The 231,772-nt window shown below is 60.9% G+C and overlaps 4 protein-coding genes and 1 long non-coding RNA gene across 9 annotated transcripts; 3 read left to right on the top strand and 2 right to left on the bottom strand.

Annotated features, from left to right (window-relative positions):
- Positions 1–288: 288 nt before the first annotated feature.
- ADARB1 (adenosine deaminase RNA specific B1) lies at positions 289–132,358 on the top strand. Of its 4 annotated transcripts, none has more exons than XM_044250798.1 (11): positions 289–396; positions 53,534–53,663; positions 87,225–87,295; positions 90,462–91,396; positions 95,736–95,850; positions 97,788–97,956; positions 98,780–98,928; positions 100,072–100,240; positions 109,670–109,851; positions 127,788–127,922; positions 128,801–132,358. In XM_044250798.1, exons 3-11 carry the CDS (start codon positions 87,268–87,270, stop codon positions 129,208–129,210), a joined length of 2,292 nt encoding a protein of 763 aa, XP_044106733.1. In that variant the 5' UTR covers positions 289–396; positions 53,534–53,663; positions 87,225–87,267; the 3' UTR covers positions 129,211–132,358. The 4 variants fall into 4 exon arrangements, with proteins under 4 accessions (XP_044106733.1, XP_044106731.1, XP_044106734.1 ...); XM_044250796.1 differs by having other exon boundaries at positions 87,221–87,295; XM_044250799.1 differs by having other exon boundaries at positions 87,221–87,295; positions 127,788–127,966; positions 128,801–129,056.
- On the bottom strand, positions 15,443–24,348 carry LOC122908636 (proline-rich protein 2-like). The gene is made up of 5 exons (XM_044251666.1): positions 24,080–24,348; positions 19,615–19,849; positions 17,628–17,724; positions 16,214–16,295; positions 15,443–15,683 (listed from the first exon to the last, which is right to left on the bottom strand). Exons 1-5 carry the CDS (start codon positions 24,346–24,348, stop codon positions 15,443–15,445), a joined length of 924 nt encoding a protein of 307 aa, XP_044107601.1.
- A 20,680-nt stretch (positions 132,359–153,038) lies between the features above and the next one.
- Positions 153,039–161,198, bottom strand: POFUT2 (protein O-fucosyltransferase 2). The gene is made up of 9 exons (XM_044250809.1): positions 161,065–161,198; positions 160,016–160,266; positions 157,897–158,041; positions 157,344–157,454; positions 155,979–156,045; positions 155,079–155,204; positions 154,226–154,406; positions 153,902–154,025; positions 153,039–153,274 (listed from the first exon to the last, which is right to left on the bottom strand). Exons 1-9 carry the CDS (start codon positions 161,196–161,198, stop codon positions 153,121–153,123), a joined length of 1,293 nt encoding a protein of 430 aa, XP_044106744.1. The 3' UTR covers positions 153,039–153,120.
- Positions 161,199–161,591: 393 nt separating this feature from the next.
- LOC122908264 lies at positions 161,592–166,594 on the top strand. Its single transcript, XR_006384947.1, has 3 exons — positions 161,592–161,647; positions 164,289–164,427; positions 165,366–166,594. It is a non-coding gene; the product is annotated as an uncharacterized LOC122908264 (long non-coding RNA).
- A 30,522-nt stretch (positions 166,595–197,116) lies between these two features.
- Positions 197,117–200,240, top strand: LOC122908243. 2 transcript variants are annotated; one of them, XM_044250820.1, is made up of 4 exons: positions 197,117–197,609; positions 197,699–198,099; positions 198,314–198,474; positions 199,501–200,240. In XM_044250820.1, the coding sequence occupies exons 2-4, from the start codon at positions 197,701–197,703 to the stop codon at positions 199,853–199,855; spliced, it is 915 nt and encodes a 304-aa protein (XP_044106755.1). In that variant the 5' UTR covers positions 197,117–197,609; positions 197,699–197,700; the 3' UTR covers positions 199,856–200,240. The 2 variants fall into 2 exon arrangements, 1 of the variants encoding a protein (XP_044106755.1); XR_006384940.1 differs by lacking the exon at positions 199,501–200,240 and having other exon boundaries at positions 198,255–198,896.
- The last annotated feature ends 31,532 nt before the right edge of the window (positions 200,241–231,772 follow it).

Raw genomic sequence — 231,772 nt, 5'->3', positions numbered from 1 at the left:
CCCACCTGCTCTGGGCACGCGCACCGCGCAGCCGGGCCCCGCCGAGGTGCGCGCTCCCGCAGCCCCGGACCGCGCGGAGAGGGGCGCGCGCACGCCCTTGCGTCGCGGCGCCCCCTCCCCCCGGCGTGCGCGCGGCCGGCGGCGGGGGCGGCGGGGAGGCGGAGCCGGCGCGGAGGGCCGAGGGCGGAGGGCGGAGGCTGAGGCAGAGGCTGAGGCGGCGGCGGCGGCGGCGGCGGCGGAGGCGGCGGGGTCGGGCCGCGCTCGGGGCCGCGCTCGGGGCCGCGCCAGGCCACGGCCAGCGCGCCGCAGCCCCGGCGGCCGAGGGGAGCCCCGGCGGCCTCGCGGTCGGAGCCCGGGCGCGCCGTGCGGAGCGGAGCGGGGCGGCCCGCGGCTGAGGTGAGGCGAGGCGAGGGGAGGCGAGGGCGGGGGTCGGACCCCGGGGCCCGGCACCGCCGCGGGGGCGCGTTTATGTAAGCGCCGCGGGGCAGGTGGGGAGGCCGGGCGGGCGTGCGCCGCGAGCGGGACCCCCGCGCTGCTCGGCCCCGGAAGGGGGTCCGGAGGGGCTGCCCCGCGGCCGTGTCCCGGGGGCTGCCCGGCCGCGTGCGGGACGCCCGGGGAGGGGAGGCTGCGCCCGGGACGGCCCCGCGTCTCCTCCCCGGGGCGCCGCGTCTGCGCGGGATGCTCTGCGCCGTGGGTGAGGGAGGCTGCGCCCCGGGATGGAGCTGCGCCGGGGGGGGGGTGACTGCGCCCCGGGATGGAGCTGCGCCGGGGGGGGGGTGACTGCGCCCCGGGATGGAGCTGCGCCGGGGGGGGGGTGACTGCGCCCCGGGATGGAGCTGCGCCGGGGGGGTGGGGAGGTGACTGCGCCCCGGGATGGAGCTGCGCCGGGGGGGGGGGGTGACTGCGCCCCGGGATGGAGCTGCGCCGGGGGGGGGGTGACTGCGCCCCGGGATGGAGCTGCGCGGGGGGGTGACTGCGCCCCGGGATGGAGCTGCGCCGGGGGGGTGGGTGGTGACTGCGCCCCGGGATGGAGCTGCGCCGGGGGGGGGGGGGTGACTGCGCCCCGGGATGGAGCTGCGCGGGGGGGGGGGTGGTGACTGCGCCCCGGGATGGAGCTGCGCCGGGGAGGGGGGCGGGGGGTGGACTGCGCCCCGTGCTGAAGATATGCTCCTTGTGGAGGGTGCGGCGCCCTGGAATGAAGCTGCACTGGTGTGTGTTTGGGGGGTAGGTAGACGGCGCTTAGAATGAAGGGGAGTCTGCCCCCAGGGAGGAGAGGCTGCGCCGCCGGGAGAGTAGGGCTGCGTCCCGGGACGAAAGGGAGACTGCGCCCCTGGGACGGGAAGCTGCGCCCCGGGATGAGGCTGTGCCCCAGCGGAGGGGACACTATGCCCGGGATGAGGCTGAGCCCCGGGATAAAGGGGACGCTGCACCCCGGAATGGAGATGAGCCCTAGGGAATGGGAGACTGCGCCAGGACAGACCCTTCTCCTCCCCAGGCGGGCCGCGTCTGCTCCGCCGCCGCTCTCCGCCCCAGGGAGGGATGGCTGCGCCCGGACGGCCGGCGTCCCCTTCTGGAGGGCACCGTGTCCGCGCGGGAGGCGCTGCGCTGCCGGGAGGGGAGACTGCGCTCTTGGGATGCGGCTGTGCCGCGAGAAGGGGAGGCTACGCCCCCCAGGATCGGGCTGCACCCCTGACCGCCCCGCGTCCCCTCCCCCTCCCGAGGGCGCGGTGTCCGCGTGGGATGCTCTGCGCCGCACGCGGCCCGGGGCGGGGATGTTCCCCTGCCGGCGGGCGACTGGAGCCGTCCCGAACAATCTGGGGCGATTGGGGGCCCGAGGTGAATTCTGACGCGCTCACATCTGCAGTAGGAAAATTACCGGCTCGAGGATGGGTCGGAGGGAGGGTGTCACATTGAGCTGTGGACGCTGCAAGTGTTGGAGTCCGGATTTACAGACGGGGAAACGTGCTCCGGCCGGGGATTTGTCAGAGTCCCGGACCCCCGCCTGTGTTTCGCAGTTAATATTTTTAGGCACCAGGTTTTGCTAGTTACTTCTGATAAGGACATTTTGTTTCCTTACTAAGGAGCCCAAATGGTTAGGATTCCACTCTGCAAGTGCGAGGAAAACAGCCTGATAACCAAACTTGCTTCCTTAATCTTAGTGCCCTAATTAAGGTAATAGATGGATCAGTGAGCTTTGGGAATAGGAATATCAATTTAATCCTTTGTTTCCTCTTTATTTACCTATTTTTATTGCTTTGAAAGGTGCCTCCACAGCTGCGTTTTCTACAACAGTGGGTTGTCTTAAGAGCAGATCCTGGGAAACGTCTTTTAATGACTGTCCTTTCTTTGGGGCAGAGACTATCCTCTGCCTGCCCAGGGTTTCCTAGAGGAGAAAGGGAGAAGGCAGGCTGGTACCGCTTCGCTAGGAGAGGAGAATTAGCTGTCCGTGCCCTCATGGCCCTTCCAGTGGGCAGGTCGGCTCCCAAAGCACAGCCGCCACTCGGGCTGGGCAGGACCTGCTGAGCTGGGTGTGCAGACCCTGCCGGTCGGGGTGGCAGGGATTCGCAGGGGCTTTGAGAAGAGTGCCTCTGTCTGTGAGTCATGCCCTGTTCCATGGCCAAGGCTTCCGAGACCGAACAGACTCAGCTACGTCTCCAGCAAAATTGGAAGCTCTAGTTGGAAGGGAAAAAAGGAGGCCTTTCTGCAGGGGGCAGTGGTGAAAAGAACACTGGTCCAGCTCGGAGACGGATGACACATGGACGGCGAGGTGCGGTGTGCTCAGGAGTCGGTGCGGAGAGGCAAGGGGAGGAGGCTCGGCGGGTACCGTCCTCGTCCGCACATGATGCTCAGCTCCTAGGCACATGCTCCCCGTTGTGAACTGACGCGTTGTGAAAGCGTTTCAGCTGCTTCCAGGTTTTTGGAATGCAAAAATTCTTTAAACTTGCATTTCTCTGGTGAATGAATAAAGCAAACTGAATTCCGTTGACAGGTACTTCCACGGCGTGCTGTGGGCTGGGCCCTCCCTGTCCAGGGCTGGGGGTTAGTGCTGAACAGAGAGAGTTCAAGAAAGTTCAGACGCCGGCGGTTCCAGTAGTCGCTTCATAGCATTTCATTAGAGAAAGTAAGAGGCGTGACTTGGGTCATGGAGCTTGAAGATGGACAGCGTGAAAGTTCCCAGGTCTAGACGGAAACGTGTACCGGTGCGTTCAGAAGGTACAAAGAGTTCAGGCTCGTTCCGCTCCGTCCCCTCTACCCTGCTTAGATTGTGTAGCTCCAGGCCATGGTCGAAGTACAGGCAGCTGGTACTGTGCTTTAATGCAGTTGTTAGTGTTTGCTGCAGCCTGCGAAGAGTTTCATACGTGGGTGCAAGCCAAACCGACCGGCTTTTACCAGTCCCCACAATCCCTTCGTCCTAAAGTCCAGTTCAGAACGGGCTTTTATTCCCTGGAATGCTGTGACGCGCTGCGTAAAGACTTAGAACAAGGACTGCTGTTTAAATAGGGGGTGGCTGGAAAGTGTACTTTGGAGATTAATAGGTGAAATTACATATACCAGCCTTTAAAAAATTTAAGAAAAGTTGTCAATCTTAGTGGGAAACTGAAAAGCTTAGAGAGTTCCCAATTTTATTTAAGAACTTGATGTTTTTTTGTGTTAATTTTCTAAAATGTGAATTTCCAAATTTATAATTTGGTGTGATGGAAATGGTGGTGTTAAAAAACAACCCAGTAAAAATATATTCATAATGTGTGATAGAAAAGATAAATAGTGAGAATTTCATTTAAAAATTGTACATTAGGGGTGCCTTGCCGGCTCAGTCAGTGGAGCTGTGACTCTTGATTTTGGGGTCATGAGTTTGAGTTCACGTTGAGTGTAGAGCTTACTTAAAACAAAGTAAAAATACACAGACCTGTATCCCTAAAACAAATAATATGTTATATGTTAACCAAAAAGTTAATTAAAAAAATAAAAATAAACTAAAAATTGTATGTTGAAGCAATTAAATGTCTTTATTGCTTGAGTGACTTTCCATGTTTTATTTGGAACGTGGCCAGGGAAGATGCAGAGGCGGAAAGAGGTCTTCACGCGGCCTTCCTGCGGGGCTCGCGGGCCGCGGGGCCCAGACTGCTGTTGTGCAACTGGGCCCGGTTCCTGCTGCCCGTCGCTGTCCTCCACGCGTGTGTGCCAGGTGTCCTGGGACCGCACCGAGAGAACAGACTTTGGTTTTCCATCCGGCATCTTTGTGATGGATCGAAGCGAGCTGGGATGTGGAGGCTGCGACGGCCTGGAGGGACCTGGGATTTTCACGGGAAGTGTGGGCGGCTTGTTTGTCCCAGGGGTCGCCAGCATCGCTACTGTTCCAGGAGCTGGAGACGGGGTGTGAGCCAGTAAGGGTAGTTCCTGCCCTCATAGGATTCGCCTAATGGGGGGAGAGGACAGTAATTGCCAGCTGAAGTCTTACTGTGCCAGGAAGTGAAAATACAAGAACGCCGGCGGGGGGCGGGGTGGCCCGGAGTACGAGGGAGCTGGGTGCCCCCAGGCAGGCAGGGTGGACTCCGCAGGAGCTCCCTTGTCCGCGCTGCTCAGGGAGGCCCGCGACAGGGAGGGAGGCCGAGGGCTGCGGCTGCTGTGAGGAAATCAGATTGGAACTGCGGTGTGGTGGGAAGCCCTCCGAGGGCAGCCCCCCCCCCAGGTGCCCTGGGGAGTCTTGGATGAGGGAACGTCAGGATGCAGCCTTTGGACAGCCACTGCTCGTGTGTGTCAGGGACTCAGGACAAGCCAGGCTTCTGGATCCCCTTCCATCTACGGACTTAAATCTCAGGAGAGTCCAAAAGGTGGGCCGTGTCCTGTGTCTTCCCGTCCAGCGAGGGCACGTGGAAGGAGCGATGCCAGGACTGCCCGGAGGCCCCGACACGGGGGCTCTTCCCACCCCCACGGCTGCAGGCGGGGGGCTCCAAAGGGGCACGTGCCAAGATCCCTATGGGCCAGAGGGTGACATGAGACCCAGCCTGCTGTCCGAGGGCCCTGTACTGTTGGCAGGGGACATGCTGCCGGTCACACGGGGTGACCTCAGACCTCTTCTGCCTCACGTCCACTCACTCAGTGCTCCTGGACTTGAAGCACAGTCTTAAAATCATATCCTTGTGCCTTTAAAAAAAAAAAAAAGAAAAGAAAACACAAGTGGAATGTAATTACAAAATGTCTTTCTGTTAAAAATCCAATTCTTCCCAGGAAGCCTTTGAGCATCGATGTGCTCCGAGCTGCCCCTCTGTTGTTCCCTGTGCCCGCTCTCTGTACGACCTTGCCCTGCCATCTGGGGGTCTTCCAAGCCCCGGATGCTCGCTCGGACCGTGTGGGTGCTGTCTTGATCTTCCTGGCGGCTGTTAAGGGCAGGTTTCCGGTCTTTGTTGACCGGCCTGTTGACGGGCCGTGTCGTCCTGTCTCCTGTCACTGTGAGACACCACCCGTGCCCGGCATGTCCGATTTCAGAGTGTTCCTGTGTGGGGAGATGCGCGTGTGAGAGCCGGCCGGCTGGCACGTGTGGTGGGCTGGTGGGCAGGCCCGTTAGGATCAGAGCATCGCAGACCGGTCCCCGGGTTGCCGGCCCGAGCGGTTGGCTGGCGCTGGGGAGGAGATGGGGGGCTGGGGAACGTGAGTGTGTGCGGGGTGAGCAGGCGCTGGGGGCGGGCCGTGGGCGCCGCAGAGCCTGGCCGAGGCCGTTCCTCCGCAGGCGCGCCCACGGGCTGGGCCTTGAGCACGCTGCGGTGGAGACCTCTGCGTCGCCGCGGCTCGGACGTGTGATCTCGAGCAAGCTGTCGGGTCTTTCTCTGCTTGGGTTTTCTGATCTGTACGTTAGGCAGGGCGGTGGCAACCTTTATCCTCCGGTTGCTGGGTCAGTACACTGCGCCAACGTGGTGCCTAAAACAGTGCCTCCGACAGTGCTAACGAGGTTTGCTTGTTACTTCTGTGATTAGTCATCCGCGTGGAGATGTTTGGATACAAGTGGAAATTCAAGCCTGGGCTCAAGACGCAGTTGGGGCCAAGTATGTAAATTTGGGAGCCTTTTGGCCGTTGTGGGTATAGACAGGGTGGAGCCTCGGGAGGAGGAGGGTCTGGCCACACCTGCTGTAAAGGGGTCTGTTGAAGGCGGAAGCCGGCAGGGCCTGGGGGCCTGGGAGCCAGGGCTGAGGCAGTGGGCCTTGGAGTGGTCAAGGGCACCGTTCTCCGGGGGAGTCTGGTTAAAAGCCGGCAGCGTGTGGGCCTGTAGCTGGAAGGGTCCTGGGCTCCAGGGAGTCACGTGATTTCGTTCTTCAGATGGAGATGATGATGGTGTGTTTATGGGTTCACAGGAGTGACCCAGTTGGGGGGTAGCTTTGTATGACGTCGGGAAGAGGGTCGCTGCAGGGGCCATGTCCTTGAGAAGGTGGGCGGGAGGCTGGAGCAGCAGGACCCCTGCGCACGGGGACCTGCACTCGCTTCGCGATACTTCTGGAAGACCTGCTGCCCTTTTGAAAGGATAAAACAAACAGACTCTTGTCTCGGTCCCAGGAACTCGGGGCTCGTGCTCTCCAACGTAGGCCCCAGTTTCTTATTAGCTCCTGGCGTCAAGCATGCCTTGGGGCCTCCTTATGGAAAGACACACGTGGGAACGGCCTTTCACTTTACCAGAGTCATTCCCTGCCTTGGCTCAGGAAGTGTCATGAACTTCACCAGACGCCGGCGCCTTTCCTCACCGGGTCGGGTCCTGCTCCTGAGGACGAGTGCGCGGTGCCTCCTGCCTTGCGCTGCTTTGTCTCTGGCTATCTAGAAGGGGGGAGCTTTGCATCTGGACGGCCACCCCTCCCGGGGGAGGACAGGGTCGCTTCGGCCCAGTGAAGCTGGTTGTCCCCGGGGCAGCAGCCTTCTGCCGGCTCGGGCGAAGGGCCTCCTCCTTGCGCGCGGGCCTGTGCTGTCCGCGGTGGGCTGGCGCGTTCGCAGGAGTCCTGCCGTGGGCTCGGGGGTGAGGAAGCCTTCACCGGCTCCCTGCGTGTGCCCGCGCTCTGTGCCTCGGGAAGACTGTTCATGCCGCTCTGGGCACTCCTTCCCACAGGGACAGGTTCTGTGTGAGTCATCGTGGAAGGACGCACTCTCAAGGAGAAGCCCTCTGCCTCCTCAGGCCATCATTCCAGCGGGGAGGCTAAGCCAGGCACTAGGGCAGACGCTCTGCGTCAGAGGGCGGCAGCTGGGCAGGTCAGGCCTCTCTCCAGAGGGGTGCCACGCTGATGCCCAGCGGAGACCAGCTCTTCCTACACAGAGCGGGGACAAGGACATTCCCAGTGGAAGGCACAGCCTGCAGGAACCCTGCTTGTTGGAGCCGCTGGGGGGGTGGGGTGGACTGCAGCCTTTGTCCCGTCACTGATGGCAGTGCCTGGAGGTGAGCTGTGCATGCGGAGTTTGAGGCTGGGGTGCCGAGTGCCGGGCTGCGTGCGGAGGGATCCAGCTCCACCTCGGGCTCTGTGCTCAGCCGGGGTCTGCTGGAGAGGGTCTCTCCCTCTGCCCCTCCCCAAACCAGCTGCATGTGGCAGAACCCGCAGAACGAAGAGTGCTTGTAGTGGGCTCACTTGTCCCTCCCGAGCGCGTCGCGCCTGTTTCTCAGCTGGGGACCAGACGTAAGAGGACGGGCAGGGTCCGGCAGAGCGGGGTGACCTTCAGCTCGCATTCTGTAAGCTGTCACGGTGCGTCGGGCGCGGTGGAGCCAGGGAAGCCGGCCACAGCCCACGCGGCTCAGAGGGGTCTCCCTGACGTGGGTCATCGTCCCCCCTCCCCCCAGACTGAAGCCTCCGTAGCCTCCTGCCCTGGGTCTCCTGCTGCCTGTTCCTGACCAGCCTCCTGATCAGAACCTGAAGTGTGGGGCTGGATCCAGCACTGCCCACCCAAGCCCCGCCACTCCCCCACCTCAGAGTCCTCCCAGCCCCGTCTCCCTCTCCCCTTCCCCCTCCAGCCCTGGGGCCTCACCCCCAGCCACCTCCTGGGCTTGCTCCCCTACCCCCGCCCCCAGCCAGCCACCGTGTGTCCTGCTGTCCCTCCGTTTATCTTCCTCCCCGTACCCCTCCCTCCCATCAGGCTGCCGTCCGACCGAGCAAGCATTAGTCTCACGGGGTCAGGGCTCTTGCCCGTCTCTGCCCTCGGGGCTCAGAACGGCTCGGCAGAGAGTGGGCACGCACCTGTGTCTGGAACGAAGGACTGGGGTTTTCTTACTCTGCAGGTAGTAAGTGGGCAGAGCGCATGGAGGCTCCGTGGTCTCCCTCCCCGCCGCGCCCCTCCCCTGCTCCTGCCGCACTTGGTGAATCAGGCATCTATTTATGCCCCGTATGTCTGTGTTATCTCCAGATTTGTGTGCTTTTCTTTGTAGAGTGAAACATTTACAAAACATTCGAAGTTGTTCTGAAACCCTGAAGTACAATATCGTAGTTTAGTCTGTTGAACACAGGGAGTCCTGTCAGCCCTCGAGAGCGGCTGTGTCCCGCCGCCGCTGCCGTTGGAACCCCTTAGGGTGACGCACAGCTGGGACGCGTTCTCTTAAATCGAAACAGCTGGAAGGGCAGGGGTTCCCACTGCCTGGGACACAAGTGAGAAAGCGAGCTTTCGGAAAACACACCGGTTCAACGGTGGGGGCTTCGAGGGTCGCCAACCCGGAGGGAAGGTGGCCGCTGAGTGCCCGGAGGAGGACGCAGCGCAGAGGAGGAGGCAAGAGGGCGTGCAGGGACTTAGGAGGCTGCCTCCGAACTCGGGGCTTCCCTTCAGCATCCTGCTGCACGGTCCTCGGGTGTGGAACAGGGCCGGTCCGGGGGCGATTTCCAAGCTTTGTTCCATTTCCGGAAGACGGCCGCACGCGGAGTGAAGTAATAAACTCCCAGGGCCTCCAGGGCCTCCAGGGTCATTCAGTCAGCTGTCGTCCTGGCACCTGTGTGTGGTCCCTGTCAAAGCAGGCAGCGTCGCGTCCCTTCCTGGCAGCTGAGACCCACCAGAGCCTCGCACGTGGCACGGAGCGTCCTGCCGCCTCCCTCTGGGCCAGGCAGCCTGCGAAAGGGGGTGGGGCGCGGGAAGGGAGCTGGGGGTCCGCCTGGGTCCCGGCTCCAGGGGACTCCAGACGGCCCCTCTCGTTAGCTCCTCAGTCTCGGGGGCGGAGTCGGTGTTGGTGGCCGGGCATCGAGCGAGGACTGTGTCTCAGGTGGGAGGGTCTGCAGCTCGGCAGAGCTGGCTGCGGGGAAGGAGTGAGCCAGCCGCCTCCGGGAGCTTCGCACAGTCTGGCTGTGGGGCGCTGAGCTCGGCGGGTGCACCCGAGGCCGCGGCTCCGTGTGCGGGCCGCGCGCGTGGACCCCGCTTCCCTCCTGCTTTCGGCCGTTGGCAGGACGCCCCGGTTCCCTGCCTCTTCCAGCACTAAGCACGTGGGGTGAGTTGGTTTTCTCGAGAAGAGGAACTCGTTCGGGCACGTAAGGTGGCTTCCCGCCATCTGACGAGGCTGAGTCGGTCACGGCACCGGGTTTCCCGCGGCCCACACGCCGTCCTAACCCCACGCGGGGGCTTCTCCGTGTCCTTGTCTTCTCTTTCGGGGTTCTGCTGGGCACCTCCTTCATGGGTTCCTATCTGTGGAGGCCGGGCTCTGTGCCTGTCCCCGAGCTTGGCTGCGTGAGGCAGCAGGGGGTGTCCCCACGTACAGAAGGGGCGTGTGGGCGCGGACATGGGGCGGTGCTGCCCGGACTTTCGGCCTGGGGCCCGTCCCCATAGCTGCGGGGGCTCTGTGCTCGGGCCGCAGCCCACAGAGCGGTGGTGAGAGGAGGGACCGTGTCCCCGAAACGGCGACGGGGGAGATCATCCGTGCAAGTGCCGGCTTCGTGGTCCGGAGCGCCTTTCCGCAGCGATCGACCCAAGCGACAGAGGGATGGCTCCGGAGCCAGTCCCATGCTCCCGCTCCGACCGACCGTGCGCGCCGTCGTCCCCGCGGCGTTCTCGCTGGGTGGCTTCCCAGACTGCGTTGTTGTTGTTACTATGGTAGGACTTTACTCTCATTCGGAAGTTCCCGAAATGCTTCAAGGCCCTCCTGTCACGGAGTTCTCGGGGGGAGGCTCGGCCTGCGGGGCAAGCTGGTTTGGGAGTTGAGCCCGGAGTCCGAACCCAGGGCGGCCTTCCCAGGACCCAGTCACGGGACCCGAGAGCCGCAATCATGTGGGTCCCAGAGTTTAGCCTGGATTGGACCGTCCCCGAAGCCCCGTGGAGGATCAGTCCTGTCGGGTTCCGGCAGCTGTTGGATGTGCTGAGACGGGGACCTCAGTCGCGGCACTGTGTGCTGCGATCCGGCCGCGGGGAGGCGTCACGGGGGCGTTGGGGTTACATGACCTCTCCTCACTCCTGCTCTCGGGCTTTCTGTGTCACGGAGCAGAGGGCTTCCCCCACCAGCACGTGAGCGAGTGACGTAGTTGGTCATTTTACTCTGAAGCTCTCTCTCCTTGAGTTTCCTTCCTCCGACGAAAAGGGGATTGGTGTTTCCATGGAAACAGCAGGTATGGACCAAACCAGCGGGGTGCGACGCAGGGATGTGGGGGGGCGGAGAGCCGACAGCCCGTGTGCAGTGCCCCTGTCCTGCCCGGCCCCCCTAAAGCTCCCCACGTGGATCAGCCCTCTCTTTGCAGGGCAGGGTAGGAGAGGGGTGCTTGATGGACTCGGGGGTCTCTCCGGAAGGCCTTGCTGTAGGAGAGGGAGGTGTCTTCCGTCAGGGAACCCAGACTCTGAGGCGGACGTCCCCCGTGGATGGAGCCCGCCATGGGTGCAGGCGGCGGGAGAGGGCAGGGCTGTGCGCGACGGGTGAGCTCCCGCCCGAGTCTCCCGATGGCCGCGGGCAGGCGTGCGGCCGGGGGCTGGCGTGATCCGACTGCGGGCCGGCTCCGAGCGGGCAGAGCTGCCGTGAGGAGGGTGTGCTGTGCTCCGCGGCTGCCGTGATTCTCGCAGAGGCCTGAGCCGTGCAGCCGTTACACCTGCGTCGCCCCCAGAACGTTCCGGTGCTCGTGGTAACCACGTGTGAGTGCCACTGACCTTCCTGCGTCTACAGACCTGCGTGAGTCAGGCCGTGGGGCCTCTCCCGTGTCCGCTCCCGTCGTGCCACAGGGTTTGGGGTTCGCCGTGCTGGGGACCGGACCCGGTTGGTTCCGGTAGCTGCCGGCGAGTACCCCCGCAGGGTGCGGCAGGCCTGTTCCCGGCTGGGGCGGGCAGTGGGCGCGTTCGTGAGGGACGCCCTTCCCGACGCCGACCCGCGCCGCGCTGTGCTCCTGCGGCCGTGGCCTCGCGCGGCGTGTAGGCCGAAAGCGTCTCCTTACGGTCACGCCGCTAAAACCGCTGCTCAGACTTGAGGCGGCTCTTTGGGTCCCTGGGAGGGGCATCGAGCTTCTTGCGTAGTGTGAGCGTTTCTGCTCCCGGCCAGACGGAGGTGATGCGAGCATGGCGGCCGGCTTCCTTGTGGCGGCGGCCCGGTGTGCGGCGTGCGGCTGGGGCCGCAGCTGAGCTCTTTCCCGGCCTTTGATCCGCTCTTTCTCCGTCGTCGGGGAGGAGGTCAGCGACGCCCGGCTGGCGTGTCCGAGCCGCCATTCGGCCTACGGAGCCCCGTGTGCCGCGTGGCTTGACCCAGCAGTGCCACTCCTAGGAGTCTAGCTCGAGGTGCTCCCCCGGCTGTAGGGAGATGCGAGGGTGCTGACCGTCCCGAGAGGCCGTGTGGAGGACGTCTCTGCGAGCTGACTCGGGGTGATGTCCACAACACTCAGAAGGCGCGTGGGCCACAGCGCCAGTGGCTAGTACATGCCTTCCGCTAAGAAGACGCCCGCGTGGCCGCACCTTCCTGCCAGAGGGACGTGGGCAGGATAAGGCTGAGCTGAAGGTGGTGCCGTGGTGGGGGGTGGGGAGGGGCTAGACTCAGCTGCACGTGTGGGGCCCCAGGACACCTCAGGGCAGCCTGAGTCTCGGAACCGCAGGCCCTGAAATGAGGTAAGGAAACCCGCCAGGGTGTGGGGGGCCGAACGCGGACTCCACACACAAGCACGCCTTGCCGTAGGACGAACGATGGTGTGGCCACGGAAGACGGGCCGGGAGGACGCGGGTTAGCCGGGTCTCGGAAGGCCACATCCGGCTCGATTCTGTGCGGCTGGAGTCCAGCGGTGCCTTTGTTCCTTGCAAGGGTCAGGTCGGCAGTGTGAGTGCACGGGACAGACTGATAGCAAGTGTGCGGGGCCCGGAGGAAGGCTCAAGGGCCCGGTGCGTCTGGGCTGCCACCGGGTCACTGTGTAAACCCACGGTGTCTAACTCGTGCACACAGGGGTAGGTGGGTGCAGAGACGCAGAGATACACGTGACTGCGTGTGTGCTAGCTCTGTGCCCGGCAAGGCCAGCACGCGAGCACGCCCAAGCATCCTTCTCCTTCACCCTGTCCGGAGAGCCACGGGGTTCCCTGACGGGGCCGCGGCTGGTGTGCAGAGGAAGGACGCGCTCAGAAAGGGTGGGGCATGTCGGGGGGAGCAGGGGCCGCCCGGAAGGGGCACAGAGGACCCCACTGAGTCCAGCCGCGTGAGGAAATACGCGGTGGTAGCATCAGCTTGTAGCCCCCGGCTGGGATGACGGCCGCCGCTCCACGCCGGGCGGAACCGCGGTGGCATAAAGAAGGAAGCGCACGGGGCCGAGGGCCGCTCTCTGGCCGACGAGCCGACCGGTGCGGCGTCTGGCGAGGCAGGGGTCACACCAGCCACTCGGCGCGGGGGCTCCGCCTCGCGGGCCAGTTTGAGGAGAAACAGGATACCGGCCTCGACTCGAAGTATCTCTTCCCCGAGTTACTTATTCATTAAAAAGGGAAAAACGGTAACTCTAGAGTGGAGAAAGCAGCAGACGCCGCCTTCCCCGGGCGACGCAAGTTACCGCGCCCTGTGATCAGACCCAGGGCCTCCACCTCCCCAGATGGCGCGCGGCGCATCCTGTCTCTGGTGTTCCTGCCCCAGACGCACAGTCACAGTCACGGGGCTGTCGCCGGGAGGCAGCAGACCCGCCCGGTTCGACACCTGACCTGTGCTCCTTGAGCGCCCAGGAGGCCAGGGACGAGCTTCTGGAGGGGACCGAGGGCAGAACGTGGCGTGGCTTCTGGATGGGGTCCTGGCCCCGAGAGGGCTCTCAGGAGGAAAACTGGGGGCTGCGCGTACAGCTCGTGCTGGAGTCGATTTCCTAATTCTGTGATTTATCAGCGATGCCGTAGGATGCAGACGTAGGGGAGGGGGGCGGAGGATACGGGGGAGCTCCCGACTGTGACTTTCCTCTAAGTCGGTCCTTTCAAGTAGGAAGCCGAAGAGGAAAGCCCGCAACGGAGTGTGACAGGACCTGCGGAGCGCAGGGTGGGGCGGGGTCCCCGCTGCCGTCCCCATTCAGCGTCGGGTCGGCTGAGAAATCCCCTCCCGCCTCCTTCCTGGGCGTTCTGGGCCCTCGCTCCCCGCTGCAGCGTTCTGGAGCTGTGGGGCGGGGGCCTTGGGATTGCCGGGGAGGCAGCCGCAGCCCTGGCTGACGGGGAGGCCTGAGGCCCCTCCCGGGGACCTCTCACATGGCTGTGGGTGTTCTGCTAGGTTGTCCTTGGTCTTGTGGTTTTACTACTTTTCTTTTCCCAAAGCGAGATTTTAAAGGTTGACGTATTAAACTCTATGGGGTTTTCCTTTATGACTTGGGTTTTCAGTCCTGTCTGAGAACATTTTCCTACCTTAGGGGTCTTCTTTCCTCTTTCATTGTCTCTGCCAGTTTTATAGTCCGTGCCCCACACTTAGCTTATTACCTGTGTGGAACTCGCTCCTGTGCAGCTTGGAGAGAGAGCCGGTACTTCTCCCGTCGCGGGCCGGCGGCCCGTCCATCACCTAGCGGTCTGCCCTGTGCTGGGGCACGAGAACCGCCGGCCGGGGCCGTTCGGAGCACTTTCGACCACTGTTCCTGCTGCGCAGAAAGGCCCTCGGGCTCGCCCGCCCACGTGTCATTGCGTCCCGTGTCTTCTGGGGAGAGGGTCAAATCGTGCAGATAATGCTGTTTCCTGCGCGTCTTCGTCCTTGCCCTCGTCGGCTGGCTGGGCGTCTGGTCCCAGCCCGCACACGCTGCGCGCACGGTGGCCGTGGTCGGAGGCCCCCCCTTGCTCTGACTCCGCGCCCGGGCGCGGGACGGACCGGCTGTCCAGCGAGGCAGTGGCTCCCTGCCTGCGTGCTGAGAGGCTCTTGGGAGACCAGCGGTGGAATCTCGTGAGCTTCTCCTGCGTCTGTCGGGACGGTTGTAGGGTCTGTCCCTCTCCCATCTGTTAATACGGTAATTTTATTAATAGATTTCCTGATGTTCTACGTTTTTTCCTTCTTTACTTTCAACACACTGGAAGTTCACTTTGCTATGTATCTCAGCACCTTTTCCTTTTTCAAAACAAGCCCTGACCCCTCCCCTAACCACGCCCCCCGCCCCCAGCATTTGACTTCTGTGCAGCACAGTTCACAGCCCATACGGTGTGTAGCTCTGTGCGGGCAACTCCTTAACGGCTGCTGTGTTTGGAGGGACGGGGTTGCGAAGGGCCCTGATGTGTAGCATTTGCCGATTTCTGCGGCGTATTTTCAAGCTACCAATGAGCCGTCCGCTGGGCCATTCCAGAAAGTCCTCTCCCCTGAGCCGGCAGGAGCTGGCGGGCAGCCCGGGACCTTCCTCTGGTCCTTGCCCGTCCAGGTCAGCCCTGCTGCCTCCCTGGGGGAGCCGCTGCTCTGGTCTTGGTCCCCGCTGTCCTTGCTCCTCCTTGTTGGCCACTCTGTGCACGCGCAGCGCATCTCCCCTCAGAGCCAGCGCGGTCTCCTCACTGATAGCTAGCGAGGTGCAGGGCTCCTGGCGACGTCTGTCGGGAACCCGAGCGTCTGGCCGCCATCACTGCCTCTGTAGCAACTGCCCTTGTTGGAGAGACGAGGGAGGGTCCACAGTAGGAGCGTCCTGTGGCCCGAGGGGCATCTCGGCTTGAACTCGGGCAGCTCTTCACCCTCCCTTGTACAAACAAGCTCTTTTCCTGCGATCATGACTGGTCTTTCTTGAGCACCTACTTCGTGCGTCAAGCGCTTGGGAGGCCAGCGGTGTAGTAGGGAGCAGAGTCACCTAGCGCAGGTTCCGAACACTATGAAGCCGCCTGTTCTTCAGTTCACCCGGCCTTGCTGTGTCCCCGACTCAGACGGCCGCTTGTCTTTGCCCCTGGTGTTAGATCGACCTTCAGTTAATCTAGTTTCTCCCACTGCTTAATTCAAAATTCCCTGCTTCAGTATGCCTTGATGTCCACTTTTACGCCTTCTGTAATTATCTCTGCTTTTACTACGTTCTCGAGAGGAGAAGACGGTGGAGTCGGATCTGCTGGTTTTACGTTAGGAAAGGTTGGTTTTTTTCAGGGGTCATGACGGGAACTGACTCAGTGAAGTGACACTCGGGTTGGAGCCAAGGGCGAGCTCATCGCCAGCATCGTCTTCTGCGACCCTCTGGGCGCCCACGGCCGGCTCGCTCCCAGCAGGGTCTCCGCCTCCCGAGGCACCGGGGCCCGGGGGTGGGGGGGGGTGCCACGCTTTGGGAGGCGGTGGCTCTGAAGGACAGGCTCGGCCCCGGGCCCCGTACGGCATCATGCGTTTGCTCCCCACTCTGCGGCCGGGTGGGTGCAGGAGGTCAGGTGCAGGCCCCCGTTCTCCAGGCTTCCGCCCGGGGAGCCTTCTGGGTTTGCCTGGGGGGGCAGATCTAGAGGGTCCCAGTGAGTTGAGCTGCTGGGCCAGGTGGGGAGGCTCAATGCAGGCTGGGGCCTCAGGAATGCATTCGCCCATTTTAGTAAGAGAAAATAGTTCTGTTTTACTTATTCAGACAATTTAAAAGCCCAGAGATCAACTTCCCTCATTCCTTGGTTGGGGCTACTGGAAAACGGTGTGAAAAGCGCAGTCTGGGTAGGTCTTGGCTCCTGGCAGGTCCCCCCCCCGCCCGCAGCATCCTGTCTGTGGAGAAGAACCTTAGACCTGCGGGGCCTGTTGGTATAGAAGGTGTTGCCTGGCGCTGCTGACAGCCAGAGCCAAAGCCACACGCCCTTTCCTGACCCTGGTCTTGCACGACACCCCTCCGGGCCAGCCGGGGGGTCTGTCGGGGATGGGGAACCTCCAGAGCCCGTCCTTTGCTTATCAGCTGACCTTGGCCTCTTGGCAGTGATGGAGTCAGCCGGCCCTCCGCCCCGCAGTCTTCTGCTGTATTGTGACCGGCTGCCAAGGGGCACTGGAGAGACGGACAGCAAAGAGAAGCACTTCCGTGGCAGTAAACATTACCTTCTTTTCCAGCGTAGTTGCACCTTGGAATCCCATCTTTGAAAATAATAATTATGGGGACTAAGCCTTAGTAGGATGGTTGAACCCTTGTAGATGAATCAGAATTCAAGAATCCTCACCAAAAGTAATTTTCCCATTGTTGTATACATGTTGAATTTTACAAATGGGTACATCTTACTCATCTGTAAATTTACAAGCCAGAGTGACACACCGGTATAGTGTCACATTTCCTCCTGTAAGTATTACAGTAATCGTCGAAGTAGGAATTGTGCAAAAACATAGCGAGTGAGGTGGAGGAAGTCCGTGAAGCTTTGGGTAGCTTAAATCTAACTTTACCTGAATAATTACTGTAAAAATTGTTTGAATAGAGCCTCTCACAAGCCTATACAATGTGAGTCATAATTCATCGCTGTACATTTTTGTATTTTTTACTTCTCTTCCTTGAAGGTAGATCTTGGGTCCTGGAGGGTCAGAACCAGCACCATGTCTAGGTTTCATTTCTTTTCTTCCCTTTTCCCTTCCTTTCTTTTTTTAGTAAAGATTCTATTTGTTTATGTGGGAGAGTGAGAGAGAGCACAAGCAGGGGGAGAAGGAGGCAGAGGGAGAAGCAGAGCCCCGTGAGCACGGAGCCCGTCGTGGGACTCGATTCCAGGACCCCGAGACCATGACCCGAGCCGCCCAGGCGCCCCTTCGTGCCCTTCGCGCCCCTCTCTAAAGCCGAGGAAATCTTTATCTTGTTTTCAGAGCCAACGGAGTAATCCGTTACTAGGCTGTTGAGATCTTTCGAGGGGTCTCCTATCATCCTTGCTGCCCCCCATATTTACACAGAGAGCAGTGAGGACCGGGTATCTCTCGTCTGAGATAAGCAAGGGTTCCTGCCACGTCTGGGGGCCATACGGCCACCTTCACACGGCTCAGGCCACAGAGGAGCCTGGGGTGATCGTGGCTGGGGCGCTGGGGTGCTGTGCTGGGCTGCTCCAGGTCGCGGGAGGAGCCTGTCGCTGGGCACTCCAGGCCAGGTGCACCAGCCGTGGCTTCCTGCTCACGTTCCCCTTGGCGGGTGTCCCTGGCCATCAGCAGAGAGAAGCGGGCATTCTGTGGGTGCGCAGCCCTCCGAGCCTCCCTGCTGCTGTTCTGACCCGGGGCGGTCACCTTTTTTCCTCTGGTTCTGGAACTGGCCCTGTGTGGCGAGGGTCAGCGTGGTTGCAATCTCTCACCGTGCGTCCACGGTGGCGTCTGGGAAGACCTGCCCGTCTCCTGGCCTGGCCGCCGCCTCCCTCACTGGTTCTTCTCTTGGGAAGAGGCCTGGCGGCGGCCTCTGCGGAAGCTGGTAGCTGCGTCTGCTGCAGCCCAGGAATCTCCGGCAGCGTCACGAGGTCCTGGAGGTGGACACTGCCAGTCAAGGCCTTCTGCGTTTTTATGTTCTTATTTAATTTATTTTTTAAGTAGGCTACACGGCCAGCCGGAGCCCAACGCGGGGCTCAAACGCACGGCCTTGAGCTCGAGATCTGAGCTGACATCGAGTCACAGCCTCGGCCGAGGGAGCCGCCCAGGGCCCCGCTTTCCGGACTGTTGAGCGAGAGGCCAGAACCCAATCATTCTCGTCCTTCAGGCTGTAACTCCGGCCGCTTATCTCTCATCTGCCCCGAGAAGCACCTTAGGTTTCGGCTTCCCGTCCCCGCACGGCCTTCACACGCGGGGGCTGGACGATAAAATCATGCTCAGCAACGGGCTTAATTTCTGGGCTTCACTCCTGCTGGGGCCGGGCTGGTCCCCGCCGCTCCTGGCTCATGTCGTTAGCGCGTGGCCGGGTGTGACCGCGGCCCGCTGGAGTCGCAGACCCGCGAGCGGCGGTTTCTCGGTGTGAACGTCCAGTGTGTTTGTTCGTAAGATGGGTTTCTGGCGACGCCGTGTTTGCAGGTGGAGGCTCTTTTGAGAAAAAGAATATATCCAATTATTCGGACGCTTCTCTTACAGCTCCCCGAGGGGCCGTGGTCCGCGCGTGCTCCGAGCCTCGTGGACCCCGACAGGAGCTTCCATCAGGCCTCCGGCCCTGACCTCCCTTCCGGGCAGAGCTTCTCGAAATGAGCCCGTTTCGCACCCGGTGCTAGTTTGTTGTCTGACGTCTCCTTGACACAGGAAATCCCGAAGTAAAATTTTGGAAAGTTTTTGTTAATTCCGCAGGATGTTTTTGAGTTGTGGGTTTGCTGAAAGTGTGTTTCTCACGTTTGGCTGCCGGTGCGGCTCCAGGCGGGACACGTACTCCGGGCGCAGAGAGGCCGCACCGAGCCGTGTGTCCGGCGGGGTCCCGGCTCCACACCCGCGGGCTCTCTGCCGCCCTGTGTGCGCGTGAGCCCTGGGGCCGCCAGGACCTCGTCCTGCTGGGCTCTCCGGTCCCACGGCTCTTCTCACCTCCTCCAGTGTTTTCTGAGTGCCCCTCGCGTGGGGGCTCTGTGACAGGCCCCGAGCAAGCCAGGCCGGCACATGTCTGCTCGTGCGGACCTGTGTGTCTCAAGCTGTCCACGCACAGGGGTCGTCCGAGAACAGACTGAGGGGGGCCTCGGTGTGGGGGACGGGAGGCCCTTGGTGTTCATGCCGGCTTGATGCCTGTCCCCACTCTCGTGACCTTCCTGACTGTCTTGCTTGGCTTTTGGCCTCTCTGTCCCTCTGAAATGGCTCTTCGGAGTCACTGGCGACCTGTCTTTGGCAAGGTCAGCGGCCCCTGTCCCGTCTTGTTAGGCCCTCAGCAGTGTCTGACAGAGCTGCCTGAGCTGCCTGCTTCCCCCGCCCCCGCCTGTCCTGGGCGCCGCTGCCCCCTAGTCTGCTTGCCGTGCCCTCCACTCTGGACGTGGCACGGCGCACACCCCGCTGTCCCTGTCCCTCCCACGGGGGCCTGTGCTCACTCGTTCCTTTCTCCCCGCCTTGCTCACTGTCCAGCTCCTTCTGGTCTGTGTCTGTCTCCCCTCGCTGGCTCTCCTGGCCCAGACTCGCCCCCATTCAGTCCACTGTCCTGGGGTCACTGTGCCCATCCTTCCAAGGGCGCGTTCCAGCAGCTGACCCCTGCTGGACCCCTTCCGGTGACGTCCCCTCACCACGGGGAGAGTAGGTTTCCTCAGGAGAAGGTCCACAGGCCTTGCATCTTGCTGGTTTCCCTCCATTTTCCCTGTTGGTGGATCTGCACCCGTGGGACCCCCCACCCCGGGTCTGATGGGTCTGTTGTGCCTCCTGTGGGGGGTGTGGGTTAGACTGCCGCCCGGCTGCCGTCCAGCCTTCGGCTCCCAGGGTGTGTCCTTGGCGGGGCTGTTCCCTCTGCCCTCGCCCGTGCTGTTCTTGTCCACGTTGCGCTGCTTGAGGACCGCGTGCCGTGGGCCCGCTTGCTGGTGGCGTGCGTGTGGTCCCCCTGTGCCCTGCACCGGGGGCTGCCGGTCACCGCTGGTCACCGCTGTGGGTCCAGGTCTGTAGCGGGCCTGGTCGTAGTCCCTGTGCCCAGGCAGTGTCCTTGGCCTGCGTTTGGGTCGGGTTGACTTGGCAGCATGGAGCAGAACCTGGCTGGTCTGGCTCTCAGCGCCTGGGCCCCTCGAACCAAGAAGTATCAAGTCTGGGTCCGGGAAGGTGCTTTCTGGGCCCTTGCGTCTCTCCCATCTGCTCTTTCGTCCTCGTGCTTGTGGGTGACTTCTGACGGCAGCCTGATGTTCCAGCAGGAAGGAGGGGAAGCAGGAAGGGGCGGTGTCTGTCTCAGGAAGGCATTTCAGGAGGCCCCCGGGCTCCATCTCATAGTCTGGGAGAGTGCCGCGTGCCGCCTCTGGTCACTAGGGTCTGGGGCAGCGTCTGTGCGTGACAAGATCAGGCTCCGTGAGGAAGTGGTAAGAGCGACAGTGGGCCGCGCCCCCACGGCCCTGTCCGCGGGGGTCCTAGGACCCGTCAGAGGCTTTGGCGCTGCGAGGTTCTGTACTCAGCGCCGTTCGCAGCGTCTTGAGTTCTGGACCAGTTTGGACAGTCCCCACCCGCAGACAGGTGAGTGGGGAGTCGATGCGGGCTCCGATGCCCTAGGACTAACTGGAGAATGGGGCGGTCTGTGGCCAAGTGGGCCTGTTAGTCTTTTACTCTGAACTGCACCTACCTGGTGACGAGAATGGCTGGGGACAGGTGCGGGGTGCCCTGGGCTGCGACAGGCTCCTCCTGTGCAGTGACCTGCGTACATGGTTGCTGTGGGTGGGCCCAGCCCTGCCCCTGGCCCCGGCCCCGGAGTGGAGGGAGGAGCCCTCGCCCAGCTCTGCGGGCCCTGCCTTAGTGGCCACGCCTCCTTCCGCGGGGAGGGTCCAGCCGGGTTCTCCCCAAGCACCCAAATGTGGGCCTCTGTGGCCCCCAACATGGCTTTTGCTGTGTCGGTGGAAGAAGTCTGGGGGAAGTGCCCTCTGGGGCTGGGCTCCCGCCTAGCCGCGTGCCCCAGGGATGGCTGCCACCGCCCCACACTCGTACAGCCTCCCAGGAGGCAGGGAAGGGGCAGGCCCTCCTCCGGAAGAGCTGCTTCTTTGCAGCCTCCTGGGGTGGTGTCTGAGGTCCACGGAGGACTGCGTGGCAACCCCAGCCAAGGGCATATGCAGAACAGCTCCTGCGAGCGGAGGGGAGCCTGGGGGAGCCAGTCTGGGGTTTGGGAGGGGCCATCCCCCCAGCCGAAGCGCCCCCACCCCGCTTCCTCTCCGAGTGCAGCTGCCCCCAGTGGTTCCTGCAGGGATTAGATGAGGGCACGGACTGTCCCTCGAGGCAGTGCCTGCGGCTCAGGTAGGACCGGGGCCGGGCCCTTCGGGTCCTCACAGGGTCTTTCCCGCTGTGAGCCGGTCCCCGTGCTGCCTCTTTGTTAATTGAGGGCGGAAGAGCTAAGGTGAGCTCGGGAGCTTTGCTGGAGGCCCAGTGGGCAGATGTGGCCGGAGAGGGGCGGGCAGGCCAGCCGCAGCGAGTCTGACGCTGAGCCAGCGGTGGCCCTGGGCAAGGGTGCGGGGGTGCGAGGGTGAGGTCAGAGCTCTGGTTTGGAAGGTTCTGTGCGCTGCTGGCAGGAGAGCAGGTGGGGGCGGGGGCGGGGAGGAAGGATTAGGGCAGGCAGAGACTTGAGGCGCACGCCTGGGTGTTGGCGCATGCACTGGCTGGAAGGCGGGGCATTTTGGGACAGAGCTTGAGGGCAGCGGGATGGGCAGGGGGGTCCCGCGGCTCTGATGTGGACGTGCAGGCCTTGGGCTGGGGCCCCTTGCTTCTGCTTTTCCATCTGCCGTGCCCTGTGGGCTCTGGGCCCCAGGCCTGCCAGGCCGTGCACCGCAGCTCCCTCCCCGGCTGCGGGTCACAGGGGCTCCAGCATCTGGAACCCGCCCCTTACCTGCCTTCCTTTCCTACCCTTTCTCCTCACAGCGAGCGGCACCAGCTGCCCCCTGCTGTGGGAACCTGGCGGCTTTTCCCTGCCGTCCCCTCCAGTCCCCGGGCACATTCTGTGCTGCTGTCCCATTAGTCCTCCACCCAGGATGCCTGCTTCTCCGTGTCCCCCTTGGCCCAGTGGCCCACAGGCCCCCCACCCGCTCTCCTTTGCCCCCAGTAGAAGCCTCCTGACTGGACCCTGATCCTTCCCTCCTGCTCTCCGCGCCCTCGGTGCAGCTGCTGGAGATCCTGGTCTTCCTCTGCGCCTGCATTCCCCACGGGACTGGGCCTCGGGCTTCAGTAAAAACCGCTACCCACTCCGCCAGCGGCCGGCTGGACCCAGCTCCCGTCTGCCCCAGCCTCCCCCGCCGGCTCTCCCCCCGGGTGCTCAGGCCCAGGCCCCTCCCCGCCGGCTCTGTCTGCCTGTCCAGCTCTTGCCTCTTCGGCTTCTTGCAGAGCTTGCTTGTCCCCCCTCGTGTCTTTCTCTGTGTTGCTCTCCCTCCGTCAGATGGTGGCAGCCACCTGGGCCACGGTCCTGACCCATCTCTGGAGCTGTCCTCTCCTCTTCAGCTGGGAGGCAGTCGAGAGAAGTCCTTATTTGCCTGATCTCTGGAACCAGCCTGTTAGGGTTCAGCCATCCCAATGCTATCTTTCACTGTGTGACCTTGACATGTTATTTGACCTTGGGGGCCTTGGTGTCCCAGTCTGCAGACTGGGGATACTGATATCCCCCATGACTGTGAGGATGGGATGCTTGTGCGAACCACAGGTGGCCGTGCCTGTGAATCGTGGGGGCGGGGCGTGCCCTGGACCCGGCACCTGGCCGAGCTCCCCAAGGACAGCAGGTGTGCGGGAAGTCAGGAGCTGGGTCCCTGATCCTTGAGCCCTGCTGCCTCTGCCCTGGGACCAGAGACGCCAGGTGATTCTTGGTGTTTCAGGCCACACTGGGCACCTTCCCTGCGGAGCACAAACGATCCCCAATCTGGGGACATAGATTCCCCCAAGAAAACATGCATCTGAGTTTTTTACCGGCAGGCAGGTGGAGCTGGAAGGGGAGGTAAAATCGGACGGATGCCTGGGCTCAGAATGAATCCTCAGATCATCTGATAGGAATTTCCACGTCTTCCATTAGGGGTTGTTAATTCAGCACTGCTGCGAGAGAGAAGGGGTCGGAGTGGTGACCAAGAAAGTGTAGTTTCCTGTGGGAGAGCAGCCTTTCCATTATTATGTCAAAGAAAGCTCTAATTGGCTATCCTGTAATGCACAGAGTAAAACCTGCTAAATTGGGATTTTTCTTTATATTGCTCCTTCAGCCTTTAAGAAAATGATTTGCATTTGTGTTTGGTGCAAGTCAGTACTGGATCCCGTCATGGAAATCGAAGCGGAACCACTCCCAGAGCGCGCGCTCCAGGACGCGGCTGCGTGTCTCCGTGCTCCTGCTCTGCGGGCTGCCGAGCCTGCTGTTTCTGGGACGCTCGGAGGCTGGCGTGTCTTTGGTTCTGAAGGCCCCGTGTCTGCTTTCCTGAGGGACTTGGGGAGGGTGTGTGTGTGTGCTGATGGTTGGATTAGACTAACCTCCGGAAAGTACTGTAGGCTTTGTTGTAGGTACGGTCTAAACATATTGAAAGAGTTCAAATGTGGGTTTATAAAGATAAAAATATGTATTAAAAAATGTGGCTATGACTCAGGAGAACGCAGTGTAAAGCCAGACCTCGTGTTCAAGAAGTCACCTTTAAACGGCGAAACGCACTGAGCACACGCAGAAGTAAAGCAGCGTGCGGAGAGGCGAGGTGGTGTGCTCCTCTTAGGAATTAGGGGGGACAGTGGTCCTGCGTGGGCTCTGAAGGGCGCAGAGGGCACCGCCGGGCGTGGGGTGGTCCGCTCTCATCCTGCTGCCCTTGTCACCGTCCCCGTGTCCGGTGCAGCGCGGCTCCCCGACAGCTGCCAGCTTCACCGGAGGCCCCGGGCCTGACCCCTCCCTGTCACCCACAATCCACAGAAACACCTGCCACACCACCCATTTTGTGACTTTATAAGTTTAATGAACCAAAGTAAAGGTAAACTATCTTTTAATTCTCACGGTAGAGCTGCAGGTGCCCCAAGCTCCCAAGCCCCATCTTGAGCCCAGTAGGATGCCACCAGCTCCTCCTCGTCTGTTCCTGCAGTCACAGGAGGTGTGACCATTGTATCCACATGCTGCAAACCAGTCATGGTGGGATTCTCTGTTTTCTGGACCCATTTCTGTAGCAAAGTCAAGGAGTGGAGGCCGGTGAGCCCTGGAGCTCTGTGTCCACGCTGGGCAGTGCTGGCCACGCTGGACCGGTGCCCTACCCGAGCACCAGCCACAGGGCGAGCGGGATGAGCGGGCCCCGCAGGGCGAGTGGGCCTGGCACGGGGTGCGGGGCGGGCGCTGCGGCCTTGACCTCGAAGCCCGACAGGGGCTGGCCTGCTGACGAGTTACCGACCAGGGGCCAGGGCCGGGTCGGGGCTGAGGCCGGGGCCAGGGCCAGGGTGGGCACGGTTTCTGTGGGCTCCATGCGGCTGTGCGGAGACAGGAGCAGGGCCACCAGCAGCAGCGCGGGCACGGGCTGGATCGCCATACCCGAGCGCTCAGGGCGAGTCCTCTTTTCAGTGCTGGCGGGAGTGGCTGCCGCTTGGCAAGTCTCCTGGGCGCAGTCCTCTCAGGGTCCTGTCCCGTGAGGTCTGGTCCTCTGGCGGCTGTTAACGGTCAGCTCCCGGGATCCCGCCGCGCGCCTGCGCTCCTGCGCACCCTGAGCCTGCTGAGTGCGCACCACCGCGCAGTACCCCCAGCGCCCGATTCCCCTCCGCGCGGTGTCTGTAGCGCCCCGGCCCCTCCGCGCGCAGTGCCCCCAGCGCCCGGGCCTCTACGCGCGGTGGCCGCAGCGCTCCGGCCCCCTCCGCGCGGTGCTCCCACCTCCTCCAGCGCCTGGCCCCCTCCACGCGGTGCCCCCTGCGCCCGGCCCCCTCTGCGCAGTGCCCCCTGCGCCCGGCCCCCTCCGCGTGGTGCTCCCACCTCCTCCAGCGCCTGGCCCCCTCCGCGCGGTGCCCCCTGCGCCCGGCCCCCTCTGCGCAGTGCCCCCTGCGCCCGGCCCCCTCCGCGCGGTGCTCCCACCTCCTCCAGCGCCTGGCCCCCTCCGCGCGGTGCCCCCTGCGCCGGGCCCCCTCCGCGCAGTGCTCCCACCTCCTCCAGCGCCCGGCCCCCTCCGCGCGGTGCTCCCACCTCCCGCTCCAGCACGGTGCCTCCAGCGCCCCGGCCCCCTCCTCCTCCGCGCAGTTCCCCCAGCGCCCAAACTGCGCCCGGGGCGGCGGCCAGCCTTGGCTGCAAAGGTGCTGAGCAGGGGCTCCCAGCAGGCTGGTGGCACGGTACTACCCCTTTGCCAATCTGTGGTTTCAGCAGCTTCAGGGAACTTTGGGAACCTTTCCTTCTGCATTGTGCATACAGCGTTTGTGTTAAAAACCTTGAGATTGTGGCATCCTTTTCTTAAATGTGCCTGTGCTGTGGAGAAAACATTGTTAGTGCCTTTTTGGAGTTTTACTCGTGTCCGCTTCCTTCCTGGACTGCACGGTGAAAGGGTTAACTTACTTCTCTGTAGACCCGGACTCTCTGGCTTTTGGAAATTTGGAGGAGCCCAGCCGTCTGCAGAGCTGCAATATTTTGTCCCCAGGCAGAGATCTTGTGAGAATTTCCAAGTACTATACACTTAGTATAGAGACATTTGAATTTTTAAATTTTACTTACTTATTTATTTTATCTTTTTTAGTAACTCCCCACCCAGTGTGGGGCTCAAGCTCATGACCCTAGGGTCAGGAATCCCTTGCTGCACCAGCTGAGCCGGCCAGGTGCGCCCGGACACCCGGACGTTTCAAATGCCCGCAGGAACCTCCGTCTGTGCTGCCTGTTGGGCGGGAGAGAGCCTCTGGGACACTGGCGGAGAGCTCAGAGGCTTGCAGCCGTTCTGTGCTGTGCCAGACAGAGTTTATCGACTTCTGAGCAGAGGCAGCCTACTTTCTGCTTATTCCTCTTCTGAAGATTGTTGGTGCGTCTTCCTTACTGGGATTGGGTGTCTACATGCAGTCCACACAAGGGTTTGAAATAATTCTGCGTGTGTTTGAATTATAAAAGTATGCATGTTTCTGGAAATAAGTGTGCAGGGACTTCAAAATGGAAGGGTTCGCGCCCCCCCCACCCCAGTCGCTACAGGTAGCCTCTTCCGTAGGACCTCCAGGTCGGTAGCCCTGGGGAGTCCGTTTCCTTAGAACAAATGTGGTGCTGTATCCGAGGTCAGAAGATGGATTTGGGGTCAGGTAAACTAGCTTCTTCCATAAGTGTGCTTTGTAAAAGAGCGTATAAGAAATAAAGAGCAAGGGCTCCTTCTCAGGGCCCAGCAGGACCTGCCCCAGGGGCCCTAGAGCACCAGGCAGAGCCAGAAGGGAAGGAGCCCCCACCCTGAGGGGCGTGTCAGAGGGACAGAGGAGCCACCTGAAGGGGCTCCCGGTGGCCAGAGCCGGACCCGTGCCAGCCGCAGAGTGAAGTCGTGCTGGATCAAGGCCCGCACTGTGCGTAACTACCCACGAGTCCGCACCGACATCGTCTGCGGCTCACGCGCGCTGGTACCGAAACGGTATTTCCTCCCCCGAAGGAGAAACCCTCGTGTCCGCACAGCCGCTCTGTCCTCGGGAGTGGAGTGTGCCTCCCCCTCCTCACGTGTGGGCTGTGCCCCGGGGACAGTGCAGGGAACGGAAGGAGCCACGTGGGGTGGGGACACCCGGCAGACCCACCTCCGCCAGGTGACCACGGCCCACGTGAGCAGGGACAGTTTATGCTGACGACAGGCACCTTGCCTGGATGGGAGGAGACGGACACTTGCCCTCTGCGGTCTCCCCCGCCACAGCCCCTGGCCCCGGTGACCCACGAGGAACCGCCATGGGAATTCCAATGAGGGCGTCTCCCCGGATGCCTGACTGGGCCTCCCCCAACGGTCGGGGTCCTCGGAGGGACGGTCACAGCCAAGAGGAGACGGAAAGGGACGTGACCGATGTCGCGTGGTGTCCTGAAGGGATCCTGGGACAGAACGGGGCCTTGGGGGGACTGAGGAAATCTGATCGCTTAGTTAACAATAACGTGTTAATACTGGTTTGTTAACTGTAACAAATGTAACGCACCGATGGCAGATGTTTGTAAAGGGGCCACCGGGTGTGCGTGCGCGGGAGACCACGTACGTGGAACCTCTTTACCGTCGTCTCACTTGTTCTTTAAATCTAAAATGGTTTTAAGAAACAAAGTCTAGGGGCGCCTGGGTGGCTCAGTGGGTTAAGCCGCTGCCTTCGGCTCAGGTCCTGATCTCAGGGTCCTGGGATCGAGTCCCGCATCGGGCTCTCTGCTCAGCGGGGAGCCTGCTTCCTCCTCTCTCTCTCTCTGCTGCCTCTATGCCTACTTGTGATCTCTGTCTGTCAAATAAATACATAAAAAAATCTTTAAAAAACAAAGTCTATTTGAAAAAAATAATGTTTTTAAAAAATCTAATAATTTCTCAGACGTTCCTTTTGTGTTCTCATCCTCTGCCCTCAGTCCCGTTGACTTTTGAGGTAATTGCTCCCCGGTTTCCTTTGTGGATTTATCACTTTGGTTACTCTGAGCAGCGTATCCGTTGGTTTTGCCGGCCCAGATGCCCCTAAACAGGAAATGGTTCTATGGCCAGTGGGGCCCTGGGCACGGCGGGGGCTTCACTTGCGGAGGTCCCTCCTGGCCAGTGTCCGCACACGCTTTACATCTCTCAGGAGTGCGATCTTTTAGCTGGAGTCACCAGGCCTGCTGCCTCCTTGTCCCCAGGCTTCTCTCTTGCCCGTCCCGGGAGGCCGTGGACGTCCTTGGGCTTCTTCCTGAGCAGGCTGACAGGAAGTCACGTTGGGCTGCATTTAGCTTGGGTCTAGCGGGATCCACGCACATGGGTGTGGTCGCTTCTGGGAAGACTCGGGTGCTGCCTGGTGTTGTAACTTGGATCCTGTAGTCATCCCATGTGTGGGGGGGGCATAAAGGAGTAGGGCCAGATGCGAGAATGAGGGGGACCATTGCCCACTGCACCCATTTACCCTGGGGGAGAGTTAGACTCCAGAAAGAACACGGAAGATCTGCGCAGGGGCCGGCCCCAACTGCTGTTGGGAGTCGGACGGCGTTGAGGTGGGGGCTGGACCAGGAAAGGTGGTGTTCTCAAGGAGCTTTGAGAGGAAGCTCCTGTCCAGCTGGCTGGCGGTCAGCTCCAGCAAAGTCGAGATGGTCTGCTTGGCCCAGTGGACAGACACAGTGTTGCAGGGGGCACCACGAGGGGCTTGGGCAGAGGAAGTGTCCGGAGTGGCGAGTGGGGATTTTGAGAGCGGGGCCCCTGCCCTGCAGCCGTGGGCAGCCCGTGGGGCTGGAAGTGCCACCTCCTGGCCTGGTGAGCGCCCGTCAGCCGGTCTGGGGGTCCTGGCACAGCACGCTGCCCGTTCTTACCCCGCAAGTCTCCTTGGGGGGGACAGCTGGCTGCAAGGGGTCGTGGTTTTTATGACATTAATGCAAAGCTGGCATCTTTCTTGAGGGGAAATAGTCTCGGCGCCTTCTGAGTGTCGAGCCAGATCCAGGGCGGCATGGGGACAGAGCGACGTGGGTGCTGCACTCACTTCTGATTTTGTTGTGTTTCGGGGCATCTTTGATCCCTTGCTTTTTTGATATTTGACTTTGTCACTTGTGATTTTTTAGAGATCTGGTTTCATTTTGGCCTTTTAAGTATGATAAAGTCGGAGCTGGCTTCGTGGCGTAGTTTCTCCATTTTCTTCTGATGCCCCCTTGTAGCCTCGCTGGTTCTCAGGTCACCATGAACTGGAAGTTCTTTTTTTGTTTTTTTTTTAAGATTTTATTTATTTATTTGACAAAGAGACACAGTGAGAGGGAACACAGGTGGGGGGAGGGGCAGAGGGACAAGCAGACTCGCCGCGGAGCAGGGAGCCCGACGGGGGACGCGATCGCAGGACCCTGGGATCATGACCGGAGCCGAAGGCGGACACTTGACGACGGAGCCCCAGGCGCCCCGGCGGAAAGTATCTTGAATGAGACGGCCCCTAAGGGTTAGGCGTAGGGAGCCTGGAGGCGCCCGAGCCGCGCAGATGAAGGCTTGCTCACGGCCTTGCTCCTGTGCCGATGCAGACTTAACCTGGCGAGGCGAGCGCACGTGCGTCCTTGGTGTTTCCGGAGCTGGGCTCACCGTGCGAGCGGACGGTGCCGTGGAAGGTGCGGGACCCGAAGTCCTGGTCGCCCGTCCGCCGAGTACCGAGAAACCCCCGGCGTCCAGGCCTCGGAACTTGGGGGAGTCTTGCCTCTACAGCGCGCCCGTGTCGAGGCGCTCCGGCCGAGAGCAGCCGCTGCGGTGATTCGTCTGGGTTCCTCGTGGTCCCGGGTCTTTGTTCTGGGAAACAACTGCGGACGAGGAGAACAGTCCAGCCTGGAGGTTCTTTTGTGAGAAAAAAGCAGCCTTGGTGTCGTTTCATGTTTTAGGATTCTTTGAGTTGTCGACGAAGTTGTCCTGGTTCCAGGAGGGTCGCGGCTCTCCGTGCCGTTTGCTTCTCTCTCTCTTCCGCGGTGGCGTCGCCTCGTGCTTCCTGCAGTTGTGTCAGGACAGGGGCCTCACCGGATTCCTTGTCTGTTGGTTGGTGTTTTAACAGTTCCCTTTCTTCATTCAGCTGCGATGCCTGCTGGTCTCCGAGCCCAGTCACGGCGTTGAACCAGGCGCCCGTGTGCAGTGTGGCTGCAGGCCGCGTTCACCGCTGCGGCCTAGACGGGCGCCGTGGATGCACGTAGAGCCTGGCCGGAGCGCATCGTCTGAGCGTGTTCGTGATCGTTTCTCCAAAACCGTCCTAACCGTGTGGCCAGAGACAAGTGTGTGTAGACGTGCGCACCTTGATACCTGGATGGAGTTTCCCAGATGTGAGTCCCTGTGGTAAAGAACCAGGCACGCTACAGGCCTTCGGTGTGTTTGCTGTCACACTTTTCTCTTACTCTCCTAAAAGTGAGTGAGTTAGGAATTAGTCAAAATGACAAATTAATAAAAAATGAAATTTCCCAGCAATGTAAGAAAAGTTTAGCATGTTTTCCTTACACAAAGCCTGTTTAGTGCTGTCTGAAGTTTGTTCGCGTTCTTCTGACGGAAGGCACTCCCAGCCGGGGTGAGCGGGGGGTGGGGACTCCCAGCCGGGGTGAGCAGGGGGAGGCGTCCCTTTGAAAGATCCCCCCGGGGCTCCAAGCACCCCGGAATGGACCCCTTCTCAGGAGGAGACCCCCGGACCCAAAAACCGAGCCGAGTCCACTGATCAGATGCAAACAGCACGAGGTTTATTGAGTAGACACAGGTACCTGCGGGCGGTCAAGTCTTAGGAGGACTTGCGCGCCAGCCCTTTGTTTAGGGCCTTTTTATGGGGTTTGGGGAAGCGAAAGCATACGTACAGAAGCAGAAGCATGGTTACAAAGTTTTCATTGGCTGGTTTGAATGTAAAGGCATACTTGGCACGCGGGAATACCCCTGATTGGTTCGCTCAGCATTCTTCATTTACATAGTGGGAAGTTACTTTCATTGGTCGTTAACAAAAGGGAAACAGACAGTATTGGCTAGATTTCAATCCTTCATTAGCATGTAGACTGACCATCGGCATTGGCCAGACTACAATCCCTTATTAGCACGTAGACTGACCTTTCAACATTCCTTGTAGTATCTTATCACTTTTTACAACATGGGAGGATTGTTTAAGGGAGTGGGAGAAGGGGGTGTTGGCTAAGCAAAGAGAAGGGGGAAGGAAGGAGAAAGGGAGGGAGAAAACCCTTTTCACCTTGAGAGTGAGCGGTCGTGGCGGAGACGCAGGAGGTGCGCTGCGGGACTGCTGGACTCCTCAAGTAATGAGATAGGAGCCCGTCCGATGCGACTTTCCTGTTTACTTCAAGTTTTAATAAAAATGTAACATTTAGAAATGTAAAAATCTCTTTTAGGACCCATGAGTGTCGATCATTCAGTTTGTTTTTGATGGAAGTTCTCCTTTTCTCGAGGAAAAAGTCTTATCCAAGTTTAAACACGAGCCGGAAGGCTGAGGAAGATGTTGCTGAAGATGAAGGCAACAGAGTAAACTTCGGGGCGAATCTGTCGTCCTTGCGGCAGAGGGCTGGGCGCCAGGTCCCCGGGACAGCAGGAGCAGAAGTTGCATGAAGCACAGATGTGCTGTTTCATCAACGATTGCAGGGAGGATCCAAGTGTTACAACCAGTGTGGGACAGGGCGAGAGAAAACGCAGGCATGGGGTTTGGAGTAGAATAGGTAGAACGCGGGGCTCCGGGGGGGCTCCGTGGGTTAAAGCCCCTGCCTTCGGCTCAGGTCATGATCTCAGGGTCCTGGGATCGAGTCCCGCATGGGGCTCTCTGCTCAGCAGGGAGCCTGCTTCCTCCCCACGCACGCTCTCTGCCCATCTCTCTGCCTGCTTGTGATCTCTCTGTCAAATAAATAAATAAAACCTTTAAAAAAAAAAGAATAGGTAAAATGATGTGTTTGCAGGGTGCTCAGGAGACCCCTCTGTAACGGGTGCTGTATCATAAAAAAACCGAAATCATAAAAATTCGCCAATAAACAGGTAACGTGCAAACATCCTTAGAAACGGAGTCTTCCCAGCGGATCCCTAGAGGAGGCCCCCCATTCACAGCAGCTACAGAAAGATCCGGCCCCAGGCACGAATGTGGTAGGAAGGGTTCAAAACCTGAGTGAAGACCACTGTAAAACTCTTGAGACAGACGGCAGTAGCCTGGAGCCAGGGAGGGGCGCGCCCTGTTCATGGCTGGGGGTCGCAGCCACGATGCCCGTTCTCGCCCCGGGCTAATGGGCAAAGTTCATGGGATTCCAATAAAGGTATGAATGCAGAGCCATTAGTGCCCTCAGGCTGGACGTGTGGAATCTAACACGGACACAGAAAAACAAGCATTCGTGGAGACCTAGAAACTCAGAAGACAAGGGGCGAGGAAAGGCGCACGGCCCACCAGACACTGGAGTGCCCAGAAAGCCCGTCCGGGTAGAGTCCGCGCATGTGACGGGAGGGTGCCGACGGCTCGGGAAGAAGCCCAGACCCGGATGGGCGTGTCGTCTGTGGCTAGGGCGGCATCTCCGACTGCCGGGTCGTGAGGGACGCCCGGCGACATGATCTGGGGACAGTCAGGCACCGTCGTGTGAAAGACAGCGTTGGCCGTCCGCCTCGCGCCACATGCAGCGCTCCGGGAGCAGGAGGGAGCTCGGTGCGGAAGCGGACGGTGCGCGTGTGGACAGAAACGCAGCCGAATACAGCCCGTGTGTGAGGCCAGGCTTGTCACAGAGGAACTGAAAACTCGGGTCCCACGAGAGAAAAGATGGCCGAGTCGAGCTCCAATAGGGAGATGCTGCAGCAGTGGAAACCTGCCCGAGCCGAACAGAACAAGGGGAACGGAGAGTCAGAGGCGGAAGGACCAACCGTGAGAAAAAGCTTTGCAACGTACCATGAATGTTTAAAAATCACGGAGAAGGAGACCAGTCTCCTGTAGGAAAACAGATGAAGGCAGGGGTGTGTGTCCCCGTGCACGCTCCCACACGTGACGGCCCTTCAGCGTCGCTGGGGTGCTGCTTCGCCCGTCACACTGGCGGAAGTGAGCTGTCAGCCGTGGCTGCGCGTCCTTGGCCGTGGCGGGGTAGACGGCCCATTTCCTCCGAGTGGGGGAGTTTCTGGTTCGTTCCCGGCCTTGCTCGCAGGCAGGGTCCTTTGACCTGGACTTGGGGCAGCGCAGCTGTGCGGGGACTAAGCTCACCGAGTCCGTGGGTTTTTGGGAACCTGCCAGACACCCTCTTAGCTCCGTCTCTGGCTCCTGTGGCTGCTCTGGGCTGTTCCCCATGCCTCATCCCTACACGGGGGTTGTTGAGTTTGGGGTGTCTGCTCTGTTGCCGTTTTTCCTGCGGTGTCTCTGTGCTCACATGGGAGTTCCCGTAGGCCTGGAAGGGGTCTGAGGCAGAGGGGTGCCCGGGGAGGAGGCAGGGCTCCGTCTGCGGGCTGTGTGGCCATGGCCCTACTGCACCAGCACGCGCCTCTCGATGCAACCCATCCTCGGCGAGGCGAGCTCTGTGCACGCGGCGCTGAGTCTGTCTTGGGGATTCGCAGTGAAGACGTCTGACGGAGAAGAGGAAGGACACGGAGAGGAGGACTGGGAGACCCGCAGAGCTTCCTGAAGGGCAGAATGTTTGCTCTGGGGTGTGCTGGAACCTTCCGTTCCTGAACCACAGGCCTGGCCCTCCCACTGCCCCCTTACAACAAACACCCTCTGTTGACAGGAGACCGTGTTCTCTGCCCCTGGGTTTTTGTTAAAGGCTGAATTGTTTTGATTGAAGACCTAATTGTGTAGCCCCCAGTACGGACCTAAGACCACACAGTCTTTCCTCCGCGTGGTGCCTCCTGCGCGGAGAACATGGCGTGGCAGGGGGTGACGCACACCGAGTACCGGTTCTGCTTCTGGTCCTCGTGTGCCCAGCGGGGCAGGAGCGGAGACCCAGGCCAAGGCCCCCAGGCAGTGCTCACTCACTCCGTGCCGGGTGGACAGGAGGGCCTGTGTCCGTCCTGCCGGCGGCTGGGGGCTCGCGAGGCGCTGGTTCTCACGTGGCGTGGGGAGCAGCTTTGCCTCAGGCAGGTGTCACCCTGCATGAGGAGACGGCGCCAGGTGCAGGAGTGGTCAGGGAGAGGGTCTCCCCGGCCCTTTCCACATCTCTGGCGTTGGGTTTGCGCACTCTGCCTCCCGAGATCCCCTGCCGTCCCCTTCCCCGACTGCCACGGGCCCCCTCCTTTGCCGACCACGGCCTGTTTTGGAGGAGGTGTTTGTGGCTGGGAGAAAGGCTCTTGCTTTCTGTGTTACATCTGGACGAATTTAGGTGCCTCGGGGGCCCGGCTGGGGAGAACGCACCTCCCCCTCCTCCGCTGTGGCTTTTAGGGACAATGAAGCGTTTCCGACAAGAGTGCGCACCTGAGCTCCCACTGTGCCGCTATTTACTCCGCCTGTCGCCACAGGCTGCCCCACGATGGCTGGGGTGTCCCGAGCCGTGCCCTGGCTACACGGCCTCGGTCCGGTCCTCGAGGCCTGCGGGGCAATGGAGGGACCCGAAGGGGCTCGTTTTCCCAGTGTTCGCAGCAGCAATGCCTACGACAGCCAGACTGTGTCTGTGTGTGCGCACACACGCACACGCGCACACATAGTGGAATATTACTCAGCCACCAAAAAAGAAAAAAAATCTTGCCATTTGCAACGACGCAGATGGAGCTGGGGGGTTGTGCTGAGGGAAGTCAGTCAGTCAGAGAAAGACAATTACCAGGTTCTCACTCATATGTGGGATTAAAAGAAACAGAACCGAGGAGCATAGAGGAAGGGGGAAACATGAAGCAACGTGAGATCCGAGAGCGAGACACGCCATGAAACTCTTAACTGCTGCAGACACACTGAGGGTTACGGAGGGAAGGTTCGGGGGGCTGGGGTCACGGGGGGACGGGCACTCAGGAGGGCACGGGATGGGGCGAGCACTGGGTGTCGTATGCAGCTGGGGACTGCCTGACCTCCACCCCCGCAGCTAATGAGGTTCTGGATGTCGGTGGGTCAGAGCAGGGACAGCGCGGGGGCAGGGAGCAAGTGGGCACAGGCCTGGGCGGTGTGTGCGGCCCGCCTGCTGGCCCCTCGCGCCTCCCCGGGCTCTTCTCTTCCCAAGCCGTGGGCTTCGTCACAGGACGTGCAGACGGCGCAGACAAGGGAGGGCGTCGAGAGCCGTGGTCTCCCCACGGGATAAGCTCCGTCCCCGGCTGGGAGGTGTCTGCGTGTACACACGTGCGTGTGTGCATGCGGGTGTCACCGGGCACGGGGGGCGTGGTCGGCCTCCCGCAGCCGCAGGGCGCGAGCTCTGCTGACCTACCCGCGGAACCGCCGCGGAACCGCAGACGCTGCTGCTGCCCAGGACGCACGGCGGTGGCGGTGGCGCTGGTGGCCTGGCGGTCCCCGGGGCTCGGCGTGCGCGTGTGAGCCGCTAATCTGCCCTGCTGCCCCCCGAGAGCGCGGGCGTGCCCGCTGCAGCGCCCCACAAGGGAGACCTTCCCGCTCTGGGAGCTGTTTCAGGGGCTGTGCGGAGTCCCCCGCTGTCCCCTCGGGACGCCGAGTTCTCGCGGTGCCTGTCCTCCCCTCCGTGCCGTGGGTGTCCTCCCGGTGCGGCCCTGGCCGTCCAGTGGAGGGTGAGCGGGTGACCGCGGTGTTTCCAGCCTCGCCGTGTGCCTTCTGGTGTCCGGGTTTGCTCCCGTTTTCGCTGCACACGATACAGACGCCAACACAAAGTAGTTTTAAGTAAAAACAGGGTTTTTACTCCCGAAACTTTCCTTTGGATTTCCCCGGTCATTGCAGGAATGAGCTCGTCAGTCTTGGGTTTTCGGCTCCCCTGTGAGAAGCTGGTCTCTCTGTTTCCTTCTGGCTTTACTAGGGTATCCGGGGAGAGCGGGGCGGAGCTGGCCGCCCCGTCCTGTCTCGGCTGGAAGCCGGATGTGCGCGTACACTTTACCCCCCAGCCCTTGCTCCAGAAAGCTCACACTTCTTTTATTTTTAACTTGAGCTTTCTGCTCTGCGAACTGAAGAGGAGCGCAAATTAGTTTGCTTTGTATTTATTTTTACTTGACCTTTTCACTTCTAAATTTTGAGAAGAAAATGTGAGATTCTCTTCCCCGCACAATTTTCTTCTGAAGGTGGTGAAGTTAGCCCCAGGGTGGCACGTCTCGCAGTTTCCATTCATGAATCGAACTTTCAAATGCTCCTCAATTTAGTCTATGAAATAATTTTAAGTCCCAGCTCGTTTGAGCACGGTACGCGCGAATCCCAAGGAGCGGCCGTGCTCCCAGCCAGCTGGCAGGCTTTCGAGACGCAGGGGCGTGGGGCGGTCGTTTTGTCCGAGAACCAGGTGAGGCGACACAGCAGAGAATTTGTTCACACTTTGCTGTTTATTCATTTTGTTTTCTTTAGGAACTGAGCTGAGCACTTGTCACTGGCGGGAACCCACTGGAATTCCAGGAGATCAACACCCCCCCCCCCCGCAGGAGCCCCTTGCGAAGAGCCCTAGCGTAGTGGAGCCCGTGCCCTCCCTCTCGGAAGATCTCCTGCTGCAGGAGCGGCTGGGCTGCGGGGCCTTTCGCCCTGCTAGGTGGTGTCAGGGCTCCCGTTATTCTGAGCAACGGAAGCGTGCGACGTAGTGGCAGAGGACACACCAGGAAAGGCACGGGGGAGAGGCGGTGGGCGGGCGGCACACGCCAGTCCCCGGGACACGTGCTTGTTTATTGTTAATATTTTAATTACTTTAAAGGGTAATAAGTAAACATATTCAATCAAGTCTCACGTACAGCGTTTCACAGCAGGTTCTTCTCACACCGCATGAGCGCGGGCGTGTGTCGACCTGCATCCTTCCGGTGGCAGCTTGCGGGTGTGTGGCTGAGGCCGCTGTGCCCACATCTGGCACCAGACGCCCTCGGCTTCCCACGTGCGTCCCCGGGCCACAGCCCAGAGGGGACGCCCGGGGGTCCCGCGTGTCTCGGCCACAGCCCTTGCTTCCTGCCCTGCTGCGGCAGCTGTGCTGGCGCTTGGCGGCGTAACCGCCCGGAGAGCAGCGCACGGAGCACGGAGTGTCCTCCACGAGCTGTCCCAGAGCACGCTCCCGCGGAGCTTCCGCCCAGGAGCAGCCGTGGGGCGCAGCCGGCCCACAGACGTCTGGGTGACAGGTGTCACCGGAGCTCCGGCCTGCAGCTCTGGGCCGTGGGTCTGCCTGCCTGCCTGTTGGTTGGTTTTAACTTTTTCCTATAAATACAGAATGCATCTTTGTGTCTGTTTCCCTTGGTTCAGGGCTGTAGGTGGGAGGCTGGGCTGGTGGGGGGTTTTCGCCGTCTGAGCTGGTCCTCTGCGCGCCGCGGCGTCCGTTCCCTCTCCTTCCGATGGCGGCTCTTCGTCCGTTACGAGCACCGCGCCCCACCGTTCCGACGCACTGTTTGTGCAGGAGCGCCCGTCTTCCTGGGCCTGGGCCTCCACGGGCGTACTTGGACGTCTGCGGCCGTTCCGTTTTCTCCACGCCCCCCCGGGGCATCGGCCACCCTCCAAGTCCCTACTGCTCCCGCCGCCGCCGTGAGGGCCTCCCTGCGGCTGTAGATTTCCGTCCCGGACGCCGATGAGACCAAGCACTTCTGTCCTGTGTTTAGTGATCGTGGGGGCTTCCTTCCTTCCCTCCCTCCCTTCTCTTCTTAAAGATCTTATTTATTTGAGAGAGAGAGAGAAAGAGAGAATGAGCAGGAGGGGCAGAGGGAGAGGGAGTCTTAAGGGGACTCCCCACTGAGCGCCGAGCCCGACACGGGGCTGGACCCATGACCTGAGATCGTGACCTGAGCTGGAATCCAGCTGGACCAGGTGCCCCTGGGCTCTCTGTTGGCTGCCGGGGAAAGGGCACAGCTCACACCTCTGCCCCCAGGGAAGAAAGTGGGGCTGGGGTCGGGGTCCCTGCCACAGCTTCTGTCAGGCCTACGTCTCTTCTTAAAAACACGCAAACTTTGTTTCCCTCGTGAGTTAAAGAAATTGGCTCACCCTTCCTGAGTTCTGTCTCCGCTGTCTTTCCTGGATTTGCCAGTTGTATTTAGTTTTAAGAAAGGCATGAATACTTGATAGCCTTGCTGTTCGTGGGGCCAGTTCCCTGGAGATACACGGAAGCTTCTGGCAGGGCCTCGCCTTCTCTGTGCTTCTGGGACTCCGTCTAGGGCCTCCTCCCACTCTCTGGGCTGCCTGGGCACGGGCCAGGCCCAGCTTGCAAGCCCTGATCTCAAGCTTATCTCCATGCACAGCTGCTCTGGGGGATTCTCCTTCTGTTCTCAGAGCCACAGGGTGGAGATAAGAGGTGAGGGGACCTGGGTCCCCAAATATCTCTTGCTTGGTCCGGCTGGTGTGAGGGGGAGTTGGGTAGCCAGCGGTCCTCTGCAGAGCCTCACTGTCCCCTCTGGTTTGGGTAACAGGCTTGTGTTAAAGTAGGTGGGCAGGCAGTTTCCTGCTGGGATGGTGCCAGCTTTTAAGAGCCAAGGGCCTGCGGTTAGGAATGACCACAGAGGGCACGGTGATCTGGATGTCCTAGGCCCATGGGGTCGTGATCCCAGAATTGCCATCCAGAGGCCCACAGGGTCACCAGGAGGCGGAAAGGGGTCCACTGGGTATTGTAAGGGGTCCTGTGTGTCCCCTGTGTAGCCACGCCCAGAGGGGGACGCTCAGGGGTCCCGTGTATTTTCTGGACCACAGCCAGATGGAGCCTATCGGGGCCGTGGGAAGATCTGGTGTTGGAGGCAGAATTTCTAAGTGTGTCTAAGTATTTCTCACGTCATCTCTTAATGTTTAGTTTTATTCATTCATGGAAAAGGGAATCTGTTCATCTTGCTGGAATCCCTTTCCATAGGGCTAGTTGGGGGAATAAAATGTGATAATAAAACTTAAAAATATTTTGTAAAATGTGGTTACTGATTTTGTTTTCAACTCTTTTTTTAAAGGGTCTTGGGAGGGCCTCTAGAACTCCAGTCTCCTCCGGCTAGTGTCCTTGATTCTGCCGAGGAAGGTGCAGGGACCGTGGCACGGGGGCGGCGGGCGGCCCGCAGGTCTCGCCTCTGCAGCTCCTGCCGGCCCGGCACGCTGAGCCCCCGAGAGGCCGTGCCCACGCGTCACCGTGTGAATGAGCTCCTCACGCCCGACTTGGTTGCGGCCCCGCCGGGCCTTCCTAGCCAAGGGCAAAGGGCAGGTTAGCTTAGCCCTTTATGAATCTGTCACAGACTTGCAGTTGGCCGTCCGCGCTGGCTGTTCTTCTGTAAGCGGCCGCCGTTGTGATTAGTCACGCACACACGCCGCGGAGGAGAAGGGCACTGTTTAGTCAGCTACAAGTACTTCTGAACAGCTGCCGCCGGCCTGGAGCCCTTCCATAACTCGAGGAAACCCGCCTGATCCCACACGGGTGCGGCGTCACGTTTCTGTCCCGCGAGCGTCGGTAGCAGACGCAGCCCGCGCACGGGTCAGGTACCCGCCTGTGGCACGAGCGCTCGCTTGTGCGGGGCCCGGGCCTGAGGGTGCGGCCAGGCAGTGCTGGCTCCTCCGTCCACGGTCAGCCCTGGGCGGGGGCCCGCGGGCCCGCACGGGTCACAGCAGAAGGAAGCAGAGCTGGTCAGGGACGTCAGGAGGACGCGGGGCTCTGCCCCGCCGGTGCCACGCGTGGGAGGTCTGCCCTGCCGGCCTTTTCCATGGGGCCGTGGCAGCCCTGGGGCACGTGTCAGGGCGGCGCTGGGTTCCGTCCCCGAGGTGTGCGGCCGCCCGCGGGCAGAGGGGCCCCTCCCTCCCTGGGAGAGCTCTGCGCCTGCAGGGTCTTCACGGAGGACGTGGGGCTGCAGCAGAACATCGTTTTAAAGCTTCGATGGCCCTGAAACAACCGGGAAACCGTTCACCGTCACTGAGTTTCTGGGGATCGGGCGAGTGTGTGAGCAGCTCAGCCTGATCGTTTCAGTCGTTGGCCGTGCCGCGTGCGGGGGGCACGGCTGCTAACCCTGGGTTCCGGGTGGGAAAGCGTGAGGCGCCGGGGGCTGGGGAACTGGGTTCTCGAGCAGACGGCCTCCCACGGTGCCCTCCCTCCGGGCGCGTAGGGCCCACTCTTGTGTGCGGAGGCTCGCCAGGGAGTGGGGCCTGGAGCTCCCACTCGGGCAGTGGCTCGTGGACACCCTTGCTGAGGGCATGGAGGGTAGTCCAAGCACCAGTCATCTGGTCATAGATGGTATCGGGGACTTAGTTCTGTTCTCTCTTCCCAGAAATGCAAAAATACATGGTTTTGCACAGTTGATCACACCTGTTCGTGGTCAGAAGGAGGTGACCCACTTTAGTCCTGCTCTCTGGCTGTGGGCCACGGACTGAGTGGTGCTTGGGGCCCTGTGGTCACGTAGGAAGCTCTGGTGCATGCTGTGTCCTCACTGGGCACTCAGGTGTCAGGGTCGTGGACAGCCTCCATGATGGCTCTGGGCGCTCCCCACCGGCAGAGCGAGGCCTGGGGCCCACGCAGAGTTCACAGGGGCTGGACGTTCCCACGTGTCTGTGACCTCTAGGGGCACACGTCTCGACTTCAGCGAGAGTCTGCCCCTTCTTCTGCATCCTCAGGCTTAGAACTTGACGCATTCACTGTGTAAGAGCGGGATTCGGTGTTTACTTGTCTCGGTTCTTGCAGAGCCACAGGCCCCTTCTGCTCGCGTCTCTAACGTGTCCGCGGTGGGGGCTTTGCTCTCACCGCCGTGCGTCCACTGTGTGTCCCGTGGCCCACCGCGCCAAGTCCCAGCGCCCTGGCCTTGCTCAGAGGGTCCAGCGTCTTGCCCGAGATCTGGGGCAAGGACGACCACCACATGAAACGGTAGGGACAAGGACAGGTGCTTTAGGGGCCTTATTTTATTTTCTGCAGAACCGGAAGCTGACGAGCCACGTGTTTGCTCATCAGTGACTGCCCGGATGGCGTCTCTGCGCCGGGAGCCTCGGGCCGCGTTTTTACCCTGGAAGCAGAGCCCTGTGCCCGAGGGTGGGCCCTGCGGCAAAGACAAGTGCTTCCCGGGACGTGGGGTCAGAAGGCCGCAGCTGGCTGTGTGGCCCCGTGGCCCCGTGGCACGGGGCTAGTTCCGGCTAATGACAGGACAGACTGGGAAGCAGCCGTGGCCGAGAGGAGGCCTCTGGGTGGACCCGAGCCTGCGCCCCCGGCAGCGTCCTGGATGAGCACTTGCTGCTTGGGAGTGTCTTTTAGGGCAGTTTGTAGGCTGCTTGAGAACGAGCTGCTCCCGAGAGCTGCGTGTACTTTGCAGAGGTGTAGACGGGACGAAGGGCTGTGTGAGCCCCCCTGCCCCACCGCAGGCGTTGGTGACGTGGCGCAGGTGAGTCTGTTTGCGTCTGTTTTCCTGGGCAAATACCTTCTTTATCCCCAAAGCTCCGCCGAGCGATGGCCGTCCCTGTTCAGGTCACCGGAACGGGGCGTGGCCCGGGTGGATGCAGATGACCTGCAGGCGCGTGGACCGGTGGTTTCTGCTTTCCCTTCCGCTGCGTGAGTAGAGATGGCCCGGCACGTGCGGTGCGGTGTGCTGCAGCCGCCGTGTGTGGTCGCCACACTGCTGGGTTTCTTGGCTTTCTTCCTCTGGGGACGGAGGGAGGGGCTGCGGCTCTGCTGGAGCGCCGGCTGACCCACGCTCGGCTCTGCCGCCGCCTGGGCCCGCTGCCCCGCCCGCTCCCACGGGGATGGCCTTCCGGCAGCGGGCTCGCCCGGTCACCCCATGCTCGGCGCTAGGCCGGCCGAAGGTGCTCCATGCGGGGGGCCCGTGGTGCCTGTGAACACCGGCTTCTGCCGTGCGTGGGCTCCCCGCTGCGCGCACGCTGGAGTCCCTCTATGGTGTACAAGGACTTCTGGTGTATAGCACTTGTGATGCGTGTGGGGTTTCTGCCCGTGTGGGCGTCCCTCACTGTACTGCCCGTCTTGAGCGCCCCGGATGGGCTGTGCAATGCTCTCTCCCTCGTCGTAGGGCCGATGCGCTTCATCTCTTTTCTTCCAGAGTGAAAAAAATTCTGACCTTAGAGGCACCTGGGTGGCTTCGTCGGTTGAATGTCTGACTCCTGATTCCGGACCTGATTTCGGCCCAGGTTGTGACCTGAGGGTTCTGGGATTGAGACCTGTGTCGGGCTCCGTGCTGTGTGTGGAGCCTGCTGGAGGTTCTTTCTCTCCTTCCCCCCCTTTCTCTCTCAAAACCATCCCGAGTTCATGTAACTGATTCAGCGCCCACACCTGCCTCTCACTGCAGAGGGCGTGTTGTCCGGTGCTGTAGCTGCCCCGCTGATGCGCTTTCATCGAACTGCTTCAGAACAGCTTGAGGTGAGACCGCGTGGTGTGAGAGCATACTCTCACCGCCAGTGCGCGTCCGTTCGGTTAAAGGTGCTTCTTTCCGTCCCCTCCTCCCAGGGGTGACCAGTCCCCAGGTGTGTCTGCCGCTCTCCCACTTGCGTTAGCTCACGCGGGCCGCGCGCCGAGTCTCACGGGTCTTGGTGTTCGTGAGTGACAGTTTTGGATTTGTTGTCTCTCTGTCTCCGTGCGGCTGCCTGTGTGTCTTCTGCAGCGTTAGTCTACCCGTGGTAACGGGGGACCACATCGGTAGGGCTGCGGCCGTGTGGGTGTCCCCGCAGAGCCGAGCGCTCTGACGGGAGAAGCAGAAGGTGTACTCTCTGCCCCAGGACTCTTGCCCAGGAAAAGAGCGTGTTTGACGGGAACCCCTGGTTCTTCTCACATTTCTGAGCTGCGTCGGGAGCCGCGGTCTCTCGCGTTGCGTCCATTTGCTTCTGGATTCGGTTTTGGTTTTGCTGGAGCGTGTCCGTAATCGTTTCTTTACGGCCTGCATGGCTGAGAGACCTGTTGGGTTCTTGTGTGCAGATCCTGTGTTCCCGCACTTGACGGATCCTTTGGCGAGGTCCAGAATTCCAGGTTCTGAAAATCTTCCCTTCAAACTCAGAGAACATCTCCTGTTCTTTTCCCTCGTCCGGTGTTGCCGAGGAGAAGGAGCCGCCAGCTGATTCTCGTTCTTCACAGGTCTGTGTCTTCCGCTCGCCCCTGCGCCTCTGGCGCTGATGCTCCGATGCGGGACCGCCCTGTGCTCCCATGAGGGACCGCCCTGTGCTCCGATGCGGGACCGCCCTGTGCTCTGATGCGGGACCGCCCTGTTCTCCCATCTGCTTCTCTTCCGAGACCTAATGGCCACGTTTGGATCCCCCCTTTGGAAAGCCCCAGACCATCTTTGCAGGGGACTCCTCCGGCTCAGCCTGGAAGTGAAAGGACTGTCCCGAGGCTCTTTCTCCTCGGAGCCCCGTCTCCGACTGTCTTGCACTGTGGTTCCCGCTGCTCCTTCAGGTCGACCGATTCTGTTGTCACGCCTTGACCACGTGCGGAGTTCCCGTGTCTGTCGCTCAGCTTCAGCACGTTTCATTCCTCGGAGGGTTCATTGCCAGGAAGTACCTTTTTTGCCATTTCAATGGGGTTTTGGGAGGAGAAGAAAGAAAATATGTACTTTCTCACCATTTTCAATAAAAAGCCTTTTAATCTTTTTTTTAAGGTTTTTTTTTTTTTTTTTTAAGAGAGCGAGTAGGGAGACTGCACACTCAGTACGGAGCCCAACATGGGGCTCCATCTCGCAACCCAAGACCATGACCTGAGCCGAAATCCAGTCGGAAGCCCCACTGACTGAGTCATTCAGCCCCAACCTTTTCAGATCACTCTTTTTTTTTTTTTTTTTAAGATTTTATTTATTTGACAGACAGAGATCACAAGCAGGCAGAGAGACAGGCAGAGAGAGGGGGGGAAGCAGGCTCCCCGCTGAGCAGAGAGCCCGATGCGGGACTCGATCGCAGGACCCTGAGATCATGACCTGAGCCGAAGGCAGCGGCTAAACCCACTGAGCCACCCAGGCGCCCTCAGATCACTCTTAATAGCAAGATTCCACACCTTGAATATCTGTAACAGTGGTGGTTTTTTTCTAGTGGAAAATTGCTCAACTTTATCAAAGAATTGGTTAGAGATGAAGCGAGCCAGCTCCAGGAACTCCGTCGGCAGCGTGTGTAAGTTCTTTATGAGAGACGTCGTACTTTCCACCTGTCACTTTAGAGAGTGTAAGGGCCGTCCGTCCGCGCCAGCCCAGCGGGGTGACCGTCCCGTTACCTGTAGCGTGGGGCGAGTCGGAGCTCGCACTCTGAGACCGAAGGTTGCCAGTGAATGGACTGTCACTGCCTTATCGAAATTGGGCAGGGGCTGGATTCTATACGTCTATTTTGAAACGAGGTTGGAGATGATTCATGACACCGAGAAGTTTAGTTATTAAAAAAATATGCGTTAAAAACCGGATGAAATTTTCATCACTGTGGACACAAATAACCCATATTACACCGAAGCGAACCAGTAAAGCAAAATTTACGTCATAGTGCTAGAAGCGGGAACAGGCGTCGGTGAAGCCCGTGGTCACTCAGGCGGTGAGGAATGGTGACCGCCGTCTGGAGTGCGCGCCTGTGGCCTTCTGCCGCTGTGTGTGGGAGCCGCACGGCTCGGAACTGAGCTGGGGGCCTGTAAGCGCTGGAGACACTTCCGGTTTAGGTTACGAACCCACTGTTAATGCCCCAACACCTCACTCGGTAGGTCACCATTGACGAGCCACCGCCGTGTGGGAAAAGAAGGGCCGTGAAGTGTTGCTGGTTCAGTGCCACAGAGGGGACTGGGTTTCGGTCCGTTCGGGGTCCTCCGAGAGGTCCTTCTGAGCGCCTGATTGAAGCTGTGGACGTTGTCGTTAGAAAGATGCACGTGGGCTTAGAAAACACACCGTTTTGTACACAATGTCGCCTTTTTCATGGATGTGAAGCCTTGAGGGATACCTGCTCCGGACCCGTGTGGGAAGCGGCTGTTTCTCTGCTCGAGGCCGTCACCCAGGCTGTGGCCTGCGCACGGGGAACGAGCAAAGGCCCTGCGGCTGGGGTGCACCGCCCCGCCCCCCGCCAAGCCCTCTGTCTCTGCTCCTGGTACCTTAAGGGGGACACGCGAGAATCTCAGGACACCCCCTCCCCTGAGCTGTCGCCAGCTCTGCTGCCCTCGCTCCTCCCGAGGGCAGGAACATGTAGCGATGTCTGTGTACTTGAGCTATTTTCATGATGGCCAAAAAAAAGTGTCTTCATTTTATCAGCTTCTTTTTTTCCCTCTGTTTTCAGTTTTTCACAGTTGGATCATATTTTTTGAGAAAAATGTCAGGTTCATTGTACTAAGGGAAATGTAGGAAAATACCAGTTTGGATCATTAAAGACCCTAAATTAAAGCTCTTAAAAAGAAGACGTAAAAGCTTTTACTTCAGTTTCAGAAAGTTAACACAGAAGCCTCCTGAAGAAAATGTCACGTCCCGCAGGCCACTCGCGTTTACCTCCTCCTTTCTTGTCGCTCCCTTTCTCGCGAAGCTCGCTTCCCTCCCGAATCGTATCCGTTAGGGATTCTCCCAGATTGCGGTCAGCGGGCGGCCGACATCCCGGCTGTGCTGTGCCGGGGAGACGTCATCATGCGCCTCGTTGGGAGAGGAGGTCGCGTGGGTCTGTCACCCCTGGCTCAGCCTTTCTGTCTGTCCAGCCGAGAGCTGGCCCTCCCCGCTGTCTGGGGCGCAGCCTCGCCTGCCACCGCGACGTTTCTGGGCTGCGCGTTGCCCGCTTGCCTGGACGTGGGGTTGGCCGGGCGCCTTGGCCCTGCCCCGCTCTCTGTCCCGCGCCTCGCAGGCTGCAGTCGGTCGCCTCCTCAGCTGCCGGTCCCGGCTCACTCAGCTTCTTGCGTCGGATGGATGCTAAAACCCACCGTCGAGCCTTTAATGTTAGTAATTTTAGTCTTTGATGTTTCTTATTGATAGGAAGTTTGTTCTTTCCTGAGTCTGACTGGTTCTTCTTCACTTTCCCGTATTCCGTCTGTTTTTGTGTTCAGAGAGAGCGCGCCTGGGACTGGGAGGGGTCGAGAGAGAGGGAGAGAGAACCTCAGGCGGGCTCCCCGCTGAGCACGGAGCCCGGGACACGGGGCTCGGTCCCTGACCCTGAGGTCACCACCGGAGCGGAAATCGGGAGTCGGACGCCGAGCCGACCGAGCCACGGGTGCCAGCCCCGGTTCTCTGTTCGTTACTACCCGGGTATCTCCCGCGTCGTGGGCTTGGCAGCTCCGCGCACCCGCTGGTCTGTGTCTTTTGTCTCTTGGAGATGCTGTTTGTCCTTCAGGCCTTGCTTCCTTGTGGGAGTCTCAATGTTGACTCTCAGCTGCTCGTTTTCCTTGGAAAACAAATTGTGTGAATTCTTCGAGGCCTCAGATGATGGTGCATTTTTCCAGAGACGGTTTTCCTTTGTTTCTGCCACGTGTCTGGGAACCGCTAGTTCAGGGAAAGCTTTTCTTCGGGTCCCTTTGGATATGTCTTGGGGCATCTGGGTGGTGTGATTTGGGGCTTGGGAGATTGGCTTATGACACACCTTGCCAGGGAGCTTCTGTTCACCAAAGAGAGGAGGCGTTGGCATCCCCTGGTTAAAAACTTAAATCTAGTATTACATAAGAGAGTGAGATCTATTTGAGAGATTTCTGTAAAATAGTAAAAGGTGGTTTTTACACAATTCATCTCCTTGCAGTGGATAATATTACACTAAATTTTAGTGTTTGATAAATAACCTGAATCATCTTAAAATTATAACGTCACTTAAATACAGACGTCCTATTTGTTTGGCTTTGAATTAAGAACGTGTGAAGCTTTTGTCGGACACGAGGGTGATGAGGGCAGCGGGGATGTCGCAGTCCACGGAGGCGCAGGTGCATGACGCCCGGGGAGGCCCGAGGCCACAGGTCCCTCCGGAAGCTTGGGTTTGCGGACTGTTCTAGACCTGGAAGTCTGTTGGGGGTCTTGGAGCTGCCCACCCGCCCGGGGCTGCAGTGCCCCCCGTGCTCGGCCGGACAGGTCCAGCCCCCGTCATAGGAGGCTTTCAGAACCCTCCTTCCGTCCACTCTCTTTTTCTTACTTGGCTTTGCCTTTGTGGAGAGCTTGTCGCCTGTCTTGCTTTTGTTCTTGCTGTAACCCAGCCCGAGTTTCTTACGGGAGCACCCTGTGTCCCCTGCGTGTGCGTGTGCGGACACGGGGGCGGGCCTCGGGCCGTGGCGCTCATGCTCCACGGCGGGCTGGGGCCTGAACTGCTTTTCTGTGGGTCGTGTTTGTTTGCTAGCAGTGATGAGGCAAAATCAGTCCTCATTTTTATGAAAAGTCACTCTGTAAAACAACGGGGGAACGTCGTAATAAAAGCAATGTGGCTGATCCTCTCTGTTGGTGTCGGGGATCTCTGGCACGACCCTATTAATCGTGGGAGACCAAGGCCTCGAGTCCCGCCTGTAAGAGGTGCTGACTCCTAATGATAGACTGTATGTGATTAAATAGAATGAAAAAAACAAAAAAACAAAGAGGTGTGGACTCCCGGGAGGCAGCCCTCCGCTTCCCGCTGCCCAAGTACACAGGCCAGCCTGCAGCGGGTGGCGTGGACCAGGACAGGAGGTCCCTGTGTGCGGCACTGCTGCCGCGCCTGCGTGCCCCCCCGTAGCACAGCCCCCTCTCCTGGCCTGTCGGCCTTTCTGGGTTGTTTTGACGTATGTGGCCAAAGGGTGGACAGTTGTCCTGAAGGGAGCAGGTGCCAAGGGCAGGGAGGGCTCAGAGCCCCCGCCACGTCCTTCTCGCTGTCCTTCCCTACCTGACATCCCGGTGGCTGAGGCCGTCCCCTCGGTGCCGTGACCCAGACGCTGGTCTTCCGGGCTGGAATGATGCGGGTGCCACCCGCTATGCCCAGGGTCACTCGCCTGCTTGACCTCAGTGCTCCCTCCCTCCTCCGTCTGTCCCTCTGTCTCTACCCGCATGTGCCTGTGTCTGGGGAGAGCAGAGCTCGCGCCTAGTGCCGGGAGCAGGGTCCCTCTGGGAGGGGTCACACATCAGCACAGTGGGGCTGGAGGGGAGAACTCTCTGGCCTGTTTAATGAGCTGTTTTAATGTTTGCAGCAAGCTTTAATGTCCCATAAAACATTAGATTACTCAGAGTTTAAAGAAATCATGTTTTCCCTCAGGTCACACAAATATTTTCAGTAATGTTTACTAATTCATTTCAGAAAATAAGAGGGACAGGTTTTAAAATATAAAGCAAAGTAGTTTTTTTTTAAAGTCAGCTTTTTGGAGGTGTAATTAATTTGCCAAAACGGCACATATTTTAACTTGTGCAGCTTGGGAAGTTTTGAGACGCCAAAGAGGTGGTTGGACAGTGAAGGTGGTAAACGTGCCGTGGCCGTTGGGGGTCCCCTGCCTCATCCTCTCCCCGCCCCGGCCACCGCCCCGCTCCTTGTTGTCACATAGATCCCTTTGCCTCTTCTAGAGTTTTATGTAAATAGGGTCGGACAGTGGGTACTTTTGTCTGGCTTGGTTCACTCCCCGTTACTGCTTCGAGATTCATCTGTGCCATATGTCCTGGTTCATTCTAAAGCAGTCCTTCTAACGAGGCGAAAGACGTTCTCACTTGCTAAGAAAACGGAACGTGCTGAATTCAGGAAGTAGAAGGGATGACAAAGTCCATCTGGCCGGTTTTGTTAAGACCAGAACGCCGGGAAGTGGAGGGAAGGGCACACGGGCTTCGTGGTCTACGTGGTGGTCGCAGTGTTGAGTCAAGGCCTCCGGACTGAGCGGATCCCACGCTCCGCACCGGGGAGAGGGCGTGTGTCCTCCGCCTGAGCTGGGCCCCGCTTGGGCCCGGAACACAGAACAGAACGTGCTCTGCAAACCACTTCCTAAGTGGAATTTAATTAATATTAAAAAATCTAGATTAAACCAGGACCTCTGGACTAGAGCACTGCTTCCTCTTACATTTCGCCTCCTCCCTAAAAGCACCAAGGAAAGGGGGGCCTGCGCCCTCCTCCTGGCCTCTGGATAACGCCGGGAGCCTGGCGGTGCGCCCACAGCCTGCGCTGCCCAGTGGGTTTGGTCCCCTGTGGCGGTGCTCTCGCCTCGGAAGTGCTCACTGGTTCCTCACCACGTGAAGACCTTACCTCTGCCCACGGTCCCTAACGCAGAACGGACTTGTTCCTTCGGAGATGTCAGGCAGCCGGGGCATCGTTGACGTCCGAGTATCGACGACTGTAGTTCACGTACTTTGAAGGTTTTTATAGTTGAAGACAACTGAGAAATGCCTCTCTTCTGAAGGTTCCTCTTTTCTTTTGATTTTCTCATGTTGGTTCTTGGAAATTCCATCACCCCTTTGACAGCGTCAGGGTCCCTGGAGCCGCCCGCTGGGGGCACTGGCCCCGCCGCCGTCCCTCTGTCCCTGGCTGCCCTCCCAGACTCCAGCCGTGGCCCCCGGAGCCAGGAGAGCCGTCCCTCTGGAGACAGGCCAGATGGCTTTCTTACCAAAGTGCGTGTGCAGTGCCTCTGCTGAGGGGCCGCCCCCGTCCTCCTCGGAAGCATCTCACAGGCCCTCTGTGCTCATCTCAGCTGAGGAACTGTGTCCTTCTGGGGCCTCTGGGCTCATGACTCCGGCCCCACCGTGGCCCCGCTCTCCGTGCCCACCGGCTTCCGGTCCTTCTCTTGGGGTACGGATTCTTAGGACGGACAAAGCACTTAATATGAAAGACGCTGTTGAAAATTAGGAAGAACTTGGCTTCTGTCTCTTAGCATCTTCCATTGGCTGCTTATTTCCTTCATTTGTCTTGAGCGTATCAAGCCTTTGTATCTTGAAATAATTGTCGTCTCTAGGCACGAGAGACCGAGTAGCCGCCGACCATCTGTTTAGCTGTGTGGTCTAGTTACGCGTCTATGAGATGGATGGTGAGAGTACTTGCTTTTTGGCAGAGGAAAGCCCTAATTTCCATGGTCTAATTAAATTATGAGGATAACTTTCACTTTAAAGGAAACGCAGTGGTTTTACTTAGTGCAGTTACTACCGGCACAGCAAGTCCCATTGAGTGCTGGGTGTTCCGTGTCTTTGAGCGGGACTAGTCCTGTCCTGCTGTCGGCGCTGGGCTGGGAAGCCCCGTGTGAGCCCTGTGTCATGGACAGCGCCGTGGCCCCGAGACTCCTCGTGGTAGCAGGGAGTTGGGCACCAGCTGGCGTGGAGACCCCTGCAGCTCGGCCCTGCTTTCAGGGAGCCCAGGAGCGGGCACTGGGAGAAGGCTCCAGAAAGGCGGTGGTGTGGGCTGAGCTGGGCTGTGGCCCTCGAGCGTTGCAGGAGCTGGAGGCCCCAGAGCAGCCACAGTGGTGGTCCCACACGACCTCCATGCCCTGTCCAGGTCCTCGGGCCACCCCAGGGCCCACTGTTTCTTGGGGTGGCTCCGAGCAGATTGAGGTTTTGGTAACTCATTCCTTGCCTGGAGGGCACATCTCCCTGTGCTTCTGCCTCCTGGGTTTCTCCCTTGAGACCTCTCCCTGCCTCACCAGCTTCCCCCCAGGCTGGTGGCGGCTGGCACCCATGGTGCCCTAGCTCCTACCTTCCCTGCTGCCGACAGTTGGCTGCTGCTGGTGTCGGCCAGTCACTTGCTGCACGTCAGTCACGGCACAGCCACCGCTTGGTTCCGTCGTGGTAGACCGTCCTCGGTGAGATTCTGGTGGTCACCGTTGGCCATTTCTGGGTCCCGTTGCCTGGGGGTTTCCTAGGGCACGTTCGTTGTGAGTTCCGTCGGTCCTGCAGGAGAGTGCGTGTGTGAAGGATGATTTTCCTCACGTGTTCCTGTCCCCGCACCCGGGAGCGGAGACACAGCAGACGCTGTAGGTCCGAGCCTCCCTCGTGCTGCTCGGGGGGGGCGTGTGTCCCTACGCGGTCAGCCTCCGTGTCACCTGCCGGTGGCGTCGCGGGTGCCCTCCGCGCCTCTCTCGGTTCGCTAGTGGGGCAGGTTACATTCGTTGGTTTTCGTCCACTGACTCGATGCTACACTCCCGGAGTGAACCCGTCCGGACCATATACCAGCCTTTCCGAAGGTTGTTGGATTGAGTTTGCGGATCTTTTCGTTAGGATTTTTACGTTTGCGTTCGTGGGTCAGTTTGGCTGATACTCTGAGCATGATTTCTGTGTCGATTCTTGTTCTTTGTAGTGGAGTCAGATTTTCTATTTCTTCCTCAGTCAGTTTTGATAACTTGTATTTTTCTTAGAACTTGCTCGTTATACCTAAGTTTACAAAATTTTTGAAATAAAGTTCCTAATGCCCTCTTACTATATTTTTAGTGTGAGACTTTGGCACGGTAATTCTGTCCTGGGGTCTCTTGCTGCCTGACACCCCCCCGCCCCCAAATAAAGCGCAGCTCGTGGCTGGAACAGCCCCCGTGCGGTTTCGGTGCGGACGCTGTGGGGCAGGAGGGGGGCAGGGTGCAGCGGGGACGGTTCGTCTGTGCTCCGCGGGCCTGGGACCTCCGCGGGGCGCCTCGGTGACAGGAAGTGGCCGTGTGTCTGCATCGCTGGTCCCCGCAGTCAGCATCTTGTCCATCTTGTCCGAGGAGGCTTCCTGAGTGACGTGGCGGGCACCTGCCTGGGTGGACGCGGGCCCATCCTCGGTGTAGACGCACAGCGGGGTGGGCTCAGCCGCAGAACCGGCTTCCTGCACGGGGAGTTCTCAGAGCAGCCCCAGAAGGCACGGGCCCAGCGCGCAGTGACCCCTCTGCGTCCACCCGACCCTCCGTGGTGGGCCTAGAGCCCGCTGAGCCTGTCAGGGACGCCTCGAAAGGACCGCTCCGCTCCGTGGCAGGGGTGCCCCATCAGGGTGGGCACCCGGCTCTCCACTACCGTTTCCGGGGCCTCCTCTCTCTCCTCTGTGTGTTGGGATTAGCCCGGCCAGTGTCCGTCTGTGTGTGGCTGCTAGTCTGTGTTATTAATGCAGGTTTAATGTCTTCCTTTTTCCCCCTCCCATTTTCTTTGGGCTTATTTTGCACTTATTTTGTTCTTCTGGGCTTATTTTTGTTCTGAGGTGGGGACTCATGATTTCCCCCCTTTTCTAAAAGTGTGAGTGTTAGGCTGTGCATTTCCCTCTGGTGTGCTGCCTTACTGCGCGCCACATGTTTCCATGTAGAATATCTTTGGTTTTTAGGTTTAAATATTTTCTGGTTTCTGCTGTGATTATTTCAACTGTGGATGCCTTAGAAGAACACCGCCTAACTCACAAACGCACGGAGGCCTCTCTGGTTATCTTTGCATGGGACGCTGTGCATGGTGCAGTGGGGGGCCGTGAGCTGACCCCCACCCGCGGGGCCCCACTGTTCGCTAGGCGCGTCCCGGCGCATCCGTCGGGACACAGGCCTCCGCATCCCTGCTCTGCAGTGTGTTCCTGGCGCTGCTCCCTGCTCTCTGTCAGCTGCCGTCTGCTACGGCCCCCATGACCACAGCCTTCTCCGTCTTTGCCTGCCTTCTGTCACGCCCCTGCTGTCCCTGGGCCCAGCCCTCCACGTCTGTGACTCCGTTCAGTCCTCGCGATGCCATATGTGGCACCGTCCTCCGCGTGACCGCCAGGACCTGGAGGCCGCCCCACTCCTGCAGCTGCGGAGCCAGACGGCATCCCAAGGCCACCCTCTTGCCGACTGAACCCACAGCTCTACAGTCCCCGGGGTGTGTGGCAGCTCCCACTGCCCCATTCCTGTTCGTCCTGCTGATGCTTTGCAATTGGCAGAAGCTATCCCCACGTGAGTCCGGCTCCCCCGGGGCAGCTGTGCTGGGCTGTCCTGGGCCTGGTCCCTCCGGCTGACATCAGGGCTCCGACTTCTGCCCTCACTCTGGGCCAGCGGGTCACAGCGTGGGCACTGGAACTGGCTTCTGTGAGCCGCGGCCGTGTTCTTCCTGCTGGTTCCCTTCTCTGTACCGTCAGACCTTGACTGGTGCGGTGACATCTGAATTCTTCCGCACATCGTCCTTCCTTGGACTGTGGAGGCTCCGGGTCCTGCTCTTGTTCCTTGTTGGGGGGGCGCCCTGTGTCTCCTGTACACCCTCCAGCCAGGGCAGGAGCTGATGGCCAGATTACCGAGCAGATGGGGGTGGCGTGGAGGATGGGGCGGGGGCCCGGCACTGCCTCTTCCTTTATTCTCCTCAGCCGGGAGTGGAGACAGGACCCGAGGCGCTCACGGCTCAGTGACAGTGTGCGCAGACCTCTGTGCTCGGCCCCGACGCCTCTGTGCCGGACGGGACGAGCCCAGGCTGCGAGGCCGTTGTCGTCAGTCACTGTCAGCCCGGCGACAGCAGCACGGGACGTGGGGACCGTGTCTGAGACCTGTCCTCACAGGCCTGCTGACATGTGTTACCGACGAACGGAGTCACAGCTGAGAGATGTGGGGCTTAGAAACGGGTCACTTCTGACCCTGGAGGCCCCACAGCCAGGGCACGTGGCCCCAGGAGGTTTGTGGTGACTGGACTAAATCTGCAGGTAGGGGCCCCTCCGCGTTCGGAGATGCACCTGTCTACACTCGCTGCCGGCCTCCCGGGCCCGCTCGGGGACTTACTCCCTCTTCCCTGTGGACACAGCTCTGCGCCGGGGAGGCCGCACTCCGGACTCTCCCCTCATGCGGATATCGGTTTGTTTCCCTAAAAGAAAGTGTCGACATTGCGTGTTTAGGCTTTGTCAGTACATAAGCGTGTTGACATGCTCCCTTTAATGAGCTGTGAGTTGAGAACATCTGTGCCGAGAGGAAGTGGCGTGGCGACGTTTCTGTGACACACGCGAGGCCCGTGTCTTCCAAGCCTAGGTGGGAAGGGTCGGGGAGGCCCGCGTCCGTGCGTTTCTGATGTCTGTACGCATGCTTGGGTGCGTGCCATGTGTGTGCATGTGGCCTTTTATCTTCCCGAAGATGACAGGTGCGCAGGGGGTTTCCCCGGAGGCCTCCCTCCGCAGCTCGTGGGTTGGCGCGCGTTTGCATCCGGACGCGGCCGGCGCGGGCGTGCACACCTGCCTCTCGTGAGCGTCGGGCGGAGGCGAGGCTCATGGCTGTGCACCTGCTGTAGGAACGCGCGGAGGACACCAGAAATGACTCAAGCTTCTATTTAGAATGAGGACTTTTAATTAACAGTGTTTATTATTAGAATTCTCATCTGAAGTGTTGAGCGGGTGAAGTGATTGGGTCTTTCTCTTGCACAGAGTGAAGTCTCTCCAGCCGGGCATGGCGAGCTCCGGGAGTGACTGAAGGAGACGGGTCCCTTGGCTCCGCCTGCACCCGGGCCGCACTGCCCAGGGTCCGAGCAAACACAGACGCTACACAAATCTAAAGGTAAGGTACAAACTTGCAAAATCCTGCTGATGTCTGATGGACTAAGAAACACCTTTTGCTTGATGTAAACTGATGAATTAAGGCTGTTTGCCTCTTCAAGTGTGTTTTCTTAGTAACTTACAGCCCAGATTGCTGGCCGGGCTCGTCATCTCCGGGGACTTCTTGCAGGGCCCGGCGCCGCTCGGGGTCGGTGCGCTGCTGCCCCCGCGTGGCCGTGTGGCCAAGAGCGGCCTCGGCGTCCTGGCCCCACCGGGTGCTGCCGCGCCTCCTGCCCGGCACCGAATTACGCTTGCTGGAAGCTTTTTACCGTATGTTAGTGCCTTTGAGGTGATTAAAGGAAAACTTATTTAGTACTTACTTGTTTGGTGACTATTATGTGATTCAGCATCTGCTTTTGAGAGAAACTGAGGCAAATTTAAAGTCCCGATGAAGTTAATCCTAAGATTAATTTGCGGCTGTGGAGTGACTAATTCGACGAAGTTGGGTTTCCAGCATCCAAGAGGACTTGTCGTGGGGAAGAAGCATGAGGAAGTCGCCGTGGAGGCTGCTGGACGCCCGTGCTGGCTCCCCGTTCCGCAGAGGCTGACAGGCGGCCGGCGACTCGGGCGACCGCCGCAGGAGTGGGCGCTGAGCTCGCGGTGGGCAGGGGGTGCCTGCCGTCTGGGGGGTGCGGGTGCACCCACGTCTGCCGGTCGTTTCGAAGTCTGGACGTGTGGGAGCGTGAGGGGACGCGCTCCCAGGGGAAGGGAAGGTTTGCTCTCTAACCGCCGGCCCCACCCCCAGCCCTTCTGGCCCAAGAGGCCTGAGATCGTGGAAGGGGAGAAGTTCCGGTTACTTCCGTCCGCCGCGCCGGTGGGGCGCCTTCAGCCCCAGCTCTTCCGTTAGCCGGATTAGGGGCATGAAATCAGCGTCCCTGTAGCTAGAGGGTGTGGACAGGTGGTGAGTGGCACCGAGCCGCTGAGTCTGCGGGAACCACCGTCCGTCCGTGTCGCTGGGGGCCGTGCAGTCGGCGACAACCTACATGTGGTGCCGAGGCAGCGAGCGCCACGGTCTCTGTGTCCCGTATGCCGGACGGCAGGTATTTCTGTCCCATGAAGCCTGCACTGGGGAAGGGAATTATTCGTGATCCGTAGAAATAAATTGTCCTTAAAGGCATAGGAGCAATACCGAGGCCTGAAGGAGGGCTGCGGAGCGCGTGCTGCAGAGCGAGGGGCCGAGCAGTGGGCCGCACAGTGACTCGGAGGCCTCCTTCCACGGGTGCTCCTCCGTGGCTGTTCCAGCTGCAGAGGAGAGAGGTCGTATTTCTCCCATAAAATGAAAGCTGATTTGGCAACACATAGTTTGACGTATGACACCTTTCCTTTTCCAGGGTGTTTTGGGAAGGAAAGTAAGCCCGAAAGCGTCTGGCCGGCCCGAGCCTTGCCTGGGTGTGCCACTGCCCCACAGCCCACCAGGCCCTGCGGCTTCCCCAGAAGCCCGGGGCGCCTGGCGGCCCCACAGCGCATGGCTTCATTTAGTTCCACGTGTGCTCGCTGCTTTTGCCTGCCTCGAAAAGATGGAGTTGTTTCTTGTGTCTTCTTTTCTAAAAATTTTAAAAGATTTTATTTATTTATTTGGCAGAGAGAGAGAGAGAGCACAAGCAGGCAGGCAGGGGTGCAGAGGGAGAGGGAGAAGCAGGCTTCCCGCTGAGCAGGGAGCCCGGCCACGATGACGCGGGGCTCGACCCCAGGACCCCGGGATCATGACCCGAGCTGCAGGCAGGCGCTCCACCGACGGAGCCCCCCAGGCACCCTGTTTCATGTATCTTACACGTGAGCGTCTGCCGCGGTTGGGGCAGCTGGGGTTTCGCCTGAGGACCACCTGAGCTCTCCCCGGGGGCTCCCCCACGAGAGGGGCTGGGGAGCCACGACGCTTGTGCTTTTCATCACCACCACACCCGGACACTTTTCTGGAACAAATATTTATGAACTCCCCCGTGGTACTCTGAGTGAGGATGACAGAAGGCGCTACTTTGTATCATTCTCATCCTGTAGTTTTAAAGAGGCATGTAGTGCCCACGCCCAGTACATAACACAGGCCCCTTGAGTCATCCAGTGCATGGCACCCGGTACTCGGGCTCAGCTGCGGGCCGGGGACACCGAGGTGTGCCCTGTGGGGCCGGCACCTGCGGCCGGTGGCTCACCTCCGGCTACACCTGCAGCCTGCGTGGTTCCGAAGGACGCCGGCCCGCTCTTGCCTGTCCCCATGTGGCTGTTCCGTGTTTTCATGGTCAGGTGTGCAAAGACCAGAGAAACGCCTCGTGCTTCAATGTAAGATCCAGTGGGAGTCTGGGCTGGGGGCTGGGGGGCTGCCTTCCCCACCGCGTCAGTCCTTCGGTGCAGGAGGCTTCTGTGTTTCTGGGACCGCCCTGCGTGTCCCGTGGCGCCCTCGCCTGCAGAGCGCCGGAAGCACCCAGCACGGTGGTAAGCGGCCAGCAGGAGGGTGTTCCCTGGGAGCCTTGGGCCCAGAGTCAGCGGCAGTACCGGGTGGTGTCCCGGACGGCTGTCCCATGGGGCTGTCCCGCAGGGCCTCCTGCACTGTGTCTCCAGCTCACGGTGGAGGCGGCAGCGGGCTCCCGGGAAGCAAGTGACGCGGGTGTCCACGTGACAGTAATCCAGGGGGCGTGTTCCACCAGTGAGGGCTGTTGCAGTGAAGGTTAATGCTGCAGTGGCACCGAGCTTTGGATTTTTTTTTTTTTTAAGATTTTATACATTTGTTTGACAGAGATCACAAGTAGGCAGAGAGGCAGGGTGGGGGTGGGGGTGGGGGGGAGAGGCAGGCTCGCCGCCCAGCAGAGAGCCCGACCTGGGACTTGATCCCAGGACCCTGGGACCATGACCCGAGCCGAAGGCAGCGGCCCAGTGAGCTACCCAGGCGCCCCGAGCTTTGGATCTTTATGGATCATGGCAATAGCTTGACCTTTTTTCCTTTAAAGTGGTCTCGTGTGTGAGGAACTGTTGGGCACAGATGACGCCTCCATTTAGAAGCGTTCCTGAACTTTCCCGGACAGTCTGGCTGTGAATGAGCTGTGATTCTCTTTTTCTGGCATTGGTCACTGTCCCCGAGAAGGTGTCTCTGTGGGTCTGGCCTGGTTCACGGGCCTTCGCCGGACAAGGTGTCGGTGTCTCTGCGGTGCTGCGAGCTCGGACCCACGGCAGTGGCTGCGGTGGGAGACACGTCCTGCCCAGAGTCCCGGCCTCGGGGATGCTCGTCCTGCCCAGAGTCCTGGCCTCGGGGATGCTCTTCCTGCCCCGCCGCTGGCACTCGTGGGCTCTTGTGCGGTGGAGCTGGGGAGCCGGAGTGGATGCGGCCCACCGGGGTGAAGCTCCGCATCGGGTCGCGGCCTTGGCTTGGATGGCCCCTGCGGGGCACCATGGCCCGCCCTGGGCATGTGGCGAGAGGCGGAGCTGCTTCCAGGGACCCGATGGCCCCTCAGACGGAGCTGAGCTTCCCGCATCCGGGCAAGGCCCGTGGGGAACGCGCGCCCCGGGGCAGGCGCTCCCGCCCAGTGTGGCGCGGTCCCAGGAGATGCAGGGCGCTTGGTGGGCGGCCGCTGGCCCTGCTCCGGCGTGTGAAGCCAGTGGGACGGCGCTTCAGCTGGCGGGAGGCGCTGTGGGCCGCGCGGGCTGTGAGGCTCCCGGCCCGGAGAAGACGGAGCTTTCTGTGGAGGCTCTTCCCAGGGCAGCGCTCGCAGGGACCCCGGTGTCCTGTGGGCCACATCACGCTGAACGGAGGGAAGGTGAGCGGATGGACTCTGGGCCCCTTGCCAGACCCGCGCCCACGGGCAGGTTCCAGCAGGTGCCGGGCGCCCCCACTGCAGCTGCGCGGAGAAAGCCGGCGCCGCGGGCCTCCGTCTGGGTTCTGGGATCTGGGGGCCGGAGCATGGGAGGACCAAGGGTGGCTTCCCTTCTGGACATCTCGAGGAGGGGGCAGGGGTCTCGTGCTCACTGCAGAGCTGCTTTAGAGGCCTGGGAGGGGGGCTGGGACCTAGCGGGACAGTGGTACCTGCTGCTGCCCTGACAAAAGTGGAGGCAAGAGGGAGGTGGCTTCCTGGGCTGCAGCGGAACCCGCTGGAAGGGTGCAGTGCTGTTTTCTGTGGGACGGGAGCACCGGGCAGGGGTACTGCTGAGCAGGGGCTCGTGGGGGCACTCCAGTCACCCAGTGCGTCTCTGACTGTGGGAGGGGGTGTGGTGGGGGTAGAGCGGAGGGAGAGGGTAGGAGTGTGGAAGGGCAGGGCAGGGCCTGGGTGGATGCCTGTCCCGCGGGGCTGACGCCGGGTCTGTGTTGTATCAGTTTTTATCCAAGTGATGCCTTCACAGGCAGGTCACCTAATTCAGGCTTTTGATGAAAATCGGCCATCCATAGCCTTCACTTTCCTCTGATGTTTTTTAAAAGTTGTAGATATTTATACCTCGGGGTTGGTCAGTGTTAGGACCCGCTGCCTGTGACAGAGCCGCAGTTCAAGGGGCCCCAGGAGCGAAGGCTGCCCCGCACAGCAGCCGTGCTCGGGCTCACAGGCTGGGTGAGGTCCCAGCTGTCCCGGCCCGACTCTGCTCTGTGTGTGGCCCGTCACGTGTGAGCTCACCTGCTGCTCTCCTACGGCGACAGGGCGTGCGCGGATGCCATCTCGAGGAGGTTCCCAGAAGCCTCCACGCCACACTTCTGTGCTCATCCCAGCAGACACGACTTCAGTCCCATGACACGACCAGTCCCGGGGGGCTGGGAGTGTCATTCTTGGTGACGCGCCACGTGGTGCTCTGCCTCAGAGGAAGGAGGGACTGGATGTTGGGAAGGCGGCAGTCCCTGCCGTACTTTCGTTTTTAAATGATAACTTGGCTGGTTTGTGATTTATGTATTTTAGACGTTATCTGTTGACATTCAGTTCAGATACCAGCAGCTTGAGCTCACGTCACCCTTTTTTTGCCCTTCTTTGTTGTGTTATTTGGGAATGCTTTTGGCTGAAAGTCCCAGAATGCATGCCCTACAGTGTCTTACAGAGTGGGGATTTATTCCTTCACTTCATAGTGAAGAATGCAAATGCAGGTTTTTGCTAGAGTTGGTTGATAGTGCAGCCGTGTCAGAGGTCTGGATCTGTGTCTCACTGGTTCTCCTAACCCTTCTCTCATGGTGCACTGTGGCTGCTGAAGCTCCAGCCATCACATTTGTAGTCAACGCAACAATAACTGGGAATGGTCAGGCAGCATGGCCCATGTCTGTCCTTTTCATCACGGCATTCCAGAAACCTCCATCATACTTTCATTTATAGCTTCTTGTCTAGCACTGTGTCCTGTGGCCAGCTGTTGTCCCAAGAGACCCTGAGAACACGAGTGTCTGACTCTTGTAGCACCCCTGGTGAAGGCGGGGAGCACGAGGCCAGGCAGCCCGGACTGGCAGCCACGCTCTTGTACTGCTTGTCCGAGGAAGCGGTTCTTTTTTTTTTTTTTTTTTTTTTAAAGATTTTATTTATTTATTTGACAGAGAGAAATCACAAGTAGGCAGAGAGGCAGGCAGAGAGAGAGAGGGGGGAAGCAGGCTCCCTGCTGAGCAGAGAGCCCGATGCGGGGCTCGATCCTAGGATCCTGGGATCATGACCTGAGCCGAAGGCAGCGGCTTAACCCACTGAGCCACCCAGGCGCCCCAAGGAAGCGGTTCTTAACCCTGGAGCTCCGGCTGCCTCCCAGCGGCCCGCTGCGTCAGGCGCGTGCAGACACCTGCCCTGCCCGTCACCTCCTTCTCACTCTGCTGCTCCGCAGGTCTGGGTCCCTCCCGCTTTCCTCCTTTTACATAATCAAAGCAGAAAACTGTATTTTCTGTCCTGTCACCAAGCGTCCATCCGTTTCCAGTTCGTAGGTGGTGTTTGTATTATGACGAGGAGTGAACGTTCGTTAGAGTCAAGTAAAACGTGTGTGGTCGCACCCCCCCTCCGCCCGCCCCGCGCCCTCGCTGCCGTGTGCACAGGAGAATGTTAACGTGACTCCTCTTCTCGCTCTCTCTGCTCACGGCGGACTGTGGTGCCACGCTGGAACATACCTTATCACTGGGTCGATTGTGCCTTTCCGGTGCACGTTTCCTTCTCCTGAAGCTCACGTCGCTGCGGCCGGAGGAACAAAGCGGGCAGGAGCGTGGCCCTGCCCGTGGCAGCCCTGCGTCCCCAGGCCCCCTGCTCGGCCTCCGCGCCCAGCCTCCTGGTCTGTGCGCCGGGGGTGGCGGGGGTGGCGGGGGTGCTGCGGCGGCCACGGGCACGGGGGGCCGGTCTGGGCACGGCTGCCCGTGGAGCGCGTGTCGTGTCCTCGTCGGGTGAGGACCCGCACGCTCCGTTACTGCCGAGCCTTGTCCGCTCGTTCTGTTCGCTGGAACACATTCCTTCCTTCTCCCTGAAATCTGCGTGTTTTCTGTCGTACCTCGAACCGAGACCGGATTTCTGTGCTCTTCAGCTGCACTAGCTGAGGTGGGATTTACACAGGACAAACGTCACCGGCTTCAAGCGCACAGTTTGCCGTGTTCTGACAAGTGTGTGTGGTTAGCACGGCCCCCGCTGCAGCCAAGACGTGGGCCCCGCCCCCCCGGGGTCTTGGGTGTTCATGGTCCCAGCGGGGCCTGGTCTGAGTGTGCATCCCGGGCGGGCGGCAGAGCCGGCTCCTGTGACCCCCGGAGTCGCCGGCCCCGCAGCGGACGACTCACCACTAGGCGGTGCTGTGGGGCCGCGCCGGGACGCCGAGCCGCGGCCGATCTCCGGTTTTCCAGGCATTTCCTCTGTGAACCCCGATGCTGGGCTCCTTCCGAAAAGCTTCTGCAGGGACGCCTGGGTGGCTCAGTGGGTTAAGCTGCTGCCTTCGGCTCAGGTTATGATCCCAGAGTCCTGGGATCGAGTCCCGCATCGGGCTCCTTGCTTGGCAGGGAGCCTGCTTCTCCCTCTGCCTCTGCTGCCTCTCTGTCTGCCTGTGCTCGCTCTCGCTTCTCTCTCTGTGACAAATAAATAAAATCTTAAAAAAAAAAAAAGCTTCTGCTTAATGGGTTTATTAGGACCATTTTTAGAGAACCCAGGAGGTCAGGGTACGGAGCATTTGTAACTGATTTGGTTCAGTGAGTGGTAGGATTTGTAAATTAGATTTTATCAGTTTATAAATTTAACAATGATTTATTGAGTCTGTGGAGGGGCCTGGAAGACACAATTTCATACATCTGTGCCAGTATTTAGAAAATCAGTACTTTGTACAGTTTACGTGTAACATGATGATGTGATTTTACTATTTTAGAATAGGCAAGATAAAATGCAAAAAAGCCTATACCACCAAGCTCTGAATGTGTGGCGGTAAAACCCAGCAGAGTTCGTTTTGAAGGTCTGATGGCTTCGTCCAGCGACCCCTGAAGGAGACCCGGGAGCCAGGGAGCCGCACAGATGAGAGACCGTCTGGGCAGGAGGGAGCAGGACAAGGACGCCAACCCAGGAGAGCCCGGGCTGGTTGGGCAAGGCCACGCTCCTTCAGGGGACTGTGGGGCCTGCCGGACAGATGACCTCCCTCGTGCCCGCCCAGTGACTCCTGATGGACACCGGGCTCCCGCTTCTAGAAGAGGCTGTAGATATGATTAGGTGACATGTCAGTTTGGTGACCTGGGGCTCAGGCTAAGTGTGTCCATTTGGGGGCCGGTTGTCTTGTTTTCAGTCATGCTGACAGGTTGCCGGTTTTGGTAAGAGAAGAGCGGCTTGTGGACGTGTGTTTCTGACGTGCACTGCAGAGTAATGTCAGTATTTGAGTTTTAAACTCTCCCTTCTGTGAACCCGGTCTTGCACCTACTGGACCTTTACTGGCCGAAGGTCAGTCCCGTTCCCACTCTGCCGTCCTGTCCTTCTGCACTGCTTGTTCTTCTCTGGGGGGGCAGCAGTGGGGACCGGGTCCTGGGGGGGCCGGCCTGGCCAGGCAACTGCCAACATCTGGGATGTCATCCAGGGGCAAAAAAGTCCTGACTCAGATTCTGCCCACAAGGCACAGAATTCTGGGATTCTAGATGGGGGGGGGGAGTCAAGTGTGTAGAGTTGCCTCTGGGCAGAGGGTTGGGGGTGACTGCTACAGAACCCCCCCTCAGTGTTGGTCCAGGGTGCACCCCACTCTGCAGGCTCAGGGTGATGGGCCGCTTCCTGCCCACCACGGGCCTCGTGGCTTAGAGGTGGCTGTGGGTCCTCAAGGGCCGTGTGCACCTGCGTCTGTGCAGACAGGCCATGAGGCCCGGGGCCGCCTGCCCCAGGACCCTGGACTTGGTAGTGGAGGTGCGACGGCGCGTGTCAGGGCCTCGGCAGACCCACCTGTTCTGTTTGAACAGTGTCTCAGAACTCAACTTCGGGGTCACATTGCCCTTCTCCTAGAACGTGGATGTCCCCCCTCACTGTCCTCTGGCCTGACTCTAGCTCCTCAGTAGTTAGATTCTCTTGGTCTAGACTCCCTTAGAATTCTTTATTCATGGGCTTCAGGGATGTTGCTGAGAAAAACATGAGTTTTCTTTGCTTTTTATCACCTTTTGCACACGCGGGGGCATCTTCCAGTGGCCGATTCGGACTTTTGTTTCTAGCTTCTTCCATCCTAACGAGTGTTGTCCTGGTTTGCGTGTTCTGGTCTGCGGACCCACAGGCTGTGTGGCTTTGGCTCATGCACTCCGTGGGCCCAGGCCTTCGCGTCTCTGATCCCCTTGTCATGGTTTCTTCTCCGTTGACTCTCGTTTGGGTTTGCAGTCGGACCGAGCACGCGTCCCTGCCCTGCTTGTCGTACTGAGGTGCGTGCTCCTTCCTTTCTCCACACGTGTCCGAGTTAGAAGCGGCCCGACGTCACCGCAAAGAGCCGAGGCCGGCCGGCGGTTTTCTGCCCGAGGCTGAGTAAAGTCACTTTGCCTTCTTTGAAGGACCAACCACTTCTACGTTATATTTCAAGACGTTTGTGTTTTGTTTTGTTTTTTTCATGCTCGGTAACGATAAGCGTTATTTTTAAAGGCTGCTTCAAAAACGCCTGCCTGTTTGAGCCACGGCTACGCATTGCATATGCCAGTTCAGTTTCAAATTTATGTTTAGGCTTGATCTTCAGTGTGTAGCTTGGGTTCAGAGCTCGCCCTGGCGGCCCTGGGCCTGCTGGATGGGAGTTCCTGTCGCCAGCATCCGTCCACGGGCCACCTGGGCCACCCACGGGCCGCCACCCGTGGCTGCTTCCTTAGCTCTAGGTTGCTTTAGGCTTCGGGAGCTAATTTTAGGGCCTTCAATTTAAGTGCCTTTTTTCCCCCTGCCAAATCCAACATCTGCTGTACTTATTTGAGAAATGTATGTTCTGATTTTCATTTAAAATTCCTTGATAGAGTTACTGTAAAAGAAAATGGAAAAAGCTTAATTGAATTTACGATCTTAATTGAGCGGAGGAATTTTGTGAGCAGACGTAAACTATACTTATCTCCATCTGTTTGAACCCATTTTCATATAGGAAATAAAGATGTGTTAATTTAAAGAAATATGTATGTGTTATTTTGACTTAAAGTTGTGAGGAATCGTAACATAGAAAGAAGTAGAATCGAGCAGTCATGGTTTTGCTTTAACTGGGCGGCACTGGAGTGAGGCGCTCGGGCCCCGGGTTCCAAGTGTCCTGGATTCTGAACCGTGTTCTGCTGCTTACACGGTGTGTGACCTTGGGTGAGCGGTTCTGCCCTGTGGCCGAAGGGCTCCTTTTTATAAAGCGGCAGTGCTGATGGAATGATAGCGGCCAGAGCTCGCTGGGCACCGTGTCCTGCACCGTCTTCTCTTGACCCCCCAGCGAGCCTGGGGCAGGTCCCATCACCGCCTTCTGTGTTGTACTGAGGAGTCTGAGGAACCAGGAGCGTAAGAACTTGCCCAAGGTTCCTGGGCTAGCAGGGGGTAGGGTGGGCCTTGGACCAGACAGATTTGCTTTGGGCTTTGTGCTGGTTACTGCTGGGCTGTAATCGTGGTCACACTGTACAGCTGTATGGACTGTGCACTGCACAGCTCCATTCCAAGACTTGCGTGACATCCTCGATGGCTGTAAAACAGATGGCGGCCGTTTCTAGGCTGCCCTTGCACAGGCACTTCAGAGGCTGGCATTTGTGAGGTGTAAGTGCGCTGACCCGTGTGTGGTATCTGGGAGGGGACAGTTCCTGGTAAAGTCGTCCTCCACACTGTGCCGTAGTGGCTGCTCCCTTGCAGGCTTCTGCCCATCCTTCCCGTCCCGTCACTGCCCGCGGTGGTGCCTTCGTGGCCCAGTCCTGGCTTCTCCTGGGCTCTATCTGTACTCGTGACCTGGCGTGTCAGCCACATGCACGTCTGTCGGCCTCGGACCCTGGGTCTACCCGCCGTCTCTTCCTGGGCATCTGCATTGTCTCTGACTTCAGACGGCAAACTGGACCCCTGGTTCTTCACCCCACCTGAAGCCTTCCCATCTCTCGAGACTCTCGGGCCACAAGCCCTGGCCATCCTGTGTCTTCTCTTCCCTTCTAGGCCACCTGTCTGCTGTCCCTTAGCATGTGTCCGGGTTGGTTATTTCTTGCCTCTGCCATCATGTGCCCTGAGCCATCGGGTGTGTCCGCACCGGTCTCCTGACAGGACCCCTGTGTTAGCCCTTGCCCTGCATCTGTTCTTCACCAGTGGCCAGAGGCTAGGACTAGGCTAAAGCTCCTGGGCAGAGGGACTGCCAGGTCCCTGCACTGGCCCAGAGTCCCTGGAGCTGGCCTTTGGACCTCCTGGTTTTCACCTCCGCCAGCCTGGCCTCCTGACTGTTCCTGGGCTGTGCCCGCTGCTGCCACGGAGCCTTTGCCTGTATTCCTCGACATCGTCTTCCAGGTGCCTCCTGCCAGTTCCTCGGACCGTCAGGTGTGTGCTTCTCTGCTGTCGTCCTCAAGACCCAGAGAGACTGCTGCCCTCCCGCGCCAGTCACCTTCTGGGGTGACACCTACTCCCTCTGACATACGAGGCCAGTCGATGGCTTGTGGGGCCCCTTGTCGCCTGTCTCTCTTCCCTCCATGAGCAGAAGCTGCTTTTGTTCCCTGGTGTGTCGCCAGCACCTGCTCAGGCCTGGCCCTCACTTAGCCGGTGCTCACTGTTCGTTGAAGGAATGGATATTTGCTGTTTTCATGCTAACAGATCGTTCTGAGGCACTTTAATATGAAGTAGTGCCACAGTTTCCCACGTGTTGATTCTGTGTGGTAATAACAGACTCATTTCACAGACTTCAGCGTTCTAATGGAATCAACTCCTTTTGCTCTTATAAGAGAAAAATAGTTCTTAAGAGTTTTTTTCATAAATTAATGTTCTAGGAACATTAAATTTCAGAGTCTTTACTCTGAGGACATGGATAAAAATAAAATTAATGAGGTACCAGGAACGTCAGATGCTACATAGTGTAGGGCTTTTTATGACATTCTCCTAGGATTCAGTACTGTTAACTCGCAAAGATGCGGCAGCTGAAGTCAGAAGCAGATGTACTCGTGGAATAGCGAGTTATAGCACGGTGGACATGGGGAGATGGAGAGGAGAAGGGAGCTGGGGGAAATCGGAGGGGGAGATGAACCATGAGACTGTGGACTCGGAGGAACTAACTGGGGGTTTTGGAGGGGCGGGGGGTGGGGAGTTGGGTGAGCCGGGTGGTGGGCATCAAGGAGGCTCGGATCGCATGGAGCACTGGGTGTGCTGCATACACAATCTTGGAACACACGTGAAAATTAAATTTAAAAAACAAAAGAAATGGATGTACTTTTACAGTTGCAGAAAAGATCTTCAAAGTATCTCTTTAAATTATGAACTGTCAGTTCGGTCATTGCCGAGACTGTATCTGGGCACTGAGTCACTGCCGTTCTGCTGGGAACTTCTTGATTCTCGTGAACGCAGGATTCTGTTTTTATGCTTTTCTTAAGTGATCGTAAAGGTAGAAAGAATTGGGAAGAAGGAAGAAACAACTGAGAGGCGCAGAGCCGGGACCTCACGTCGACTCTGGGAGCGTCCCCATGGGGCGTGTTCTCGGCAGCGGTGCAGGCCCCCGAGGCTGGGGCACCGTGGGCCTGGTCCTGCTCGTGGATTCTTGGCTTCTCTGACTTTCAGGAAAGCAGAAAACACAGCACTTGTCATGGCAGGAAGCTCTGCTGTGCGCTGGCTGGTGTCCTGTGAGGAGGGAACCGTGATGAGCGTGGGGCGGGCAGACTGGGCGACGGCTGCCTCATCGAGCGCGTCGTGAGCGCGCAGAGCGGGTGCCGGAGAAGGCCGCGCGGGGCGGTGGTCAGGGCCAGCTGGCCTTTCGTTTTATAGCCCGTATGTGCCCTTTAGTTAGAAGGAGATGAAGCAGACTTGGTTCTGTCCGACCGTGCTGGCCTCGAGAACGGTACTGCTGTCCCGCTTGTCCCCACGGGAGGGAAGTTGATGACGTCATGGGGAGGGGGGCCAGAGCCATCGAAAGATTGTACTACTCACGTTTTCCTGGAGGAGGAGCCGCGCCGCGCAGGGCCGTATGGGGAGCATTGGTCTTGGTCTGGAGGCAGAAAGGAGCGAGGGGAAGGCCTAGGTAGGCCAGAGTCTTCTTGGGGTTTCCATAGGCAGGGCAGGGCCGGGCACGGAGACCGCTTACGCCCGGCACTTTGAAGAACTATGGCAGGGTCTGGGCTCTGCGTGGCCTGGTGGCCTTGTCCCTGACCCCTGCGTGGCCTGGTGGCCTCGTCCCTGACCCTGGAATGATTCAGGGCAAGGGCAACCCTGGCTTGACGTGACCATTACAAGAGGAAGTGGGGGGGTCATGTGCGTAGGAGGATGCAGTCCTGGCTGAGCCCTGGCGGGGGGGCGTCTCTCCCTGCGTGCGGAAGGCTCCCATATGCTAGAGCATCAAGAGACATAAAATACAGGAGATAGGACTTTCCCCGTGACAAATGTGTGCCCACGAGACAAATACAGCCTCTGAGACAGCAGGTAGAGCAGCAGCCCCCGCGGAGAGCCCGGCGCAGCTGACCCAGGACACCAGGACACACAGACGTCCAGACGTCCAGACGTCCAGACGGTACCAGCAGAGGGTCTCCCGGCAAACCCGCCGCTGTGGCTTTCATCGCGTCAGCTCTCGTTTCCAAATTCATGTGTAAGGACGGCAGATCTCCTGGGCTTGGTTTGCTGCGTTGCCACTTGCTGGAGCCGGAGGAGCTGCACACGGGCTAGCGTTTTGGCAGCTGTGCCACTGGGCCTGGACGCACTGCCAGCCCCGTGCTTGCTGGGGCGTTCGGGTCAGGGCAGCCGGCCTCTCACGCCAGCCCCCGACTTCCCGGCTTTATGGTTTCAGGTCGCCCTGATTCATGCTCTGGGAACTTTAGATCTAGGAGTGTATGCGAGCTTTTCACTTTGCAAGTTTTTCTTTTTATGAATGGTGGTGTGTCGTGATGTGAAACATTGTTGTCTCCTTTAGGTCAGGGTTATGATGGAGATGGAGAAATTAAAATTTTCTCCTTTCCAGGGCGCAGAGAGGAAGCCTGTGCCAGTTTGTTCTGGCCCTGAGGTGGCTCACCAGGGCTGTGCCTGTGCCTGGGGCAGGGCAGGCCCCCACCGGGAGGGAGACCAGGTCCCAATGAAAACCCTGATGCAGAAAGAGAAAACATTGAAAATGGGAGTGTCTCTGATAGCGGGGGACACATTCCCTGTTTTTGCCTGATGTCTTTGAGCATTGTTTCCCCAGATGGTCTCGTCCTAAGGGATCTAGGCTCCAGACAGCTCCTTATCGCTTACCTCTTATAAAAACAGTCTGTTTGATTCGATCTGGGCTCTCCAAGACTCTGAGAGTGCTGAGCTCTTCCCGGGGTCACAGGGCTCCAGAAGTTCCAGCTTGCTTGCTTCAGCTCCCATCAGGAGACCCTGGGGCCAGGGCCCATAGCTGCGCCGACCCGCCTGCGCCGGTGTGCTCCGGCTCGTCCGCCGCGTCTCCAGCCCAGTTGCGCACGGCGCGTGACCACGTGCAGGGTTAGCCACCCAACTTGTTTCGGTGCGTGGCAAGGGAATAATTAACAAAGAAACTCATGGAGAAAATACCCAAACAGATTTTAAATACAGTAAGTAACTTCATATTTTAAAATAGGTCCAAAGAAATTTTCTTGTTTCGTATTTAAAATAATTGAAGAAAGTTTACGTTTTCCTTTTCGTGTTTTGTTTTCCTTTCCTTTTCGTGGTTTCCTCCGTGGTTTCTTGGTTCTCAGTCCCCTGGGTTGCTTTAGGATTCCTCCGTCGGGGATAGACTGCATCCGAACTCAGCGGAGGCTCCGAGCCCCCAAGTCCCGGGTGGCAGGCCGGCCAGGTGCACGGTGCCGGCGGGGGCTTCCCCCAAGGCAACGTGTCGCAGGAAGCAGTGACGCCTGTGGCGGCTGGCTGGAGAGAGGGAGGCTGTTGGATCTTGTTTTACCACAACCAGCTGTCGTGGGTATTTCAGGCCAGGCCTTTGCGGGCATGAGAAATGCGGAGCCGCAGGAGAGGGGGGACATCCCGGCCTGGTGGGCACCAGGCCCCCGCACTCCTGCCCGTGCGCTGGGCCCGCACGCTCCTCATGGGAGCCGTCTGGGCGTGGACACAGACAGTGCCCCGACCCGACGTCCTGGGGCCCCACACCTGCTCGCCTCGCCAGATTGCAGGCTGCCCTTTCCTCGTCCTGCCCCCGCTTCCTTCCCGCGGCTCCTCTCTGTCCCGGACCTTCCCCTGCTCCGAGTGCGGCTGGCCTGGAGGCCGGTGTCTCCGTGGCCCCCTCCCTCCCAAACCCAGCTCCCAAGCCGAGAGTTCTCTGCTTTGCTGAAGAATCTGCGCCATGTGTAGGGGAAGCCTTTGCCAGAAGCTTCTCCCCTGGTCCCAGCCCCAAGGCCGTGACCACCTCCATGAGTTTGCGAGCGACAGAAACATACGGCCTCCAAGTCCGAAACGCTGTCTGCTCTTTTATCCAAAGGATTCAAAATAAAACACATAATCAAGTTTAAAATATATAAAATTTAAGTAGATTTCTGTCAAAAATGCAAATTTTGCTAAACAACAAACCAAAACATTGTAATTTTTTCATGTTTTCAGAAAATGTCTTCACAACTATCTATTAAAAGTAAGTTACATAATATAAGTTACCGTCAATATCAAATTTTTAAGACAAAAGTATTTAAAGAAAGCTGGATTTTTAATTTAGTACTTTGAAAATTTAGTTAAATGGCAGGAATAATTTTATGAAGAATGACACTCATGGCGATTCTGGTCACCCCGAGCGGTCTGGGCTTCAGCGCACCGTGGGGAGAGGGACCGCTTCGTGGGGGAGAGCGCCCCTCTCTCAGGAGGGTGCCCTCCGCTTCGGCTGGGACCTGCACGAGCGTGTGTGCCTTTGGGGGACCGTGTAGGCAGGCGGCTGCTGGGGGGTCCTGGAAAGGGGCTTGGCTCTGCAAGAGAGAAGAGCTGGGCGACTTCATTGTCTTCCCTCTCAGCCAGTCTCCCCCACGGACGTCCTCCCCCGTCTGGGCTCCCCCGGCACAGTCCCTGATCGGCTGGCTTTCGGGTGCCGTGGTCTTTTGTTCCAAGGACACAGAGCTGTGATCTGGGATAGTGTCCCCCTGGGGCCTGATCCGTCTGTGTCGGACAGGAGGAGGTTGGGGCTGTGCGTTGTGCTGTGTCAGCCCTAAATGCTGGGTCCCGGACACAGTCCCCTGGGCGCAGGGGACGCCGTGAAGGTTCAGTGTCTGCCCGCCCGGGGTGCTGAGCCTGCGGCAGGGACAAGCTGTTCCCCAGCGGAGGAGACAGCAGCACGTGGGCCGTCTGGTGGGCACAGCAGGGAGGAGGAGTGGCCCTTGACCTGGGGCTCCTCTGGGCACCCACACGCTTCGCGGGCACTTCTGTGGGTCCTGCGGCGGCTGGCCGCCGAGCCTCTGCGCTGGGTGCGGTGGTAGCCCCGGGCTTTCCGCAGCTGTGTTTTGCACACTGTGCTCCTTCCCTGGTGGCTTCCCTCACTGCCGTGCGAGCTCTGTCTGTTTTCAAGGTGACAGAAGCCTGTCTAAGGCGAGACTTGGTGTGTTTCTGTGGGGATTCCTGTTCCCCTGGAAGGAGTCCCGGCACGTCTTTCACTCCTTCCCGTGGTGTTGTGTCCGGGAGTGCGCGGAAGGGTTAACTGTCACACGTCACTGCTGGGTGGTGTGCTCCGAAGGCATTGTGGTGTCCGGGAAGCCCTCATTCTGCAGTTTGAGCAATGAGCCTGGGACGGAGGAGGGGCTGCTTCTCCGAGCCGGTGGGGGGCCGGCCGCGGGTGCTGCCGCTCTGCGGGCCCGGTGGCCGGGGGCAGGGGCAAGGCTGGGGCCGGCCCGGGCTGGTTTCGCTCGTCGGTACGGCCTCCCTCATTGCCGGGACTTGGACCACGGGGACCTTCTTCAGCATCGCGGGGCGTCGCTGTAAACGGAGGCGGAAGAAGCGCTCTGAGAGGAAAGGTAACTCGTTTCGCTTTCATTCTAGAATGGGAAGTGCGGGACCTCGCACGCGACACGGAGACGCTTTCTGGGGCGCACGGCTTCCCGGGGAGCTTGTCTCCTGGGTGCCGGCTCCTTCCCAGCAGCCCTTCTGAAGTGCCTCTGCTTTCTGTGCTGGCTTTTATAGAATTTGGGGCTAGTTTAAATGCGAAGGTTTTAAAAGACCCAGATAGAAGTCATTTTAGCTCCAGGGTTTGGAGTATATTTTAAGGAAAGTATTTATGAAGCCTTAGACGGCTGTGGCTTTGGGTATCAAAGATCTTTCCTCCTGAGACGGTGCCTTGTGGTGCCTTCTGCTCTGCTGCCGTCCTTCATTCATAACTTTTCTAACCTGAAAACTGCTCTTCAAGCTGTGGAAATAAGGCTGTGGCAGCTGTTGTTAAAACTGCTTTTGAGGGGCACCTGGGTGGCTCAGTGGGTTAGGCGGCTGCCTTCGGCTCAGGTCATGATCCCAGCGTCCTGGGGTCGAGTCCTGCATCGGGCTCCTTGCTCGGCGGGCAGCCTCCTTCTCCCTCTGCCACTCTGTCTGCCTGGGCTCACTCTCCCTCTCTTTCTGACAAATAAAGAAATAAAATCTTTAAAAAACCCCAAAAAACAAAAAACTGCTTTTGACAACACAGAGAACAACTTCCTTGCATTCGACCCCGGGTAGTTTTTAGCCTCCAGTTCAACCTGATGTTTTAAGACATTGAAAATCTCTGTATCTTTCTTGACACCAGACCTAAACATTGTCCTTGGCTGTAAAGATCACACCGCACTGGCGTGGGGCGCGTCGTTGCCGTGACGGGTGTTGAGGGGGTGCCGTCCTCGTGTGCTCCGAGCCACCTGACAGTGTGTTTTCGGGGTAAAGAGGCTTCTGGCGAGGGAATCGCCTGCTGTCCAGGGAGCCTCTCTCTCCGGCCGTCTCCTTCCTGCCACCCACGGGTAGGGCCAGGACCCAGCTGTCACTGCCCCTTCACCCTGGGGCTGTTTTGTGGCAGAGACATCGGCCCTTCAGGGAGTGAGGTGAGCCGGTTTTCAGTGAGGCCTCCCCGGGAAGAGAAGAAGAAACCGATTTTGGAGCAGCGATCTGAGATGACAGCATCCTGCTGAGTCTACGGAGATGCGGAGATGGGTCCCGCAGAGCTCTGTGCCTGGGCGCAGTGAGGGCTTTGCGATCTGCCGACTTCGGGGGTGCCGTGCCTCCGTGTGCCTCCGGGACACACGGCGCCGTCCCGGGGGACGCGTGTCTTCAGTGTGGCTGTCACAGACCCTGCCTCAGGCTGCGGTGTTGCTCTTTGTTCCCGAGTTAAGCATCAGAAGCTGAATATCCTTAACTCGAGCCATGGAGAAGGGGGACAAAGACAAAAAGCAGAAACTGCAAGAACTTTTGATCAAATGCCCTAAATTTAGGCTGGCCGCTGTTTTTTCTATGGCCCTTCATCACTAAACATTTAGTTTGGGGAAAATACTGAAAACTACAGGAATAATGGTTTTGGGGGGGAACTTGCTGTAATTCAAACGGTTTGTGAAAATGCTTCCTTCATGCATTCTAGAACCACCTTCTTCAGTAGAACAGTCACCCCCAAATAGGCTGCGCCGTCAGCCGGCGTCCTGGGAGACCGAGCGCGCCACAGGGTACGGCACTGCAGCCGCGGGATCGGCCGAGCCGCGTTCGCCGGGCGCTCCTGTGGGCGCAGATTTGCTGTGACTGGCGCCGAGCGGCGGGTCGTGTGGTGGCCGCCCTTCTGCCGTTCAAAGTGATCGGTCTCGGCGCTGGGCGACCATCCGGCGAGGGTTGGACTCTGGGGTTCAGCTCAGGTCACGATCTCCGGGACCTGAGATCGAGCCCGTGTCAGGCTTCATGCCTGGTGGGAGGTCTAAATCCGCTGGAGACTGTCCCTCTGCCCTTTCTCCTGCTCCCGTGTGCTCGCTCGCTCTCGCTCTCTCAAAATAAATGAGTAAATCTTGAAAAAATAAAAACCAGTATTTTTAAGCTTGGCCATTCCATTTATACCACATGAACCAAGTTTTACAGGATGTACGGCATCGTCTCTTAGTATTACATAATTTTAAGATGTTCCGAATCATGTGTGTTGAATTTTTCCTAAGACTGGTATAAGGTGAGCTTTTTCAACATTTTTTTTAGAGAGGCAGGGGAGGGGCAGAGGGAGGGGCAGAGAGAACATCTCAAGCAGGCTCCAGGCCCAGCTTTTTCCAATGGAATTATTTTTTTGAGAACACCAGCAGCGGGTTACTTGTTGGCTTCAGGGATGCTAAGATTTCAGGGATTTTTCGTGGCTTCTCAATGACCCACGGAGTTACTACCTCCTCTAGGGCAGGGCATGGGCTGTTGACTGGGTGAGGCTCCGGTGGTTAGATGAGCCGTCAGAAGTTACGGCTGGAAGGGAACCACGTGCAGCTCAAGTGCTGACCAGGCCCCCCGTAAAGCAGATGCTGCTGGGACAGGCAGGTGCTGCGTACCACCCTCCCTGGGCCCTGGCCAGCCCTGTGACGGCATCTGCTGCCTTCTTTCCAGGGCTGGCACAGCTGCTGAGTAAAGACACGTTGGGGCGGGGGGTCGGGGGGGAGACCCAGAGCCCCTTCCCCCCATCATTGTGTGAACGAGCTCTGTGTTCCGGATCAAAGGCTTTCTCGGGGAGCCTTTTGTCTCAGGTGTGAGAACCCCCTACCTGGGCGCAGGCCATCTGACGACCCCTGTCACACGGGCCGCAGCTCTGCACCGTGCGGGTCTGGGGCTGGGCCCTCCCACGTCCCAGGGTGGAAGAGGAAGCGGGGTTTGGGCACCTTGTGTAGCCGCGGAGACGCAGACCCGTAGAGGTGTGCTTCCTGAGCACTGTTGGAGGACGGCACGGAGGTCTCCCTGCCCTCGGTCCTTCGCAGAGCGAGGAGATGCCGCCGGCTGTGGGCCGATGCCCGCGGGACCCGAGGAGCGAGCAGGTCCCTTCCCTCGCGGCAGCCCTGGCTTCACCTTGCTGGGAACGTGCCTCTCCATAAGGTGCAAAGCACTTGGCAGCTCGAGACGCAGGGTGGGAGGCATTTGTTCACCCGTCTGTCCGTCCAGCATCCGCCCATTCACCACTCGTCTACCCCGTCAGCCGTCCGTGTGCCCGTCGGGTGGTCCGTCTGCCCGTCCACCAGTCTGCTCACATGCTCGTCCCTCCATCCATCCGCCCATCTACCGTCCATCCGTCCGTCCATCTACTCACCCGTGACCCACCCACCTTCCCAAATGTTCATCCGTCCGTCCGTCTGTCGGTTCATCCATCCGTCTTCACACCTGTTCACTCATCCACCCGTTCATCACCGACCCACCCATCGTCTGCCCGTCCGTCCGTCCGTCGGCTCACCCGTCTGTCCCCGTCTGTCTGTCCGTCAGCCATCTTCCCACCTCAGCCATCCGTCGACCCACCCGTTCATCCGCCTGTTCATCCACGCGTCTCCTCACTCACCCCTCATCTCTCTGTGCGTCCCTCTGTCTGTCCATCCAACCTTCCTTCCTTCTCTCCATACCACCCACCCATCCGTCCGTCCGTCCGTCCGTCTGTCCATCCATCCGGCGGGCGCCCGTTAGAGCCTTGTGTGCTGGCGCTGGGGATTTGGGTACGCACAGGGCAGGTGTCGGAGCCAGGGCGGCGGTGGCAGAAGGACAGCCCGGTGTTAAGGCTTGGGGTCTGCTCTGGAATGGGCCATGGTGGATGACGAGGGCGGACGTGTGATGGAGGCTGCTCGGCTCTGTACCAGGGAGGAAGGGACGGACCTTCCAGTCTCCGGTCAGAGTGGCAGTCCCCGTGCCTGCCAGGGAAGGACACGTGGCAGGACCGCCACTGAGCCCCGCCCCCGCCAGTGAGCAGCAGTGATGTATCGAAGGCCCGGGTTTCCTGAACCTGCTGTGCCAGACGTCCGGAGTGTCTCATGGCCTTCACGCTGAGGGGCTTCCCAGCACACGAGGGGGCCCCACTCGCTGGAAGGGGCTGCTTCGGCTAGCGGAGACATTCGGAGATAGAGCCGCGCCGGGCTGGCGGCAGACACTGTAAAGGAAAACCCAGGGTAAGATATGTGAGGTTGTTCTCGGAATACTGTGGGACGGGCATGGGATCTCGACCGTGCGCCTTCCTCGCTTCGTTATTACTCTTCGTGCGCCTTCTTGTCTGCTTTTCCTTTGATTCCAGAAAATGAAGCGTATTTTTCAAATAACCAGGGTTTTAGTGAGGCTGTGGTAACAGAGCAGACAGGACTCCAAGTGCAGTGTGACTGTGTGTCCGTCTTGAAGGACAAAGAACGGTGGTAAGAACAGTGCTTTGGGAAGGTTTCTCTTCCCCTCCTCCTGGTTCTGAGCCGGAGATGTGACTTTGTGGTTCTGGAATCCGGCTTCAGCCAGGCGTGTGCCCTCCCTGAGGTTGTCTCGCCGCGTTGAGGAGCAGGAGAGGCAGCCAAGGGCGGGGGAGGGCTCGGAGGTCTGTGTGCGTGAGCGTGCACACACACGCACGTGCGCGTGAGGGGTGTGGCTGGAGGCACTGACCGTGGGACGGGCCAGCCCAGTGCTCAGACACAGCTGGCCCACTCAGGGACTCAGGCCTCTTTCCTTCTTTGACAGAAGGTTCCGGAGTCACCCTGGGGGTCACCGCCACCCTGGTCCTGCAGAGAAAGATGGGCAAGAACTCGGGCAAGCACTCAGGAGGCCACGTGGCCAGGCCTGGAAGCATAGCCACAGCATGGAGAGTGCGGCGGCGGCCCAGGGCGATACACCGTGTCTTTGCCCGCCACGTCACACGGCCCGCCCGGGGCAGGTAGCCTGGCACCACCGCCGGGGAGGTCTTGCCCGGCGCGCTTATGCCCGCTGGCCCAGCGTGTTCTGAGGGGGCCATCATCCCCCAGCCGCCGGCTCCGTCCCGGGGTTCTTGCTTGTCCTCTAGGGCCCCAGCTGACGTGGCGAGGGCAGTGTGAGAGCCGGCGACCGTCTGAAGGGTTTGCTGGGGGCCTCACCAGCCACAAAATCTAATCTTGGGCAAACTCGTTTCTGTGGGTCTGCGAGGAGTGGAATCGGCGCGTCTAGCATCGTGTGTGTAACGGCGATACTGAATGCAGTAGGTGCCTCGGACTTACGGCGTTGTTCAGGGTTTAGAATCCTTCGGTCCCTGTACTAGTGACATCATTTGACAGAGGCTCCTGGGGAGCTGGGCGGCCGGCCCAAGGTCGCTGAGCAGCCGTCCCCGCTGTGCCCCCAGGTAGCCAGAGTGGTCGCTCCTTCCCCGGCGGTCCCACGGCCCATCGGCTTGTCCTCTCCCGAGCAGGTCCTGTTCTGCCCGTAGCTCAGCTCTGCCCTGTCCCTCTGAGCTCTGACATGATGCTGAAGTCCGCGGGCGTCCGCTCTCTGCCGAGCACCAGCGGGAAGGGCATGTGTCTGTCGGCGGCGGCCGCGGGTCGTCCCTGCTGGCTTCGGATGGGGTCTGCCGCGTCCTGGCCCACTTTCAGAGTCTGTGGAGGAAGCCGCGCGCCCGTGTGTGTAGAAGGTCGGCCTAGAATAAAAATTCTGCTTTTCTCATTATAGAAGCAATGTTTATGGCAGGAATTAGGAAGTACAGACGCAGAATGAACTTTATAAAAAAGCAAAGGCAGTAATTCTTGTAACTAAATCTTTGACTATAAGGGTAAGTCTTAATAGTTTCCTCCAGTTGTTAGAACCGGGCTCCGAGGGCGAAGGCTCGTGGCGCTTGAGCCTTTGTGTCGTGTCGTTACGGTGGGAGCCCAGGGACGCCGACTGTGCCGTGGGCCCTCCCAGCAGCCCCTGGGAGGTCAGCACCCTCTCGCAGACCCCTCCCGACTCCGGTGCTCGAAGCATTTCTTACGGCCCCGGCTCGCTCCCGCCCAGTCTTGCTGAATCCTCGGAGGGTTCTGCTCTCGGGCCGCCAACATGGAGAAGGCCGGAGCCTCCTGCAGCAGGCGCGGCCTTGGCCTTTGTGGGGGACCGCTTCCCTGTAGCTCAGCCAGCCTGTGCCTTTCATGCTCCCTGACCGGTTGGCAGCGGACGTCTTCCTGGGCTCACGGCGAACGAGGCGGAACTGGAAAGCTTATGAGAGCCCGTCCACGTTTGTCCTTTTGTAAGCTCTGTTCTGTCGCGTACCTTTCCTTAAATCAGGTGTCCGTCCTCGCGTCACTGACTGTAGCAGGTCCCTGAGAGAGGGCCGGGGAGACGCGCGTCTGACTTTCAGGTAGGCTGGCACAGGGAGGTCACTGAGGCTTCAGGTCAGCTCATCGAAAAGGTGTTGCCTTCTGGCCCGGGGGCTCCGAGTGCCTGGGTGTGCAGGGAGATGCACGGCCACGTGTCCAGGGGACTCGGCTAGAGCGGGTGGAGAGGTCAGCTTTTCCGGGAGGCGCCGGCCCGCCGGAGCTGGCTGCCATACCCACCAGCTGCTGGCCGAGGGGCCGGGGCTGGGGAGCACAGGGGCTCGGCTGTCGGAACCCCAGAGCAAGTTGCCTCGGTGTTCTGTGTTTGCGGGCGCCGCAGTGTACCCACTCGCTTCCTCCGACGTGGCGGTGGTGCCGGGCGGTGTGGGCTCGCTGACCGTGGCCGCTTGCTGACCCAGCTGCTCCGCTCTGTGCGGCTTCCCCAGCGCTCAGCCTAGGGAACTGGTTACCTGGAAGGGGGAGAATCGAGAGTTCATGTGTCTAGAACCCGGGTTGGCAGGAAGTCTGTCTGGGTGGGCCTCCAACACCTAATGTTAGGGCTTTCATCACAAGGAAGAATGGGTTTTGTTGGCCGCTGGTGTCTTAGTTGGGGCTGGCGTCCGCCTGGCTCTGGTCTCACCCCCTCTGGCCTGGCGATCACTGAGGTGTCAGACGCGGAGTTCAGGGCTGCTCTGGGAAGGTCAAGTTGGGATGTGACTTTGAAAATACATTTCTTGGTTCCCCAGAGATTGCCAGTAATCGAGGTTTCTCCCGTCTGCCGTGGGACTTGTGGCACAGACAGAATCATCCCCTGCGTTTGTCGGCTGTTGTCGCGGTATCTGGTGTTTCGGTGACCGTCTGTCTCCCGTGGTGCGAGTCACCAGCAGCAGCCTCGGGCGCCGGCACGGGGACGAGCAGGAGGGGGAGGGCCTGGCCGTGCCGCCGCGTCCAGATGCTGCCGCGTCTGGATGCCGCCGGCGGGGCTCAGGGGCTCGCCGCGTGCAGGCCGCGGGCTGTGCGGGTCACAGCAGACCCTGGCCTGAGGCCGCAGAGCTGAAACTTGAAACAGGCACGGGGGCCGGTCACCCCAGCGAGTGGCGTCCTGCAGGCCACGAGCAAGTGGGTTCTGGGAAGCTTGTCCTCCCGCAAGGCCTTGACGGCCCATCTAAGAGCGAAGTCGTGGCTGCCGGGAAGACATTTCTCCTCTCACGCCCACGGGGACCACGCTGCAGCTGCTTCGGGTTTAAGGACTCGAGGGGCAAGGGGGTGTGTTTCATCGTAGACGCGTTTCACAGACAGCTGCTCAGAGAGCCACAGGCGGCCGTCGAGATGTGGTCCGAGGGCTGGGGACTCCCCAGGGGGACGCCCGTCCTCCACGGCAAGCAGCGCTTTGGCTGAGCGCCGCCCGACGGGGGGTCGCAAGCAGGGACCGTGGGCTCTGAGGCCTGGTGGGAGGGAGGGGTCTTCCCCGAGAGGAGCGCTCAGGGGGAGGTGCGGCCTCGTCGCGGTTGGGCAGCCAGAGCCCCGGCCGGGGCTTCCGAGGCCCGCGGCTCCCCTAGCTCCAGCTGTCGCGAGCCCAGGGCTGTGCCACCGTGGAGGGAAGAGCGCACCTGGGAGCGGAAGTCGGCGTGCCGGGGGCAGGCTCTTGGCCGTGTCAGGAAACCCGAGACAGTGGCCGCTTATTGGTGAGTGGAAGCCGGTAAGCAGATGCATGTTGGAACTCGGGGACTCTGATCTGGACATGGCTGTGCGCACCCTTACTGTCTGCTTTGTGTCCGCCGGCTTGTTGCTGGCCTGGTTTCTGCTCAGGGCACCCGGGCGGGGCAGCTCCTCTCCCGGTGCCACCACGCCGAGTCGGGCCCGGCTCAGCGGCTCGGGCTGTGTGGGCTCTAATGAGGTCTGGATTGTTAACAGTAGCTTCTCTGTCTTTGCACAAGTTGACATCTAGTTGGCACATTTCAGTAAAAATTATAAATTGGGAAAAATGGGTAGAATCCTGCGCCTTTCCTTCCGGCACAGATGACCACATGCCCTCATTAGAGCAGCGGCTCTGAAGGGAACGGAAGCTGGGATCAGCCAGCACCCCGTGCTCCTGTCCCACGGTCGGGGGGGGGGGGCTCCTGGGTGTGTGTGGTTCTCGGAGCACAGTGCAGCTTATTTTGGGGAAAACAGCTGTGGCAGCAAGTCGAGACTCTGGGCTGGGGGCAGGCGCTGGAGGCAGGGACACCTACGCAGCTGAGAGCCTGTGCAGGTTGTCTGAGCAGACGCAAGGCCTGTGTGGCGCAGACCCAGGGCTTCGGAGACGCAGCTGGAGCTGGAGGAGCTCGGCCTGGCTGTCGGGCCTGTCCCTGCAGGCACGGGCAGGGGCTGGGCAACCAGAGGCAAGGCGGTCCGGAGGCCCGGTGGGGGCGAGGGGGAGACTGGTGAGAAGCAGGGGAGGCCGCGCATCGTAAGCCTCAGTGAGTGGAGGGAGGTGGGGGGCGCCCTGGGTAGGACAGTGGCCGAACCTCCCACGAGGGGCAGCCTGCACTGACGGGGTGGAGGGAGTTGGGGGGAGCACGGCAGGCCCAGTGACCCAAGAGCACAGGGCCCCAGGCAGAAGAGTAGTTGGGAGAGCGCTGAGGAAGGCCCTAGGTCGGGCATAGTGCCAGCAGGGCCAGGGAGGTTCCCTGTGCCGGGGGAGGCGGCCTCCCGGCTCCTGGGGGCTGTGGGGAAGCCTGGGGGTGTGGTTCTAAGTGCCATGCTTGTGCGTGGGAGGACTTCCCGGTCACCTGGAGAAGAGGCCGGCTCCCGTGTGGGCGCGTGGCCACGTCATAGGCAGGTCGCACGGGGCCCGGCCCCAGATGCCTGGGGAGCATGGCCACACAGAGGCCGGGGGCTGGTGGCTTGGAGCTCCTTCTGCGCGCGTGCGGGAGCTGGTAGGGCAAGCGAGGGCACAGGCTCACACACACACTTGCACTGATGGGATCACTACCAGACCTGCAGCCCATCCAGAAGATGCCAGAGGCCCTGGCAGGTCTCCTGGGAGCCGGGTCTCCTGTGCCCCACCCTCCCCAGCGCTGTCCCTGCCAGCTCTGCGTCCGCGTGCCCCTGCGCTCAGCCTGCAGGTCCTTCCTGAGGGGGTCCGGACCCACAGCTCAGCACTGCGCCAGCTTCTGCATTCGTCAGATGGCGAAGGATGAGTTGTCTGTAGTGTTCGCTCCTGCTGGTTTGTGCACCAGCTGCTGGCGACCTGGACGCGCACACGAGCCCACTAACTCCACGTGCGCGCTTGCTGCCGGCCGCCCTCCCGGCCCTGGGCTCCGCCGGCTCAGTGGATGTGCTTCTCATCAGCATTCCCCACAGCATCGCGAGTGTCCGTGTGCATTGGTGCTGTCTTCAAAAACGAGGACTTCGTGTTTTAGAGCATGTTAGGTTCCTAGCGGAACGGGGGAGACCGCCCGTGTCTCTCTGCCCCCGGGGTGGTGTGTGTGTCACGGCGGATAAGGCTGCACTCACACACCATTACCACCTTTGCACACATGTGGGACAGTCGCAGCCACCCCTCCAGTGCCACACACCTTCTTTTCACGGCCTTAAAAAGCCTCTGTGGTCTACTCATTCATCCCCACCACCCTCCTCCCCCGCCCCTGCAACACGACCCGTCACGAGCCCCACAACAGTGCCTTCGCCAGAGAGTCCTGTCGCTGGGGTCACACGGGCCGCAGCCGTCTCAGACCGGCTCCTGTCACTCGGTGACACGCACTCACGGTCCCTCCAATGTCCCCTCATGGCGGGATGGCTCATGTCCTCTCGTGCACGGAGCCGCCGCCGCCCTCGTGTGCGGGTTTCCGTGGGGGCGTGTGTTCCCGCCCGCCGTGGGGGGACCTCAGGGAGTGCGGTCGCCGGGTCGGATGGGAAGAGCAGGTTTCGTCTTGGGAGAAACCACCAAACCTCCTTCCGAGGTGGCGGCACCGCCTGCTTTCCCCGCAGCCGTGACCGGGTGCTCCGGGCGCTCCCGTCCTCGCCAGACCGTGGCCGCTCGCGGAGGTGTGCAGGGGAGTCGCCGCTGTTTGAGTTTCATCCCCCGGCGACCTGGGACGTGGGGCAGCTTTACTCATTGGCCGTCTGTGTGTCTTCTCTGTTCAGGTCCTTTGTCTATTTCTAAAAGGTCATTTGTTTCATTGTTGAGTTTCCAGAGCTCTTTATATATTACAGATCACTGTCCTGTATCGGAGGTGTCGTTGGCAAATGCTTCCTCCCAGGCCGTGGCTTGTCTTCTCACTCTCCTGACACGGTCTTTCACAGAACACAGGTCGACGTGTTAACAAAGTCCAGCTCACCCGTCCTCTCTTTCTCGGATTGTGCCTTTGGTGCTGTGTGTGAAAAGTCACCCCCTCTGCAGGGTCCCCCAGGATTTCTCCCGTGTTGTCTTCTCGAAGTTTGATCGTTTCTCATTCTGCATTGAGTCTGCGATCCACGGTGAGTGAATCGTCAGGAGCGTGAGGTCTGTGTCTGGAATCACTTTTTGCGTGTGGACGTGCCGTTGTTCCTGCCCCACTTGTTAAAGACAAGGGTGGCCTTGTGCCTTGGGCAGTGTGTGTGTGGCTGTGTTTCTGGGCGCTCTGTGCTGTCCCATTGCTCTATTTGTCTGTTCCTTCTCCAAGGATATTATTTTGTTCATATAATGGTGAAAGCAAAATATAAATCATGAGGTTTATTCTCTAAAGGTGCTGGATTAAGTTGTTGAATTTCAGATTATTTTCTTTCAAATGATATAAGAATTATATATTACAGTTACTTTTGTTAAATAGTCAAATCATCACTTGGCATTTTTGCTATGGCTAAAAAATTAATCTAGACTTTAGCAAGTTGCTTGATTTGCAGTAAAGTATCAACACAAATCATCTCCATCTTAACATTTCTGTGTTTAAAAATTTGCTGTGTATGGCTGTTAAAGATAAAACCCGTAGCAGCTGCAAATAATAAGTAAAACTTTTCTTACAGCCATTCTGTTTTGAGAATAAAATGGATAAAACCTAGTAATAATTGCTAGTAATCTTAACCAAGTTTACTGCTTGTTTTAAATACTTTTTATTTTTTAAAAAGATTTTATTTATTTATTTGACAGAGATCACAAGTAGGCAGAGAGAGAGAGAGAGGGGGAAGCAGGCTCCCTGCTGGGCAGAGAGCCCGATGCGGGACTCGATTCCCGGACCCTGAGATCATGACCTGAGCCGAAGGCAGTGGCTTAACCCACTGAGGCACCCAGGCCCCCTTTAAACACTTTTTAATCTATACGTTTTTAGTGAATTCCTAATGATAGAATTTCCAGCAGCACGATAGAATATATTCAAGTTCTGACACATTTTCAGTACAAGTAAGTCATGTCTTTATATTTCATTCCAGAATATCTTTTTTCACTGAGGCAGAGGGAGGGCGTGAAAGGGTAGGGGTGAACGCAGCTTCACCGTCTTGCGAGAGGAGGCGCTGCCCGGCCACGCGGTCTTACAACATGAGCGTCTACGAAGGTGTGGATAATAGCGCGTCCACCTGGGGACGAGCACATGGCCGGCTGACTTGTGTTGTTAGAAGTCGGTTGTTGTGCGCGGGCACCCAGCGTCCAGTCCGGTTTGTCAGGAAGTGCCCGTCCCTGACGCGGGCCACCTCCCCGGCCTCGCCGCGGACTTCCGAGTGTGCTCGCTGCCGCCGCGGCTTCGCGGCCACCCCCCTGGCGGTCCGCCTGAACCGCGCGTGTCGTCCTGGGCGCTGGCGTTCCGTCAGGTCCAGCCCGGGAGGGCTAGCCCGGCCTCCTCGCTGCACGACTGTTCAGACTGTTCCTTTTTCCACATAAACTCTGGATCCCGCTCGCCTCGTGCTGCCAAACAAAGGGAGGCTGCACTTGTACCTGGACCCACTTCAACCCGGTCTTTGGATGCCAACTTGAAGGGTCTTTTCACACTTCAGTGCCCCCCAGTTTAGCTTACTTCCTGTGCATTAGGGAGATCATTTGAATATTGCTGTCAAAGAAAGCTATTCTTTAACTGGCCATTTTTGGAATTTTGTTCGAGATGCGGTTTTTTTACGGGGTTTTAATTCTTTCTTGTTTATCGTTCAGGCCATAAGAAGTGCTTTTGCGAATGAAAGAAAAATGGTTCTGTGAAATGCCCTGCAGTGCTTGCATTTATTATTTTGGTTTGTTTTATAACCTTCGGTACCAGAGTTGGCATCTGTAGGTGCTGGAAATGTTGGCTTCTGCTCCGCAGGAGATTTCTGGCGTCTGTTCCTAATATGCACGTACCTACTTACCACTGTGCATAGCCTGATTATTTTCTACTGTGAGACGTTTTCTGTGTCCGTTTTTAAAATTTTAGTATGTGGGAGCAGGTCAACGAGGTGAGCTCCCCAAGTCAGGTGAACTCCACGAGGGCCAAGCCTGTCCCGTGGCGCAGACTCACCCTCCCCATCACTGCACATGCCATCTTCCTGGCGCCGGACCTGCAGGGAAGCCGGCCCTCTCTGCGGACCAGTTATTGGTTAATGATCGCGTGTGCCTGTGTCTACATCTAACTTAACTTCTCATTTGGGATCACGACAGTTCACAGGCAGCGTTAGAAATAACACGAGAGCCCTGCTTGCTTTCCACAGAGCACTGTTACAACAAGGATGTTGACCTCCATACAGTCAAGATCCAGAACATTCTAGCGCTGCAGGGGTCCCTCCTGCTGCCCTTTTATAGCCACAGCCACCTCTTCCCGAGCCCTGGTGGCCCCGACCTGTTCTCCATCTGCAGTTTTCTCATTTCCGCAGTAGTGCGCATCGTGGGCTGCACACAGGTCCATACAACGGACCATGAGATCGGGGTTTTCCACGCATTCTCATTCTCTGGGAATCTACCCAGGTGGTTGTGTATCAACAGTCTGTTCCTTTTTATTGCCACACGGTGTTCCGTGCTGTGGATGGACCGTATTGTAGTGCATCGGTCAGCTGTTGAGGGGCCCCTGGGTTTTCCCAGTTTGGGGTTACTGTGAATCGAGCGGCTCTGAGCACGCACGTACGTATATAAAAATTTCTCAGGTCCTCTCTACCCCCAACGTGGGGCTTGAACTCACAACCCCGAGATCAAGAGTCACACGCTCCACAGAACCCACCAGGCGTCCCCCTGTACCCGTTCTCTATGTGACCATGTCTTCATTTCTCTGAATGAATGCGCATGTTCCGTCTTTAAGACACCACGAGACCGTTCTCCGGGGCGGCTGCACCTGCTAGGTTCCCGCCAGCCGAGTGTGGGACCCGCTTCTGCGCATCCTTGCCAGTGTGTGTGGGGGGTGGCCGCGGTTTTCCCTCGTAGCCGTCCTCACGGGTGTGTGCTGGAGCCGCATGTGGCCTGAGGCGCGTCTCCCTGGGGGCGATGGCGTCCGGCACCGTCTCAGGGGCTCATTGGCCGTCTGTGCGCCCTCGTTGGTGACATCGCTCTTCATGTCTTCTGCCCAGTTTCTGGTTGGCCTGTTTTATTGTCTGGCTTTGAGAATTTCTCGCGTAGGGTGTTGGTTGGCTATGTGGCTTCCAGAGATTTTCTCCATGTCTGTGGCTTGTCTTTTCATCTTTTCAGTAGGGTCTTAAGCAGAAGTGTTTCATTTCGATGAGGTCCCCTTTATCAGTCTTTCCTGTCACAGATCACGCTTTTGATCTGCAAAAGAGTCTGCAAAGTCTTTGCTTCGTCCTAGATCCGGAGGGTTTTCTCCTATGAATTTCCTAAAGGTGTTACGGTTTGTGTTTTACGTTGAAGCCCCTGGCCCGCTGCAGGTGGCCTGCCGTGTGGGGAGTGGGCGCACCGCTCCAGCGTACTTACTGACACGGCTGTCTGTCCTTTCCGCGCTGACCCACCCGGGTGTGCTGGCGAGAGCTTCTCCGTAGGTCCTTCCTCCTGCTCACCGTGACCTGCTTGTCTGTCCCACACCAATTCCACACCGTCCCGGGGACTCAAGCTGTCTAGTAAGTACGTTACGATGGCTGCTTGGAAGTCTTCCTCCAGCGAGTCTGACATCTCTGAACAGCATCTCCTGGTTGTATGTTTTCAGTCAGTGTGGGATCTTCGTGGCTGTCAGTATGAGGAATGATTTTTATTGAAACATGAACATACTATGTTACAGGACCTGAATCTTACCTAAACCTTGTGTGCTAGCTGACTTCCCTCACGCCGCTCTCCCTCCGGGGGGGTCCGGTTCCCCAACAGCTTGCAAGTTTGCTCCTCTTCTGTGGTTTCCTGACAGCCCCAGTGGGGATGAGATGGGCCCCTCAGCACCTCGGCGAGTGTACCCCTGACCCTGCACCATGGCCAGGACGAGTGGGGTCTTTCCACTCCGCCCGTTCCCCGTGGAGCCGGCAGCTCCCTATCTTGGACCTTGGCCGAAAGAACAGTTCTCGTTTTGTTTGTGTCTGTGCCCATCCCCAGTGTCGTCTGGGCTGCTTGGGCTCCCAGGCTGGTGATGCAGAAGCAGAGGCGGGGCCCTCCCTGCCGTGCTCTCCTTGGTCCCCGGCTAGTCGGCCTTCCTCCCTCCACCCTTCGGAGCCCTTCTGATGTTGGCTGTATTTGTAAGAGTTTGGGTTTCTCCGAAGTGCTTTGTGATGGTCGGTCTCACACCAGCTCTGTGCTTGCCTCTCTGCCACCCGCGTCCCGTCTTCAGGGTGCGCCCCAGCTGACCTGACCCCCAGGCTCCCGTTGGCACCTGTGTCCCCGTCGTCCTGCGAGGGACTCCCCAGAGCACCTGTGTCTCACTGAGGGCGTGTGGGACTTCTGCACTCGCGACTGTGTCTTCCCTCCCACTTTGGAACTCAGGGGAGTTACTTTTTCATTAAAACTTGCCATAATGGGAATATTAAAACACATGCAAATACAGAAGCGCATAAGAACACCCACGTGCCCATCGGCCGGCGTGAGCGTACCGGCCTTCAGCCCCGTGTCACCCACACAGCATCTGCGTTGCTCGTGCCGTGCCGTGTTAGTTTACAAGAACAAATCTCCGATGTTCTCATTTCATCTTGAAATACTGAAGTATGTGTCAGTAAAATTTAAGTACTATTTCCACACTGAAGATGACTAATAATTTCTTAATATAATCAGCTATTCAAATAATATTTTTTTTAAGTATTCACTTACTTCTTAGAGAGAGAGAGCGGGCTCAAGCGCGGTGGGGAGGGGCAGAAGGAGGAAGAGAGACTGCAGCAGACTCCCCGCTGAGCACGGAGCCTGACGCGGGACTCGACCCCACGGCCCTGAACTCACGACGTGCCGAAACCAAGAGTCAGATGCTTGACTGACTGCGCCACCCAGGTGTCTCAGTGCAGAACCCGGCTGATTTATGGAGGTTTTGTGCTATCCACAGTGTGATTTGCAAGTAGCACATTTTCAGAAACTGTATCTTGAAGTAATTAACTAATATAAAATAAAAATGCTTAAAAAATAAAATAAGATAAAATAATATAAAGTAAAAATGCTTTTAAAACTATGTAGAAGACTTTCTTAAAGGATCTTTTTTTAAAAGAAGATTTTATTTATTTGAGAGGAGGGAGGGTCAGAGGGAGAAGCAGACTCCCCGCTGAGCAGGGAGCCAGCCCGATGTGGGACTTGATTCTGGGACGCCAGGATCGTGACCTGAGCTGAAGGCAGATGCTTAACCAACTAAGCCACCCAGGTGCCCCAAGGATTCTTTAAAATTCTAAAATTCAAAAAAAAAAAAAAGATGCATTTATGTATTTGAGAGAGAGAACAGGGGCAGGGCAGGGGTAGGGGGACGAATCCCAAGCAGACCCCCCACGGAGCATGGACCCCCCCCCCACATGGGGCTCGATCTCACGACCCTGAGATCACAACTTGAGCCGAAACCAGGAGTCAGATGCTTAACCAACTGAGCCCCCCAGGTGCCCCTTGAATGAAGGATTCTGTATCGAAACTTATTTAACGTTTAGCCACAAATTTGGTGCATGTACATTGAGATTCAACAGCGTTAACAGATGATTGCTGTGAAGACTACATGCGTTTTAGAGAGACAGGAGATTTCTAACATGCAACGATTGGGCGCATTTTAGTCACCATTTTCCTAAAGGAACTGAATTGCCTCTCAGTGACTTACGGGATCAATTTTGCTCGTATACAAAGCAAATGTGGCTACGACATGTGCCATGCTCTCTTCCTGGCTCTCAGTGTGATGGGTCCGGATGATGTACATGTACGGATGATGCCTCAGTACAGTGTCTGGGAAGAGGAGACGGTTACGTTGTTAAGAGTTAGATCCTTGGAGTAATTGTTCTTGGAGGACTTCCTGTGCTTTCCCCGCCCACAGGATTAGAAGTTACAGGTTGCTCAGGGGTTAGATCCGGTTTGAATAGGCCTGTGCTCTTCAGCTGCATCCCCTTGAGACCCCTTCGGGGTGAAGAAGAGCAGCCCGGTGCGAGCCGCCCGGTGCAACCCCGGCGCTCCTGCTTGCGTCTGTAGTTTACGCCCTGGGCCAGAGCCCCGCGAGCAGCGAGCAAACGGCGGGGGGACCGGCGTGTACCTGGCGCGTCTTTGTTCGCGCTGTGGGAGAGCTCCCTCTGACCCATCCTTGTCCTCGCTGTCCCCTGGGACCCAGCCCCCGCCGCGGGGCCGCCCTCCTCGGAGTGGCCCCGGAGTCGTGGGGCGGTCCCTTCCTACCGGCGCCTCCTGACGGCGCAGCCCCGGGCGGCGGTCACTCGGTGTCCTTGACCATGCAGATGTCCCGTCCCGGGCCGCAGACCTAACCATCCTTGTTCGGGACTTTCTTCTTCAGCTTGTAGTAAAGGAGCACAGAGCAGGCTGGCGCCATCTGCTCACGTGACGGCACACTGAACAGTCTTTCCTTGCTGTCTTTCAGACAGAAACCACCTCCGCCGGTCAAGAAGCCCTCAGAAGGCCCTTGCCATGGACACAGAAGATGAAGAGAACACGAGTAAGACCCGGCCTATCGTGTGGCACCAAGTAGCTCGCTCTCCGTTCGAACCCTAGTGTTCTTGTCAGTCTTTCTAATGAGACTAATTTGGGAAAAGTGATTCTTTCCTCCAGTATTTCCTACACCAGTGACGGTGGCTGTTTGAAGTCTCTGATGTGTTCTCTACAGTAGGTGTTGGTACCTGGTGTGGGCATTTCCCTGCGGCCGTGTGTGGGACCGTCTGTCACTCTGGGCCACCGTGTGTGTCCCTGGAGGCAAATACAGGCCTCCGGATGCGCTGGCCACGGAGCTGCCCGTCTTCATCAGACATCACAGCCTGGTCTCCCACGGGCGGCCGGATTTTCTGTTCCAATCCAAAATACCCTTTGAGATTAATTTAAATACTTGCTCATCTAGGATAACACTACCCAGATTTTCCCTGTAAATACGATGGATTCTTCTCATGCTTTGAGGGAAGGGAGCTCTCATGAGGCTGCCGATCTCGTTTCCAGACTTCCGTGAGCCCTTGGGTGCTGTGGACCGGAGCTCACTGTTCGGCCTGTTCCGCGTCCCACGCTGTCCTCTCTGGAGCGCCGGCTGGCGAGCCTCAGGGGCGCACAGCTTCCCTCCCGCAGCGGTGTCCTCTGTGAGACGTTCCCTGAACGCCTGTCCTCTGTTTTATCTTTATTCCCAGATAGCCTGCGTTTGCGTAAGGTTTAAAGGCTCCCACAGAAGTTGGGAGCTTTTGGTGGGGAAATTACAGCAGAGCACATTTGGCGATACATGTACACAGTATTTTTTTCGGTATATGTACATGTGTACATTCTCACTTGTCTGTGTTCGGTGGCTCCCAAGGAAGACCTGCAGGTCGAAATGACGAGTGACCTTTTATTGAGAGTGGCCACCGTGAGTAGAGCGGAGGTCAGTCCAGCTCCCTGTGACTTCACCCAGAACCGGCCCGCTGAGGCCTTACCGTGGGCCTGCTGCCCCACAGGCTGCTCCACGGGCTCTGCAGTGGGGAATGTGCCACGGGCCGGGCCTCTGTTACACGAGCCGCACGGAAAGTGCTCTCTTGGGTGGTCGGGGGCGTGAGAAAGCGGGAGCAATTGCTTTTCAGCAGCGACACCCGAGCTCCGCCTCTCCTGCTTCCTGCAGGCTGCTGTCCCCATCAGTCCCTCCTCGGGAGGTCAGTTCCGCTCGCCGTGGCCACTTCTGCCCGTGCGCAACCCCACTTGGGGACATGTGAGCACCTGTCCCCCAAGCCTCCTTTTCTCGGGCCCGTGGGCTGTCCTCCACAGCGGCAGCCGTGGGTTTGGGTGGAAACATCGCGTGTGTGTGTGGACCCTGTGGTAACTCTCCAAGATAAAGGAGTGTTCTGAGTGCTTCTGCAGGAGACACGGATGCTGGTTCCCGAGCTGGAGGTGACGGGCAGCCCTAGATCTTCTGGGGCTTCAGAGACAACGAAAGAGCTTATCACGGTTGTGTTCACATCTGTGAAATAGAGCAGCACGCTCCGTGTGTTTCAGAGCTGGGACACTGGGGCCTCTTCTCCCTCTAATGTCGTTTTCCTTTACGTAGTAGCACTTCCGATCGGGCGGAAGCGGGGCCGTATCTGAGCCCCGAAGCAGATGACAGCCCGGAATCTGTGTGGTCTGTGGCCCCGGAAGCACCTTCTTCTGACAATCTCAAGTCTGTCTGTCGCGCCAGTACTGGCTGTGTCCGTGCGTGCGCGGCCGGCCTTTGTGTCCGAGGCTGTGTGTGTGATTGTGTGCTCACGTGCTCGCGCGGCCGTGGCCCGACCCTCGGGCTGGGCGCTCCTCTGGCACCAGCCCAGCTGCACGCGGTCGGGCGGCGCGTGTTTCTCTTACTCACTTGTGGATCTAAATTTTGTCTCACTCTGCCCCTTTAACCTTTGTTTCCTTTGAGCACCGAAAGGAGTAACCTAGCGAGCTTTTGCTGGAGGATGTTATAAATGAAAATTTAGTGTCCGTTCCGTCGGCTTTGTTAACTGGGAGAAGTGGTGTGTGCTGGGCCCCGGGGACTTGCCATTGTCGGGAGCCGTCTCCGCTCCCTCCTCTCGCCCTCGGTGGTTTCCAGGGCGTTAGTCTTTGCATCTCAGCTCTGGAAGCCCAAGAACTTGAACTTTGGGACTTGGTGGCCAGCAGCCCAGACTGTCTGTCCCGTTTAGCCTCCTGGCAGGCAGCCTATAAAAACGAACCTGGAAAACATGGGGTTTTTCTCCGTTGTTTTCTTTTTTAAGTCTTGATAAACTTACAGAGAAGAGTGAATACTTTCCTATTCCCCTTTTTGAAATTAAAATTATATTTATTTTGCCATGAACTTTAAGAGTTTTAAAATTATCCTTATTAATTGTAAACAGAAACTGTCCTTAAAAGGCAGAATAATCAAATTATTCTGTAAGTCCATCAAATATTTGTTTAAAAAAGAAGACAAAATCACTGGCTTTACTTAGAATGTTAGGAAGTTGTAGGCCGTTTGCAGTTTCAGTCTTACGTCTTTTTCTACATATTTTTTCCCTGTAGTGGAGTGTAGTAAGGGTTCGCAGGGGAACAGTCCCCACACAGCGTGGAAAGAGTGGAAGCACGTACTGGAAGTGCAGCCGCCCCCTCAGGGTCCCCCCAGTAGCCAGAGCGCTTCCCAGGACTCGAGAGGTGTCCCCTGAGATCGATTCAGGACTACATCAAGGCACGGCACCTGATGCGAATATTCAGAGCCTGAACGCTGATGAGCTCAGAATGCCTGCTTGAAGTCCTGTCCCCATGGGAAGCGCTGCTGTCCAGAGCCCGAGAGCCCAAGAGCCCCAGAGCAGGGACATCGGGGAGGAGGGGGTGTGTGTGCGCTGACGGGAGGTTTTCGGATTCGGTTACCATCCCGCACTTTGATAAGCTTGAACAGCGCATCTCTAGACACTCAGAATATTCTTGTAGGAGAAAGTGGTTTCCAAGATTCCCCTTTTAATGCAGAGCAGCTGGTGATCCAGACGAGCGGTGGGGGCGGGCGGTGGTCCGTGGGTGGCACAGGTGGCTGTCCGCACGCCCCGCGGGGAAGGAGGGATAAGCACACATCACTTACCCAGTTACAAAGAGAGACGAAGGAATCTATAAATTTTGCATTTACAAGATCCTACAACGAAGGCGTTGTAAGTTACTCTTTCTGGGCACCGCAGGTTCGAGCAGCACAGATGTTAAGGAAAGCTGCGGTCTGGACAGCGTGCCCCCCAAGGACGGCAGCGCGCCCGGGCCCGGCGAGGGCGCCCCGCTCTCCAACGGGGGCAGCGGTGGCGCCAGCCGGAAGCGGCCCCTGGAGGAGGGCAGCAACGGCCACGCCAAGTTCCGCCTGAAGAAGAGGAGGCGGCCGCCGGGGCCCGCGCTGCCGAAGAATGCCCTGATGCAGCTGAACGAGATCAAGCCCGGCCTGCAGTACGCGCTGCTCTCACAGACGGGCCCCGTGCACGCGCCCTTGTTCGTCATGTCCGTGGAAGTGAACGGGCAGGTGTTCGAGGGCTCCGGCCCCACCAAGAAGAAGGCCAAGCTGCACGCCGCCGAGAAGGCCCTGCGGTCTTTCGTGCAGTTCCCCAACGCCTCCGAGGCGCACCTGGCCATGGGGAGGACCCTGTCCACCAACACGGACTTCACGTCCGACCAGGCCGACTTCCCCGACACGCTCTTCAACGGCTTCGAGACCCCCGACCGGTCGGAGGTGCCCTTCTACCTGGGCTCCAACGGGGACGACTCCTTCAGCTCCAGCGGGGACCTGAGCTTGGCGGCGTCCCCGGCGCCCGCGAGCCTCGCACAGCCCCCCCTCCCCGGCCCCCCGCCGTTCCCGCCGCCGAGCGGCAAGAACCCCGTGATGATCCTGAACGAGCTGCGGCCCGGGCTGAAGTACGACTTCCTGTCGGAGAGCGGGGAGAGCCACGCCAAGAGCTTCGTCATGTCCGTGGTGGTGGACGGCCAGTTCTTCGAGGGCTCGGGCAGGAACAAGAAGCTCGCCAAGGCCCGGGCCGCGCAGTCCGCCCTGGCGACCATTTTTAACTTGCACTTGGATCAAACGCCGTCTCGCCAGCCCATCCCCAGCGAGGGCCTGCAGTTGCACCTGCCGCAGGTGAGGACGCGCGCCGCTGCCGGAAACGGTGGCCATGTCTTGACAGTGCTTTCAGACAGGGCTCCTCCTCCTGGTCCCTGTTGATGTCCCGTTGGAACGGCACCGGTAAGTCTGGCTCCGGGCATCCTGCCTGCCCGGGTGGCGCGTGCTGGGCGGCCTGTCCGGGACCAGGGCGTGCACCAGCATCCACCAGGGCAGCGCTGTCGGCGGCCTCCAGGCCGAGTCCTGCCCCGCGCCCCATGGCAGCCCGAGGCTCCCTTCCCCCCAGGCCTCCCTTGCAGGGACCCAGGTCCCGCAGCAGCCTGTGACAGGAGCAGCTCCGCGGTTTCCTGCGAAGTCTGCCCGGGGAACCCTGAGCACAGGAGAGAGGCCGGCCGGTCAGCTGCTGAGAGCCTAGCCTGGGTGGGAGTGGGCGTCTCCCAGCTCCAGCGGGGCTGACGGCTGAGGGGCCGGCCGGGGGGTGCTCCGTGACAGGCATGATCCCTCTCGGAGGGTGAGGGATGGAAGGGGACCCTCCAGTGGCTCTCACGGTGCTTGGGAATCTGTACCTGGAATGTCCTAGATGCGGTCCATGTGGGCCTCCCTGCTGCTTGGCCGGAGGTAGGCGTCCACTCTTGTTTGGGCTTGGACGGCCCCCCGTAAGACCAGGACAAAGACAGAATTTCAGGCGGGCTCATGGCTTGCACACAAAAGGGGAAGCTCGAAGTGGGGGATAGCAGGTGGCTGGCACTCTACACCCTAGAATCCTTTGTGTGTCGCTTCTCTTCGTGGAAATCCAGTTTTCTGGGTAAGGGTAAAAACTTTTTTTAGAGAGAAAATCGATTACCCTCCTCTGTTCCTTTTTGTTGAAGTAGTACCGAGGTTGAAGATGAATTGTGCACTGGTTTGAGGAGAGAATGAAGGGACTCAGATCAGTACACGGACCGCTTGTATTTCTCGTAGAAGAATCTGGAAGGTCGTGGCTTCTCTGGTGCCTTTGAACACAATTAGAGTAATTTCTCTATGCTGTTGCCCGAGGTGACCGGTACTGCTAGGGTTTAGAAGAAGAAACTATTCTGCCTAAAGCTGAGCCAAATACAGCATCATGTAAGAAGTAGTGTGTTCAGAGTGTCCCACGGGCAGTCAGTGAACCCGGTAATTGTCGCGGCCGGCATGACAAATTGACCAGGAACGTGAGGGTAAGAGGGTGGTGAAAATTAAGAGTCAAAGAGATGGGGCAGGAGGAGCACCGAGGGGGATGTCCCGTGGTGCCGAGTTTATTCAAGGCTGTGGGGCATTATATAGCTAACAGAAACAATCATAAGAAAAGTATCTAATTTTAGCTGATTGCTAAAGAGTTTGCAACAAGCACAGAAAATCCTCCAAGCTTTCCCATTACCTATTTCCCAAACACCAATAGCAGACCTTCTAGCGCCAGATGTGCTGGCTTCAAGGCCACTCAAGACACAGTTTATGGAAGCACAGCACAGTCTTACTGTGGTGTAGTCTACGGCCTGTGCAAGGCCAGCAAGGACCAGCCAAGAATTTCTGACCCCGGCCAGATCGTCTCTCGCTGACTAGCAAACGTGTGGGCAGTCACGTAGGCGAGCGTGCAACACACAGCACAGACCCTTTCCCAGTGCTGCTCGACTTCATGGACCTTAGCCTTTTGTTCGGCTATTCAGCCTTTAAAGGAGGCACAGTCAGGGCCTGGTTGGGTCCTCGTCTCAAGCCTTACCATGGCCTCCCACAGGTAGTACGTCCCACATTAACCTGTTACGAACGTTTGTCAGAAGGACGTCAGTCCACTTACTGTTTCACACGTCGATGGCACTAGTTCCCTGGAGATTTCCTGTTTTCAGGTCTGCTGTTTGCTGCGCGTGTTCCAGCTTGAGTTCGCGACTGTTCACGGTCTGCGGCCACCTGACTTCCCTTAGCATCAGAAGAGTCGCACGTGAGACGATTGGAGACCTGCCAAACGCTGCGAACCCCTGATGCCTGGGTTTTGCAGGGTGGAGGGTCCCGGCGTGGCAGGGAGGCAGGCAGGGGCCCTAGCCTGGCCCGGATTTCTGCGGGAGCAGAGACCAGAGCTCTGCTGGGGTCCACGTGGGGCCTCACCGGGGGGGCGTCTGGGAATCCCACCTAAGGGAGGGAGGAGGTAGGCAGCGGTCCTGTCAGCCCTGCCCCCGGCCGCTTGCCTGGGTTCTGCGAGCGTCCAAAGCTCATTTCTGAACCTTGTGGCCGCGGAGCCGTCTGTGCCCGTGTCTGCTCACTGGGCCCCCACCGTGGTGTCTCTGGAGCACACCCCCCGGGAGCTTTCCTTGGAGGACCTGGGGCGGTCCCTGCAGAATCAGCCCTCGCAGCTTGGATTCTGGGCTCCGCCGTCTTTGCACGGGACGTCTCCAGGCCCGCCCTCGGGAGCGCTGAGCATCCACACCATTTGCCTGGAGTGGCCCTTGAGTCCCTGGTCATGGGACTTGTTGCCTTCATCGTGTCCATAGTGGCATTCCAGGGTTTAAACCCAGACGCCATGGTGCATGGAGGCGTGCAGAGCCCTCGGCCTTTAGTGGGTTCTGTGAGGGGCAGAAGCCGGCCGTCGGCCCCAGCCCAGCTTTGAGCCGTGGCCTCTCAGCACCTGGGGCTGTTGCAGAGACGCCTGGGGCTGGGGGGCGCGGGCGTGACTCTCCCGTATACGGTGCCCGCAGCACGTACAGAGACTCGCTCTCTTACCTGCAGTCTCTGAGGGGCTGGAGGAACAGTCCCGGTGCTGACCGTGCCCGCCTCTGACCAGTAAGTGTCCACACAAGGGCCTGACCTCCTCTGAGCATCTCTGAGCTCTGCGGTTTGGAGATTGCCCGGACCTTCCATGAAACGGAAGCTTTTCTTTTCTGTGGCTTATTCTTAGCCTCTCAAGACTTTTTCTCTTATGTAAATTGGAACACGTGGTCCTTCATCTTTGATCCCCTTCCCACCGTGTCGCCTGCCCCCACGCGTGTGGCACTGAGGCCTCTGCCTGGGGTGCGGGGGGGCTTGCTGCCCCCCGTTTTCTGTCCATGCTCCCCACCCCCGACTTGAGCACAGTCTTCTGGGGACTCTTTGGTACTTACTGGGGCAAAGGCAGGAGGAAGAAATCCTGGTGACTTTTGTTTTTTTCAAAGAAAGTCATCATTTAAGGGACACCTGGGTGGCTCAGTTGGTTAAGCTGCTGCCTTCAGCTCAGGTTCTAATCCCAGGGTCCTAGGATCGAGTCCCGCATCGGGCTCCTTGCTCAGTGGGGAGCCTGTTTCTCTCTCTACCTCTACCTGCCACCCTGCCTGCTTGTGTTCTCTCTCTCTCCCTGACAAATAAATAAATAATTTTTTTTAAAAAGTCATCATTTAGGATGATGGACGTTTCCGTCCATTTGGGGAGTGTTTTATCACAGGCCAAGCTGGGGACACCAGACATAGCTGTTTGATACTCACGGACCAGTGTGAGGTTGGAGGACACACTGCCCACATGCATGTCCCGTTGGGCTTCACTTCCCAGAAACACTTGTATCCAAGATCCGTTGTAAACCGTGAAGCAAGACCACGGCTGTGTTCGCTGCTGGGAAACGCAGCCTGCAGGGCAGGCCGACGGGTCTGGCGGTGGACCAGCCACCTGTCCCCCCTTCCCCAGGGAGCGTGGCCGTCAGTGCTGTCTGCGGGGGCTGGGTCTGTGGCGGGGGCCCTCGCAGGCCTCGCCGGCGCTGCTCCCAGGCCGTGCAGCAGGTGCCCCGGGCAGAGGCTAGCACAGCTGCGTGGCTCTTCTCCTGGGCGTTCATCACGCAGCCCCTTCTCTTGCCCTGATGTTGTGGGTCACACTCGGGGGAGTGTTCCCTGGCCCCGTCAGCCCCCGAGTGGACGGCCACCCCTCCTGCACTCAGGAAAAGGAGCATTTTCACTTCCTCCAAAAGCCCTGTCGCTCCCCGTGGCCTCGGAGGCTGGGAGAGCTGGGTGCAGAGCCGCGGAGGGTGTGAGGCGGGTGGCCGGGGGTGCTGCTCTGGCTGGGGCCTGCCTCAGCTTCTTCATCCGGGGGGGGGTGCTGGGGTATTGGGGTATTGGGAGGGCCAGAGGGGTGGCACAGGCTCTGGACTGTCCCTGTCCGTGAGACTCTCGAAGAATTCCACCCGGAGCCTCCAAAGCTCCTGGGGCCTGTGTTTCCAGGGAGTGTTTTAGAGGGAGAAAAAAGCCCGCCCGCCCATGCACAGACACGTGCCTGTTTGCCAGATTTGCAAAGAAGAGAAGCCGTCTGTAAGGCCACTCCGAAGGGACAGCCTTGTCGGTGTGCACGGGGCAGGGGCCAGTCCGCACCCCTGACTCCCTGCTGTGGTCCTCAGGTGCTAGCCGATGCCGTGGCCCGCCTGGTGCAGGATAAGTTCGGCGACCTGACGGACAACTTCTCCTCTCCGCACGCTCGCAGGAAAGTTCTAGCCGGCGTCGTCATGACCACAGGTAAAACTCTGTGCTGTGCTTCGCGCTGAAAAGAGAGAGGACGTGCTCTCTGGCCGCGACTGACCGTCTCTGTGACACTAACGGGGCTGTTTTCCTAGTTCTTCAGAATCTCCGCCACCTGCAAACAGGGGAACCGCACTTTCCAAACTTTTTTCTTATATGTTCATTGCTTTAACCTACGTTTTCTTATTTGGAGAAAGCGTGCTGCTGTATTAGCATCCGATTCCTATAATCCCATGTGAGCGGTTTTGACTGACTCTGGAAAAGTCCAGCAAAATGGCACCCCCCCCTTCCTGCTTCATTTGTCAGTGGGTTGCATCTGGCTTACCCAGGAGTGACCCTGATCGCTAGTTTTGTGGGGACAGGCAGCTCTAGGAAGAACAGGAAATGCACAGGTAAAAAGCACACTTCGGGTTGGCAGAAGGAGCCCTGTTAAATTTACCCAGAAGTTCCCACCAGCGCAAGGTACCCCTGAGTCCTTTCCTGCACCCCAGGGGTGAGGACGCTGAGCCCTGTCTGCCCGGGGACCACTCCCAGGGACAGGAGACCACAGTGGTGGCCCCAGCGGGGACCCCTGCTCCTGTGGGGCCCTCTGCCCTGGGGCATCCACTCGGCCCCACGCTGGCTGGCTGAGCCTGGAGGGCTGTGTGCGAAAAGCCCCCGAAGGCCGGAGAGCAAGTGAGTGAGCTGGGAACGCTTTGCCTGTCTCCACCTGCCGGTCAGGGAGGAATCCCCGTCCTCCCTGTGGGCGAACGCACTGTCCTTTCTTCCAGGGTAGCACTCTCTCCCATCGCGGGCCGGACGTGAGTCCGTGGTCCCAGTGTGGCCGAGGACACCTGAGCGCCGTTTTAGTGACGGCTTTTCCTCGCAGCACGTCCTCACCCTGGCGCAGCTGAGCGTGGGTCTGCGGTCGGAGGACGTGCTCTGGACGTTCCCTGGGGTCTAACTCTGCGGATAGATGCCCATGCTCTCCCGCCCCCTCCCTTTGCTGCTGTGTCGCGTGACAAAAGGGGGATGCTTCGGCTCCGGGGACGCTGTCTTCCCTGGGCGTGGCTCCGTGCCCCGGCCGGCAGCAGGAGTGAGCGGCCGCCGGGTCCTCCTGGGCAGCTCTTCTCGCTGTCCCGGAGGGGGCGGACTGGCTCCCGGGCCGTGGTGCCCTCGTCATGCATCTCCCTGGGGACCTCTTGCTCAGGGCCACCGTGTTCCCTTGCAGATAGTGCCACCCAGCCCGTGGCCTGTGGCCCTGGCATCAGATGGCGGTTCAGGTTGGGCTCCTGCTGGTTGAGCGACTTTGGGCGGCCGTTTGGCCCCGTGGGTCCTTATCTGCTAAGTGGAGACAGGCCGTGTGCCCGTGAGGGCACGTGTGGGAATGAAGCGGGGACCCTGCCCTGCGGGCCGGCGCTGTACCTGCTGCTCGGGGCGCGCCGTGCATGGAGCGGGCGGTGGGGGAGGTTACCACAGGGCGGTGTCCACTCTTGCCCCGTGTCTGCAGCGTGTGGTCTGTCCGCAGATGTCCCATCCGTGGCTGCGCTCCCAGGGCCGTTCCCAACACCCCACGGGCCACGTCCTCTCTTTCCCTCTTGTCCCTCTGGCGGCCGCAGGCCCTTCCCTGTAGCCTCCCGGCGCTTTGATGGACCAGTTAGTCGGCCTGTACCTGGGGCTGCCTGCCGGGAGCCGGCGGGGAACGTTCAGGAGACCGGCTGCCCCCGAGGAAACACCTTCCTTGGGGTTGGAGCCTGTAGACTCACGGGGAGGGAGGTTTGTGTCCAGAAGCGTCAGGCCAGGAGTCCTCGGGGCGGCCGGGGGGGCGCGGTCCAGAGCCTGCGTTTGCGCAGGTACCAGCCGGGGCAGGGCCTCTCCCCCCGGGAGCGCCGGCCGCGAGCGCCAGAGCCGGGAGGGGGCGAGGCACGAGGCGTCCTGTCTTGCTCGTTCTCCAGGCACCGACGTGAAAGACGCCAAGGTGGTAAGCGTGTCCACGGGGACAAAGTGCATCAACGGCGAGTACATGAGCGACCGCGGCCTCGCGCTCAACGACTGTCACGCGGAGATCATCGCGCGGCGGGCCCTGCTGCGCTTCCTCTACGCGCAGCTGGAGCTCTACCTGTCGTGAGTTCTGGCGCCGCCACACGAGACCGCGTTTGCTTTCGTGTACTGTGATTTTTTTAAAGACTTCATGGATTGATTTGACGGACAGAGACCACAAGCGGGCAGAGAGGCAGGCGGGGCGGGGGAGGGGAAGCAGGCTCCCGCGGAGCAGAGAGCCCGACGCGGGGCTCGATCCCAGGACCCTGAGACCGTGACCCGAGCGGAAGGCAGCGGCTTGAACCCTCGGAGCCCCCCAGGCGCCCCGAGGAAGCAGTTTTAAAAACCACGCCTCCCGTCAGAGTGTAGTGCAAAACCTTCATCGTTTCTGTAATCTCTGAAAAATTCTCACAACAGTGACCTTATTGGCAAGGATGAAGTTGGGTCCTGTTTTCCCATGATGCTCCAGCGTCCGAGTCCAGGGGTGACCACACACAGTGGGCCCACGTGTGCTCGCGGCCCACGCGGCCGTCGATCTGAGGTCTGTGCTGGGGCGGCGAGCTTCTGGGCGCAGCGGGAGCCGGAGCAGAGCCGAGCCGCCTGGGGCCCAGGGCCCGTCGTTCTAGTCCTGTCTGAGCGGCTTTTCTTTACCGAGCCGCGGCTTGCGTGCCGTCTGTCTGTCGGAGTTCTGAATGGGAAGAAGGGACGCTCGTGCCGTTCCGACGGCTTCTGTACTGGGTGGGCTCGGTCACTAGCTGTGTTCTTCTCCCCAACACGGAAACGTCCCGGTTCGAGCGACCCGTACCCTGTTGAAAGCAGTGGCCTCTGACCGTCGTCGTAAGTTACGACAGACAAAAATTTGGCTGTCCACGGCTGTAAAGTTCATGTTTGCAACTCTTCCTTCTAGTAACAAGGACGATCAAAAGCGATCCATCTTCCAGAAGTCGGAGCGTGGGGGGCTGAAGCTCAGGGACAGCGTGCAGTTCCACCTGTACATCAGCACATCTCCCTGCGGGGACGCCAGGATCTTCTCGCCGCACGAGCCCATCCTGGAAGGTACGGGGCTCGGCCAGCCGCGTCTCCGGGAGGCTCGGGTTATGGGGTGACAGCGGAGCAGACCTACATTAGTGTCCTTTTCTTCTTTTTCTTGAAACTTCTGGCTTCGAAAGTAGATCTGATGGGAATATATAAAAGCACGAGGTGGTGGTGGTGTTTTTTTTAAGGATTTTTTTTTTAAGATTTTATTTATTTATTTGACAGAGATCACAAGTAGGCAGAGAGAGAGGAGGAAGCAGGCTCCCCGCCGAGCAGAGAGCCCGATGCGGGACTCGATCCCAGGACCCCGAGATCATGACCTGAGCTGAAGGCACAGGCTTTAACCCAGTGAGCCCCCCATGCGCCCCCAGGCTTTTCTTTTCAAGGAATAATTGGATGAGGAAACCTGAGGGGTGCCCTACGTGCACTAGCGGGTCAGAGCGAGGCTGCTGAGTCAGACTCGTATTTAGATTTGGGCCGTCCGTGCTCCGCCTCGGGGCTTCGCACGAGCTGTGCTCTGCTGCGCGTACCTGCGTGCTGTGGCGGGCACGTCAGAAGCAGGCACACACGAGGGACCGGGGGTCCGTGCCGCTGTTGTGGAGGAACCTGTGTCCTCGTTCATCTCTTCTCCCGAGCGGAAGCACCTGCAGTTCAGCATCTGAGGTCCTCGTTCCCTCGATTACAGAGGAAACACGCCCGCTATGGGAAATTGCTGCGCGTTGTGCGGTGTAAGAAAACATTCTGGCCGCCCGGGTTCACGTAACCCAGAGATAGCACGTTGTGTGGTGTGGGTGTGCGTGCCCGCTCCCTCCCGCCGATTTCAGCATCTCTGGGATTTGTTTCTGAAAGTTTAAAGACGCAGGGAGAAGACACGACACTCAGACACCGTCACGTCACGTAGAGTCCCGCACGTTCGCATTTTGTCCCCTCTGCGCCAGCTCCTTTTTCACGAGGGAAACCAGTGCGGTGCGAACGGAGGCCTCTCTCCCTAGCCCCGGACAGACCAGCGTCCCGGATTCGGTCCGTGGCGCAGCCCGTCCTGCCGTTCTCTCTGCCGTGTTGCACGTCCGTGTCGGAGAGACGGACGCGGCACAGGGCTGTGAGCGGACGTCCGCCATCCAGGCGGCTGCCCGCGGGGACCCTCACCCGGCCTCCCTCTCCTAGAACCGGCGGACAGACACCCGAACCGCAAGGCCAGAGGACAGCTGCGGACGAAGATAGAGTCTGGCGAAGGCACGATCCCCGTGCGGCCCAGCGCGAGCCTGCAGACGTGGGACGGGGTGCTGCAGGGCGAGAGGCTGCTCACCATGTCCTGCAGCGACAAGATGGCGCGGTAAGGCCGGCCGCGGGCTCCCGGCTCCAGCCACCGCGCTCTCCGCGGGCCCGGGGCTCCTCCCCAGTGGGGATCGAGCTGGGCCCCGCGTGCCGCAGGCCCCGGGCCCCTCGCGCTGCTCCGCGTCTGGGTTCACACGTGCGGGTTCTGCGGAGTCCAGGGGCTGCAGACGGTGACTTTACACCCATCTGCCACTGTCTGAAGGGACAGTGTCCTCCTTTCTCCCGGCTGCCCCCCGGGCGGTCCTGCTTGCCGCTGACCTGCCACTTCGGGTTACGGAGCGCAGGTGTCCCTAGCGTCCGGGCGGGGGTGGCTCCGCGCGCGGCTGGGCTACCGCAGACACGCTGTTCGCCTTCGTGTGACGGATGTGTCTTCAGAAGCAGGTGTGTCCAGGCCGGGTGACCATGGGCTCAGATGCTGGCGTAGCTCCGGTACTCGCCGTTTTTAACAGATGTCTACTGGGAAGAAAAACAAAGTAACAGGGAGATGGCAGGGAGGGGACGGCGCAGAGCCCGTGAGGCTGAGATCTCGTCCGTCTTCCCGTCCCTGCTGTGCCGCCCACCGCGAGCGTGTCCCGTCTGCGCTTCCAGAGCGGCCGGCCCCGCGTGCGTGTGCACACAGCGCCCCGCTCAGGGGTCGGGGGGCCTCCCGGGCTGGTTTTCTTGAGTGGATCTTGTCAGGGAACTCACGGACATGGAGCCTGATTGCTCACACGCGGCCGCTGCCCCCCAAGCGCAGGTGCCCACATGCCCACCCTCACGCCTTTGCTTATCACGTGCCCTTCGTGTCTGCCCTCTGTTCACTTTCACGTCCACGCGCGCGCGCGTGTGTGTGTGTGTGCAGCCTTGAAAAACACGCGTCATGCTGGGGTATTTATGCGTCTGTTGTGATTTTTAGAGGTGGAATTGGGTTTGTATTTTTTTTAAGATTTTATTTATTTATCTGACGGAGATCACAGGTAGGCAGAGAGGCAGCAGAGGGAGAGGGGAAGCAGGCTCCCCGCTGAGCAGAGAACCCAATGCGGGACTCGATCCCAGGACCCTGAGATCATGACCTGAGCCGAAGGCAGAGGCTTTAACCCATGGAGCTCACCCGGGCGCCCCCGAAATTGGGTTTTAAATGCTGTCCTGCGTCTCACAGTTTCTCTCAAGCCAGTGTTCGGGGACTGTCCCCGATGCTGTAATAAGTAGTGGGCTGATTACTTCTCAGCTCTGCAAAGACCCTGTCGTCATCACGGACCGTGCCCTGTCCGTTCCCTCACCGACCAGACTTGGGTCTGCCCTGACTCTCCTCCATGGTTCAGCCTTGAGTTTCCGTGAGCGTAGCTCATTCTAGACCTTCGTCGTCCAGGATCTCTGCTGTACTCGTGGGGACCTTCTCAGATGATAGCAGACGTGCCCCAGAGCGCTCACGCGCTTCACACCTCCACCATCCGTCAGATAAGTCTCCTCCTTATCTGAAAACGGGTCTGCTGGGCGCAAGGGGCAGCAGCTTTCTCGTCACACTTGCCTGGCGATACCCTCTGCCCATTTGTCTTTGGGATCTCGTGCTTTTTCCCTCTTTGTCTATAGACGTGCCTCGTGTGGTTTGTACTGCTGTCCTTGACGGTTCCAGAACTTCCGTGTTGGGGCACGTGGGGGGCTCAGTGGGTTAAGCGACTGCCTTTGGCTCAGGTCAGATCCCGGAGTCCCGGAATCGAGTCCCACATGGGGCTCCCTGCTCCATGGAGAGTCCGCTGCTCCCTCTGACCTCTCCTCTCTCATGCTCTCTCTCTCTCTGTCTCTCTCTCTCTCAAATGGATAAATAAAACCTTTGGGGAAAAAACGGTTCCGTGTCTCCTCCAGTCCAGACTCCTGTCTTGTCCTGGTCCGTGCTGTGCTCTTACTGAACAGAAACCCTTCGCGTTGCTACTACCTGATTCATTAATGTTTCACCCTGCGATTTGCACTTTCAGGATCTTATTTAAGAAATTCCTTCTCAAATTAAGGACATAAAAATGTTCTCCCGTACTTTTTTCTGAGACTTTTATCATTTTACTTTCAAATTCAGGCCCATAACAAGTTTGTAGGGTAAGTAACAGTTTGGCTTTGTTATTTTAATACAGCGAATCTGTTTCCCGGATACTGTTTATTAAATGATTGGCCTCGTTTCCCTCGTTGACCTGTGGAGGCATTTCTCTTACATACGGAACTGTCTTACAGAGATGGATCCGTTCCTAGCCTCTCGAATCACTGTTGGCTCATAGTCCGGCGTGACGTACAGATCCCACGGTGTTTGCCCTTCTGGCATTGCGGTGTGTCTGAAGGCCTGATTGGGTATCGCTGTCGTTTTTGCTCTTCCGTCTTCCAAGTCTCTTGCAGCTTTTTATAAACCTCTGTTCTTCCGAGAATGTTTTAGAATCTGCTCAAGTGTCACCAGATGTCTTGCTCAGATTTTGTGTGGACTTGTGAAATTATGGGTGGAAATGGAAAGAATTAACATAAAGTTAAATCGATCCATCCAGGAATATTGGCTCCTTAAGAAGCGAACCATACAATTACCGTGTGACCCCGCGATTCCCCTTCTGGGTATTTGCCCCGAAGAACTGAGAGCCGGGTCCAAGAGCTCCTTGCTCGTGCACGCTCAGCACGGTCACTCACGCTCCAGTCAGCTCACAAGAACTACAAACATGGTGAGCTGTCTGTGAAGACCTTTCACCCATTTTTTAATAGGGTAGTTTGTTTTCTTTTGGGGTTTTAAGAGTTTTTTCCATATATTTTAAATAACAGTCCTTTATCAGACGTATCTTTTGCAGAATTTTCGGCGGCCTGTCTTCTCATGCTGTGGGTACTGTGTCTCACCGAAGTCTTCAGTTTTAAGGCAGTCCAGCCTGTCGCTGTTTCTTTCATGGGTTGTGCCTTTCTGGTGTTCTGAAAAGTCATCACCAGACCTAGGGTCGTCCAGATGGTCTCCTGAGCTCTTTTCTAGGAGTTTTCCAGTTTTACATTCTCCGTTTAGGTCTGTGACCCGCTGTGAGTGAATCGGGAGGGGCGTTAGGTCTGTGTCAGGGTCCGCGTTTGCGCGTGGCTGCTCGGTTGTTGGGCCCCACTGGCTGAGGACGCTCTCGTTGCCTCCTGGTGTTGCCTCTGTGTCCTCAGCAAGGATCGTTAACTGCATCTCTGCGGGTCTGTCCTTGGGCTCCGTTCTGTTGCTGGGACTCGTTTGTCGGCTGTTCTGCCGCACTAGTGTCGCACCGTTGGATTTTGAACCGAGTTCCGTTGTTTGGGGGAGGGGTCGGTCCCTCATGTCTAACAAGGAATCCTCAGCACCCGCTGGGTGTCCCGCGATTCGCCTGCGCTTCTGACCCGCCAGCTGTAAGTTGGGGGTCTCAAGGCCCTCCTCCTTGGGTCCGATTAACTTGCTGGAGCAGCTCGCAGATCTCAGAGAAACGTTTTCCTCATTAATCACCAGCTTATTAGAAAAGGATTAACTCAGAGCAGCCAGATGAAGAGACGCAGAGGGCAGGTCACAGGGAGAGGGTCGCATGAGGCCTCGGGAGGGAGCTTACCAGCCCTCTCCAGGGGCTCTGCTCTCCTCACATCCCCGAGTCCACCAACCTGGAAGCTTCAAGCTCTGTCCTTTGAGGGTTTTATGGAAGCTTCGTTACACAGGCACAATTCATTAAATCATTGGCCATTGGTGATTTAAAAAAATTTTTTTAAATTTCTTAAGTAATCTTTACACCCAACATTGGGTTCAAACTCATGACCCCAAGATCAGGAGGCACATGCTCTACCTGCTGAACCAGCCAGGCCTCAAATCATTGTCCACTGGTGCTTACCTCAGTGTCTAGCCCCTCTCTGCTCCTTGGAGATTGGGGGATGGGACTAGAGGTTCCTCCCTCGTCCTCAAGTGCTTTCTAAAACTTACCTCATTCACGTAGCAAAAGGCACCTCTAAGTGCTCTCCTCACTCGGGAAATCCCAAGGGTTTTTGGAGCCATGAGCCGGGAAGCAGGAATGGAGACCAAGTATATGTCAGGCCGGATGCAGTTCTCAGGAATCCGAGCATCACCGTTGCGTAGCTTTATAGTCAGTCATGAAGCCGCGGTCTTGGCTCAGCCTTGTTCCCCTCCTGTGCTGTCCGTGTTGGTTTTTCTGGGTCTTTTGCCTCCACTTGAACCTCAGAATCCGTTTGTCAGTACCTGCGGAATCCTTTGACTGAGACTCATCGCATCTGTGTGGAGTTGGGAGGAGCCGAGATCCGGACCGTGTTGGGTATACCTGTCCATGGACATGGGATACCTCTCCCGCTTCTCTCTCTGATTCTTTTATCAGAGTTTCGTCGTTTTCCTCACATAGATCTTGTATGTGTTTTGTTAGATTTATGCCTAAGTGTTTAATTGTTGATGTCAGTGATGTAAATGCATTTATGTGTTATAATTTCAAATTCCACTTGTTCCATGTTAGTCACACTGACTTCTGACCAAGGTGCAGTGTTAATTCAGTGTCGAAAAAGTCTTTTTATTTAACCAGTAGTGCTGGGAAAATTGGACATCTGGATGTAAAAGCAAACAAATGAACTTCATATCCTGCACCACATACAAAAGTTAACTCCAGATGGATCACAGACTGAGATGTGTGAAGTTGTAGAAGAAAGCAAGGGACGTGCAGTTGTGGTAGGCGCCTTCTTACACAATATACCAAAACACTCAACTTCGTCCGATTAAAATTATTTCTCTTGTATATTTTTAATTTTTAAGAAAGATTTTGTTTATTTATTTGACAGAGAGAGAAAGACAGCAAGAGAGGGAACACAAGCAAGAGGAGTGGGAAAGGGAGAAGCAGGTTCCCCGCTGAGCAGGGAGCCTGACGAGGGACTAGATCCCAGGACCCTGAGATCATGACCTGAGCCAAAGGCAGACGCTTAACCCACTGAGCCACCCAGGCGCCCCAAACTCTTTTAAACACACCATTGAAAGAAAAAGAAGTAAAGTCACTGACTGGGAGAAAATATTCACAAATCAAGTGTCTGATAAAGGGCCTGTTTGCATTATTAAAGTTTAGACCCTCAAAACTCAATATGGGGGAAAAGCAATTTTAAAATGGGCAAAATATTTGAATGGACACTTCATCAAAGAAGACGTCAAGCGGGCCATCAGCCCCATCCTCACTGGGAACGCATACGAGACACAAAACACACCCACCAGAACTCTGAGCGGATGCGGTGTGGACGGCGATGCCGGGGACCCGTGCCCTTAGCCACCGAGGGTGGTGTACGGACGGCACAACCACCCGTGCAGAGTTCAGCGGTGTCTTAAAAGTTAAAGATGTGCCTAGCGCACGTCCAGAGTCACACAGGCGCGTGCCTAGCGGCTGTCCTTGTCGTCAGAAGTGTGAACAACCCAGACGGCCGTCTGTAGGGAGGTAGATGAACGCGTGCTGGTGTGTCCGTGCCGTGGGCTGCTCCTTGGGGAAAGTAAGAGTGAACAGTGATGCCCTGTGCGCCTCGGCTGACGCTCAGAAGGATGATGCAAAGTGAGGGAAACCAGCAGGAGTGCGTGCCGGTTGGTTCCATTTACAGACCTCCTAGAGAGTGCGCACCAACCCCCCACGACAGAAAGCAGGCCGGGGTCGCCCAGGGAGGGGCCGGAGGTGGGGGGCAGCAGAGCAGGCATAGGACAAGGTCTGAGAGGGCTTTGGGGGTGAAGGTCTCAAGAGAACACACACAGATCCCTTCTTGGGACATCTGGGTGGCTCAGGCTTTCTTAAGGGTCCGACTCTCGATCTCAGCTCGGGTCTCGATCTCAGGGTCGTGGGTTCGAGCCCCGCGCTGGGCCCTGCGCTGGGCTTGGAGCTTGCTTCAAACAAGCAAGCACACACCTCTTACCCTGTGTGTGCCTTATCACGCGCGGTGTGTATGTCAGCCGCAGCTCCGTGACTCCCAGAAGGAACCACAGTGGAAATTAGAAAATGATTGTAAGCAATCACAGAAAGCCCCACAGCCGCTGAGTGACAAAGGAGCAAATCCCAATACATCGGAAGAAGGAAACAGTCAAGAAATGGTTTTGGAAGGCAACAGAGAAAGACTCCTAGGTCACGGGCGCCTGCCGGGAGCTCCAGCCTCTGCCCTCCCCGGGAGTGGGGGTGGGGGTGCGGGAGTGGGGCCGGGTGGCCCAGCCCTCCAGCCCCTGCACCAGCCTCCACCCTCTCGGGGTCACCTCAGCAGCATAGACTCAAGTAGGCTTGAAGGGAGCAGCACGGGCCGGGCGGCTGGAAGGCCGCTCAGAAATGCTGTGGCGGCCAGGGTGTTGCCAGCTGGCTGCGGGGCTGTCCCTGCCCCGAGGGACGGAGAGCATCCCGGGTGGCCCCTCTGGAAGGTGAGGGGCCCGTGTCCCTTACAGAGGGCCATCACCCTGTGCCACACACGTCCCTGTTAGGACAGAAGAACACAGGATCGGGGCAGTGGGCAGGCTGGGCGTGGGGAGGCAGGAGCAGCCCTGCAGCTGGGGGTCACCAGGTGCCGTCTCTCTGTCCGGTGGGGGCCTGTGATGAGAGGGTAGCCACGGGGCCCGGGGAGACGCAGGAGTCCTGTCCAGAAGGAGCGGGGGCTCTGTTCCCGTGACCATAGCCTCTGTGCCCTCAGCTGTGTGGAGGGAGGAGGGAGGAAGCAGGGATCCCCCATCTGAGGCGGGTGCCCTCCACTCTGCCGGGTGCGCAGACTCAGAGGCGGCCCAGGGTGGGGAGCAGGGCAGTAGGGCCGTGGAGAGGAGGGGAGCAGGGCAGTAGGGCCGTGGAGAGGAGGGGAGCAGGGCAGTAGGGCCGTGGAGAGGAGAGGCGACCCAGGGCCACGGAGCTCTGAGCCCTGGCCTCGGAGAAGTCATGTGCGCGGGGACGGGGTGCGGAGAGAGAGGCCGTTTTACCCGGACACCTGCGGGTTCTTCCTCGTGTAGCCAGCTCTCTGCTGCGGATCCTGGCGCCCTCAGGGGGGCTGAGCCGTCCCCAAGGCATACGTGGGTGGGCACACCTGGCCCGAGTCTTTGCAGAGGTGTGCTTGGCGACATTGGGAGCGCAGCTGCCTCTGCCCTCCCCGCCCTCCCCATGCTCTGTGAGGCGCGTTGGCAGAGCCCGTCTGCAGAAGTGCTGGCGTCCCACGTGTCCCCGCCCGGGGCCTCCACAGAGCCATCATGGCTGCTAGAATTCTTCACGGAGCATGTGTTCAGAATTACTGACTCGGCACAGACGCAGGGTTTTGCAGGATCACGCCTCAGGGTTTGCCCTGGGAAGCTGAGTCTCACTGGGAGACTGTCTAAACCGCCATAGAGGCTTGATTTACATAAGAAGGGGGCCCCTGTGGTTTTTGTTAGCGTGGAGCCATTTCACGCTTTTTCTTAGAAGATGGGAAAATCTGTGTTTGGACTTCCTTTCCAGGGGGTGGGAGGAACATGTGGACTGGGGTACATCCCTTCAGCGGGTTTTATTAGGGACGCGGTTCCGGTGCCCCGCGGTGCCCCGCGGTCTCAGTGAGGGAGACGAAGCCTGTGCGTCCCTCCTGGAGCTTGCACACTGCAGGTGGGAGTGGAGACAGATAATGAGGATTAGAGCCCCGGGGGGCGGGCTGGGGCGTTCACACCTGTGGCAGGTGGAAGCCTGCGGAGAGGGACTTCCTGCAGAGACCGAGAGGTGCAGGCCCTGTGGCCCGGAGGCTGCTGGGGACGGGCTCCAGGCTGGAGGGCCTGGGAGGAGTGGCCAGACGCCCCCTAACCCCTGGTGGCCCACACCCAGGAGGGGAAGGGCGGGGGAGGGAAAGCCAGGCCAGATGGGGTGGAGGGGCCTTTGAAATGCCCGTGATTTCCAGGGGGAAGATGGGAGTGTTGGAGGGTGTGTGCACAGGAGTGGCCTGTCCTGTCCTGTGTTCACAGGGTCCCACGGCGGCTCTCCTGGGACGGGCCACTGCGGGTGGGAGCCGTGGTCTCTGTGGGAGACAGCGGCGAAACAGGTGGGGCCCTGGGGCTTGAGATCTGTGGTCCAGCGGGGGCCACGGCAAGATGGGGCCTCCTGGTCCGTTCTGACGGGGCATCCCCCGCTCTGCTAGCCGCCCACCGTGACTCTGCAGCTCTGGCCCCAGCACGGAGCATGGGGCTGGGTGGGTCAGGAGTGTGGGCAGTGGGCCCTGTGCCACCACCGGTTGCCAGTGTTGACCCACTGGGCATGGCCCTCTGCTCCTTTCCACAAGGGCCGAGGGGGCCGCTGGACTCGGGCCCAAAGTACAAGCACGGTGCAGTCACAGTGGCCTTGCGGTGAGGGCAGTGCAGAGGGCGGAGAGGGACTCGGCACCCCAGCCCCACCCCCACAGCCTGCCCAGACCCTCAGCCCCGAACCTGAGCCCACGGGCCTCCCTTCCTGTCCCCGCTCAGTTCTGACTCGTGCTGCCGCCATGGCGGCCCCCAGCAGCCTCCCCCCGTGGCTCCTGCCTCCCAGAGCAGCATGGAGGGGAGTCGTCTCCAGAAATCTTCCCGTGAAATCACATGGTGCTACTGCCTTGCCCAGAGTCCTTCGTGGCTCCCTGAGGCTCTCGGGCTGCTCAGGTTGGCCCTGGCCTGTCTTCCCCTGGTCTTCTTCCCGCTGCCACTGCGGCCCTCCAGGGTCTGACTGGGTCCCTCCATCCACCTGGGGTCCCTCCTGGGCCTGAGCGTCAGGGCTGCCCTCGGGAGCCTTCCCTGAGGTCGGCACCCCGCGTCCTGTTCTCGGAATCCCGCTTTCCCTCCAGTTGCTCTCGCCTCCCTTAGGTTCTTGATCATGTGTCTGCCTTGTTCCTGCGTGGCCTCGGTCCAGACAGCCCCCCGGCCCCAGGAACACGGGGCGGGGCCTTCCCTGGCGCCGTGGCCTTGGCACCCAGCACCACGGGCTTCTTGCTGTCTGTGGGACTCAGGAAGGAGGGGGGCCTGCTGGGGAGCGGGCAGCTGCGCGGGAGCAGAAGGCCTAGGTTGCCGGCGACGGGAATGGCGCCATGACTCGTGACCCAGTGCGGTGGGGAGCTCGCCCTCCCCTCCCGTCCTAGCCTCCCCCCCCACGTCAAACCTTGTCACCAGGGAGCAGGAAGCAGCCAGTTTGAGGTTTTCAAGATCTCCTTTGCCATTGCTTTTAATGGAAGTAAGAAAAATGTATGTGCTCTTTTGGTTTTTCTCCCAGGAAATGTGGCTCATGGACCCCTTCCCAGCACTGAGCCTCAGGAACGCATCCCAGGAGGTAGAGTGGCCAGAGGCCATTGCACAGGCCCGAAGAAGCGCTGAGCAGGGTTCGCTCTGTGTCACTTCTGGGTGCTGCCTCTTCCCGGTTGTGCGGTCCGCTCGCCGGGAAGGACGTCAGTGTGCAGGTGCAGGGCCGCGCAGGGCTGTGGCATCCCCCGGCACGGAGCCCCTGCACTCACAGTGTGCCCCCTCTGCCCGCAGGTGGAACGTGGTGGGCGTGCAGGGGTCCCTGCTCAGCATCTTCGTGGAGCCCATCTACTTCTCGAGTATCATCCTGGGCAGCCTCTACCACGGCGACCACCTCTCCAGGGCCATGTACCAGCGGCTCTGCGGCATAGAGGACCTGCCCCCGCTCTACGTGCTCAACAAGCCCCTGCTCAGCGGCAAGTGCCTGCGCCGCGTGGCTTCGTCGGTGTCCGTGACCGTGACCCACCGGGCCGCGTCGGGCTCTCGCGGTCCTTGTTCCCGTGACCGTGACCGTGACCGGGCCGCGTCGGGCTCTCGTGGTCCTTGTTCCCGTGACCGTGACCGGGCTGCGTCGGGCTCTCACGCTCCGTGTTCCCATGACTGTGACCATGACCGGGCCACGTCGGGCTCTCACGCTCCTTGTTCCCGTGACCGTGACCGTGACCGGGCCACGCAGCTGCGTCGGTGTCCCATGATCGTGACCAGGCCGTGTCCGGCTCTCAGGCTCCATGTTCCCGTGACCGGCTGGGCCGCGTCGGGCTCTCGTGGTCCTTGTTCCCATGACCGTGACCGTGACCGGGCCGTGTCGGGCTCTCACGCTCCATGTTCCCGTGACCGTGACTGGGCCGCGTCGGGCTCTCGTGGTCCTTGTTCCCATGACTGTGACCGTGACTGGGCCGCGCAGCTGTGTCGGTGTCCCATGACCGTGACCGGGCCGTGTCCGGCTCTCAGGCTCCATGTTCCCATGACCGTGACCAGGCCGCGTCGGGGTCTCACCTGTGAAAACGCCGTAGGGAATCTCTTCTCGGTCAGAGCGGAGAGTGGGAGGCTGTCTCAGGGCCTCTGTGCCACTGAGAGGTCCTCGTCCCTCTCTTTACTGACCGAAAGCCGGGCCTCTAGATAAACTACAGCGCGGACTTGGCCCCCACCATCTGTCTCTGCCTGCTACATAGTCCCGTCCCGCGCCAGAGGGAGAGACTCAGGGACGCGAGAGCCTCCTGCAGAGGGAGGCCGGGATGCAGTTGTGCGCCCCCGGGACAGGCAGTGATGCGGCGGTGGCCGGCCCGGGCCTGTGGTCACTGACTTGTTTGCTGTGTTCCCTTTAGCAGCTCAGTGTGACCGGTGAGGGGAGTAGAGCTCTCGCGTGCAAGGGTCCTAACTTCTCAGTTCACCCCTCTTTAAGGGACACAATTGAGGTATTTTTATTCTTTTGAAAATATCGTTTTACTCACTTTTTTAACGCTCAGAACTAAAACCGTAGCCCCAAACTAGCACGCGTGTTGTGGCGTGGTGTGCACGCTCCTGGCTGCGGCACTGGCTGCCGGCTCGCCCTTCGCTGGGGGAGCAGCCCGGTGTTTGAGCTGAAGGCGCGTCTCTAGAGCACATAGGTTAGGCAAAATGGAGAAAACCAGTGGTTGTTTCTGATCACGTTTTATGGCTTCCTGACTTTAACCTTGATCTTTTATGGAAAAGTGCTGACTCTGCTAAACGTGATGGCGAGGCCCCCGGGTGTCTGCACGCATGGAGCCTGCCCCGGGGGAGAGGGCATCAGTATCCTGTCGCGGTCAGGACGCGCATTTCCCATGACGCAGAAAATCGCTTTCCCCGGGGCCTCCGCGGTCTGTTCCGTTTCAGCGGCCGGCCGTCTGCCACACCGGGCACAGGACGGGTGCTCGGGCGTGGCCTGACCAGCGCCGTGTCGGCCAGGACCGTGCCCGGGATCCTGTTGCCGAGGGGATGTTCTAAGACACTGGAAGGAAGCTCCTTTGTGACGGTCAGACTGTTCTTATCACAGCGTGTGTGAGGTGTGCACGTACTTGTGAAAAGGTGGTGCAAACAGCATTTGCGAGACGGAGACCGTGACGTCGCCCTGTGTGTCGCGTTACAGAGACCAAGTCTGTCACAAAGTGACTGTCTGCTCTTCGCTCTCTCCCGGCGTTGCTCCCGCTCCCGGGAGCTTTGGTGGACGGAGCCCGTGGGTGCCGAGGGCCTCCCGAGGGGCTGGGTGGCCGGCTGCTGGGCCTCATCGGCAGCTTGCACAGCCCGGGCTCCTGGTCTTCCCCGTGATGGGGTCAGGCCGGTGCCCGCACGACCCGTCGGTGAAATCCGAGGGCAGCCCTGGGGTTCGGGAGGCGCAGTGTTCCTCAGACGCTGGGACGCTGGGCAGCGTCACTGCCGGCAAAGTCCGTCTCAGAACGCAGACTCCTTGTGGCAGTTCACCTTGGGCGAGGCTGAATTCGGAGGCTGTGCTGCTGCTTTACCTCAGGTCTGTGCAGCAAGCAGCTCTGGAGACGTCGTCAGGCCCTGGCGTCCTGGCGTGGCTGGCAGGGGCAGCACGCGGGGGGCACCAGCACCACAGGAGGGGGCGCGGCCACCGCTCCGTGGGCCCACGGCCCGCCCTGCAGTCTGGGCTGACGACGTGGCAGGTGTGGTCCCGGACAGAAGGACTCGAGCACAGGGAGTCTAGAGCAGAGACTGTTGACGTCATACATTTGGGAGGTCACACTCCTGTGAGGTGGGCCCCATTGCCAAGCCCTGCAGGCTTGCTTGCGAGGGAAGCCTCGTGTTGAACAAGGGACCTGGACAGTGGAACAGCCGGGTGCTGGAGTTGTTGCCCTCGGGTCCTGTGCGTCGGGGTGTGCGTGCATTTGTTAAAGTTCCGGGGCGTTTGTCCTGCCCGCTCACCTCCCGTTGTCTCACAGAGGGTGCCTGGGTTCAGGGACATGGACGGCGTGGCAGCACCGAGGTCCACGGCATCCCGGGGAGAGACGGGGTGGCCGTCAGCGCCGCACAGGGAACGGCCTGTTCCGCAGAGACCAGAGCAGACCCAGGCGGACTTCAGCGGAAGGTGTCGCTCTGGGCTAGCATCCTTGGTGCCTCCAAGGACAGAGGAGACATTTTCCTCTCAGCACGGAAAGTAGATTTTTACAAGAAGAAAGCACTTCTCGGTGGTGAGCTCCTTCCATGGGGCCACGGGCCCATGACGCCTGCCCTGACGTCTCGGACGTGGAAGCCTCTTGAGCTCTTGGATCTTCTTTCCGGATTCATTTCCAGTCTGGCCCCTGCGAGCTGCAGAACACTTCTGGCTTCTGGCTCCCGTCGGTCTGCCCCCGAGTCTGAGCTTCTGTGCCGGTCCGGGCTGCCGTCCAGGTGCACGCAGAGACCTTGGGAAGAAAGTCCCATGGTCTGACCCTTCCCGAGGCCCTGGGGTCATGGCCGGCTGCGCCGTCAGCATGGACACAGGGCATGACCATTGGCAACGCCAGGAGCGAGTAGGTTCTCATGAATCCAGTCCGTGGGGGCCTCTGGGCCGCGCGGCAGAAAGAAAGCAGGGGCGCTGCTGGCCTGCCGGGTGAGACACGCGCACCTTCGCCAGTAGAAAGCCACGTCCCCATTCACCGTGGTTGGAGGAGCCCACGTCTGCCTTTCGCCCAGAGCACAAGAGAGGGCCTGTGAGACAGCGGGTGAGGGTGTTTTCCAGGCAGAAGCAGGCGCAAGGGGCTGGAACGGCCTTGGCCAGAGTTTCTGGACGGGAGCTCAGCCCCTGGTAGCAGCAAGTGCTCGCGTTGGATGACCCCAGGGCCTGCAGGGGACCCGGTGACGGCAGCTTCCAGTGGGAGGCCACCGAGACGACCTACCCGTGTCTTCTAAACTCTTAAGTCCGTGGATATGGTCTGCACGTTGTTGTTCAGAGATTCTCGCCACTGGGGTCTCCGGTGGTGAAGTACTCACTTACTTAATTGGTGTCGTTGAAGATTTCTCAAGGTAAGTTGTGATACGTGCCGGACTGCTGCTTTCTGCTTTCAGACCGGGTCCTGGGGCGCCCACGACCTGCCTCCCGTCTCCCCTCGGGACGGAGCTGCAGCCCCGGCCGCCCCGTGCCGCACGGACACGCAGCGGACAGCCGGCTGCTGGCCTCCTTCCTCCCGCGTCCAGAGTCGGAGCCCCTGTGTCACTCCCACAGCCTGCTGGCTGGTGGACACTTTAGAGCGCAGCGCACCCAGCCCGTACTGCCTCAGGAACGCAGAGTCCGGGGAGGATCCTGCCTGTGCCCCGGGTCTGCGTGGCGGGCTCTCCCCCAGCCCCGGCCGCCGGCGCCTTGCTCGTCTGTCGACCAGAGCGCCCGGGCTCTTCCCCGAAGTCCGTGCTTAAAACCCCAAGGCCCGGTTCCAAGAAGAAGTGTTGTTTGGCCAGAGGTGCTGGTGTGAAGGGTCGTGGCCAGGGTCAGGGGCCACCCAGGAAGACGAGGCGGTGTCCAGGCCAGGAGGAGCCTGAGCCTCACTGCCCCGCGGCTTCATTCACTTCCCTGTCCGCTCAGGAGTCCCCTTCCTTAACAAAAATCAGAATGACCACCTCGCGGGTGCTCTGCTGCCCGCGGATATGTCTGCAGACACAGGCCCAGGCTCGGGGGCATTGCTGCGGGAGGCCACACGCTCGGCGTCTGTACGGACGCCTTCGCAGGTCGTGGGCTGTTTGCAGAACACAAGCCGCCTCCACTGAGATCATAAACTCTACATTTTTCTGGTCAACCAACAAGTGGCGAACAGTTTCTGTAACGAGAACCCCTCTTGGCCCTAAATATCTGTCACCAACCATTCCAACCAGACGTCAGTTGGGAGGACCCGTCAGTGTGTGAGGAACCGTAGAGAACGGTCTGAGGAAGGGAAGGCCGCCGTCCCAGAGCCCCAGAGCTCTCAGCGGCTCACGGTGCTAGTCGTCAGGCTGTAGTCAGGCTCTGAGAGTTCAGATTCAGCACCCCTCATTCAACAGCGGCGGGGGCGGGGGCGCCCATTAGCAGCCGAGCTGCTCCTGCTTTCATTGGTTTCTGCACCACGGCCCATGATTGACTCATTACCCTAGTTCTCGCTCCGTGGCCCCAGGAAGACGTGGCCTCATTAGTGTCTGTCCCCACGGTGGAGGTGGCCCCGGGGACTCATAGACATACATACACTCTTGTGACCATTTGAGAGCTTTTCCGCCCCAGAAAAGGCATATGGTTTGCATTGAACCTTCAGGCTAGCTATTTCTTTTTGCCTTATTTTCTCCATTCTTGCTAAACATGGCACTTTATTTAGCTGAAAATATAAAAACGAGTTGTACTTTAAAGTCTTATTTTTCTCAGTTAACTCTAGTTTTAATATGTGAAATGTTGTAATTCTAAGGTTTAAGTATCATTAAAAATAATTTTTTATTTTGATCTTATTGTAAACAAGTAATGGAATTCTAAAGGAAGATAATATAAGCATTATCCATTTATTCGTGAAAGACTCAATTCCATTATGGTAGAGATTCCCCACCAATTGTTCCTAAACAGGTCCCCACCTCCACTCAGGACCCCCAGGAAACCCTCCCTGATTCTGTCTACTTGAAAGGCCGTGCCCTTTGATGAGCTCAGTGGCCTGGAGGAACCTGCATGCCAGGCGGGTGCCAGAGAGAGGACAGGTGTGTTAGTAACCCTGTCAAAGACCCAGAGACCCTGGCAAAACTCCGGAGCATAAGGTATGGGTTCCTGATAACAGAGAATCGGTAAAATGAGAAAAAGGTGGTATCAGGACTATGTTTAACTCCTAACGGTGCCTTGATGTCCCATAGTCTTGCGACATCTGTAGGGAGAGGCCACCTGTTTCCTCTGAGGGAGTCCACCCGTGGTGGGGCTACTCTGTAAGTGGTTAGTGTCCCCTGACCATCCCGGCAGCCAAGCAGTGACTGGGCTGGACCTCTGGAGTCCTGGTCTCGAAGGTGATGTGGGTCCTGGCTGGACGCGGCTTCCCTCTAGGCTCTCCGTCCAGTCACACACACAGGCAGGAAACAGGTGGAAGAAACCACGCCGGCTACCCAAAGTAATGAACCAGAATTTTTATTCACAAACATGAATGAATAACCATTATCATTTGAAGAAAATAAACAGCACAAACGTGAATGTTCTGTAGGAGAAGATCGAACAACTAAGAGAGACAATCCTAACTCAGGGAATAGAAGAGAATATAAAGAACAAACCTTGTGAGTAGACATCGAGGACTTTGTGAGTGTGGAAAGCAGGTATCAGTCTGAAGGTCTAGAAGGCCTTCAACAGATACACCAGTTACGTGTGTCATAGGCCGTGTTCTGTGTTGGGACGAGTAGTGAGCAGAACAAAACCCTCCCCAGACTGTCATTCTTGTGAGCGGAGGAAGGTACGGCAAGTGTGTCTCTGGAAATCGGAGCAGGAAAGTATTAAATGTAAAGAGTCAGGAGATGTGGAGAGCTAATCCGGTGTCCCTCTGGTGGCATTTCAGAAACAGAAAGCAGAGGAGGAGATGACAGAAGAAAATTTGGGGGTCCTGAAGAAAAGCACGAGTACGCAATGGAAAGAACGCACTGGGTAGTGAGCAGAATTAATTTTTAAAAAATCCAATCCTAGCACATCCTTACAAATTTCAGACCACTGGAGAGATAAAGAGAAGATGCTGAAAGCTTCCAAGTTAACTAGAGTAAGTATCAGGTTTATGTAACACTTACCAGGGACACTGGAAGCCAGCGCTGAAGAGAAAATGTTTTTTGTGGAATTTCTTATTTAACCAAATATTAAGCTTTAGGACAAAGTGATAATTTTCAGATATTCAAGGGTTCAGAGGGTTTCTTTCCTATATATATATTTTTTGAGGAAAAAAAAAGTAAAGATACTCTAGCAAAATGAAAAAGGCATCTAAGAAGGAGAGACATGTGAAATCCAAGAAAGGGTACTTTGTAAATCTAAGAATACAGTGAAATCGACAAGTTGTCAGCAAGACTAAAATGTAACAGTTCCATGTTAGAACGGAGAATCATATCAGAGAACTCTAAAAAGAATGTTTTTTTCTGAAAAAAGTGAATGCATTTTAACACAGCCTAAGAAACTATCGTAAGTATCGTAAATGGTCTTTGCAATAATGTGAAAGTGAATGTTTCTCAGTGAACAGTTAAAAAAAAAAAAGGAAAATGGAAACTCCAGGAAACACAAAGAGCTCTTTAGGCAAGGAAGGGTAAACTGCTATACTGTGGTGGCTAATATTATGTGTCACGTTGAGTTGCCCCAGGCACCCAGATCAGACATGGCTTTCGTCGGGAAGGTGTTTGCCAGGTGAAATTAGCATCTCCCCAGTGCAGGTGGACATCTTCTAGCCACTGAGGAGCAAAGAACGCACAAAACAGAGTGCACAGAAAGTGGAGGAGCGAGCAGTTGACTTCTTTTCTCCCCGCCTCACTGAGGGAGCCGGGGTGCCGCCTTCTTTTACCCCATCTGCCCTGGTCGTCCGGCCTTTGGGCTCAGACTGAGCACCACTGCCAGGTTTTAACCTAGCCCTGGCATGGTTTTGAGGACTTGGTGTGAGATGGGACAGAGTCCATTTCAAGTGGATGCTTGAAATGGTCTCCGTGAAGTCGTTTGGACTTAGTAACAGGACGGACACTGCCCTTCTCAAGTCTGTCACACTACTCAGCTCTGCCGGGCCTCACACAGTCACGGTCACAGGTAATTAAATCCAGACTCATTAACTGTACAAGTGACCTCCTCTTACTGCAGACCTCAAAACTCAAAGTTAGCTCTAAAAAGTGGATATTGAAACCAAAAGTCCTCAGCCACTGGGAGGTTAGACTCTCGTCAGTAATTCTTCAATCAGAGAAGAACCCAGTCCTTAAACGGGATGCCTAGAATACACACATCGAAAATGATGAGACAGAGCCACAGTTTCACTCGGCAGAATCGTGCATGGCCCCGAATGAATGAATGAAAAACAACGAGCTAAGCATTTGGCCCAGAACTGAGAAGGAAAACTACAGCAGAGCTAAATAAGACGCTGACTGCAGGAGGAGGGAAGAAAATCAGACAGACAGAAAGCAAAGGGGAGGGACGGAACAAGGAGCAAGATTAGACCATCAATAAAAGTAAAATGTGTTGATCTGAAAGAACCGGGGAAGTGATCTGCCACCATCAGAGAAAAGTCGTCATGTCAGACGAAACAAAAGTAATGGTAGGATTTGCTGCCGATATGGAGGCGGGCCGCAGAATTTTAAAATAATTCTTTATTCAACTCTAATATTGATAAATTTGGAAATCTCAACAGCAACAACAAAAGGACAAGCGAGTTGTAAATTGCCAACATGTACCCCAAAGGAAATGCAGAAATCTGGCAAAGGAAATTTCCAGCAAAGACTTCGAAAATAGTATCAACACATTACCTTCCAATACATTCAGAGTTTAATCAGTCTGCCAAAAAACACATCATTCCACCTCTGTATAAACTTTCCAGGTCATAGGAAAGAACAGTTGACCTAATTCCAAAACTGGACAGAGAGGCACGAATAAAAAGAAAATCACAGACAGCATCACCTACGACTAAAGATGCAAAACTCCTGAGTGAAATACTAGAAATCGAGTTTAGTGGCAGACCCAGAAGTCGAAGTGTAGCTTAGTTTTACAGCTGTCATACCGCTCGTCTGTGAGTGGACCGCAAGAGGCTCGGGGTCGGCGCGTCCCAGAAGCGAGCCCGCGGGGCACGCGCGCCCCTGTCCTCTCAAGCGCGGATGCGCGGGCCAAAGGGTGGGGATTAAAGTGGCGATTCTCATCTGGAAGGAAGAATTCTTGGCGGGGAGGGGATGTAAGAACCTTTGAGGGGTCTTCAGGAGTTCTGGTGGCCAAGGCCCCCCCGCACCCCCCCCCCCGCAAACCTACCCAGTCCGGGTCTCAGAGGCGGGACGCACGTGTGCTCACACTTCAAAGCTTCTGGGACAGAAGCTTCTGTCGGCTTAAGACTCTGTGGGTCGTAGCTTGATCTTTCCGGTTTGTGTAAATTTTTGAAATGTCCCGCAATGAGCAAGTGTCACTTTTTAATGAGAACAATATTTTTTCTTTTTAAATTACCTTGCAGTGTTCTTTCTCGGCTCCATTGAGGTATAATTGGCATAAACCGTGTATTTAAAAGATTCAGTTTGGTGAGTGAGGAACTCTGTTTGCCTGCAGCCCTCCCCGCAGGGCGGGTACCAAGCCCACCTACGCCCTCCCGGTTGCCCTTCCTGCATCCCGTCCCCAGGCAACCCGTGATCGGCACTCCGCCAGTGGGGATTGGTTTGCATTTTCTAGGATTTTACAAAAATCGTGTGATACGTACTGTGTCGTCTGGCGTATTTCATTCAGAATGACGGTTCTCGGATTGATCCGTTCGTGGAGTCTATCAGCAGGTCGTTACTTTCGTGGCTAAGTCATGATGGGTTGTGCGGACGGGCCACAGCTTGCGCGTCCGTCCGACCGCGGATGACATTTGGGGTGTGAGCAGTCTTTTACTGCTCCCAAGGAAGCGCCTAGAACGTTCGCTACACGCCATTGCACGGACATGCCTTGCCGCCCCTCTCCGGTGGGTACCGAGCGGTGTGAAGGGTCGGTCCGACGTCGGGCGCAGGTCGTGGTTCTCCGAGCGCCGCCACACCTTTCCGGAGGGGTTGTGCCCTTCACACGCCCACCGGGGCCGTGTGAGCCTCCGCGCCGAGTAAGGAGCCCTCCGGGTTTCCGACAGGGGTGGAGGGGGTCTCTGTGGGCGTTTAACTTGCATGTCCCCAACGACCGAGGAAGCCGACGTGTGCTCTCCTGCTCTCCGTGTGTTGTCTTCAGTGGACTGTTCACGGCTTTCCTCATTTCTTACTGAGTTGCTTGATCTCTTACCGAGTCTGAGGGTTCCTTACGTGTTCTGGATAGAAGATCTTTATCAGATACATGATTTGAAAATGTTTTTCTTTCCATTCTCTTAGCCGTGGCTTTCAGAGACCAAATAATTCTAGTTTTGGTAAAATCTTATTTATCAACTTTTCTTTGTTAAGTCATGTTTTTGACGTTCCATCTAAAAACTGTAGACCTAGTCAGTGTCACAGAGATTTTCTCCTCTGTTGTGTTCTTAGAAAATCCACAGCTCAGTGTTGCAACTTGGGACTCCCTCCCCTCCTGAGCCCACGTGTTCATTTCTTTAGCGTACCCCCGTCAACCCGGCACCGTCTGTGGAAAAGGTCATCCTTTCCCCACTGAATTCTTTTCCATCTTTATTAAAAATCCATTTGCAAACACACATGGAGGTCTGTTTCTGGATACTAGTATCTTCCATTGATCTTTTTGTCTTTTCTTTTAATCAGAGGGAGAAAATGAGCACAAGTCGCCGGCAGAGGGAGAAGCAGGCTCCCCGCTGAGCTAGGAGCCCGAGGTGGGCCTCAATTCCGGGATCTTACGATTGTGACCTGAGCCCAAGGCAGCTGCTCAACCTGCTGAGCCACTCAGGCGCCCCTACTGTCTTTTTTAAATAATTTAATTTAATTTAATTTAAATTCAGTTTAGTTAACATGCAGTGTATTATTAGCTCCGGAGGTGGAGGTCAGGGAGTCCCCAGCTGCGTGCAGCACCCAGTGCTGGTCCCATCAGTGCTCGTGCGCCCCTGAATGCCCCCCGAATGCCCGCCCCAGTCCCCCATCCCCCACCGCCCTCCCTCCAGCAGCCCTCTGATTCCTAGAGATAAGAGATTTGTCTTGTGGTGTGTTTCTCTCTCTGATTTCATCTTCTCTTATTTTACCCTTTTTCTCCTATGATTCTGTTTTGTTTCTTCAATCCCACATACGAGTGAGATCGTATAATTGTCTTTCTCTGACGGACTGACGTCGCTCAGCACAATCCCCCCCGGTTCTATCCACGCCGATGCCAAGGGCAGGACGTCTCCCTTTCTGATGGCCGAGTCACATTCCGTTGTGTAGACGAAGCCCGTCCTCTCTGTCCGTGCATCTGCCGATGGACGTCCGGGCTCTTCCCGCAGTCCGGCTGTCGTGGGCGTCGCTGCTGTGAACTCTGGGGGGCAGGGGCCCCTTCGGATCATAGGTAGCGCAGTTGCTGGGTCGTAGGGTAAAGGAACCTCCAGACTGTCTGTCTGTCTCGATAGCAGTATCACACTGTCATGATGACTAGGCTTGTAAGTTTTGAAATCAGGGAGAATTGGATCCCAACTTTCTACTTCCTTCCGAAGCGGTTTTGGCTACGTGGGCCCTTTCTGCATTTCATAGCGATTTTAAAGATTTTATTTATTTGAGAGCATGAGGGAGGTGGGAAGCAGAGGGAGAGGGACAAGAGCCCTTTGCTTGGCGCTGAGCGTGGAGCATGACGAGGGGCTGACACGGGGCTCGATCTCGTGACCCCGAAACCATGACCTGAGCCGAAATCAACATCTGGTGCTGAGTGACTGAGCCACACAGGTGTCCCCAGAGCAATTTCATAACCAGCTTCTCAGCTTTACATAAAACCCTGTTTGGATTTTGATTAAGTTTGCTTTGAACTTGCAGATCAGCTCAGGGAAAACTGACATCTTAAGGACTTTGAACCTTTTGGGGGCGAGCACAGACGCCCTCCACTCCGTTAGCCGCTCACGATTCTCAGCCGCGCTCTGCCCTTCTCACTGTGCGCATCTGACACGTCTTTTGTTGGGTTCATCTTTAAGAGTTTTGTGCTTTTGACGCTGCTTTAAATGTTATATTTCTGTTTCAGACTCCAGGTCATTTCTGATATAGAGAGATATTAGTTTCAATAGCTGTTTTGTGAATTTCATCGAATTTTCTTTGTAGATGGGCGAGATGTGTATGTTTCCGTCCTTCCTTGTGGTCAAGATGCCCGTGAGTTCTTCCCTCCCCTGTGGCGCCTCCAGGAGACCGTGGAGCCCGGCACCGAGCACACACGGGGTCTCGTGTGTGGTCACGGGGAGAGGGTCAGCCTCTCTCCGCTAAGTGTGGCCAGCTGTGGGGTGTCCAGATGCCTCTCTCCGCTTAAGGGGCCTTCGATTGCTAGTTTGCGAAGGGGTCTTTCATCAGGAATGGATGGTGGATTTTGTCAGGCATTTTTTTCTACTCTCAGTGGAGCTGATCATTTGGTTCTTTTTTAGTTTGTTAATGTTTCGTTCGGGATATGGTGACATTGAGTTATTTTAATAAACCTTGTGTTCCTGGGATAAACCTTGTATAGTCGTTATATATTAATCTTCTGAAATGTGCTATAATTTTGCTTAGAATGTTTGTATCTCTGGGACAGCGGCCTGTAGTGGTGTTGGTCTGTAGTTGTCTTTGAGTATCTGTCAGGTTTTTCGGCATCGAGGTAACACTGGCCTCATAAAATGAGCAGAGAACCATTTCCTCCTCTTCGGTTTTCTGGAAGAACTGGTTTAGAATCGATACCAGTTTTTTCTTAAACATTGGTAGAACTCACCAGTGTGAAACCATCTTGCCTGAGGTTTTCTCTGTGAGAAAGTGTCCACGTATTCATGATCTGTAACAGGACAGATACGGCGAATTGTGAGTCTGTTTTTGTTTTCTTCAGTGAACTTTGGTAATCCATGTCTCTCAGGAACATTTGTCTGTTGCTCCTAAGTTGTCAAATTTATTGGCTTGAAAGTGTTCATGACGTTCCTTTATTATTCTGGTAACACCTGAGCGTCTCCGGGGATGCCGCGCCTTTCCTTCCCGATTCCGCTGCTCTGTGTCTTCTCTTTCCTCATCCGTCTACCTAGAGGTCTGCCAGTTTCATTTTCCTCTAGAGAACCAGCTTTTGGTTTTATGGGTTTGGGGGGTTGTTTGTTTTTCAGTTTTCTGGCTTTTAAAAAACAATTTCTGGGCGCCTGGGTGGCTCAGTTGGTTAAGCGACTGCCATACATTTGGGTCAGGATCCTGCAGTCCGAGGATCGAGTCCCGCATCGGGCTCCCGGCTCCATGGGGAGTCGGCTTCTCCCTCTGACCTTCTCCTGTCTCAAGCTCTTTCTCTCTCTCTCTCAAATAAATAAATAAATAAATAATTATCTTTAAAAAAAAAATTTCTGCTCTGATCTATTTTTGCTTACTTTGAGTTGCTCTTTTTTTTTTTAGTTTTTAAGGTACTAGCTGATGCCATTGTTCTGAGACCTTTCTTTCTTTCATAACATTCACAAATTCTGACATGTGTTACTGCTTTCACTCCTTTCAAAACACTTTGTCCTGTGTGCTACGTACAAGTCTGCTCTTTAGTTTCAAAATATTCGGGGACTTTGCAGAGGTGATTTTGTGGTTCATTTCTAATTTAGTTTCATTTTCTAACTTGAGTCTATGTTTATTTTACAGACCAGGATGTGATGTTTGTTGGCGTTCCATGAAAACTTGAGAAGAGTGTATCCCTGCTACTTGTGAAGAGTGGTCTGTGAGCTGGTCGATTGTGCTGTGTGTGTCTTTTATGACTTTACTGATCTTCTGCTGGGTCTGTCAGTTACTGAGAGAAAAAGATGGAAAATCTCTTGACTATAATTGTGCTTTTGTGTATTTCTCAAGGTTTTTATCAGTTTTTACTTCTTGTACTTTGTAGTTCTGTAATTAGGATTGTGGGTTCCTTTTAATAAATTGGCCTCCTTTGTCATTATAAAATGATCTTTATCTCTGTTACTATTCTTTACTCTGAAACCTCTTTTGTTCGGCATTAGTAGATCCTCCTTTCTTTCAATTAATACTAGCATAGTGTATCTTTTAACACCCTTTGATTTTTAGATTGTTTTACATTTTTTTATATTTAAAATATGTTTCTTGTAGTCGGCATGTTTGGACCTGCTTTTTCCCTCTCCCCGACTGACAGCCTCTGCCTTTTCATTAGGGTGCTTAGGGCATTTACATTTATTGTGATATTGATATAGTGAGGTTTAAATCTGTCATCTTGGCACTTATTTTTTATTTGTTCTATATTATCTTTGTCCCTCCCTTACTCTTTTTTCTTTATATTAATTATGTCTTATGATTCCATTTTAACTCCTTCTTGACCTTTGGCTATACCTTTTTGTTTTGTTAATTTAATAATTGTTTTAGGGTTTTACAGCACACATGCTTAACTTATCACAGTCTTCCCTGAAGGGATACCATAGCACTTATGTATAAGAATCTTCCATTTCTCCTCTCCTGGTGTTTCTGATATTGTTGTACATTTAACATTTGCATATGGTAACAATCCCATACTATACTGTTACTTTTGTTTCAACAGTCAATTAGCTTTTTTTTTATTTTTTAATTTTAATTCCAGTATAGTTGATAAACAGTGTTATGTTGACAACAATTAGCTTTGAAAGAGGTTTGCCACTTCTGGTGCTCTTCATTCCCCTAACTAGACCCTCATCTCTCTCTGTTCCCCTGTTCCCCTGCCTGAAGGACTTCCTTTTACTTTTTTGTGGTGTGAGTCTTCTGGTGATGAATTCTTTCAGCTTCAGTGTGTCTGGAAAAGCCTTTAGTTTGCATTCCTTTTTAAAATATATATTTCTGGGCAAATATATTTTTGCTGAAATGGCAGTGTTTTCTTTTCTTCTCCTTTTAGCACTTTGAAGATGTTGCTCCCTGTCGTGCTGTGAGCTCTATTTGCAGTAAGAAATCTGCCGCCTCATCTTTGTCCCTCCGCGTGTAGTGCTGTTCCTCTGCCGGGCTTGACGTTTCCTCTGTGTACCGGCGTGGAGCAGCTGGTCACGGTGTGCTGGTGTCGCCTTCTGCACATTTCTCGTGCTTGGGCTTTATTGAGATTCTTAGATCTGTGCGTTTACTGATCTCAGAACATTTGTCTAATTTTTTCTTCATGTTTTCTGTACCCCCTTCTGCCTCCCCTCCTTCCGGAACTGAGTCACATGTATGTCAGGCTGACAGACTTGCCTAACAGTACACTGATTTGCTGGGTTTTCTTTCCCCCCCATCTCTTTCCTGTGTGTTTCATTTTGAATAGTTTCTGTTATTGTATCTTTAAGTTCACTCATCTTTTTTCTATTCTAGATCTTTTTGTGTGGTGGTTGATGACTTCAAGTGTGTACCTAAACTCTTCATGTCTCTATGTGACCATCGGGTATGTTCTCTGACCCTTTCGGGCAGTTCTTGCCCAGTGTTGAGCAGCGTGTGTGCTCTTATCTGCCCTCTGCTGACGCTCAGGGGACGCTCTGCAGCTCTCTGGCCTCTGCACCCTCCTGGCCACCGCCCGGCCACCTTAGTTTCCCGAGCTCTCCGTTCAGGGGGTCTGCAGGCTCTGCCTCAGCTCCTTCTTTCCACACTGCTGCCTAGACGCTGTCGGGACCGCAGCCTGGAGCACTCATGGGGTTCACCTCCTAGGTCTCCTGTCTCTCAGAAACCACTACCCTTCCTTGCCTAATGTCCAGGGTCTTGAAGGCTGGTATTTGATGTATTTTGTCTGGTTTGCTACTATTTTAGTAAGGAGGGTAAATCCAGCAGCTCTTACTCCGTCTCACCCAGAAATGAAAGTCTGACCCTATATTTAAATCAAGAATGCCCATTCTTGAACACCGGTCCTTTCTGTGTTCCCTTCCAAAATAGAGGTGTTTGCGTGTAGCCCTGATTGTGCGCCTGGTCGTCGGAGCCAGCCGCTCGCCCAGCACTGGTTTTGGGTGGGAGTTGGAACGACATCTCCAGGTCTTGGTCTGCGTTCCCTGGACAGCAGAGACTGAGGGAGAAGTTGAAGTGCTTTCCTTGGGAAGTGTGAGCTCCGAGCAGCAGGGTAGATGAGAGGGGAAGTCTGACGGGAAAGGTGGCTTTGACTGCAGGAGAAGCCGCCGCACGGCTGTGCCCACAGAGGGCTGCTCCTCTCCCGCGAGCCCTGACTGGGGGCCTGCGGGCTGTGTGGCACACCAGAACTGTGCTGTCCGCGGCCCGTCTGCTGTGGCCGGCCGGGGAGCTTGTGTATGGGGACCCACAGCCCTGTGATGGAGGGCATGTGACTTGGGGTGTCAGGTTGAGCCCTGCCGCCATCCCGCCCCAGGAAGGCTGGCCACACACATCGCATTTTCTGTCTCAGCAAGATCAGCATTTGTTTAAAGCCTTTAAAAAAACAGATTCTGGCCCTGTCTTCCTGATTCTTTTTGTACTGGGATAGAGCCGTAGGCAGGCCATGTGTCTTACTGCCGATGGCCCATGGGCTGCGGTTCCCCTTAATCTGGTCGGCTCTGGCCTCTCGAGTGGATGGACTGCGGCTTTTCATGGCCCTTCGCTTACTGACAGGACGGGGTTTTATCAAAATCTAACCAAAAGCTGTGAGTGGTAGCCCACCCAGAACCTTTAAAATTGTGTTTAATCTTGACAAATGGAAAAAGAAGCCGGTGCCGCAGGTACCAGGGGCCGCGTGAGCCATGCGGGGCCGCAGGACGGTGCCAGTGCCCTGTGCGACCGCCTGCTTCGCGAGAATGGGAGCTCGTCCCCGCGCTGAAGTTCAGGGACTGTCCGAGCCAGTGGGGTTTCTTTCTAGGAAGGCAATTTTGTTGAATCGATTTGTGATTTCAGTGGATTTTCCTGTGTTTCAAGTGGCTTCTTGAACTGTGCGGTGCGTCGGCGGAGCGGTGGGCCGCGCGCGGCTGCCCAGCGGTCACTGCCGCTCCGTCTCGTGGCTGCCTGTAGCGTTTCCAGGTGATCAAGTAAGAAACGTCTCTAGCCGGCTTGACCTGGTTTGCCTGGTATTTTCAACGCTTCCGTGTGACATTGCGTGTACACGCAGCCCTTGCACGCCTGGTGTGCCTCCGTCAGACACCTGGGCCTGTGGCACCAACGCGCGGTCAGGAACGCTCACACACACTCTTCAGAACAGCCAAGTGCTAGAACAACAACAGTGAGGAATCCTCCGGCAGCCTGTCCCCCGCGGGGTCCCAGGTGCAAAGGGGGGGCAGGCGGCAGCTCTGTCGCGGGGTGTGTGACTCACACACGTGACCTCGAGCGAAGGGTGTGGCGCACGGGAGTTTGTGTGTGTAAATGGCCCCACAAAGGTAAGGCTCCCAGCGGGCAGCCCCGGCCACGTGCTGGGGTCAGTGCCATGACCCGCGTGGGGCAGGACCGGTTGTGAGGCAGGCGAGCCCCCAGACACGTGGGCCCTGGCTGGTGACCGGCTGCTGGGGCGCTGGTGACGGGTGTGCGCCCTTTGTGAACAGTCCTGAGGCCGTGCCCTCGTGGTCTGTGACAGGTCAGCGAAGAGGCCTCTAGGAAGGAGAAGCGCTCACTGCCCGGGGGCCATCATGAGAGAGTGGCGACCACAATCCCGACTTCTTCCTCAGAAGCGGGTCACAAGGCGGCCCCCGGGGCGTTGCACGGGCTGCGGGAGGAGCCCAGGCACGCGGTGGGCTGGAGCTGGCACCGGCCGTGGCCGGCCTTGCGGTGAGGAGCAGAGGAGCCTGCGGGACAGGGCCGGGGCTCCCCGCGGCCTGAGTGCAGCCACGGGAGTACTCAGCCTCCCGGCCGAGGGCCCGCGGCAGCCGTCCCGGACACGGCGACTCGTAAGGAGGACTTTTCACCCTGCTCTGACACGGGGGCTGCTTTGCCTGAAGAACGGGGCTTCTCCACGATGAAGCTTTCCTGCTGGCCCACCTGCGGTGTTGGCTCTCTGTTCGGGGTGGGGGCTCACAGTGGCGCAGAGCAGAAATGGAGCGAAGGGCCCGGCGTGGGAGCCCCGTGGAGCTCGCCCGCGCCCCTGCTGTCAGGGAGCGGCCGGCTGCCCCGGCTGGGGCTGAGCTCCTCCTCCGCGTCCCTGCACCGGGCGGCTGCCGTCGGGGGTGTGTCCTGAAGACGCCCCCTGCGTGGGGGTGGTCTGTGTCCCCCCGAGGTGTGGACGCTCGCACCCGCGGCGCCGACGAGGGGAGGTGAGCGCTCCGCTCCGGGTCATCTGAGCGTCCTTTGAAAGTCTCTCCGCCCCAAGCGAGGCTCGGTTCGCTGGCGAGACCACGTCCGTGTGGTAAGAAAACGTATCTGCGCTGCTGAAGTCTGCTTCCGCGCACCTCGGGTGCATGTGTGCAAGGGGGTAGCCTGGCCGTGCCCCACCCCTGGCGTGTGGGGCGCTCGGGGCGTGAGCGTGAGGGCTGCCCCCACCCGCACAACCTTCGGGACCGACTCAGCCCCAGAAGGGGCTCGTGCGCCCGCGCTTGGAGCTATTGATCCCGAGGGCACTGAGAGGTGCTGTGAGGTCCGACAGGCTCTGGTGTCTGCGGGCCCGACCCACCTCCTGAGCACCGTCAAGGCCGCTCCTGGGTGGCAGCAGGTGGCACTGGGCAGGGGTGAGTGCGCCTGGGCCGCACACACCTCTGGGCGCGCCACGGGCTCCTGGTCCCTCACCCGTGTCTCTCCGCTCCAGGCATCAGCAACGCGGAAGCGCGGCAGCCGGGGAAGGCGCCCAACTTTAGCGTCAACTGGACGGTGGGCGACGCGGCCATCGAGGTCATCAACGCCACAACGGGGAAGGACGAGCTGGGCCGTGCGTCTCGCCTGTGTAAGCACGCCTTGTACTGTCGCTGGATGCGTGTGCACGGCAAGGTACCGGCCCCTCCTTCCCACAGCGCCCCCCCCCTGCAGCCACCCCACCCCACAGCCGCCCCCCCTGACGCCCCGCGCTGTCCGCACAGCCACTCCCCAGCCTTCCGGGGTCTTCTCCTCCAGCCTGAGCGTGTGGCCCCGGATCCCCCCAGTACAGCCTCCTCCGCAGCTCTCCCACCCGGAGGAGGGAGAGCCAGGGCTCCCGAAGCCCTTAGAAGGCTCTGGGCCTGTTTCCTGCTGGAGGGCGGAGTCCATTTCCCCAGATAAATTCTCCTCTGGTCGACGGGCATTTTCCTGGTTCCCCTTCGTCAGTCGTGGCGGGTGTTTGTTGCAAAGCGGGTGGTGCCCTCGGCATGGCCGTGTGGGCAAAAGCCACCAAGTTCGGGCCCTGGTCCTACAGGGCGGGCGTCTGGGCTGGGGGACTTGCTCCGCATTTACTCTCACGATCTGCACCAACACGAGTCAGGCGGCCGCGGGGGCAGCGCCTCCCAGTCCTCCACGTGACGAGGTGGCCGGTTGGTGCTGGGTCGTAAATGTCTGAACCACTCACCTGGGAATGAGAATCAACTCCCTGTGGGTTCAGAAGTGCCTGTTTAGAGCCTGGGGTCCGAAAACGCCTGTTTGGCCTAGACCCTGTGTGGGGAGAGTTCACAGACCGCCCCGGGGCTCTCGCTCCGCCCCTGTGATGCAGCCCTCGGAGGCCGGCGCCTTCCGGCAGGTGACGTCCCCCAGAAGCCTGCACGGGACCGAACACCGGATTTCGAATGTCTTACTGAGCTTTGGCTTCTGCTCTGGCTGCTTCCACACTTGTGCCTCTGTTTGAACTCTTCACAGGCTCCCTCCAGCCTGCTGCGCTCCAAGATCACGAAGCCCAACATGTACCACGACTCCAAGCTGGTGGCCAAGGAGTACCAGGCCGCCAAGGCGTGTCTGTTCAAAGCGTTCATCAAGGCGGGGCTGGGCGCCTGGGTGGAGAAGCCCACCGAGCAGGATCTGTTCTCTCTCACGCCCTGACCGGGGGGGCGTGGGGCAGAGGCTGCCCGCGCCGGCGCTGTCTCCAGAGCCTCACGTCCGAACTGGGGGCAGGGGTGTGGGGACGCGGGGTGCTGGGCGTCCAGCGCTGTCTCCGGAGCCTCACGTCCGAACTGGGGGCAGGGGTGTGGGGACGCGGGGTGCTGGGCAGGGAGGGTGTGGGGTCCAGCGTCTCCCTCTACGACATCGTTACCCCTGGAATGACCCAGTGACTACTTTCCGTCTCCGTTTACGTCTAGAAATTGAGTTCTACTGAGTAGGGCTTCCTTAAGGTTAGGAAAATAGAAATTACTTTGTGTGAAATTTTTGAATAAATAATTTATTCAGAGTTAGGAACGTGGTTTATAGGCCACGTTATTTTAATTGCAGAAGAGCATTTATCTGTGGAGAAGGTGAGGAAGTAGTGGCAGGAGGAGAAGCCTCGCAGCCGTGCCGCGGGCGGGTCCTCCCAGCGCAGGAGACCCCGCGGGAGGGGCCCGGCCCTGCGCTCCCCCGAGTCCCCCACGCAGTGACGGCGTGCGCCCGTGGGGACGCAGCCCCGATCCCCGGACCCTTCAGTCCCCTAGCAGCGTCTGCGCTCCTCCTGAAATCACATCATGGAAAAGGTGTGTTGGTTTACGTCTCAGTAACCAGAGATGAGACAGGGGCAGTGATCCTGGCCATTCTCGTGAGGTTCTCAACAGTGTCGCACTTTCAGGGACTAGGAGGAAGCCGTAGGGGCCAGTGCACAAAAGTCAGCCTGAAATCCCCCTCCCTGTCTCCGAATCCCACGGACGTGGGTGACTCTCCAGACATCTTCACAGGAAGGAAATAGAATTAATTAAGTAGATAGAGTCGTTCTTAGAAAATGCCAGTAAGGCGTATTTTTAAATTCTTCTTTCCAGCTTTATCAAAGACATGTTTGAGTCAGTATTCAGGCTGGAAGCTGGTGAGGCAGCATGCCGCGGGCGTCGTCCCCAGCACGGTCTGGACGTTGACGGTCACGGCAGGGAAGGGGTGCTGCTGGTGCCTGGGGTGGCCCAGGGGCGCTGCTGCACATTCCCCAGCCCCGCCCCCGGTGGCCCTGGGCTGAGCCAGCAGACAGTCAGGAGTGCGGGCAAGGGTCCTGGGGCACCTGGACCTGAGCTCAGAGATTTGCACCAATTGCCTTGTTGCTTCCACTCAGGATCAGACAGGAGCCCCGGGGGAGCGTCCTGCCCCTGCTGGATCAGGGCCGTTTACACGGAAGTGGGCAGGGGCTGCTGTGGAGGCTGTAGGCAGAGCCGGGAGACCCCACCTCACCTTGCCAGACTGTGAAAACGCAGAACAGGAGCAGGGCGGCCACGGTCCCCTCCGCCCAGGCCCCGCGTGCTCAGAGCTGGAGACTCGGACCAGAAGCGCCGTGCCTGCCCCTGTCGCCAGCGGTCCCTGGGGGGTGGGGGGTGGGGCTGGTGTGCTGCAGGGACCCGGGGGTGTGGCTTGGCTCAGGGGCCATGGCCTTCTCTCCGCTGTAGCAGGAAGGGTGTCAGCTGGTGTGGCCGCCCTCCCCAAGCAGGTGCTGCCGCGCACAGAACATCCGAGCGCTGCGTTTTTATTCTCTCGATAAATGGTATTTTTTCTAATGGGGATTGGGAGATGGACTTAGTTTTTAAAAAAAATACGTGGATTTTAATGAAAAGTTCAGTGGAAATATATTGCATTATACATACAAACACCACCCAGTATGTCTGACTTCCTCCGTCCCGCTAACCACGGAGGCGAGCGCGGCGTCCGCTCCCAGTGCGCGGCTGTCCTGTGTGCCGGGCCCGGCGGGCCCCCAGCTGTGCGTGTGTCCAGGCCCACAGGGGGGTCGGGAGGGAGGAAAGGAGCCCCGTCCGCCTGGGACCCCGGGTGGCTCCCGGGTCGACGGCGGGAGCAGAACAGAAGCGGGAACGTGAACTCCTCCAGGCGCCGGGTCCGGAGACTCGGCCCTTGAAAGGGTCCCTTCCGAGGCTCAGGGTGCACCACCCCGTCTCCCCAGGCGTCACTTGGCATAGCGTGCCCTTAGTCAGGATTGTAGAGACTTAGACCAATTGACACAGCCAAGAACTTGGGTGTTTGAGAAAAATCTTCAATTTTGAGGACATTTTGACCAGGGGGTTGGGAGGGTTCTCTTCTGTTTTGTTCGCTAAACCTATTAATTCCAGGAAGACACCGGCCGCGGGCCACTATCCTGCTAGAGGAAGGCCTGAGTCACAGCGGGGTCCCCGGCGGGGCTCCTCCTGCCGCCCGGGGTCAGCCCAGGCCGGGCGTGCCCTCTTCGCGGTCAGATGCCACAGAGCGCAGTTCTGATTCTGAATCAGAGTGTGCTTGACTCGTCTAATCAGAAGCAGTTACTTTATTTTAAAACGTACAAGCCAGCTCTCACCCGGCACTCACTTCCCTGGGATGTGTCTTGATTCCCGCCATCGTCCTGCCGCCCAGACGACAGGATCGCCGCTTTCCTTGGAGCAACGGTGTTTCCCGTGCTTTGTGCCGTGACGCTGGGGCGAGGCCGCTCTCCGGCCGACCCCGGGGCGGCTCAGTGACGCTGTGGGCGAGGGCTGCACGCCCTCCGCTTTTTCTCAAAACAGAAATATCAGATGTTTTTTATTTCTGAAACGTTTTACACCAAAATACAGGGTCAGCCCCAACCGTAAATTCGTACTAGCAAGAGAAGTAACATCGGCTGGTTTTCCCATTCCTAAAATCTACGAAGCTAGAGTCTCTCAAAAGATTCCTCGTTATCAAGCCCCACCTATGTGAGCGGGAAGGGCAGAGTATTTGTGACCATGCGCGTGTCCAGTGTTGTCTGTCCCTGTCCCTTGGCGTGTCCTGTGACCCCCTCTCCAGCCACGCGGCCCGTCACGTCCTTGGGGCCGGTGAGGCCGGGGTCTGGCTCAATCCAGACGTGTCGCTGTCCTCTGGGGCCGCTCGCTGTGCACGCGCTCACGATGCAGGGATGACCCCGAGCCCCAAGAACGTGTAGCGTGGCCCCGCCGTGGGCTGGCGGGACAGCAGGAGCCGACGCCCGTCCTTCCGGATGCCACCACCAGTGTTAAAGGCCGTCTGCGGAACGTGTGTCGAGTGAGCCTGGAAGCAGTTGGCTTCTCCAGATACTGGATGTGCTTTTACTTTGTTTTATTTTAGAATTGGGACACTTTTCTATGAATGTAATTCAGCCAAGAGCCCTGTCGCTAAGACCCAGGCCCCGGTGTCCTCTGTCCGTACACTGATGTATATACACCCGTGCAACCCGCATGAGCTCGCCCTCGCACCGAGACCAGCCGGAACCAAGCATGAGACGCTGTCCTGTAGACAGAGGACTGGACATGTTCTCAATAAAAGACACAGTGTTCCACCGCTGCCGTGTGGCTGGCGTTTCTCTCCTTCCTGGTTCCCCCCTCGGTCCCCCGCAGGTCTCACCTGGGTCCCCTCGCCGTCTGTCCTGATGAGTACGATTGGGAGGGGGGCGTGAGCACCGGCCGGAGCCGCCCGCTGGTCTTGTCCCCTGTGCGCTGCCCCAGCGCTCAGCACATTTACCCAACTCAGGACGGTTCCTCTGAGCCCCTGGGACCCGTGGGCTTCCCGAGCACGCGTCACGCCCCCTCCCACGTGGAAGCTGTGTAGAGGACCGTGAACGGCGGCCCCTGGGCGAGGTGCCACGGGTAAGGAGGGAGGACGACGTAGTCCTCGCTGACCTGCCAGGCTGTGTGAGGGCGGCCTGAGCGGGAAGACACAGAGCGTGGACGCCAGTGGGCCGCTGGGCGGGGGGACTGGGCGGTAGCAGGTGCAGGGAGACGGCCCAGCTGCTAAGTTACGGGGTGGGGGGGACTTTACTATTCAGGGCTCACGTTTCTGCAGGACGTTCATGATAAACCGGTGAAACCGGCTGCAGAGACCAATTACCAGAGATTGGTAATTAACAAATTAGGGAGCAGGTAATGAACGAATGCTCCAAACCCAGCATTCGCTAATTGCTCTGTTTTACCACCATTTGCATTTGGTGGCACAGAAATGCCGACGCTCTCCGTACACGCGTACCTGGGGCAGCCCCGTCCCCTGTGAATGATTGAGGATTTGGCGTGATTTTAATTCAGTTTTACTTTTTAAACCTTACCCATTTGTCTGATGTTCCTACAATTCAGAGAAAAATAACCAGGAAAATGTTTTTAAAAGTAAAAATCCCCACACAAATAAAACGCACTGTTGCCAAATAATTTGCTCTGTTTTGCGTCAATATGATTCTGTTATTTTCGTACAATAAAAGCAACATTGAATGTGTGGGGCTCCTGGGGGGCTGAGCTGGTTGAGTCTGACTCGGTATCTGTGCAGGTCGCGGGCTCAGGTCTGGGACCGAGCTCAGCAGGGAGCCTGCCTGCGAGTCTCTGTCTCTCCCTCCCCCTCAAACAAATCAGTCTTTTAAAAAAGTTAAATAAAATGAAAATATGTTACCTAAAAAGACACACTAAGCTTCTGAGAAAGGATGGGGACAGCAAGCCCCGTTCATGGTGGGGGGAGGGGAGGCTGCTGGCTGTGCCTCAGGGCACTCCCCTGATGGCCATGAGCCTGGGGACCTGTCAGCGTGTCCCCGCCCGCCCAGGTGCTGGTACCGCGAGGCCACCGCGCAGGCCACCCCGCAGGCCACCCCGCAGGCGGAGCTTCCCCGGGGGAAGGACGCTGGAAGTGCCGGCCTGCAGCCCCCACGGGAAGGGAAGGGGTGAGGGAAGGGGGTGGTCAGACGGAGCCGGACGCTGGCTCCGGGCGGGGCCGCGCTGGAGGGAGGAGCAGTTATTTAATAAGCTTTAATATTAGTGACATAATTAAATGTTTAAATAATTAAAACGAATATTTAGTAGGAGCAGAGGCAACTATCCAGCGAGCTCGCAGGCCGGAAGCTGTGGCAGGAGGAGCGGGACTCCGGAGCGGAGCTGAGTCAGCCGCTCGCTGGGCCCACAACCCCCCACGGAGAGCCCATGCCCGCCCCCCACGTCCCCGCTTCGCAGCGCCCAAGCCCCGTGGGACCTGCAGGCGCTGCGCGGCCCCCCATGACCCTGTGGGCAGCGCGGGTCCCGCAACAGCAGAGCAGCCCCAAAGCCCTGCCGGCGGCCACCCTTCGCGGCCCTGCGCACCGAGGCTCAGCGGAGACCCCAGCCGGCCGCTCTGTGGGGCGCACAGAGCTGTTGCTGTTCAGCTTTTGGGCTGGGCACCCACCACGGGTGCTCATACGCCGTGGGTTGGGGGTCGTGGGCACGTCCCCCGCAGCAGTCAGGGCCGTGCAAAGGCCCTGTGCCCTGTGGGGGGCCCCGTGCTTCCCCGCCTGCCTGATCCCACCGGCAAGGCCACAGCGTCCTGCGGGCTCCGGCGTGCCCCGAGTCTGCGCCCTCTTCCTGGGGCTCCCCACCTCTTCTCCCCCTCAGCACGCCGGGGTCACACCGAGCTCCGGAACACACTGTCAGAGCAGGCGGCCAACCCCCTCGGGGAGACGAGAAGTCTGAAAAGCACAACCAGGAATATCCAAATGGTCGGGATTGGGTTAGACTCGGTAAGGACGTGTTCCCATGGTTCAGAGCAGACCCCAGATTTTAAAGTGAACTTGGTAAAAGTTGTAAGAACGGACAAGAAAACAAGAATCGGAAACCACGAGCTGACGAGCGGGCGGAGTTGGCTGGTACGACGCAAGGGACAAAGACAAGGACGTCCCGAGACGTCTGGGGGCTGATGGCAACTGCCCACACCCGGCCGACCGGGTCACCCGGCCACACACTGACCTCCCCACGCAGGCGAGGGTCACGGCCGAGCGGCAGCAGGTGACCTGGGTGGGACTTTCCTTGCTTTAAGAGTTTATTTGTTTACTTGGCAGAGAGCGAACGAGGGGCGGGGGGAGCAGAGCCCCCGCTGAGCAGGGAGCCCGATGCGGGACTCCACCCGAGGACCTGGGATCGTGACCTGAGCCCGAGGCAGATGCGTAACTGACTGAGCCACCCAGGTGCCCCGAACAAAGACTTTTTAAAAATTCCATTTTTATGACATTCTAAGGGCTCATGGATTTGTTTTTACACCAACACAGGTAATGGACACAGAAAAAATAAAATGCCAGCGAATGTAAATTCCCCAAGTTTAAAAAAAACTAAGGAAACTATCAGGAAGGGTTTTCGGTTTGTTTAAGTCATCTGTACATCCAACGCGGGGCTCGATGACCCCACAGCAACGGAGCAGCCGGGCGCCCGGGAAGGTTCATCCGTGGGGCCCCCGACAGCGCCTCCCGACGTGCGTACTCCCGCTCCCCGTCCCCGGAACCAACGTCCAGCTCCCCGCGGGCTCTCTTCCTGACGCTTACGCTGCTTCATCCGTGCCCGGGACGCGGGGACAGCGGGCGGCCGTCCTGCCACTCGCCCACGCCGCCCGTGACGCAGACCCTGGACGAGCACGAACCGCTGCCGGCCCGCGGCCCCAGAGCCTTCCCACGAGGACCCGCCCTGGCGGCGGCTTCTGCGAGACGCTCGGGCGAGACCCGGGATCCCCGGACCCGCACTAGAGCGTGCGGGGGACAGTGGTCAGTGCGGGGTCCTGCGGCCGGCAGCGCGCCGCGCGCCAACGGCCAGACTGACTCGCTCGCCGCCGCGTGTGCGTCTCCCTCTCATCAGACACGAAGGAGACGCAGGTCCCGATGCGCGATCGCACTGGACGCACCCGGAGGGCCGCTGTAGACATGGTTTTTACACGTAGTTCGTTTCGCCGTTCGCTCCCGAGGTGGTGTAGTCAACAAACACACGGACACTCGGGTCTTGTGCTTCCCTCGTCGCTGGTCACCTGGCGCTGGCCGACGACTGACCTGAGTAGTGGATCCCGCACAAAGGGAAGCAGCGCGCAGCACTTTTGCTCTCCGTGGCCTGTTGTAACGTGGGTTTTGTGCCGGTGTTTACCGCCTCCGGGAACTTACTTCACAGCGTGTCTTCTACGGTTTCATTTCTCAGTGTTTTTCTTGTGGAATATCCTGGGGAAAGTATGTTCGTTCCCTTATTGCAACTGGAAAAGTGGGTCAGACCTTTCGTGACAGGAAATCAGTCTAATTTGGTTCGATGGTTTGACAGAAGAATGAGATCCGAGGCAGGACGTGGGCCATGAACAGAACGAACTCCCTCTTGGTGAAGCACATCAAGACAACGGAACGACAGAAGGCTTTTATTTTAAAATGCCGCGTTGGCATAAAGGCCATGAAATTATCACTGCAACGTCCGCAGCTCCCGTGGCTCGTCTAGGAGGAAGGAAACTAGGTAGTACTCGGGGGGCCACGGGCGAGCGACAGTCCCTGGATGTGTGGGCAGAGCTGCCCGTGCCCCGGGACTAACAGCGACGCTTTTACAGGCCGGGTGGTTCCCACCCTTTGCTTTCCAAACACCGTAACAAAAGCCTCGTGGGACCGACAGGTGGTAAATTATTACATAATTTCTACAAACGACTTTTCCTGACGACCTTCTGACTCCGGCAGTGTTATGTGGGGGCAGACGGTGGAGACAGGAGGTGGACGGTTCACGGTGGTCGGGGCGGGATATTAAACGTGGGTCCTGGGTCCTGGCCGTCACCTGTTGAGGGTCTCGCTGTCTCTGGGGTGTTCGGGCAGTAGAGGCAACGGGGGCGACGAAAACCCGAGCTGGCGACGGGGTGGGACTGTAGGCTAGAGCAGGGTGCAGGAGGTTCTGGATCAAGGAGCAGCAGGGACACGGGGTGGGGGTGGGGCCCACGAGCGCAGGGGTGCGTGAGCTGGGCGCATAGTGGGGCTGGAGCCACCATCGCTGGGTCGCAAGTGCCTCCACGTGAGGCAGGAGTGGAAGGGTTTACCTTGACACGTTAACATTTACAATAGGCCAGAAATCACCTTTTGTAAAAACTCAGAACTGAAAGATTAAGCTATAGAGTAAAAGTATTTAAAAGGCTGTAGGTTTTCCCAGCCTGGGAGCCAGCCCCAAGCCTTGGGTCTTCTCTCCCAGCCCCTCCCAGCCCAGCCTTGCACGCTGGGCGCCCTTCGCTCTGGCCCGTCGCAGAGACAGGGTCAGCCCACCCCCGGGGCTTCCAGCACGGCCTGCTGCGCCGGCCCTTGGTTCCCAGGCATGCAGGCCCCCTCCCTGGGCTGCCCTCGGGCAGAGGTTGGGGTCGGGGCCAGCGGGGTGTCCTGCTGTGTGTCCCGAGCCTCGTTCTGGGGAGAGAGCAGACCGCGTGTTTGGACAGAGCGCGACGGAGAAGGCTGCTTTGGAGCCGGACTGTTTCCAAGCGAGAGGCGGGCGGCCCTCCAGCCACTGTTTGTCTTTCTCCCTTTGCCCAGAACGAGTTGGCTTCCGTGACTGCCTGCGTCCCCCCGGGGGCACGGGGCCCGCTGCCGTCAGGGCTGACCCGTGCAAGGGAAACACCGTCTGCCCAGAGCCCAGAGCGTGTCGCGAAGCTTCTCCTGCTGAAGCTCGTGCCTGGGCCTGAAAGGGGCACAGCAGGGCGCGTCTCCGTCCTGGGGCTGGTCAGACCGCCTTGTTCTTACCTGTTCTCGGCAGAAAGGCCGACTGCAGGCTGAATGTTGTCGCCCGCCAGGCAGAGAGCGGCCGGCCCGTCCCTTCCGTCAGCCGTCTGGGGCCCGCGAGTGGCTTCCCGTCGGCGGCCGGCCACGGGCTGCGGGAGTCGGGAGTGAGCGAGCGCCGGACGGGCCGCGTCTGTTCAAACGGGAGCCGTCACGTGGCCAAAGCCGACTCCTGGTGACAGAGAGGTGGCCTGGCTCCTGACAACCAAAGGGACGAGGCTGCATTTCCAAATTCACTGTTGTCCCCGCTCGCTGCCCCGGCCTCCGTGCCCCTCCCACAGCAGAACCAAGGGGAAAGCGGGTGGGGTTCGCCACAGACGCTGGGCGCTGGGCCGGGCGGGCCGTGGATTAAAGAACGGAGGAATTCACGCGACTCCAGATCAAAATTCTCTGGGCGACGCGGTCACACGGCGCACAAGCGGCCGGCGCGTCTGCAGCCACAAGGAGCCGCCCGTTCTCCCTGCCTTGTCACGGCCTCGTCATGGCCTCTCCCAGCCCCCCAGTGGTCCTCCCGAGTCCCTTGGGGCTAGCCTGTGCCTGGACAAGCGGGGTGGAGGGGACACCACCAGGACCCAGGGCTCTTGAGAGGCCACGAGCTTCAGGGAAGGGGACAGTGTGGTGGGAAGAGAGGGACCTTCCAGAGGGACCTGCACCAGGGAAGCAGGTGGCACTGGAGGGACCTGGTCTGGGATCGGAGGCCTCGGGGGGAACCTCTAGACCCAGGATCCTGTCTGCCCCTCGGCCTGCCCTCGGGCAAACAGGGGCAGCGGCGGCCGACACCTCCCATATGTGCGGGTGGAGGGAAGGGGCAGGATGTCAGCGTGCAGTGGGGAGGAGGGGGCCGCAGAGCTGGGGCAGCGGATGGGAGCACGGGGCCCTGCGGGCGCTCGGAGGGCGGCTCCCCTTCCTGGGCGGGAGTGTGAGCTGGGGCAGGGGCGCCCGGGGGAGGCCGAGGCGGGCGGATGTCCCTGCAGCCCACACGGTCTTCAGAATCAGCGATGCAGAAATGACCCCTTCCGAGAGCCCGGGCAGCCTGGAGCTCCTCACAGGAGACCACGCACAGGTTTCGCCAGAAATGAGGCAGCACGTGGGTGAGACCGCGCGTTTTAAAAATATAAGGACAGAAGAAGCAAAAAGTGGACAAATGCCTAAACACATTTTCAGAAACGTAAAGTCTTGGAAACTTAGGCATGAAGATCTTTGGAGCTTCTGACAGTGCCGAGCAGGACGGGTGAGCCCAGGGACGTGGACGGTGCGGGGTCGAGGGACAGCCGTGAGCCCAGAAGCCAGTGAGGCCGAAATCACTGCTGCTGACACCCGCCGTCAACAGGCTGGGGTCCCAGATCCAGGCGTAGACAGTGGGGCTGCCACGCACCCGCTTCTCCAGAAGCCCGGGAGGGCCACGTCAAGAGGGCATCTTAGTGACATTAAGGAGGTCCCAGAGCCGTCGAAGCAGAGCCTGTGACTTTCAGACACAGGCATAACATGAGTAAAAACCCGACTGTGTCACTTCCAACAGCCGTGGACAGAGACGAGCCGCAGACCCTTGCCCCGAAGTCCTAGGTGTGCAGGAGAGGCAGCGAGGTGACCGCTTCTGCCCAGGGACCTAGGCAGCTACGGCGATGTCACTGTCCCCTTGCAACAAGAGCCGGCTGTCCCGGGCCCCTAGGAATGCTGCGGTCACAGGCCAACCAGGAGCCTGGGATCTGAAGAGACAGGCGCCTGCGGGGGACGGACATCAGGCCCAGCCTGCATCCCTCTTTCCACAAAGCTGCTGTCCCCGAGAACTGTGGTCCCCTGTCACCGTCGCTGCCGCCACCTGGACTCTGGCTGCTCCGTCCATGCGCCCCCAGGAAGCTGAGGGCCTAGGAGGGTGAGGTAGGGACCCTCATGGCCCAGCACGGCCCCAACAGGTTGGGGACCGTGGTGAGGGCCAGCTGGCTGGGCCAGGGTGGAAGCAGCCGTGGGGAGGGCCCCTGCCTGCAGCCGGTTTGTGCGCAAGAGTGTCGGCGGGCAGGGGCCGGGCGGAGGGGGGCAGAAGGCCTGGTCCTGCCTGTTCGGGGACACGCACAGATGACATCACTTCCCATCCCCCGCAGGCTCGTCCATGGCACAGCGAGGCCGAGGGGACATGGAGCCGTCCTGGTTCGTCCTGAAAAGACCTTTTAGTAGAAACAGAACCCGAGTCTGTGACGGGCTGTTTCACGTATGTCTAGGCCACACCGTTACCTCATGTGGCTTGAGGGCCCTGGCCGGCCAGCTGTGGGCACAGATGGCTCTGGAGCCCAGAGGAGTGTGCGTCAGGCCCGACCCCCGTTAGCACCTGGCTGGTGAGCCCACAGCCCGGCTCCAGCCAGCCCCTCCCTGCGGCCTCGGCCTGGGATCGGGACCGGGCGCCTTCATGGCCGGCCTCCTCCCCGCTCACCGAGTGCTCCGTCCTGCAGGTCCTGCTCCGGTCGGCCGTCCGTTGGGCTCAGGAGCCGGGCGTGGGCACAGGACTGGCAGGCAGGCCGACCAGGGTGCCTGTGGGGACGCGCGGCTGCCCATGCTGGGAGAGCTGCTGAGAATGTTCCGGGCCTCAGGGCAGAAGACACTGCTGTGCAGAAGGAGCAGCCCTCTGTCGCCACAAGCAGAGGGACGTTGGTCTCCAGTGACCCTGAATCTCCACTTGCCTCGTATTTTCTGGGAAGTCGGGACAGGGACCCCAGGTCACAGCGGTCGGCTCCAAAAAAGGCGAGCGAAGGCCACCAGAGCCGCAGGCCAGCACCAGAAAAAAGCCCAGAAGCCAGCTGCCTGGGCCACGTGCCCAAGGGTCTGAGCCCGGGAGTGACCGGTCGTCACCTTCAAATCTCCTGTGCTCTTGGCTCACTGTGGGAGCTCGTGAACTCCTGTTGCTCAGCAAATCAGCCCAAAACGTGGCCGCCACGCCAGCCTTCGTCCTCCAGAATTTGCGGGTGGGGACCCGAGTGTGCGCTGGGCCAGGGCTGCGTCACCTTGGTGTCCCCTGAGCTGGATCTGATTTCAGGCTCTCTCAGTGGGTGTCGGAGGAATTCCGGGCCTCGGCAGGACGCTGCGCCGGCTGTCCCACCACGGGGGCCTCTCAGGGGTGATTGGGGGCGGCTCCGGGGTGAGCAGGGGAGAAGCGGGGGGGGCAGGGACAGAGGGACAGAGGGACACAGGGACACAGGGAGAGACGGGGAGAGAGAGACGGGGCACTCGCATCATCAGAAATAAGAAGGAAGGAAACCCTTGTCCCCTGGGATCTCAGGTGCCCAGAAATTGGGCGTCTCTTCCCACTATCTGCTCTCGGCGTAGGCCGTCCCTCTAAGCGCTGCGTCTGGGGACGTTGTATCCACTCGACGCTCTGTGCCACCCCCGCCCCCGCGCGGTGCCGTGTCCCCTGCTGAGCAGCCCGTCCCAGCTGAACTGGCGTCACGTGGAGACTGCGCGCGTGTCCGGAGCCCTGGAGACGCTCTGGGGTCAAACCCAGTGTGGCCGAGCGTGCGGCCCCCGGGGTCTTTACGGGCCCAGAGCACCGATCTCTTCCCAGATGGCCGCAAGCTCCAAGCCCGAGGAAAGCCCGGGTGTTTCCTGCCTTCCTCCCAGGGGCGTGGGGGGCGGCTGGCGGGAAGGAGGGGGAGGGGCCGCCACGGGGGGAGCTGGCGGGTGTCGGGCCCGGAGAGCTGGGCCTCGGAAGCAGCAGGCGGGAGGACGGGTCAGTGGCCTTGCCCAACTCTGCCGGGACCAAGGCCCGGGCCTGCGGCTCACCTCCTGCGTGGGGGGTCCTACCGGGCCTGCTGTCCTCCCCAAGGGCCAGTGAGTGCCACAATAATGCTTCGTGAGTGTCCCCGTCCCAGTGGCCAGGCCAGGCGCTTCGTGGGGTCACAGGTGAAAGCCAGGCTCTGGTTACGTGGTCAGTAACCCCCCAGCCATGGGGCCGGGTTTAAAGACAGTGGGTCGGGCAGGGGCGAACGGCACAAAGGCGGAGAGGCTGGCCGGCGCGCCCCCTCTGGGCTTGTGACAAGTCTGGTAGAGTTGGCCGTCCCCTCGGCAGGGCTGGAGCGGGCCTGAGGGCAGGTGTGGGCGGACAGCAGCCCCGGGGGCTGTGCACCTGCTCTGCTGGTGGGAGCGCGGAGGCCCGTCCCAAACCGAAGTCTGGCCCAGCGCTGGGACGGGGGCTCCAGTCTTCCCTCCCAAGCAGGGACAGACCTGTCCCCGCCCTGCCGGGTCCCCCTCCCCCCGCAGGTCCCGGATTTGCCTCTGGAGTGTGCGGACTGGCAGAGACGTAAACCGCGCTGGCATACTCGAGGCTGACGCCCTGCGGCGTCCCGAGCGCCCCCGGCAGAGGCAGCCGGGGGCACAGTCCGGTGACATCGGGCAGTCGGCCCGAGACCCGTGCGTGTCCTGAGGCCGCCACAGCAGAGCCCACGGACGGAGGCCTGAAGCCCCAGCACGCAGCCGCGCTCCCGGAGGCCGCGGGGGACGGCCAAGCTGGGTTCCCGGAGGCCGCGGGGGGACGGCCAAGCTGGGCTCCCGGCGGCCGCGGCGTCTCTGAGGCCCCTGCCGGGTTGTGGCGTGGCCCTCTCTGCGGCTCCCGTGCTCTCCTCCCTGTGGGGGCCCCCAGACTGGATGCCCCCCAGGACGATGTCCTCCTGAGACCATCACTGAGGCTCACCTGCGAGGACATTTCACACATGAAGCGACATCCTGTGGTCCCAGGAGGAGGGACAGGAGCTTGGGGAGCGCGGCTGCGCCTGCCGTAGCCGGTGGGAACAGGCCCGGGGACGCCCGTCTGCTCCTGCTGTCCCACTGCACATGAACGTGAATATTGATTTGAACTGAATTCGGCGAAAGACACAAGGGGATTTTTTCCCTCCACCTGTGGCTCGAGTCCGTCCCGGCAGCCCTGGGGAGGCCGGGCGGGACCCAGGCCACCACCTGCCACCGGCTGCCTCCCTCCTGGACCCAGGACGCCAGCCCTGGGAGGGTCCTGGAGCCCATCTGTAAGCCATGGCTTTGGGCGGAGCCCATGTGCTCCTCGCTGGTGACTCGTGCTCCCCGCGCCAGGGGACGGCTGCCGCTACCGTCCAGCCCCCTCGCGGACATGTGTCTCTCTCCGTTAGTTTCCGCGGGGAGGGGTGCGCCCGGGTCAGGCACTGCGTCCCCAGGAGGTTGTTGGTGAAATGTCCCCGGCTGCAGCCTGGTGACTCTCCAACCCCGTGGGACAGGCCACCCGGCGGCCGCCCCAGCGCCCCTCTGCCCCGGGCGGTCCGGCCCCGCCTGCGGAGATGCCATCTCTGGTCGACGGCTCAGGCGCCTTCCTGGGCACTCTTGAACTGGGTCTTGAACTGGAGGTCGTGGAGGTTAGACCAGGCCCCAAGCACCATGTCCCAACCCTGGAACCTGAGAAGGTGACCTTGTGAGGAAAAGGGCCTTGGCAGCCCGAAGCTCGGGTGCAGAAGTGGCTTCTCCCGTGGCTTCTCCCGTGGCTTCTCCCGGGGGCCCCGATGCCTCCAGGGGGCCCTAAAGAGGGAGGCGATGGTGGGGGAGGGGTCAGGCGGGAGCAGGGGACAGGCCACATGGTCACCGAGACGGAGCCTGGGGTGAGGGCCGCAGCTCCCGCAGCTGGAGGACGGTCCTTCCCCGGGCCCCGAGGAGCCGCATGGTCGGGAGCAGAGGGCGCGCTTGGGAGGCTGCGGGATGTACCTGAGACGCTGGTCGGTGTTCTGTGGCCCTCTGGTGACCGTGGGCCTGGGGCGTGACCTCTCTCGGGCCAGCTCGCCTGCTCCACGCCGCCTCCTGACGCTTGGCTCCCTGTGGGCGGGCCGTCCTGCCCCCGGGTTCTGTCCTGCTCTGCTGCTCTCCCCAGCCTTCCGTGGGTGCAGCTCAGTGGGGGCACCGATGTCACTCACCCTTGCGTCCCCAGAGCCGACAGCCGGGCCCCCTTGCTAGAGCCTGAGCGGCTCCCCAGGGTCCTGGCAGGTGCAGGGCAAGGTCCGGAGTTTCATGGGAAGTGACCTTGGCCCAGGCCTGGGGGCGGGGCTTGGACTCACTGGATCCCCTTCCCCTCCCTGAGGGAGCTGAGGCTATGGGAGGCCCCGTAGCCCCCTGGGTCTGGGGGAGCACCATGGCCCCTTTTCCCACCTGAACGAGGCAACCTGCCCACTGGCATTTCTAATCTCTGAACGGAGGCCCTGGGCCAAGGCCGGGACCCCAGGTCCCCTTGGCTGGAGCCAGACCCCCCGGGGCCCCTCAGGGTGGCTTGGACGCCCCCGGGGGAGGGTGCCTCTCGCCTCCTCCCCGTCCATGCAGCCGTCCCCGGGGCTTCCGGGCCTTTCCGTGTGTGGCGCGGGGTCTTTGTAGGTGGTAGGACCCAAACAGGACCTGCACGCGAACATCGCCACGTCCCCAGAGCCCAGAGTGACGTGTTCACGGTCTCCTGCCCACGGGGCGGGGATGGGACGGGTGCAGGAATTGGGGTGAGGCCGGGCTGCCGAGCAGGGTTGGGGGGTGGGGCCTGGGGCTCGGAGGGCAGGCCGAGGGCAGGGGAGGGTTTGGAACGCCTCTTTCTGTCCCCCGAATGGAAGGGGCCGAGGGGTCTGCACCCCTTGATGTCCGCTGTGGAAGTTCCGAGCCCGCCTGGAGACGAGGAGGCCCGTTGCGTTCTGGGAGGATCTGAAGCGGTTCAAGGGAGGTTCGGGGGCTTGGGACTGGCCTGGGGTGCGGTGAGGGTTTCGGGGGCTCAAGGGCAGGTGTCAGGACAGTTCCTTCTGCAGGCCACGGGCGGGGCTCCACAGCTGTTCGATGAAGCCAGGCCTTGAGGTCCTGCTTCTGCTCCCCCAGCAGCGGGCGGCAGGGGCGGGCACCAGGGGCCCAGGTCAGAGCGGAGGCCGAGCCAGGGGGCCCCAGGGTGAGGACTGGACGGAGCTGGGAGACGCTGGCTCTGGCCGCGGGGCGGGGGCGCCCAGCACAAGGTGGTTCGGAGTCCCGGGGTGAGAGAGAGCTCGGCCACTGGTTCCACAGGGTCCCCGTCCTGGGGTCCCCCAGCCACTGGGCCACCAGGGTGGACGGGGCTCGGACTCCAATGCAAGGCCTGGGACGGCTTTAGAATGGGGAGGAGCTGCTGGACAGAGGTGCCTGTGAGGGGGTGGTCAGCCCAAGGTCAGAGGTCAGGGTCAAGAGGTTGCCCAGTCTGGAGACGATGGCCGGCAGAGACCTACAGCTGCCCAGGGAGGACCGGGCCTCCACGCTGGTGGGCATGTGGCCCTCCCGCCCTCCACCCCCACTGTGCCCCTGAGGCTGGCGCTCGCCCCCAGGACGCGGTGAGGAGACGGCCACTGGGCGCCAGTCTGCCAGGGGAGGATGCACCAGGGGGCCCAGAAGATGCCAGGCGCCAGGCTTCTCTGCTTGGGGGATGGGGTGGGGACAGCAGCATTGGCGTCAGGGGCCGTGTGGGGACCCAGGCTTCGCTCCGCAGCCGGAGCCGTGCTCCCTGCACTGGAGTCTCCGGCGTGAGGTGGGGAGCCATTCAGACCCCCGGGCCCAAGGGCCGGACAGGGCCCGTGTCTGAACAGCCAGTGTCCACGGAGACGGAAGTCCAAGGCTGGCCAGCGGTCAGTGGAGGGGCGTGGACAGCCTCGGGGTCCCAAACAGGGGAGAGGGTGAGCGAGCCAGGCCCGGGCTGCGGCTCGGAGGACAGCGACTGTCACATCTTCTGTGAGTGCCCTTGCGAGGTCAGCCGAGCGCCGCCCACTGCCGGGGCTGGGGGCCGAGAGGCGGGGCCCCCGGACCAGCAGCGGGGACGGCAGTGCAGAGCCCCGACGAGGCTCGGGACCCAGCGCAGACCCGACCGAGGGGGAACAGCAGGTCGAGCCCGGGCGGGAAGCTTGTGCTCTGCCTCCTCAGGAAGCACGGAGGCAGGCGGTGGGAGGTCAGAGGAAGAGAAGTGGGCTGGGGGGTCTCTGCAGGGGTGCAGAGCAGGTCCCTGAGAGCAAGGGAACCTGAAGAGCTCTGGTGCCTGAGGCCAGGGCTGTAGGGGGACGGAGGACCGGGAGAGGCCGCGGGCCTCCTGGGAAGGGGGGGCTGTGGTGACGTCACCCCACAGGTGCCCGGGGAGGAGGTGTGGGTGGGGCTGGCACCGGACAAGCTCAAAGCCCCTGACAAGGCCTGCGGGGGTGTGAAGGGTCAGGGGGTGGGCCAGGGTCAAGCAGTGCACGGGGCCATCACTAGTGTCCCCGCCCTGGGGAGATGGGGCTCAGCCACAGAGTGGAGGCAGCATCAGGGCGGGGCAGGGGAAGGAGTGGGGCTGTGCGGGCCTGGCAAGGATGGGTCCAGGCAGGACAGTGGGACCCAGGCCCTCCCCCGCTCTCTTGGCTCCTCACCCTGCCGTCTTGGGGTCCCGGGACACCTGGGGTTGGGGCCTGTGTTTCCAAGCTCACTGGGCCGTCCCGGCAGGAGCCCCGGGCAGGACGACAGGGGCCATCTCTGCAGTGCTGGGAGGAAGAAGGGGCCAGTGGGCATTTCCTGGAAGCCGCAGAGGTGGCCACTGACCCCCACGCTGTGGTGGACTCAGAGCCTGGCCCAGTGTGCTGAAGGAGGGGCTCTGCCACAAGGCCAGGCTCCTGCCCGCGGGCGCCGTCTGGGGGTGGGGGGCAGGGCCGTGCCGCTCCCGATCCTTCCTGGTTCTCCGAGCCCTGACAGGCGTCCTTGGCCGTCTGCCGCGGGGGGTCTGCGGGCCGGGTTAGAAACATATGTACGCACATGTACGGTGGGCCCTGGGGAAGCAGAGCGCCTCCTGGTGCCCTGAGCAGACTCAGAGCCTGGGGGGGACGTGGAGGTTCTGGACGGCCAACCCCCAACAGGGCCCTGGGGACGGCGGTCATCTGAGGATCCAGGGGCTTCTTCCTGTGCCCCGTGGGCCTGGGAGCCTCCGGCAAGAGCTCAGGTGTGTCCGGGGGGAGGGTCAGGTGTGCCTGGGGCAGGGTCAGGTGTGTCCTTGGTGAGCTCTCAGGGTGCCCTGGGGAAGCACTCAGGTGTGTGGCTCCCTGTGTCTCTCCTTCCTGGCACTCGGGCAGGTCAGGAAGGGCCTGCCTGTGGCCCAGCTGAGCCTGCCGTGGACGGTCCAGAAGCCGCTGTCACCAGCGCCCCTGCGGAGACGCGTGCGCATCTTCTGTCTGGCGTCTCAGCTTCCCTTCCTGCGTCTGCAGGCAGACCCGCTCCTCAGCTGGCCGGGGGCGCGACCTCCTGCCGCAAAATCCCGTGTCGGGGCAGCTCTCCAGGGGGAGACCCACTGCGCGGCGGGAGCACCCATGGCCTGGTCCCAACACGGTGGCCTGTCCCTAGAGCGGCAGTGAGTGGGCTGCAGCCGGGGGCAGGAGAGGCACAGCAGATGGCGGGGTGGGGGCCCTGGAGAGGCACAGGAAGGTGGGGGCGGCCTCCGGAGGGGCTTGGGCATGGCCGTCTGCTGGGAGCGTGGTGCCCCCCCTCCGCCCCCGACACCCAGCGCAGAGCCGCCGAGTCAGGCAGGGGAGGCTGGATCCGCTCCCTCTGCTCCCGGGCTCAGGGATTAAGACACAGATGCAGACAGAACGATGAGAAAGAGTGATCTCAGGAGGAAGGAAATGAGGCGTAAGGCACGACTTCCGTCCTGACGTCTCCCCAGCCTTTTTAGTGCCCGAATGCGGCGGGGACTGCAGACAAGGGTTTCCCAGATTACCGTGTGGGACTGGGGGCCGAGTCCTGGGGGGCAGAGCGGCTGTGCTCAGGTAGAGGGGGGTGGCTCCCCCCCCAACCTGGCCTGGGAGAGGCTGTACCCACACCTGGGGCTGGGCCCAGGGGTGACCTGGATCCAGCTGTGCCTGAAGGTGGCCACTCCTGGCCTCTGAGTGGTGCAGTTGTACTTGCTGACTGTGGAGCAGCTTTGGCGGGTCTCTGCCGTCTTGATGGATACACGGCCCCTGGCAGGAGCCCCGTTGGAGAGGGCCAGGCAGAGCTGCCACAGGCCTGGGCCAGCAGCTGTCCCACCTCCTCTGGGAGCTCTTCTGGGCCAGGACCCACCGGACCCACCCGCACCCTGGCTGACACCCACGCCCACCTCTTCAGGGAGGCCTCGGACCCTCGGTTGGGGAGTCCCTCCCCGAGCCCTGTGTCCCGCATGGAGGAGACGCCTTACTTTCTTGAAATCACCAAAACCCTCAGCGGCATTGACCCCGAGGGGCCCGTGGTCAGAGAGAGGCGCACAAGCAACAAAAGAAGAATTTCTGAAAGTCTGTCTTGAAATAACACCTTGAATTTCTTACGATTTACCTTTCTTTCCGGTGCGAAGGTCCACAGGACGGTCCGCGGCTTTTCTAGCGCTGGCCACAGAGCAGCGAGTGTCCACGGCCCGTGGCACTGCCTCCGGAACCAGGGCCCACAGAGACGTGCGCAGGCAGGAAGGTGCGGCTGGCCCGGCCGGGCGGAGGACATGGTCACTGCACAGGTCATGCCTCGCGCCTCTGGGGACGCGGCGCCAACCGTGCCCTCGCTCGCGTTCCTCTCCGTGACCCTCCAGATGCTCCCCGGCCCCCGCAGCAGCTCCGGCACAGGTGAGGACTCGAGCCCTTGCATGCCCCCGTGTCCGCACGCGCTGTCCCGCTCTGGCTGGAACAGGAAAGATGAAGAACAAGTGTCGCCGCGTGTCTCAGAAGCAGCTGGAGAAGGCGCCGTCCTCCAGGGAAGGGCTTGGCTCTCGGGACGCCTCTTCTCATTCGCTAGGTAGAGCCTCCAGGCCCCAGGAGAAGGGGCGCCCAGCCCGGGCCTCTTGGGGCAACAGTCTAGCTCTGATCATGTCCCCATCGGACCCCCTGGGCTTAGGACTTTGCCACCAGGGACCGACGGGCACCTGGTTCTGCTCCTCGTGCTCCCAGCTGGCCGACTGCGGGGGCTCCTTCTGGGCCCTGTCCTGCCACAGCTGGGACCCTCTCCACAGCTGGAAACCGCAGCACAGTGCTTCCCACCCCAGGCCCTTTGCCACTGGCCTCGGGGCCCCGTGACTGTGGGGCTCCTGCCTTCCTGTCCCGCACCGTGCCGAGCCCTGGCACCACTGTACTGGGCTGGAACCTGCTTTGTGTTTCTCCAACAAGCCAGACTTGAGCTGACCTCAGGGCCTTTGCACGAGCGCCTTCTCCTCTGGTGCCCTCCCACCCACTGGGGCCCAGCTCTCTCCTGTCAGGCGGACCTCCCGGTGCAGGTGCCTCAGTCCCCCTGCGGGAGTCCTCATGGACCTTAGATCCGCGGCCTCCAAGCACATTTTGCACGCAGCCCTAGAGTCAGGGTGGTCCTGCTCACCTGAATGCTGGTCCCTGACCACCGTCAAAGGACGGCTCTCACCGGCCCCATTTCCAGCACAGAGGACCCCGAGCTCTCGATTCCGTTGAACAGCATTCTGTGTCCACCCCAGGGAACGCTGCTCCTGGCGGCTGTCCCAGCCCCTGCCCGGTGTCCGGGCTGCTCCAGTGCGCAGGGTCACGGCGGGGCTGGTGCGCCCAGAGGGCATCTCAGGCTGAACACGGTACGTGCCGTCCGCGCACAAATGTGTGCCGACTTCACGTAGCAGCCCCGCTGTGAGTCAGCACACACGCCACCCAGACGCGGGCCCCGCCCACAGAAGCTGCGTGGACTGGAATGTTCCGTCAGTACGCTGCTAATTAAATGATGCTAACGCCCCGAACATGAAGGGGTTGATGGCCACTGGGGGAGCAAAGCCAACCCCCAAAGGCTACGGATGGCGCGATTCACTTCCGTTGTCCTCACAAGGTGACAGATGGCAGCGGCGGGGACTGGGGGGTGGCCGCCGGCCGTGGACGGGGCAGCAGAGGGGAGCCAGGAGGGGGCCCTTGAGAAGGGACTGTCTCGACTGTGGAGACTCACACGTGCACACACACGTGAAGACACGCACTGACACACACCCACGCCACACGTGGACAGGCGCACACGGGCACACACACATGGCAGTGCAGGCGGTGACCTGGGACCCATCACCGCGGGTGGCCGAGCCGGGCAGGGTGTCCGCAGGGGACACACGGGCTGGAGCTGTTACTGGACCCCGTGGGCGTCTACGGCGGTCTGGAAAACAGGGAGCGGAAACCATATCTCGTGGCCGCGTCTGCATGTGGTGGCCACGGCCTGACCTGCCCTTGGCCGTTCAAAGGCTGCTTGCCGCACATGTCCCTGATGGTGTCTTCAGGCACACGCTCGGCTCCCCCTGGAACGGGGCCCACGGGATAAGGCATCTGAGGGGACAGTGCCCCCGACGGGAGGGGTGGGACGGCGAGGTGGGGGGGGCGCAGCCGCGGACCCGTGACAGCTCTGCTCTGCTGGGGGTCCTCCTGAGCCCAGGCCGGGGGGGGGGGGCTCTGTCTGCACTCGGGTCGACGGTAGCGGCCCTGGCCTGCGTCCCACTCGGGCCACGCAGACTTCTGGGCAGCGCGTGGCTTCACTGTGGAGAGTGCGGCGGAAACCCTGTGACAGGAACGCTCCGTGGCAGGGACGGGACGTCTCAAGGCTCACCCAGGGGCTCTGACCGCTGCTCCTGCTTTGCCCACCAGGGAGCTCCCGACGGTTTACTGTGTTGTGCACACTTGAGCCTGCAGCCGGTGGGGGCGCCCCTGCTGCCAAGGTGAGCCGGGCTCCCCGGGCCGAGCAGAGGGGAGAGGGTGAGGGCGCCTGGCGGCCGGATGGGGTGTGCACAGACCACGGCTCCTGCCCGTGGACGCTGGCGGCCCCAGGGCCTGGGTCCAAGGGAGGCCCGGTTCAGGGAGGTGCCGTGTCCCCAGCGCCAAATGCTCCAGTGGGTACAGGGTTTCCCCAGGTCGCATGCCTGAGCCCCAGCCTGGGGGGCTAAGGTTGGGGGTCAAGGTCGCTCAGGAGAGTCGGTGGGGGGTACACACGAGGTGCACTGACCAGGCGCTCTGTCAGCCCCTTCCTGCCCCCGAGGCTCGACCCGCACAGAGGAGGGTCGCAGAGGCCGGGCCTGAGTCAGGCTTCCGGTCCCACAGTGGCCTTGGCCCTTTATTTTGCCCTGAGTGGCCTCAGTTTCCCCATCTGTAAATAGGGGAGAAGGTGACAGCGAGCAGACATACTCCATGGTCCACACTGTTCTGCCACTCTCCACAGCCAGCCTGTCCTGCCGGGGCAGGGGGGAAAGTGTGACAGGCTGAGGCAGGTCAGCCCCCGGCCCGGTGCGCGGCGGGGTGTGCAGAGTCAGGCCGGAGGCTGCCAGGAGTCAGGGTCTGTGGCCTACGGGGTCTGTGGCCGGCGGGGGGGCATGCCTGGGTCGCCAGGGTACCCGGCCCCTCTACGCTCGCTCAGTGCCCAGCCCACGGTCAGAGTCGACCCCGCATCCCCAGCCCTTCCAGCACAGTGGTCTGTGGCTCCGAGGTGCCCGGAAGCTTCCAGTTCTCCAGACTGGGGTCGGAGGCAAGGTCAGCCAGATCCCCAGGCCCAGCAGTAGCCTCTTCAAGTGCCCTCCGGTGCCCAGCACCCCACCAGCGCAGGCAGGGCAGCCGTGGTCTCCCCGCCCATGGCCCCTTGGGCCCTCAGCGACAGCCCCCGCGCCCAGGGCCCCAGTGGGGAGTTGGATGTGCTGCGGGAAACCGCCGACCTGCTCAAAGGGAACAGTCTTCGGGAGCGGGAGGCCCAGGCATCACAAGGGGCCCGTTGGCCGCCGCAGCCCCCTCTCCCACGGAGCAGCGCCGACACACAGACGCACACAAGTCCGCGAACACAGTCCTCGCCGCACACCTGCCGTCTGCCCCGTGGAGCACCGGCCTGGCTGCCCTGGCTGGGATGCCGAGCTGCCCCGTCGGGGGCACGGCCAGGCCCAGGGAGGCACTGGGTTTCTGCTGGGCTCCAGGCGTGTGCACGGCTCCCACGCTTCCACCCTCCCGCGTGCGGGGCTGACCCGGCCCGTCTCGGAGGTGGGCGCACAGGTCGGGGGGCAGGACCACAGCAGCTCCGCCGACCGGGGGCCTCCACCAGACCCGTCGCCCGATGGCCCACCTGCCGGGCCGAGGCCACCAAGGTGGACGGCTCCCGTGCTTCCTCCTTGTGCCCGCGCTACCCCTCCCCGCCCCATGTCCTCTGCCCCCCAGCCCCGCGGAGTCCTGCCCTCCCTGACGGCCCCGTCCCGTCACCTGGCCTGCAGCTGGGGGCTGTCCACCCCCTTCTCTGCTCAGTCCCTCCAGGGGGTCCCGGAAGACGCCTTCCACCCCTCCTCCCACGCTCCTCCTCCCGGGGGCCGGGCCGTGGTCACAGCAGCTCCGGCCACACAGCGGCTCAGGGACGTGGGGTCCCAGGGCCGCCCACAGCTGAGCCGCCCGCTAGCACGGACGTGCTGTGGGGAACACACCGGCACGGCCGGCCTTCCCGGTACCTGACCTGCTGCTCTCCCCGGGCCCCGCTCTTCCCAACAACAGCCGGGCAGCCGCCGTCCAGCGGACGGTGGGAGACGGTGTGCTCGCCGGCCCTGCCACCGCGGTCCCCAGGGAGGCCACACACGGAGCAGGACAAAGCACTGGTTCTCCTTGAGACAGACGGAGGACAAAGTCTGGACTGTTTGTGTCGCTTGCAGCTGGAGAAAATTCAAGGGCGTAAGAAGACGCTGTTTCTAGAATTCCGCTTTACTAGAAAATGTATTTTATTAATAGCATTTGAAGGTACAAATTAGCAGAGAATAAATACTTCATCATCTTCCCGCACACCACGGGGACACCACGGGAACCGAGCGTGGTTCGGGGCGGGTTTTCAAAGCTCGGGAAGAAAACACAGAAGCCGTCCCTGGGTCACCCGGGGAGTCTGTGCGAAGTTGGGGCTCCTGGTCAGAGGGGTGCGTGGTGGCCATGCCTGAGGCCCAGAAGGGGATTCTGGGCAGCGGCACGAGCCCTCCAGAGGCGGGAGTGACCGTCCTACTCGCCCCCTTGCCCCTCAGCACACTGCGCCCACCGCGAGGCAGGGCCCGGGGTGTCTGACCCCCGATGCCGCCCCACTCGCCGTGGCCTGCCCGCAGCCCCTCAGCCAGCCACGGGGTTCCTCTGTGCGTGGACCCAACAAAGCCCCAGAGCCCTGCTGAGGAACCTTCCAGCGCCCGAGCCGGGGAGCAGAGAGCCCCTCACGAGCCAACACAGGCCTCAGGCCCAGTTCTGCAAGGTGGGGGTTCGCCTTCCCGCCAACGCACAGGGCGCCTCCCGCGGGTCCAAGTGCAGGATGGGCAGGCTGAAACGCAGCAGGCCCGTGGGGATCCGGACGCCCTCCAGGAGCCCGAGCCCCCGCACCTCCTCACATCACACCGGCCCGGCCAGCAGCGGAGCCCTAGGCAGCCCACGGCGGGGGAAACACCGACAACGGGCGTGTGCCGTGGCTCACGTGGCTGTGGGCGGGGACCGTGACCCTGAAGCGATGGCGGGGCAGCCTTGCCTGCCTGCCGGGGCCAACGTGACCCCAAGGCCACACGGGCGCTGAGAGCAAGACGAGGCCACGTGTGCGGATGTCCCGGGCGCGGGGCCCACGAGGAGCCGGCGGCTCAGTAAGCCACCCTCCAGTGCGTGGGCTGCTCGCACGCCTCCTCCCGGTCCCCGCAGAACCGGTTGTACGTCGTCCGCGGGTCGAGCCCGAGGATCTCTCTCTCCTCGTGGATCCGAAAAGAGAACGTGGAGACCGAGGTTCCGATGAAGAACCTGCCAAGGAAGCAGAATCATGAGAGCCGCTCCCAGGGGCCCAGCAGCCACCGGCCTGACCTCTCACCCCGCAGCCCTGCGGCCAGGCCGGACGTGCGGGGAGCAGTGGCCACGGGTCCCACATGGGGGAGTTGAGAACGCGGCCAGCGCCCAGCAGTCTGGGGCTTGGGGGCGGGGTGCTGAGAGCCAGGCTGAGATCTGGGGACAGAGGTAGAAGAGGACCCCGGCCCCACGGCCTGCATGCACGGGCTCAGGGGCTCTGGGGACCCTACAGATGCGGAGAAACCAGTCCCCACACTCGAAGCGTGCTGGCCTCCTCCTGGGCCCGGTCCCCCCGCTCTCCCCCGGGGTGGGCCTGCCTCCCGCGACAACGACACACAGAGGGAGACCACAGCTGTGCTCCGCGGGACACGCGTGACGGGAGGCGTGGCCGGGCGCAGGGGAGCAGAGTCCCGGGTGGGGTCCCTACGGGGACGGGCGGGACCCAGTCCGATGGCGGTACCGGGGAGAACGCTGCGGGTGGGGAGCACAGCCTCGAGACGAAGCTGGGGGTCAGCCCAGTCCACACGGGACCAACCGCCACGGAGACGGACGGACCACGGCAGGGCCGACCGCGGGCAGAGGCACCTGGCGTGCGCGCAGATCCACTGGTCGATGATGGCCACGCCGCCGTCCCTGTACAGCTCCAGCTCCTCCCACGTGGGCTCGAACCTCACCATCTCCGGCAGCAGCTGCCTCAGCTGCTCGTGCTCTGCAGAGCGACGGAGAGATGGTCACCGGGGGCTCCGCGCGCACCGGGGGCTCCGCGGGCTCCGCGGCTCAGGTCCGAGGCTCCCGCACGAAACCCGGCGCTGCCTCCTGGCCATGCTGCGGGCTCGCAGGTGCACCTGGGCCCACCCGGGACGGGACGGGGGCCGGCAGACGGGGGCCGGCAGACCCGGAGCCGCGTACCCGCCCTGATGGCGTCCGTGGCCACGAACACCCTGTCCAGCTGGTGGGTGTTCATGAGGCTGCGAATCTTCTTCACGGCCCCATCCAGGCTGGGCACATCCTCTCTGTGGCCCCAGATGAAATCTTTTCTCCTCAGGTGAACCGCGAGGTACGGGCCCCCCCGCGCGGAGCCCAGCGTGACCTGGCAGAGGAGGACGGGGAGCGCTGAGTGTCAGGCGCCGCCAGCCCTCGGGACACCGCGAGCCCCCTCACGGCAGCGCCCGCCCACGGGCCCGTCTCGGCGAACTGGCGAATCACACACCCTCTATCCGAGCGCCATCAGGTAAACACGACTCTGGGAAAAACGTGCAAATTAGATGACCAAAACCACCTATTCCTGCATTTTCCCCAGAAATGCGATCCGCACGCCCCCGTAACCGCTGTGGGATCCCGCCGCTGCGCTGGAAGGCGCCCAGGGACCAGCGCCCGGAGGCTGGCGGGGACGCCTGTGACCCCGGAAGCGTCGCAGAACATCGCCCGCTCGGGACGGCAGCGTGTTACCCGCTGCGGTCAGGTGCAAACCCGACCCTCCAGTGACTTCTACGGACACCGACGACCCTGCGTCCGCCTGCGCCACCGTCACCGTCCCTGCTCTCTGCGGCTCCCGCGCCACCGGGCAGACGGCGCGGACCGGTCCGCTCTCACTCCCAGAGCGGCGCCTCCAGCTTGCCGAGGGGAAAGGGAGCCGAGCCTTCGCCCTGAGCTTGCGCGGGCACACGGGGACCCTCCCGAGGGGCGTCCGCAGCTACCCAGAGACTGGCTCGGTGACTGTGCGCCTGGGCGGGCGCCTTGCGTGAGCAGCGGGAGGCGCTACCTTCATCTTGGTCCAGTCCTCCTGGAAGGGGGTCCTGTCGGCCTCGTCCGTGGAGTTCAGGTACTTGCTTCGGAACTCGTCCCCCACGGCCCGCAGGTGCTTGGCAAACACCATGCTCCGCCGGGTCTGCGGGCGCAGAGAGCCGCTGCCGAGCGCCCCGCCCCGCCCCCGTCGTGCCCACCCCGCCCGGGAGCCCCGCAGCCCAGGCCGCCAACGGGCCCCCGACTGCGACAGGGAACCCCAGGACGCCGCCCCAGCACTCGTGGAGGTCGGACGCGGACGCGCTCCTCAGTCTGCTGGCGACAGCCCAGTGACCAGAACGCAGCCAGAACGATCCACCAGGACGGTCCCCACACGCAGGGACGGGCTCCCCACCGAAGGGAGCCACTGTCCTCACCACTAGCTCAGGGCCATGGTGCCCACGGGAGGCGCTGGCCCTGTGGGCAGCGATGACATAGGCCCCTCCGTGCTCCGGGAAGGACCCACTTGGGAGGCCCCCACGTCACGTGTCCAGGGAGCAGGGGTCTCTCGGGTCCTCCCGCCCAGCCGCCCACGGGAGCACCCCAACCCTCGGACAGGGCAGACCCCCCAAAGCACAAGCCAGCGGCCACGAGGAGGGGGCACGAAGCCCGATTCCGCAGGCTCCTGCCCGACCCACAGCACCAGGCACGCGCCCTGGGACGCAAACAAGCCGGTCACCCCCAGCAAGCGGCGGCGGGGCCAGAGCTCGCGGCAGGCTGCGTTTCTTGCAGCCATCGGAAGCAACAGCAACAGCCCCACCGTGAGAGCCGCCGACCAGCCGACCACGTGCCCCCGGCGGCCGTGCCCCCCCCGCCGCGCCCCCGTCTCAGATGTTCACAGATGCGCCGCGCCGTGTGGCGGGCCCCGGGGGGCACTCACGTTCCAGTACTCCTTCCCCCCGTAGTGGTCGTGCAGGAGGTTCTCGGCTCTGTCCAGCATCACCGACCTGTTTTGGAACGACACGGAGCGTCTCACGGCCGGTGCCGCTGCTACCGGCTGCCCCAGGTGCGCCGGGATCCGAGCTGAGCGCCTCCCGGGCGCACGCGGCCGTGCTGGGACCCCTCGGGGAGGAGGCTCCGCCCACACTTCCGGGGCGGGGGTGCAAGTTCTCCACGTCCGGGGACGGGGTCGTCCTCTCCTGTCCCAGCCACTGACCTGGGAGCAGCAAGGCCCCGGGACGACCCACACCAGACACAAAACAGGTGCAACGAGGCCGACGGTAAGACAGACGGCGCCGCGGGGGCCCAGCAGGAGCGCAGCCGCGTTCCTCTGCAAGGTTCTCTCCAGACTCGCGGCCGAGGGCCAAACCGCGCAGGACGACGCCTGCGTCCCATCTGCACGCAGCCCCCCGCGAGAACCCAGCTGTCCGTGCTGCTCGAGGCGCAGGCTCGCCCCCCTGCGAGAGCGCTCAACTGCTCCCCTGCAGAGCGAGGCCACGTCAGGCCCCGTCCAGGGCGACCAAACAGCCTGAAGCATCAGATTGGGCAGAGGGGACACACCAGCAGGGGCCATGTCCACTCAGACCTGGAGGACGCGGGGACACGTGTCTGGGAGAGGCGTGTGGCCTCCTACTCTGCCCTTGTCCCCGTGTCCCGAGTGGGACAGGGTGCCAGGGAGGGGATGGCGCGGGCAGGAGGCCGCGGCCACCCCTCTGACCACTCCGAAGTCCAGCTCCGAGGAGGCTGAGCGAGGGACCCACCTGCAGAGGCGAGCACGGGTGGGACCCGGGGTGACGTGGCTGGGGGCCGCGGTGGGCCACCTCCTCACCCCGGGTCAGCCACCCAGGCAATCACCGGGTCCGGTGAATGAGGAGGGTCAGATCGCTGCTCCCTTCCAGTCAGGCCTGAGCCCTCGCTGTCCCCTGCCCCCAGGACTGCACACCTGCCCGCCGCCCCCTCGGACGGGCCCCGTGCTATCCCGGTGTGACTGCGACTCCCCCGCCCACAAGCAGCAGAACGAGACGCCGGCCGTGGCTGCCCTCGCTGCAGAGACCCACGCGTGGGGACAGTCCCGAACCTGGTTCTCCCCAGGGACACGTGCGCCCTCCCCCTCCCTCAGCCCCACCTCACCGTGGCCCGAGTATGGGGTGCGGACGAGGTTTACCTCTCCCGTGCTTGCCACACAGGCCACAGCCAAGAGGGATCCCCACGCCAGCAGGACGACGCGCGCACACAGGCACACACACGCACGCACACACACGCGCTGCCTCGCCGGCCGGTGACCAACGGAGCCCGCGGCGCTCACCTGGCCGACGTGTTCCTCAGCAGCACCGGGGCCATGATGGAAGCCGACCCCTGGACGGACAGACACGAGACGTTGAGCGCTCTCGTTTCTTCGTAGCCCCAAAACCATCCCCTGGAAAACAAGAGCCTCCGTCAGCCTCTGCCCAGACGCGGACGGCTTCACCCCGACACGCCGGCCCCACTCTCGGGGAAGAGCGACCGCTCGGGACTCCGGCCAGTGATGCTCTCCTGAGATCCTGCGAAGAAACCACGACCCCCATCCGATTCCACGGGGTCGGGGGGCCGCTCGGGGAACTGCGGCCGGCAGAGCGCGCAGAGGGGCGGGAATGGGACGCAAACGGGGCCTCTTGGCCAGAGCCCGGGCAGTAACGGCCCCAGAACAGCCGCGCCCCGGCCACGACCTCCCGGAGCGCGGAGTTCCGAGCCCCCAGCCATTCGGAGGCTTTGTCCACGGGAGCTGCTGGGGGGACGGCCCGCCGCGGGCAGGTCTCCTGACGGCAAAGGGGTCCGGGCGAGCTGAGCACCGTGGCTGCCGCGGCCCCGCCCCGCCGCACCTGTAGTACTCGTGCTTGTCCGGCGAGTACAGCAGCGGGTCGAGGCACGGCCGCTCGTCCACCTTCTCTTCCCAGGTCCCCTCCTTCCACCCCTCCGCGTAGCTCTGCAGGACGTACACCTGGTCGATGAAGGGCCCGCCGGACTCTGGAACAGGCCAAGGACAACCGCGTGACGAGAACCAGAAACGGGTGCGGCACGAGAACCACCTTGTCCTTTAAGGCCCCTCCTTCCCGCGCACCGCGGAGAGCTCACGGACGCAGACGCGGGACGCAGCGGCATCAGGGCACGAGGTCCCAGAAGGCGGAGAGGCGCTGCCTGGGGCGGCGGAGCTCACGCTGCTGCTTGCTCTCAGGGGCTCCTCACCTGCCCCCGCTTCCAGCCGCTGGGCCTGCCCTCGCCACCCCACGCTCCCGGTCCTCACGACAGCCACGGGCCCCACGCGTGCTGTCCCCCACGCTGCCAGCACACGCTCCCCTCCCTGCAGGGACCAGCCTCGTGGGGACTGCTCCCTTCAGGGCTGACCCTGACCCCTCAGGAAGCCATTTAAATCCCAGGACACCAGCTAGCCACAGCCTCCCGCCCCACAGCCCGTTGCCCTTCCCGCTCTCATTTTCTCCGAGCCAGTCCTCGCCATCCGGGTCCTCCTCCCGGTCACCTGGCTTCCGCCTCCCCGCTCCCCACGGGAGCCCCAGGAGAGCAGGAGTCCGCGTCCGCCCTGCCACGGCACCCCCTCCCCTCGGAACCTGCTGGCCACGCGCACAGTGTTCACGAAGACGGGGGAGCGGAGCCCGGCCACAAGAGAGCCGCCCCGAGTGCAAGTCTGCTGTCTCCTCCACCCTCCCCCTCGCTTGGCTGCACTGCGGGTGGGGTCTGGTCCTGGAGCTCCAGAGGCCCCAGTCACAGGAAGGCCAAGAGGCCCGCTGCCCTGTTGCACGTGTCCCCGCAGCAGGTCCCAGGACAGGCTCCCTTCCCTCCCCCTCTGTAGAGGGAGACAGCTGGGCAGGTGGAGGCCAAGCGGGTCCGCCCGCCCGCGGCATGTCACCCAGGATGGCCGCCTTCTCTGCCCCAGCTGCTCTGGCCCCAGGCTTGAGGCTTCAGGAGCAGCAGGGAGGGGACGGGGCGCCCCACCCCACATAACCCGTGTCCCCCACTGAGCACCACCTCACGTGGTGGAGGCTCACACCCGTCCCTGTATCTGCCTGTCAAGAAACCCCCTGGCCACAGCCCTGTGCGGAGGTGAAGGGCTGTTTCCCGGGGAGGCTCCATGACCCGTGGCTGAGACAAGTCTGAGGCCGATGCCCAGACTCGGTCAGACCAGGCGCCCGGCAACGGCGCCCGTCATGGGTCCCAGAAGGATGCGCTCCACACGTGCTTCTTCCAAATCTCAGAGTTTGCTTCTTCCCCGTGAACGAAGGTTCTAACAGGTCCGTATCGTCCCATGCCTGCAGCCGTCTCGGGACTGACCCCGCCACGGGAACGGCCCAAAGGGACGGGGACTAAGGTGCCGTGAGAGCAGAATGTGGAAAACGCAGACGCGCAGTGGCGGCCAGAGCTCCGGGGGTCCTCCACATCGCGTCCTCGCCCCCTCGTCCCCCCTCGTCCCGGCTGAGGGGGCAGCAGAAGGGTGTCGCGGCCTTTTAAGCGTGTGTCTTCTGGAAACACAGGGCTGAACTCCGCACACCCTCGCCCTGAGAAGATCCTCGACTTCGCTCTCTGAAAAGTGGAGACTGAAAAGCAGGATTCAGGGGAACGAGACACACTATGACGAGAATCTTCGCCAGCAGCGCAGGGAGATGCCAGCAGGTCAGCGTCCCCTGGGGCACAGACAGCTGTCCCTTGGGGACACAGGGCCGTCTCTGCATGGGAGGCCGCCTGGCCCCTGCACGGGCAGCCTCCCCACCGCCGTGGGAGCACCCTGCGCGGGCTCACCCGCTGCCCCAGGCTTCAGAGGCAGGAGCCATGCGCTCGCAGACTTCGGATCTGCGTCCCTAGACCAGTTCTGGAAGGAGCAGGACGGCGGCGAACTGTGAGTGCGAAACGGCAGCGAGGCCCCGCGCACACAAGGGTCAGCGCGCCCGGCCGCACACAGCCGCTGACCGCCCGCGACCACGGCCTCACCTGCAATGAACTGCTCGTACTCGATGACCGGGATGTTTCTGTTGAGACTCGGAAGGTCGAAGAAGTCGGACCAGGGAATGCGCACCTGGTGGATGTCCGGGCTCTGCCAGTGGTAGAGGCGGCCCCACGGGGGCAGCACCAGCACCCACTCCTCGGTCTCCAGCAGCGTCTTCAGGAGGGAGGCCACGCGGATGTACACGTCCCTGCGGAGGTTGAAGCCCTCTGGGGGGTTGACGTCGTACAGGAGGTACCTGGGGGCGGCAGGAGAGCGGCGCTTGCGCAGTTCCGGGTGAGGAGGGGGCAGCGGCCAGCGCGCGGGCACAGCCCACCACTCACGGAGCCGGCGAGGGGCAGCAACCACCCGCCCTGCGACCGGCGGAGTCTGGGCCACAAGAGCCCGAGGACCGGCCCGCGGGGGCTCGTCCGGTCTCCCGCCGGCTCCACTCAGCGGTCACCGCAGAGCCCGCCCGTCTGCGGGATCCGGAGGGAGCCAGAGCCTCCACACGCGTCGGTTCACGCAGGACACCCGTGAGCAGCCGCTGCGCGGACGCGGGGACGCGTCCCCAGGTCTAGCGAAGACCGTCGCCGGCAGCGCCCGCTCTGTGCTCCGGCCCGCGCCCGCCGGCCCTGACACCGCGCGGCTCCCGGGCCCGCGCAGACCCCGCCGCGACCGAGGACGCGGGGACGTAACCCCCGCCCGCAGCCGCAGGGGCCCCGCGGACCATCCCGGGCCGTCAGCGCGCGGCGGGGGCCGCTCGGGCTGAGCCCCGGGAGCGGCTGGACCGCAGACACCCGTTTCCCGCCGCGGACGCTCCCGCGGGCAGAGGGGCGGCCCCGCGCGGACACGCCCAGGAGGTCGGGCCGGGCCCCGCGCCGGCCGCTCCACGTGACCCACAGCCGGCCTTCCGGGGCCTCCGGGACGCCGCAGCGGCCCCCGCCTAGCCCGGCTCGCGGCGCAGTTCCGACGGCGGGTGCGGGTGCGGGGGTGCGGGTGCGGGTGCGCGCCGTGGAGCCCGCCCCGCCCCGCCCCCGCGGCCCCGCGCTCTCACCGTCTGCGGGACGCCGCCCCCGACAGGATGTCGGCCGCCGACTGGCCGGGCCAGAACTCCTCGCCCGACCCCGAGGCCGGCGGCCAGGACGCCGCTTCCAGCAGCACCAGGAAGACGACGCCGAGCGCCGCCATGGCCACGGGCGGCCACGCACTTCCGGCGGCCGCGCCCCGCCCCGGAAGCGCCCCCGCCCGCCCTCCGCCGCGCGTCTCCTGAAGCCACGGCAACGCCACGCGTGCGTCTTGCGTCATTCCGAGGCCGGGCGTCTCCCGGAGCGGAAGTTTCTCGCGGGCGGCGCGGGGCGCGGGCCGGGCAGGTGCCGGGCCTGTGGTGCGGCGGGTCTAGGGGCGGGGCCCCGCGTCTGTGGGCGGAGCCAGAGGGCCGGGGCGGGGCCTGGGTGTGGGCGGAGCCAGGCGGGGCGGGGGCGGGGCCAACCTGGGAGCGGGGCCGCGCCGGGCGGAGCGCGACCGAGGTGGGCTCCCGCCGGTGTGCGCGGGGCGCGGGTCTCGGCCTCCGCGGGCGGCCGGCGGGGTTCGGGGCCGGCAAGCCGCAGGGCCGACCCGAGGCCCGCATAGCTGGCCAGGTACGGCCCCCGCGCCGCGGACCCGCCCGGCCCGGTGACCCGCAGAGCCGTTTCCGGGGGGACGAGGTGTCTCCCGCTGGGTGGGGGGTTCTCACTGTGGAAGACCGCGGTTCGGGGGCGGCACAGCGGCCCTCTGTGTCGACGGGCTCAGGACGCCGGAGCGGCTGGGGTGGGAGCTGCATCTGAGGAGCCGGACCTTGGGGTCAGCAGGCCAGCGGCTCCCGCGCCCCGTCCCTGGGCAGCCCGGGTCTGCACCGACCTGCGCGTGGGGCTGCGCGGCGGCTGCAGGGGTCCCGCAGGAAGCTCAGGGCGGTGCGGGGCAGCCTTGCTTCCGGGCCCCTCCGGCCACCCCTCGCTTTCCCGGCACCGCCCTCCCCTCCCCCCAGCAGCTCCCCGGGGACACTGTCTCTCTTGGAGGCGCTTAACTCCGCGTGGCTCCTGCCCGAGGGGGACCCTTTGGGTGACCGGAGCCTTCCTAGTTTCTGGCATGAAATGCATCCTGGGTCCCGAGCCGGGGGAGGGTGGCCTCAGCCTGTGCCCAGCAGTGTAGGGACCCGCGGGCGGGGGCAGCGAGGGGGGACGGAGTGGTGGACACGTGCACACCCCCGCTCCCTCCGGGCTTCTCCTCGCCTGCCGGAGCTCCTCTACTGTCCAGCGCGCAGACCAGGTGTTTGCCGGCTGCCCTCGGCCTGCAGAGCACACAAGGTCACCTCCGGGTTCTCTGCTCCAGGAGGGCCAGCAGCACGTCCCCCCGTCCCCCGACCTGCCCTTCAGCCCTCGTCCCTGGGGCTGGATTCTTGTTCTTCTCTGTCTCAGTAAAGCCGTCCCCAGACTATTCCCAGCACTGTCTGTCCTGACCTTTCAGCCGCAGAACAGAAAGGACAGAAGTGGGGGCCTGTGTGCTGCCCCCAACAACCCTGGCGCCTCCCACCATGCCGACTGCGCCCAGCCTGTTCCCCTGGTGTTGCCTCTACTATTTTAGAGTAAATGACGTTTTTGGCAATGACATCAACTTGTTCCACTTGAAGTATTTCTGTATGTATCTCTGAAAACTGGACATTTTCTCACAGCCACGATATCATTAATTCACAAAAAAATGTGCTATTTATGCTATAACATCAAGTGCGCTGTCCCATGCACGGGCCCCTCGTGGTTTCAGAACGCCCTTCATCTCGACAGGTTTGCTCAGATCAGGACCCCCCTTGGTTCTCCAGAGGAACACCGGTGGATCTGTGTGAGGAGATGGGTTATAGGGATGGGCTCAGTGGGCTGGGCAGGCCCGAGGCCCCAGGATCTCTGTCGGCAAGCGGGGGGCCCAGGGAGGCGGGTGGTGTTGGTCAGTCCAAGTCCAAAGGCCCGAGAACCGGGGGCTCCATTGTCTGAGCACAGGATGAAACGGGTGTCCCAGCTCAAGAAGGGGGAGAGAATTCACCCTTTCTTCCTCCTTTTGGTTCTACCCGGGCCCTCAGAGGGTTGGGTGAAGTCCACCCATCTGGGGAAGGGGATCTTTGGTCTGTCCACCAATTCAAACGCTAACGTCTTCCGGAAGCTTCCTCAGGGGCACACCCACAGATGGATGTTTTCCCAGCGCTCTGGGGGGACTTATCTGGACGAGCTGACTCAGAGAATGCGTCACCACAGGCTCCTTGTCTGAACCCGCCACCTGGACACCGGGTGGATCCTCCGCCTTCCCTCTCCCTCCTCCCCTCCCCCTCCTCCCGATCCTCCCCTCCTCCCTCCCCTTCCCTCTCCCGTAATCCAGAGGTTGCTGTTCAACCTCTGGATTATGGAAATGACCCAGGAGAGGTCTGTGAGTCTTTCTCAGAAAAAATAAGTCAGTAAGAAAAATAACCAAATTCCTTCTTCCCCTGCACAATGGGAGTCATACTGAAGGTTTCCTGCCCCAGTGTGAAGCCGGAGCTCACACCATCCTGTCCTCCCCCCCACTACCGCATCTGCCGGAGGGGACTTTGCCACAAGAGGGCAAGAGAGTCCTTTGACAGCAGGGATGGAGGCCCTGGGCAGAGGGAAGGGGCTGGGGAAAGGGCCGACCTGGAGCACACAGGGCCAGGCCCCGTTTCTTCTGCCCCCAAGAGCGGGGAGCTGCTCCCACCCAAGGTTCCCCCAAGGCTGAGCCGCAGGAGCCACCCCTGAGGGGGAGAAGGAGAGGGAAGCCCTTTGACCTGGGGTCCAGCAGGTGTGCTGTGTGAGTCCCGGGGTCTCGGGAGATCCCAGCCCTGAGGTGGCCGGGATGTGGAGGGCAGGCGGCTCTAAAGAAGAACCTAGAGATTCTTCGGGAAGCTGGGCTTCCAGGAGGAGGTCCTGCTAGAGCCAGGGAAAGAGTGGGGGGAAGGGGCAGCTTTAGGGCCACCTGGCCCCACCTTGGGTCCGCAGAAACAACCCCAGGGTGGGCAGGGAGGGGGTCGGGCCACGGGGGCTGCAGGAGGTAACTCACTGTGGCCGAGACCCCTCCGAGTCCTTCATCTGGAGAGGTGGGCGGCAGACGCTGCGGGGCTGGGGAGACAGTTGGGGGAAGTGGGTGTGGGTGTGGACGGGGCCGAGAAGCACGCTGAGGCGGGGGGGGGGCGCGCACACACCCCGGTTCACACTGTTTTCACACCAGGGACGCCCTGCTTTTCAGTGTTCAGAGTGAGTTACCGGGACCCGTGAGCAAGACGTGTCTGGACGGTGCGGAGCTCCCTATGTCCTTGCCTGTCACAATGTCCCGCCGCAGAGTCCTGCTTCTGTCCCCAGAAATGCATAGCAGAGCTGACTGCCAGGTGAGTCACCGCTGGTGAGAAGCCAGGGACTTCCGGTTAGGCCAGGAGCCACGAGAGCTTTTTAACAGGAGCCTCTTGGGCCTGCCTGCTAGGACTGCTCTCGAGGGACAGCCCCAGTGCTCTGGGGACCCAGGCCACCAAGTGACCAAGACGTGAAGGCATGCCGATTCCTGCGGTCGGCACGTGCGTCTGGCTTCCCTACGGGACCTGCCCACAGTGGGACCCACCGTCATCTCGGGTGGTGGCGGACCAGGACCTGCAGAAGGGCCAGTCCGGGGAGTCCCAGGGCTCCGCAGTGAAAGTGCTGCTCAGTGCTCCCGCCCTGCGACCTTGCAGGCCACCTCCCCCCGAGGCAGAACCACAGCCTTTCCCTGGACTTGTGTCCTGCTGCCTGGGAGACAACCCTGCCGCCTCACGTGGGGAAAGCCACCGACCCATCTCAGAACTAGGTCATGGGGGTGGGGAAGGCCTGCGGGGGGCACCGCTCGCAGGGATGCTGGCTCCGGGTGGCGGGGAGGACGCTGCCTGGCGGGTCCCCGGGGCTGGGTCCTGAGGCTGACCTGTGTGTGGGGCGCAGGGCCTCTCCCCTCTCCAGGCAACGAGGGGAAGCTAGACTCCCAGTGAAAAGTCAGCCCCTCACGGCCGGTCCACAGTTCAGGAAAACAACTTGGCCTGCCCCAAGGCAGGTGACTCAGGACGTCCTTTGCAGATGCCCTGGGTCCCTCCTTCGTGGCTCAGGGTACTCCAGCGCCTCGCGTGGGCCTTCCGGGTGGGCTTCCTGCTGGGGCTGAGCCGGGGAGCCACCGGGTCCCCGAGACGGTGGGAAGAGCCGTGAGTGTGCGCGGGTGGGGCCAGGACTCTGGGAATGGCCCACAGCCTTTCTGGAATCAAAACACTAGCAAATGTCAAAACGTGCGTAATTTGTTTTACCGAAACAGGCTGCTTATTTGTGTCTGGAAGGCTTGTGTCCAAGGATGCGTCTTGGCCCTTCTCAGAGGATCGCGTCAACGGAAACACACACAGATGGTGGGGGTCTGGGGGCTCGGGACGAAGGGCAGGACAGGAATTCATGCGGGCTGCAGGGAGACCCCACCCACGGAGCCCTGGGGGGACGACTCCACGTGACCCTTGCGCTCTCGGTTTGGGGCCCTGGATCCCGCCACGGTTGTGAGTTCTTCCAGACCTGCCCAGGGCAAACTTGGGGGCTGCGGTCAGATCCCGCCCGTGAGAACCTGGGAGAGGCTGGGTGTCCTTTATCCCATGGTCGGGCGGCCTAGTGCACTGGAGCTGGGGGGCCCGCCGCCCCAGCACCCAGGTGACCACAGACTCGGGCTCGTCCCCGCTGCTGTGCCCGTCACTGCTGTTGCAGGCCTCCCTCCGCCCAGAGGCTGTGGCTGATGCTGTCCTCTGCCACCCTGTGACCACCGGCAACCTCCAGCTCCTTCCCTCCCGTGGGCTTCCCTTCTCCGCCGGGGACGTCTCCGCCCCCCAGCCTCTTCTCTGCCCCTTTCAGAAGGTCCAGGCTCCTTTTGCTCAACAAGGTGGTGACAGACACACCACCACCGTGGGGGTGGGCCACGCATCCCTGGGCTCGGTGGGAGGCAGATCAGGCGAGTGGACAGAGCCCAGTGGGCTGTGAGGTTGTCCTTATCAGAGACACAGCGAGGGACGCAGCGTCTTTACTGGGCAAGGGGTCCCGTCCTTGCCAGCATGAAACGCCGCCATCGTCATCTGTGAAACAGTCTCTCTGTCTCTGGCCTTTGGGTCCTGACCCGCGGACCTACCTGCCAGCGTCGGCCCGGGACACAGTTCACTCCTCCGGACGGCGCTGTAGCCAGGCCCTTCCGCGCGTCCCTTCAAACACGCCTGCCTGCACGGCCGTCCCCGTGACGTCAGAAGCGGTGACGTCTCCCATCCCACAGGAATCTTCCTGGGACTGCGCAGGGAGTCTGGGCACAGTCGGGAACATTGCCACTGACGTGACACGGAGTTGCTCGGGAATGGGTCTCTCGACTTATTTAGAACTTTGGGGGAAGTTTTCTGGTTTTCTTCTCTGTCAGGTCTTCTCCTCCTGGGCTCATTCCTGGGCTTTATTGCCAGCGCAAATGGTGTGCTTTCCCCCATAAATGTTACCTATTGTTTTAATAAATTGTATTATTTTTCTATACTGACCTTAAAATTGGCCACTTGTAATTCTTGCTGTTTGCCATTGATTTGCCAATTGGGGTTTTCCTAGTCAAGCAGCCCTCGGAGTGTGCGATTAATGGTAGCTTATCTCTGCCTTCAGTGTTCGTGATCACGTGTATTTCCTTGTGTTACTACGCTTGTGAGGAGTCAGATGAAAAATCGGGCATCTTCCTGTTGTTCTCCTTGTTAAGGTTGCGTTTATGTGTTTAGCTCAGTGATAGGAAGCGGGAGAGCGTGCACGAGCGAGGGGAGGAGAGAGGGAGAAGGACCGGCAGGCTCCCCTCCGGGAACGGAGCCGGACGCGGGGCTCGATTCCCATGACCCTGAGATCACGACCTGAGCGGAAATCAGCCGTCGAGGCTCCACCGGCGCAGCCCCCAGGCGCCCCGTCTCTTGTTCCCGACTAGAACGTGAAGGGTTCTGATGTGGGGTCTGCAAACTCGGGCCCAGGGGTCAGATCCAGCCCACGTGGCCCCTTTTCCTAAATAAAGTTCTACCGGCACGCGGCCGCTCCCGTCATTAAGTGCAGCGTAACGGCTGCGTTCTGGCGGCGGCGGCCTTGAGTGGGCGGGAAGAGGCCCGCTGGCTTGAGAACCCGGAAAGCTTTGCTCTGACCTTGCACGCACGTTTGCTGACCCCAGTCTAGCATTAGCTCAACGTGTGTCAGGGCTGGGGACTTTCCCCACTCTTGTTTGCTCCCTAAAGTTCTCATGGCTGCGTGTGTCGAAATTCAGGATTCGATACCCAGTTTTCCCACACGCTTTTTGGGGAACCGACTGTCTTTTGAGATGGCGAGAGCTTTGCCTCTTTAATCTCTTACCGTAACGCGTCGTAGGGACGGATTTTGTGACGTTGAGTCCCGTTACGGTCCCGGGATGGACGGCACTTGCTCCTGCTGGCTTCCGTGCTGTTCGCCGCTGCTTTTATTCGGGTTCGTGCCTACTGCAAGTCTTGCGTCCCTCATACGGATGCCGTGTGTCCTAGCAGCGTGCACGTGTGTGTGAGTGTGAGTGTGAGTGTGTGAGTGTGTGTGTGAGCGTGTGTGTGAGTGTGAGTGTGATCCCACCACTGGGTTTCCACTAACTGTACGGACTGAACTGCGATGCTCCGTCTTCTGGGCTTGGGAGCGAGTCACTCTTGGTAACAACTGAAACGTGTCCAGCTCTTTCTACGCAAACGGTTGTATCCATTTCCTGTGAGTCTCTCCTCGACAAGCACACCCTGTGTATTAGCTACTGTTTCCACGTTCGCTGGACGGATGAGGAAACTGAGGCTCCCGGCATGTGCGTGGCCCGCCCGAGGCCACACGCCGCTGGCGAGGAGTGAAGGCGGACAACCCCCCGCCGAAGCTGCCGGCGCCTGGAGCCTCTTTAAGGTTAAACCTTCGACTGTTTTTTCCTGCTCCCAGGCCATTGGACTAATTAGATTTCCTGTTTCTACCCGAGTTGCTTTGTACTTGAAAAATGTATTTCCTGAGAAAATCATCCATGGAATCTAGCTTTTGAAATGTATTGCTAGGATCTGGAACACGATCGTTTCCCGAGATCCCCCCTTCTCTTTCCTCCTCGCTCCCTTTGTTCTGGGGTTCGCATGGGCCGCCGGAGTGGCCTCTGTCCCAGGGCAGCAGAGCGGCCGCGGCCGTGTGCTCTGTGGGACGTCAGCCGTCTTGCTTTGTGGCAGGGATTTGCCCAGAACTTGTTTTCATGCAGGCGATCGAGAACGTGTCGGACGGCCTGGAATATCATGGGCACAGACGACACAGATGCGTTTTCGAGATGAACCCAGGCACAGCTCCCGGACACAGAGTCTCGTTAATGCATAGATCGGGCTGGGAGGTGATTGTCAGTGGAGGCACATCACAAAGTCACATCCCAACACCCGCTCCAAATCTGGGAACGCGGAGTTTGGTGGCTGGTCAGCAAGGTCTCCAGTGCCTGGCGCTGGTGCGGTTTGCGGCCCTGAGCTCCAGTGCCTTGACGCTGCCGGGAGGTTACGGGGCTTCCGGGAGGAGCTGCGGGCACCGTGGAGGGAGGCGGGGAGGTAATCCGCGTGCTTCCCAGTTGGAACCTTCTACACGGCATAGTCCTGTCCCGGCAAGTTATTTCCAAAGGGGCTTAGAATCGAGCCCCAAATACCACCCGAGGCCATGGATGGGATGCTGGGAGCTTCACAGTTGACGGCGGTGGTGTCAGATGTGGACCGCCGAGCACACACCGAGTAAAGCCCGCGCGTGCGGAGTCCTGCCCCGAGCCCAGCTGGCCACGCGTGGCGGCTCTTCCAGCCTCTTCTGACTCCTTGGAGGTGGGCGCCCTCCTCCACGCTGGGGGTCCTTGGGCGTCAACCACAAGAGGGCTGCTGGGTCTCAGAGCAAACAGCCGGTGTGGGGGTGGCAGAGGAAGTCTGGGTCCCCCAAGCTCTCGCCCTCAGCACCTCTGTCTGTCTCTCCGCTCCCTCAGTCTCTGTCCCCAGCACCCACCCCGGTCCAGGGCCTCGCGCACAGGCTGCAGAGAGAGATGCACATTTTCTGAATATCACACGTTTCCGGGGGTTGAGGTCTGGAGCCTGAACTCCTCAGAGGTCTGGGTTCAGGCTGCATATAACACCGTTGGCACCCACTGACCTTCCACAGCCCCACAGCCTCTCGGAATGAGGACAGACTGGGTCTGGGAGAGAGTTCCCACAGCTGGCCAGTCCCTCCAACTCCCTGGAGCCGTTTGCAAACAGTCCCACAAAGCCTGCCGGGCTGGAATGTCCACCATCTAGCGGGGCCACGTCTGCAAACCACAGCTTCCTATGTCCAGCTCACAGAGTGGGAAAGCTGGAGGCTGAGAACCTCAGAAAACCCCTCTGGAAGCTCGCAGGCGCTTTGCGGGCAGCTGGGGGATAGTCAGCGCCTTGGGAACCTTCTCCGCCTGGATCGCGCCCCACCCCCAGCATCTAACCGCCCCCTCTGTCAGGCCCGGTCCCTCTGGCCACTGCCCTCACCTCCTCCCCGCCTTGCAGCTGCTGCCCCATCGAGAATCTCTGGACAGCTGGGGAGGACGGTGCCCCCGCCCCGTCCCAGACACCCCGACACCCCTGCCTCGGGTCCCGCATTTGCTGGCCTCCCTTGGCCCCAGCAGCTCACACGCTCTCCGGGGCTTCTCACCCTGAGCCTGGAGATCAAGAAGGCACTCCGCCCGCTCCCCTCTCCTCCACAGCTGGCCCTGACCATCCCCTCTGCTCACCAGCCTCGCTCCCAGCCCCACTGTCCCTCCCTGGACCGCCCTCCACGTCCATGTCTGAAATCTCCCGCGAGTTCACCCACTGCAAACGTGCTTGTTTCTGCCATTTTATTTGACTTGGGGGAGGGGCTCCTTCCTCCCCACAGCAACCTGGGACCCACGGGGCTCAGCCCCGGCACTGGGCCCACTACGCTCGCCAGCGTCTGCACCATCAGGGCAAACGCGACCTAACGGCTCCCACTGGGACCGTGAGCCAGAGACGAGGTTCAGTCCTGACCCACCTCTCTGCACAGCTCTAGGCCAGTTGTACCCCTTCCCCGGGAAGAGTTTTCTCTCCCTGATGCCAGGAGGTTGGACCAAGCCGGCCGGCCCCAGCCTGGAGCTGGAGGTTGGCGGGACGGCGCCCTGCTCCCTGTCTGGGGGACGTGGCTGCCCCAGCACGGAGAACAGTCTCCATCTACTCTTCTCTGGGACCTGCTGGTCCCAAGTGGCCTTTACGCCATCAGGATAAGGCATGAGTGTTGCCTGGTACTGGTCCCAACCCTCGGAGTCATGGGGTCAGACCAGCCCCCGGGGCCACGGTCCTTGCTCGGCTCTCTCAGCAGCCCCCAGAGCTGTGACCCCAGAGCTGTGACCCCGCGTGGCTGGGCAGCTCAGACTTCCCAGGAAGGCACAGCCTGGCAGCACCCAGCTCCCCATTTGGGCCACCGGAGGTCCCTGTGCCGCCTGGGGCCAAGGAGACGTGTGATGGGCGTGCGATGCGGCAGGACCCCGAGGTGGGGAGCTGGGATTTCCCCAGGAAGGCTAATGGGGCTAGCAGCCGTCACAATATTTACGCAGAGATGCTGGAGTTTTAAAGTCCGTGCCTACGACAGGATGGTCTGAGAAAGTGCTTCTCGGTGCTTTTAACCCAAATCTGAGCCACAGCAGCCGGCCTCCCCCTCAGAGGAAGTGCCTGAACCTTGGCCAGGAAACTGTGTCCCTGACCCTCACCCTGCACTGTGATGTGACCCTGGGGACTGTCCCCAAATGCTGGTCTCACACCCTGGAGTGGACAGGCCCCTCTGGCTGGTCTCGAGGGAAACAGTTATCACCCTGATCGGAGACAGACAGACAGACAGGGCCTGGCTGGCCAGAGCCAGATGTATCCTCTGCCGTCCAGAGGCGGGTGGGGAATCCATCAGCGTCTGCGGCACGGGGTCTGGAGGCTAGATGGTTTTTCCTGACATGCCCGTGATCCCAAAGCATCCCCAAAGCAGCTCATGTCCCTGGGACTGGCCAGCAGACGTGGGGGAAGCCGGCGGCTGTCTGCGCAGCGCCCCATGCCCAGCCGCAGGCCGGCCCCCAGGAACAGGAGATCCCAGGAAGAGGCCCGGAGAGAGGGCCGGGCCCAGCCTGCCAAGGCCTGACCCGTGAGCGGCTGCTGGCACCACGGGCAGTGGGCACAGGGCACCGGGCACGCCGCAGAGCTGCATGTCCAGGCGTGACTCTGACTCTGTGCTGGTCGCCGTGATGGGGGATCCCAGTGCGGCTCATCCCCATGTGGGGCCTCCCTGTGCTGTTCTTGGGGCACGGACGTGAAGTCCTGGGGCACCCCCACAGACGCTGGCATTGGGGGCGCACAGAGGTCCCATGTCAGCGTCCAGCCTGTGAGGCCGCATCTCGGGGGTTTGTTTCCTCCATGTCCCTGGCTTCCCTGAGCTCCTGAGAAGATCTGCCCATTGTCCAGCGCCGGGGAGGCTGCCGCAGCCACGGAGCAGTGGGGGGCTGTGCCCATCGATGAGGCGTGTTGCCCCAGAGCCCCCCAGGCCAGCTGAGGCCGCACTGCGTGGCAGACGGGGGTGGGGGGCTTGGGAGCAGGCCGGCGCAGGCCGGACAGTGTTGAAGGACAGCAGACACACTCGGACGATCCCGGGTCATCGCTGCGTCTAGAAGGTCCTGGGCTGAGCTGCGTGCCCAGGGCACGTGTGGAATCCTGACCCCTACCCTGAACACCATGGCTGTATTTGGAAACACGGTCCTGACAGAGGTGACTGCATCTGATGAGAGCACAGACGTGAGCCATCCCCAGCCTAAGGGCGTCCGTGTCCGAAGGGGAGACCAGGATGCAGACGGGCACAGAGGGGTCCCTTGGGGAGGAGAGGGCCTCGGGGACCCCCGCCAGCACCGCCGTGTGGGCTGTCCGGACATGCTGCTGCTGTTTGAGTCACTGGTCTGGGGCTCTGTTTCGGCCGCCCACGCTGACCAGCGCGGATGTCAAAGCTGGTTTTGCTAAGTGTCAGCCTTGACCCTCAGCCACTGTGCCTTCAGCCAAAACAGGCAGGAGCTGTGCGGCCACATCGCAGGGGCTCCTGGGCACCCGTCCTGCCATGGGGCCCACCAGGGGCCATGCCAAGCACTGGGCTCTCGTCTCAGTTTCCCTCTGAAGCCATCTCCGGTGGGCAGGCCGGAGAGGGTGACGTGTACTCACCCATTTCGTCATCTGAGCCTCGTCCCAAACACTATGGGTGGGAAACCGAGGCAGGCAGGGGCGGTAGGTCCTCCAAGGGGTAAAGCCAGTCCAGTGATCTGGCTCTCCTTAGCCAGAGGTGCTGGGAAACGTTTGTTGAAATAAGGCCTAAGTGAATAAACGTGTCACCAGGGTATGGCCTGGGTGGTGAAGCCGAGGGTCCACGGCGCCGGTTACCGGGCACGTGAGTCGTCCTCACGGCCTCTCCTGTGGGGTGTGGCCCCTGCTCCCCTCCGCCAGCGCCCCCAGCAGGCGCCCCACAGCCTGGGGGCCACCATCCACCCTCCGGGACGTGCTTCCGATGGCTGGACGTCACTGGGTCCCATGTGGTTCAGGACCTTTCCTTGTGGCCAGACCTTCCTTGGGGCCCACCTCACCGAGGAGGCCGGGGATGGGCTTTCTAGTGGGAAGCCATGGCTGAGCTCCCCGAAGACGGTGTGTTGAGAGCCTTGGGTCACCCCCAAACCTGGGGCCGTCTCTCTCCTCAGGGGGGCCTGGCTCCCAGCGCCGAGGTGCGCCCAGCCGGCCCTCACGACGTTCTCCTCCCAACCCTGCCGTCGGGCCCGTGGCCTCTCCCGTGGGCCGGGAGCGCCGTGGACCACGGTGCTCCTGTTCTAGTCGTTGCTGCCTCAGCCGTGGCAGCCGCAGGTGCTGTGGTCAGGGTCAGGGTCTGTCTGTGGAGGGAAGGGGGGCTCCCTCGCTGCGGGCGCTGCTTGGCCGGATGGTTTTACTGACCCTCCCACACACGTTGGTCCCCGAGTGTCCCCATGCACGGCTGGAACCCGCACCCACTTCTGCGTGGGCCTCGGGGACCGCTGCATCCAGAACCGCGAGGGTGCGCCATTGTTCTCCCCGCAGCTGGCCGTCGGCCTGCCCGGCCTTCTGGGTGCTGGTGGAAGACCCCGGAGGCCTGGGGCAGAGGCAGACGACAGTCTGTCAGGCATGGCTGGGACAACAGCCAGGGAGGGATTTCCCTGCGCTGTTCCCTGAGCACCACCCCGCAGGGGGCATGGACAGGCCAAGGGACTCGCGTGGGCAGGGCGGGCTGCGTCATACAGAGAAGCTGAGATCAGGGCTTCGGACTCCTGTGGAAGGGACAGTTTACCTGCTGCCCCGGACAACCTAAGGAGCCCGGTGTCACTCCCGGGCCATGCAGAGCCCAAGAGGCCCGTGGTGCTGAGCAGACGCCCACAGCGTGGCGGTGTGGACGGGGGCCTGGGCTCATGTCGGCCACGGCCCGGGCCCGTCTCTGTGGATGTGTCGGCTGCCTCGACGAACCGACGGCCTCTCCGACCCCTGGCCCGACCGTCCCATGCGGATCCGTGCAGCTAATCCCCTCCCCCATCGCCCCAACACGACCTGAGCAGACGCACACTTGGTGCCCGGCCTCACCTGCAGAATCAGGTCCAGGCTGAGCTCGAGACCTTTCCCGCCGCACACCCCCCATGTCTCCCGGGGCCACGGGCTCCTGGCTTCCCACAGCGCCCAGCCGCCCTGCTCTGCACCCGCAGCAAGGGGGGGCGGACGGCTTAGGAAAGAGCATCGATGTGGTTGGTACATCTCGGTTCCATCCCAGCCTCTCCAGGACTTTGAAGGGCTGGTGCCCCACCCCCACCCTTCTCCCAGAGCACCCCGTCTGAGGTCAGGGAGGAAGGTCGGGCAGGGCACCGTGGCCAGAGATGGAAACCCTGCGCAGGGCGTTTTAAGTTCTGCACTTTCTTGGGGAAAGCACCGGAATCTACCAAGACCGTGTTCTCAGCATCTGAGAGGTTGGGCGTGACCTGGTACAGAACCGTTTGCTTTCTTTTCTTTGCTTGTATTTTTTGGAAAAAGACTGTTTGTTGTTTTGGAAAACTCCAATAAGCAACTCTTGGAAATTCAAAACCGTGGACAAGCCCCACCCCCAGAGATGGCGGTGATAGGTCGGCGCGTCTCTCTAGCCTTGTCTGCAAGGGGACGCGTGGGCGTGTGTGCCTGTGTACGTAGGCACGCGTAGGTGTTTTACGTGCGCACACGTATGCATGTGCATGCGTGCGAGTACATGCCTGTGTGCACATCTGTGCGTGTGCACACGTGCGGCCACGTCCGCATCCAAAGCTGTGTGTCCCAGTGCTGAACGCGCTCACCGAAGACCCTAGTACGTCCCGTCATGTCTCGGGACGTGTCCCCCGCGTCCCCGTCTCCCCCAGCGATCTGTGAGAGCGCTTCCTTTTCTACAACTTGCAATCACGTTTCCACAGTTCCCCGCTTTTTACAAATGAAAAACAGGGTCCTTGAGCTCCCAGGGATGTTGGTTGGATTCATGGCCAGTATGTGACCATTCAAATCCAGGGTGAGAATTTGAACACATTTGTCGGTAAATTCCATTTATAGTGATTTTTGATATAGTGACACTTTATTTGTGCAGAGTCAACTGGATGACTTTTTGGTTTCCTTTTTGGTCTTCAGCTTAGAGACATGTTTTCCACCACAAAGAGGTTCATGATAATTATTTCCGTCCTGTGTCAGGTACACGGGACCCCTGGGTGTCGTTAAAAAGCATCTTTATTTTTACACTTCACTCCTCCTTGAGCATTGTTCCAAGAGGACTGTTTTCTCATGTCGCAGTTTGAAAACTTGGGCCAGGATCTGGAACTTTCCGGTCACTGTTAGTCCTGCGATTAATTCAAGATGCTTGTCTCATGCCGTCTGTCCCCAGGGAGCGCACATCCCGTCTAGGTGACAGACCCGCACCCGTCAGCCGCGTCCGCGGGCCCCTCGGCCCCCACTGTGCCGGCTCCCGGAGACACCAGCCGCGGAGTCACGTGTCAGACCGCACCGTCCCTCCGGGAGCCCGAGTCACAGCCTCGGGTCGGGTGGTGGACGTCCTCGAGGCTGGGGACATGAATCTCAGCCCCTGGTCATCTCCAGGGGTCCTTCCACGGAGCCCTCAGCCCCAGCCACGCCTTCCCCAGGGACAGAGGGACAGGGTGGGGGGAGCGGTCCCTGCGGGCTGGTGGCGGGGGGTCCATCCCCTGACCAGCCCAGGCCCCCAGCTGGGTGTTGGTGGGGGGTGGGGGGTTCGTCAGTGGGAGGGAGCAGGGGAGGGTCATGGCTGGGGTAAACTCGGTCAGCTCCCCCCTGTGCGAGGGCAGTGTGGCAGGTGTCTCTGGCCCCGAGGTCCCCGCGCCTCTTTCCTGTGCTCCTGCCCCCGTCTCTGGAGGCCCGGAGCGGGGTCCCGGCCGTGAGGCCCTGCGGCTCTGCTCTGCGAAGACGGGCAGGAGCGAGCTCGTCCAGACGGCAGAGGGGACACCTTTTTAAAAATATTATTTTTATTGCACAACAGTTTTCTTTTCTTAAAAGACTTTATTTATTTATTTTAGAGAGAGAGAAAACACCCGGGGGGGAGGGGCAGGGGGTGAGAAACTCCGCAGACCCCCTGCTGAGCCTGCGACCTGGGCATCAGGACTTGCGCGAAACCAAGCGAGAGTCGGACGCTCGGCCCACGGAGCCCCCGGGCGCCCCTCGAGTGCGGATCCTCTAATTCCCTCCTCTGTTGGCTGGAATTCTACCGTGAGGAAGCGCTTCCCCCGAGTCATGAACTGAGTTTTTCTCAGTCAAGAGAGACTCTTCGCTCCTCATTTCCCGCAAGGGACGGTCATCTGTTACTGTCCTTACTGACTTTCCTCCGGCGCTCCCATCTGCCCCCGGGAGCCGCCCCAGGCCCACTTCCGAGGCTTCTCCCCATGCACCTGCCGCCGGGCTCCTTCCTGCCGGCCCCCTCCCTGCCGGCCCCCTCCCTGCCGGCCCCCTCCCTGCCGGCCCCCAGCCCCCCGGAGCCCTGACATCCCCCGGAGCCTCCCTGCTACATGGGAGGGCGGGACGAGGCTCCTCTTGGAGAGTAAGGAGAACCGGGGACCCGAGGGCAGAGGTCCCTCGGAGGTGGGGGTGCTCTCCTACGCCTGGTGTCCTGCTGGCCGGGCAGCCCCCGTCAGGTCTCGGGCCGGCAGCGGAGGAGGGAGGGCTGGGGACCCACCGCACTCAGGGGGTTGCAGGGAACGGCAGCAGGCCACGCTCCCCGAGGCCATCGGGACGCCCACAGGGACCCCAGGCTGCCCTGCAGAGCCCTCACACGGCCTTTCCTCCTCAGACCAGGGGGCTTTGTGCCCGAGCAGATGGAAGTCACCCCCTCGTCACTGTTCCGTGGCTCTGAGCAAACCCTGGGGATCACCCTATGAACTGCTCCGCCAGGGAGAAAGTGGCCTTGGCCATAGCCAGCGTCCCCTGCTCCCCTGCAGGTTCAGGGACAGGTCTTGGTGTGACAGGAGGCCCCAGACGCTGATGTGACAAGCAGGGGAGCTCTTGTCCCCCAGGCCGGCCTGGCGGCCAGACAGCCGGTCCATTGAGCTGTGTGGAGCCGCCGCAGCCGCCGAGCGCACAAAGGGGCCTTGTCCTCGCCCGTCACGTGCTCCCGGCCCCTCCCGACTCTCTGGGGACAAGATTAGGTGTGGGAACTATTTCCCTTGGGGCTGCATTCGACATTTGCCATTCATTCCAGAGGAGGCGTCTGGACCAAGGGGGCCCCCTCAGCCTCCCTCAGCCTCCCTCAGCCCTGGCTCCCTGCAGAGGACTCGGGGCAGGCTGTCCCGACGCCCCTGATGACCTGAGCCCGGGCCAGAGCTCGGCCATGCCCTCGCCCTCGTCACCTTCCAGTTCCGCATGAGCACACGGGGCCTGGGGTAGGGCTCAGAGGGGAGAGATGGAGCTGGAGAAAGGTACAGAGACGCATGCACACACGTGCACAGACACACGGCGGCGCATGCATCCACACACGTGCACTGACACACGGCAGCGCACGCATGGCAGGACCACATGCACAGATACACACAAAGACGGAGTATTCCGTTTGGAGGGTGAGGGATGCACAATTCCTAAGGGTATTTACACACACACACACACACACACACACGGTGGCAATCTCAGGGAAATCAGGAGGCTTGATGGCATCACGCCCCTCTCAACACCGACTTCCTCATGGTTCTGCTCGGTGCGGGGGGGCACAGGGCCTGGAGCCGGTCCCCGCTCTCAGGACTGGGGTCGGAGCCACCGTCAGGCCAGCGGGACGGAATGTCTCCCAGTTGCCAGGACGAGGCAGGAGAGCCTGCGCTCCGGGAACTGCGGATTCCGACGCCGGCCCGGATAACCACGGGGCCTGGAGCGCGTCGCTGGAACCGTCCACTGAAACCACAATTACGCAGCCCCCGAGAGCCAGGCCCGCCTGTTTACAGCACGCCCGCCCGGGGAACGGAAAGAGGCTCTTGGAAACACTGCAGGGAAATTGCAAAACTGAGCTCTGCGGGACGGAGGGTCAGGTGGGGCCTCACATGCTGGACTAGGGCCTGGGGCTCTGCGGGCCTGGGGCTCTCAGGACCCCGAGACCTGCTGTCCCCTGCAGACCTCGCTGGCCGCCACTGCCGCCTGGCTTGGCGAGTTAACAGAGACGATGCTGGTGGGCAGGAATGGGCCACGGATCCCATCGGGCCCCCTCCTGCCGTCCTCGAGCAATGGCCCCCAGCACCCCCGCCCACTGGCTGAACGCCCTCCCCTCCCGGCTGCCTTCCCTTCTGTCGGTGCGGGGGGGCCGGGACTGCCGGCAGCAGGGAGGTCGGGCCATCATTCTTGCCCCCTGCCTGTGGAGGGCGGAGCAGCACAGCTCCTGTCCACGTTCAATCCCCGGAACACGCGACTGTGACCTTTGGAGGAAAAAGTGCCTTTGCAGATCTGGAGGAGTTAGGGTCTCGAGATGAGGGGATCGTCCCGGGGTCCCCGGTGGGCCCTGACCCCCACTGCGAGTGTCCTCGTGAGAGGGAAGAGTGCAGGACAGACACGGGGAGGGGACACAGGGACACGGGTCTGGAGGCCGGCAGAGGCAGCTTCCCCGGACCCTCCTGGCTCCCCGGGGAGCCGCTCGCTCTGTCTCAGCCACGGCCCCCGACAGCGTCTCACCCCAGCACCGGAGGGACGCTTTTGGTCAAACTTCTCCAAAACCAAGGGTGACCAGAGGAGGGAAATTAAGGCTTTGAGGGGAAACGTCACAAGACGCTTCAGTGAGAAAATTAATTGCTGATAGTCAGGGACGAGTTCTGAAATTTCCCGAAATACCTGGTTTTCCTGGACTTGAAGTTCTCCCGCACGGACCAGAAACTTAAAGCAAAACGACTGGGCATGGGCATCCAGGCGGCGTCTGCTCTGCTCTGGCCAGTGCCCAGGAGAGCCCAGGATCGGGAGCCCAGTCCAGACCCCAGGACCGACCCCGAGGCACCCACCTGACTTCTGCAGATGGGCCTCCTGGGCTTGGGGGGCCGGGCCCGGGACCCCGCCCCACAGTAGCTGCCTGAGTCCTGCCCGACCAGGAGAGAACACAGGGGGGCCAGTGACCCGGCTGAGGCCCAGTAACCACTCCAGGAGACCCAGCCGCTTCCTGCCATGGGGCTGCCGCCTTCTGGGTGTTCGGGACTCCCGGCCTTCCGGAAAGCCCCACGCCTGCAGGGCTGCCCGCTGTGAGCTGGGACAGCAGGGGCTGTCCCCAGCTGGAGGGAGCGCCACGTGCCCAAGCTTCGCTGGGTCATGGGACTACTCCAGGAAGAGTGTGCGGGCGCACACACGTGCATGCACACGCACACACCCACACGCGCACACACACGCGCACACACGCGCGCACACCAGCATGTTCACAGCAGGTGGAGGTGAGCGGGAAGGTCGCTCCTGGCTGAGTGAACACAGGTGTGCGGGGACCGCTGGCCGGGGTAGGGGCTGGCGCTGGCCGGACGCCTGCCTTTCCCAGAGCCGGAAGACAGAAGACTAAACACTTCTGTCCACTTCTCATTTCCTGAGAAGTCCTTTCTGCCAAGATGAGTAGCTGTGTATCAGCCGCTTGGCTGGCCACAGAAACCCGCCTGCTGCAGAGACGGGGCGCAGCTACCCAGCGGAGGGAGGGTCGGGACGGCTCCCCAGCACGGGCTCCTGCGCCGGCCCCCAGAGCCTGGGGTCACCAGAGAGCAGGGGGAGGCCTCCCAGTGTACCAGCACCGGCTCACACTTTCATCTGCACGGGCTCCCCTTGGGGTCGTAGACCCGGCCTCAGGGTCCAGACCGCACCAGCGGCCCTGCCGCCCACTCCCCGCACCCCAGGGGCAGCAGGGGGGCAGGGGGACAGTGCATGGGCCCGCAGCCATGGACACTGCCGTTCCTAACCCATCTGCCGCTCGGGGTCCCTCTCCACACCGGGCTTCACCTTGTCCACTCAGAACTCTAGCCGTGTGTGGGCCCCCAGAGGAGGCTCTGCGTGACCCCTCCCTGTGCTTTCCTTTGATGGGGTGGGCGGGGGAGCAGAGGCTTAGAACTTCGAAGGATCGGTTCTCCCCACGCTGACACACATGTAAACGGCAATCTTAGGGGCCCTGGGGGGCTCAGTCGGTAACGCATCTACCTTTGGCTCAGGTCACGATCCCAGGGACTTGGTCCAGCCCCGCGTCGGACTCCCTGCTCAGTGCGGGGCCTGCATCACCCTCTCCCTCTGCCTGCCCCTCCCCCTGCTTGTGCTCGCATGCGCTCTCTGTGTCAAATAAATAAAATCTTTTTCTAAAAAGCAATCCTAACCAAATCCCCAAAGATTTTTGATGGAACCTGACAATTAGAAATAGTTAGCAAATAAGAAGAAACAAAAACAGTTTTAAAACACCGTTAAGAACAGCGACATGATAGTGAAGGAGAACAAAGGTGAGGACCGACACCCCCGACTTCAGGAGTCACCATGGAGCGACAGTGATCAAGACACTATGGTACTGGAGAAGGAACAGACGACGAGAGCAATGGGACAGCACAGAGCGCCCAGAAACACAGCCACACACACACTGCCCAAGGCACAAGGCCACCCGTGTCTTCAACAAGTGGGGCGGGAACAACGGCACGTCCACACGCAAAAAGTGATTCCAGACACAGACCTCACGCTCCTGACGATTCACTCACCGTGGATCGCAGACTCAATGCAGAATGCGAAACGATCAAACTTCGAGAAGACAACACAGGAGAAATCCTGGGGGACCCTGCAGAGGGGGTGACTTTTCACACACAGCACCAAAGGCACAATCCGAGAAAGAGAGGACGGGTGAGCTGGACTTTGTTAACACGTCAACCTGTGTTCTGTGAAAGACCGTGTCAGGAGAGTGAGAAGACAAGCCACGGCCTGGGAGGAAGCATTTGCCAACGACACCTCCGATACAGGACAGTGATCTGTAATATATAAAGAGCTCTGGAAACTCAACAATGAAACAAACGACCTTTTAGAAATAGACAAAGGACAAATAGACAAAGAGAAGACACACAGACGGCCAATGAGTAAAGCTGCCCCACGTCCCAGGTCGCCGGGGGATGAAACTCAAACAGCGGCGACTCCCCTGCACACCTCCGCGAGCGGCCACGGTCTGGCGAGGACGGGAGCGCCCGGAGCGCCCGGTCACGGCGCCGGGGAAAGCAGGCGGTGCCGCCACCTCGGAAGGAGGTTTGGTGGTTTCTCCCAAGACGAAACCTGCTCTTCCCATCCGACCCGGCGACCGCACTCCCTGAGGTCCCCCCACGGCGGGCGGGAACACACGCCCCCACGGAAACCCGCACACGAGGGCGGCGGCGGCTCCGTGCACGAGAGGACATGAGCCATCCCGCCATGAGGGGACATTGGAGGGACCGTGAGTGCGTGTCACCGAGTGACAGGAGCCGGTCTGAGACGGCTGCGGCCCGTGTGACCCCAGCGACAAGACTCTCTGGCGAAGGCACCGTCGTGGGGCTCGTGACGGGTCGTGTTGCAGGGGCGGGGGAGGAGGGTGGTGGGGATGAATGAGTAGACCACAGAGGCTGTTTAAGGCCGTGAAAAGAAGGTGTGTGGCACTGGAGGGGTGGCTGCGGCTGTCCCACATGTGTGCAAAGGTGGTAATGGTGTGTGAGTGCAGCCTTATCCGCCGTGACACACACACCACCCCGGGGGCAGAGAGACACGGGCGGTCTCCCCCGTTCCGCTAGGAACCTAACATGCTCTAAACAATAATCTATTACCAAAAAAAAGAAAAAAAAAGGGACGCCGGGTGGCTCAGTGGGTTGTCTCCGGCTCTAGATTTCAGCTCCGGTCATGGTCTCTGGGTCACGAGATCGAGCCCCGTATGGGGCTCAGCGCTCCACAGCGAGTCTGCCGGAAAGTCCCTCTCTGCCCCCACCTGCCCCCCTCAAAACAAAACACAGCAGAAGGAAGAAGGAAATTTGCCTTAATAGGCACGTGGACATGTAAGAAAAGCCGAGGAAATAAAAGAAGGTTTTCTGGCTGCAGGAGCAGAGAAACTTATCAGGGAACAGAAGTGAGGGCTCGGTGGGAACTGGTCCCCGGGTCGGGGGCATCTGAGACGGGAGGCAGCGGGACGGGCCGGGGGCGCACGGGGGGTCAGACCCACTCCTGCCTGCACCCACAAGCAGAAACACAAAAGTGTCAGATGAGCAGGAGAGAAGAGGCAAGGCTTGGTCTGGAGTGGCAGGACACAGCCGCACGGACACAAAGGAGGAGGTCGTTCAGTCGGAAGCAGGAGAAGTTAAACTTTTGATGACATCAGACCTATACCCAAAGGACAGGTGACAGACGGGAGGCTAGGCAACAGGAGGGCCCCCCCCGCCTGGCTGGGCCTGGGGAGCTTGCAGCACAGTGGGACCATGACCGCGGAGATGGGGCCGGATGGGCCGCCGCCTGCCGCCCCGGCCGCCCGTCCTCGCCTGTCCTCTGCGGCCCAGAGCGGGGTCTTCTGGGCTTTACCGCATACAGCGTCTGCAGTCTCTCAGCCCGCCCGGCTCCTTGTGCTTTATTTTTATTATAACTTTTGAAGATTTTTTAAAATTTATGTTAGAGAGAGAGTGCACACAGGTGAGACTCCCAAGCAGACTCCCCACGGAGCTCGGAGCTGGACGCGGGGCTCGATCCCACGGCCCTGAGGTCCCAACCAGAGCCAAAATGGAGAGTCAGGTGCTCAATTGATGGAGCCCCCGGGGCATCCCCCCACAGCCCCCGTCCTTGTGATCTTGAACGTCAAAGCATGCTTAGCTCCGGGGTGCAGATGGCGTGGGCCAGCGGCCTGTGGCGGAGCTGGGCTGGCCCCTGAGCTGCTCTGAGCTGCCCCTGCACCCCCTGGGACACGGCTGGAAAGGCTCAGCCGGCCTCCCCCAGAGCCAGGAGTGGGCGGGGCTGGCACAGGACCAAGGACGCGCCCTCCGGGTTCTGACGCGCCTCCCAGCAGGCGGTCCCGGGAAAATGCTGGTGCCGGTGCACGGACGTCCAGGGAACCCACCCAGGGTCCGCCCAGCGTGCTGGAACCCCGGCTCCTGCTCGAACGCAGGTGCCCGTGCAGCAGGCCTGGGGGCCGGGAGGCTGCAGTGCCCTGCCAGGCCCACCGGACGCCACAGCTTCCTCCAGGTGCCTTAAAACCGCACCCCAGAGCCCTGTCCCCTGCTGCTCTCCTGTGCGGCAGGCAGCTGGGAGTGGAAATGATTGTTGCTCGGTGGGGGAGGTGTTCTTGGACCCCAAGAACCTAATTTTGGGGAGAGGGGAGTGGGGAACCATCATGGAAGTGGGAGAAGTTCCGGCCACAGAGGCCAACAGCCACTGTCCTTGTCCGTGAGCTTGCCCTGCTTGGCGGGTGAGGATTTCTGTGGGTCCAGGAGGACCGTTAGGCCTGGATCCCACTGGGGTGCCCTTGGTGGGACTCTCCGCTGCGGAGCGGGACCCACGGTGGCTGGCTACATCCTCGGTCCAGACCGCCTACCCCGGGCCTCCCGATACCCCAGCTACAGAGGAGGTCACTGGAGGGGTCAGTTCTAGAAGTGGGGGCGGGGAACGTGGGGGTCCCCACGGCCCTGCAGAAGATGCCACCGCACTCGGGTGCTGTCACTGGGCTGATTTTGTAGGCTCAGCGAGCCCCCATCCCGTCAGGCTGGGGATATGCTGGGCCGGGGAACGCCCCCTGGATGGTCCCCTGGGGGGCCGCAGTGCCCCTTCCCCCCACTAAGAGCTCCAAGGTCCTTGCCTACAGGTGAACATTTTTCAAGTTTGAGATGGCAGCTGCTGTTCCCCCAACCGCAGGACATCTCCCATACCCGGATGTCTCCCCAAGGCCGGGTGCCCACCTCGATCTGTGGGAGCTTTCTCCTCACCCGACATGGCTACTGGGCCAGGCTGGGGGCCTGTCCTGGCTGCCCAAGGTCTCTCAGGGGCCCAGGTCCTGTGCTCGGTGCCCGGAGCCCCCTGCACCTGCCTTCGCTCCGTGGTCTAGCCTCATACCCAGATCCCGCCCATGGCGACTGCACCCAGCGAGCCCCGGGGCACCCACGATGGCTGACTGCCCTTTTGCCCATGCCACATCCCTGGGGGGGTCATAGCTGCGCCCTGGCCTGCTTGGGGGCTCCAGGGGGTTCACCATGGGGGCAGACCCTACACCTCCTCCCTGAGCTCCACCCTAGATCCCAACCAGGCTTGCCAGCGCACAGTGAGCCCACGCCCCCTGCCGAAGAGTAGAGGCCAGCCGGGGAGGAGGACGGGGCGGGGAGGCCGGTGTAGGGATGCGCGGCTCCCACGCCCACCCAAAGGTCACTACTACAGGGGTGCCCCCTGCACTTCCTCTCGGTGGGGATCCCCTCTCCCACACACCTGCCCAGAAAGCGTGTGCGTCCGGGGGTCTCAGCCCAAGCGGACCAGCAGTGGGAGGGAGGAGAGGCCGGTCCTTCCAGGGGGTTCCTCCCACAGGCAGGGTGCCGGGAGGGAGCAGGGCTGGGTCTGAGATGGGCCCTGCTAGATGGGGGCGGGGAGGCTCCCCTCTGGGCCGAGACCTCGGTCAGCCTGAGGGTTTTCAAAGGACAGCAGGCAGGGCCTGGGTGGCTGGTTATCGGGTCCCTCCCATCTTCACCTCTGCTCCCACCTCAGGCCCTCAGCCCTCAGCCCTCCTCGCTCGGACCTCACCCTGGCCCCCCCTCTCCCATCACCCTGTCCTCTCAGGCCTCACCCCTCCCCCCGTACCGCCCCCCACCCTCAGCCCTCTTTCCTGCATCTCTTTGGCACTGGACATGCTCTGGGACCCTCTGGGGTCCGCGTGCAGCCCCGACCATCTCCCGGGCCAGGCTCCGGAGTGTGGGGTCCCCCCTGGCCCACGGCTCAGTTGCTGTCCCATCTCGCGCGGCCATCTGGGCAGGGGCAGACACCCCGCACAGCCCCGGCCCTGGGCCGCCTTCCGTGGTGACTCACGGCGGAGTCAGGCCCGGGGCAGAGGGGCCAGATGCTGACCTGCCCCGGAGCAGGGCTGTCGCCCCGTAACGCCCCCACGGAGGAGCTCCCCCCTCCCGACGCTGCGACGAGAGCCCTGCATTTCTGAGGGTCGGTCCCATCGGCCTCCTGTCCTGTGGGCTTCATTTCACACGTTTCGTCCTGAGGATAAGCAGGCTTTGCCGGAGGCCGGGGGCGCTGAGGCGCTGTGGTCCTGCAGTGGGCGGCGCCGCCCCCTCCCTCCCCTCCCCTCCCGCGGCCACCAGGGCCCGGTTGGCCAGGAGGAAGGAAGCCGGCCTGAGTGTGGGCCTGACCAGCTCTGGCCTGGCCGCCCTGGCGCCCTCCTCGGGTCCCTGGCGCCGGCCCGTCCCGGGGCCGAGCGGGGAGGCTATTCTGGGCGCTCGTGCCGAGGCCCCGGGAGCTCCTTATAAGGCTCCCTCCGGCAGCCCGCTGCCGTCCGACCCGAGGACCGCCCGCCACCCCGGCCTGCTGCGGGACCCGGTGCACAGGCCCCTGCCCCGAGCCCACTTCTCCGTGGGGTCCGTCCCCCTCTGATGATGCTCTCTCTCCGCTGCAATGAATGTCACCAACAACAAGGCCTTGGGGTCTTGGGAGAGAAGCAGGGGCAGAGCGGCCTTTCCACATCCTTATATGATGAAGCTCCTGGGCGGACTGCGTCACCGTGGCTTGGGGCTCAGCCCTGGGATCCTGTGACCCCGGCTTATTTTTAGACACTCTTAGCGGAACACCTGGGTTGGGCTCAAAAAATACATGTATTTTAATAGTTTGAAAATATAACTTTACAGCAACTCCCTCCCTGGGGAGACAATGCCCGGCAGGCTGTTTCCGGAGGCTAGCGGGCCTGGGTTTCCTCTTCACCCAGCCGTCCGGCCACCGTGCGGCCCGGGCTCTCTCCCGACGCGGCCCCCGCAGGACACACTGCGCTGAGCCACCTCTGCTTGCGGCCCTCCCTTCAGACAAGCAGGTGCTGGAAACGGGAGGCCAGGACCAGGTTTTCACCAACTTCTCCCTGCGAGGGCTGTGGTCCGACCCCCGGCGCTAGGCACGGGGACCGTGGGCAGCACTTGGTGACGAATGAGAGGGTGAGGCAGTGGGCTGTCCTCTAAGCCCTGCGCCGAGGCTGGCCCGCGTCAGTTGGCTGGTGTCCAGTGGGGCTCTGCCGTGGCTGGGGGCAGGTGGGCCGTGCTCGCTGCCCAGGCACAGAACTTGACCCCCAGCCCAGCTCCCTTGCCTGCTGTGTGGGACAGACCCGGGACGCGGGTGGGGAAAGCGCGGGAGGCCTTGCATCCTTGCACCTTTGGGCGGAGTCCCTGGCCCAGCATCCTTGGCACCACTGGCAGCTCGTGGGGACGCGGCCTCTCCGAGCAGCCTCTCTCTGTGGCTGGGTGGGGACCGGCGGCGCAGGGCAGGGGCTGCGGTCTCTGAAGGCTGCACCGGCGACCGCCAGGCCACGTGGCTTGTACTGGGGTGAGCTTGGGAGCCCAGCTCGGCCCCAGGGCCAGTCCCTGCTCCGCTGTCCCCAACCCCACGAGGCCCATCTAGACGCCCTCGGTCGAGAGCACGTGTCACGTCTAACACGCATGATGCGTTCCCTGTCTGTGGCTCCTGCTGTCGTAGGAGGCAATCCCAGGCGGCTGGGGGCCTGGGAGTGTCCCACGGGGCCCGGCACACCCACGTGCCCTGGATGAGTGAGTGCCCCGTGCAGTCCAGGAGAGATCCCACGAGGAGGAAGTGCCCTGTGGCTCCACACTGGGTGTGTCCGTGAACAAGGACCTCACCAGCGCGTGCGGCTGTCCGGACGGAGCGCTGGCAGCTTGGGGCCGTGTCTGGGGGTTCTGGACGCCCACCCTCCCCTCCGGCGCCCTGACTCGCTCTCCAGGCCTCTCGGCGATGCAACTGCCCTGAAAGCTTGGTGCTCCGACAATCAGCCTCCCTCCCTCCCTCCCTCCCTCCCTCACGTGCGCTCAATGCCTGGACCCTGTCCCTCTGTCCTTAGCCTCTACGGCAAGTGGAGATAATCAGAGGCTCCGCTCCCCTGTGCGTCCGTGGGGTCCAAGCCCCTCAGCTGAATTCATGCTGTTCTTTTGAGATGACGTTTTTAAAAATTTCTTTAAATGCAATTAATTAACACGCAGCGTATTATTAGTTCCAGAAAGAGAGGTCAGGGAGTCCCAGCTGCACACAACACCCAGTGCTGGTCCCATCACGTGCCCCCTTGAATGCCCGCCCCACCCCATCCCCCCACCCCACCCCCCATCCAGCAACCCTGTTTGTCTTCTATGATTAAGAGTCTCATGGTTTGTCTCTCTCTGCTTTTATCTTGTTTTATTTTTCCCTCCCTCCCTCTATGCTCCTCTGTTTTGTTTCTAAAATTCCACATACGAGTGAGATCATGTGATAATCCAGACGGCCAACAGACACGTGAGAAAGGGCTCCACGTCCCTCGGCATCAGGGAAATACCCGTCAGAACCGCAGTGAGATCCCACCTCACACGGGTCAGAACGGCTAAAATCAACACGTCAGGGAACGACAGATGCTGGCGAGGTGCGGAGAAAGGGGGGCCTCCTGCACGGCTGGCGGGAACACAAGCTGGCGCCGCCGCTCTGGAAAACAGCACGGAGTGTCCTCGGAAAGTTGGAAATAGAGCTGCCCTACGACCAGCCATCGCACTAACGGGTATTTACCCCAAAGATGCAGATGGAGTGACCCGAAGGGGCCCCTGCCCCCAGTGTTCACAGCAGCGACGCCCACGACAGCCGGACTGCGGGAAGAGCCCGGACGTCCGTCGGCAGATGCACAGACAGAGAGGACGGGCTTCGTCGACACAACGGAATGTGACTCGGCCATCAGAAAGGGACACGTCTTGGGCGCCTGGGTGGCTCAGTCGGTTAAGCCTCTGCCTTCGGCTCAGGTCATGATCTCAGGGTCCTGGGATCGAGTCCCGCATCGGGCTCTCTGCTCAGCGGGGAACCTGCTTCGCTTCCTCCTCTCTCTGCTGCCTCTCTGCCTACTTGTGATCTGTCCGTCAAATAAATAAATAAAATCTTTAAAAAAAGAAAAAAGAAAGGGAGACTTCCTGCCGTAGGAGATGCCCTTTTAACGGCTGCTTTGTAGCGAGAGCAGACACGGTCACGGCCTGTCCCCGAAGGAGCCCCTCAGCCCGCAGCTCCCTGGTCAGGGTCCCTGCCCGCCGTCCTCAAGCCAGGCATTCAGCAGGTGCTCAGCAAGGATCTCAGCGGGAGCTGAGTAGAGGCCAGCCTTGGTGAGCAGCTGGCCACGCAGGTGTCTGGCCTCTCCAGGACGACCACTACGGGGAGCACAGCGTGAGGAGCCCCGAGCCTCAGGCAGACCCCGCCCCTGCCAGCAGGGAGGTGGTCTGAGCTGGGGGATCCCTCCCCAAGCCCATGACGTGTCCCAGCAGGGCCATGGCGGGGATCGAGGGTCCCAGGCTATCCACCCACATGCCCCATGTTGGCTGGGGTCCCTGGGGTTCCCGGTGCCTTCTCACCTGCTTCTGTAGGAACATTCCGTGTGTTCTCTTCCATGGCCATGGGCTTGGGCTGTGGTGCTGGGCGGGCAGTTCTCTTACCTGCTCCTACCCGGCCGGTCTCCAGGGTGATGTCCTCCCCCGTACCATCTGCCCTGTGCGTCCCCTTGCCAGAGACGGCGTGACCAGGGAGCCTGCCAGCGGGTGGCTAAGGGGTACTAATGTGGGTTTTGGGAGTCGGCCTGGCACTGGACAGGAAAGGCTCAGATCCCAGGGCCGGATTCCCCCGAGTGCCAGGTCTCAGAGAGTCAGAGGACACCAGCTTTGCAGGTTTCCTCCAAGTCGGGGGCGACCTGCCGAGGGCTTGAGCGTCTGCTTGCTCAGGGGAGGAGAAGGCAGGGAGGAGCGGGAGGGGCCGGTTGTGGCTCAGGAGAAAAGTGCTGGGGTCATGGGCCAGGGCAGTCAGATTTGGAAGGACTGGGAGATCCAGCACCATGGTTTCTGACGGATGGCTGGGGAGTGGACGGAGGGAGGGCGGCGTGTGGGTATAGTGGTCCCAATGCGTTGTGGTTCCCACGGGCTGTGAAGGGGCTGTAGACCCCCGTGAACTCGGGGCCCCATGAACTGTGCCTCCCCTTGCCATGGGCTGTAGTCCCTGTGAGCTGTGGTCCCCCGTGACTATGGTCCCTCCAGAGTCCTCCCAGGGGCTTGGTCTGGACTGCGGCCTCGCTCGGTCCTTCAGGTCCCGGAGCCCAAGCCTCCCCAGAACAGGTCCCGTCTTGAGATGCATGGCACGGAGCTGGCACAGCCCTCGCCCCAGGGGTCTCCGAGAGGCCCACCCGAGAGGGCCTGCTCCGGCGACCAGCTCAAGGCAGAGCTAAGATTAGATGAAGCCAACCCCCAGAGATGCCCAGTGGCCGTGGCCGTCCTTGTGGGCTATCTCTGAATCATCCGCTTGCGTCAACCAAGCTGGCCTGCCCCCAGGAGCCAGGAGGCCACGCTGACCTTGAACGGTGGAAGGAGCAGGGCTGGTGTTGAAAGGGGCTCTGTCCTCCACGGGGTCTCGGTCCCAGAACAGCACACAGGGGCTTTGTTCTCCAGCCCGGGCCCCGGAAGACCGCTCCTTCTGCTGGGGACCCGGGGGGGCGTCCTGGGGGAAGGGACGGGACTCTACAGGCTGTGGCGCAGGCCGACAGGCCCCTCCCAAATTCACTGCCCGAGTGTCTGCTCTCTTCACCCTTGCCGAGAGCCCGGCCAGGGGCCATGCCCGTCTGACCCCTGCCACCGCCCGCCATGGGCTGCGCCAGGGCCTCAGCGCCCAGAACCCTCGGGGACAGCTGGGAGCACCGCCAGTAGCCTCCGTGCCCTGGGTGGGGGGACCAGCGTGCTGATTTCTCTCAGACACTCTTCTCCTGCCTGGACCTCAGCATTCCCTCATTTTTCTTTGAGACAAAACATTGTGCTTTGTGATGAACGTGATGTTAAAGCCCTGGGCCCTGCCCATCGGGTCCTCGAGATGCTACAGCGGCCACGTTCAGAGTCCCAGGACCCCCATGACCCAACCCCGTTCCCTGGCGCCCCACCCCTCCCCCCACACTGGTATGATTCAGAACCTTCGCCCCAAGACCGTCTCTGAAGACGCCCCCTGGGGCAGGAGCGCCCTGCCCTCGGACATGTCCTGGTCTCTCTCCTCCCGGCACCCCTCTCCGGCTCACTGGCAGTGGCCGGTTCTGCAAGTGTCCACCCGGAGCTCTCCTTGTCCTTGCCAGCTGGGCAGACAAACAGCCTTCAGACCCCGGGGCGCGGGTCGGCTCTTCCAGGAACCCCCCTGACTGCCAGGGGGAATGAACCTTCCCCCTCCAGGTGCAGCGGGAGACCCGGGGTTTAGGAGCCCAGCTCCGCTGCACCATTTTCACCCGAGGAGTGCGGCCCCACTGCGGGCAGGTGCTGTGCTGCGGGCCAAGGACGGCCTGTAGGGGCAGGGACACGTGGCTCTGTCCCCACGGAGCAACCCAGGGAGGGACTCCATTACGTACTGCAGGTGGGGGCAGGGCAGGGCCCGCTGGGAGACAGACGCCACGCATGACCAGGCGATGGGCAGCGGGAGGACGTCCAGGTGAGACCCGGGGGCAGGGGTCCAGGGGAAGAATGAGTGGGAGGGGCGACTGCACCCGCAAATGTCCTAAGGCAGGAAGGAGGGGCTGTGGGAAGAAGGAAGTCTGTGAAAGGCTGGAGAGGAGCCAGAGCAGACTGCGGGCCAGGGTCCCCCGAGACCCCGGCGTGTGTCCTCAGCAGGGCAGGGAGCCCCTGTGGAGACCTGATTGGGGGGGGCAAGAGAGTCTTGGGTCCCGGTTGGGGTGCTGCCAACGCCGGGGTGAGTGGGGTTTGGACCAGCGTGCTGGGAGGCCGAGCTCATAAGCAGAGCTGATGCCGGGCAGGGAGGCGGGGGTCGGCCCTCCTGGGGCCTCCGGCTCTGGAAGTCGGGAGCCTGGGTGAAGACGGGTTGTTCGTTTTATGCATATCCTGTGGGGTGTGTAGGGCGAGCTACCTTCAGAGCCTGGGCTCTGCACGGTCCAGGCTGGGGAGGGGTACAGGGAAACCCTTGACCCACAGGGAGGGGGTGAGGCATGAGGTCCTGGGTTCCCAGACATGCAGGAAACCCCCGGCCCCAAGTCTGGGCTTCTTTGTGAAATGAAGGTAATCCTGCTGGAGGTTCTGGTCCTTTCAGGGAGGTGTGATTACGCGAGGGAAAGTTTCTGAAAGCCCTGGGGCACGTGGGCTCAGGGCAGGAGGTGAACCCGTCTTCCACCGTCCCTGACCCCATGCACAGGCCTGGGAGCCCGGCACGGCCGCGGCAGGTTCTTTCTGTGTCTGGGGCACTGAGCCCACGGGATCTGCGTGTCTCTGAGCCGCCAGCTCAGCGAGGTTCCCTTCCAGGTGGGTGCTGGGCACAGACGGGGCAGGCAGTGCAGACCGCCGGTGGGGGCCAAAGTCACGGAGGGTCAAATGTGGGGGACAGGATGCAACTTCAGAGAACGGGAAATGAAGAAAACCATGTCTTGCCCAAATACAGAGACCCCTCGATACAAAGACCGTGGCAGCGTGGAGAGCTCAGGGAGGCATTTTGCTGCTAGAAGGCGGTCCTGATGGACAGGGGAAAATCGCTCGCTGACCCGGGGCTTTTCCAGCAGCGGAGAAGAACCATCTCATTGTCCGGACGCCAGGGCCTAGGAGATGTTTTCAGGTACAACTGGCCAAGTTATGGCTCGAGGGTCTTTGAAATGCAGAGTCCCCTTGGATGGGTGTAGACACCTCAGTCCGCGGGTCTCACTTCCAAGTTACGGGCCCAGCTCAGCAAGAACGAGCCGGGTGCCCCCAGCACAGCTCATTTTCCTAAACGTGTGTTGTTGGAGAGACGGTGGATGTTTTGGTTCCAAAACAACATGAGCCTTCCAGGCAGGAGGCAAAGTTGGGGGGTTTCCCGTGCGCCCCTCAGCGGCTCCCTCGTGACCACGGGCGCCGTGCACAGCCCCTTAGGGGTCCAGAGCCCCTGCGCCCGGGAGGACTCGGCAGCCCTCCCCTGAGGCCCCGCTGTCCCCTGCTGACCCCAGTGCCCCCGCCCTCACCCCCGGGAGGTCTGCCTGCACGAGCACAGATCTGCGTGACCGCACACGCCCCGCCCCACGCACCCCTGCGCACTCCCCCGCCCCGACCCCTGCCCTGGGCCGTCCTGCTGGCTGTGATCGCACTGTAGCCGGGGTTGCCGGCGCTGTGTATGGCCGAGGGGCGGTGGGCGCCGTGGGCCGGGGGTGGTGGGGGGGACTGGCTCGGGCCCTCGTGGGGAAGGGCCGGGGGTCTCAGGCTCGCCGCTCCTCCAGGTGAAGTGGCTCTTGCCCGGGTGGGTTTGCGCGCAGCTGGGGCTTCCCTCTCTGCCACAGACCCCAGGCACGCAGTCCTGCAGCCTGACGTTGGCTGCGTGTCCGGTTCTGTACGAGACCGCAGAGCGCTCTGCCGGGTGCCCGCCCCCCCCACGGCCTCCCACACCCCTCACGCCCCCCCACTCTCCCCATGTACTCCCACCCACATTCCCCATCCAGCCAGCCCCCCACATTCTTCCCCCCACGCTCCCCCTCATTCCTCCCCATGTCCCCATCCACCCACGACCCCCACCATGTTACCACCCCCACACCCCTCCAACTCCCCACCCGGCCGGCCTTGCGGAGGAGCCAGTTTTGGAGGTACGCGGGTCTCGGGCTTGCCAGGGCCTCTGTCCTGGGGGTGCCCGACGGGTCAAGAACCAGCTCCAGCTCCTCCAGCCACACCAGCACTTGCTCTGTGAGCTTTGGGGCCGCACCCAGGAGAGCATCTGCTTCTCACAGCCACACCCGGGGATAGGGGACACTCTCTGATGTCCTAGCGCCCAGCCTCGGGCACTGGGAACCTGGTCACGGGTGCTCCTGCCCCATGGCCCCTGCAGCCCTCCCCCGCCTCAGTGGGCTGCTTGGGGGCGTAGGAGGTGGTCTGGGAGTCCCTCCCCGGCTGGCACGGCAGGACCACCCCTCCAGGACCCTCCCCATCTTCCCTGTGGGCCTGTGCCCTCGGGTGTGCTCGCCTTCTGCAGGGCACCCTGCCCTGGCCTTGGCAGTTGGGGGACAGTCTCCAGCTGACCCTTCCTGCCACCCGGCGTGGGAACCCTCCCCCGGGGCTCAGGGCCTGCCTCAGGGCCTGACTCCAGACCTCAGGTGCTCTGATGGGCTCAGAAAGCTCCAACTTTGCAGGGTGTACAGCCTTTTCTGGTTATATGAGTGGGAGCCAAGCTTCCTCAGCCGGGCTGGCGGGTCCGCTGTGATCCCTTGGAGACCCTGACCCCGGCCACAGGGGCCCTACATGGCCCCGCAACGGCCAGAGGTCAGCTGGGAAGCCTTTTCTCCCCGTGCTCCAGTTTCTCCCGGCGCTCCCTGGGGGCACTGAGGGAGGTGGGGGGCACCCTGGGACCGAGGGCCACAGGGCTGGGGGAGGCGGGTCCATTCCAGGGACCGCATGGGGAAGCCCGGGCTCCGGCTAGGTCGGATACTTCACTGCGGTGCGAGGGTTCTGCCGCAGAGGCACGTCCCCTCGGCCCTCTCTTCAGAGTCCTCCCAAGGAGCCCACCGAGGAGGGCACGGCTGCAAGGGCAGGAGGAGGGAGGCGTCCCTGAGACCAGGTTCCCAGCGCCCAGTCTCCCCCAGCACGGTACCGGTCGGTCCTCCCTCCTCTGCTCAGTAGAAAGCGCTTGTCCAGGCGTCCACAGACCTTCAGGCTTCTTCCAGGCCCAAGCTCCAGAGGACAGGTCCACCTTCTCCCCAGCGCTGTCCCTGTGCCCGAAGGGGCCTGCTGGTGGACGCCGAGCACACCCATGCCCCTCTGTTCTCTTCTAAACAGGGGTGCCTGGGGGAACGTGTCCCCGAGGACTCGCCTCTGACCTTACTCTGCCCTGAGTGTCTGGTCACGACAAAGACCCAGGGAAGACAAGGCCACAGGGCACAGGGGAGGAGACACGCAGGCCAGACTCGGAGAAAACAACCTTTCTTTGAGAAAGAAGACCATCTCTTCCACAAATGGTGCTGGCAACACTGGACAGCCACATGCAGAAGAACGAAACTGGGCCATTTCCTTACCCCACACACAAAGATAACCTCAAAACGGGTGGAAGACCTCAGGGTGAGACAGGAATCCATCCAAATCCGAGAGGACACAGGCAGCAACCTCTTCGACCTCAGCCACAGCAACTTCTTCTTAGGAACATCGCCAAAGGCAAGGGAAGCACGGGCAGAAATGAGCTATTGGGACGTCATCAAGATCAAAAGCTTCTGCACAGAAAAGGAAACAGTCAACAAACCCAAAAGACAACTGACAGAATGGGAGAAGATATTTGCAAACGACATATCAGATAAATGGCTAGTGTCTAAAATCTTTAAAAAGCTTATCAAACTCAACACCCAAAGAACAAATAATCCAATCAAGAAATGGGCAGAGGACATGAACAGGCATTTCTGCCAAGAAGACATCCAGACGGCCAACAGACACGTGAGAAAGGGCTCCACGTCCCTCGGCATCAGGGAAATACACATCAGAACCGCAGTGAGATCCCACCTCACACGGGTCAGAACGGCTAAAATCAACACGTCAGGGAACGACAGGTGCTGGCGAGGTGCGGAGAAAGGGGGGCCTCCTGCACGGCTGGCGGGAACACAAGCTGGCGCCGCCGCTCTGGAAAACAGCACGGAGCGTCCTCGGAAAGTTGAGAATAGAGCTGCCGGTCCTGGGCTGAGACCGGGCCTAGTCGGGAGGCACACGGGGCCAACAGCGGCTCTCACCCCTGTCCCACTCCGACCCGGACTGGCCGTGCCCCTGGGCCGTGGCTGGAAGTGTCCCGAGGCCAGCGTCTCCTTCAGCGGTTCCCGCGGTCAGCGCAGGCCGGGCTCGAAACGAGGGTGCAGGGCGGGGTCCCGGCCGGCAGCTGGGCCAGTGGGTGCAGAGAAACGGAAGCAAAGTGCATGACACACAGGCCCCAGCTGCCTGGGCCTGAGCCAGCAGCTCGGGGTGCGGGTCAAGCGTCCATCCCCCTGTCCCCACCATCACAAGAGCTGGGTCCTGCACTCACGCAGCTCACGGGACCCCCGCCACACGGACGTGCTGGGAGGATCTGAGCGTCAGCCTGGGGCCCTGTGCCCCCCTCGTTGCCGCGGCCGGAGCTGCTGTCCTACAGCTGGGAGCCGCCCCACTTGTCTTCTCGGGACAGCTGGCCCCTGTCGGCCAGAGGTGTGGGGACCCGGGGTCAGAGGCAGGCCCCTCCTGGACGCGTCTCACGCTCGAGGTCCCCACTGGCCCTGCATTGGGCTGGAAAGGAGGAGCCCACTGGACTCTCAGGTGTCTGGGAGACTGCAAACCCGCCCAGCTCCTGGAGAAGTGTCCTTGGCCCCAGTGTTCTCTGCCTGCACGGCTACGGGGCCGACCGCTCCCGAAGCTGGTGAGCCCGCATTCCCTGGGACGCTGCGCCAGCACAAGCTTCGAGGAGCAGGGCAGAGCCCTTCCTGCGGAGACCAGCGATCCGTCCTGTGTCCCAGGGAATTCCGGGAGCTGGCGTGGGGCAGGCGGACAGCACCGCCTTCCATTTCTCTCTGCATCTCCCTCGTAACTAAAGAGCCTGCCCATCGTCCAATAGGACAGCGTCTTTGGGGAGCGTCCTGAGACCCATAACAGGCCTGACTCCCCGTGTTTGTTCACACGGTCAGCGGACGAGCATTGCCACGTCCTGCAAGCTGGGGCCCAGGCAGGCACAGACCCCGGCTCTTAGCACGGCTGACCCTGTGGACCCCAGGCCGAGGCCCTGACTCTCGCCCACACAGCTGAGCTTTCACCGGAAGAGGTCAGCCCCCCCCCCCCGCCAGGCCAGGCCCCACCCTGAGCTTCCCTCCTCCCCGCTGCCCTCCGGCCTCCTCTCCAGCCCCAGGCCCCAGGTTTGCCCTGGCTGTTCCCCCAGGAAGCAGGCCCCCCACCTCACCTCTGACGGCGTTGGCTTCTGGGGCTCCCCTGGGACCCCATGACGACCCACGTGGACTCCCACCCAGCACCCACTTTGTTTTGCCCTCCAGGAGGAGGGTTCAGGGACCCTCCGAGCGCCCGATGCTGCTGGGGGGGGGTCGGTCCAGATACGGTGATGGTGAACGACCAGCCCTTGGCGCGTGGGACGGAGGGCGGAGTTGGGGCGGCTTTACACACGATTGTAGCATGTGTCCTCTCTTCCCTCCTGAGAGCACGCGGATGGATTTCGCTGTCTCAGCGGCTCGGCCGTGGATTCCATAACACGGGGCCTCTGGTGGGTCCGATTTTCATGGAACCCACCGCAAACGCCGGCACCCGAGCCCTCCTCCAGAGCAGACCGTCATCAGCCTTCACTGTGCGAAGCGTTTCCGGGGATCCAGGGCTTCTTGGGTTGTATTTGGGAGCTGATGGCCTCGGAGAGAGTCGTGCGTGGGGCTGTGGTTGGGAAGTTGCGGCCCGAGCTCGCCACACCGCTGCCCTCCGTGGCCTGGCTTCGGTCTCGGCTTCTCCTTAGTCTTTGTGTCGGCTGCGCTGTTCTTTCCTCAGATCTTCAAGGTCCATGCGCACTTGTTGGACGGCTCATAAAATACCTCCCGCCGCAGGCGACGGCGTCCCCCAGCAGTGACAGGGAACAGCCCTTCCGGTTGGGAAGAGTCTGGTTCACCTTGCGCCCCTCCCCCGCCCCCCCTCGACCCCCTGTCGGGGCTTTGCTGCCATGAATTCCCAGGCTCTGACTCCCCACCGTGAGGGTCACCCTGTCTGTGCTGGTTCTGTCTCCTCAGCTCCCATTTTTGGCCTTGTCACCGGCCCGGGACAGTCCACACGAGCCAGAAAGTGTCTCAGATTTGCTGACGCACCCGAGCTCTTGTCTGCCCGGAGGCAGGAGGGAAGGATGCTCCGGGGGGGGGGGGGTCCAGAGGTTCTGGGGCCCCGGGGGTCCTGTCTGGGCTCCCTGGGCCGAGCCCCGCTCAGGCCAGGATGCTCACAAGCCCCCACGTCTCCTGCTGTTCTTCCGATTCAGAGCCTGGGTGGGCCCAGGGCGCACTGTGGTCCTGATAGGCTGTGTGACCCCCCAGGGTTCCTCCCTCAGACCCCGCGATGCTCTGTGACCCCGGGATTTCCTTGGCTGGCTTCAGTTAGCGGCTGACACAGCGCTCGGAAATGCCGGCTGGGGACCCGCAGCGTTCTCCAGTTGGAGATACGTGTCTGGCATCTCCTGGCCCTTTGCTTGCCTGGGCAGGGCCTCGACCCTCCCCGCGCCCGCCCCCAGCTCAGCACAGAGGAATGAGTCTGCGCCCGCGAGGGAAGATTCCGGGAAGCGGACAAGGGCCTCCTGGGGCAGGGTTTAGGGGGCGGGACCTCGGGGAAGGAGCCCACCGCCCTCGGGCCAGATCCCTGTTCTTCTGGGCATGTACAGCACTCAGGGCCCCTCTGGCCACGGGGTCCAGGGGGTTGGCTGTCTCCCCGTGGTCCTGTGGTCCCTGTGGTCTGGATTTGCGGCCGCACAGCTCCCTGCTCCTGCGGGTCTCTGCGAACCTGCCTGGGAAACACCCAGTTTGCTCCCTACACGCGGGCATGGGGACCCGTGGACGAGGCCTGGCTGGCCCAGGGGCTCACCTTGTCCCGTCCCCACACTTGGGGTGGTCCCCACAGGGGTGACGGGCACTTCCCCACGCCCCTCCCGGCAGTGATCTGCTCCCACCTCCTGCACTCAGTGAGGAACCCCTCCTGGGACACCAAGTGCCCTCGGTCAGCCTTGAAACCTGTGCCGTGTCACCTTGGTTTCTCGACAAATTGCCCGGAGAGCGGTGAGTCAGCCTGCCTACCCCGAGGCACAACGTTTAGAAGGTCTGTGGTTTTCGCACCTGGGAGGGGGGAGAGGAGAAATCTCCCAGGTGTTTTCATGGTTCCAAAAAAGGAGCGCTTCGTGGCCACAGGTATGTCTGGAAACCCTGGCACCCGCACAGCACTTCTCGTGGAATTCGCCGGGAGTGTTCGTGCGGACAGAGGCGGCGAGCCGCTCCCCTTCCCGGACGCTGCAGGAGAGTCGGGAGCCAGAGCAGAGCTGAGATCCGGGGCTGGCGCGGGGAGGGCGGAGACCCCTCGGGGAGACACACGCTGTCCAGAGCCGCCCCCGGGGCCACGGGAGTGCATGGCCCGCAGCCCAGCGGACGGGGCCGGTGACGTGACCCCGGACAACCCCCGGAGCTCCGGCGGCCCACGCTGCTGCGGCTGGCCCACGGCCGTGAGGACAGGACGGGGTGTGTTGGTGGCAGCAGGCCACCGAGTGGGCCGCACACACTCGAGGTGTATCCTAGACAAGCCCGCCCGGTGCTCGGTGAGTTCCGGGCCTCGACGCCCAGTTGCAGGGAGGCCCACGGGTTTTTACACGGCGGGGCCCCGTGGTCTGGTTCTAGGTGGCGGGCACGTCCACCGACGGGGGTGGGACCAGGCCAAGGAGACTTGCCGGCTCTTTTCTCATGATGCTTTTAGGGAAAAGCCCGTGTGTTCGTCGCTCCCACTCTCCGAGCTAATCGGCCTTCCTCACGCAGCGGTCCTCCACGGCCACAAGCCACCGGATCCGTGTCCTCACCAAAGAGCCTGTTTGCAAGAGCCCCGTGCACGTAAACACGTGGAGACCCGCCTCACGGTCCCACTTTGTTTTGGCTTCGAGAAGGGCTGCCGTGGCCAGCGATGAGCCCAGAGGCGTGAGGTGAGGTCCCCTGGGCCCTGGGAGGCCACACGGGAAGTGAGTGACCAGGCAGGGGCCTCCCCAGCCCGGGTGGCCCCGGGCCTCACCTGTCCAGCCTCCAGGCCCGCGAGCTGCTCCCTCTGCTGTGACAGCCTCCCAGGAGCCGCTGTGACAGCGGCTGAGGGACGGGGACGTCCGGGGGGAGGAGTGTCGTGCTATTGTGAGACCCTCCGAGCTGCCACAAGTTCTTATTTACAAACTAAAGAAGGGGGACAGTTAGGTGCCTTCCAGGTCGTTTACAGATGTTTAATCAGGTAACGGAACCACCAGAAAATTACTAAAATGCCCACTTTTCTCATACCCAATAATAACTAAAAAACCTGATAAGAAATCCTCCAAATTTGACATTTAAAATTATTAATTTCGGGGCACCTGGGCGGCTTAGTCGTTAGGCGTCTGCCTTCGGCCTGAGTCATGATCTCAGGGTCCTGGGAAGGAGCCCCGCGTCAGAGCTCAGCGGGGAGCCTGCTTGTGTTTCTTCTCTTGCTGTCAAATAAATAAAATCTTTAAAAAATAAAATAAAATAGAATGATCGATACCATCACGAGGAAAACCGTCTAGGGCTTTTACTAAAGATGGGGCCTGTGGTCTGGCTCCCTTTAAACGTTGGATCGGTAGACTTTTTTTTTTTTTTAAAGATTTTATTTATTTATTTATTTGACAAAGAGAGATCACAAGTAGGCAGAAGGGCAGGCAGAGAGGAGGAAGCAGGCTCCCTGCTGAGCAGAGAGCCCGATGCGGGGCTCGATCCCAGGACCCTGAGACCATGACCTGAGCCGAAGGCAGCGGCTTAACCCACTGAGCCACCCAGGCGCCCGGTAGACTTTTGTGGTCAGAGCAGGAGGGGAGTGGAGAGACTGAGCTCCCGAGACCCTGCACAGCCCTCACCCGCCGCGGTACCGTCTCCGTCTCACGGAAGCGTGGAGGGCTCACCCCTCCGTGAGAATGTGGACGCGTCATGGTAAACCAGGTCCTGGCTTCCCGCAGCTTCGCCCTCGAGCCCGACCTCTGCAGACGCGACCCACGTGTCCTGGTCTGCTTCCTGCGTGTTAGGTGGGAAGCCAGTGGGGCCTTCCGGAGACTCGGCCGTGGGGCTGGTCGTCCTTGCTACGCTTTCCCTTCTGAAAACATGACCCTGAAGGAGATGTTTCCGAGCTGGCCACGGCTCTGCGCGGCGGGCTCACGGCCACGGGCGCGACATCTGACCTGTTCCAGGTGTGCCGCGGACTTGCGGACGAGTCGCTCTGAGCGTTTTTTCCCTCGGAGGGAGAGCCCGGGCCCGAACCAGAGTCTTCGAGGCTCTACGCAGTTTCACGGGAACGTTCAGTCTTCCGGACTGTGATCCCTCCCGTGTGGACACACGCGCCGCGCCCGTCCTCCCGCAGACCGAGCTGTGGGTCCCCTCTCTTCTCAGAAGGCACGGGCTTTGTTCGGACAAACCCGGGCCGGCGGGGGCCGGTGTGTGACACACGGAGCTCAGGTCCGTGCACCGCTCACACCTGCCTCACCTGGGGTCCCGCTGCCTGAGGTCTCGGGCGGTCCCAGGACGGGAAAGGGAGAGGGGCAGGGGCAGAGGGAGGAAGCCGGAAAGTCGGGGATCTCCCTCTCATCCGGGCGAACCAACAGCCCCGTTACCCCTGGAAATTTCATTTTAGATCTTAAGACTTGGTGTTTTATACTAGTGTGAATACCAACATTATAACATGTGTAAAGTTTTCTAAATGGAATTTCCTATGTTGTTCTTGACATTCTTCGCCCCGCTGAAGCTCAGGCCGCTCACCGGGCGCGAGTGAACATTCTTCCGGAGCCTTTCCTTGCCCGGGTATCCGAGGCTGACACAGGAAACGTGTTTAGACACAGAAAGACTGTTTTACCCCTAATCGTCCCGGGCGTCGGAATGTTGGGAAACGGCCCCTCTCCTGGGGGCAGGCGCTTTCCTGCTCAGAGGGCCACGGGGTGTGACGCGGCTCAGACGCGGGAGGCTGGGGTCTGGTCCGGGGGTACGCCAGGGGCATCTCCCAGAGCTCGGCCACCGTGTGCTAGGCTCGCGGGGGGACCCGTGACCCGCCGGCACACAGGTGAGGGGACAGGCTCGGCGGAGCTCCCCCTGCCCCTCGACCAGGCCTGCGGGGCCGACACGCATCTCCGCGGGGGAGGAGGAGATGCGACGGGCGAGCCCTCCGGAGCCTGCGGCGTCGTCGCCCCGGACGCGAGCTGTTCACCTCTGACCCGTGCCCGGCCCGCACCCGAGACAAGGACGCACATGTTGATTAGCCGCACACGCGCTGCCCGCTCCAGCCCGGCCCGGCCCGGCCCCAGCGGCTCCCGGGCAGGCCCGGCCTCTCGCCTCAGGGACGTGTTTCTACCAAACCCTCCCCTACGATTCTGCGAACTTCACGACCAGCGTCGTGTGTGTGGGGAATCCAGACAGAGCCCCAGTGCACGCTGCCGGCCGACGCGACCTTCGAGGGCCCAGAACCGGGGGCGGACGCCGAGCGCCGCAGCTGGGCGGGGTGACCGCAGCTTCCGTGAGCAGCCCGAGAACACCGCACTTCACGCGGCGAAGCACACGGCGCGGGGATGATGCCTTTGTAACGCCGGTACCTGGAACTTACTTGAACTTACTTGAATTTAGTAAGAGCCCCGGGTGCAAAATAAATATGCGAAGCTCGGTTGTGCTTCCGCAGACCACAGCAAATAACGCGGGGAATAGGAGACGTTTGAAGTGACGTCATGTCCACAGCATCCGAGAAAAAAACCCGTAATAAGTCCAACAAAAAGTTCTAGAAACCCTAAAACATTTATTTAAGGTTAAGGAAGACCTAAACAAAGAGAGGGAAATGACATATTTGTGGGTTAAAAGACAAGTGTTACAAAGTCGTAAATCAGTCTGTAGAGACAACGGGATCCCAGCAAAGACCCCGGTGTGGGAAGGGGCCTGGGGAGGGACATTGCGCAGCTGATCCTAAAGGTCACACAGAAGTTCCAGGGCGTGGGAACTGACCGCGGGAAGGCTGCAGCGAGGGTCTACACCGGCAGGCGCTCAGAATTGAGACAATGCAGTGCTGCAGTGTCCAGATCCGTGACAAAGCGACCAAAGAAGCAGGACCAAGGGTCCGGAAGCAGATGCGTGTACGTGAGGCTTCGTAATAAACGTGGGTCACGGGACAAAAGAAAAGGAAAAAATCTCCTCAGTAAGTAACTCCAGGATAACTGCAAACCCACGTGGGAAAAAGGAAGCCGAGCTGTGGTTTACGCGACGCACAGAAGTCTATCCCCAGTCGGCCCGTGGCTGTGCACGTGAATGCTCAGACGCAGGCGCTTCTGGAAGGAAACAGGAGAGGATGTCCTGGTGCGGAGCCTGGAATCCCCTCCCTTAGAGGGTTTCGTTCATGGGAGGACTCCGAGCCGAAACCCCGAGCAGACAGAACAGAGTACAGACCTAGTCTGGGGGGCGGGTGTGCCCAAGGACCGAGTTACAGCGTCAGCGCACAGAGCCCACCGGCCGCAACCCCGGGGGTACCGACGAGGGCTGGTGTAGACAGGTAACGGGCGAGGGCGCGGCCCTTAGACACGCCGTCCCCGTACTGGGCAGAGGAAGAAACCCCCCTTGGACGGGGTTGGGAGGAGCGGAGAGAATGAGCCCGACTCGGCACCTCTGAGGACGCGGGGAAGGCAGGGAGCCCACCCGCGGCAGCCGGCCCACGCAGAGGAACGGAAATATGAGCTCCAGAGTGACGGTGCGGGGTGGGCGGAGGAGAAGGAGCTGGGCTCTGCTCAAGCCACGCCCACCGCTCCACATCCAGCTCTGGCCGACGGCAGAGGCTTCGGGGCTGTCCCGGTGTCTGCAAACTGGCCGGCAGGATGCTCGGCCACGGGCGGTCAGTCAGGTGGAGCTCAGACTTGGAGTCAGAGGAGGAAGTTGGGGTCTTCCCGGAGGAAGTGGGCTTCTTGCGGTCAGTCATTTCCTCAGCTGGTCCAGCCCACGACCTCTGGCCACAGTCCGTGCCCTGTACTGTGCCAGCCGCGGGGGGAGGCAGGATGACGGGGACGCGAGTTCCTGTCTGGGGACCCACCTGCTCACGGAGGGGCTAGCACCCACGCCACGGTTTACGGCACTACCCAGGCCGGAAACGCCACCTTCCCCAGCTGGCCCTCTGTTTGCATCCCGTATCCCTCGGGCTCAGCTCTGTCCCCGACTCGATCTCAGACAACCTGGCCCTGGGCCTGGTGAGGCCGTCCGCCTCTGCGCGTATGTTAAAGTGAGCAACATGGGGAAACTGAGTCTCCGCCAAGGCACGCGCCGGCTCATGGGGACGGACGGCCACGTCCAGACTCGCCCTGGGGCGCCGGCAGACGTGAGGCGCACCCCGTCAGCCTCCCCAGAAGCTTGGACTAGGGGCGGGGCCGTCCTCTCCTCCTTTCTGCTGCGCCGCCATGGGCCAATTATTTGACCTTGCTGGGCATTCACAGTCCTCATCTGCAAACTGGGGGTCACGGTGAGCCCAGGAACCTCCTCATGCAGGGTCTGCCCAGCACCCCTGGGTGTCTGCGGTCACCCGGACCCAAGTCCATGCGCTCTGACTTGTGAACGTGGGGTCCAGCAGCCAGGACCTCAGGCTCTGAGACACGGACCCCCGGGTCAGCAGCACACCCGGAGTCGGGCCCTGTCAGGATCCCTGCATCCCACAGGTCTCCGCATGTACGACGTACGTGTGTGCCCCTGTTCGTGTGCCCGTGTGCGTGGTGTGCACGCACACGTGGTGTGTGGCCATGTGTGTGTCGCTCTGGAGACCTTCCAGCTGTCGGGAGTGACCATCCTCGGGGGCCCTGCTGCCCTGGGGGAGAGCAGGAGACAGGCTGGCTTCCCCAGGCTGCTGCTGCTGCTGCGTGAGGCCTGCTGGCCCGGGGAAGACGCCGGAGGCCCCATCCCTGCTCATTCCTACGTCCCCCACACGAGAGCTCGAATTCACAGACGAGTGTGCACGGGCACAGCCTGTGACCACACACGTGCTCCACACACTCAGGTCTGTGCGCGTACACACGTCTGTAACATGTGCGTTCACACATTTACATCTGCATTCCGGAGACCCTGGACCCAGCTGGCCTGGGACGGCCCCGTTTGTAGCCTGAAAATCCTGTATGGGGGCGGGGGCCAAGGGGTCAGAGCTCTGGGCAGGCGGGGGCAGAGGGTGGCCCCGAACTGGACCAAGGTGGCTTTTCCAGGACACACGCCCCGGCCTGCCCGCTTCCCCGTGCACCACGTGTTTCAGAGAGGTTAGGGGCTGCTGTTATGTCGTAAGGGACTGGCCACTTCTTCCGGCCGGTTTCTGCCCCAGCAAAACCCAGGCGAGTCCGTGGGAGGCCAGGGAGTGAAGGGCCGGGGCTGGGTCACCCGTAGCTTGGTGACCCCCGCCCCCGCCAGGACAGGGCCTTGAGGAGCTCTGGCCTCTGAGCGCCCGCACGGGGTGTGTGGTCGCGGCGCCCACGCTGGGCGGGAAGCCTGTCTGCGGGGGCTGGGAGAGGCCGGGCTCACTCCCTGGGCCCAGGGCACTTCCGGCTGCCCCTGCCGCTCCCCCGTCTCTGACCAGGGTTTCTGTGGGGACGGCCTTGCTCCGGGCAGGGGCTCCCCACCCCTCCGCCCCTGCATCCAGCCTCAATGGCTTCACCTGGACGTGCTCCCTGTGGGCGCCGAGGCCCTGACATCGTTGCGACTTGGGCCGTGAGGCCGGGGACAGATGCCAGGGCACAAAGGTGAGGGGGAAACAGCGTGCAGGGGGCAGCCAAGGAGACTTGAGGGAGAGCCTGTCTGCCCCTGATTCCCCAGGACTTCCGGCCACACTGGGCCGCTGCTCGGAAGACAAGCCCCCAGATGCCACCGTCTGGTGAGGCCCCTGTCCCCGCTCTGGGTACACGGGGACTCCTGCAGCCAGGAGCCACTGTGTGGGGCAGTGACTCACTCTGGGGCATCTCGGGGAAGCTGAGTCCTCCTGAAGCCAGAAGAGACCAAGGAGACCCAGGCCCATGTCCACAGGGAGAGGGACCCCGCAGCCCCAACCTCCAGCGAGGTCTCACCCATCACGCTTCCCAGGACACGGGCCAAAGACACCAGGGGACCCAGTTTTGCGCGGTAGCTTCCCACGGAGCAGGGTCTGAGTCACGGAGGAGATGATAGAAGCAGGAGATCCAGGAGCACAGCGGCGGGAGGGAGCCGGTGACACGGGGACAATGGGGTGAGACCCATGGCCGGTGCTGGCTCATGACGTCACCCGGGGCACACGCCCTCAGCTTCGGCTGCGGCACGAGTCTGGACGCCCGCGGTGCCGGGACTGTACTGGTGGGACGGCAGCCTCGGGCGGCTCTGTCCGGCCTCGCACGCTGCCACGGGGGGCTGTGCCGCCAAAACGTACAAGAAACTCCGCAAACCCGGCTGAGGGACAGTTAAAGACCCTCCCACCTGGCATGCACTCGGCACACACCGGGGCCTCCAGAGCCTCGTGCATCTGAGGCCTGCAGACCCCGGGCCTCCCTGACTCCCCCAGCACCCCTGGCAGCAGAGCCTGGATTGCCCCGGGGTCCCTGGAGGATGGCCCCTGCCCCTCCCCAGGCCCTGGAGCTGGAGGGGAGGCGCCTGCTTCGGGGGTGTGCCCTGCCCGCACAGGGACCCTGGGGCTCATGCTGGGCCCAAGGTTTCTGGGGAAAGCAGGGTCCAGAAGCAGCATGCGTGACCCGCCCTTCCTGTGGGGGCGGGAGGGCTTATCTGCCCCTCCCAGGACCACTTCCTTCCTCGCACACTGCTGACCCCACCGTCCAAGCTTGGAAAATCTGAGCCGGGAACCGCCGCAGACCTCCTCTTGCCATCGGGAGGCTCACGCCCTGACCCTGCTCACTAGCATCTGGGACCCATTTCCTGCTGGGTCCGCGCCATGCGCCCCGGGCCCCGGCCAGCTGGCCCGTCCAGACCCCCGGCCAGCCCCTCGCCCATCAGCACGCACGGAAGCCTCCCAGGCCAGCTCTTGCCTTCTCTGCAGCGGCCTCCCACGTGCTGGGGCCTCCCAGGGCCTGAGACCCGGGGGCGGGGAGCGAGGAGAGGGGCCTTGCAGAAGATGCAGGAGCCCGTGCTGCTGGGGGTGCTCTTGGGGAAGAGGCCTGGTCGGCCCTCCTGGCTCCCGGCGGGGCGGCCGTCTTGATCCGGCGTGCACTCTCCGTCCCACTCAGGGCCCACGCACAGCTCGCCACCCCCCCTGGCCCCCCCGGCAGCGTCCCTCACTCTCAGCCTCAGCGCCCTGTCCTGCGCGCCAGGTGTCCCCTCGGCCGGCCCACACACGGGGCTTGCCCAGTGACCCCGGCGTGGGGTGGGGCAGGGCTGCATGGCCCCGAACCAGCCCGTGCTGGTGTCCCGCAGGAGGGCCAGGGTGTGGGGGGCGGGGCAGCGAAGGGGAAGCTCCTCCCACCCCGTGCCCTGTCTCCCCCGCGGGCCGGCTTCGTCCCCTGCGTCCTTCGTATGCTGTCCACATGCCCCAACACACACGGTCACACACACAAAGCTCTGAATAAAAGACAAATCGAGAAGGAAAGAAGGGGTGTGGACCTGCCGTCGGGAATGAGTGTGTGCCAGTAAACTCCACGGCTGTGGAGGCCGAATCCTGAAGGACGCGACCCAGCAGCACCGGCAGCCGTGACATCGGGAGTCCACGGGCCCCACGACTCTGTCAAGGTTGAATTTATCGTCCAAACTGCGGAGAGAACAGCACGGCGACATGTTTCCCTGGTGAGTCTTATCAACGACTTCGGGAAGAAATATTACTGATCTGGCAAAGTCCTTCAGAGATTAGGAGCCGGAGCGACGTCCAGTTCCGTTTGCGAGGCTGACGTCACCCCCGGAGCGGCTGGCGGGCGATAAGATAAGGAACCGATTAACATTCCCACCCCACCGCGCTCTGAGCGCTTGGAGACCGCGGCCTGCGGGCGCGAGGGGCTGAGCAGGCCGTGGGGCAGGCACCGGCCCGGAGAGCACAGGTCGGCCTCCTGCTTGAAAGCCGGTGTGTCAGCACCTGCAGGATGGCACCGATGGTCACCTCAGTAACGAGACGCCCACGGTCCAGCGGGACAGAAGGGCCAGGTGCTGGGAGGGTTCCACGTCCCGCTCGGGCTCGGGGGGAGCATCGTGGGGCCGACCAGGAACGGACTGCCGACCGTCCACGCTCCCGGACACGCACGCTGACGTGTTGACGGGTGCGGGACACGAGGGCCCCACCCACGTCCCTGGCCCAGGGGCGGCGGGGAAGGCCACGGGACAGAATGTAGAAAATTTATACATAGAGGCAGAAAGTTCCTCTCCATTCTTGCAACTTTACTTTTCTCCAGGTTTGTCCTTGTTGCAAAACAAAACACTAAAACGAAAGTATGAGGACCGCTAGGTCGGGGACAGAGTCACTGTTTCTGGCCAAGGGAAGTGACCGGATGTTCAAAGCCACCGTGCGCGGGGCTCCTGCAGATCTGCGGTCGGACGCGCTGAGGCTGCACATTTCCCGGCCGACCTTGGCTCCCCGGGGTTGCAACAGAGAAAGAATGTTCCTTCGGTGGTATTCCTTGATGAGCACCGCCGGGCGCGCCCAGAGCCGGACCCCGTCCGTTCCTGCTGGGACAGGAAGAGCACCGGCCGGCGGGACACCTGCGGCGGCACTGTGGGTGGCATGGGCGTGTCACCAGCCGCGGATGAGCTCTGTGCCCTGGGGCGGCCGCGGGCCGGGGGTCGAGAGTCCTGCTTGTCTCCTTCCGGACCCGGGAGGAGCGGTCAGGATCCCGGGGTCCTGTGGCCATGTCTGATCCGTCCTGCAGACGACAGCGCTGGTGTAACCGAGGCCTCCGGCGTGATCCGCCGACGGACGGTTCCACCTGCAGGGTAGGGGAGAGGGAGCCACGCCGCCTCGCGGTCCTGCAGCCCCTTGCCGGAGCCCCCGCCCCTGGGAGGGAGGGTGCGCTGTGCGTGCAGGACCCACGTGGGCAGCCGCAGCCTGGCCTAGGACGTCCGGGCGGGCTGAGTCCCCAGGCCGGTGTAGTCTTGGCTCGGGGCCGCTGCCGGCACAGACGCTCAGCCGGGCTCTCCCAGCTCCGTGCAGCGCGGCTCCTGCCCCAGGACGCGACCCATGCTGACGGTGTCCGTCTCGGGCTCTCGGGACCAGGGCCATGTGCGTCTCTCCCCCGAGTGAGGCAAGGACCCAGATTCACGGCCAGTCTGGGGACTGAGACGGGGCCGCAGGGTGGAGGCGGGATCCGCCGGCCCCGTTCAGCCGTGCTCCTGAGCACCGACGCACCGCTGGCCGCAGGGTACAGAGCCAGATCAGAGCCTCGTGCGGGGCTGGGACACGCTCATCACTAATCCTCACTTCCTACCAGTGTGGAGCCTCTCTGAGCCCCAGCCAGCACCCTCCACGAGCCGCTTCTGGGAGCCACCCACTCGCACCACGGCCACGCCGCGCCAGGCACCGTTACCCTCCCCGCGGACAGAGGGGGAGGCAGACGCAGGGAGGCCGCCCAGCTGGGAGGCCCAGAGTCGGGAATGGAGCGCTAATCCCCCGACCGCGCGGAAGGCTGCCAGGAGGGATCCGTGCAGGAGAGCCTGCCTGGGCTTCCGTCGGGGACCCCGGGACGGCCAGGGAGTGAGGAGCTCACGGCAGAGGGAGGGGCAGCGTCTGCACGTGCAAAGGGCCCTGGGGGCGGGGGACCATCTGGATTGCCCTCCAGCGGCCACGGGGTCCTTTCAAGAGGGCAGGGGAGGCCATGGGACAGCAGAAAGGAGGGGGTGATGTGGCCTCGAGCGACACGGCACCACATCCCCAAAGCTGCGGAGGCAGAAGTGGAGCCCGGTCCGGATCCCCAGGAGGAGCTGCCCCGCCCACACCAGGACGCCCCCCTCCGCCAGGCTGCTCTGGGCTTCCAGCCTCCGGGCCGTCCCGTGACAGCTGCCTGGTCAGGCGGCCACAGGCCACTGATACAAACATGGAAAGCAAACCCGCTGAGGATTTCAGAGGTAGGAAGGGCAAGTGTCACACAGAGTGTTAACCCCACGCATGCCACGTCCACGGCTACGAAGCTGTCAGCGGCCATCAGACAGGATGGAGGAGGCTCCGAGTCCCAGAGCCTCAGGGGACCATCGGGGGGGACCCTGCACAGGGCCAGGGCCGGGGACTCGCCCCACAGGGTTGAAGCAGGGAAGTGGAGGGAGCATCCCCAGACAGATGGACATCGGACCCCAGCAGGCTGCCCTGGGCAGGCCGAGGACACTGGGTGCCACTGACCGTGCTCAGGGATGGCCCAATGAGGCGTGAGTGCTGGGAGGGAGGAGGCGGGGCTCTGCTCGGCAGGAATCCGCTCTGTTCCCACCGCGGGTGCCCCGGGAACCCCGCGGTGTCTCAGGAGGCCGCAGGAGCGTTGGGCTCCCCGGCCGACTCTCCACGAGGTGCTGCGATGGGAACGGGATCCCCAAGGCCAGGACACACCCTCGCCTCTCACCGCGTGGGGCCAAGGCACTGGGGACTGAGGACGGACGCAAAAGGGGCCCCCTCCGTGTGGGGAGGGAGAGCTGCGTCGTCAGCTCTGGGTCCGGAGGCTGTCGGGACCAGCAGCCCGCTGGGTGCACCAGCTGCTGGAGCCAGAAGACGGGGCCGCGCCGGGTGCCCGGGGCCAGGGACAGTGGAGGGACACTGTCCTCTGGGGAAGCCACCAAACACAGAGCCGCTTCCAAGTGAAGCTGCAGACATTTCCTGGTCAACATATCTTTGAACTTATTTTTCCTTAAAAACACTGACCTGGTTCTGCGTCGAAGGCGGTCAGGACCTGCCACCCCAGAAGATGTCACTGTTATTTTGAGCCGAAGGTAGTAAGAAATAGCAAATACAGGAGGGCTGTCCGCCTCCCTCCTTTCTGCCCAAAAGTAGGGCAGAAATGTCCCTTTGGTAAAGAAAATGTGCCGTGTAACGTGTCCTCGGGAGACGACCCTGGCCTTGAGTCTGTGTGATGAGCCCTGCTGAACATCTTGGGCCCCACCCATGTCCCACTCACGTCACAGCCACCCCAGCCAGAGCCCCTTTCCTGGTATCTTCTCCACAATCACCTCCTTTATTAAAAGGCAGGAGCCCCTCTTCGGAGCCCCCACCACGTGTATATCGAGCAAACCTTTTCTCCCGTTAACTGGGCTTTTGTCATTTTAGTTAGCAGGTGTCAGGTACAGAACTCAAGAGGGTGGATGGAAGGTTTTCCCTCCCTGCCCTGCAATCTGCAGGGTGTTTACAGGGAAGCCCCGTACCCACACAGAGTTTGTATTACTTTGGAAGTCTGGGAAGCCCTCAAAATATTTTCTTTTCCTTTAAAAATCACTGTCGTGCTCTGAGACCAGGACGCAGGGCGACAAGGAAGGCCAGTGACTGCCCACGGTCCCTGTGGGTGTCCTGCAAGCTCATCTTGACCCCAGCCCCCACTTCTCAAAGATTAGGGGCCCCTTCATTACCCAGATCGAATCACGTCCTGTGTCGGGAAGTGCAGTGTGGACTTTTCCGGGAAATGATGTGATCGGGCTGAGCGGTGGGTGAGGGAGGCCACCTCAGCCCCCTCGGCTTCCTGAGACTCTCCCACACCTGGGGCCACATCCTGGGGGCAGGTGTTGTTGGATGTTGTCCACCTCGCTCTGTCACCAGGGCTCCCGTTACTCTTTGCTCCTGTAGGAGAATGTGGGCCGGAAAAGCCCCGAGCAGCCCTTCCCAAGCTCTCGGAGGCGGGGGGGGCAGCGGACACCCCTGTGACTCTGTCCTTGAGGGGCCTGAGTTCCTGCAGAGACCAGCCATGCCTGACACCCTGTGCCTTTCTGGGTCCTTCGCCTGCTGCTCCTACCAACCTCCCCCTGCTCAGGGCCCTGGGAGCTGCCTGGGGGGTTGCCCAGAACAAATTCCCTCCCTCTTGGGAAGAGACTCCCTACCGCTCCCAGAAGTTCTGGGTCCTTTGCAAGGATGTGTGCAAATCTCGCAGATGGCTACGTAAGCCTCTGGCCAGCCTCACGGCTCAGCAAAGCTCCCCCAGGCCCGGAGCCGGCTCTTTGAACTGTAATCTGCAGGGAGACAGCACCCCTCTCCTGGCGTCACCCGACTCCAAACAGAGCCGGGCTCCTTCGCGTCTGGGTTGCGCTAGCAAGCTGCCGGCCTACGCATCTCGCCGGCTTATAGCTCACGCACCGCAGAGCCATGTTCCTTCCCTTCCACTTTCATAGAGAGCTGTTCCACGTTGGGAAGACATTTGTTCTTCCTTCTGCTTCCCGGTAGAACCCTGGCGGGAGGTGGCCATCGGAGGAGAGAGGGACCGGGCACCCTGCCCCAGGTCCAGGGAGCCACTTACTCCCTTGCCCCTCGAGCCCAGGCTGAGCAGCTCCCGGCTGCTAATGCTGGCTACTGCAACAGTCCTTGTAAATCTCCTCCCTCCTGGATGTGTTGCCCTTGGCCAGGCACCCATCTCCGCCTTGAGGGGATTCATTCCTGGTAGTCAGGGACACCTCAGCAGATGGGAGCCACGACCGTCATGGGTTCCAAGGTCCTGTGGACAGCCATGCCTCTTCCCTCCCAGCCAGGTACACACTCTGCAAGGCTGGGCCTCACACTGTCCCCCCGCTGCCTGTGTGGCTCGCACACTGTGCCCAGGTGGCAGACCATAGGACCCCAGAGACCAGGACTGTACCCTGTGCCTCTCTTTCACTGAGGCAAGGGCATAGCCTGGTCTTGTTTGGTCCGTGTGGCCTCTCCACATGCTGGGGGGGAGCCGTTGAGACTAGGTGTCCCCTCGGTGGGGTAGACTGTCCCAGGCAAAGCTGGGCACCCAGGCCACGCCTGAATGTCCCCAGACCCTCCTACCTCAGGGGTCCCCCTCACTTCCCGAGGTCTTGGGGCAGAAGACGGAGGGGGAATCTCTCGCAGCAGAAGGACCACCCCGGAGCCTGGCCTTGGGAGCCAAGAGCGGTGTACTTGGCTTCTCACACGTGCTCACACGCACACACACGTGCTAACACGCACACACTCACACAACGCCCCCACCCCGCGCATCGGGTCTGGAATGAGTGACCAGCCAAGGTGTCCACTGGGCCCGATGTCGGGGAACAGGCCCAGAAGCCCCGGAGGGATCCGCCCGCGGAAGGAGGGCAGCAAGCCTGCCCTCGGCCGGAACTGGCAGTGAGAACGGAGTTCCCTGGGGACTCTGCAGATGTCGGGTGGGCTGGGGATTCCCACGGAACCGGGATGTGGGCCCAGAGCCAGACTGGCTGTCCGTCTCCGAGGGCAGGACGATGCGGCCATCTGGGCCCCACACCCGACGTAGGGGGGGCCCGAGCGGCACCATCCCGGCCAGGCCAGGCCGCGCACCTCTGACGCTCCTGTTCCCAGGCCCCCTGACCCGTCGGCCAGCACAGCTCTGGGCCCGGAGGGCTGCCAAGTACAGCTGACCTTCCTGACCCAACATCCGGCCCTCTGGCCAGGGCCTCCTGCTGTCCCCGGCCCACTGCTCTGCCCGGCGCATGGGCGCAGCTTTGCTGTGTAGCCGAGGACCCGGGGCGGGTGGGGCGAATCTGGCTTTTGTCGTCTGCGTGAACCCTTTCTCAACGAGCTGGCGGCACCACCAAGGTCCCTACTGACGTGTGATCCGCGGCGGGCCCCAGGGAGTCGCCGCAATCAGCAGGGAAGCGGCCGTGACAGGGCCTGCCTCAGCCCTCTCCCCCGCCTGCACTCCGGGCGCACGATGGCGTGGCAGGACAGACGTGCGCCTCCTAGACCGGCCCCTCCCCACCTCCGAGCCCACACCTGGCCTTCGGGCCCCAGGAAGGGACCCCACAGTGTGCGGCTCCTTCGTCCCAAGCGTCCCCACCTGAGCTGTGCGGAAGGGACACCGGCTTCTTCTGCGGGGTCAGACCCCCGAGCACCACAAGCACCTGACCCGTGAAGGGGGTGCAGGGCGGACGCCGGGCTTCCCCATCACCCCGCATCCTGAGCTCTTGGGATCCCGTGAAAATGCTCCCTGAACGCCGTCAGGATGAGAGCGAACAGACGGGTCCGTCCGCCTGAGACGCACCAGTGAGCCCGCAGGACCCAGGCGTGGGAGGGTCCCACGGAGGCCGTCTGGGGGCCCCACACCGCATCCCGTGGGGCTGGTCCTGCCCCGGGCACCCCTGCGGCCCCGGCCGGGGTGGTCTCTTCTGGTTCCTACTCGGTCTCTGTCGGGTCAGTTCTCTCTCCTGGGCACTCCCGGGGGTCTCCGCTCCGGGGCGAGCGGGGGGCTGCCCCTTGCTGACACTCGGCCCCTCTCCCCCTGCGTCTCTGCAGGCCAGGCTGGGGGCGGGAGGCTGTCCCCGTGTCTTCCCCTCCAGGGCTCTGGCGCTAACGCTGTGTCAGCTCCTCCGGGACTCGGAGCCCAGAGGGGCCGGGACGGCCCACGAAGCCTGGGACGGCTTCGAGGAGAAGGGGCGGTTGGGGACGCGGGGGAGACCGTGGGGTCTCAGCTCCCGTGGGAAGGGGCCCAGGAGGGAGCAGGTCACTGGGAAATACTTCTGCTGGCCCAGCGGGAGTCAAGCACCCCTGGGGACAGGCCCCTGGGGGCGGGGGCAGGGCGGGGGCGGGGCTCGGGTGGGCCGGCGGAGTCAGTCCCCCACGTGTGGTGACCTCACGCGTGCTCTGCTCTGTGGCGCGGGCGCAGGCACGTGTGGCCGGTCCCCGCAGGGAGCCCAGGGGGTGCGCCTTTGTGGCTCTTGAAGAACACGACAGGGTCAGGGTCTCCCGCCCGCTCCGCAGATGCCCTTCAGCCCCCCGCAGCCCTGGTCCTCACCCCGGGCCGGCAGCCAGGCCCTCCGCACCCGCGCTGCCCCTCAGCCTCCCTGCTTGGCCGCCAGCCGTCCTGGCGCTGCCCCCACCCCCTCCCTCGCGGCTTCTATCCCCGACCTTTCAGGCCTGGCTCCCCTCCCTGGGAACCAGGGCTGTGACACATGTCACTGCTCGTTAGTGGAAGGGCTGATGGGCTGATTCCATGCGGCGGCCCGTGTCCCTGAGACGCCCAGGGACGGTGTCGTGTCACGGGTCCCCGCGGAAGGGGAGCTGGAGCGGCCGCGGGGACTTGGGCCGCCTCCAGCTCATTGTTCGCGCCTCAGCTCCCACTTCCTCTGCTTCTACACGAGCCCGGGTTTGGGGCCTGTTTACCCCATCAGCGCCGCAGCAGCCGTGTGAGTCACGTTCTGGCCACGGCCGTCTGGACGCGTCTGCCAGAGACCACGGCCTCCCCCGCCGAGGCCGAGACCCTCGCTCTGCTTGGAACACGCGGACGAGACGCATCCACACGGCGGGGAGCTGCGACCCAGCAGAACCCGCGAGTGACTCACCAGCACTGAGTCAGCCGCTGTGACGCATGCGGGCTCTGGCCCCGAGCGGCCGCTCCGCACTGGGCACCGTGCGGGATGGCGCTGGCCGCCCCGGCTCCCGGCGGCTCCCGGCCCCGCGGGAAGAAGCTGGTGGTGGTCACGGTGTCCGGCGGAGGCCAGGGCTGGCTCGCGGGGTGACCCAGCACAGGTGTGAGGGCGGTCCCTTCCCGGTGTGGCCCCGCCCGCGCCCCCTGCGAGGGAGCCTCCCTATGCCGCTCTTCGTGTCCCTCGGCCCTCCCCTGGCATGTGGCCGTGCTGTCCCGCAGACGTGGTTGGCTCACGGGCAACGCCCACGGCGTGGAAGTCCCACAGCTGGGTCACCACCACGTACGTCCGATTTAGGGCGCTTGGGTCATGCCGCTGTGAGTCACCCGGAAAGTCTTGGGGGACCGTGTGTGCTGTGCCTCGGGGCCGCACCAGGGAGTGCAGACGCCGGGTATCGGGCACGAGAAGCTTGAACTGGAGCGAGCAGTGACCAGCGTTTCCCAGGGCGCCGTCCCCATCCGCGGGCCCCCCCGGCGGGGTGAGGGCTCCGGGTCCGCCGACACTGGGACTCGTTGGCCGTCTGGATTCAGCACCGGGTGGGACGGACTTCAGAGTTTCATCTGCCTTTCCCTGACGTGCCGCCGTGGAGGCCGTGAAGGGACGGGGTCCGTGGCCGTGCGGCTCGTGGCCGTGGACCCGACTCTCCTGGACTCACGGGAGCGACTTCCCCGTTCGCCATCCACGTCCCCCCCGCCCCCGCTCCGTGCCACAGTCTCTCTCGCTCCCCTCGTCCACGCAGATTTCTGGTCTAGTTTGTCTCCGTGATCACGACGCGACACCACGCCCGAGGTCACATTCCGAAATCTCTGTCCCCTACCTTCCCCTCCCCCCACCGGTGCTTTCCCAGGGTGGGAGGGGTCGAGGTTCTGTTCCCCGGTGACAGTCCCCTGCTCAGTGCGGGTGACGGGACCCCCCCCGCCGCGGACACCCCCCCGGGCACCCGCGCTCCCACCACCTCGGCGGGCGCTGTGTCTCTCCTAGACGCTGGCCGGGTTTGCTCAGATGCGTCCGTGCGCGAACAGCGGCAGACGTTTGTCTCTTCAAATCGGGCCTGGCGATCTTTGAGAGTTTTTGGCCGTTGATGTGATTTCTAGCAGCCGTCCCCCGCCCCGCGGCCTCCCTTTCCCGCCTGCTCTGGGCCTTCTCCTCCCGGCTGTCCTTCTGGCGGACAACGGTCCCTTCAGTTTCTCCGCGTCTCCTCGGCGAGCTCGCGGCACGGCCGGCGCTTCTTTCCCGCACGAGCTGACACTTCCACCTCCTCCCAGACGACCTGGGGAGCTTGACCTCTTGAATTGCATCTGTCCCCTGTGGCAGGTGGAAAGACGCCCCCAAAGGCAGCCACGTCCTAGTCCCTAGAGCCCACGACTGTTACGTGGCGTGGGCAAGAGGGTCGTGGGTGCCGCGAAGGTCACGAGTCCTCAAGAGCCGCGGTCGCCCCGGATGGCGCAGCTGGGCCCGTCTGAGCACGGGAGCCCCCGGGCCTCACCTCCTCCACTCTGGGCCTGGGAGGGGCTGCATGGGGGACCCAGGCATGGACCTCAGCCCTGCGGGGGCCCAGGTAACCGACTCCTGTTGCTTTAAGCCCCTGGCCTTGGGGTCCTTCCTTCTGCAGCAGCAGAAACTCCCTCCTCCCTCCCCTGGGTGTCTGCTCCGAGGGTGAATCCCGCACACACGGTAAACCAGCAGACGCTCTCCTGGCTGTCTGCGGTCCTCCCCCCACCATCCGCCCCGTCCGCTTCCGCTTCTGGGTCTCGGGGCGGCTCGGTCCTCATCGGGATGGCTCCCCTGGGGATGACCTGCCGTGCGTTTGTGGGGGACAAGGTCCCACTGCCGTGGTCGTCTGAGGACACCTCACTTTCGCCTTCATTTTTACAGGATGATTTGCTGCTCCGAGGTACTGGGGCAACAAGGCAAGTAACAATAGTATTGACTCAGAGTGAAATAAATGCCCACGAATGCGCTCGGATTCAAATAGTGATGGAAAATGTAAATGAAGGGAAGGGAGAAAGGGGCCACCGTTGCCTCCAGGATATTCCCGTCGATCAGTGCAGAAGGCGCGGGGGACATGGGGGTCGTGGTCCACGACGAGGATTGCCGCGGCCGAGACCCGCTGACGGACGTCGGGGGCAGGCAGGACGCTCGTGGAGCTCAAAGCAGCACGTGTCCCGGGGGCGCGAGCGAGCTCTGGGGCACAGGTCCGCGGACGCCGCTCTCTCCGGTGTGTGGACGCGACTGCGTCTGTGTGTTGGGGACACCACCCCCCTCACCCGGGCACCCAGGCTAACACCGGTCGCCCGGCTTGTGGACGCCCTGTACCCCCGCAGGCAGGCTGAGGGCGCTGCCCGGAAGCCGGAAGCCCGCTGCGATCGGGCACAGACGTCCAGCAGCCCGTCCAGGGCCCCCCACAGAACACCCGGCTGGTACTCTCCAGGCGTCAAGGTCATGAGAGGGGAGGCAGACACACTGCTCCCCACGGGGAGGCCCGGGCCCGACCGCGACGCAGCGCGTGGCCCTGGCTCAGGGAAGGACGTGAGCCGGACGCCCGTGGGAGCCCACCCGTCTGCGGGGAGGTTCCCAGCGTGTCTGCGCTTGTTCTTAGCCGTGACCGTTGTCCCTCCGACACTCGGGCGCCGGGAGGCACTCTTACAGCGGAGTCCAGAGTTGTCCCGCAAGAGGAAGTCCGACCCTGACGGCCCCGGGGGGAACTCGTTTGTCCTTGGCAACGTGAGGACGGTTTCCACTGCCTTCTGTCTGGCATCGCGTGCTCAGGAGAGTTAGCGGAGAGTCTTGCTTTTCTTTGAAAGAAGGAAGCCTTTTCTCTATCTTTTGGGGTTTTTCTCTTCATGTTTGGCTCGGACGTGTGTGGTGGGATTTCTTCCCATCTGCCTGATCTTCTCTGCTCAGGGACGTGCAGGGCTCGGCGGCTGGGGGCTCAGCCCACGGCACGGGCTCCCCCTCCTCCATCAGACTAGCCCAGGGAGGGTCTCACTGGCGGCAGAAGCGGCCGACGGACACGTCCAGCCTCCACGGGCCCCACGTGCGCTGACAACTACTGGCCAGAGAGTCACGTGGCCCAGCCGACCTCGTGCGAGGGACCCCAAGCCACGCAGTGGAGGTGGGGGTCCAGAGCTCACGGACGCCCTCCCGTCCCTCCGTGTGCCTGCTTCTCGCCCGAGCGATGCCCCGTCCTCTGCTGCCTATCGCAGACCTGAGGAGTCAGGGAGCACCAAACGGCAACTGTTCATTTTAGCTGGTTGGGGGCAGGGGCTGCCCTGGGCCCTTCCCCTCATAGCCCCCAGGGGAGCAGGTGTTACCAGATGCCCCCATTGCACAGAGGAGTCAGGTCACTTGGACACCCCAACCCCAGGCCTGCTCCCTCAGCCACCATAGCCTTCCACCGGCTTGGCAGATGCGAGCCCCTGCCCCGCAGGCCCTGTGTGGCCACACCCAAGCTGGCAACCGAGAAGGGGCACCCCCTCCATCAGGTCCAAGGGCAACACGCCCTTCTTTCCGCGTCCGCTGTCCCTTCTCAAACTCGGGCACTGAAGGTAACGTGGGACCTGCACCCCCACCGGGAAGCAGCCCCCTCGCCGGCCATGACCTGTGGGCCTGCAGGGCAGGGTCAGCAGGACCTGAGAAGAGGTGAGGCTCCCTCCGACACCCTGCCCCCCAGTTCCCTGTTCATTGTCTCCTCCTGGCCTGGGCCAGGCCTGGAGCACAGGCCTTGGGGCTGGGTTTGGCTGAGGACCCCCCACCAAGGGAGTCGCTCCTGTTGGATGAGGAACGTGGGGTTGGTGCTTGTGGGCAAGTGGGGAGTGAATGATGAGCCTCCAGGGGCCGGAGCCAGAGAAGCCGGGGGGCTCGGCGCGGGGGGCGGGGCACGGACAGGTGCTCCCAGCCCAGGGCCCAGCTCCCGCGGGATGAGGGCCTCTGTCAGTCCCAGGTCACGCCGTGGACCGTGACCCTCTGCTCCAGGCTCCAGGTCTCCTGCAGGCAGTTCAGCCCAGGGTGGGGGCACAGGGCCTTGGGGTGCAGGGTGGGAACGGGAGCACGACTAGGCGGCCTTGGAGGAATCGGAAGAAACCCAGCGGGGTGGCGCTGTCCCGGGGCGGGTGCCCCAGCCCCAGCCAGGGAGGGGAGAGGGGGACTGCCAGCACCACCCCAGCCGGAGGGACCCCCGGGAGTGGGATCCATCCAGAGGGGCCAGCACACCCACATCAGGAGCTTTGCCGGAGCAAAACAGAACAGTGACCCTGACACGGGGCCTCCGTCCTCCGGCGGGTGCAGCCCACTCCGGCCCTCAGGGGCACGGGCACCCGTCTCACAGCTCCGCGCCCTCCACCTCCAGGGGCATCGTGACAGCAAAGCCCCCAGGAGGGTCCCGGGACCCCACCCGACTACGGGCCGACGTGCACACAGGGCAGTGCAGGCGCCTCTGCTGCTGCGTTTCTTCCCTGGGGGAGAGAATGGGCAGCGGCTGCTCTGCGTGGAGTGTGTGTGAGTGTGAGTGTGAGCGTGTGAGTGTGAGAGTGTGTGAGTGTGTGCCGAATCCCCGCGCGGACCGTGCGCATCGGGGGCTGCCTCGTTCCGTCCCACTGCACAACCTGACGCCGCACGACCCCAGGTTCTCACAACGGCGCAGCGAGCGGGAAAGCAGAAGACGGGGGTGGAGGGCGTGTGTGTGCGAGAGTGTGCTCTCGTGTGTGCGTGCAGGCTTGCGAGTGTGTGTGTTCTCGCACACGTGCATGACCGTGTGCTCACATGCGAGTGCACTGGGCACACTTGTGCACCTGTATGAGAGAGTGTGCCCTGTGCAGTCGTGAGAGGATGTGTGCGCGTGTGCACACGCACGTGTGCGCTGGTGTGCGTGCGTGGGCAGGAGGCTGTGTGGCTGCCGCTGGCCCTCGGCGGAGGTGACCCGTCGGTGGGGGCGGAGCCTAGAGAACCGGAGCCCGGCTCTGGGGGGACGGGGGAGGGGCGCGGGGACAGGGGCTCACGAGCTGGTCTCCCACGTTTGGAGACAGAGCGGGGACGTCGGGCGCCGCGGGAGTGTGTCCAGCTTCCGTCCTCCGGGGGGAAGAGCAGAGGGAGGGGACCCCCGCCCCGGCGGCCGAAAAAGCTGGCGCTCAGAAGAAAGAACTGGAAACTCGCCCCGGTTCTGATGGGCCCGTGCGGAGGGAGGAAACGTCCCGAGATGTGAGACTTCCCTGGAAAACCCCACCTCAGGACCTCTGGGGCAGGAAGGAAGGGGCCTTTTCCTCCCTCCGTCAGTCGTACTCTTCCCTGCTTGTCAGTGAAAACATTTGCTTTGTGACAACAGAAAAGCCGCACTCCAGGGAATACTCCAAGAAGGGACTGTGAAGGCGAGCCCCCCGGCGGGCTGTGGCCGGAGGACGCCCGCCAACCCCAGATTCTCCTTTAAGACCCACAAGGAAAAAGCGATCTTCACCGGAGAACAAACACGTCAGCCCCAAAGCCAGACACCCAGAGTCCAACAAACCACGCGGGGAATCCCAAGCCAGTTTGCAGTCACACGCCCTCGGGCCCGGGGCACCAGGTCCAGGGTCCCCACGCTTCACCGGGCCCCTCTCTGCACCAGATCGGGCTGTGTCTGGGGCCCAGCAGCGCCCACAGGACAGCTCACAGAGAGGGCCCGACCCCCACCCCCCCAGGACCGTCTGGGGCCCTCCCGCCTGGCCCCCCGTGTGCGCCCACCCACAGCATCCCTCGGCATCGCCCGGAGCCGCAAAGCCCTCTCGGCCAGGACCCCACGACCTCTGTGTGCGGGGAGGCGCCAGGTCGCCCGCAGCAGGTGCTGGAGACACTAGTTTGCGGCCTTGACTTGGCCTCCCGCCCCCTGAGACCGGCCCCCACCGCTGTGGTCCCCACGCCCGCAACACCACCGTCCAGCCCCTTGGGCCCCACACACCCACGCCGAAGCCTCGCCTCTGACCCTGAGCCCCAGGTCTGCCGGGTCCCGACCTCCTAGTCGCCGGCACGTCCCTCCCCACATGCCCGACACCCGTGAGGGAGGTGAGCCGAGCGGACAGAGACACAGGGCCCCGAGACGCCGTGGGGAGCCAGAAGCGAGGGGCTGGGGGGCGGGGTCGCTTCGCAGCCACCAAGCCGCCACCACAGGCTCCCGCCACGGGCACGGTGCCCTCCAGGGGCTCCTCGTTCCTCTTCTGCTCTTTCTCTGTTTCTCCTTTGGGGACATTGGGCCCCACAGACCCCAGGCTCGATCCAGCCTAACATCTCCCTGAGTCTCCCGTCTGTCGGTCAGTCTGTCTGTCTGCGATCTCTCACGGTTCACCCCCACGCACACGCTCGCACACAGTCCTCTCTCCGACCTCCCCATGGCTCGGGAAGCAAGCGCAGGCTCCGTGGTGCCGCGGGCCGAGGACAGGGTCACGGCAGCCAGACGCGCCGGCCCTCGTACGCATTCTCAGACCTTCAGCCCCAGGGCCCGACCCCTGAGCTCCCGCTGCTCCTTGCCTCCTTCCACCAGACGCGTCAGTCTGGTCCCTTTCCCTCCGTGCTGCCTGCCTCTGCCTCCCTGGCCCGGCCCGGGGGCGCATTCGTGATCCGCGGCGGAGAGACGGGGAGCGGAAGTGGGCCCGGTGAGGGTGGGCACAGCGCAAGGAAACACGGAGAGTGCGGTGCCCAGTGGCCCGATGTCCGTCACACTGGGACTCCCTGCACAAGGACTCTGTCCGGGGGCCCAGGGTGGGGCTGGCTCCCTGTGCCACGGCTCGGTCCCGGGGACCCACGGTGGGGGCGCTCCCTGTGCCATGGCTCGGTCCTCGTCTTCCACATCAAGTTCACCCCCACAGGGGATCACACGGCCCTTTGCAAAGCCAGACCCCCAGCTGCTGCTCTGCAAGTGGAAATGGGGGTCCCCAGGGCTCCGAAAGGCGGGGCTCAGGAGGCTGCCAGTGTGGGGGACACCCAGGCATAGGAGCCACAGCGAACGTGGCCACAGGAGGGGCCGCTGGGGCTGTCCACGGCCAGGTGCCCAAGGGAGTGATGTGGCTCCGGAAATGGTCCGGTGTATCCCCCAGTTCCAGCGTCCCGTCTGCCGGACAAGTGCTGTCCCTGCTAAACCAGGACGGCGTGACCTGCTCTCTGCAGAAAGCGAGGTGTGGGGGCGTCCCTCCCGTGGGTCACTCAGCCCGCCCGCCCCCACACGCCCAGCCCCTGTGGGAGGGTCGGCTGTGACACTGCGCTTGTCATTGGTCCCTCCCTGGAAAGGGATGCAGGACAGACCCTTCGATGGCACCCCCGGGAGTGAATTCTGAAGAACCCCGTCAGCCACCAGCAGCGGGACTGAGCCGCTGCAGTAGGACGGTGGTATCTGAGCGACGCTTCATCGGTGCCTCCGCCTTCCCCGGAGCAGGGCCTCCCTGGGGCGCGGGTCCCTGCACCCCAGCAGAGAAGCTCTTACCTCACTGCACCGTCTTCGGGAGTGCTGCCCCGGTCCCGGGTCCACGGGTCTGGCCGCAGGGTCAGCCCTCGTCAGATGTACCAGGGCCCAGCCTTCCGGGGACCAGCCTCGCCGGGTCTTCAGGGCCACGTGACATTTGTCCACAGTAATCCGTCGAGGATCCTGGCCTGGGAGGGGTGCAGCCCCGCAGAGGGAGCGCGGGCCTCGGCCCCAGGCTGCTCTGCCCGCGGAGGTCTCGGCCCTCCTGCACGCCCGCGCTCTGTCCGGGAGGGCGGATAACCCGCTCGGAGCTCCGGCGAGGGTCACTAGGTGCGGTCTAGCCCAGCACATGGTGGAAATTGCAAGAACCAAAGCAGTGATTATCACGCCTTAGAAGCAACGCTTGTAGTTGAATTAAAACAAGAGGGGACAAGGCTTGGAGATCTCCACCACCGAACTGGAGGAGTCTGATTCTCTTACTCGACCCACAGCAGGGCCAACAGAAACATGGTTAACATGCGGACGTTCGGAAGCCCGGGTATGCTGGGTGAGGAGGAGCGGAGAGGTGCTGCCTTATTTCTGGGGTGGTCGGCTTATTTCTGGGCCCCGTCGCTTTCGATAAACGGCAGGTGTGGGGTGTTCAGGGGGACAAGGTGCCGTCCTGCCGTCCCAGGGTGGACACGTGTTGTCCGGATTATCTGCGCCCAGCTCCTGGTTCAGTGAGTTCTCTGGTTTCGTTTCCCATAACAAAATGTGCTTTCTTAGTGAAGACAAAAGGAAACGTATCTTCTGAAACACGCATGACTCCAAAAAGGAGGAAAACAGTGCCCTTATTCTCCAAGGGCCTGATACAAGGCCATAGGATTTCAGCTGAGCCCAAGAAGCCCTGCCTTGTGGGCGTCATGTGCTGGGGAGACCAGGACTGCCGGGCAGGAGCCTTCCCATCCCCCAGCCGCCAGCGCGTCCAACTCCAGCAGGAAACTGGGCCCTTGTCCGTTTCTTCCACGCCGAAGGCTTTCACTAGGACAACCCGTCACTTCCCTGCCCCCCGTGCGCTGCCTTCGAACCACGGATGTAGCCACGAAAGTCAGCAGAGAGGGGGTGGCAGTGGTAGTCCAGCGCCTGGGGACTGGACTAGACTCTGCCCCTTTACGTTTTTGGTGACGGTGACCAAGCCATGGTCATAGGACACAGTTTCCCAGTGTGCAGACCGGGCTGGCCCTCGTAGACCATTTCCAGGTCTGCCAGGGTGTGGGAACACTTCCCAGGCCACTCAGAGCTTGAGAAAGAGACACGGAAAGTGCTAGAGCCAGGAAAGGAGACGGGGACGGGGATGGGGATGGGGATGGGGACGGGGACGGGGACGGGGACGGGGACGGGGATGGGGTTGGGGATGGGGATGGGGATGGGGATGGGGTTGGGGACGGGGACGGGGACGGGGACGGGGTTGGGGATGGGGATGGGGATGGGGATGGGGACGGGGACGGGGACGGGGACGGGGTTGGGGATGGGGATGGGGATGGGGATGGAGATGGGGACGGGGACGGGGACGGGGACGGGGATGGGGATGAGGATGGGGACGGGGACGGGGATGGGGATGGGGATGAGGATGAGGTTGGAGTTGGGGACGGGGACGGGGTTGGGGATGGGGACGGGGACGGGGACGGGGACGGGGACGGGGTTGGGGATGGGGATGGGGTTGGGGATGGGGATGGGGATGGGGATGAGGTTGGGGTTGGGGTTGGGGTTGGGGTTGGAGATGAGACCAAGATAGAGAAGGGCCACGGATCAGGACTGGGCAGAGACAAAAGCAGCTTAAACCAGAGGAGCTGCCTCTGCCCCCAGCAGACCGTGGGCGTCCAGGGAGGCAGGATGGAGGAGAGCGGGTACGAGCCATTGGAACGTCGCTCCTTCTGGTTCAGGACGTCCCTGTGGGCACGGACGCCGTAGGCTGCTGTCCCAGCAGGGAGCTCCTCTGAACTGGGAAGCTGCAGCCTTTGTCCTCAGCCTCCCTGGGGCTGCAGCCACCTCAGGCCCGGGGGTCCGGGACACTCTCATTCCCGTCCCTGTCCCCATGCTCTTGAGGGACCCCTGGCCCGATGTGCCACCAGGGCGGGCAGTGCCTGGAGAAGCCCTGCCTGTCCCCGCAGGAGCCTGTGGACACACCATGATGCCTTGCCGGGGAGTGGTATTTCCGGATGGTTCTGTGGGCGTCGGGTATGAGGGTGAATGAGCGGACAGCCAGTCCGTGCCGAGTCAGACGCCCACAAACGGGCTGTGCGTGGTCTCTGCTCTTTCTCTACCAGTGGAAAGGACAGTTTTGTCTTAAACATTGGAAACAAACTTCGAGGGACTCTTTCCTGCACAGAAGCGAATGCCCTAGTTTTTGTCTCCTTCTGCATCGGTCACCGTGGACCCCGGCAGCCAGCCCGGTGGCGGGGGGATGGGGGGCCTGATCCCGTGATGCAGGAACAAGTTTGAAATGCACAGAAGGGATCTCCCAGGAGCGATCAGTTCCGTGAAAGCCAAATTCCAACACGGGCCCTGCTCCGGGCCCCCAGCGTCCCAGGGATCCCGGGTCACTCGAGGAACCCCGTCCTGTGGAGTCCTCCACCAGCACTGGTGTGGCTCTCTCTGAGAACGGGAACCCGGTCAGGCCCACCCCTCTCGGAAGGAATTCCGCAGCCGGCACCCCGGGCTGGGAGAGGCCGTGCGAGCTTCCCTGGGGGCCGGCGGGTGCGCACCGGGCTGGCCGCCTCGGTGGGCTCTCCCTGCAGGCTCACAGCAGGTGTGGGGCTGGGGAGACACCTGGGCCACTGTCACGGCTGCCCTCACAGGAAGGGGAGACAGTCAACGTTCCTGTCTTGGTCCCACAGGGCGGCTCTCGGAAGGACCCTGTAAGTCACAGGCAGCGGAGGACATTATCAGCACAAGCCGCGGAGGCACGGGGACCGTGGCTGCGCCCAGAGCCGGAGGGTCCTCGCAGACCGGCTCCGCGGAGGCCCCGCAGGCTCTCTCTCTCCCATCCAACTTTGCACTAAAATAACCCAACACTGTGACCCTGAAAAAGTCCCAACTATTTTTAAATTAGCTGTCCCAAGGGCAAGTGGCAAATGATTCGTGACAAATCTTCCTTCTGTCCCTCCTGACCCCACCCTCTGGAACCACGCAGCCTTGTTGGGGGAGGGGCTGACCGGGCCACCAGCAAGGTGTCGCCCGGGGGAGCATCGCCCCGCTCACGTGAGACAGCGGGCGGCGGAGGACCCCGAGGGCTCTCGCCCGGGGCCGACCGCGGACCCTGGATCCTCCGTGGGGCAGCGCGGAGCTGGGAGCCACGTCCGAGAACCCGAGGTCCGGCGCCCGTGAACAAGGGGCAGCGGCCACAGCATGGGGAGCCCTTCAGCCGCCCAGCCTCCCATCAGAAACCAGGAGGGTCCCAGCGGGAGCTGTAAGGTCGGGAGAAACATTCCGGCGCTTTCCCAGCATGTTGTGTGCATGTGATCGCTGACGGCTGCGTGCTCCTCCAAGGAAGGCAAGTTCTGTATTTGCGAATTGGCTGCGATGTCCGGGGACCCGCGCTGGGCTCCCTCTGGTGCTTCCCTGGTCATCCCTGGACGTGTGGGAGTGATGGGAGCTTGGTCCCCACGTGGCTCCCCGCAGAGGCCACACGGGCCACGCTCTGCCTCCCTGCTCCGGAGCGCCCCACCGTCTGCCTCCTGCCTGGCTCTCTGCGTTTTCACCGCCGGCTTCCTGTTCCAGGCGGCCCCCTGGCGCAGTGTGGAGGTGCCGTGGAGGGTCCGGAGGGCACCAAGGCAGTGAGGTGCGTCAAGACCACGTGCGCGTGGCAGAGGTGTGGGTCCCGTGTTGGTGGCTGAGTTCCGTGGCCGTGAGCTGACCACTCGTACTCAGTACTCAGTCTTCAGACGCACCGTCCACAGGCTGTCCCTTGGTCACACATGTGAGGCTCTGAGAGCCTGACCCCAGGCCCCCCAGGACTGACAGTCCTGTATTTGCTGAGTCAGTGTTGGAGACGACTTTCTGGAACGTGGCCCCGGACGACTGTGTCGAGTGTCCAGAGAACATCTCTGAGCCCCCACAGACCCCGGCCAGCAGGTCGACTCTTCATGAGCGTGGGGGTGTGTCCTCGCCGAGACGCAGACACCCAAGACGGGCCCACCGTGGCCACCACGGGCGCCTCCAAGCATACGTGGCCTCCCTGTTTGTGCCGGAACTTTCTACAGCAAAGACTGCCATGATCACCAAATCAGACACAGAGCACAGAGGGCACAGAGGGCAATGAAATGGGAAACGTACCCCTCTTGCAGGCCCAAAGGACGTGTGCACGCGTCAGATCATGGCTCTTGGGAACGCGGCATGTGTTCTGGGAACAGCGAGGGCTCTGAGCGGATGGGAACCCGCTGCAGTGACGGGGGCAGCCCTGCGTTGTGCCAGGAGCGGGCGGCCACATCGGACCACCGTCCACTGCCCTCCCCCTGTCTGCTGGACACTGTCCCTAGGCCCCAGGGAGGAGGGGCACTCAGGCCATAGCAGCTCCGGGCCTCCTGACCCTGGGCCAGCTGGGCCAGCCTCGTCCCCATCAAAGCACATCCGTCCTCCAAGCCCGGCCAGTTGTCCTTAAAAGGAGCCTCTCTGGAACCCCTGTCTTGGGAATCCCAAGCTGAGGCAGGAGGCAGGAATCCAGGCCCTAGCAACGTTGTCCTGTCCCCAGAGGCCTCCTCGGACACAGCTCACGGCTTTCTCTGGCTCTGAGGAATTCTGGGTCCTTCCTGGGTCCTTCCTGGGACAGCCCAGCTGAGACAGGCAGGATTGTTCCCAGACAGAGGAAGCCAGGGGCCCCGTTTCCATGCCCTGTCCTGCCTTGTAGCTGCGGGGAGCAGAGGAGGCATTGGAACCCAGGGAGTGTGCAAAAGCGTGCAAGCCGTCCCTGCCTGTCCTTGCCTTTGAAGCCACTGGGCACAGAGCGGGGTTCGCCAGAGTCCCGGGACGCGGGCGCTCCCCCCACCGCCGGCACATGCTGCCTGCTGGGCTTGTCTGTCACCTCGTGATCTTAAGCACTGTGACGAGTGCCCGGGCATTGGTGGGCGCACGTGTGGGGGCTCCTCCTCTGACCCCAGGTCCCGCTCCACACCCGCTTCCCAGCAGGGAGGCCCTCGGGCACACGGGCTTCTTTGCTACTCGCTGGTACTGCATAGTGTGCATTTTCTTACAAACAAGGTGTTTTCTGTTTTAGTTGGTTTTAGCCACAGAGAGATGGTGTCATGCTGTCTGTGACCTTGGAGTTTCTTTTCTTAACATGTGGCGTAGCTGTGGTGTGCCCGCATGGCCCCGTGCCGGGTGGCCCTGTCCCCGTGTGGCTGCCGGGACCCTGCGCGCTGCTCTAGCCCGGGGTTATCTCAGAGGGTCTCGCTTGGGTCGTTCTCGGGCTTTTGCTGCTGGGAACGCACGCGTGTCTCTGTTACGAGCAGGGATGTGGTCAGGAGTGGGTGCAGGGCCTGGGCTCAGACTCAGGGCCTTCCCTCCGGGCTGCGCCGGCTCGAGCTCCCCCAGGAGAGACGGGAGACCGTGGGGCGGACCCCAGCCCCGCGACTCAGCGTCCTCACCTCTGTGGGTCGCCTGCAAACCAACGGCCCGGAATGGACCTGCTTCCCAGCGCACGTGCACCGCTGAGTGTCTCACGGGCTTTGCACTTGCGTCTCCTGCGTGAAGTCGCTGCCTTGCTGTCCCGACAGCTCACTGGGGTGCTCGAGGCGCCCGAGGCCGGGCCCTCCTCTGGGTGTCGGGAACATCTTCCTGTCACCACGTGTCTCAACTTTCTTTAGGGTGTCCTTTGACTCGTTCTCCCCGTCCTGCTGTAGCAGCCCATGCCAGAGGCCCAGGGACAGCCTGCACCCCGGATCATGCCCCTCGGCCTTGGGTGGGTCCAGCCCCGGGGACACACCAGCAGGAGTGGGGACTGGGGGCAGTGAGTTTGGGTACCAACCCCCAGGTCCTCCTGCTGGTCACGGAGGTCAGTGAGACCCTCCGCCGAAGGCCACAGCTCCTGTAGGGTCAGCTCCCCAGAACTCCCTCGGGTTCCAACAGATGTGCCTCCCTGCTCCCTGCGGTCACCTGCCCCAGGTTGTGGGCATCCTACCAGATTCCTTAAACCCGGCCCACACCTTAATGAGAAATCTCTTTTAAAATTCTCTACAAAATCTCCATTCTGAGCATGCCCTCTATTTCTTGCCAGGACCCTCACCGGTACAATATCCAAACTTTGCACACCACATTTATGAAATCTTTTCAAACCTCAATTCCTAGAAGAGAGTCATGATTTTTCTACCTAGAATTTACTGTTTGTTTTTTTTACATTTGTCTCCTCAATTCATAAGGAGTTAGTTATATCTTTTTTCATATGAAGAGCAGTTTTTTGCAGTTCCATTAGCTGAGGGGTTTCTCCTTCCCATGGACACACCACGCCATCATGCAGACGAATCTTCCCAAATCCTCTATCCAGGCCTGGCACCCAGTTATCCGTCTCCGCAGTAACCGCATATCACCTCAATTACACAATTTCATGATGGTCCCATCATGGGGTAGGGAAGCTCCCGTCCCTCCTAACAAATGTCCTGTCTATTCCTGCTGATTTATTCTTCTGCGCACATTTGAGAACAATCCCAACATGTTTCGTGAAATACCTTTTTGGGATTTTGATGAAAAATGCATTAGGTCTAGGCATCAATTTGGCAGAATTGTCACCTTTGTAACGCGTGTCCCTATCCATGAATATGGTATGCCATTCTATTTATGTTTTCGTAAAATTTATCTTCACGAAACTTTGTAATTCCCACTGCAGAAATCTTACACATATTTTGTAAGATTCATTCTCAATATTTGATATTCTGTGACTCTACTGTAAATGCATTTTCTTTCTTTTCTGAGGATTGTTTGTAACTGGTGTGCAGAAATCCAGCTGACCATGTGTGTTAATCTTTTATCGAGTTACTTCACTGAGCTCCCTCTTGTTTATGTCTGTTTAACGTAAACAATTATAGCAACTGAAAATATGGCAGCTCAGCTTCTTTTTTCAGTCCTCGATGGTGTCACATCAAACAGGGTAGCTACAGGGAGGCAAGCCTCAAATTTATACAGAAGAACCTTTCTAGAAACAAAAGCAGCACAAAACAGAGGAGACAGCCTCCGTCAGTTCATGAAGGGAGCGTGAGTGAGGTTGGGGGGTGCCATTTTCGTGGGAAGCAGGAAGCAGCCTGGGGCACAGGGCAAGGCAGGTCTAAATGATACCAAAGTAACTTCCAGCTTCCATATTTTGAGATCCCAGTGTACTCCTTCCCCCCAGGGGCCTTGGCCTGGTGGCAGTGGTTCTCCAAGTCCAATATCCAGAACCTGGAGGTGCTTGGGTTGGCCTGCTTACTGTCCAGCTCACAAGTTCCCAGTCTGCTCCAACTGGAGGCTGGGGTGGGGGTGGGGGTTCCTGTACCTCCCTGCACCCGGAGTCCTGTGGCCCAGCTCGAGACACACTCCGCATGGCTTGTGACACGGACCCGTCCCCCTCCGCTTGCAGCCTCAGCGTGGAGGCTGGGCAAAGTCCCAGCCAACCTGCCCTGCCCAGCAGCAGTTCCCCAGACCCACCCATCATCAGAACCACACAGGACCCCGTGGGATCACACACGACCACCCAGCTGGGCCTCGTCTCTGCAGATTCTGACCCCACGGGGTCTCAGAAGAGCCCAGGAACCTGTATGTCTAAAAGCAACAGCCTCGGGTGTTCTGATGGTTGGGATTGGATCTCCGCTTGGAATCACCTGTGCGGTCACCCAGTGGTGAGCTGATGGGCTCCAGGGGGGCCTTCCACCCCACTGACGGCTGAGGGAGGATTGGCGACACTGAGCCCATGGTTTAAGTGTGGCTCTGGCTTGCCTGTGAGAAGGTTTTTGGAGAGTTGGTGGAGGACTCCAGACAAGCTTGAGGAGAGACACACAGAGGAGTTCCGTAGGGGGCAGCCCCGTCGACAGCACAACTGTCCTCCTGGACACAACTTATCCATCTCATCCGACGGCTTTAGGACACGCATCTGCAGCCGAAAGGCTGGAGGTGGGGGACCCCCTCCATCAACCTCAGGAAGTCCTGATTGGCCAAGAAGGCTTCGGGTGGACCCTGACCTCCAGACTCAGGTCCCTGGAGGGCTCTCATCTGTCACCCTCAGTCCAAACATAATGCAAGCGTCAAGCAAACCTGAGCCCGTGCACCAAGAGCAAAGACATCAAGTCCAAAGTGCATGTGAAGAAAGGCAGTGCCCTCGGTAGACGTTGGTGCCTGGGAGGGATGTGAGCCTCTTCTGGGGTCCTGGTAACATTCTGTCCCCTGACCTCACCCACACGGGCATGTTTAAACACAAGTGTTTAGGTCTCTTTGGTGGGTCCCTGTCAGAATAAAACCCACACTTCTTCGCAGGAGCCACGAAATTCCATGAAACCTGGCTCTGTGTTGGTCTGCAGCCGGGCTTCTGTCCATCTGCCTCACATGGGGCCCGGCCCTCAGCAGGCATCCAGGACACGTGTGGTTTTAGTGGTTCCTGGGGTGAGTGTTAATCAGGAGTGGTAAGAAAGGCCGGCACGGAAGTGACTGTCCTAAAGGAGGGCGTTTATGCTCACAGGTCCCCAGAAATAGGAGGCAGTCCTCCCAGGGCCCCATGAGGAAGCACCAGGGTCCATGAGGAGGCAGAGTCCGTGAGGGGAAAATGTGGGCCAGAGTGTCACTGTGGTTTCTGTGGAAGGAACAGGTAAGGCAGGCAGGGTCTGCAGGCTTATGTTTGGCTAGTTAGAACAATGACTGCAGGCCCTAGGGCATAGGGGCAGTCGCCTCTGTCACCCTGCCCTGCTTAGGGCAGGACATGGTGGCCCAAAGAGAGAGACCCATTGAGGAGGTGGTAGGGGTGCGGGAGTGGTTGGTTTGCTCCCGGGGTGAGTTGTTTATCCTATCTGGAGCTGGCTAACTGTAGGAGGACCGTCCCTCCGGGGTCAGCAAGGCCCACGTGTCAAAGCATCAGACATACAGAGAATAAGGACACACGTAGTACACGTACACTCGAGGACGTCCCTCCACACGACAGCTCCTGTCCGGTGTCCCCTGGGCTGTGCAGACCAGGTGGAAGGCAGCTTACATCAGCTCAGGCCTGAGCGCGAGAATGTCCCCAGCGTCTCGTGCCTCTGTCCCGTCCTGACATGTTTCCTTCTCGCTGGAGGGTCTTCCCTCCCCAGACCGCCGCAGAGGACACGTGTTCTCAGAGCTCCAGATCAAGCACGACGCCTGGATGGAGACTTCCCCTCCTCTGCCAGGGAGAGGCTGCCCTTCTGCGTCTGCAGTGCCCACAGGACGATGCCCGAGGGCCCCCGGGGTCCTGGGCGGGTCCTGCGACAGGTCCTGGGCAACTTCTCTTACACGTGTCTCGGCTTCGACGGAGAGTCACACGGTCCCCTAGCTACTCATGGCTCCACCGTAACGGTCTGTTCCGAATCTGTTGGAGCTTCTCCCGTCAGGCCGCAGGTTCCCGGAGCTGCGGACTCAGTCCTCCTGTTTTACTGCCGGTCGCCGCGGCGGAGGTGACGTGACCTTCGCGGCTATTTGCCGAGAACGTTGAAATGCCGGACGTAACTCTCCAGAGTACCCCTCCCGTCCTCCCTGTGAGAGTAGGGGTGCGGCCTGCCGGATGGTGGGCTGGGAGGCAGGAGCAGAGGGACACTGCGGTGGGTGCGAGCCTGTGCCTCCCGAGGTTCCGGGTCCACACGTTGCAGTGTCACCGGCCGTACGTCGCGTTCCCCCGCGTGCCGTGGTATGTAATACGGGGGACGTTTCCCGCACGCCCGCACCTTCCCTCGAGGCTTCGGCACGTCCTGCCGTCCGTTTGCTGAGCGCCCCGTGACGCTTCTAGTCCGAGTTTCTCGGGTGGCGCGTGTGACCCATTCTGAGCCCATTCCGTGCGCCTCTCGGGGGGCGTGTGACCCGCTTCCTTATGACTCAGCCCCAGGAATGAGGTTACAGACTCAGAGGGGCTGGACATGCCTGGGCTCCTGACATATGTTACTAATCTGCTCCCGGAATAAAGGAGGAGGGAAGGAGAGAAGAGAGCAAGGGAGGGAGGGAGGAAGGACACAGAGAGCGAGGGAGGGAGGGAGGGAAGGACAGAGGAACCTGCCTTTGTCACCAGCACAAGGGGCCGTGGTCAGACACCCCAACGGCCAGGAAAGTGGACTCGGAGAGGCTCACGCCTTCCAGACACGGCTCGGCTAGCCACGGGCGCAGACGTCGCCCCAGGGCCCCCGCCGGCCCCCTGC

The sequence above is a fragment of the Neovison vison genome, chromosome 6, assembly GCF_020171115.1.
Source record: "Neovison vison isolate M4711 chromosome 6, ASM_NN_V1, whole genome shotgun sequence".
Lineage (NCBI taxonomy): Eukaryota > Metazoa > Chordata > Mammalia > Carnivora > Mustelidae > Neogale > Neogale vison.
Note: the sequence above shows the minus strand (reverse complement) of the source record. Positions and strands in the feature narration are given on the sequence as shown.

Excerpts from the sequence above, each read along its gene's own strand:
- LOC122908636 (XM_044251666.1), bottom strand. The coding sequence starts at position 24,348 with ATGGCGATCCAGCCCGTGCCCGCGCTGCTGCTGGTGGCCCTGCTCCTG. Across the intron at positions 17,725-19,614 it reads ACACACCCTGGGAGCCGAAG|GACCTCGTGACGCTGCCGGA; the intron begins GCTGGACGGCAG and ends GTCCACCTCCAG. Across the intron at positions 15,684-16,213 it reads ATCACTGCCAAGAGGCCAAG|AGTGGGGAGCAAACGCATGA; the intron begins GTCAGCTGATAA and ends ACCCGGCCGCAG.
- ADARB1 (XM_044250798.1), top strand. The coding sequence starts at position 87,268 with ATGGACACAGAAGATGAAGAGAACACGA. Across the intron at positions 109,852-127,787 it reads CAACAAGCCCCTGCTCAGCG|GCATCAGCAACGCGGAAGCG; the intron begins GCAAGTGCCTGC and ends TCTCCGCTCCAG. Across the intron at positions 127,923-128,800 it reads GGGCCGTGCGTCTCGCCTGT|GCTCCCTCCAGCCTGCTGCG; the intron begins GTAAGCACGCCT and ends AACTCTTCACAG.
- POFUT2 (XM_044250809.1), bottom strand. The coding sequence starts at position 161,198 with ATGGCGGCGCTCGGCGTCGTCTTCCTGGTGCTGCTGGAAGCGGCGTCC. Across the intron at positions 156,046-157,343 it reads CTGAGGAACACGTCGGCCAG|GTCGGTGATGCTGGACAGAG; the intron begins GTGAGCGCCGCG and ends GTTCCAAAACAG. Across the intron at positions 153,275-153,901 it reads TGGATCTGCGCGCACGCCAG|GTTCTTCATCGGAACCTCGG; the intron begins GTGCCTCTGCCC and ends CTTCCTTGGCAG.
- LOC122908243 (XM_044250820.1), top strand. The coding sequence starts at position 197,701 with ATGTCTGGAAACCCTGGCACCCGCACAGCACTTCTCGTGGAATTCGCC. Across the intron at positions 198,100-198,313 it reads ACAAGCCCGCCCGGTGCTCG|CGGTCCTCCACGGCCACAAG; the intron begins GTGAGTTCCGGG and ends TTCCTCACGCAG. Across the intron at positions 198,475-199,500 it reads GATGAGCCCAGAGGCGTGAG|CTTCGCCCTCGAGCCCGACC; the intron begins GTGAGGTCCCCT and ends GGCTTCCCGCAG.